Consider the following 288,358-nt stretch of genomic DNA (forward strand, 5'->3'; position numbering starts at 1 on the left):
GACTGAAAACAACTAAATAACAAATGTTCCAGGCACTGTACTAAGTGCTGTTGTTGTTTGTCTTTTGTTCTCAAAAAGGACCATGACATGGGGCGGCTAGGTGGCGCAGTGGATAAAGAACTGGCCTTGGATTCAGGAGTACCTGAGTTCAAATCCGGCCTCAGACACTTGACTTACTAGCTGTGTGACCCTGGGCAAGTCACTTAACCCCCATTGCCCAGCCAAAAAAAAAAAAAAAAGGACCATGACACTGGGGTGATGTCAGGACTTACAGTGAATTGGATTTAAGTTAGACATCGCTGAGTACTAGAGATACAAAGGAAGGCAAAAAGTCTCTACTCCCAAAGAGTTCACAATCTAAAGGGGGAAGAGAATGGGGGTGGGGGGGTGAGTCTACCCAGTGAGGGGAGGGGGCTGAGGAAGACCTGAAGCAAGGTAGGAGACGATGAGGTGGCCTCACTGGGTCCCCTCCTTTATAGTAAGAGGATCTAGCGTCAACAACCAGCTGCCTCTGTCCCTGGGTCCCTCCCTCCACCTCTAAGAGTGTCTTTCTGGATGAGGAAATGGCTGAAATTCCCTTCTTCAATACTTTTTTATAGTTCCCAGATCTATACATTTATAAAGGTCTCCTCCTCCTCCCGAACTCTGCATCTTCCTTGTTTGACCTTCTAGTGATGGATCATTGAATCTCAGTCCCTTGGATGACCCAATTTCCAATTCCCTAGAGAAAAAAATAAAAAGAACCCTGCCCAGGAAACTGAATGAGAAAAACCTACTTGGGAACTGCTTAGAAATTGTTTTTGTTTTCACATCCTAGAACCTAGAACAGTTCCTTGCAGATTGTATCTTAGAGCTAGAGCTATAAAAGATATCAGGCATTCAAAATTGGCCTCAGAAACTTGACATTTACTAGCTGTGTGACCCTGGGCAAGTCACATAACCCCAATTGCCTCACCAAAAAAAAAAAAAAAGGACTTCAGAAGCCACCTGGTCCAATTGCCTCATTTTACAGATGACAAGTCTGAGGCCCAGGGAAGTTAAGTAACTTGCCCAAGGTCACACAGGTAACAGTGGCAGAAACAAGACTTTAACCTTGATTCTCTGGCCACAAATCCAAAAGACAATTAGCGACTTGTCTTTTGCTCATTCTAGGGGGAAGGGAAGGGAACATGAATTTATTAAGCACCTACTATACATCAGATTCTGTGCCAACACTTTTGATCCTCACAACAACCCTGGGAGGTAAGGGTTATTATCATCCTCATTAAACAGTTGAAAAAACTGAAGCAGACAGAGGTTAAGTGACTTGCCCAGGGTCACACAGCCCAATAAATGATCAAGGCAGGATCTTAACACAGATCTTCCTGATTTCAGGCCCATTATCCACTGTGCCACCCAGTGATCTCTGCAACAGAAAAGAGCTGGGCTTATAGCCCATCGATGACCCTTGCTATTCGATCATGGGCAACTCATTTAATCTCTGTGCCCCAATTTCCTCATCTGTAAAATGGATATAATAGCTTTACACCAAATATTATATGGATTAATATAACAAGTTATTACATTAATTTCTTCATATGGTGGCTGTGAGAATCAAATCAGATGTTTTTAAATGTTTTCAAATCTTTACATGAGTATCTAAATGTAATTTATTAATTCCACTCTGAAATGGATATGAAAGAGCCAACCCTTTGAAAAGCTGTGAAGAATTTGGAGCTTATCTTCAAGCCCTCCATGTTGTTGTTTTCTTCCCCAATCTTAACCTTTCTGCCATTCCCTCATAGGCCCCTAGTGCCCCTAGAGTACCCTGGTTTCTCCTGCTTGGGAGGAAAATCTATTGGATAAACAGTTCATTTTTACCAAGAATTTTTTTACTAACACACCAAATGTGTTACTCTCCCCAAAAGTATTTGTATTTTAATAGAACCTAGAGTGAGAGGATAAATGCTTAACATTCATCCCTAATTGGAAATTTTCCAGCATTAGGGCACTTGAGGTAAAGAAAAAAATTGGGGCAACATGGATTTCTTGGGTTGTTGGTTTGGGGGGCAGGACTTCTTCCTATTCTTCCCATGCCACATTTGGTTACTGTGAATTCTATAATTCTTTACATCATCTCACACCAGGGAGGATTTCCAGGGCATCCGTTGTCAGGCAGAGTTAGCCTGTGCTGCTTGGAGAAAATTTGGAGGTGGGAGAAAAGGAAGAGAGTAACAGTGCTTGGTGAGTCCCAGAAATCCCACTTCACAAGACCTTCCATCCAGTGGCCTAGAATTATGGGTATGTAAGTGGCTTGCTGGACAGAGCTCCTCTGACCTTGTCATCCACCGAGGGCCAGAAGAATTACTGGGTCAAGGCTTACAGGGAGAGGGAAGCAGGCATACTTTCCCCCCATTTTCCCAGTTATTTCCTGCCGGAACAGGGAGATGACCTGATGGGAGAGCTGGTGAGCCAATTGGCTTTTACTTACTCAACTACTCCTCCCCCACCCCCGCTTTTTTTTCTTTTTTCTCTGATCCTCTTCACCCAATTCTGCAAATGCCTTTGTATCTCCCAAAATCCTGTTCTGAATCATCAAACACTGTTGAGAAAAAGGCAGAGGGAAAAGTAGAGGGGTCACCTGACTTGTCTTTTGTCCTCAGACTTGATCTTCTATAATTTCCTTTCTGTATCCGTCTTAATGATGTCTCTGGCTTAGAGCTATTCATCTCTCGGAAACATTTTCATCTCATTTCACCACATTAATGCCTCAGAAAATTTTTATCCTTCTCTTTTCCTCCCCTCTCTCCAGTCCTCCTCTCTATGCTCTCCCCGACCCCCAGCACACTAAGGATTGTGGTTAAATCATATTTCTTCCTTTCTATCTGGCTTTCATTTTTGCTATTGTTCCATCAACAGCTTTCATTATTTGCCCAGCCTGCCTTTTAGTCTTTCCTGTAATCAATACTTATATCTCCCACTCCCTTTGTGGAACTATTTTCTCTCGAAAGACTCAAAGTGAGTTATTTTGGAAGCATTCTTTGCTCTCACCAGGGTTCACTAAGAGAATCCTCCAAGTCAATAAGATGGCTTATTTCAGAACAAGGTTCACAGTAAAAATGGTCCTGTTTTCCTTCCTTCTATGTCTGCCACCTTGGAAAACCCCAAGGTTGAAAACACTAAAAGTTTATAGCCCTAAAGTAGCCATTAAGCCAATGCCTGCCACAGCAGCAGGACCCAACTTTTAAATCCCACTGGATCCAGCACCTACTTCATGAAGTACATGGAACTAAACTTTGGGAGGCATGACTACAAGAGACATTGCAAAAAAGTCCCCTGCCTTCAAGATACCTACAGATCTCCTTCCCCTTAGGGGCAAACACTGCCCAAGCAGTCCCCTCTTGGGGTTAGCCATTTAATCCCAGAAACTGAAGGGACTTCTCAACGGTGGGTTTGGTTGGGTTTGGTTGTTATCTTCTTCCCTTCCCTTCCCTTCCCTTCCCTTCCCTTCCCTTCCCTTCCCTTCCCTTCCCTTCCCTTCCCTTCCCTTCCCTTCCCTTCCCTTCCCTTCCCTTCCCTTCCCTTCCCTTCCCTTCCCTTCCCTTCCCTTCCCTTCCCTTCCCTTCCCTTCCCTTCCCTTCCCTTCCCTTCCCTTCCCTTCCCTTCCCTTCCCTTCCCTTCCCTTCCCTTCCCTTCCCTTCCCTTCCCTTCCCTTCCCTTCCCTTCCCTTCCCTTCCTTTTCCTTCTCTTTCTTTTCTTCTTCCATTCCCAACACTTATCAAATAGTAGATGCATAATAAATGCTTGTTGACGTGATTTGGTAGTTGATATTCTCCCCAGGCACTGATCACAGGAACCTAGAAGACCCAGATTTATACCCTCCTTCCTCTTTCCCCCTCTCTTTGTCCTCCCTTCCTCTCCTTCTCTTCCCTCCCTCCTCTCACACACATACAGCATCACGTCTTTTTTTTTGGGGGGGGGGGGTTGTTTTTTTTTTTTTTTTAGTGAGGCAATTGGGGTTAAGTGACTTGCCCAGGGTCACACAGCTAGTAAGTGTTAAGTGTCTGAGGCCAGATTTGAACTCAGGTACTCCTGAATCCAGGGCCAGTGATCTATCCACTGCACCACCTAGCTGCCCCTCTGATATTTTTTTAATTGACCAGACAGGTGAGCTATTGATAGAATATGAAGAACTCTGTAGGACTAGGACAGGAAACAGCCAAGTTTTGATGTGGGATGGGAAAAGAAGGGCCTGGAGTGTACGGGTTTGCCTTTAGAGGAGCTTAAGATAGACTATGAAGGGAAGAAAAGGGAGAATCAGCCTAAGGCAAATGTCATCTGCTTCTCCATTTTGTTAAAGACCAGCCCTGAAGAGAAAGACACACGAGTGAGATTGTGTTACCTATATGAGCAAGTCAGAGATTAACCCCTGTGTAATCAGAACCAAAGCCTCTTATCTGATGCTATTGCTGAGACTACTGGCTGAAGCTATTGTCTGGATGCCACAGCTGTTTGCAGGCGCCTCAATCAGCCTCCTCCCACCTCCAACTGTGGGTAATAAGGGACAGATTTACACCATGCTGTCATATTTTCCTGGTGGGTTTCTTTATTGAAGCCACCAGTTCAGATTAACCACAAGGTGCATAAACCATGCAACTTCAATTTCGATGAAAGATGGGCAGTAGCCCTGCCTTCCCCAACCGCTCACCTTGGGGATTCAGAGGGTGTGCAATTATTCCACAGAGATCTCAAACTGGGGCAACTCATTTGGATCATTTCACTGGCCTGGAGCTTACAAGGCTCCCTTGGGAAATGCACCTACCCCATTCCATTCCCTTCTACTTTGACCACTTTTGTTTCTTTTGGACCTACTCCAGGAATGGCCTTGCTGGAAGGGTGATCTTTAAAGGTGATCTAATCCAACAATAAAGCCTGAGGTAAGTTAAATGGTTTGTCAGAGGTCACACTTAGAGGCAAAATTTGAACTCATGTGCTCTGACACTTTCTCCTTGTACCATGATATCTGTGGGCAAAAACACAAACTCATAGCAACATAGATTTAGAGCTAGAAGGGACCTTTAAGGTCATCTGGTCCACTACCCCTCCTTTTACAGATGAGGAAACTGAGGACTGGGGGTTCTTAAATTATTTGCCCCAAGGTCAAAGGCAGCTAAGTGGCAGGACAGGGATCTGTAACGATTGGAATGACGCCACCTGCTGGAGACTTACTGTAGAAGAGTTACGCCCATGAAGCGAAGGTCTTTGAGGGCAAGACTAGGAGTCTTTTCTTGGCGTCAGGAAGCGATGTGGGCTAGTGAGAGGAAGAAGGAAGAGACTGGCGCTCGGTCTCGCTCTTTCCTTTGGACTCTGGTGGAGAGTGGAGCTAGAAATGCGCTCTCCCTTTAATAGATAGGAATCTAGGCCTTTCTCTCTCTCTTTACCAAATTCTTATTTTCCTTAATAAATGCTTAAAAGTCTAACTCTTGCTAAAGCTTGTAATTTATTGGCAACCACTCATTAGATATTTTAGACAGTTTAGCTAGAATTTTAGCCCTTAACAGATCCAAACCCTCATCCTCTGATTCCAACTCCAGCACTGTTTCCAGTACCCCCTATTGCCTCTTTGAAACTCAGAGAAATGCTCAGGTTTAGCCTGCGGCTGGTATCTTTGCCACTTGTCAAGTGAAGACTAGAAAAAACTGGCCTGGACCAAGTCTACTTGTTTCCATTCCTTTTTTGTTGTTGTTCAGTTGTTTTCAGTCCTGTCTGACTCTTCATTACCCCATTTGGGGCTTTCTTGGCAAAGATACTGGAATGGTTTGTCATGTCCTTCTTTAGATCATTTTACAGATGAGGAAACTGAGGCAAATAGGGTGAAGTGACTTGCCCAGGATCACACAACTAGTAAGTGTCTGAGGCCAGATTTATACTCAGGAAGTTGAGTCTTCCAGACTCCAGGTATGGTGCTCTATCCACTATGCCACCTAGGTGCCCTTCCATTCCTTAGGCACTATCTTATCACCCAATCCTGTCTGCCTTAGCAAAAGGGACTTTTAGAAACCATCTCAGGAACCAAATCCCTCTGTCTACCAGGAGGTGGTGGTGTCTATCCATTTACAATCCAAATAAGTTCAGGGAAATTGTTCATTGAAAAATTTTCTTCCCAAAGAATCTCTTCAATGATTTTTTTTTTAAGTGTAAGTGTATATGTAGATGAAGTGGTGTGTGTGTATGTGTTGTGCACCTATCCCCAACCTCACATCCTTAAGGGAATAAACTTCAAACTGGGGTAGAAAACATTAGCCAGCTATGTGACCCTAATTTTACACACACACACACACACACACACACACACACACACACACACACACACACACACACACACACACACATTTTTAACCTAACTTTTCCCTTTCCAGGCTTCAGTTCCCTTATCTGCAAAATAAGAGTGTTGGATTTGACAATCCCTAAAGTCCCTTTCAGCTTTAAATACAAGATCCTATGCTATTTCGCACTACTTTAGGGTGGTACCATATACAAATCATAGTCAGTCACTATATATACAAACAAAAGCCAAGATAGTCACTGGAAAGGAATGGGGTAGATGACAGAAGTACTCAAAAGATAGAGCTGCAAGGACAAAGAACTGAGGTCTACTGAGGAATAGTCTTTAAAGAGCCCCCCTTTCCCAACTTTCCCATAAAAGCTAATCCCAAGATCCCACCCCTCCAGCCCTTGATGGTGGCCTTTTCCAATCACCCCCAGGTTTTCATGCCTTTCCCTTTGAGACCACCTCCTATCTAACATGACTCTGTCAATATCTAGTTATTTACATGTTGTCTCTCCAAAGGGATGTAAGTCCCTTGAGAGCAGGGGTTACTTTTAACCTTTCCTTCTATGCCCCCTACTCCAAATTTAGCACAGCACCAGGAACATAGTAATGCCTTAATAAATGCTTTTTGATTGATTGAATGAATGAACGAATGAACGAGAGGATCTCTACCTCATTCAATAAGTTGTCCAGCATCTTTAAACAACCAGATGAGGTGGCTAAGGGAAACCCATAAATAAATAAATATATTACCTCCTAAAGTCTGCATTAGGGGTGAAAGGGGGAGGCTCAGAATGTTTGAATGCTAGCTTTTGATTTGAAGAAGGTATTATCTTTGGAAGGGAAGGCATTCTCTCCTTTGGTCTCCCGTCTCCCATCTCCCATCCCCCTAGCCACTGACCTCTCTCCTCAGAGGCCGATGCTTTTCCTTCAACTGTACTGAATTGGTTTAGGACAGGAGAATCTCGGAATTCCGAAGCTACAAAGGACTACAGAAGATCACCTGACCTATCAAGCAGATGAACTATCCAGGTCGGATAGAGGTCTAGTCTAAATATTTCCAGTGACAAAGCTCTCAGACACCTCCTTTCACTTTAGGCTCCTGACACAGAGGGTGAGGTGCAGATGGGTATTAGAGCATAGACCAGGGGCTCTGGCTTCAAATCCTTTCCTGGGCTTATTACCTGTGTGACCTTGGGCAAGTCAGTGTCCTCATTTGTAAAATGGGGGGATGGGGGCAGGGGAGATGGAATTTCAGCTGGTCTGGCCTCTAAGGTCCCTTCCAGTTCCACATCCGAGGTCCGGTGGGCACGTGTCTGGGCTATGTCCGTACACTGCTTTGAGCAATTCATTCAAATCGTTATCTCAGTCACTAACGCGTTTGGGTACGTGTATTCACACACGTAGGTGTGTGCTCCGTGTGCCCCGAAACGCGTGTTGCTGGAGATGGGGGTGTGCGGAGTGTATTTGTGGGTCGTTGTCCTCTGAGTGTGCCTGGGCGCCGGGAGATTTACATCTGCACCCTTTGTGTGTTGCTACCCGTGAGGACGGCGGTTCACGTGCCGAGTGCACACTAGGGGCGGCAGGAGCACGGTGGGGGGAGGGGGTCAGGGAGTTTGCAGCAACATTAGACATCGGGGGACACGCGGACCGCGCTGGGGCTGAGGACAGGCGGGAGGGGGCAGGGGCGGCCGCGGGGGCGGAGCTGGGCTGTGGGAGAGCCAGTGAGCTAGCTGGGCTTGGGGCCCGCGGGGCTGAGCTGGGAGGGAGGGCCAGGGGTAGGCTGGGTGCTGGGAGGGGACCGGGCTGACGGCGAAATCCGGGACCGCCGCTGGAACGGAGCTGGAGCCCCAGTCAGAGCCAGAGCCGGAGCCTGAGAGGGTCCGGGCGGTACGAGCAGCAGCGGCAACAGGGAGCAGGGGGGCCGTGCGCGGCAATGCAGTGAGAGCATCTGGGGGAGCAGGAGCCGGGACTAGGGGGTGGGGGGAGGGAAGGGGGGCCCGCTCTGCAGAAATGTGACTTCAGTAGCGGCTGCAGGAGAAGCCGTCCGGCTGTGGGGCCGCCGGGGCGGGTGAGTGAGATGCGGTTGCGGAGAAGGGGTTCAGCCTAGGCGGAAGGACGGGAGTGATGGTGGGGGGTGGGGGGCGGCTCTCCAGGCCCCAGAGAAACTTTTTCTCGGGCGGGAAGAACTCTGTGCAGCGTCCCCCATCCCGGAGGGGATTGATCTCCCTGTACCGTCCAGGGGCCGCCACAGGGACTGGATGAACCATCCATCCGGGGATGAGGGGGGGATTTGGGGGGAGCGGGGGAGAGGCCCCATTACAACCCGAGTTCTGAGAGGAGCCGCAGAGGGCGGAGCGGGGCCAGGCTTGGGGGGTGATTGTCTCGGGAAAGGCGGGGGAGGGTCTGGGTATGAAGGGGGAGGTGGGGAGCTCCTGCGGAGGAATTGGAGCGGGGGTCAGTTCCTTGAAGCTCCGGGAGGAAGGCAGTCAGTAGCCCATCCTTGGCTCACGGGAGGGAAGGCATCTCCTGGCCCTCATTGGAAACCAGTGCCTGACCCACACCTGCAGAAGAAAGGTTGCTGCGGGACGTGCTCCGCACTGTCCGGGAGGGAGGCACTGCGGACTGGGGACAAGTGGGAAAACTGGGGCCGTAGAACAGCAGGAAATCGGGGCTGGAGGCGGACTAATGCAGACTTGGAGAAGAAAGGGGGAAAGCCGAACTGGAGGCTTTAAGCTCAGTGGTGATTAGAAAAGCACCTTGCGGGGGGGGGGGGGGGGGGGGGGCGTGTGCAGAGTTCTGAGGAAGGAGCTTGTAGGGAGACTGCAGTTTAAGCTCGGCCTCGGGGGCTGGCGGCAGGTTGCCAGAGAGCCCGAGCCCAGAGAGACCTGGGGTTAGGAGTGGGGAGAAGGTTAGAACTCAAACATGTATGGCTGGCTTCGTGCCTTTCTGCAGCTAACCTAAGGAAGAGAACGATGGCTGGATGGGAGAAGGGGGGGGGGGGGGGGAGAGGGAAGGAGGGGGGGGTGGATGAGAGAAGAGGGGAGAGATGAGAGAGGAGGGGAGAGAGAGAAGAAGAGACTGAGAGAAGGTCATTGAATACAATAGTACGTACGTCTGGTTGAAGAATACGGTAGCTGGGAAATGTTTGCCTGCAGTGGGAAGGTCGGGACCTTAATGGTGGAGGGAGTACTAGCCAACCTTGGATACTCAGAAAGGATTTTTGTAGGATTGTTGACCGCGGGGACCCCCACCAGCCCCAGCCAGCTCAGCTCTGCGTCTTCGTTCAGCTCCCCAGGCTTGGGATAGGGGGAGATAATGTGGGCCTGAATACAATGCAGCTTCACTCTTGCCCCTACTCCAGCTCCTTCAAGTTTCCTTAACTGGCGCTAGGAAATCCATCCATAGAGCTCAGATTCTCTTTGGATGAACCCTAGAATGGTCAGGTCCTTTGACTCCTTCATGCAGCCATTCCTTACCAATCTCTTTGGAAATCTGGCTTCTCTGTCAGAAGGAAAAGCACGGAATTGATCCAGAAATTGTGTTTGATTTAATTTGCATCCAGCCTCTGGCCAGTACTGGGGGACTGGGAGTATCCCTAGAGATGATTATCTCTGAAACCAAGAGGAAACTTGCCTTCTTGCCCCTTGAGCACACTATTCCAGATATCCTTTGAGCCTGAGCAGGGCAGAGTACAGTGGGGCTATCAGCCATAAGATTTTCAAAGAGCTGGCTTTCCTGCTCATGATCTTAGAGATCATCTTCTAATAATGTCCAGTCCCTTCATTTAGGACCTCTGAAGCTCCTGAGTAGTTAAATGACGCCCAAGGTCACTGAGACACTTAAGTAGCTGAGCCGGGGTTTGACTTCAGATTCCATGCTCTTTCCCATAACTCTAAACTACCTTACTAAGGGTGCTTTGAGATGTAGAGAAAGGGGGGATTCAGGCCCACCACTCAGTCTTTCGGTTATGTAGAGATAGGGAGAGAAAACAGCCAGATATGTGAGTTCTAATCATCTCCCATAGGCTGGCTTTGTGGAGTGGTGGATCAAGTTGGCCTTGTGTGCAGCCCAGAAAGGCTTCGATCAGATGTGCGGCCCTGGGCAAATCACTTAACCTCCTCTTTGTTCAAGGGGCCCCTGAATTTGACCTGTGGCACTAAAGAGTCTGAGGGGATTAAAAAAAACAACTCAGGGGGAGGGGGTGTTAAAGAATTAGGGTGGGAGAGTCTAGTGTATTTTAGCTGGTGGCCGTCCATAGTATGCAGAGTGATATGCAAATTTGAGTCTCTTATTATTGAGTCCACAGTCCCTAACCAATTTTGTATTCGAACCGCTGTGCAAATTGTTCTTCCTCTCTATTCATTGCCCTGGGGCTTAAGTCAGAAGGGATGATACTGTGTACTAGTGCCAGATGGAGTGCTGGATGCCCAGGCAGAAGTATGGGAGGGGGAAGTAAGGGGGAGGGGGGAGGGAGTAAAAAGAAATATCAGCACTTTGAGGCACAGATGTTAAAAAGTGGTTCTGAAACTACATGCTAAAGATTGTGAGGAATTTTCCATCCAATGGCAGACTGTAATCACATAATGGGAGGACATATTTTCTGCGATCAGTCCCCTCGCTCCTGCCTCTCCTAAGACCTGAAGTTCCCAAGGAGTCTGATTTACTTCAAAGCAACCCGGAGTAGCTATAGCTGTTGTAGCTATAGCAGTGGACTGAGAGAGGAAGGTATTGGTTATATACAGATGAGCCCTACTGGCTCCTCGTTGCTCCATGCCAATTGGCTGGGTGTCTGGATGCAAAATTAATGGGCTTAAACCTCCATCATCTGAGGATGTGCTCGGTTGGCACTAATGGGTGATGTGCAGACAAAGATATATTAAGCCCTAGCGTTTGAGCACCTCTGACTCCAGGCCGACTGATTCTTGTCCTTCCCAAAGTGTGCTCCTTGGATCTTATAAATACCCTGGACCCAGAAACCACGTTAGGAGTTATTTTAAAATAAATTAGTGTTCCCTACCAGAACTATCCGATTTCATAACTGCAGTTCAAAATTGGTAGAATTTTCTCTATCACAACCCAGGGAAACCTGCCAGCTCTGAATGGAATGGTCCAGAATATAATTTGCATTTAAATGATTGCTTTTATTTACAGGCTGGAGGCTTTTTTGCATATTCATGGAGACATTCTCACAACTGTATTTACATACCGAAAGGGATTTCTTTGGAGCTAAATCTAGGAGTTGAGTTAGGTTAGGCTTTGCCTGTGTTTGAGATAAATTGGTTGTGAGGAAGCTAAGAAATGAATGGTAGGAAAGGGTGTAACGAATTCTACTGATGATTCAGCCCAGCTATTTGTGCCCTAAAGTCTTTTGCTGACTGTTATCTATACTGACAAGTAAAGGCTAAAACCACAGGACTGATGTGATAGATGCAAACACTGGTAGCTCTGGAGGAGAGATCCATCTTAACCCTTTGTTCTTTTTCTGGAGAGCTGGTGCTGCTTTGGGGTTGGTGGGTTGGGTAGTTACCATTCGCTATTAAATATTTCAGCCAAGTAAAATCAATAAGCATTTATTGAGCACCTGTAAGTACTGAAGATACAAAAGAGGCAAAAGATAGCCCTTGTTCTCTTGGAACTCAGAATAATGGGGGAGACAACATGCAAACAGCTATGTGTGAGCATGCTATTTAGAGGAGAGGATGGAGATCATCTGAGAGGGAAGGCACTAGCACCAAATGGGATCTGGGAAAGACTCTTACAGAAAGTGGGACTTTTGCTAGAACCTGAAGGAATTCGGGAGGCAGCAAGGACACTCTGAAGCGTAACCTTCTTGACTGGGGTGGGGGACTGTTGTATCTCCAGCACCTAGCACCCATGATTATAGGTATAGAGCTGGAAAGGACCTTGGAGAGCATTTTGCTTATGAGGAAACTGAACTGAGAGAAGTTAAGTGACTTGCCCAAGGTCACACAGCTAGTTAGTCTCAGGTGTGATTCAAAACTGCTTTCCCTGACTCCCAGTCCAATCCCTGGCATATAGTAAGCCCTTAACAAATGTTAAGTAAATGAATGATTATTGTTGTTATTGTTGTTGTTGTTCAGTAGCGTCTGACTCTTTGTGACCCCATAGCATGCCAATATTCGCCATGGAGTTTTCTTGGCAAAGATACTAGAGTGGTTTACCATTTCCTTCTCCCTTGGATTAAGGCAAACGGGTTAAGTGAATTGGATCAGATGAACTCAAGTCTTTCTGACTCCTGGCCTAGCCCTAGTTGCCTGTATCAGGCATTGGGATACAAATAGATACAAACAGTCCCTGTCCTCAAGAAGCCTTCCTTACTGCGTGATTGGGAATATCAATATGATAGAACTTTGAAAAATTTTTAAGCACCATAGACATTCTGAGAACCGATATCTCTTATTGTTAAGTATGCCAAAGCTTAGGAAAGGGGCCGAAAACCTTAGGTATTAAAATTGTGGTTTTACCTTCTTAAAGAATTAGGGGTGTTTTTTTCTAACTTGGAGCAGAAATTCCTGGTCCCAGAAGGACACATAGGTAAGTTGGGAACTAAGGCTGTTTTGCTCCGGGTGAAGAATCCTATTGGCCCTCTGGGGAGTAAAGCCTCTCTATAGACAACACTTCATTAGCTTGGGTCAATATCACTTATGGGGAAGGAGGGAACGTGGCGCATATATATATATATATATAAAACCTGGCTGTCTCCAACACTTGTTTCTTTTTTAAGTAATAAACATTTTTATTTATAGTTTTGAGTTCAATTTTTATCCCTCCCCTCTCCCTGAGATGGTAAGCAATCAGATACAGGTTATATACATGACCAACAATTGTTTCTTAAAGGAAAGCCAGTATCTGGCTTCTTTTACTGTTGTTTTGGGTGGTTTGGCCTAGATCAAGTGTTCTTATCCATTTTTGCGCCCTGGGCCCCTTTGGCAGGCTGGGAAAACTTACAAGGCCCTTTGTTTTTGGTTTGGTGTTTGGTTTGTGTTGTGTGTGTGTGTGTGTGTGTGTGTGTGTGTGTGTGTGTGTTTTAATTGAAAGAAATGCTACATTTCAGTTAGAGATTAGTGAAAATAAAGATGTAATTATTTTCCCCATCCACGTTCATGCACCCATGAAATCTATCCATAAACCTGTGAACCCCAGGTTAAGAAGCCCTTCTCTAGAGTCATGGAGAAGTGATACCGTGTGTCATCCTAGGATGCTATGTGTCTATCTAAAGACATAGCTATATCTTGAACATAGAGGGGACTTAGAAGAGAGCTTTTGAAGTCCCTTAGCGTATTGTTAATAGATCCTGAGCTGAAAGACAAATTAGGGACCACCTAGTTCTTATCTTTAGCAGGAAGAAAAACAAAGTCTTGGGAGATTGTGACTTACTCAAGGCGGTCAAACAGGTAGTAAGCATTAGAGGTGACTCAAATCTTCTGACTCTAGATCCACCCTAAAAGAACACAGGACTTGGAGTTGGGGAAACTGAGTTTGAATCCAGGTGTCCATAGTAGTTGGGGCCCTGGGTAGTTGACTTAAGCTTCATCTCAGTTTCCTTTGTGCTGTTATGGGAGTTTAAAAAAAATCCATGCTTCTTAGGATTGTTAAACCTTAAAGTGCTTTGGAATTATAATAGCTCATTGGGCTAATATCTCTAGAGTGTTTAGCACGGTGCCTGGCACATAGTAGGTACTTAATATATTTTCCTCTCATCATTTAACCCTGTTTGCCTCAGTTTCCTTATCTGTAAAATGAGCTGAGAAAGAAATGGCAGGCTACTCCAGTATCTTTGCCAAGAAAACTCCACATGGGATCACAAAGAGTCGGATGTGACTGAAATGAATGAACAACTTCCTCCCCTCTGCTCCCATCAGTGTTGGTATAGTACTTCACCAAAACCAAAGGTACCCCATCAGTTCCTACCCATCTTTATTTTCAGTGTTCTAAGATTCCCCAAAGGAAAAATCACCTCCCCGCCCCCCCATCTTTCTGCTGGGGCTGGTCATTAGTCATTCTAGGGGAATGCATTCTCTTAAAGCCAGGGTGGTTAACCCTTTTTGTGTCCTGGACCCCTTGAATAAAATACTCTCTTAGGAGAGTATTTTAAAAATTCATAAAATGCACAGGATTACAAAAGAAGCCAGTTACATCGAAGTACAGTTAATTGAAACAAATTTGTTTTTCGAGTTCCCAGCTCTCAGGTTAAGAACCCGCTGCCCTAAAGGGATCTCCTCTTTCTTCTGGTGATTCCTTGTTTGCTTTATAATAAGGCAAAGGATTGGGAACAAGAGATGGCCTGACAGCCTGACAGGTTATTCATGTACCACCATCTCCATGGTAACTGGCCATGAGAAGAGCTCAGTCACATGAGGGTTACATGACATGAATGAAATAGACTATGTGTGTGTGTATGTGTGTAGGGGCGGGGGGGGGGGGACACATAGAGAGAATGGGAAGCGAGGAGCCTCAGACCAAGGGAGTATTTGCAGAGCCAGCAGGCAACAAAGGTTGTTGTCCTGAAGCCATCTATCAGTGCTCAGAGGCATCGTTTGGGTGCCTCGACAGGGCACTTCAAGCAGCCCACTTCTGAAGGCTTGTTTACTGCATTTCTTTCAAGCTCAGTGAACCACAGCTCACAAGAAAATTGAGTCCTCTCGTGCGTGACCTATCGCTTAATTGTGGACCTTTCTTTCCAGTGTGTATGTTTAAATCAGGATGGTTAAAAGCAGCTTCAGCTCAGTTCCGGTGTCCTGGAGTTTAGGTCATACCAAAGGTAATGAATATATTAGCCTGGTTTTCCATATTCATCGTATTACACCTTTTGAAGCTCTATAGGAATACTCAGATTTATTGCTTCTTATTCCCTTCCATCACCCACTGCAATTCGCTGCCACTGTGCTGACTCCAAAACCCTCATCAGGCAGGAATATGGGAATTTAAAAGGCATGGGGGGAGGGGGGAGGAACTCCTGTCTTTCCTCCCACCTCCCAATTTGGGGTAATTCAAATAACTCTTTTGAGAGGATGAGATTTTTGTGGGGGATGAGGGAGGTGGAAGGAAAGAGGGATCTGTAATTTACACTGTCTCCTGACTTCATTCTCCAACCCTTGATCTTCAGATTATTTCATGGGTGGGTGGCTGTTATGATTATTAGTGATGATGCTATAGACTTTGCCTCTTTTATACAATAAAAATAACTGGCATTTGTAGACGCATTTTAAAGTGTGCAGAGTGCTTCACATATATTGTTATCTCATTTGAGCCTCACAACCAATTCTGTTACTATCCCCATTTTATGGATGAGGACACTAAAGCTCAGAGGTGATTTGCCCAGGATCACAGAGCAATTAAATGTCAAAGGAGGGAGTGGAACTCAGGTATTTCTGGACTCTTAAATCACTACTTAGATCCTAATGCTGACTCCGCCACTGGTGCTGACTGTCACCTGAAACAAGTCACTTCATCTCTCTGGGCCTGAATTTCCTCAACTGTAAAATGAAAAGCATATTACCAGCCCTCCCTTACTGGTTATTATGAGGTTCAGTAGGACTTGAAAAGCATTAAGCACTACAGAATGAAACCCAGGGCTTGACTTCTTTATGGAATTGGACTTTTTTGTAACATGGAGCCATCCTGCAACTCAGCTCATTCCCATGTTCTCATGGGTATAACAAATTCAGGAACTTTTTTGTATAGTGGAAAGAGCATGGGTCAGAAAGACCCGGTAGCATAGATTTAGAACTAGAAGGGACTTTAGTCCAAATATCTCTTTACAGATGAGGGAAGTTGAGTCAGAGAGGAGTTAGGTGACTTGCCCATTGTCACACAGGTAGTGTCAGGGGTAGGTTCTCTGACTCCAAAACCAATGCAGAATGGTATGATAAAAGGGATTTAAAATCAGAGGAACTAGGTTCCTCTGGGTTTTGTTTGTTCAGTCATATCTGGCTCTTTGTGATCCCATGAACCATACTGTCCATGGGGTGTTCTTGACAAAGATACTCACTGGAGTGGTTTGCCATTTCCAGCTCATTTTACAGATGAGGAAACTGAGGCAAATAGGGTTAAGTGACTTGGGCAGTGTGTCTGAGTTGAGATTTGAAAACACACCCTGGATGGTTCCAATTCTGGAAGCCTCCCCAGCCCCTTCTAATTCCAGGGCCTTCCTGCTGTTAATTCTTTCCTATTTAACCTGTCTGTGTCTTGCTTTGTCCATGTTTGTTTGCTTATTGTCTCTCCCATTAGACTGTAAGTTCCTTGAGGGCAGGGACTGTCTTTTGCCCCTTTTTGTATCTTCCCTCAATGCCTAGTATTCCCTCAATGCCTAGTATTCGGGTTTTTTGTTTTTGTTTAGTCTGACTGAGTCTCCATGAGCCCATTTAGGGTTTTCTTGGCAAAGATAACAGAGTGGTTTTCCCTGACTTGCTCATTTTACTGGTGAGGAAACTGAGACAAACAGGGTTAAATGACTTTCCCAGGATTACACAGCTAATAAGTATCTGAGGTCATATTTGAACACCTGTCCTCCCGACTTCAGGCTCAATACTCTATCCCCTGAGCCACCTGACTACCTCCTAGGGTTCAGATCTTGTTGTTCAGTTGTTTCTTTTTGTCTACCTCTTAGTACTTTCTGTGACCTTGAGCAAGTACCTCCACTTTGGGGTCTCAATTTCCTCATCTGTAAAATGAAGGGATTAGGACTAGGTGGTCTTTAAAACTCCTTCCATCTCTATGACCATGTGATCCTCATTTTATCGATGAGTCAATTGGGGTCCAGGAATGACCCAGATCCTCTGACACCCCCCACCCCGCTCTTTACCTACTATTCCACGGTTTGAGCTCTAATATTTAGTAGCCTTCTGACCCTCTCTGACCTTCCCTTTCCTCATTTCTAAAATGGGAATAACATACTTACTAATTCATATTTTCGTGAGGATCAAATAATTATGTAGGTGAAAGCGATTTATTACTGTATCCATGTAAGTGTTAGTTGTTATTATCATGGATAAACCAAACCAACAAATAACTTTTAAAAAGAATTGAGTCGATAATTGCAGCTTCCTACCTCATCAAACTTTTATACTTATAGTTGTAAATAAATAACAGTGCCTTGATAGACATGAATTTTATCTTGTTCTTTTTGAACACTGCCAGAATTGTAGGGAAATAATACCAGCAAATTACCTTATATTTACCTCGTATATTATTTCCCTTATATATTTGTATAATATTACATCATACATTTTGTTTACTTTGATAGAATGTGTGTCCTTGTGAGCAGAAATTTCTTTTTGTCTTCATCCCCAGTGCCTAACTCAGTTCCCAGCACATAGTAGGTGCTTAATAAATGCTATTTGATGGATTAATAGGGAGAAATGGGTAGTGGTAGGAGGCAGAGGTGAAAGAAGGTAAGGGTAGTGCTTTGTTGTTGTTCAGTCTTGTCCACCTTGTTGTGACCCCATGGACCATACTGTCCATGTCCTTACAGCTCTCCCAGAAGTGCCTGGACTGCTAGAGCCAGCACCTCAGCTAGGATACATAAGGGAGTCACACAGGGCTACGGCTGGTAGGCTGCCCTTGGTTCAGATTGGTCTCTGCTTGGCAGGTGAGGAAGGGAGGGCACGAGGAGAGTCAGGGGAATAATGTCGGGGTTGATAGTAAGCTTGGGAGTTGGCATTGTGGCTGTTGTAGTGGCAGCAGCTCCCCCAAACGTCATCGCCATCATCATCGCTAACATTTATATAGTGCTTACTCTGTGCCAGGCAATTACTATCTCATTTGATCCTTACAACAACCTTGGAAGGTAGAGGTTATCCTCATTTTACAGATAAGGAAATTGAGGCAAACAGGTTTAACTGACTTGCCAAAGGTCCTACACCAAGTAAGGGACTAAGGCAGGATTTGAACTCGACTCTTCCTGTTTCCAAGTCAGACATTCTGTCCACTCTGCCACCTAGCTGCTGAGAAGGGCGTGTTGTAGAGGACACTGGACATTTCTAACAGAGCAGCAATCCAGTGAATTGGCTGTCCCCCAGTGACAGTTTGGTGCAGTGGAAAGAACCCTGGATTTGGGATCAGAAGTCCTAGGTAAAGCCTGTCTGAATCTCCTTTAATGCTATTGCCTTTCCTCTTGGTTGATTATCTCTAATTTTTCCTGTATACAGTTTGTCTGTACAGTTACGTGTGTACATTGTCTTCCCCCATCCGATTGTGAGTTCCTTGAGAGCAGGGACTGTCATGCCATTCTTTGTATCTATAGTATTTAGCACAGGCTTGGTGCTTATGTGGTGCAGTAGATTGAGTGCTGGGCCAGAAGTCAAAAAGACTCATCTTGCTGAGTTCAAACCTTTTTTTTTTTTTTAATTAATTGTTTATTTTTTTTCTAAGTGCAAATCTAGCCTCAGACACTTACTAGCCATGTGATCCTGAGTAAATCACTTAACCCTGTTTACCTCGGTTTCCTCATCTGTAAAATGAGCTGGAGAAGGACATGGCAAACTGCTCCAGGTATCTTTGCCAAGAAAACCCCAAATGGGGTCACAAAGAGTCAGACATGACACTACAGTAATATTTGTTGGGCCTCCCTCCACCACTGACCTTATCTCCTGATTGTGGAAAGGATCCTAGGGTCTTCGATCCTAGAGCTAGTTCTGTACTAGAGAGTAGACTCTTTAACCTTTTTTGGGCTCTGTCCTTTGGTGTAACTCATCACCTAATACCTTTCCTTCCGGCCTGACTCTAGTGGCCTTTGTTATGGAAAATTTGAGGGGCTCCCCTTGGCCAGACTTTGAGGGATCTTGGTGGAAGAAGAAATCCCTGTGAGCATGATGATTTTGTAGAGAGTTTTGGACCCTCTTTAGGAAAGGATCAGAAATTATGATAAAGTTTCTGTGGTTGGTATGAGGCAGGCTGGGAGCAAAACCACTTGGCAGGACACTGCTCTTTCCAGATAACCTGGGAGGTCTGATAGATATGTTCTTTTAGCTCAGTGACTGCTTGGAATGCCTGGAGAGGGGGTGAGCTTTGAAACAAGAGGAAGGGAGAATTTGGCTCAACAGGTGCAAATGCCCTGAGCCCCTGCAGCAGGGGGACCTTCCCAGGGTTAGGGATCTCAAGCATGTCCTGGCCCAAGAACCATAGTGTATTATCTCATTTTTATACACACAACAACCCTGGGAGCTAGGTGCTATTATTATCTTCATTCTACAGATGAGGAAACTGAGGGAGACAGAGGCTAAATGCCTTGCCCAATGTCCCCCAGTATCTGAGGTCAAATTTGAACTCAGGTCCAGCATTCTATCCACTGAGCCAAGTAGCTATCCTCCCCAGCCTGTGGGAATAGGGTCATCACTCCAAATCTCCATCTATGGAAGGTGATTGTGCAGACCTATGATTTCATTGGCATACAGAAATCTCACTGAGCAAACTGCAAACTCCCTCTTCCATTGCCTCTGCCATGGCAGATTGCATCTGCTCTACAATTTTCATACTTAGTTGCCTGGGACACTGGGAGGTCAAAAGATTCTTCCTGGGGGATGTTGTCAGTCTGTGTCAGAGGTAGTTTTTGAACCCATGTCTGAGCCCCGTTCTCTGCTCACAGCACCACACTGCCTCTAGGAAGGGAATATTGTCATTCTTATACGGAAGATTACTGTTGGGGGTGAATATAGTTACACCCTACATGGGGTACCCACAGAGGCTTCAGGAAACAGCTGGATCTGGTGGTGACTGGTTGTACCCACAATTCCACAGGAGTGTTTTAGAAGAAGCAGAGAGGGAGGGGAAGGTGACTGGTTTATCCTTCCCTCAAACCAGCCTATACTTGGCTGTGAGAAAGCAAGCAGTGAGTCACTGAAATGTTTGCTGGTGAGAAATAGGCCAAGGTTGGGATATACTGTGTAAACATGTGGTGTTTGATCCTAGGTCTCTTCCCATGCTTTTGTCACCTGGGAGCTCTGTGTGTGTGTGTGTGGGGGGGGGCGGTGCATAGGTGCCTGTGTCAGACCAAGGTCATGGCTTAATGCTTCCCATAGAGTAATAAATGATGCAAGATGTGGTCATGCCCAGTAGAAAGGAAGCATGAGTGCTAAACCTGGAGCCTGGAAAACTTAGGAGTGAATTCTGCCTCGGGGGCTTACCCACTGTGTGACTTTATCACTCTGAGTCTTGGTTCATCTGTGAAATGGTGGTTATAATAATAGTTGTTGTTCAGTCATTTTCAGTCCTTTCTGAGTCTTCCTGACCCCATTTGTGGTTTTCTTGGCAAAGATACTGGAGTGGTTTGCCATTTCCTTCTCCAGCTCATTTTACAGATGAGGGAACCGAGGCAAACAGGGTTGAATGACTTGCCCTGGGTCACACAGCTAGTAGGTGTTTATGTGGCACTTACTCTGGGCCAGGCATTGTGTTAAATGCTTTACAATTATTATCTCATTTGATTCTCTCAACAACCCTGGGAGGCAAGTGCTATTATTATCACCATTTTATAGTTGAGGAAACTGAGACAGAGAGGTTAAGTGATTTGTCCAGGATCACACAGCTAGTAATTGTCTAAAGCTGAATTTGAACTCAGGTCTTCCTGACTGAGCCCTGTACTCTATCCACTGAGCCACCTGGCCACCACAAGAATAACACAAGAGTTGTTGATCACTCAAAATGTACATCAAGACTTTATAACCTTAAAAAAACTACATAAATGCAAGGTACTATTTACACCTTGATAAGTGTGCACCATACTGAACGCTGAACATAACTTAATTCCCTGTTTGTCCCAATAAGCTCCTGTAGAACAGTGGAGCTTTCTCTGAAGAATTCCCAGCAGGCAGCATGCTCTCTGGATGGGTTCTTCCCCAGATGACTGTATTAAGCAGCTGCCAGAAAAAAGAAATTCCCAAGGTGCCTCCTTCCTTTGGATGCAGCTGAAACAAATGCTATTGTTTGAGCACCCTGGGCCATCTGGGAAAATGGCTAAAATGCTCAGTTTGGTATTTCCAGAGACTTTCTGCCAATAGCTTAGTCAGTCAACATTTATTAAGTATCTACTATGTGTCAGGCACTGTTCTAAGTGTTGGTGATACAGAAAGAGCAAAAAACCATCCTTGTCCTCAGTGAGCTCACAATCTAATAGGAGAGACAACAAGCAAACAAATATGAACAAATGAGCTATATATACAAGAAAAATAGCAAATACCTAACAGAGGGGAAAAACTAGAATTAAGCTAAGAGTGTAAGATACTAGATTTAGGGCTGAAGGTGTAAGAGTTCATCTAGTCCATCACCCCCCTCCCCTTTCTAGATGATGACACTGCCCTACCCTGCCTCTTACTTTGTAGTAACTCAGCCCATAGTCTGTACACACCATCCACTTCCAACTTTCATTAGAATCTTGGGCTGTCTGTTTACATTAGTATGTTTTGTTTTTTTAAGTCCTTGGTTTTAAGTAATAAGTCTTTTGTTTTTAATTATCTTGTTAAGCTTAATAGCTTGGAAAACCACACTAAGACTTTTGGGACACCCTGTATATGCGGTAGGGTAATTTTGTTATGGTACATTCCCAGAGGCACATCAGAATTGATTTGCTGTAATGAAATTTTGTCCAAATGAATCCATCGTTTGAAATGAAACTCCCATTTAGTTGGACCTAGAAACAAAGAGGTACTAACCACCCTGTTCAAATGTAAAGAAGGGAACCCAGTACAGGTAGGCAATAAGGTCAAGCATGGCAAGCCTTTACCTCTGTTGCGTGTGTGTGTGTGTGTGTGTTTCTGGGAGGGAAGGGGGGGTGATCTTGAGTGGGTTGTTTAGTAAGTAGAATGTTTGTAGTAAGGAAGGAGAACTGTGAAAGGGAGCTAGTTAGTATTTGAGAGCTGGACAAAATAAATGTAAACAACAGAGTTAAACCTTCTCTAATCTCCTCCAGCAGTACAAACAGTGAGCCCTAAGGTTAGCTCATTACAGAAAATGACTGTCAGAGGAATCGGCCCCAGAGAAAACATTTGTTTTATATGGTTGTATAATGGATCAGAATTTGTTGTAAGCTCTATATGCATGAGTCCTATGACTGCAAGGGAACTTCTGCTGTACTAGACCACCTGGAATCCCAAAGTGGTTTGTCCAAGGTCAGATAGGTAGTAAATGGCAGAATTGGGATTAGAACTCAGATCTTTTGATGCAACATTCATCATATGTTGTTGCTTCTCCTCCCCTAAGTGGCTTATTCAGCAGGGCTACAGGATTAGTTTTGTCAGAAGGAGGGTTCCTGCATAATGGGATTTATCTTTCAAAGGCTCCAGACTTCCACTTGGTTGTTGGCTTGAACTGGTGTTCTCTGAACAAGATCCAGTTTTGTCAATCTGGTGAATCTTCCCTGGTCCTTTCTCCTCCCCCAGGCTTTCTGTGGCTTCTTTCTTTTGACTTCACACTTCAGCCGGGGCAGCTAGGTGCTACAGTGGATAAATCACTGGGCTTGGAATCAGGAAGACTCCTTCAGGAGTTCAAATCTAGCCTTATACACTTAACTGTGTGATCTTGGGCAAGTCACTTCACCCTGTTTGCCTCAGTTTCCTCATATGTCAAATGAGCTGGAGAAGGAAATGGCAAAACCACTCCAGTATCTTTGCCAAGAAAAACCCAAATAGGATCACAAAGAGTCAGACACGCCTGAAATGACTGAACAACAACAAACACTACATAGCCAGTGGAAGAACTCAAAGTTACTATGGGTGGTTGAGTAGGAGCAGAGAAAGAAGAATAAAGTCGACACTTTAAAGGGGAAGCAAAAGGATTATTGACCTTGAAGACTGAACTAAGAGTGAGTGTTATATGCACTTGGGGGCCTCCTATAGTTTGGGCAGGAAGGGATCTTAGAGATCATCTAAGGCTGAGATTGGGAGTGACCTCGTTCACAGTCACACAGGGAGGGAGTGGTGGCTCTGCTCTAGGCACTCTGACATCCTCAGATGGGCCCAGTTGAGATTAGTGCCATCGGGCAGAACCCATAAGAAAGGTATGGCAAACTCCTAGGTGGGGTGTTTGCCAGCTGTATCCCAAACAAACCCCTTCCCCAGTTAGCAGTGTCCTTGAATTAAAATAAGAAGAAGAACAACAACGTTTATATAACACTACGTGCCAGGCGCTGTGCCTCATAACAACCCTGGAAGGTAGGGGCTATTATCTTCCCAATTTTACAGATGAAGAAACTGAGGCAAATAGGATAAGCGACTTGCCCAGGGTCAACAGCTAGTAAGTGTCTAGGCAGGATTTGAATTCAGGTCTTTCTGACTCCACGCCTAGTGCTCTATCTGCAGTGCCACCTAGCTACCTCTACAACAGGAAAGACCTGCACTTTACTGTATAGCAGTGGGCAAGTAACTGAACCTGGCTGCCTAGTGCATCACGTGGTGGTGGTGGAGGTTCAGTCTTTTCACCCATAAGAGCTTGCATTCCAAGGTCTAATATACTTCGCTTTCCCCCACTCTGCACTGTAGCTTTCCCTAGTTGCTAGTTTGGTCTCTGCCTTCAGTGACCACCCCCCCAAAGCCCCATATCCATTTCTGTTTATAAATTAAATTCTATAGGAAAGTTGACAAGTCATTTGCGCTGTGCTGTGATGGTTATGAGAATTATTAAATATGGAATCAGCCCTAATGACCTCTTCAGCTGCTGAGAAGAATTAATTGAAAGTTCTCATGGAATTTCCTCAATCAGGGAGCCCCCTTTCACCACAGATAATGGAGAACTTGGGGAAAGATGATGGGAGTATAGACCTAGAACTGGGAGGACCCTAGAACTAACTCCCAGCTCCCTCATTTTACATGTGAGGAAACCAGGGCCAAGGAATATTAAGTAGTCAAACCAAGCAACTAGGTCGTGCAGTAGAGTGCTAGGCCTGGAGTCAAGAAGACTCATCTTCCTGAGTTCAGATGTGGCCTCAGACACTTAACTAGCTTGTGTGATCCTGGACAAGTCACTTAACCCCATTTGCCTCAGTTTCCTTATCTGCAAAATGAGCTGGAGAAGGAAATGGAGAACCACTCCAGTGACTTTGCCAAGAAAACCCCAAATGGGGTCATGAAGAGTCAGACAGGCCTGAAAATGACTGAACAACAGCAAGGTCAAATGTCTGGTAGCATTAGTGAGGCAGGATTTGAATCTAGGCCCCTTGACTCCAGAGTCACTACTCTTTCCTTTGAACTGCCCCCTTCAGGATACCTCTTCAGATCTTTTACACCTCTAACATCTTATGAATCGCAAACATTAGATATTCACAATGAGGAAAATCAAATTTATGTGTGTTTAGGGTAAGGCTAGGGATGATGCTCCCAGATCTGGTTTGGTTCTGAATATGAGATTTCATCATTGGGGGATGGAAACTCTTTACACCAGTGCAATTCCTCTGTAAAGTAGGGTCTTAATGAGATGTCTGGGAGCGCTGAGAACTTAAGCAAATTGCTCAGGGTCACACAGCTATGTGTCAGACGTAGGTCTTGAACCCAGGCCTTCTTGGTTTCCAAAGCCAGCCCTGTAACCCCTGTACTCTACTGTCTTTCAGTTCCCTCTTTATGGTTCCCTGTTTTCTGCAGTGGTTTTTATTCCAGTAGAGAGAGCTTAGGCTTATTTATCATCATGCCCACACTGTACTCTCCTTTCCAGTCCCACTGGGGGTGGTGGTGGTAGAAACCAACCTATAGCTCAAAGCATCTTTTATCTATACAACATAAATAATTCATCAACCCTTATGGCCTCTCGGAGGTGACTAGGATTTGAGGCTCATTGGCTGGGAGATGGCGGGGGTGACTGTAGAGACAAAGAAAGTGGTCAATACTGCATTTACTTGTGGAAGCTCCTGGGACTGAAGCTATTTGGGGTGTCTGGAAGGCAGGCAGGGATTGGAGCAGCTGTTGCAGGTAGTTCAATACAACTGTGGACACAGATCACAAATTCAATAGGCTCACTGTGAAGAGCCATTGGAAATGATGTTTAATAAAATAAGCTTGGAGCTCCAGCAAAGCTACAGGGCTCCTTGTGGGATGGGCCTTCCTGAAAGAGCGAGGAAGGTTTGAAATGAGTAAGGGATCTCCCTCCCTTTAAAACAGTTTAAATGCTGCACTATGTAAAAAAGTAGCTTGTTTATTTCTAGGATGGGGTCTTTAATTGATTTTTTTCCTTTCTTTTAAAAAACCAATTTATGCCATTTCAGAGAGAAAAATGAGAACCCAGCTGGTCCTCTCATTTCTCCTCTTCTTTGTGATCGGCTATGGCTCCTCAGAGAACGCCAGCACCTCTAGGGGCTGTGGGCTTGACCTCCTCCCTCAGTACGTGTCCCTGTGCGACCTGGATGCCATCTGGGGAATCGTGGTGGAGGCAGTGGCCGGGGCTGGGGCCCTGATCACACTGCTGTTGATACTGATCCTCCTGGTGAGACTGCCGTTCATCAAGGACAAAGAGAAGAAGGGGCCCCTGGGCCTGAACTTCCTGTTCCTTTTGGGGACCCTCGGGTTGTTTGGACTGACTTTTGCCTTCATTATCCGAGAAGATGAGACCATATGCTCAGCGCGTAGGTTCCTGTGGGGGGTGCTCTTTGCCCTGTGCTTCTCGTGCCTGCTCAGCCAGGCGTGGCGAGTCCGGAGGCTGGTTCGCCATGGGAAGAGCCCCTCGGGCTGGCATCTCGCTGGTATGGCCATATGCCTGATGCTGGTCCAGGTCATTATTGCCACAGAGTGGCTGGTCTTGAACGTGGTCCGGGATAAAAAGCTAGCCTGCAGTTATGAGCCTATGGATTTTGCACTGGCCTTAATTTATGACATGGTCCTACTGGTGGTGACCCTGGGTTTGTCCCTCTTCACTCTCTGTGGGAAATTTAAGAAGTGGAAGAAGAATGGGGTATGCCTCATCCTTACCGCCTTCCTCTCCATTCTGATCTGGGTGGCCTGGATGACCATGTACCTTTTTGGCAATGCAGAGCTAAGGAGAGGTGACGTGTGGAGCGATCCCACCCTGGCCATTGCCCTGGTGTCCAGTGGCTGGGTGTTTGTCATCTTCCATGCTATTCCTGAAGTGCACTGCTCAATCCTCCCATCACAGCAAGAGAGTACACCCAACTACTTTGACACGTCACAGCCCAGGATGCGGGAGACGGCGTTTGAAGAGGATGTCCAACTTCCCCGGAGCTACATGGAAAACAAAGCCTTTTCAATGGATGAACACAATGCAGGTAACTTGAACCAAGCTTTGTCTATGGCTTCTCTAGGTATCTGTCAACTGGACAATGAGGGACTAGGCACTGTCCCCTATATACCCCATTTGCTGAACTATTGGGCCAATTTGAAGTGGTTCCAAATCCTTTAGTTAAATAAAAGTGCATTTTTCTAGTTGTCTGAACCTATAGGTTTGCAGGTCACCAACCTGTAAATGAAGTTAGACCTTAAATCCTTTCTTGATATTCAATGTATGTTCATTGGGAATTGCTTACTGGGAATCCCAGTAGGAAGGAGAATGCTCACACAGATGTGTTCAGCCCTACAAGTTGTACAGGGCAATGCTGAGTCAGCCCATCAGAATGATCATTTATTCTTCCCAGTGGCAGAGCCTAAATTCTTGGGTGAGCACCAGGGAACTGTGTAACTAGTTGCACATCCAGATATGGGACTAGGTTTGTGGGAGCGGGCAGGCTCCTCCCCATCTTTCCTCTCCAACCCAGCAAATCTTTAAATGCATCTCAGAGTGGGAATATATTCCCTGGGATCCCTGAGCTCAGTGTCGTGTAGTGAACAGAGCACCTCATGCACTAGATTTGAAATCAGGAAGAGCTAGATTTAATCCTGCCTCAGAAATTAGTTTTGGGGACCATGTGAAAATCACATAACCTGCGCGAACCCCACCTTTTTCTCTGGCCAATGGAGGTACTAAATAGCCAGCTCGATTCTCAGGGTTGTCAAGAAAGTCAAATGAAATAATGTGTATAATGTGCTAGGTTTGCATTCCCCACATGTGAGCTGCTTCTGCTGTTGGATGAGGCAGCTTGCGTGATGGAGAGAGTGTTGGTTTAGGAGTTACAAAGACCTGGGATTGGGTCCTGCCTCTGACACGTTCTCCCTGTGTGACTCTTGGCAAGTCATTTAATCAGCCTCTTCGTGTATCTCTCAAAGACTAGAAGTTATGATTGCAGTGGTATATTATTAGTTCAAGCAGAATAGGAAGAGCTAAAGATCCCCATCCTGTGATTGAGACGCTGGTAGGGACCCTCTCTCCCTTTGCCTTTTTTTTTTTAAAGAAAATGGCAAAAAAAAAAAAAAGGCTTTCCTCTCTTTTATATATGCTGAGAGCTAAGGGATAGATCCCCACAGGGTCAGGCCCAATTCTGCATTGTTCATCCTGCCCTTTCTGAATGAGTCTGATATTTCAGACTTGATGCCTTCGTTTTCTTACGGCTCTGGGAAACCTGGCCCTGTTACTTACTCCCTCCTTATGTCTCCTGGAGCAGTCATGACAAATCTGAGACCTAGTTTTCCACTGTAAAAAAATTGACACGCTGTCTAAAGTCTTTTGTCAAGCTGTCATTCCATAAGCCTATGATTCTGATTTACATGTATAGCCCCTTCTCATCCGCTATCCATAGTCTTCTGGGGCCAAGCCAGTGAAGACAAAAATAGGGAGTGAGTGTCTTGGGATGTGTTCTCCCCTTCCCCTGGCTGTATTCGAGAGCCAGAGGGATTGGACTTTTCATGTATCCTGTGTTAAGGATCACCTTGTTTCTTCTCTATCAGTACAAATGCCTGTCAGTTGTCTGTGTGCAAAGTTGACTTCCTAAAGTTGTGGGGCAGGTGGGGGGGTGGTTAGGGAGGCCTCCAAGTTTGCCCTAAGTTGTATCCTGCCCTCTGTAGCAGAGCAGACTCTCCCCACAGGCATAAATCCATGAAACAGAAACCTTATCTTTCCACGGACCCTCCTGTACTTGTCCTGCTGCCACTATTGAGACCAGCTGTTGAAATTCTTGGCATAGACCCCAGGGGTCTTGAATTTCAGGGAGCCAGGGCCCAAGACCTCTCCATTTGGGCTCCTTCATACCTCTATAACCCTCACCTCAGGCCAGTGAATTCTGACTTCGGAGAAACATGCAAGGTCTGTCTGGTTAAACCCGGTCCTCTCCAGTTTCAATCTTCTTATTTCATTGAGATAGGAGCAACCGGCGACCACTTGCCCTCCCTCATCACCTTGCCCATTTGACACTTCAGTGTTGTGGTGGAGAGAGTTTCTCAGGGGAAAAGAGTGTATTCCTGACTAAGTCATAGTCCCTTGGGCATGGTTTAGTGGCAACGCTTGCCTCTGTCTCCTTCCTTTTTCCCTGAGAGAGACCTTGTTCAGCCTTCTGCTTATTAATGTCAGTGCCAACATGACAGAAGTGATAAGAAATTAAAATGCATTGAAAAATCTAGCACCTTGAATCACAACTTCAGAAGCCTTAGAGATGTGTTAAACATTCACCTTTCAGAGGAAAGAGACGCAGTACTTTTTCAAGGGCATGCTTTTTTTTAGGGGCTGTAGTGGGTAGAGGATTGGGCTTGGAGTGAAGAAGTCCTAGGTTAAAAATCCCTTCTGATACTATCTGTGTGTCTATGGGCAAACCAGTTCACTGCTCTAGACCTCAGTTTCCTCACCTATAAAATAGGGATAATTGTCTATTCCAGAGGGGAGTTGGCATGAGACTCAAATACAATAATTATATATTTAGTTTCATGAATGTCAGTTGATGAGAGGCTAGAGAGATTTGGGGATTAGGACATGAAGATCCCACTGGGCCAAAGGCTACTTTATGTTTATACCAAAGAGCTAGGTAGTGTAGTGGATAGATGGGACTTAGAAGGCAAGAAGACCTGAGTTCAAATCCTGCTTCAGATACTTAATAGCTATTTGACCCTGGATAAGTCACTTCACCTCTTTTTGCCTCAGTTTTTTCATCTGTAAAATGAGAACAAGAGCACTTAACCTCACAGCTGTGAGGATCAAGTGAGATAATATGTGTAAGATGCTATATAAATGCTAGCTGTTTTTTTTTCAATCATTAGTCTATCCCCTCCCCCATTGGCCACCTCATTGAATTCCCTGAAATGATTGCCCAGAGATTCAACAGTTGCTTTCGAGGGCTACATCCTTCTCTTGTGGATATGATAAGACATCAATGGTGTCAAACTCATATAGATCCTTGCAGGCCACATTGACTTAGAAAATCACACATTCACATTATCTATGGGTGGGTTTTGTTTGTTTCTTTTGTTAAAAATTTCTGTTAGATTTTAATCTGGCCTGGGCTGCACCTGGGAGTTTTATGGGCCACTGATATATATCATCTCACCTCCATGGGCCTCACTTTTCTTCTTATAGTAGGAAGTTTGTACATAATGACCTTCCACCTCTGCAATACCATCTTTCATGTCTCTGGCTATGGTGGAAGGCGAGGGTTTGGCTCATCTCTGCCACTTAGTCCCTTGGCTAATTCGTTCCTTGGAGCTTTGGTTACTCGGCAAGTTGGAAAAAAACTCTGGTCCTTGCTCATTGTTATTGTTTGAGGCCAAAGCAATACAGGGCTTCCTTGATGCAGCTGGGTTTGAGCACTCATGCTCCTGTGGTGGATGACAGCACTCCAGGCCTGGAAGGGTTGGTTGTTGGTCTCTTAGAGCCACCTGGCCAGCAGCAGGTGCCCCAAGGCCCTGGGAACACTTTCAGTTCAGCAGTTCCTGAAGAGCCTACTTAAATGAAAACCCTTGGGCAAGGCTCTGGAGATGGGGATAGAAATGGACTGCTTCCCAAGGCTAGGAAGTTTTCAAGTGAAGGCATTTCTCCTACCCATGTGATCCTGAGCACTTAGGTTCAGTGACGCAAGTGGCCATTCCTGTTAGCCAGGCTGCCTCTGGGTTTACACACACTTCTCTGATCAGTAAACAAAGGAGCAAAAAAGGCCAAGCTCTCCCCACAGCCAAACAGAGTCTACTTCTCTGATGAAGATAAGTGGAAGTAGGGGCAGTGAGGTGGCACAGTGGGTAGAGCACCAGCCCTGGAGTTAGGAGGACCTAAGTTTAAATTCAGCTTCAGACACTTCCTAGCTGTGTGACCCTGGGCAAGTCAATTAACCCTGACTGCCACCACCACCCCCACACAAAAAAATAGGTGGAAGTAGTGATTCTAAGGTTCATGTTTCCCAAACAATTAATTGTCCCAATTCATTGGTTCAGAAAACAAATTAAGGGCTTAACATTTGGCTTTCTCTCTCACACTCAAGAGCAAGCATGATACCTGGGTTATGACCGATGAAATGAGTAAGAATAAGATTTTCCATGGGAAGGGCATTGGGAATGGCAAACTCTGATTCCTCTGGGCTTGAGTGATAGCTCCAGTCCTGGTTCCCTACCTCCAGGGGTCTTTTATTGCTTGGATACATAATCAGGTTCTCAGCAGATGCCTAGAAAAAGTGTTTCACCAAGGTATTTCTTGGACTGGGTCTCTTTTTTCCTCAATTCCTTGCCCCAAACCTAAGTCTGCTCTCCCTGAAGTTCAGGTTGCTTCTAGGGATGATTTGGCTGCTTGTAGAAATAACTGCACACAGTTTATTGAGACCCTGAGCTTTTACTCCTAGGCTCTCTAGCTGTAGGGTAGACACCCCACCCCATTCCCATTTAAGCAAAACAATTACTAATGAGAATCCCTGACATTTCTGCATTTTACAGATGAAGAAACTGAGACTCTGGCTTGGCAACTTGGCCCATGGTCAGTCATGTAGATAGTAGTATCAGGTGGGATTTTAATCCAGTAGGCATTTATTTAGTGCCTATTGTATGCAGGGCACTGTCCTAGGTACTCAGGATACAGAGGTCATGCCAAAATCAGTCCTCTCAAAGAACCTAGGTTCTGCATGGAGTCTAAATCTTCTTAACTCCAAACCCAGCATTCTGTCAGCTTGCACTAGGACGGTGGCAACTGCTCCTTAGTGTTAGCTCCTTCAGGAGGTTGTAAATTCCTTCAACACAGAGAGACTTTAGGGTTCTTCTAGGATAGCGGCTGGCACATGGTAGGCTCCTGAAGACACAGTGCCTTTTGTCAACAGTATTCGGGAAGATATATATTATCATCTTGGCACAGCAGAACCTGAATTGAGTATACTTGTCAGCAAGTAACAAGGACTGGGAGTTCAAGCTTCTCTCCCACAAATGTCAGGCAGTTTACTAATTTAGGGACAAACTTTCCAAACCCCACAAATGCCTGACTAGCTACAAAGGGAGGCTGGGAACAAAGCTTCTTTGTGACTTTTGTTTTTAGCCTGGCATGTGATGAGGGGAGGGTGTGTGGCGTGGGGGCAGGAGCAGGGTGTTGATGCATCAGGAAGAAAACAACCACCCCAAAAAAAAATCGTATCTCCCTTTTTTTTCTCTCTCTCTCCCCCTCTCAGCTCTACGAACTGCAGGATTTCGAAATGGTAGTTTGGCAAACCGACCCAGTGCTCCATTTAGAAGCAATGTTTATCAGCCCACTGAGATGGCAGTTGTGCTAAATGGTGGGACTGTAAGTATCAAAATGTGATGCTATGGCAGGAAGCTTCCGTGTGTACAGTCCTGGGGAACAGCTTTCAGTGGGGATAAACGGCACCGTTTAAACTTGCTTGCTCTTTTTAAGAAGACGAAAGCTAAACATGACATCATCACTTGCAGCTAGTATGCATGCAATGCTTACCTTTTTCTCCTCCCCTCCACCCCAATCCACATAACTAAAATAAAATTCACCTGAATTTAGTCAGTTTGTAGTTTAGTTTGAGAATCTTGTTCTCTCGGGACTATTTCAGATCACCGGTGGTCCCTGATAGTATAAGTAAGCCTGTAGGGAAACCCACTCCCCCATCCCCTAGAGTTTTCTCCTTTATCCTCAGGCCGAGTCCTGCTGATTCACCTTTGAAAAGGCCAGCCAATTAAAATTATAATCTCTTCCAGATTTTGTTAAGTTTCAGCTTAGCTCAGATTTCCCCCTTCCACTCCGCTCAACCTGTGTGCCCTAGGGTCAGCATGGGAACCTCCCTGGGGAGAGATCCCTAAAGGACTCTGAGAGCTTGCTCACATAGAGGTCACCATTTCCCTCCCCTTAGGACAACGGTTTGGCCTGTCATTGTGTTAAATCCTTGTTTTATTTTTGTGGCAAGAATGGGTTAGCTTAACTGATGCCAAACAGTCTTCTCGAGAATGACCGTGGCCATTTTCCTTTTCTGGAATGGCATTCTTTTCCTGTAGCGATCCAGAGAGGAGCTCTCATCTCCACATTTAATTTCCAAACATGGCTATGTGCTTCTTTAAAAAAAAAGTTCACATTCATAAGCCTGTTTACACATGTCAAGTACATTTCCATTCTTTATATCATGTGCCAATTCCATACTCAGCCTGATCACAGTGGGTCACCAACAACATAAGTTGATGATTGGGGTTCTTTGGTGAGTGTACAATGGGCGCAGGAAACCCTAGATTTTATTTAGATGTTTTGTTCTTTTACTTTTGAGTGGGACGTCACAGATTCATTGGGCAGGAGATCAGAAATCAACAGGATCATAGATTAGCTTTTATGAGGTGTGGGCTCCCTCTGCCCCTCCCCTTCCCCTAGTATGCACAAGGCCGAGTTTATGGCTCTCTGCCAAACTAATCTATGTCATGAGTGTTTGGTCTCCATGCCATCAGTAAACATGATTTGGAATCAGGCCTAGGATACCTTGGTTGGCCAATGACTGTTTAAACCCACCTGTTTCTATCCAGTGTGGATAAATATGCCACAGAGCAGTAGCTCAAAATAAGGGGAAAGGGTTTGTGAATGTAGAATTAAGAGTCATTTAGACCCTTTTCATGGTGGGGTGGTAAGGAAATGCTTTATGATTAAAGGATAACATTTTTGGATGAAGAAATTTCACAGAGTAAGACAATGAGCCCTTTCCACGGTGCTTACGTTGATTTCGTGAGCTCTGCTTTGTTTGGCCGATTTGAAAACAGCCTCTTACTGACTAATGACTTAATTTCTCACAGTGCATATGTTGACATTGACTCTGGAGTTCATAGTTATGGGTTTGTTATCCTTATTTCCAGATCCCAACCGCTCCGCCAAGTTACACTGGAAGACACCTCTGGTGAAAGGCTTTTACAAAGGTCCAGAGAATAAGAATCTCTGTCACAGATTTTATTCCCTGGCTGAGTCTTTCTGGGGGAGAAATCACTAACAGTGGTGGAACAGAGTCACCCCTCATCCTGGAGCTTTCAGAACCCCAGAGAATGGGGTTTCATGTAAATGTGAACACTGGTGAACCGATAAGCTAACCACCCACAAAATACCAAACCAACCAACAATTCTGCAAACTAAAGCAAAGCTAATTTTCTGTAGAATTAGGCTCACTCTTAAAATGCAACTGGGGAGACTGCATCCTCCAAGTGTAGAAGAACCAAAGTCACAGTGACTGCTGAGCAGGCCTGATTGGCTTTGAGTGCTGGTTTCCATATTGGATCTGGGCTGCCTCCCTTGTGAGGTTGGCACTTGATTACTAAAGCATATAGAGGGGCTTTCCCATTTGGTTGCTAGTTGGTTTATGCGTTCCCCGGGTTCAGAGAGAGTAATTTGGTTATTGTTTTTGTGAGTGTGTATCTGCAGACATAATTAGATTATGGGGCATTTTATTGAGGGTGGGGGCCCTGGTTAACATTGAGAGAAGAAACACTACTAGTGAAGCATCCCCCTTCCCATTCTGAAGAAGTGAATAGTATCTGGTCATTAGTTCGTGGATCACATTTAACATGGTGTTGGGCTGGGGTTCTTTTTTTTTATGCCCCATACCTGTGATATTCTGATTAGGAGGACAGATAGGCCCCAAAATGGAGCCAGAGGTAGACATGATCTGTGTCATGGGGCACCAGACTGAAGTTCTCAATGTTATCAAGCTTCTCTGCCATCCCACATCCCCAGAAGCTGACCCGAGAACCTGGTGTTCTCAGCATCTTTCTGATTTATCTGTATTTTGTTTCCCAATGTGCTGTTGGGGCCACCAGCTTAGAAAACCAGAGGGATGAGCTGTAGCAGGTTTGCCACTGACCTATATGATGTGGCTTTCCCAGAGTCCCATAAGATGGTGGATCAAGGGTCCTCCTACTGCTTTAGCAATGCAGGAACTTCTCTCTTCCTTATATATGAAGGTAGTGGGATCTCCAAGATGAGGAACATTTTTGTTTGTGGATTTTTTGTTTGTTTGTTTGTTTGTTTGAGTTTTGGGCTTTGGAGTAGAGAAGAGAAGTTTGTTAGATGTTTTTATCTTGGTTAACTGCAAGTTCTCTGAAAATGGTTATTTCAAAACCCATTACTTCTGCCATTGTTTCCATCTGTCTTGAGCAAATCATCCCGTTATTATTTAACATTTATTTAGTGCATATCCAACATTAAAAGCATCATGGTCTCCTCATTGGTTAGCCAACATGATCTGCAGCTTTCTTAAATGCCTAAAGCAAGTTTTTAACCTGACAGTATTGGACATATAAATGATGATGGGTTCTTTCACTATATAGCATAAGCTATAAGAAATCTATTCTATTTTCTAGCCTTTTTAAAAAAAAAAAAAAAGAAAAAAAGGTAAGCCACAAAAGAACATGGTAAAAAGTCAATGGTTGGGGAAAAAATGGTCACTGACTGTATAAATCGAATACATCTATGCTGAATAATTATAACAAAACCTCTAATTCTTTCTGCACCTGATTTTTGGCTGTGCCCTAAAAGCCCTCCACCCTCCGCACAGCACTGGGGGAAATGAGATCGATATTGCCATTCTTGCCATGATCATCTTGCAAGTTCTTTTTTTCCCCCTCTCTGCAAGTTCATTTCCCTTTCTGCCATGCATGTGAAAATTAAAGCATGGCATGAGAGTGCCTGCCCCATCATATCTCATCTCCAGTATCAGCCCTGGGAGCATGCGCTTGCTTTTAGACAACCAGACACCTGACTTTAGCCCTTAGTGTGTGTTCGGGAAGGTGAATTATTAGATGGTTTGGAAACTTCCGTATTTGGGGGAGGGGAGGGATGTTAGGGAAAGGGTGGGGGTGGGGTGGGACATTGCATGCAGAACCCATTATTCTAAAAATAAAGAAATCTCCTAATGCCTCAGTCTAATCCAATTAAAAACAAGTTACACATTCTCGTGCCAGGAAATGGTTACTTATCCCAGCTCTATGAAGTCATTTGGAGTGCTAGAATACCATCAGTGACATTGGCCTGCAAAAAAAGTCTCCCTTTCAGAAAGGAACCATTAACGATGTAACTTCCCTCTAAGCCGTTATCAAAATGTCTAAGGTGACTGTGGCCTAGATGGCAGGAGTGGTTTCTCTTTGTAAATGCTGCTGCTGGAAAGTAACATTCACGACAATAAAAATGAAAGTGTTTCTAGCCCGCGGACCATTTTCTTTCAGACAGTTATCCGATGTGTTTTGAAGGTTCTGTTCTTGGCAGGGTTGAAAGATGGGAAGGAGCTGAGAAATTGTAATTTGGGGTGGAGGAGTGGTAATCTCAGAAGAGAGAGAGGATCATTGTTTTCCTAATAACCTCACATGACTCATACAAAGATTTTTGCCTGGCCATGGTCTGTGATAGCAACTGCCCCAGAAAGCAAAGTGTGACAGACAAGGCACCTCCGTTTATTATTTGTGTAAATGAGCCGTGTTTACTTTTAACTTTGGGTAAAACGACCTACAAGTAGCACGTCCATGATTAAAACCCACAGTTGTAAGCACAAATGATAAATCTCTCAGCATTATGTTATCCAAAGCCACTCTGGGGCCATAAAAGCCCCCATGTCCCTTTTTGGTGTAAAACTGGATTCCTCCCAGTTTTCACCTCTCTGCAGGGGGGTGGGGGCAGGGCAGGGAACAGCAACTCGAAACCCTACAGCACTTTCAAACTTAGCCTTGAAATGTTGCAGTATTTTAAACGTGGCTGTTCCACAGTGTAGGAGAAATCAGATGAAACTGTGGGTTCTGTGCACACCCCAGGGGCCTCTGGGCACCCCCTTGATTCTGGAAAAAGGTACTGTTTAACTGTCCTCGAAAGGGTACCTTTTTCACTCAGAATTAACCAGGTCAAGTCTCTCCTTGGTGGTGACAGCTGAGTTTGGTGCCTCGGGCCTAACCAAAAGTTGTGCAAAAAGGGAACGTTGTAGCTTTTATAATCAAACGATTCGACTATTATTCTACCAGCTTACAGGATTACCCAGCAGGTGCTTTTTATTAATTGATTAAGAGCAAAAGCTCACTTTTGATAGATAATATATATTTATTAAATGTATTAATGTGTATTTTATAATGTACTTTCCCCCTCCCTCCCCACCCCGCTGCTGACCGTCGCATACTTACAAAGAACACCTTTAAAGAACTTTCAAGACAATCAATGTGTACCATAAATGACTGTATATAAGAATACAAATTAAGAAGGTTGTAAAGCATGGGCAGATATGTTTTATTTTCAAAATGCTGTTCTTAACAAAAAATAAAGGCTTTACTATTTACGTACAATGTTTGTCGTAACTTGTTCAAATGGCCTAACGACATTTTCCTTCATCATCTGGCCCTTTGGGTAGTCTCAGGAATTTAGATGCAGTGACTTCAGATACTGCAAATGGGAGAACGAATGTGGACTTGATATTAATTTCAGCAGGATGCTAAAGACCTCTCTACCATATTTTTGGCCTAGAGGTTTCAGTGGAAAACTCACTTGGTCTCCTTCTTTTGTTGCTTGCATTTGCACTCCTGTAGGTTTGAGTAAATGTTAAAGATTATCATAAATATTGTTCTCCTTTGAAATGAACTACTGTTGTAGCAAAGGAATTTAAAACGAACAAATGCTTGCAAAAGGCTATAGCTTCAGGAAAAGAAAACCAGGATTCCTCCCAGGTTTAGGATCTCAGTTTAAAAATGAATCTTTGGAATTTGAACTAAGTATTTCACAAAAGGTGGGAAAACAGATTTGAATGCTTAGAGAGAACCAGGAAAATAGTGCACTGGTAATGATCAGGTTACAATATCTATTAGGACTAGGGAATGGGCAGTTAGAGTACCAATGTCATCCTGCATTTCACAAGCAGTTTTGTACCACAGGAGGGAAACATCTAGACCAACTACTGAAAGGGAAATGTAATGTTTGCAAGAACTCCAGACTCTTGCTTTTCTCCCAGATAGCATGGATTATTGGGGAAGGTTCCAGAGAATGAGAGCGTTTGTACATAATCGACTACACCTGCATATATAAAGCTATGCTCTTGATGTGTTCACCAGTAATGCTTCATTTTGCCAGAACACAAAGACTTTTTATATCTAAGACTTAAGAATGCAAGAGGCAGATACCATTTATTTGCTCGAGGCATCTATAATGGTGCTTGGTTGAGGCTGCAGATTGAGAGTCTGTTCTTCATCCTCTAATGTGCATTTCACTGTAACAGAGAGAAGACTCATTAAAAGAGACACACTCTGGGAAAACACTCTTAACAAGGACACTACAAATATGAGAGATAATTCTTAAGGGATGCTCTTGTTTTGGGAATGGAAACTAGAGGCTGCCTACCATCAAAAGTTTAAAACATATCAAAAAGCCCCAAACTGAGTTCATTTCCCAGATGAAAGTCAGGTGAAGGTCAAGAGCATTATTTTCAGGTCTTGTAACTTTGAGGAAGTTTTACTGAAATATAATGGCAGATTTCAGTTTCACAGCTCAACACATTTCCCCCACCCCCAGAGTCAAAATCAGGATGTCACTGAGGACAACAACAAGGTCAATGGAGATTCATTTCTTGTATGTCACAGTCTGGGCAAGAATGTGATCCAGGTGATTTCCCCCTGTTCTGCCAAACAGGAAAGACAGCTAAAGACAGAGTAGGGTTGTTTGTGAAAGTAATCAATCCTAAACAGATAAAAGCCTCCCCCAACCCCGTCCCCCAAAAAAGGAAAAAGAAAATCTGAAAAAACGAAGCCCAACTGAAAATGAACTCTTGTGTTTGTGCTTCCGGTAGCATTTTTGCTTACCCATTGTTAATAGGCAACATTTACTGTATGCCCTTTGTAGATGAGGGCAGGATGCAAGATTAACCTGTCTTGGGGACATGGCTCTGGAGCATAGGTGAGTGGTGCTGCTTTTTAACCTATCCAAAATGTACTGGCCCTATATGGGGTTCAGACCCCTGACTTTAGTGATAATAGAAACATAAGCAAATCCACTGAGCCAACTGACCTGAACAAATAGTCCTCTGCAGTGCCGAAGGGTTCAGCAAAACCTGCCTTTGGAAATAGTGATGTTGAGAGGACAAGCCAGGAAAAGAATGAGTGGCCCAGGCTTCGAATGCCTTTGCTACTATGATTTATGTGTCATGTAACTAGACATTACCCTGGATTTTTGATCTACTTGATTTCTACTGAAATCATTGCGAGTCCCACTGCTGAATTCCTACATAGCTTTTTTTCTGTGGACTTGTTAAAGTTAATAGAGTTAAAACGTCTTGGACATTTTGAACATTGTTATCCATCGTGTAGGGTAAAGATTGGCTTCTCAGTTCTCTCCCAAGTTTCTGGTCAATCATAATCATCTTTATACACTCATATAATCACAAAACTAGACAGTTCCCCTTCAAGTAGAAGCTTAATCTGCTAAGCAACCCTTGGAATCCAGCTGGCCTTTCCACATATTAACCAAGCCCCAATTTTTTCATCTTGTGCACAAGACTACAGGCAAACATCAAACTGCCTAGGAGTCTGAAAAATTGATCTATTTTGGGAAACAAGAAGATAGCAAATAGCATACTTAGAGTTGCACTTTAAAAGAATCTGTATTCAGGTATTTGCCAAGGTACAGAGTCAGAACTTAGCTTCAAAGCAATGGGGAACTGGGAAAAGGGAAAACTGAGGGTGATGAAATGTTAAATTAGCATTACATCTAATTTTTTTTTTTTTGCATTTAAGAGATACAAAGAATCACAGCCAATTTGTAGATCATCTTCAGAAAGACAATCTATGAAGACAAAGGTTGTTTCTCGTTGTTACATAGGATCTCCCAGTGGTTGCCAGTGTGCACTCCCCATCTACTTTGGTTGATCTCCTCAGACCATAAATATTGCAAAATCAGAATTGAAATGGATTTTAGAAATCATTTAGTCCAGGCCCGAACACTCCTGAATGAAGCCCAAATCAGATGAAAATGTAATTGAGAAATGTTTAACACAACAAATACAATAAAACAGATAATACTGCATTTTAAAACTAAGTTGTCGGGGCCCACAGAGATTCTTATATTCAGCTTAGTGGCCCTCATTTCTGTTTGGGTTTGATAACACTGATCTGGTTCAACCTGGTGCATGAATCCCTTTTTACAATGTCACCTTCAAGTGATCTTCCAGCTTCCATTTAGAGACTTCTAAGGTCAAGGAATATAGGAGCTCTGGAAGAAGCAATTGTTGATATTTTTGTTGTTACAATGGCTAGACATACTACATTTAGATAGGTCTTGAAGCGTTTGGGTTCTTGGCGTTTCTCAGCTAGTCTACTATTCATCATAAGTATGAAAACACTAAAAAAAAAAAATTATGTGGGCTGGTCATTGAGTTCCCTGTTTATCCACATTGGTCTCTTTAGAAAGTCCCCTCTTCCACATTGGAATCATTTGTGTCATCAGAATGTTCATCTTGAAAGTATCCCAAACTTCTTGGGCCAACTTTACCTCTAGAATTCGGGGCGATGAGTTTTGCTACTTAACTTTTTTTTGAACTTTTGAAATCTTTCCCCTAAATCTAAAGTGTGCAGCAAGCTGACCAGTTTTCTCTTTTTTATTTATAACATAATCTGAAACAGCCACTTCCTCCCAAGGTTCCGGGCCTTTCTACTTTGGTAATCATGTTCTTCATATTGAATAGAACCAGGTCCAGCAGAGCAGTTCTCTTGGCCTCCTGCTCTGCCTTTGAAGTAGGAAATTATTATTAATGCAAGTCGAGCATTTATCAGCTGCTCTGATTCTAACAGAATGCTCCAGCAGAGAAGAAGCTAAAGAACAGAACACTGAGGACAAGCATTTTTAAGAAATAGGAGGATGATGAGAAGCCAGCACAGCCGACAAAGAAGAAATAAAGAGGCTGGAAAGTGGTATGGGCACCACAGAGGAAGGACTGGGTTTGCATTCAGAAGGCTTCGGAGTTCAAGTTCTAACTGCTATTTTATTATTGGGTGACCTGGCAAATCGCTTTTTCACTTTCCTAGGCCTCATTTACTTCAGATGTAGAGCCAGCCTAGAGTAGGACCAGTCTTCTTTCCACACCATCTTTTCAACCTTAATCTATTATTCTGTGAAAGAAGAAATGCCAGCACTATAGAGGCCTCTCATTACTACACCCAAGAAAATAACTTGCTGATAACAGCTAAATATTATTGTTAATTTATTATTATTATTAGATGTTGGCTATTAAATGATTGGAGGCAGCTGGATGGCTCAGTGGAAAGAATGCTGGGCCTAAAGTCAGGAAAACCTGAATTCAAATCCAGCCTCAGACTCATACTAGTTGTAGGACCCTGGGGAAGTCACTTAACCTCTGCTTGCCTCAATCCTGTGGAGAAGGAAATGGCGAACCATTCCAGTATTTTTGCCAAGAAAACCCCATACACAGTCCTACTGGTGGGCTGTGGTCCATAGTCATGATGGAGGAGTCACAATGAGTCATGACTGAACAATAATGACAATTAAATGACTACCGTGCTAGGCACTGGGGAAGAGACAAATTTAGATAAGACAGAGTGTTTGTCCTCGTGAAGTTTAAGTCCAGAAATGCTTCTTTACTCCCAGTATGTTTTAACCTCTCATTTTAGATTAGCAGAGCCAGACCTATTGTGGAGCAACTAGGCTTTTAGATGTCAATGTCTGGGCACTGGAGTGCTTCCTTCTCCCTCCTATGGATTCCAGTCACCTGACTGACTCACTCCCTCACACACCCTTTGTGCTGCCTTGTCCTACCCTAGAACTACCACTCCCCACATTGCCAAGGCCTGAGGAAGCCAGAGAGCTGGAAGCAATACATGTTGGGGGGGGGGGAGTAGAATTGGCAATGATGGCAATATACTGGTGGCTTTTATCCCTTGGGTCTCCTAGAACTCTCCTGTATTATCAAATTCCCCTTCATTCTCAATTTCTTATTCTCACATTTCTTCTTAGTGATGTTTCTCCTGAAGACAATCTCTTGTCACTCTCTCCCAGGCTGGTTGCATCTTCTCTCATGCTCCAACTCACACAGGGCCGGACAGAGGAGCCGACATACTTCTTGTCCCTACGAACACCTCTGCTTTCAGATTTTTCTCTGTTGCCATCATTTGGCAGCTACCTTTCCTCCTTTAAGTTTGACTCAACATAAAGTTCCTCCAAGTCGGAGCTGAAATCTCACTTCAGGAAGCCTTTCCCAACCCCCCTTAATTCTAGTGCCTGCCTTCTGCTAGTGCCAGCATTGCCTGTCTAGTCATTGTCAGTACATAGTTTGCTTGTTATCTCCCCCCTAGACTGTGAGCTCCTAAACGGCAAAGATTGCCTTCTGCCTTTCATTGTGTTCTTAATGCTTAGCTCAGTACCTGGCCCATAGTAGGGCCTTAACAAATGTTTATTTACTGCCTGACTGACTAGATCCTCATTATTTATCAGCTGTGGACCCCTCCTCCCTAACAAGTAGAATAACACACTCACAGCCTTTTCTCTCCCAATTCCTACCCCTCTACCCCCATCTTCAAACAGCCTAGACTTCCAGGTTCTCAACCTCCTCCCTCCATTCCCATTGACCTCTATCTTCAAATGACTTTAACCTTCACAAAAGAAACCCTCCCCTAACCCCCAACTAAATTTGCTGCAAGTGCTGAAGTTATAGTTCTGGAGGTATAGATAGAAAGGAATTGTTTTTGCTGCTCCCATAGTTTTCTATGCAGTCAGAAAGAGGGTCTGGAAAATGGGTTCTTAACCTTTATTGTGTCATAGACCACTCCACTTTGGCATTTTGGTGAAACCCATGAGCCCCTTCTCTGAATTGTGTCTTTAAATGCATAAAATTAAATATGTAGAATTATAAAGGAAACCAAAAGCTAGTGGAAATAAAAATGTAATTTTGTTCCTATCCAAGTTCACAGAGTCCCCCTGTTATCAATCCATGGACCCTAGGCTACAACTACAAATCATTTTTATGGAATTGTATTTGTTGCCTTCCAGTTGAAAAGCTTTTTACCATCAGAGTGAAGCTGTTTGCTTTCCCTCCCTCACAACTGCCAGAAAGCCACTAGCCACAGCATGACCACATTAAGAACTGTACTGAACTTTTTTCTTCCATTTCCCAGGTGATTCTTCCCACCCTGTAGGCTTTCTTGTTTACCTTTTTTTTTTTTTTTTTAAATTCATGCAGTATTCCTTAGGGGGTTAAAAATCACTTTGGCTAATAGTCTGTCAAGTGTGTAGCACCCCGCCCCACACACATCTCTTTGTTCTACTGTCGGCTTCTGCAGGATGCTTTGAAGAAAGAAAGCCGTTAACTTCACATTTAGTTTTTGGCAGAAAGACAGGTGCCATGTTTTACTTGCTGCGTGTCTCGGTGCCCCTGCATGGGCAATAACAAAACCAATTCAAGAAAGGCTGTGAGGAGAGAAAAGCTTAGAAACCCTGAAAAAAGAGCCAGATGAACAGCTGAGACGACTGGGATGAGGGGACTACTACAACTATGCATGATAATAAGATTATAACAATACCTAAATGATTAAAGCCATTATTTCCTCTGAGCTCAGTCTGTGACCTGGGATGAACATTTCCATTAACCACCAAAAAAAAAAAAACAAAAAACAACACAGTCATAAATAAAAGCTCCTTCAAGCTAATGACAAGAGCAGAAATTCAAATGCTTGGTTCAAAAGCCAAGACATGAATTGTTTGAAATGGGAAGGGAACACTGACTGAGCAGTAAAGATCCAACCCAAATAAAAGTGCCAGATCCACATGTAAATACTGCTGTTCAAATGGAAAAACCAATAATGGTCCTACAGAAAAGACAATGAAAGATACTTCCCTCTTCTCCTCAGAAAGGTGAGGGCTACATGTTGTGTATTTTGTCAGATACAGTCATGGTCTTAGTTATTTTTCCTTATTTGTTTCTTCTTTAAAACAAAGAGTTAATGGTAGGGGGAGGGGGGAGGAAAGAAAGAGGAAAGAGGAAGATATCTAGAAATAACTGATATATAAAACTTATTTTTGAAATTAAAAAAAAAGACTAAAATAAACAAATACTGTTCATCTAGAGACCAAAGGGGAGATGCTAAAAACAAATCAAATAGTAGCTAAAACAATCTGGTGTAGTGTGCAGTTAGGTGGAGAGGGAGAGAATTAATTACAGCAAAATGATCAAATCTGTTTTGTAAAAAGTTAGGAGAACCTGTAAGTAGGTCCACCTGAAAAGTGAAGTCAAACAATTTTGAATACCAGTAATCAGATTTATATACAAACATGATTAGTAAAATGTCTTGCTGAATACATTTCTAGAACAATAATGTATTACCCTAGGGGGCGGCTGGGTGGCGCAGTGGATAAAGCACTGGCCCTGGATTCAGGAGTACCTGAGTTCAAATCCGACCTCGGACTCTTGACACTTACTAGCTATGTGACCCTGGGCAAGTCACTTAACCCCCACTGCCCCGCAAAACAAAACAAAACAAATAATGTATTACCCTAAACAAGATGGTGAACTATAGAAATATGACCTATAATAAGATGAGTCTGCGTAGCCTAAGGGTCAATATCCACCCCCTCTTTTTTTTTGGAAACTCCCTATTTTGCCCAGGCTGGAAGCGCAGGAGCCACTGAAGGCCTGACCCTGCTCTTGCTTTGCACATTAACTCTAACCTCCTGGTTTCCAACCTGAATGCATTAGCTCCTCAGGTGAAGTGGTTCACTATCTCCATGCAAGACTCAGGACAGACACTCAGCAGTTTTGTCCATCACAGATCAGAATCTTATTAAGGGTTTACGAACATGGCCATTGAGATGGGCAACAATACATCTTTAAACATAGATAAATCTCAACCAAAGGACATTTATCCTGCAACTTCAAGAATATGGAATGTGACTGGCCAACCAAGGAGCAAAGACAGGACCATTATGCCCCTATATTTATGTCAACTAGGGGATATAATGCTTTACTATAACACATGGGAATTAAAGAAATTTAGGGTTGGTGAGGCCTTAGGTTCTCTAGTCCAACCCCTACTTGTTAAAATTGGAGCAACCGAGGCCCTAATTTTTGAAGTAACTTGTCTTAAGATATATAGGTTCACGTGCCTGCCTGCCACCCAAGAAGACCTTGTCCACAAGCACCTGGAGGCCATAGGTCAGCTGCCTGTGAAGAAGGGAAAAGTCAAGAGCTGAGTTTTCTCCCTGGAGCTGGGACTGAACTTGGTTTTGATTCACTCTGTGGTCTCTGATGTTCCCCTGGCTTGGTGGATTTCAGGGTAGTGGATCTAGGCCGAGGAAACTGGGACTTGGGGGAATTTCCTCTTTTTTTATTCAGATGCAACCAAGAGATAATGTTTTATATAAGACCCTACAGCCCTGGGTTGGTTTTTTTTTTAGTTTCTTGTTAAATGTCTATTAAAAAACAATTATTATGCTGTAGTGCACACACACACACAAAGATATATAGGTTCAAAGTAGCAGAGCTGGGATTTGAACCCAGGTCTGCTGATTTCAATTTCAGTACTCCTTCTCCCATAGTTTTGGTTTGGACACCAATAGGACTTGAATTTTACAGGACTTTGAATTTTACCATCCAAGAAAGGATTCCTTTGTTCTGGTTGGTTGAACTAACCAATCATCCTACTATAATCTTTGTGCCCTTTAACCAGTCTAATTCAATAAATGTTCCACAAAACTTACAATAAAATACTTATGTGCCACAGAAACTGGAATTTCCTGACATTAATACTATGTGCATTTATAAAATCACCTAAAAGTATCTTTCCTAAACACATACATTAATAAAAGAGAAAAATAGCAGATCAATGAATTGGGCATGCAAATAAAATTTTTTAAAAAGAAACAAATTTAAAATCCCCAGCGAAACATTAAAATGGAAATCTTGAAAATCAAAGGAGAGATTAACAAAATTGAAAGTAAAAATAATTGAATAAATAAAACCAGGAGCTGGTTATGTGGGGAAAAACAATAAGATAAACCCTTGTTTAATTTTATTCTTTTAAAAAGGAAAAAAGAAAAACAAATTACCAGCACCAAAACCAAAAAGGGTTAAATGCACCACTAATAAAGATGAAATTGAAGCAATTATTAGAAGCTATTTTGCCTAATTATGTGCCAGTAAAACTGACAAAGTGGAATAGGTATATATTTCCAAAAATATAAATTGCCTAGATTAAAAAAAAAGAAATAAAATACTTAAATAACCTTATCTTAGAAAAATAAGTTTAAAGCCATAAATGAGTTTCCCTAAGAAAAAAATCCCCAGGACCAGGATGATTTGCAGATGAATTCTACCAAACATTTAAAGAATAATCAATCCAATATTATACAAACTATCTGGAAGGAATCCTACCAAATTCCTTTCAAGATGCAAATAAGATTTTGATACCTAAACCAGGGAGAGCAAAAACAGAAAGATAGCTATAGGCCAATTTTCCTAACAAATATTGATTTTAAAAATTCCATAAAACAGTAGTAAAGAGATTACAGCAATTTATTATAAAGATCCAATTGGGATTTATGCCAGGAATACAGGACTGGTTCAATATTAGGAAAATTATAAGCATAATAACAACCAAAAAATCATGATTATATCAACAGATGCAGAAAAAACCTTTGACAAAATACAACACCCATTCCTATCACAAAACACTAAAACATAGGAATAAAAATGGAACCTTTCTTAAAATAATAAATTAGTATCTAAAACCAAAAGCAACATTATTTATTTGTGATGGGGATAAACTAAAAGATCAGGGGTAAAGCAAGAATGCACATTAGCACCACTCTCATTCAATATTATATTAGAAATGCCAACTATACCAATAAGACAAAAGAAATTTGAGGACTAAAAATAGACAAAGAGGAAACAAAATTATCTTTGCAGATGATATGCTGGTATACTTAGAGAACCCTAGAGAATCAACTTTAAAACTAATTGAGACAATTAACAACTTTTGCAAAGTTTCAGGATATAAAATAAATCCACCCACATAAATCATCAGTATTTCTATATATTACCAACAAAACCCAGCAAGAAGAGATAGAAAGATAAATTCCATTTAAAATAACTGCAGACAGGGGGCAGCTAGGTGGCACAGTGGATAAAGCACTGGCCCTGGATTCAGGAGGACCTGAGTTCAAATCTGACCTCAGACACTTGACACTTACTAGCTGACCCTGGGCAAGTCACTTAACCCTCATTGCCCCACAAAAAAAAAAAGATTAAAATAACTGCAGACAAAACAAAATACAGGGACACAATTACAAAACACTTTCCCCACAAATACATATCTAAACAATTGGAGAACTATTAATTCCTCATGGGTAGGTTGAATCAATATGATAAAAATGATAATTCTACTCAAATTAATTTACTTATTCAGTGCTATGGCAAAAAAGTATTTTATAGAACTAGAAAAAATTACCAAATTCATCTGTGGAACAAAAGGTCAAGAATATCAAGGGACCTAGCATTATCAGGTTTCAAACTATATCACAAAGTGGTAATCATTAAAGCAATCTGGTACTGGCTAAGAAATAGAGTGGTGGATCAGTGGACTATATTAAGTATACAGTATACACTAGTAAATGACTATAGTAATCTAGTGTTTGATAAATCCAGAGATCCAAGCTTTGGGAGCAAGAACTCACTATTTGATTGGTCAAAGGATATAAACAGGCAGTTTCCAGATGAAGAAATCAAAGCTATCAATTGCCATATGAAAAAATTGCCCTAAATTACTATTGATTAGAGAAATACAAATTAAAACAACTCTGAGGTACCACCTCATACCTATAAGATTGGCTAATATGACAAAAAAAGAAAATAATAAATGTTGGAGAAGATGTGGAAAAATTGGAATACTAATGCACTGTTGGTGGAGTTGTGAACTGATTCAACCATTCTGGAGAGCAATTTGGAACTATGCCCAAAGGCCTATGGGTCTGTGCATACACCCTTTGACTAGTCATACCACTACTAGGTCTGTATCCCAAAGAGATCATAAAAAAGGGAAAAGGACCCACATGCACAAAAATATTTATAGCAGCTCTCTTTGTGGTGTCAAAGAATTGGAAATTGAAGGGAAGGCCATCAGTTGAGGAATGGCTGAACAAGTTGTGGTATATGAACGTAATGGAATACTATTTATTGTGCTATAAGAAATGATGAGCAGAAAGATTTCAGAAAAACCTGGAAAGACTTAAGTGGACTGATGCTGAGTGAAGTGAACAGAACCAGGAGAACATTGTACATAGTAACAGCAACACAGTGTGATGATCAACTGTGATAGACTTAGTTCTTCTAGAAAATGCTCTCCACATCCAGAAAAAAGAACTGTGGGATCTGAATGCAGATTGAACTAAACTGTTTCTACTTTTTTTCTTTTTTGAGGTTTTTCCCTTTTGTTCTGATTCTTCTTTCACAGCATGACTAACGCAGAAATGTTTAATGTGATTGTATATATATATAACCTATATCAAATTGCTTTCTGTCTTGGGGAGGGGACAGGGGAGGGAGAAGAAATTGGAACTCAACGTCTTATAAAAACAAATGTTGAAAACTATCTTTACATGTAAATGGAAAATAATAAAATACTTTTATGATTTTAAAAAAAGAACTCACCATTTGACAAAAATTGCTGGGAAAACATGGAAAGCAATTTGGCAGAAATTGGGCATAGACCAACATATCATACCATATGCCAAGATAAGGCCAAAAGGGGTACATAATCTAGATATAAAAGGTGATATTATAAGTAAATTGGGGGAGCTTAGGAACATGTACCTGTCACAGCCATGGATAATGGAAGAGTTTGTGACCAAACAAGAGATAGAGGAGATCACAGGAAGTAAAACTGATAATTATGATTACATGAAATTAAAAATGCAGCCAAAATTAAGAGGAAAGGAAGAAACTGGAGGGGGGGTCATAAAGTTTCCCTGATAAAGATTCCATTTCTCAAATATGTAAGGAGCTGACCCAAAATTACAAAAAATAGATCCATCCTACAATTGATAAATGATCAAAGGATATGAACAGGCAGTTTTCAGAAGAAATCAAAATCATCTTCATATGAAAAAATACTCAATCACAATCGATTAGAGAAGTACAGATTCAAACAACTCTGAGGTAACACTTCACACCTATCATACTGGCTAAACATGACAGAAAATGAAAACAACAAATGCTGAAGGGATATGGAAAAAACTGGGGCCTTCATGGGTCGAGTTGTGAACCAGTCTAACCATTTTGGAGAACAATTTGGAACTATGCCCAAAGAGCTATAAAACTGTGTGTACCTTTTGACCCAGCAATGCCACTACTAGGTTTATATCCCAAAGAGATCAGAGAAAAGGGAAAAGGATCTATTCGTAGAAGAATATTTATAGCAGCTCTTTTTGTGGTGGCAAAGAATTGGAAAATGCTCCTCAGTTGGAGAATAGCTGAATAAGTTGTGGTATATGCTTGTGATGGAATACTATTGTGCTATAAGAAATGATGAACAGGATGATTTCAGAAAAAACTGGAAGACACATGAACTGATGCAAAGTGGCATAAATAGAAACAGGAGAACACTGAACTCAGTAACAGCAATATTTAAAGATGATCAACTGTGAAAGACTTAGCTACTCTGATCAAGACAAAGACAGTTTCAAAGACCCATAATGAAAAATGCTATCCACATCCAGAGAGAGAACCGATACTTTTTTAAGCTTTATTTTTCATGTGTGTGTGTGTTCTTTTCTAACATGACTAATATGGAAATATGTTTTACATGACTTCACATATATAAGTGATATCATATTGCTTGCCTTCTCAAGGAGTAAGGGAGGACCAGGAGGGAAAGAGAGAATTTAGAACTCAAGATTTTTTTTAATGAATGTATAAAAATTATTTTACATGTAATTGGGAAATATTTAATCAGACAAATAAAATTAGATTAAAAATACAAGGAAGGGGGTGGCTAGGTGGCGCAGTGGATAAAGCACCGGCCCTGGATTCAGGAGTTCCTGAGTTCAAATCTGGCCTCAGACACTTGACACTTACTAGCTGTGTGACCCTGGGCAAGTCACTTAACCCCATTGCCCCGTAAAAAAAAAAAAAAAAAAAAACTACAAGGAAGGAAGGAAGGAAAGAAAATGAAAGAAAGAATGAATGGGATAATTTCAGAAAACACTGGGAAGACATATGAACTAATGCAAAGTGAAGTGAGCAGAACCAGGAGAACAATGTAAACAGTAACAATAATATTTTAATGATCAGCTATGAACAATTTAGCTAATCAATAGAATGATCCAAGGCACTTGCAAAAGACCCATAATGAAAAATGCTGTCCACTTCCAAAGAGAAAACTGATGAACTCTAAGTGCAGATTGAAGCATACTGTTTTCACTTTCTTTATTTTTCTTGATTTAAAAAAAAACTTATCTATATGGAAATATGTTTTACATAATTTCATATGTATAATTGATAGGATATTGCTTGCCTTCTCAATGGATGAGGGATGTGCTGGAGGGAGGGAAAGAATTTGGAACTCAAAATGTTAAAAAAAAATTAATGTTAAAAATAAAGAAAAAAGGAAAAAAAAAGAAACAAAAGAAACAAGTATCTTTCATTAAATCAATGCTTCCCTATCCCAAACCTCCCTGGTTCTCTGTGTGTTGCAGCCTAGGTAGGTAATTACCTTTCCTCTCTCTAGTTCCTAGTTCTGTCAAGGAATAAGCAAATAAAACTAATAAATAGATGTAGAAATGTACAAAATGTAATAAACTTTATTCATAGGTGAGCTCCTTAGGCCTATCCTTGAAGCCTATTTTCTCTTATTTTAGGCATAATTCTAAAAAATGTGGTTATCTGACTTGTCTGCTCATAGCATATTTGAAGCAGCAAATTAAGAGGGAGGGAGATGCTAGAAGCGGGAGCTTCAATGGCAATGAGAAGCTATAGTGACATGCCCAATACTGAGGAAAGAGAGAGAAACCTAGAAAACAGACACCAGAATTCACAAACTTTAGCAATCTCGGGGCTATTTAATATAAAATCTCCCTTCCTAACTTAATATCCTCTGTAGGCATCACTGTATTACAGCTGAACACAGTAACTGATGTTCATCATTATTGCCCTGAGTGATCCAGAAAATGCTAAATGACTTAGCATAGTACAATGGACTGAACACTAGATGATTTCAAGTCTGTCCCTGGGCTCACGTCCCTGCTCTTCCACTTACTTCCCCTGTATCCTTGGGCAAAGCATTTCACTCCTGGGCCTCAGTTACTTCATCTGTAAAACAAAAGGTTTGAACTCTGCACTAAAGCTGGTATCCTTAGACTCTAAGATTGTTTGTTGTTCAGTTGTTTTCAGTCATGTTCAACTGTCCATGATCCCAAAGAGTGGCTTGACAGTTCCTTTTCCAGTTCATTTAACAGATAAGGAAATTGAGGCAAATGGTTGAGTGACTTGCCCAGGGTCAAATAGCTAGTATCTGAGGCTGAATTTAAACTCATGAAGATGAGTCTTCCCAGTTCCAAGCTCTGTGTTTTATCCCCTGCACCACCTAGCTGTCCTGTCCTAAGATAAGTCACTTCATTTCTCTGGTCCTCAGTTTCCTTATCTGTAAAATGAATAGGATGGACCTCTAAGTTCTCTTCCAACTTTAAAGCTATGATAATATGTGAAGTATTCACCATTTAAGAAGGCAGGGGATTGTATAAATGCATTTTGTAAAATAAGTTTTGGGGATTTTGAGAGACAGTATGGCATGATAGAAGCAGCTGAGGCAGATGATTAGAGTGCTGGGTCTGGAATCAGGAAGACTCATCTTCCTGAGTTCAAATGTGACCTCCAATACGTACTAGTTGTGTGACCCTGGGCAAGTCACTTAACCCTGTTTGTCTCAGTTCCCTGTAAAATGAGCTGGAGAAGGAAATGGCAAACCACTCTAGTATCTTTGCCAAGAAACCCCAAATGGGGTCACAGAATCAGACACAACTGAAACAAATGAACAACAACATGGCACAACAGATTGAGAACTGGCCTTGGAGCCTGGAATCCCATCTCTGACATATACTGGCTATGTGACCCTGGGCAAGTCATTTACTCTCAGTGCTCTAGGCCAGGACTTCTTAAACTTTTTCTACTCGCAACCTCTTTGCCCAAGAAATTTTTAACCAATTCCGGGTATATAGGCATATAAAATAGGTATACATAACCTTTAACTTGCCAAATTTTTCTAGACCCCCACATTCAGACCCACAGTTCAAGAAGCTAGGCTCTAGGACAGTGGTGTCGATCCCAAATACAAAAGGATCTTTGGCCTAAAATTGGAAAACCACAAATTCACATTATGTTGCATTATATTTTTATTTAGTTGACTAAGCATTTCTCAATTACATTTTAATATGGGTCCATGTTTTATTAATTTCCAGACAATGTTACTAAAGTAAACTCCCAGAGAAACATCCTTTAAGGCAACATTATAGTTGTTGTTGTAATTTACTTTGTGCAGGAAGAGTCAGCATCCATAAAGTCAAAAGAATCACAGAATTATGGAAGACTGAGAAGGATAAGATCTTAGCATTAAGTACAACCTTCTAATTGTACACAGAAACTGGGGTTCACCATGGCTGTCACTTGCCAAAGGTCATGCAGCTAGTTGGCAACAGAGCTGGGGTATGAGTCCAGGTCTACCAACCTGGGGCTCTTTAAGGAATATCACACTGTTATTAAGGATTCCATTAACTTGATTAACCTTACAGCTCTATTAAGAGGGACATTAAGGCCGAGGTTTTACAGCTGTGTTTTAAAACAATCGCATCTGATGTGTCCCAGTCATTGGCAACATTTAAAAGTTCCATGCTTTCAAAGGATGTGTGAGTCATGGGTGTGAATGAATCCTGAAGAATCACATCAGTAGGGTCTTATGACTTTTATTTATCACTACATTCTCAGCTGTTGCTGCTGCCAAGATTAAACCTTCAAAACATCTAAAGCATTTTGAATTAGCTTGAGGTACACCATCCACATCCAGTTCTGCTCAGCAGTGGTTTTGTATGTCATAAAAATTTTGTTCATCTTTGGACTGCTTCTCTTGACTGTTTAATAGTTTTAAAATATGCACTTAAATAATGGATGTAGCATTGACTGGTCACTAAAATTCTTGAGTCAAAACAGTAGATATAAGTTTCAATTTATAAAAATCCAGTCTACAAAATCCCAAGTTTATAAATGGGATTAAGTCTTTACCATAGTTTTCTTCTGGAAATCTCAAAACCACCATTAAAAACACTATGAAGTTATGCACTGGAGGGACGATTTGGTCAGGGCACCCTGAGGAGAGTTCCTTCTGGCTGATTGCAGTCACTTTAGAGGAGAGAGTGCCTGTCTTCTCAGACAGTCTGGCCCACTCCCTTTCAATATAGGCAATGATCTCTGACTATCCAACTCCCCAGGAAAAGTCGGGGCAGAAGTGACAGGTAAGGGGCACAATGGTGAGGACAGGCATGGCCAAACCCAGAATACATCGGGAATATGCTAACTATGGGCTGTAGCAATGATTGAGTCTTCGGAGAGGAGCATCTGAGATGCTAGCCTGAACAAGGGATCAAGGATGGCTGGATGAAGGGTGCCGGGGCACAGAACCAACAGAGAACTTTGAGACACTGGGACCACAGACCAATAGACCTGCTAGAAGGGAGGAAGAAAGCACTCCCTTGGCTGTTTATCTTCCTGATCTGTTGTTTCTTTGTAAAAGTGTTGTCTGTACTTTGTAAATTTTAGTACTACCCTGGAGTAAAGCTCTGTTTGTTCAATCTTAGTTTTATCTCTCAGTGTTACAATTACTAAAATTGTATCATCTCAGATCTCTATAGAGACCCTGGGCAAGTCACTTAACCCTGTTTGTCTCAGCTCCTCATTTGTAAAATGAGCTGGAGAAGGAAATGGTAAACCACTCCAGTATCCTTGCCAAGAAAACCCCAAATGGGGTCACAGAGAGTTAGACATGATTGGAAAACTACTCAACAACAACAACAACAAGGGTTTAATAAATGTTCTTTTTTCCCTTCTTTCCTTCCTTCTATTTTTCTTCTGTTCCTTCCTTCCTTCTTTCCTCCTTCCTTCCTTCCTTCCCTCCCTCCTTCCTTGCTTCCCTTTCTTTCACTCTATAACACAGTCTTTTACGTGGTCTGCTCAAGTCTCCTATTCTTGAAGCCAAACCTCTCCAGTTCTTTCAACTAATCATGTTGCATGATTTTAAGGTTGTTCTCTTTGGATGCCATCCAGCTTCACAATATCTGTCCTAAAATATGTCATCCAGAAGAAATCAGAGCAAAACCATTTAAGGCACAAATCTGTGCCACAAAATACTGAGGGAAGGCTCAGAATAAATGTTTGTATTATTGCTAAAAATCTTCAGTTTAGAGTCAGCTCTTGCTCCATATAGACTATGGCCACATTGGTGATGCCCAGACATGACACACCTCTGACACGGGTCATTAAATTAGTAGAGATGTCTAAAAAGGCAATTGTTTTCTAAAAGTCCTGCTTATTTGTGGTAATTATCATAAATAAAACTTAGTGGTGAGGATACTGTTGTATTCTCACCCCTACATCTTAAATGATTCAATAAATACTTAATGTTCACCTACTCCATCAGCATAGTACAATGGAGAGATTGATGGACTTAAGAGTCAGGAAAAAGCTGGGTTCCCACCTCTGATACTAGTTGTGTGACCACGAACAAGTCACTGCCTCTCCCTCAGTTTGCTCACATATAAAATTGAGACTCACATGAGACAATGGACATAAAGTGCTTTATATACCTTAAAGTCCTCATAAATATGTTATTATTATTATGCACACACAAGTCACTCCCTGTGCTACAGTCTATGAGGAAAACAAAGCTAAAGAGAATCAGGTTTCCTACCTTCAAGAAGCTTACAATTTAGTAGCAGACAAGATGTAGAAAAAAATATCTATAATGCAAGCCGCTATATCGGAGTGTATACAAGAGGGATAGACAAAATACTTCAAGAATTCAAATGAAGGAGAGAGGATGATTTCTGGCATCATGTAAGAGGTAGCATTTAAGTCAGGCCTTAAAAGAACAGACAGGATTTCTGTCTTTTTTAGTTGCATGCCCAATTCATTGATCTCCTCTTTCTCTATTTTATTCATGGAAGCATTTAGAAATGTAAAATTCCCCCTAAGCACTGTTTTGGCTGCATCCCAAAAGTTTTGGTATGTTGTCTCATTATTGTCATTCTCTTGGATGAAGTTATCGATTGTTTCTATGATTTGTTGTTTGACCCACTCATTCTTTAGGATGAGATCACTGAGTCTCCAATTAATTTTTGGTCTATCTTTCCATGGCTCTTTATTACATGTAATTTTTATTGCATCATGATCTGAGAAGGATGCATTTACTATTTCTGCCTTTCTACATTTGACTGGGAGGTTTTTGTTCCCTAATACAGAACAGAAAGGATTTCAAGAGGCAAAGATGGCGCTACAGGGCATTCTGCTTAGAACAGAGTGGGAACGAGGCACTGAGTTTGGAAAGTCCAAAGTGTGTTGATCAGGAAATTCAGGAGAGGTTTTGTGAGATAAGCCTTGAAAGACAGACTCGGGTTGAGTGATTGCTGCTCTCACATGTCACGTTCTGGAGTTTACACTCTATGGTGTAGGCAATAGGAAACCATTAAAGGATTCTGATCAGAGTGGCAGTTCCACTACAGCAAAATTAACTGCCACCTACCTGTACAAGGACAATTTATTACTGCAAGTTTCTTCTGCCTGGATTTCCTGACTTAGCCTAATCTTCTCCAAATAACACACTCATTCTGATACTTCCCATGAAGTATCCCTGTGACAGCAAATAAGAATGAAAAATGCATGACATATTTAATGCCATATCTGGTCCATCATTTCTGAGAAGGTCATCAAACAAGTCAGACTTAATCAAAAAGATAAATACACAAATGCATGTGTGCCAATATGAAGAGCAACCATACCAGAATATTTCTAATTCTAATTCTGTGACTATAGGGAAGAGGCACTAGATGTTTGCATAGTACATTTGGATGCACTTCTCCCCTGGAGACACACTTTTCCCCTACTGCTTGCTGCCCACTGGAACTTTCCATAAGGCTACTAATTTTAGCTCCACTTGGTGACTAATAGGATACTCCAGGGTGATAATATCAGGGTTTTAATTAGATGACCACTAGACATGGAGGGGGAGGGTAAGGGTTGATATATTATCAACCTATAAAAAATATTTTTGGTATCATCGCAATTAGGAATTGGAAAAACTCTCCCAATGTAAACATCCCATACAGGGCTGATTAAACTCTTCACACTTAAGTCACAACCAGATAAATCAAAACAAGCAATCATTCCACAGACAAGTAGTAGCCTAACACCTTATTGCCCACCTCAGAATCCTCCAAGCCTCTTAAACTAAAAGGCTCTTGGATAGATTTACATCAACAAGCTGCCCTAAGGGTTCTGAGGATTCCTTATCACTAAGGCAAAATAAATAAATAAATAAAAATAATCCTTCGAAAATGGAAGCACTGAATACCTGGTAGGACATTTCAGCCTCTGCTAACTTTGGGAAAAGAGTTTTGAAAATGTCCTGCCATCAAACCCAGGCTGCAGCTGCTCAGTTTTATAGCTGTAGTTTTCTCTCTCTTTATTTCCAGCCTAGAAAGAGTCAAATCTGAAAACTGGCAGAAAGCACAGGGCACTCGGGCCCTAAATATAGATCAGGGTGGTGAATTTAATGGAGCAGCAATGTTGGCTTAGTGCTCATGAGTAGAATACATGCCAATTAAATGGAATGGCTTCTTCAAACGGAAAGACTTAAAGAAACACATGGCTTGCTTTAATCCCCCCCCCCCCCCCCCCCCCCCCCCCCCCCCCCCCCCCGCCTCTTCTCATTGTGGGAAAGTCCCTTCTGACTTAAAAAATTCTACCACCATTCTAAGAAGATCAGGTTGGCAGGTTGGGGTGGACACCACACAATGCATACAATCTCATTCTTTTTGACAGACTTCTATGCAGTCCTGATTGGGTTTATCTACAAAGCATTTATAAGTGACAACATCAATTGCACTAAGAATGGGGACTTTGCTATGTTCAATATAATACCCTCTGCATTTCTGATGAACATTAGTAATATTTGGAGTGGACTTCTCTTTGAATAATGGAATGAAGTTTAAACCTTTATCCGATAGTATCAGCAGCATAAATGGATCAAAGAGCCAGTAGAACAATTTGTGATGTTACGAAGAGAAACAATTTTGAAAGACTGAAGAACTCTAAGCAATGCAATGACAAACCTTGATTCCAGAGGACTGATAATAAAGAACCTACCCACCTCCTGACAGAGTGCTGATGGGCTCAATACGAAGAATAAGATACATATTTTAGGACATGACCAATGTTGGGATTTCTTTTGTTTGACTATGTCTATTTGTTACAAGGATTTTTTTTTTCTTTTGGGGTGGTAGGAAGGGTTGGAGGGAGAGAAAAAAATACTTGTTTATTTAAAAAATTGATTATAAAAGAAGAATTGGATGAGCCCCTTCTTCAGGGCTGTTACTAAATTCACTTTGGTTGCTAACAATTGCAGAGCACCTTTGTCATATGAGCATATGACCTATTATCTAGAGGATTATAAACATGACCAATTTGGGATAATTTTCCCTCTTCTTTTCTTTATTCCTGTCAAAATTTCATTGCAAAGACTGACCATAATAAATGACAAACACAGCTATGTTGATGAAAGTGTTCTCATTCAAAAGTGTATGTATTTTTTTTTTTTTTGCGGGGCAATCGGGGTTAAGTGACTTGCCCAGGGTCATCACACAGCTAATAAGTGTCAAGTGTCTGAGGCCGGATTTGATCTTAGGTACTCCTGAATCCAGGGCCATTGCTTTATCTACTTCACCACCTAGCCACCCTCTAAAAGTGTATGTATTTTGAAACAAAGAAGTCTCCCAGAGCAAGACATGCCAAAGAAGGTTAACACCATCAAGCCCTGGAGAAAGAAATAGACTTGAATGTCTGTTATACATTATATTTGATTGGCCTAGAAATGTTAAGCCTCAGACCCTGAAGTATGGTTTACCTATTTTCTTCAATAAGAAAATAACTTGAACAGGGCACAAGTTGGACCATGATAGAGATGATACACACCTGAGTTCATTTATTTGTGGTAGTTTTTAAAAAGTCATTAATAGTAATAATAATAATAATAATAGTAATAGTATTTTTACAATAGCAATAGTTCAGTGAAGAGTGTGCTGGACCTGGAGTCATGAAAACCTAAGTTCATATCCTGCCTTGGACAATTAATTACTAGCTACATGACCCTGAACAAATAATTTAACCTCTGCCAGCCTCAGTTTCCCTATCCATAAAATAGGGATAATAATAGCACCCACCTCCCAAGTTTGTTGTGAGAATTAAGTAAGATAATATTTGTAAAGGACTTTGCAAATTTTAAAGCACCATGTAAATGCTAGCTATATGTTAGTACTTTAAAGTTCCCAAAGTGTTTTAGTGATAGAACCACATTTTCCTCCTGAGAATATTCCCAATGTTTGGGCAAAAAGTAGCGAAAATCATCAGAAAACTCTATGTATTTAATAATTTACCAAATCATTGGGTTTCAGAGGTGGAAGTGACCTTAGAGATAATTTTATACAAGCCTCCTTTTTTATAGATGAGGAAACTATGTCCCAGAGAAGGAGAAATAGTTTATTTAAAATTACATATCTCTTTACTTATAAACCTGATATTAGAACACAGCTCTCCTAACTCATAGTCCAAATAAAATTCCATTACAATGAATGATATTTTAAAAAAATGTAGCATCCACTAAGAGATATGTGGTAGAGGAGCCTTTCTCCACTCCCCCTCTTACTCCTACACACACACACACACACACACACACACACACAATTAACACACTTCAGTCCTCCAACTGACCTCCTATCAACCGTGATAATACCTTTTTTCCTGAGCCAAAAATCCACGGAAATACAAAGGGGGCAATCCTGACCTGAAGGCCTATCTTCCTTGGTGGCTTTTGAGAAGGAACAACTGCTGTGAGCTGCTAGGTGAGAAACTTCCTCACCTACCTAGGTGCCATGTGGTTGGGAATGCATGCCTCTTCTGTTTCTCTGTCTCGGTTGTCGATTCTTTCCTGATCTTAGGTGAATGAATGCTGGAGACTGAACAGACCAGGTTATGACCTTGTCAGCTTTGAAAGGTTGGGCAAGACATCGACAACCAGTGCCAGGAGCAGTGGGAGCTGGATCCAGTGAGGAGTCAGTCCTCAGGAACAATCTGCTTGACTCTCCCCAGCAGTAGATTGAGCCAACAGCTGAGATACTGTGCCATGGAAGCAAGCCATGCACCCCCAAGTGATGCCATGGCATCTAGGAAGCAGAAGATGTCTAAAGAGTCTAAAGCACTGGGGTAGGGTGTGGGGAAAAAGGGCCCCTTCATCCTGCATCCCGAAAGGGGTGCTACAGCAGGATTGGGTAAACAAAGCTATTCCATGCGTGTTCCTGCCAATAATTTACAATGCCAATGATTTTTCTCATGTGATAACAAATTCTCCCCAGAGAATAATCCTTAACAAGTGATTTCTCCACTTTTGTTTCTGTGTGTGGATTCATTTGATTCTGCCTTATTATAAACTCAGGGCTTTACTTAAACTTGACTCTTTATTTTGTATGTTTACTTTGTTTTTGCTCTTGATTATTACTTTTATAATTTTTAAAAATGTGAGTGCTGGGGACGGCTACGTGGCGCAGTGGATAAGAGCACCGGCCCTGGAGTCAGGAGGACCTGAGCTCAAATCCGGCCTCAGACACTTAACACTTACTAGCTGTGTGACCCTGGGCAAGTCACTTAACCCCAATTGCCTCACTAAAAAAAAAAAAAAAATGTGAGTGCTTCCTCTGTCCCCAGCTACTTAGTACTAAGCCTGCTATGTCTTTTAAAGATTTTTTTTTTAAAGACTCATGATTTCTTAAATTGTATTTCATTTCCATTTGAAGGAAAAGAGCAATGAAGAATACCATCCCTTGACCCTGATATGACATGACATTTTACCATAATTTTTAGTATAAATAAAACATCACTGTTTGACTGGGTGAGTTAAGAGGGTGGAATTTTTAATTAACTTCCCTGAAAAGGGTAAAAAAATTAGTTTTGTAGGAGAAACACAAGAGAGTACAAAACTATAAAGAAAGCCTCTTTTTGTTCTGGGAAGAGGGAAAGACTATGCTCTTACTGTAAGATCAGACCTCTCCCTCCATCATAAGGTGATCACCTGGTTTATGGGCTTTTCAATGTGTGAAACAGAAAGGAGTGGGAAGGACATGCAAATTTGCATGAACTCTGGAGTCCATAGAATGGTAGGGTATAATAATATATGTTGCAATATATATAATAATATATTAATATAATGTATATAATAATATATGCAACATTGGTCTTACCACTCTTGAGTTAGTTGTTGTGTTGGTGAGGATGGGATCAATCCAAGCATGTCTTTCCATTCTATGTATGTTGCTATTAGCATACAAAGACAGAGAGAGCCACAGATTATGGCTGCTTCTGGGGTCATGCTACAGCAACCTTCCTTCCCTGGCTTCCCACACTGGCTCTTAGAAAGTTCTAGAAAAGTGCATGGTAAAGGCCAGTAGTGGATTCATGCTTTTGCATGGAGATTTCAGTAATGGAACATAAAAGAGTCTTAGAGCTGGGAAGAGACCTTAGAGGTCATGCAACTTCACTTTACATCTTACTGATGACAAAAGTGACACTCACAGTGGTTATAGTGAGGCTCACAAGATTATAGGAGACATGTGATGTTACAAGAGACAGACCCATGGGAAGAACAAAAACTCAACATGGATGACTCTTTAGTCATAGAGGACCCAAGAATCAAGCACAGACATGAGGAGGGACAAAGACATTAGGATAGAGAGATGGGTAAACGTTAAGGGAAGACATCCCAAAAGAGACAGAAATAAGGAAAGGATAAAAAAATAAAGAAATTAAAATTAACTTGAATAAATAGACCATGCAAGACCAGGGTAAATAATATTCTCTACTGTGCCCCCTTTTAAATTTTATACAGGTGAAATCTGATGAAAACTACCATAGGGGAAATACTGGTCAAGATAACTTCCTGAACAGGAGGTAGACCACCCAGCTTCCACATGCCTACTCTAGCAAAATCCCAAAGTTCACAACAGACCAAATAAAGATCAAGAAATCCAATGAGAAACTACAATCAATAACTTCTCCCACCCCAGAACTGCACAAAAAAAAAAGAAAAATCAGAGGACGCCTCCTCCCCACCCCCACCCCCATCCCTGCCCTTGAAAAGCCAACACTGGCACAGAGTGTTCTCACAAAGTAACCAAAGATGGCCAGGGATGTGTGAAGCCTGAAAGGCTCCATGTCTGAAGGCAGCAAGGGCTGTGGTATGTGCAGTATAGGAATATAATGAAATACTATTGTGCCATTAGAAATGACAGAAGACAAGATTTCAGACAATCCAGGGCAGTATTAACCCAGAGTGAAGTGATAGAACCAGGAGAACAATTCATATAAGAGTAACATGGTAAAGAAAAACAACTCTGGGGCAGCTAGGTGGCACAGTGGATAAAGCACCGGCCTTGGATTCAGGAGGACCTAAGTTCAAGTCTGGCCTCAGACACTTGACACTTACTCGTTGTGTGACCCTGGGGAGGTCACTTAACCCTCACTGTCCTGCAAAAAACCAAAAATTTTGAAAGCCTTGAAGAATTCTGATTAGTACAATGATCAACCCCGTCACTAGGGGACCTCTGATGAGGCCTGTTACCCACATCCTTACAAAACACTGATGGACACAAGGTGCAAAGACATACATTTTTGGATATGGTCACTGTGTGCATTTGTTTTGCTTGACTATGCTAATATGTTATGAGGTTTGTTTTTCTTTTTTGGGGGGTGCTTGGTTTTTAATTTGAGAAGGGAGGTAGAAGGGAGGGATGTTAGAATTAAAAATTAAGAGAATTTTAATATTGTTTAAAATACACAGTGTTAAAGCTAAAATTCTAGCTATTCTGTCTAAAATATCTAATGAGTGGTTGCCAATAAATTATAAGCTTTAGCAAGAGTTAGACTTTTAAGCATTTATTAAGGAGAATAAGAATTTGGTAAAGAGAGAAAGGTCTACATTCATCTATCTATTAAAGGGAGAGCATGTTTCTAGCTCTGCTCTCCGTCAGAGTCCCCAGGAAAAAGCGCAAGTCAGAGCACCCGGCTCCCCCTTCTTCCTCCCACCAGCAAACGTCACTTCCTGATGCCAAAGAAAAGACCCATAGTCTTGCCCTCAGAGATGTTCGCCTCATGGAGCAGCTTTTCTACAGTAAGTCTCCAGCAGGTGGCATCATTCCAATCATTACAGTCCCCCCTTTGTTTCCTCAAGAAACGGGGCGTTTCCTTGATGAAACAGTCAAAAATAACAGAATATAATAACCTATGCTAACTAACAATATGTTAATAACAACATAGAAAAGGAAGAGAGGAAAGTTTTGTCCAGAGGGGCAATTTTTTGTCCTCATGAACCGACGCTTTGACATTGGTCTTGCAAAGGGAGGGCCTCTGCAGAGAGTACATGTTACAGATGGTGTATATTATAACAGAAAGAGAAAAAGAAAAAAAAAACCACCAACAACAAAACAAAACTGTTCATTTAAAGTTTCTGAAAGTCTTTTCTCAGATGTCCTCTAGGTGTAGTTGTGGAATGGAAGTCTTTTCAGGGTTGATATGTGGATGCTGGTAATCAGCCAGGAAAATTTCCTACAAAATTGAGCTTAACACAACTTTAAAATAGCTTTGTCAATAATCAAATCAAACAATGAAAGTGCTCAAAAACATGTCTAAGGAAATTCAGAATCTTAGTTGTTACACATGAAACATAATAAAACAAAAATTGAAATATTCTTTAAAATTTATATAACTACAACAGAGAAGAACAGAAAGAAGATCAGGAAGCACAAAGAGGGAAGTTTTGAAAGTAATATGTAGAATTTATTTTATATATATATATATATATATATATAAAACAAAGTAATATGAAATGGATATTTATGGTTTCATACAAAATCCTCTCTCTGTGCTCTACTGTGCATATGAAATTTTCCTTTTTGTGTTTAAGTTCATTTGTTTGTTTTTTTTTGTTTTCTAATTTAAATATAAAGGCAGCCTGGAAGAAAAAAGGGAAAGGAGAAAGGATTGTTCCAAAACTTTTGTGGTCTGATAATTTATTTTTTGGCAGCCAGGTGGCCCGGTTAGATAGAGCACCATGCCTGGAGTCAGGAAGACGAGTTCAAATTTTACTTCAGTCACTTCCTGGCTGTGTGATGCTGGGCAAGTCACCTAACCCTGTTTGTTTCAGTTTTCTCATCTGTAATATTAGTTGGAAAAGGAAACAGCACACCACTCCAGTATCTTTACCAAGAAAATCCCAAACAGGGTCACAAAGAATCAGACACAACTAAAATGACTGAACAACAGCATCAACAAATGTATTATATGAGCTTCAAGTTTTGGGTTGTGTTTTTTTTTTTTAAGGTTACTTTTCCCTCCTTTGGCTGCATCCCTAAGTCATTGACCATCCACTAGTCATTTCAGGGAGCCAATGATAATTGTCCCTATTTTCTCTACCTTAAACTTTTCATAGAGGATACCCTGAAAAACAAGCACATGGAGTGAACATAAAATTCCTGGTGATTTTACCATCTGCACAGGAAATGTGATGTTTTGAGTTCACATGGATCAGTATGAGGAGAATTGGTCTAATCATTTTAATGTAGAATAACAAAAAGACCCTCTACAACATCCTCTAAGTATAACAAAATCATATTTATTAGCCCTTAATAGCTAAACAATAAAAGCAATGAAAAATGCACTTAGAAATTAATAATTCATTATAAGGAAAGAGTTCTTTCTCACTGAATCGCATAAACTGCCATGAGCTAACACAATAATTTTAGTTTCACTTCTAAAAACATTCTTTGATCACTTGTCTATTGGGAAATGGCTACTGGTATATTTATATTGGTTCCATATATTATGTTTTCATATATTTACACACCTATGTACATGTATAATCTATCTCAAGTGTCAGACTTTTACCAGGAAATATTCAATGCAAAGATTTTTTTCCACTCAGCAGGTTTTTTCTTATGATGAGTCTTCAACTGTTCAGAAAGAACTCTCATGTCCATCACCCTCCCCTTTAACTTTTCTTTCAAACACTGCTTATGTGATATGGTTTCCAAGGTGATCTATCAAGTGTTAAGTAATGTCATTGTCCCTTTGGATGTACTCAGGGTGGTAGAGAAATAGACCAATAATAAGTGGTAATGTATTCATCAAAGCTAAACCCTTCTTGATGAAACCCACCAAGCAGTTTTTTTAGTGAAACTAAATTTTTTAAAGTACAAGGGGGCAGCTAGGTGGCGCAGTGGATAAAGCGCCATCCCTGGATTCAGGAGGACCTGAGTTCAAATCTAGCCTCAGACACTTGCCACTTTTTTTCTATTCTTTTGTTTTTTGTTTGTGGGGCAATGGGGGTTAAGTGACTTGCCCAGGGTCACACAGCTAGTTTTTTAGTAAGTGTCAAGTGTCTGAGGCCAGATTTGAACTCAGGTCCTCCTGAATCCAGGGCCGGCGCTTTATCCACTGCATCACCTAGCTGCCCCAGACACTTGACACTTACTAGCTGTGTGAACGTGGGCAAGTCACTTAACCCTCATTGCCCTGCAAAAACAAACAAACAAACAAACAAATAAATGCTTGTTCTCTTCCTTAAAAAACAAACAAACAAAAAAAGGTACAAGGCAGAAAAGAGAGAATAAAAATGAAGAGCTTTGTAGGAAACAGATGGTAATCTGAGGAAAGGAGCAGGATTTGGAAGATTTGTTTCCTAAACTCATATCAAGTGAATATGTCAATTATACACAAGTAATGTGTGTGTTTGCAGCTATGATTGTGAGAGTCAACACACCCAGCACAGTCTGTAAGACAACAGCAGAGTCCAATAACAACAAGAACCTTTCTAGGAACAAGCTTATTCGGGCTACATTTGAATAAACCACAGATTTTAGTGAATTCATAGGTGACCATTTGTATTAACTTAGGCTACTTTGGTTGATATCATGCAAACCTGTCAGCTAAAAGTACAAATTCTGAGCAGACCATTCATTTAAACAAACTAACTAACTAACTAAAGAGGTGAATCCCCTGAAAGGGAAAGCTTTAATTCATAAAGTTTTTTTTCTCATCTTTCCCTGTTCCTGGGGGTTTTCAGACACTTAAACAGAAAATATATTCTGGATATAAAGCCTTTTGGACCCTTTAGGTGAATTATATTACTGTGTATATTACTGTCATCAGAGTATTATCGTGTTGTGTGTACCTTAATGCACAATAATCTTAGAGTATATCAGTGGCGTGAGGAAGATGAAAAGATGTCAGAAGTGAAAAGGTGTCAGAAGAGAAGTAATATTTGCAGAAAGTGTGGGGAAGTTGTCTTGTGTTTTTTTGGTTGAAGAACTAGAAATTCCTAGAGACTTTGAGGAGCCAAGAGTATTAATGAGAGAGAAATGAAAGATGAAGAATATCTTCTACTTACATTTTTTCTTCTTAAGAACTCAAATCATCTTCACATGACTTCATTTATTTTTTCCAATGAGGCATAATTATCCACATTGTGCAAATAAGTGAAATTAGGGACGCATATTATATTAGTGGTCAAAAGTCACACAATTTGTGATCTAAATGGGTATCAGAGTGAGGAGCAAAGAGATATTCACAGGGAAATCTTGCCAGCAAGGTGGGGGTGGAAGTAGTACACTAGTAACCAGTAGCATTTCACCCTTGGAGACATCTGACCAGAATCAATGAAGACTGTCAAGGACCCCCTCCTTACAACCTAGAGAATTTCCAATGTCTACATGAAGGGACATCCACAGTAGTGTCTGTCTGGCTACCTATGGCTCATCAGCATTTGGGATTTCAAATGTTTGGAGGGTGATGTGAAAGTATTGTGGCCAGAAGGTGCAAATCCTCATAACAGTATCAACTGAACGATATGTATGGGGAGCCAATGGTCCTAGGCATTTTTCTCCATTCATCGTTACACACATATATTGTCACTATGAGTATATTAATAGTGTAAGAAGTGTAAATGAACCTAAATTCCAAAGCTATAGAAAAGCCAAATCAGATGTAATGTGTCGGTTGTACATGCAAATTAAAGGACAACCTTAAAATAAAGATAAAATCGGTAGAATGAGTTAAGGTTTATTTCCATATATTCCACACTTTATTAAAAGCCTTAAAAAGTATTTACTTGTTTGGGAAAAAATAATTTCTTTTAATTGTTTTCCCTTTTAAGAATTTTATGTTCTGCAATACTCCTTTATCAGTTCAATCTTCCCTTTCAAATAACTATGGTAAATGGTAAGGTCAATGCATTAAAATATGTGAAGCACTAAAAAAAAAGTAAACTCTGATATTACAGAAACACATGAACATTATTGATAGTAAGAAGAAAATGTACACATATACATACAATTGAGAAGTATGAGATTATTTTATCAAAATATCTTATCACTTCCTTGATACCCTTCCATACTAGTCTTCACATAAAACATGGGTACTGAACTCCACAATTCATTTGAAAACTGCAGTGTCATGAGATTTTAAACAAACTATTGAACTAGAAAGGCCACTTGAAGCATCTTTTCAGGCAACTAGCTGGCTGTGATTCTCACTATAAGCATTTAAAAATAATTAACATGAAGCATTAATATAGAGTGTCCCAAAAGTCCTAGTGCAGTTTTAAGCTTTAATAGCTTCAATGTGTATTTTAAATAATTCATACAAAGCAGTTGGGCACATTGGATAGGAAGCTGGTCTCAGGACAAAGAAGACCTGGATTCAAATCCCACTCCTAACATAGTTATCCCTTCCACATTGCAACTTTCCCCATTAAGGTTTTGATATATTACCAGCAGGCATAAGAAATTAAATGGGAATTTGGGGGGAGTTCTGTGGAAGCCGCAGATGACACATGAAGGCCAATGGATGACCCAGAGCCTATGACCAAATACTTAACCCAAATTTTACAATAAGGTACTATAAACACCACATAAAAGAAAAAGAAAAAAATTCAGACTTCTTCTCTGGTACAAAGGCAGGGCCAAAAATTTTTAGACAGATTTCCAGATTAGGGGAAGTACCCTACTGGTTCTGTGATCTTGGTGCCCCAAGCAATGCTCTAAGGCTATAAATTATAAATCAGGCCCGACTCAGCATTAGGAGAGGAAGTTCCACACCAAGAGCACTTTAGGCAGATGGAAAAAAAAAAAAAACAACCCATGAAGTATACAAATGAAGGCAGCCAAGACAACTTCACACCATCTGTCTGAGAAGAATTACTAGTGGGACAGGTTCTGACTCAGGGTAATCTGAGGATGTCTATATTATACCACAATTCCACTACAACTGCTAAAAATACTCTTACTCAGGCCTCCCATGTACAGCAAGGCTATGGGGGGGATTTAATTATTTTTCTACACTATAAATATCTACAAATACCTATAAATAAGCGATGAAATTATAATGGCTTCTTTTAATTCAGGCATTTTCCTTTAAAAAGCTCCTGTCTGGTGTGCTGTGATGAACAAGGAAATGTGGTTGAAAAATCATTTTAATTTACAATCCCTCTACTAATTATTGTTGGCATATTTTCCATCTAACTCCAGCACTAACAGTTGTTTAACCTATTTTCAGATGCCTTTGTCACAAATCTTGAGTCTAATTGCAGTGTCACCTTGGCTAAAGGATTTCTTTTCAGGAACTTGCATCATACAGATTCATGAGGTTTAAAATGAAGAACAATTCTCTAAATGTATGTGTTTAACATAATGATTTAGTCCAGTGATACTTGGGGGAGAAGAAAACAACAAAACATTTAAGGATTTCTGCTTTGACTTGGTGGGCAGCAGTTTTATCCTCCTAGTTACAATTTTGGCACAGGTTATAAATAGCCTTGATCAATGCAGATCACAAAGTAATCAGGAGCTGGGGAAGGGGGTTGGGGAGAACCCTCTGACAAAACTAGGAAGCTGTAGTCTCTCTGTAGAGAAGCCAAAGAAGTACTAGTCTCCAGTGAGCACTCTTTCCTAGTATAAAAGCTTTCATGTCTTCTGGGTAACAATTACATAACCTTCCCATAAGTCTCCTTCCTAATTAACCTCAAATTTGGCTGGGGATAGGCTTACCAGGAGAATTTTCCCTCTTTTGATTGAGTCTTCTTTACTTTTAGACTTAGTGTGATAGGCCAAGAAGCTTTACCCAATGTCAAAAATTGGCATTTGAAGAAGAAGGAAGGAAGGAAGGGAGGGAGGGAGGGAGAGAAAAAGGGGGCAGAGAGAGAGAGAGGGAGGAGGAAGTGAGGAAAGAAGAAAGGGAGGGATGGAGGAAGGAAGGAAAAAAGGAAGTAGGGAGGAGCTATCGGGGAGTTGTCTTATAAGAATCCTGGTAAAAAGCAAGCCCAGTTCAAGATAGAAGAAAACTACAAGGTACACGTAGTCAATGTTATGGAAAAAAAAGATGACTTTATTCTCTAAACCTAGTTCAGTGTTATCATTTTTCTTTTTCTTTTTCTTTTTTTTTTTTAGTGAGGCAATTGGGGTTAAGTGACTTGCCCAGAGTCACACAGCTAGTAAGCATTAAGTGTCTGAGGCTAGATTTGAACTCAGGTACTCCTGACTCCAGGGCCAGTGCTCTATCCACTGCGCCATCTAGCTGCCCCTATCATTTTTCTTATTAGTGAAAAGAAGGTATTATAGAACTATCATATATATACATATTATATTGTACAATTTAAATTATATATTGTTTAATAAGAAATACAAAGATAATGATTACTTGTAACACTTTCCTTGGCATTTCAAATGTTAAGGCATCACTTTCATATCTGAACTTGAAGAAGTACAGCTATTACCCAGAAAACAGACCTGTGCAAAGAAATCATCAGTACCATAATGTCAAAGATGGAAAGGACTTTAAAGATCACTGAGTCCAATTCCCTATTTTATAGATGAGGAAATCAAGCCCCAAGAGATGCAGAGACTTCCATCAGCTCACCCAGCGAGCTGGTTTCTCTCTGCAGCAGTCACTATAGCTCAGTATATACACATAAATGTCTACTTTTGTAAAGAAACTGAGGTCACACAGCATTTTGTATCTCGGGGCCATCTCTATACTGTGCCATCATCTCCACCTCCTCCCCATGAATACTGAACTCCAAACTTGGAACCTCGCTGGGCACAAACCATTCTCCTTATTTTGCCCAGTTCCAAGCTTCTATCTCCCTTCTTGACATTTCCACAACATGTCTCCTCCCTCCCTAAACTTCAAGTATATCACCTTGCTTTTCATGACAAGTGAATAAAGAAGTGATCAATCAGCAAGCATTTATTAAGCACCTACTATGTGCCAAGAACTTAGAGACAGACAAGAACGAAGAAAGCCAGACGGCTAGAGGCTACCTATTTGCTTTCTATTTTTGTTCTCACTCAGTCTGAAATTATTGATTTGTCACAAGCAATATCGAACGTTGTGGGAAGCATATGCCATCTCATAATGCTTCTTATTAAGAGATCTGTGAGCAATTAATTGTACATGGTATAATAACAAGAGGATTTGGATTTTTGGACCATAGATACTGGAGTGTTTTGCCATTTCCTTCAGCTTGTTTTACAGATGAGGAAACTGAGACACTCTATCCACTGTGCCAAGAATCAGAGCAGAAGGGCAAGTGGGGAAGCTAGGTGATGTCGTGGATAGTGCCAGGCCTAGGGTCAGGAAGGTGTGAGTTCAAATTCAGCCTCAGACACTTAGCAGCTGTGTGACCCTGGTCTTAATCCCATTTGCCTGTTTCCTTATCTGTAAAATGAGCTGGAGAAGGAAATGGCAAACCACTCCAATATCTTTGCCAAGAAAATCCTAAATGGGGTCACAAAGAGTGAAACACGACTGAAAATGACTGAACAGCAACAAAAACTTAAAAGTGTGTCATGCATACTTCCCAGAGAGCTAGTTATTAAAACATTTATCAGCAAACCCATAACTAGAGGTCCTACTACATGGAGGCAGAATTTTATCTCATAGTTATCAATGAGACTTGGTGAGGTGACACCCCATGACTGATGGGGGTATAAGCATATTTTATTCAAAAGAAACAGAATGGATAAAGAAGAATGGCATATTCTATTAAGACGTTATAGTCATGTGAGGAAATCCTGGAACCAAAGAGATAAAGCATGGTGAGGAGCATTTGGTTGAATAGCAATGCAAGAAGAAACAAAAATAATTTTTGTCATTGGATAGTATAGTGACAACCAGGACAGAAAGAGGACATGAATCAGGAATTTGTAAAAACAAGTCATAAGGCATGATATAAAAAGGGTGGGGAATTTCAATTATCCAAATATATTTTGGAGAGCTTTCTTTTCAAAAAGCCAAGCAGTTAATAACTTATTGAATTGCCTTAATGATAATTATATTCCTCAAGTGGCGAAGGAACCAACAAGGGGATAGTCTATTCTAGATCTGATTCTCACTAATCGGAAGGAACTGGTTGCTGGGAAATGATCAGAATCTTGGGGGAAGTGAGCAGTCCCTACTAGAGTTTGTGATAGAGAAGTAGAGGAAAAGCAGAGATAGTCTGATATGCACCCTAGATTTAGGGAAAGGAAATTTCGAATAGCTCAGAGAAGGGATAAGGAGGATTGCATGGACTAAAATTCTACAGGGGAAGTCAGCCCAGGAGGAGTGGGGAAACTCCAGAATGAAATTCCAAAAAACAAAAAAAAATAATTCCGTGTAAAGGAAAGAGAGTTGCTCAAAGAGACCGCTGTAGATGTCCAGAGAACTCCCCAACAACTTAGAGTTTTAAAAGACAGGTAAGGATGGAAACAAGGGCCCATAATAAAGAATGAACATAAAAGGGCAGCACAGGAATGTAAGGAGAGTGACAGAAGGGTTAAAGCGCAGAATAAGAAAAGGCTAGCCAGGAAATCTAGACAACAGTGTTAAAATTTTTTTAAAAAAATCTATATTGAGGGAGCAGCTAGATGGCATAGTGGATAGAGCACTAGCCCTAGAGTACCGAGGACCTGAGTTTAAATCCAGCCTCAGACATTTACTAGCTATGGGACCTGGGGCAAGTCACTTAACCCCATTGCCCACCCCCCAACCCGGAAAAAAATAATCTACATTGAGAAAATAAGGAGGAAAAAAAGAGGGATAAAACCCTCACACAGTGTGGCTAGGATAGAGATAACCAAAAACAAGGAGATGGAACAATACAATTCTTGTTTTGCTTCTGTTTTCTTGGCCAAAGAGAATGAATGGCCTTTGGACTAAGGACAGAACCAAAAAACATTTTTTTAATAAATAAAAAATTTAATAGTTAATACCTATTACAAATTAGAAGATAGTAAGGAAACAGCTAGCCACCCCTAATGAATTCAAGTTATCTGGCCCAGATGATCTATATTCCTGAGTACTGGGGGGAAGGGGGAACCCTGGCAGATGTGATTGCTGAGCCACTGTTAGCGATATCTGTGGGGAATAGGAAAGGTACCACATGACTGGAGGGCAAGTGTTGTCACACTTTAAAAATCTCTAATGACACCACTGCATTAAACAGAATATAATTTAGAATCATAATGATGACCCAGAGATGTATTTTTTTTAAAGACTAAAGGCAAAAGCAATTAAAATCTGGTTGTTAAAGGTATATGCTTCACTTGTCTGGAAAATTATCCTATCCAGAATACTTTATTCTCTGCCAATCCTGAGAAATTTCTCTCTGTAAAATCTAGTTGCCAAAATGCCCATGGAACTCTATATTTCCACAATGATGTGAATGGGGCAAGGTGTGGCATGATCTGGAAAAATACTTTTAATTCATTTAAAGCCTCAGATATTTCTGTGTTTTACTTATCCATACAGTTATTAAAAATTACATTATCCCAGGTAACTATTTACTAGTCAGTTGTCATTTAACTATTTTGTGTCATGTCTCCTCATCTTAGAACAGATATTTTCCAAGGTCCCTTTTAGCTCTAACAGTCTGATTTTATAACAAATATTTTCTATTTCATAATGGTAAATATGAAAATTGCTTGCCCATCCTGGGAACTGGAAGAAATTTATTTTTTAAGGCTAGAATATATTTTCCACATCAATTTATTTTAACGTTCTTATGATGCTTAGAGGTTCAGACTTGGGATTGGATCAACTATTCATAAAAAATAACCTATCAAATTAAGTAGTATTGTCTGTGCTAAATGATGGGATCCACTGAATGCCTTATCTCACAGCCTGTAAAAGTCACCACTGGAAAGAGCAAAAGCTGTCAGCCTAACAGAAACATGGATTCATCTCTGAGTGGGAAAACTGCCAGATTAATTGTAACTCATCACCTTAATCTTTCCATAGTTGGATTTTCACATTCAGCCATTTCCAAGTTGGAGCATTTGAGGTCCAAGAAGATTAATGTTGTATAAATGACCCTTTGAATTCCAGAAAGAACAATAATCTCTCTTGGGGTTGGCAGAAGAGTGATACTATTGTTTGAGAATAAACAACTAGGTTCTGATTCAGGTAAGGACTGACCTTTTTTTTCCTGTTTAGCCCAGAATTCTTTTACTCTCTGACGAATGTGATTATCTTCTCTCAGTTGCTTCTGCCACTGGCGCAATTCTTGGATCTCAGGTTCACAACGAACCTAAAAAGGTCACATAAGATTTTATTTAGTTTCTATTTGTTTCCTACACATTAACTCATTATTAAAAATTCACTCAAAGGCCTTTTCAGACATACATCATTAACCCTCAGTAATCAAGAGGCTTAATGTATCCTCTCTACAAGGTATACATACAGACTATATAGCATGAAAATTTCCTATATCAACAGTAGATTGAAACTTACAAGAAAACATCCTAGATTTCTCTAAATGATTGAATATCATTTCTATATATCATTTTGTGTTACTAAACTAACTCAAGAAATCTAAAGGTTATTTTTGTGTTATTTTAAAAATATGTACATATTTGCATATATATACATACATATGTGTGTATATACATACATACATACACACACATACATATACATGCCTGAGTGAGGTAGTACATCCCAATAATAGCTGTTATGGGAGGGGATGGTGGATAGTTTGAGCTTGAGAGTTCTGAGATGCAGCAGGCTAAGCCTATCGACAGTATGATGAACCCCCAGGAGCAAAAGGCCACCAGAATGCCTAAGGAGGAGAGAATTGACCCAAGAAATGGAGGAGAACAAAGTTCTGTCTCGTGCCTCTGCACTTCCAGTCTAAACAAGATAAGGAGACCCAGTATCTCTCTCTCTCTCTCTCTCTCTCTCTCTCTCTCTCTCTCTCTCTCTCTCTCTCTATCTCAGAAAGAAATTCTTCCTAGAAAGTATTTTCAAGTGTGCTGTATTTAAAGGCAAAGAATTTTAAATTTCATGATTTCAAATGGTCTGTGACTTAATAAAGAAGTCCTAGGGAGTTGCCTGAGACACTCTGAGAAAGTTGAAGAATGTCGGAGGCAGGATTTGAATCTGCGTTCCTTATTCTAAATCAAAGACTCCTTTGATTATTCCATGCTTCCTCTCACCTGGATAATCTACTTTGCCTTGTAGGCTCAAAAAGAGCAATAGTCGGTCACGCTTACAGAATAGGTTGAAAACTATTAGCCTGGCATTCATGGCCCTCCTAATCTACCTTTCCTGCCTCCCTTCATACAACTAACTCCCCCATAGTCGTACTTTGCTTCAGTCAAACTAATTTAGAAAACCGGTGCCCCAAACACACCCCTTCCACCTTTGTCTGTGTCATTTATCCTCCTTGGAATGTCTCCTCCTTTCTGCTCTATTTAAATCTTCCTTATACTTCAATGTCTAATTGAAGTTGATTTTTAGGAAATCTTTTCTGCCCCACCCCACCCACTTCTCTAAATTAACACCCTCTTCTCTAAATTCTCTCTCATAATAAATTTATTATTATTTATTTATTAACTACTCTCCTGACTCATGGGGGTAAATAATCACATATTCTTACACTGTGGTATTGTTTGCATTATTTTCTTCTATTAGTTTCTTAACTCTTGTATTTAATTAACTTTAACTCTTTTATTTAACTGTTCACTTATTTATGTCTTATCTCCTTAACTAGACTGCAAGCTCTTTAAGGACAGAAGCTATGTTTTTCTGTATCCCCCGCAGGGTCATTACAGAATGTTGTTGACACTGTAGTGAAAGTGTCTTGGGCAATACCAGACCAATGAAGGATATTACTGTTCTCATCATAAAGTCTTGATAATCACATTTTTCTAATGTGGTTTAGTTTCAATGTGAAATTGAAAGGAACAGATAATCATTCCTTTTCAATAGGCATTATTATGTTCAAGTCAAGTCTGTGAGCACTGTTAAGTGTCTACTATGTACCAAGTGCTGGGGACACAAAGAGAGGCAAAGCTACTGTTTTTGCTCTTAAGGAGTCCTACTTCGGAAAGGTTCATGGATTGTCGCATAAAATAGAGTGAAACTGTGCAAGATAGAAGCAAGTTTAAAGAAAGCTGGGCAAGAGATCTAATTCAGCAAAGTCATCCCAAAGGCATTTAAGCACAGGAATAGAATAAGGAATAAAGATCTATAAAAATTACTTTAGCACACTGTTTCCATCACCACAGGAAGTGAACCGCCACACCTGTACCTTAATATCACAGTCCCAGATGTGTCTATAAGGGATGTAGAATGGGCACCAATGAGAACAAAGATGAAAGGCATAGCAAGATTGGACCTCTGGACTATTCCTAATATTTTAAAATAAAATGTTAGGTTTATACTCTCTGACACAGTTATATTAGAATAAACATCAGAAGACAATAAGCAAGCAAGCACCTTCTGCAGTTTAGTAAATTACTGCTCCAAAACACAAAACATTTTTTAAATGGCAAACTCTCCCAAATCTGTATTAAGCTTTTCCCATTATTTCTTCTTTTCTTCCTCCTTTTTTTTTCTTCCTCCTCTCCCTCCTCCTTCTCTATGTATAAGTATCTCAAAGGTCACAATCTCATTTGGGATGACTAAATAAATAATGTAATAGAATATCAATGTACCTTAAAAAAATGACAAAAAGATTAGTTTCAAAAGAAACTGGGGCAAGGGAGGGGCAGCTAAGTGGCACAGTGGATAAAGCACTGGCCCTGGATTCAGAAGGATCTGAGTTCAAATCCGACCTCAAACACTTGACACTTACTAGTTGTGTGACCCTGGGCAAGTCACTTAACCTTCACTGTCCCAGAAAGAAAGAAAGAAAAAAGAAAGAATGCAGGAAGGAAGGAGGGAAAGAAAGAAAGAAAGAAAAGACAAGAAACTGGGAACATCTTATGAACTGATGCAGAGAAAGTGAGCAGGCAGTGACATTGGGAAAAGATGACTTTGAAAGACTTTAGAACTCTCATCAATACAATAAATGAGTCCAAAAGACCAAAGATGAAATACAACCACTTACCTCCTGAAAGAGAAGTGATGAAATTAAAACACAGAAAGACACAGAGATTTTTTGGATTTGGCTAATGTAGGAATTTGTTTTGGTGGACTATGCACATATAGAGATGATTTCCTTTTTCCTTTGTTTTTTTTTTCGTTTTGTTTTGTTTTTTTGTTTTTGTTTTGCAGGCAATGGGGGTTAAGTGACTTGCCCAGGGTCACACAGCTAGTAAGTGTCAAGTGTCTGAGGCTGGATTTGAACTCAGGTACTCCTGAATCCAGGGCTGGTGCTTTAACCACTGCACCATCTAGCTGCCCCTTTTCCTTTGTTTTTAACTGTTCAGTGGAAGGGAGTAATGAGAGGGAAAGGCTAATAAGAGAAAAAATTTTTAATTTAAAAATTTAAAGAAGAGAAGAATTGTCAAAAAAGAAGAAAGTAAAGAAAAGAGTCATTGACGCATTTTTAACTTGCAAAGGAGAAGTAAGTTTAAGCAAGACAGGTTTGGGGGTGACATGTTGAATTTATTATATGCCTGAAAAAATAAGCTGTATGAAGAGATTTATAGTTTCATATATAAACTTTTTTTCTGCTTTACTTTCAGACTCTTTTGTGAATATTCATTTTATTCATAATAAGGTGAGGGGAGGAATTATTTCTGGCCATACTGGAAACCTGGTTGAGGGTAGGCATGTTAACCTCATGTTAAACTATGTGATCACAAAAAAAGAAAGTCAGGGCAGCTAGGTGGCACAATGGATAGAGCACCGGCCCTGGAGTCAGGGGTACCTGAGTTCAAATCCAGCCTCAGACACTTAACACTTACTAGCTGTGTGACCCTGGGCAAGTCACTTAATCCCAATTGCCTCACTAAAAAACAAAAAAACAAAAAACAAAAACAAAAAAAGAAAGTCACTATCTTTTCAAGACTTCAGATGTTAGTCTATCTGGTAAGTATCTTCAGATGGTTTTCTAACCAAATTAAAAACCTTCTTAACTCAAAAAAGGAGACAGCTTATAGCTCTTCCATAAATTACTATATATCTGTAATTTTAAAAGAAGCATAAAGTTCTAAAAATTAGAACTTTTACAGTAATAAGATATGTCTGAACCTTATAATTATGATGCTGAGACAACATAGGAGCCTGAAGTAACTTCTGAATCAAAGAAAAAATCAAATTATACAGTTTATACTTTTGTTGTTCAGTCAAAAACACTGGAGTGGTTTGCCATTTCCTTCCCCAGCTCAATTTACAAATGAGGAAACTGTGGGAAACAGGGTTTTAAGTGCCTTGCCCATGGTAACATAGCTACTAAATGTCTGAGGTCAAATTTGAGCTCAGGTTTTCCTGACTCTAGGCCACCTGACTTCCCCACTTGCCCCACTATTCTAATTCTTGGCATAGTAGAGCACCTCAGTTTCTTCATCTTTAAAATGAGTTAGAGAAGGAAATGGCAAATTGCTCCAGTCTTTGCAAAGACAATCCCAAATGGGGTCACAAAGAGTTGGACATGATTGACATGATTAAACAACAGATTCTTTAAAAATTGTTCATCCTTATAACTCTCAATTAAAAAGGCAATTCAATTAATAAAACATTATTATTCATTCCATCACCATTCTGGATAAATGGGAATTCCAACATTTTGCTGACCTGTTGAGGAAGTTTACCCTGAGTTTCATTTATACCTCCTTTTTGGCATGCAGGAAACATAACTTCTTATTTCTGTCTTCATTTTATTTACAACTAAGAACTGCTATTTGCTTTTGTAAAATAAAGCAATCTTGTTAGTAACTTTTCATTACAGAGGAAAGGTAGACCGTAACAATTTATGTTTGCCTGTGGGGAAGCATGTACTTATTGAGCTGGGTTAATCCTAGTCATTATTATAATGATTAGAGAATACATTTAAGTAGGTGGTGGCTCCAATCAGCAAATACCATACCATGTAATATTTAAACATAAAAATTCACTACTAAACAAAGGCTCCCTTAACAAGTTTCATTTTCTTCTTCAATTTCAATGTTTCTCCATTTCTCTGAATCACTGTTGAAACTCCAAAGGGGTTACTTAAACACTGTCCAACACAGATAAAATGGACATGGGGGTAGTTTGTTGTGAATTAGAACCAAACAAAAACATATCTTTTGGCATTAGGATCAAAAGAAAACATGTCTTTTCTATTTGGATATGAAAAAAATTCCTGCTCGTTTTATTTTCTGTTTTCCTTAAGGCTTAGATTTTGCCTCATTTATGAGGTTCCCCCAAAAGGGAGGAGGTAGAAAGGTATTTGATATACAATTAGGTATGGCACATTCTCTCTCCCCCAGAATCCCCCATATACACTCCACATTTTCCTTTTGTATAAACTACTCTACAGGCTAGTTCAGGGCACCAGAGTACTATTATATAATTCATACAAAGGTCATCCCATGAAGCACAATCAGAATTAGCCTCTCTGGTTCTGACCAATAATGTGTGCTGGCTCTGTACCTGACCCTGTGTAAGGGATTCCCTCATTGATTCCTGGGATGAAGGAACCTTGATGACTCTGGGGTCCTTTAAAAAAGAAAAGACAGCTTCTGGCTTTTGTTCTTGTGTCAACTCCATGATGTGATGAGTCATGCTTTCTGTTACTACACTCCCCATGACAGGAACGGCCATGACTATGTAAAGTGTACTCAACAAGATGGCTTTTTCTGCTTTGTTTCCTTTCTTGGATAAGTAAATGCATACTCTTCAATGAATTGATACATCCAACCTTGGAGGCTATGAATTCAGGAGATCCAAAGGTCCTGCGTCGAGCAAACAAAACTAACTGGCAACAAGAGAAGCTTGACTAGAATCAGAACCTTAAAAATTAGGCAAGGACCCATATATGTAAAAATGAGAATTCCTGCTGGGTCCAAGAAGCTGAGGCACTCCAGCCATTCTCTTTTCCAAGTTAGGGATTCCTCCAAACTCTGAAATGAGGTATGCAATCTCAACCATTTTCAGCTCTGAGGGAGACAGGCTTCTAATGAGAGAAAGACTAGACTTCCTTTTCTCTTGTTCTCCACCTTGGAGAAAATCTGATTGACGGGCTTTGGCTCATTCCTAAGGTACCCCCCAAAAATGTAGGGAGAAGAAAAGTATTCAATGTATAATATAAACCAGGTATGGGACAGATATTTCCTACACTCAAAGAAGTGCTAACATACACAAAAGATAGTGCACATTGCCTTACAACTTCTGTTACAATTTGCTAGGTCGATAGGTAAACCTCATCTAAATATAAAGAAATTTGTAGAAATGTTGATTATTTTACTATTCAGCTCAGCTCTATAGCATCTCCCTCAAAATTCATGTCTTGGGGGCGGCTAGATGGCGCAGTGGATAAAGCACTGGCCCTGGATTCAGGAGTTCCTGAGTTCAAATCCGGCCTCAGACACTTGATACTTACTGGCTGTGTGACCCTGGGCAAGTCACTTAACTCCCATTGCCCCACCAAAAAAAAAAAAAAGAAAATAAAAAAAAAAGAAAATTCATGTCTTATGGAGAGCCAGATCAGGGGCTTAGACTCTTCCTCATCAATGGTTGGCTTCACAGAACCAGAGAATTTGAGAGCTGGAAGGGACTTCATCAAGTCATCCAGTCCAGTTCATATACAAAAGACATTCCCACTATAATATATTTGTTATGGTTGTCTGGTCTCTGCTTAAAGACATCAAAGGAGGGGGAACCTTTTATCTCTTGAGGTGGCTCATGCTACTTCTGAACATGTCTAATTGTCAGGAAGCTTTTTTTTTTCTGACATCAAGTCCATATTTGATTCTTTGCTACTCCATCCATTGCTCCTGGTTCTGACCTCTAGGGTGAATTAAAACATGTCTAATCCTTCTTATATCCCTTCTACATTCAAATATTGAAGGCATCAGTTATGCCCCTCCAAGTCTTCTTGCCTCCAGTACAAACATCCCCAGTTGCTTCAACTGATTTTCATATCATGGATTCAAAACCCTCCACAAAGATCCTGACTGCCCTACTCTAGACACTCTCCAATTTATCAATGGCCTTCTTTAAACCATGATGCCAAGAAGTGAACACCATACACTCCATACTCTAGATGTGAATGCACGATGAAGCAAAGTACAGTAGGTCTTTCACCTCCCTATTCCTGGAAACTAGACCCTCAGTGCAGCCCAAGATCACATTATTAGATTGTTGCTGACATGTTGAGCTTGCAGTCCACTAAAACACCCAGATCTTTTTCATAACCCTTGTTATCTAGCCAGCCCTTCCCCATCCTATCTTGTGAAGCTGAAGGGTGTTTTTGTACCCACATGGAAGACTGAATCCTTACTGAATTTCATCTTATTAGATTCAGTCCAGTGCTCTCCCCTATTGAGATCCTTTTGGATCTTGGCTCTGTCACCTAGTATGTTAGCTGTCCTCCCCAGCTCAGAAGTCATCTGCAAATTTGATGAGCACATTATGTAAGCCTTTATCCAAGTCACTGGAGTGAATCAGCACAGGGCCAAGCACAGACCTCTGTGCTATTTCCTTGGAGGCTTCCTAACACAACATCATTGAACCATCAGCAGCGACATCTCTGAGTCCAGTCATGCAAATTGTAATCGATCTCATTTTATTATTGTCTAATCCCCATTGCTCCATCTGTTACACCAGAATAGTATGAGATATTTTATCAAAGGCTTTCCTAAGATCTAGCTAAATAACATCCATAGGATTTTCCTCACTTGCTAAACAGAAATCCTGTCCAAAATAAGGAAATGCTCTCTAGTTCACCTTGCTTGCTACAAATACTTTGGATGGACTACTAATACTTTATGGATAGACATCTGACACCAGAGGATTTTTTCTCGCTCCTTTCTTGGATTTTGTCTCCTGTGAGTTGCTGGGCATATATACTTCTTATGGTGTAGCTACTCTCAAGGCAGTTAGCTAGGTGAAAAAAATAAGCCATTTTCTACTCCCTTTTCATTTAAAAAATCTTTTCAAATATATTTGCAAGGCTACGGACAAATGCATTCTTACCAACCTTTGTAAGGGGCACTCCATCCTTGGCCAGTATTATTTCTATTTTTTAAAGTATTGTCCAGAAATTCAAACCTGTTCTCATATTCCATAATTTAAAATAAATAAACAAAATGTAATAGACATTGTTTTAAATATTGCTTAAATTTCCCCCAGTATTCTTCCCCTTCTCTCTCAGAAAGCCATCCTTTACAACAGATTTTTTTGGGGGGAGGTGGGGCAGTGAGGGTTAAGTGACTTGCCCAGGGTCACACAGTTAGTAAGTGTCAAGTGACTGAAGTCAGATTTGAACTCAGGTCCTCCTGAATCCAGGGCTGGTGCTTTATCCACTGCACCACCTAGCTTCCCCCCTACAACAGATTTTTTTAAAGATAAGAAAAAATTAGCAAATATGATCGATATATTGGAAAAATCTAACAATAAATGCAATACTCCCCACTTATGGACCCTTGACCCCACTTTGACAAAGGAGGGGAGGAGACAGACACCATATTCTTAACCAGATGTTTGCTCCTCAAACCTGTCTTTCTAATTTAAGGCCTTTGACTTAAGTTGGCAACAGTGATGAAAATAGTGTCTGTGTCCCTGAGGTTTCAGTTTCTGGTCTAAGACATTGCAATCTCCGCCAAGGCTCAAGAAATGGGAAGCAGTCATCTAGTCTGACAAGTCCTGAGAGGTTCTTTGTCACATACTGAATTCATGTCTTAAGAAGATGGCAGGAATTTATGTTGTTAGATTTATAACTTACCGTAGTTAGATTTAAAATATATGTATATATATGTATGTATTTATATATATGTGTGTGTATATACATATACATACATATATATATATATATATATATAAAAGGAGTTACCAACCACTACTAATCTGACCCTTCTTATTTGAACCTTAATGATATGTTACCTAAGAACATTTGTGAGTCACATCCTCATTCCCTGGAGGACATGTAACCCTTTCCTTCTCAAAGGAACATCTCTCAAGTTCACCTCCTTTCTTCTGTTACTGCTACCATCCTTACACCATCAGTGAGGAATAAAATGGCCTCAAGGTCAGCTACCACAGTAATGGTAAACTATTTAACTTAAAAAGGCTATAAGTCAAAACTAAAGTAGAGGGAGAGCTAAGGCATGATTTTTGTTGGCTGATGATTGTGCACTCAACACAGCCTCTGAGGCTGTGTTGCAACAAAAGTGTGGATCAATATTCTCCTGCTTGTGCTAATTTTGGCCTAACAATTAACATCAAGAAAACACAGGTTTGGGGCAGCTACGTGGCTCAGTGGATAAAGTACTGGCCCTGGATTTAGGAGGACCTGAGTTCAAATCTGGCCTCAGATACTTGACACTTACTAGCTGTGTGACCCTGGGCACATCACTTAACCCTCATTGCCCTGCAAAAAAAGAAAAGAAAAGAAAGAAAACACAGGTTCTCTAACAGCTAGCATCACACCATCCCCATGTGAAACCATCAGCAAAATGGACAAATATTGAACACTGTGGATAAATTCACTTACCTTGGCAGTATACTTTCCAGGGATGAGGTAGTTGCATGCATTACCAGAGCTAGCTCAGTGTTTGGGAGACTCCAAAGGAAAGTGTGGGAGAGAAGTATTAGACTGACTTCCAAACTGAATGTCTACAGAGCTGTTGTAGGCCTGTGAAACCTGGACAGTCTACCAGCACTATGCTAGGAAACAGAATTGTTCCATTTGAATTGCCTTAGAAATATTCTGAAGATCACCGGGCAGCGTAAGATACCAAACACTCAGATCCTTTCTTGAGCCTAAACTGCCAAACATTCGAACTCTACTCCAGAGAGTGTAACTCTGAGGGGCTGGCCATGTTGTTCAAATGACAAACATACATCTGCCTAAAAGACTATTTTATGGAGAACTCACACAAAGGCAAGCACTCACACAGAGGTCAGAAGCAATAAACAAAGACACTCTCAAGATCTCTCTGAAGAACTTTAAAATCAATTGTATGACATGGGAGACTCTGGCAAAGGACTGCCCAGCATGGCATGCTCGCATCAAAGAAGGTGCTGTGCTCTATGAGCGATGCAGAGTTAGAGCAGCTCAAAAGAAACATGAGATGTGCAAATTTAGAGAAATTTCTACACCAAATGTTCATGTGGACTATTTGTGTTCCATTTGTGGTAGACCCTTCAGAATTCATATTGGTCTAACACACATTGGTTGGACACACTCTACCTTGACTCCAACATAACGATGTCCTCTGTGAGCACAAAAGGATGACAACTATCCCATCCCATACCTGACCTTACTCAATTTCAAAACTCCACTCTCCCTACTCCCACCCCCCACAATAAACTCCAATGGTTTCCAATCACCTCCAGGAACAAATATAAAATGCTCTATTTGGCATGCAAAGCCTTTTATAACCACCCCTACCCCAACATACACTTTTCCAACCTTCTTATCCCTTCATCCCATGCAATACTCTTTAGTTCAGTGACACTGGTCTCCTTGTCATTCTTCAGACAAGATACTCCATCTCCCGACTGGGCATCCCTCACACCTCGGTTTCCCTGGTTTCCTTTCAGTACCGGCTAAAATCCCATCTTCTATAGGAACTCCTTCCTCATCCTCTTTAATTCCAGATCCTTCTCTCTGTTGATTATTTCTGGTCTATCTGGTATGTAGCTTGTTTGTATATACATAGTTGTTTATATGTTGTCTCCCCAGTTAGATTGTGAGCTCTTCAAGGGCAGGGACTGGCTTTCATCTTTCTTTGTATCCCCAGTGCTTAGCAGAGTGCCCAGCACATAGTAGGTACTTAAATGTTTACTGACTGTCCCGCCATCTTTGGGAAGAATCTAATATCTGTTATTTAGCACCAAGTGTTTTCGTAGTCCTTCTCATTCCTTTTCTCCTTTGTCTTATTTTTCTACCTTTCAATTTCCTAATACAGGTCAGGATTCCCCTCTGCCTCTTCGGAAGCTTTTGTTTCTTTGTTTTCATACTGAAGCCTTGCTTCCATTTTTAGTAATGAGCCATAATCTCAATATATTTGAATTACAATAGATGAGCCAAAGATGAGAGGCAATATTGTATAGTTGAAAAGAGAGCTGATCCCAAAGCCAGTAAGACCTGGGTTGTAGTTTTATCTGTGTGACTCTGGGCAAATCACTTGAGCTTTCAGTGTTCTAGGTAGTGTGGGGTTCAATCTGAAATAATCTAATCTGCAATAAATCCAATCTGCAATAAAAGAAACTGAGGCAGAGCTCTGAGCCAATAGCACATTATTAGAGGGTCCATGGTCCCCTCTAATGAAGTGGACCTTAGATCCTCCTTGTGATCTGAGATACACCCTCCTTTCCTTAAAGTCTTAATTTTATAGTGCTTTGCTACCCAGATAATACAGAAGAGGCAAAGAAAATACATAGCCTCATTAGTTGACAGACATGTATTTTGACCTTCCAGGAAAATCTTGGGCAGTGCTGATAGTCTTTCATTGGACAATAATGTTGGACAACAGATTAGCAGGTAGCTCCTGCAATGTGAAGATGGAGTCACCCACTGGTTAAGTACTGATAGGACCTATTGGCCAAGTGCCATAGGGCTATTTCTGTAGTGAAGAGATAACAAGGATGGAGGTACAATCAAAAATAGCTGGGGGAATTTCCACGCCATTGAATCACCTCCACCACACTAGGCTTGGTCATTGATACAGATGAGTATCAGGCATTGGTTAAGCAAGGAGATTCACTAGATTAACTAATTGTATAACAATAGAAAAGCACAACAGTAATAATCACTGCCCCGTGGACATATAAAATGATATCTCAAGGTTATCAGGTTTCCCTTCTTTTTCTTCTCTAGAAAAATTAAAATGCTGTGGCCTGTTTTATTGTTGTTAAAAAGGGGGTTATTCCCCCTTGGAGATAGGAAAGATAGCTTCCAAGTTGGGAAAGATAGCTAACATACTGGATAAGGATCCAATCAGATCTTGACAGATTAGAACACTAAGCTGACTCTAATAAGATAAAATTCACTAGGGATCAACATAATGTCTTGCATTTGGGTACAATTATACTAAGTGAACCTGCTATAAGCAGAGAGAATGCTACTCTTTTGCTCTACTCACACTTAGAGTAGCAAGAAAAAGTAGGGAAGATTGAATATCAGAAAGCAGGTTTGGGATCTGAGCATGGATTTTATTGATTATAGACAACTCTGACCACTTAAGATGTGGGCCAAATACATATTGGTACTTTCACTAAGGTTCTTCTCAAAGATGGATACCCTCAAAATGCTTTCAAAATCCAGTTCACTCAATAACATACCCATTTTCCAACTTAAAACCATTTCCAATCTTAATTCAACATATTATTAACATGTACAAAGGAAGGCATATTCATATTATTTTCCTGCTCCTGCCCCACCCCCAACAAAAATATGCAGTAGATGTATAGTATTAGGATCCAGAAAGTTAGAGGGACAAATATTACCTAGCAATGAATTTAATGTAAGGAGGGCTGCTTTGGGGAGAGCAATCTTAAGTCTTTTAGTATAGTGACCTACAATCATTTTCCAGATTGTCGGAGAAAACCACAAATTCCAAACTGTGCCTCAGAAGATTTTAAGGTAGCTTTCTACACCTTCCATCTCCCCTCCCTCTTCTTTGGTGCCCTTTGTTCGTTCCTCCAGCTCAGATCCCTAATGCCCTTATGCTCTCACTATTCTCTTCCTTATCAAAACTTGCTACTAGGAAGGAATCTGAAAAATTTACCTAACCAACGAATCGGCAAATATTTGTTAAACACTACGTGCATGGCACTCAGTGCTAGGCAAATGAGGCATAAATTATTGATAAAGCTTCGTACATGACCCTTTCTACAATTTTATGCATTTTTAAACTGAGTACAAAATTTCAGCCAAAGGAATGAACTGTGTAATTATATAATGTCAGACATGAGTCAGCCAGCAGGACAGGCACTCAGGTTCGTCAGCCCACCACGATGAAATCAGTCAGTCAACTAGCATTCATTTATTAAGTGCCTACTATGTGTCCAGCACTCTGCAGAGTGCTGGGGTTTCAGAGAGAGACAAAAGATAGTCCCTGTTCTCAAGGAGCTCATACAGTCTAGAGAAACAACATGCAAAAATGTATACACGAACAAGATATACTCTATACAGAATAAAATGGAAATAAATAATCAACACATTAGGGGAGGTTGGGAAAGCCTTCTTGCTGAAGCAAGGCTGTGGGTGAGACTTGAAGAAAGCAAGGGAAGCCAGAAGTGGGGAGGGAGCTCCAGACATGGGAGACAGCCAGTACAAATGCTTGGAGTCAGGAGATGCAGTGTTGTGTTCAAGGAAAAAGAGGCCAGTGTCAAAGGATCTCAAAGTGGGGACAGTATGGGAAGACTGGAAAGGTAGGAAGGGGCCAGGCTATGGAATGAGCTAAAGAAAGGCTTTTATATTTGATCCTGGAGGCAATAAAGAGTCATGGGAGTTGACTGACTGGGGGAGGGGGGTGGTGGCCAATGTTGCACTGTAGGAAGCACTCACTGATCTTCATGGAAGGGAGACATAACTTAAATACGACAACCAAATGGTGCTCTATAGTATTTGTAATCTTTCCAGATGAGGGCATTTGGTATACTATAGAGGACAGCAAGATGTTGAACAGTAATCTAAGGGACAGTTATGTAATGATGGTTGACAAAAACGAATTTTACCCAGATCATGACATCAGACACTTCATGTAGTATTCATTAGGATCAAAATCATAGGCCTATATGTGTAGACAATGTAAACTATGTAAGGTGTGCTCATATTTAAAGATTTAAAAAAATAAAAACCCTAGAAAATTGAATTTAACAATAATTTAAATCTACATACATTTAAAGAATCCCTATTTAATGAACTAATAAAATATGTGTAATAAGTTCTTTCACAAATCCCTATTCAGTCTATGCAAATCAATGATTTTAAAATTTCTCTTCCAAATAATTATGGATCTAGGACAAAATGTGTTTCAAACTCTAAAGATTAGTTATGTCCACTATGATTTTAATGAAATATTTTAAAAATTTTGATCCATAGTATTATATAATTTTTAATATATTGTTATAGTATTAGGCTATGAATAATATTTGACAACATTGTTAACACAAAATATATTGGGTAGTTGATAAAAACAACTCCACTAACTTTCCATTTAAATAATAGCTCAGATAGATAGAATCAAAATGAGTGATAGTTAAGTTAAAAACTACTGCTAAGACATTAATATGAGGTCACCACAAGAGTTATCTATGTGCCTCTCTTGAGTAGCAGCTCAGGTTCTAGGGTTTGGAGGGGTCTTTTTTTAAAACTATAGGACATATGCAGATCTTTTAAAATAATATCATTTTCTATCAATTTAAGGTTGCAAAGAATTTTTATATATAACTTATTTGCACAAGTGATCATAACCTATCTTATCAGTAACCCTTTAATAAAGGAGGCATATCACAGTGCATTCTTTGGAGAAACCACGTTTCCACACTCAATGCTACTGGTTCAGATGAAATTCACCACCTTTTCTTGGCCCTTGCATGCCCAAATAATCAGGAAATAAATCTCACAAAAGCACCAAAAGTATTTGATGCACTTCCTAAGAGCCTGTTGACTGAAATTAAAGGCAAGTTTTATTCCCTTTCAGTGGTTTCCTGTCCTTGCTAACAATGAACACAGGACTGTTGCTAGTGACATTACTCCCTGCAGAAATACCAATGCTTGGTGTTGACTGAGAGTTAACGATTTGAGACTGTAATCTTTGCCAGCTGCCCCTTTAAATCTAAATGTGCTCAAAGGGCAGGAAGCAAATTGTGGTACAAGCTTAAGTGTTTAGCTTAAGGAGAAGGTCAACCACAACAGTCCATGCTTCTCTATTCAGACTTAGAAACAAGGGCTGGGTCTTTAAATATATGTCTAGCTTCTAGTCACAGCAGTAGTGCTAGAAATAAAAGTAATGGAGAGACTCTACATATATCTCTCTTTCAGGTTCTCTCTCTCTCTCTCTCTCTCTCTCTCTCTCTCTCTCTCTCTCTCTCTCTCTCTCTCTCTCCTCTTCCTCTAGCCCCTGAAGGATTTAAAGTGCAAATTAGTCAGACATTTAGGGTTTTTTTTGTTGAAAATAAAATAGGATATTTAAAAAAACAGGTTCTGAAAAATTAAGAATTTAAATAAAGATGAAAAATATGATTTGTAATGTTGGCACCATACTTAAGTTTGCCAATCATCATCTACATCTCATTTATGACAAGAATGATATTTGTCTGCTTATTGGTAAGTATAATATCGGTACATAAGTCATATTTTTATTCTTATTTAAATTTCAGTTAAACCATAATTGAAAATAGAAAGTGGGGGCAGCTAGGTGGCGCAGTGGATAGAGCATCGGCCCTGGAGTCAGGAGTACCTGAGTTCAAATCCAGCCTCAGACACTTAACACTTACTAGCTGTGGGACCCTGGGCAAGTCACTTAACCCCAATTGCCTCACTAAAAAAAAAAAAAAAAAAGAAAATAGAAAGTGGAAGGAGCTACTAAAAATTTGGAAGACTGATAAAGCTTTTAAAAAATCTGATTAATGAAAGCTATTGGTAAATTTAGCCTAAGGAATATTTAAACCATGTTAAAACAGTATTAAGAAAAAGGGAAGGATCTCACCTGAGAAACCAAGCCATAAATAGTCCAAAGTAACTCTAGAGTATAGTCCTATTTAGTGTTATAATAAACATAAGCTCCCCTCTCTGCTAGGTCATATCAGAAATATCAGAGAAAATTGTACCTAAAAATTATTACATGGATCACAATTGGATACTTACTAATTTTCAATGCACTCAAATTGGGATTAAAGTACAAGATTTTTATGGCCTCTGGAAAAATAAATGTGTTTAATGGAAGAAAAAGTATGTAGGAAAATAAATTTCGGTTTTCCTTGTGAAAAATAAAGGGCTCAAACTAGATAATATCAAAAATTCCTTATCTGATAGTCTATAATTCTACTGAAAATTAGCATGAAAAATTCCATCATGTAAAATTAATCATGTTGAGTAACTATTGGGTTGGGAAAAGTAATGCCAAATTAAGTTATGCCTTAAAATCATGTATTATTCATCATTGTCTCTACGCTGTCCCATCAAGTTTCAGAACTCATCAAATAATGTGACAAATTCTGTGCCTGAAAAAGGAAGTGTTGTTTGAAATGACATTGATACACCTTATTCAGTAGCAGCCCCAAAGGGAAAGCAAGAAAGATGGCTTATAAAAATGCACAAAGAGAGGAAATGTATCCTCTTTGGCCTGGAACAGCTGCATCAAACAGAAGACTCCATCTCTAGCTCCCAGGTGGAAAACTCCGGAAAAGAGGAAAGGAAGCTTAGACAAAATGGATCAGAGATAAACAATACTAGGGAAGCTGAAAACCCAGAGAAAGTAGGGAGAGGAAAAAAAAAATTGGAACATATACTACTGTGTGTTGGAAAAATTTGAGGAAATAAAAATGAAAAATATCCTTTATAGACCTCATGATCTAACATGTTCATTTTCACTTCAAGTTGAAAATAATTAAAATTAGAAAACACTTGGGAAACTTCCACCAATCAAATGTTATAAATATTCAGCTTCCCCCCTCCATGTTTAATAGCCTTCTTTGTAATACTTTGGTGTTTTTTTAATATATCACTGAAAACTACCAAATAAATCACTTCATATGATGTTTTTCAGTGATAAAAATAATTTATTTGGACTTCACAACAAAATGACTAGGTACAGTGATGTAATTGCATTCTTGGCTCCTATCCTATGTTCATTTTCTTTCCCCAATCACATCACTGTTTATTTTTTGCTCATCTATTGTACAAAAGAAGCACGGACTGGCTCCCCCCTCACTTCTGCTGACATTACCACGGTTTTCTGAGGGGCCTATGTTTGTTCAGAGTTTCTGACTCCCATTTCTCTACTGCATGGGTTTGATAGCAAATCAAACTTATTTGTTACTTCACATATCAAGCACTATGCTGACATTTCAGTCCTGCAAGGAAGGATCTGTGACTTCAGCACCAGCAGCATATTCCCCACTGATGCAGATTACAACCCGTCTCTGCTTTAGTAGACAGTGATGGTTGAGTTGCTGCAGCAACCAAAATAGTCACCAGGTGACCAATCTTCTGATGATCAGCTTTTCCAAGCTCAGCTGGGCTGAGCAATTTCTTTTTGGTATCATGCCTTGTTATGGAAGTGACTTGTAGTCAAAATTAAAACTAATGTCACTCAAGTGTAAACATAAAGAGGATTAACAAGGAGAGCTGTGAAGTAAGACTCTCCAGATACACTCTGCTAACAGACATACCATTCCCTGGACCTACACCTGAATCTATTCTGGTTTGGCAGGACCCAGCAGAGGCATCTGCCATCCTGATGTCACAGACCAGTTTGGCACAGAAGTGAATACCTTTTGCAGGATAGTCTTTAAAACCATGTTTACTTATATAGGAAATATTAGCCTTTAGTTCGACAAATTTTCAAATAGACAATGTTACTAATCTATCTACTATAATCACAATTCTTTTTACCTGTCTTTGTCTATCTATCTGTCTAATAATATCCATCTATCTTTCTATCTATACAATGTATACATGTTAACATTAATAGTTTATCAATACTTTCTTCATGTAGCAAAATTCTTGAAACAGATTTCAAACACATGGCTTTGATGATCAGAAATCAAGTCTCATAATATCTAAGGCAAACAAAAATAGAGCTTTTCAAAAAATGGAATTTTCTGGTCTGGGAGGAAATTTGGTAGACAGTATGACTGAAATCGCATTTATAGAGCAACATATGAACGTGACTTGAGTACTGCACTGCCATTCCTATTTGTGGATAAAGCTAAATCCTCTATACAGCACTCCATAAAAGGGGCAGTGTGAATAGTTTGCTCATAAAGTATGCAAAGTATATAACAAATTGCCATGTGACTGCCCGGGGGCACGTGCAATATAGACCATGCAATTGGAAGTCATTTGATATGATGTCTCATTTTTAACATTCCTTTTGTGCAATACAATGTCTGACTTTTGTAGGCAAAGTTCATCACTTCAGCACCTGCCAGCACATATCAGTTATATGATGAAGAATAAAAAATAAAACCTCTGGTATAAAACGTGACACAGTGGAAAGGTCATTGGACCAGGAGCCAAGAGACTTAGATTCTGGTGTCCACTTTGCCTCTAGCTAACTGTGAGATTGGGCTTGTTACCTCAACAGTCTTCTCAACTGTCCTATTTTCATTTGTGATTGAACTTCATGAATGGGCCCTTCTAGTTCCAAGATAAATTTAAATACCTTTTCATTGTAAACACTACCATGTCCTGCCTCCCATTTTCTAAAATTGATCATGGCTTTTAAATACTCAAAGAACCCTTAGGTTTCTACTCAATAACACATTCTATTTCTTTCTAGTATCATGTCTTGTTATGGAAGTGGTTCATTGTAGCCACAATTAAAACTAATGTCACTCAGTGTAAACATAAAGAGAATTAACTTGGATACCTATAAAGTAAGATTGTCCAAACATAGGTTTTAAAAGAAATCAACTAATTTAAAACATTGCTCAGCTTTTCCTATTCTGACTTTGGCAAAATGTTTCACTTATGAGTTGGATTTGTCCTAACCGTTGAGGCAATTTATAGGTCTGACTTTTTGAAGAAGTTGCCTCAATTTGATAAGTTAAATATTTTCTATGTAGTTAAATATTTTTTCTATTATTTCATTAATCTCAAGCGATAAATTTAAAGATGATATTGAGAAATCAAAATAGAAAATCAGAACCTTCCTTCTAAATATATAGTTTAGCACACCTCTTTCTACTTGACAGTCACATGATTTATTATGCTCCTAACTAGAAGGGCACAATGAGGCATACTTTTTCAGAGATGGCCAGTGTGTTAATTTGTTTTGCTTGAATATAATTTTTTACAGGGGCAGCTGTATGTAGGTGGTGCAGTGGATAGAGTACCGGGCCTGGAGTTAGGAAGACTCATCTTCCTGAGTTAAAATCTGGCCTCAGGCATTTACTAGCTGTGGGACCCTATGCAAGTCACTCAACCCTGATTGCCTCAGTTTCCTCATCTGTAAAATGAGCTGGGGAAGGAAATGGCAAACCACTTCAGTATCTTTCCCAAGACAACCCTAAATTGGGTTATGAAAAGTTGAACATGACTGAAAAAATGACTGAATAACAAAAAACTTGTGACAAGGGGATTGGAAGTTTCTATTAGAGGGATGAGTTAGTAAGTAGTTATAGAGATGTGGTGAGGAGGTGGACATGGTCAAGTAGGGGTTGGGGGGGGAGGAAAAGAATATCAGTGAAACCTTTAAAATGCACAGTCAAAGGGAAATAGTCAGAAAGGGACATTTCCTTGTTAAATTTAAAATACACTTTAAAAACACTATAAAATACATTTCCTTGTTAAATTTAAAATACACTTAAAAAAACTATAAATTCATAATTTTTATTCTTTGTATAATGAAATCATGTTTGATTATTGCATTCATAATAGAAAATTTATGCACACACAGAGTTATATTATATAGTTCAATTAGCAACCTAAGACTTGTGATTCTGTTCTCCAGCTCTGAAATAATAACTGACACTTAGCTCTCTCCTCCTCTCTGTCTACTGGCTTTGCTGGCTTCCTTTAAGTCCCAACTGAAATGGCATCTTCTACAGGAAGTCTTTTCTAATCCCTTTTCATTCTAGTGCCTTCCTTTTCTTAATTATTTCCCATTTACTCTGTATATAGGTTATATGTATTTTTTGCTTGCTATCTCCATTAGAGCATTTTCACTCCATATAAACTGCAGAGGAAAGAGGTACTGATCACCCCTACTAACCTTAAGGGCAGGGGTGTCTTTTGCCTCTTTTTATATCTGAAGTGCTTAGCAGAGTACCTGGCACTTAAGAGGCACTCAATAAATGTTTATTGACTGATTTTAAAAATAAGAAATGTAGCAGGGGAAGGGGCCTTAGAGATTAACTAGCCCCAAGCCTTCATTTTACAGATGAGGAAGGTGAGGCAAGGAACATGAAGTGATTTGCCAAAGGTCACATAGGTGGAAAGTGGATTTTTGATTGTTGAGGAGACCTACATGCTATCTTTGTTCCTCATTCTAGATCTTTTCATTCAGAATCTTAGGCATCTTAATTGGCCAATGAGGAGAATTTGAACTCAGGTCCTTTGACTCCAGGTTTATTGTTCTTTTCATTATCTCATTTGATCCTCATAACCTTGTACATCAACAGACAAAGTACAGTCCAAACAAATGACTGTTAAATCTATCATGAGTTCTGATCATATGTAATTGCAGAGTCTACCCCTATCTAGGACATTCTAGTAAAGAAAGTCTTTGTATTAAATAGCATATATATATGTGCGTATACATACATACACATATATGGAGAGAGAATGAGAAAGACAGCGTGAAGGGGGCAGCTAGGTGGCGCAGTGGATAAAGCACCGGCCCTGGTTTCAGGAGGACCTGAGTTCAAATTTGACCCCAGACACTTGACACTTACTAGCTGTGTGATCCTGGGCAAGTCACTTAACCCTCAAAAAGAAAAAACAAAAACAACAAAAAAAGACAGAGCAAGACAGTCAAAGGAGAAACAGACACAGGGAGACAGGGACAAAGACAGGCAGGAAGAGACAGAGAGACTGAGAAAAAGATATAGAAAGAGAGACAGAGACAGAGAGTCTTTTGTTTTCTTATTACATTTCTAAATTTGTGAGGAGCTTCATAGCACATGGACCTACACATACTCTGTATGTATAATATTACCTGCAAGGCTATGTAAGTAGTACTGCCCCCCCCCCCATATGTGTGCTGTGTGAGAAGTTTTAAGGCTAACCACATGTGCCTCTTTTTCTTCATCAACCAGTGACTAGATTCCATAAGCAGGACCCTTCTCTATAACAGCACAAAAACTGGTCCATTATGCATTCTGCCATGGATGCTTCATCATCAATGTGGGACAGCACTGGGGTTTTTTTTCTGAGAAGAACTGGAAAAGCACTTATGAAGAATGGAAGCAAAACAATCATGTCTTAATCCTGACTAAAGATTAGACTACTGTGGGGGAGGCATCCTTGATTTATATTGATGGATCAAAGTAAAGCCTGGACCCATACAAATGCTCATTGCTATCTTTCTGTGCTGAAAGGAAGACAGCATTTTCACCCCATATAAACTACAAAAGAAAGAGACACTGATCACCCCATCTAACCTTGATGAAAGCTGAACACTAATTGTTCTTTCTCCAAGCAGTGTAACAGCTTCTTATTGTTTGTTTGTTTGTTTTTGTGGGTCATTGAGGGTTATGTGACTTGCCCAGGGTCACACAGCTAGTAAGTGTCAAGTGTCTGAGGCCGGATTTGAACTCAACTCCTCCTGGATCAAGGGCTGGTGCCTTATCCATGGTGCTACCTAGCTGCCCCCAGTGTAACAGCTTTTAACCAACCTGAAGCAGCTTGTGAATCCCTTACTACAGATATTAGTATTATCATCATCGACATTTTATAGATTAGGAAATTGGTTTAGAGAGGTATAGTTACTTGGCCAAGGTCCCACAGTAAGTATTAGTGGTAGAATTTAAACCCAGTTCTCCAATTTAAACCTAGTAATTTTTTTCCCAGACCACACAGCCTCTAAATTCAAGAATGAAAAAAGAAAAGAAAAATTTGAAGGAAATAAAAAACTTTTTTTTTGTTTTATCTGAAAGTCTTTATTGTTGTTGTTGCTATTGCTGGGTGTTGTTTTTCCCCTCAATGTTTAAATGTCAGTTCTCTCTTCCTGCTGAAAGCTCAGTTCATAATTCTGGGCTTCCTGTATCGGACCTTCCTGAGACCATTCATCTACTGCATAGTCCATCTCAGTAAAGGAGGAAAGTGTTGTTTGAACAAAAACAAAGCTAAATCAAATCAAAATAAACCAAAACATTCACCATCCTTCCTCATCCAGAGGCTCTCACAAGAAAAATGCTGATGTTTCAGGCCATGAAATTTAGAACCCCGGAGAAACAAATGCTAGTTTTCTAATGAAGGCAGACTAACACATCCTGTGAAAGTAATTAGTCTCTCTGCTTATGAAATCAAACAGTTGTTCACATTCAGGGAACTACTTACAGTATGTTATTTCTTGTCTTTCAAAATGGTAATAGAAGAAGTAAAAGCAAAGTAATAACCAACTTCCCCACAATGCAGGCTATTATTTGAACCTAAGCCAGTTTTAGGTTTGAAATCAATATTAACAGACTGCAGGGCAGAAAATAATGGATGTTTTAAATTTCAATTTATTTTTAATATATAAGTAAATGTAGCCAAAGCAATAACAAGGCACATTTTCTAAAAAGTTTCACAATTTTCTTTAAAAAGTTTTTTATGCAAATAGAAAGAAAACTTTGAAAATGAATATATATGCACATATATGTACATATGTCTCTGTGTGTGTATGTGCATAAAAATAGTCTATTGTTTTGAAAGAAAAAATCAAGATCTGCATGGAGCATGCCATATTCTTGGCTAATTTTTGTTGTGGCCCAACAATTACTTCCCAATAATTTTGCCCTCATAGCCTCTTCTCTTGAAAAAAAATTAATAAAAACATTATAACTGATTTTAATTAAGAGTACATGGAACTTTCTGTTTTTATAGCTTGCCACTCTTAGAAGAAAAGAAGGATGTGTATTTTAGACTTGGTCATCTAGAACCAATATTAGCTCCTGTAAATGATCTGAAATCTGTTGTCTTTGAAATGTTGGCTTTATTTTTTAATCATCATATGTATTGTCCTTTTGGTTCTGTATTTTTCACTCTGAACAATTTTATGGGTGGCTTCTCATGTTTCTCTTAATGCTTCATACTTATCATTCTTAATAGCAGAATAACATCCCATTCCATTTACATACCACAATTTATTTTTACTTATTTGTATTTTAAAATATTTATTCTCTATATATTGATGTATGTGTTTGTTAGAATGTAAGATCATTACAAACAGGGAATGTTTCATTTTTTTTTTTTGTTCCTAGCCTCTAGCACAGTGCCTCTATTAAAGTTGGCACCTTTAAACAGGAAAAAGAAATCATGAAGGATATTAAAAGGTTAAACTGTTTACATTTCTACAGGGGAAGATAATATTTCTAACTCATAAGAACCTTCTCAGTATTAGGGCAGCTGAAAGGAATATGCTTAGATAGAGGGCACAGATGTGAATTGAATATGAAGGGATGATATCTGTAAAGCATTTATTTTTTGTTTATCCTTGGTTTTTGTGTGGCAAGTAGGGTGGGGTGGCTTATGTCTGGGGCCGAATTTGGGCTTAGGACCTCCTGGGTCCAGGGCTGGTGCTTTGTCCACTGTCACCTAGCTGACCCATGATGACATTTTAAAAATAAAGTTAAGGGGTAAGAGGAATTCACTGGAAGAAAAGGAAACGGAGAGGTGTACTGGGGAAAAGAAACTCACATAAAAGAAACAAGAAAAAAGCTTATGGAGTGGAGGGGAAGAGGGGGAAGGAGTGGGGGAGTGAGTGAACCTTACTCTCATCAGAATTGGCTCAAAGAAAGAATAACATACACACTCAAGTGGGTATAGTAATATATTTTGCCCTAGGGAAAGTGGAAGGGGAAAGAGATAAGGGGGGAGGGAGGCAAAAGAAGGAAGGGCAGATTCGGGGAGGGGGCAGTAAAACGCAAAATACTTTCGAGGAGAGATAGGGTGTAGGAAGATAGAAAATAGAGAAAATATCAAGGGGAGGGAATAAGATTGAGGGTAATACAGTTAGTAATAGTAACTGTGAAAGAAATGATGAGCAGGATGCTATCAGAAGGAACTATGAAAAATGCAAGCCATCAACAGAGGAAGAACTGATGGTATCTGAATACAGATTGAAGTATAGTTTTATTTGTTAGCTCATCTTTCTAAAGTCCTTTTGTCTATTTTCTTTCACAACCTGACTAATGTGAAGATGTTTTGCATAACTGCACATGTATGACTTATGTTGAATTGTTTGATTTCATAGGGAGGGTTGAGGAGGAAGGAAGAAAATTTAGAACACAAAGTTTTAAAAAATCAATGTGAAAAAAAATTGGGTTTTTTTTACACATAACTTGGGGAAAATTCTAAATAAAATGAAAAAAAAATAAAGTTGGCATCTTATCTACAACTCAGAATTTTAGAGTTGCCTGGGAGCATGTACAGTTAAGTGACTTACCCATGGTCAATATGTGTGGGAAACAGGATTTGAACCCAGAGTTCTAGAAAAAAAATTCATCCTTACTCTCACTTAATCTGTGACACCATAGAAATATTCAGTTTTTTGATTTCCCCTTCTTCTCTCCTTTAGGTTGTTTGGGTTTGACACCCTACCCCACCCCTAGGAACTTCATTCATACATAGTTTTCTCTATAGCTCTTCAAGAAAGGTGAGATTTCAAAAAATAACAATAACCTTGTTTGCCTTAAGGAATGTAAACAGAGCTTAGCATTGTGCTAGGGGTTCAGGACAAAAGCAGAGAGTGGTTTTATTTTTATTGCCCTATCATCTATTTATCTATATAATCACAACATTTCTGGATGAGCTGAATTTGGAGCTCCTTTCTGTCAGTGAGCAGTGGATTTGAATAATTCTAAGCAAATTTTTGTATGATTTTTTGAAGTATGGTGTTTAGGATGCTTATGTTGTATTTTCCTTTAAGACAATTCTCAAAGTGTCCCATCACATTTTATATTGAAGGTTAGTTGCTTTGGCTTGTAGAGTTTTTTATTCTCATTACAATATTATTTTATTTTATTCTAATATTATTTATTCTGTCTCAGGATTTTTGAAGTCCAATTCAACTGACCTTTTTTTCAAAGAATTCATTGTTAGAGATTCTCCATTGTTTGTCCTAAATTATTCATTTCTGTCTCCTTGAATTCTTGTTAAAGAGTTTTAATTTCTATTCTAATTTCTTCTCTTAGCTTATCAATTTTCTAACATTTATTTAATCAGTAGTTTGGAGGATGGGTTCTTCTTGTTCTTAACAATATTATGCCTCTCTATTGTGGTTTTGGCTTTAATCCCTAATATTTGTTTATAATATTGGGTCCTTTTGGGGTATGTATTCATTCATTCATTTTCCAGTTTCCACACTGGTTTTTTAGTGACGTTATTGTTATTAATTTGTATCCTCTATTTTTGACATTGCTCTTATTTTACTTCCTTTGGTATATTTCTTGTTCTTTAAAGGTAATGAAAAGGAGTTTAGTTTATAAATAATCTTTCTTTTTTTTTCAATTCTCCTCATTTTATTTTTGACAATAAACATTTTTATTTAAAATTTTGAGTTCCAAATTCTATCCCTCCTTCTTTCCTTCCCTTCCTTCCTAATCAAATGTAAGTTATACATGTGCAATTTTGCAAAACATTACCATATTACTCATTTTGTACAAGAAACTTCAAATAAAAGAAAAAAATGAAAGAAAGAAAGAAAGAAAGAAAGAAAGAAAGAAAGAAAGAGAAAAATAGCATGCTTCAGTCTGTGTTCAATCAATATCAGTTCTTTCTTTGGAGGTGGATAGTATCCTTCATCCATTGTCTTGGATCATTGCATTGCTGAGAATAGTTAAGTCATTCATACTTCTTCATTGAATAATATTGCTGTCCCTGTGTATAATGTTCTCCTGGTTCTGCTCATTTAAATATACATCAGTTCATATAAGTCTTTCCAGGCTTTTCTGAAATCATCCTGCTTATCATTTTTATAGCACAATAATATTCCATCACAATCACATACCACAGCTTGTTTAGTAGCTATTCCCCAATTGATAGGCATTCCTTTGATTTCTAATTCTTAGCCACCACAAAAAAGAGCTGCTATGAATATTTTTGTACAAATACATCTTTTTCCCTTTTTTGGGATGTCTTTGGGATATAAACCTAGCAGTGGTATTGCTAGATCAAAGGCTATGCACAGCCCTTTGGGCATAGATCCAAATTATTCTCCAGAATGGTTGGATTCTTTCACAACTCCATCAACAGTGGATTAGCATCCCAGTTTTCCCACAACCCCTCCAAGATCCAACATTTTCTATTTTTTTTATATTTGCCACTCTGATCGGTGTAATGTGGTATCTCAGAGTTGTTTTAATTTGCATTTCTCTGATCAATAGTGATTTAGAGCATTTTTTCATATGACTATGGATAGCTTTGATTTCTTTGCCTGAAAACTGCCTGTTCATATTCTTTGACCATTCATCAACTGGGGAATGACATATTTTTTAAATTTGACTCACTTCTCTGTATATTTGAAAAATGAGACCTTTATCAATGATACTTGTTGCAAAAATTATTTCCCAGTTCTCTGCTTTCCTTATAATTTTGGTTACATTAGTTTTGTTTGTGCAAAAGCTTTTTAATTTTATATAATCAAAATGATCTATTTTACATTTCATAATGCTCTCTATATCTTCTTTGGTCCTAAATTCTCCCCCTGTCCATATATCTGACAGATAAATTATTCCATGCTCTCTTAATTTGCTTATGGTTTTGCCCTTTATATACATAATCTTTCAACCAGACATAGTGCCATTAATTTTATATATATATATATATATATATATATATATATATATATATATATATATATAAATATGTGTGTGTGTGTGTGTGTGTGTGTGACAGAGACACATATTGGAGTCTGTGACATAATTGGAGAATGGAATTTATCTAGAACTGACCCTCCTTCACACCACTACCACCCTTGCCTATGATCACTATCTGGTCTCTTCTTATCTCTAAATTGTCCCATTGCTTCCCCGTGTGCTCATCCTACAAGAACACAATGGAAGTACTCTGCATGTAAAACCTTTTCTTTCTCTCTCCATTCCATAAAAACTTATCCTTTGGGGGCAGCTAGGTGGTGCAGTGGATAGAGCACTGGCCCTGGAGTCAGGAGTACCTGAGTTCAAATCTGGCCTCAGACAATTAACACTTACTAGCTGTGTGACCTTGGGCAAGTCACTTAACCCCAATTGCCTCACTAAAACAAACAAAAAAAACAAACAAAAAAACCCAACTTATCCTTTGGCTCATTCCTTCTGGGCCTCCTCTTTTTTTTTTTTTTTGGTCTTTTTTTTTGGGGGGGGGCAATGAGGGTTAAGTGACTTGCCCAGGGTCACACAGCTAGTAAGTGTTAAGTGTCTGAGGCCAGATTTGAACTCAGGTCCTCCTGAATCCAGGGCCAGTGCTTTATCCACTGCACCACCTGGCTGCCCCTGGGCCTCCTCTTTAATAATAAATAAACTCTTGTTCATAAATTACTGTTGTCCCTCAGTTGCCTTTAAAATAGAGGCCATGGAGGCACATTACCTACACCTACAGCTACACCTACACACAAGGGAATGGTCAAAATGTCCAATAATTGAATGAGCTACATTGCAAAGTACTGGACTAACCATCTCTAGAACTCTTCAAGTAGAGACTGGATGACTGTGAAAGTCATCATAGAGGTAAGTTTCTTGCTGAGGTATGAGTTACAATGAATTACTTCTATGATCATGTCCGACTTTGAGATTCTCTGACTCTACTAGTATAAATTTCAAGCAGCATGGCAGATCTATGAGGGAGATATTTTTTTGTTTTGTTTTGGGTTTTGCCTTTAAATTTTTTTATTTTTATTTTTTGCAACAAACATTTATTTTATTTTTTCCAGTTACATGTAAGGGTAGTTTTCAACATTCATTTTCATAAGATTTAGAGTTCCAAATTTTTCTCCCTCCCTCCCTTTCCTCCCCCCTCCACAAGACATCAACCAATCTGGTATAAGTTATATGTGTTCAATCCACAAGTACTTTTTTTTTGCAGGGCAATGAGGGTTTAGTGACTTGCCCAGGGTCACACAGCTAGTAAGTGTCAAGTGTCTGAGGCCAGATTTGAAATCAGGTCCTCCTGAATCCAGGGCTGGTGCTTTATCCACTGTGCCACCTAGCTGACCCCCACAAGTACTATTTTTTTATCAGTTCTTTCTCTGGAGGTGAATAGTATGCTTCATTATTAGTCTCTTGGGATTATCTTGGATCCTTGTATTGCTGAAAGTAGTTAAGTCATTTACAATTGCTCATAGAACAATACTGCTTTCACTATGCACAATGTCCTCCCAGTTCTGCTCATTTCACTATACATCAGTTCATATGAGTCTTTCCAGGTTTTTCTGGGATCATCCTATTTGTCATTTCCAATACCACAATACCATTCCACTACAATCATATACCACCATGGCTTCTTCAGTCATCCCTCAATTGATGGACATTCCCTTGATTTCCAATTCTTAGCCACCACAAAGAGTTGCTATAAATATTTTTTGTACAATTTTCCCCCCTTTCCTCTTTTTCATGATTACTATTGTTAACTGTTTCCCTCCATCCTATTCCCTTCCCCATGATATTTACACTATTATCTATCTTCTTTCACCCTATCTCTCTTCAAAAAGAATTTGCTGCTGTCTCTCCCCTCCTCTAATCTGCCCTCCCTTCTTTATCCCCTTCCCCTCCTATTTTCCTGCAGGGTTAGATAGATTACTCCACCCAATTGAGTGTGTATGTTATTCCCTCCTTGAGCCAATTCTGATGAGATTAAGGTCTTTGAGCCTATTCTGATGAGTGTAAAGTTCATTTACTGCCCTGCTCCTCCCCCATTTCTTCCCCCACTCCATAAAGGCTTTCCTGTTTCTTTCATGTGGGATTTCACCCCATGCTACCTCTGCCCTTTCCCCTCCCCCAGTGCATTCCTCTCACCTCTCAATTTTACACTAAAGATGTCATCATGGGGCAGTTGGTGACACAGTGGACAAAGCATCCACCCTAGACCCAGGGGGACCCTAGCCAAAACCTGGCCTCAGACACAAGACAGTCACCCACTGCATGACCCTAGGTATGTCCCCCAGATCAAATGTTTTTATGGTTCTTTAGGGTCTTGTATTTGAAGATCAAATTTGCCATTCAGTTCAGGTCTTTTCATCACGAATACCTGAAAGTCCTCTTTTTCATTGGAGTCCCATTTTTTCCTCTGAAAGATTATAATCAGTTTTGCTGCATACATGATTCTTGGTTGTAATCCCAATTCCTTTGCCCTCTGGAATATCATATTCCATGCCCTCTGACCCTTTAATGTAGAAGCTTCTAGATCTTGTGCTATCCTGAGTAGGGCTCGACAGTACTTGAATTCTTTCTTTTTGGCAGTTTGTAATATTTTCTCCTTGACCTGAGAGCTGTGGAATTTGACTATAATATTCCTGGGAGTTTTCCTTTTGGGATCTCTTTCAGGAGGTGATTGGTGGATTCTTTCAATTTCTATTTTACCTTCTGCTTCTACTGTCAGGGCAGTTTTCTCTGACAATTTCTTGGAAGATGATGTTTAATTATTGGTCAGGTAGACCAATAATTTTCAAATTATCTCTCCAGGTTCTATTTTCCAGGTCAGCAGTTTTTCCAAGAAGATATTTCACATTGTCCTCTATTTTTTTATTCATTTGGATTTGCTTTATTGTGTCTTGGTTTCTCATAAATTCACTGGCTTCCATTTGTTCAATCCTAATTCTTAGGCAATTATTTTCATCAGACAGCTTTTTCATTTGGCTTTTCAAGCTGTTGACTTTTTTCTCATGTCTTTCCTGCATCACCCTCATTTCTCTTTCTATTTTTTCCTCTACCTCTCTAACTTTATCTTCAAAGTCCTTTTTGAGCACTTCTATGGCCTGAGACCAATTCATATTTTTCTTGGAAGCTTTGGATGAAGGGGCCCTGATGTTGACATCTTCCTCTGAGGGTGCACCTCAATTTTCCTTGTCACTAAAGAAACTTTCTATGGTCCTCACCTTTCTCTGTCTGCTCATCTTGCCTTTCTTTGACTTGACTTTTAGCTCCTTAAAGTGGGGAACTGTTTCCAGGCTGCACTATCCCAACCTTCAGGAGGTCGCGGGTGGTATGATTTAAGGAGGAGCAGGTTCTTCACTTGCCTGGCCTGTTCCCTGGTCTATAGATGACCCCAGACCAACTTGCTAATCAACCAGCCTTGTGTGCCTGTGCCCCTTCCCCACCTGGGCCACTGCTACTCAAGCTTACCTCCTGGTTCCCAGCAGGGGTGAAAAACCCAAGTTCTGCCTCAGCACCAGTAGAGACCCCTGTAATCTGCTCCCTTCCAAGGGCTCAGCCCTCTCACCAGACTTTGAGCTCAGTTCCAGACGACACTGGCACTACAGATGATTCAGAGGCTCTGGGGGTCTCTTTCTCTGGCGAGGCCTTCCTGGGACTGGTTCTATGTCAAAGTGACCTTGGGGTTGGGCTCCACTCCTGCCCCAGGACAGCAGTTCCCTCCTTCTGACCTTCCAAACTGTTCTTGGTTAGAAGATGATTTCACCACATTCTTCTGTGAGTTTTGCTGCTCCAGGAATTGTCCTATGGCATTATTTGGATGCTTTTTGGAGCAATCATGTAGTGAGTTTGAGAGCTCACTGCCTTTCCTCTGCCATCCTGGCTCCACCCCAGAAGTCAAAGGAGGTGTTTTAGACAAAAAGGGCCATCCATATCCTTCACATCATATTGCAGAGATGGATGGCTATTTGACTTATATGAAGAGTAGTGGTCTCCAAAGTATAGGCTATGTACTCAAAATAGCTTTTCCTCACCTTGACTTCATATCCATGGAGAATGATAGTGCTAGTGTTTTATACCTTGCACATAGTAAGTACTTAAATAATTGTTGCGGTAAGATTAATTGAATTGAGAAGAACCTCTTCAAAGCAGAAGCTATGGCCAGACCTCAATGGGGCAGGGCTGACCCAAAGAGGTAAGCAACTAATCAGTCAGTAGGTAGGAAGATTGATCATGTTTTTCACCTCCTGATGATAGCCAATCATGGGGGCTTGTCTCAAACACAATCATATCTACTCTTATTCCTTAACATTTCCCCATTCTATTCCCTCCTTCTATTCTGCAAGCTCCCATCTTTCTCCTTTCTGAGACAACATCGACCCTTTTGGGCAGTTATATCATAACCATAATTGAGGTACCTACAGCAGCAGCTGTAATAGATGCCACTGCATAAATTAATATCTCTTCCTCCTCTTCCTCCTCCCCCTCCAGCATACTTATCCCCTCTCCCCTAAATTACCTCAAGAATTTAGCAGGTGTCCCTTGGGAGGGTGATATCTGTGTTCCATGGTATAAAGTTCCTCTTCCTCTTCATTATAAAGCAAAATGAGACTCTGTAACTTCTACCTATTCTACCTACTCCCAATTCTGCCCTCTGTAATTATACATGTCTCCTCCCTCTCCCACATGATAAACATTCTCAAGATATGATCTCAGTCCCCATGAACCTCCAGGTTTCTTAAATGGGTCCTGAAACCAAGCAAGGAAAATGAGAAGGAAAGTATCATGATTCTAGTTAGGAGATAGTAATGGCTCATATTTATTTAATGCACTATATTAGGCACTTTACATACATTATCTAAAATGCTTCTCACATTAACCCTACAAGGCATGAACTCTTATTTTCATTTTACAGATGAAGACTTGATCAGGTTCACATAACTAGTAAGCATATGACATAGGATTCAAACTCAGATCTTATTGACTCCATGTTCAGCCTTCTAATTGCTGGACCACACTGCCTCCCACTAGGGACCACAGTGAGAAGATATTTTTAGGGATTCGTGGTTAAAGATAAACAGTCTGATGTAGTGGAAAGAACATTTGACTTCCAGGAAGGAGACTTGGCTCAGTGTTAGCTATAAGATTCTGAGTGAGTCATTCATTTTACCCCTTTGAGTCTGTTTGCTTATTTATAAAACAGGGACAATAAAACCTGTATTACCCTAACTCACAGGGTTCTTAGTAACAAAGTGTCTTGTAAATGCTATAGAGTATAAATGTGAGGTAGCATTATTATGATTATTATTGTTGTCATCACTGCCCTCTTTTGTCTTTCGATTTCATTTGTCTAGGAAGTCCAGCTGTCTGGGTGCATCACTTATCCTGGGTCATAAAGTCAGTAGCATTTAACTAGGGCTTTCCAACTCTAAGGACAGCTTTCTCTAATCTAGCATATCAGCTGCTTTTCATAATAAGAGCAAGGGGGCAGCTAGATGGCACAGTGGTAAAGCACCGGCCCTGGATTCAGGAGGACCTGAGTTCAAATCCGGCCTCAGACACTTGACACTTACTAGCTGTGTGACCCTGGGCAAGTCACTTAACCCTCATTGCCCTGCAAAAAAACAAAAACAAAAAACAAACAAACATAATAAGAGCAAAAAGAAATTCAAAAACTCTAAGAATAACATTACAAGTAAACCCAAATAAAGTTGCAATGTAAATAAAGGGGAAAATTGCTGGAAAAAAGCAGAACCAAAAAAATACTGACAATATCAAGGCAGCAAAACAAATAGCAAATGCAATAAATAAAATTGGCCTTGCCTTGCAAAAAGTTAATACACTTTATTTTCCTTTTTTTAAATGAATAGGTTAAAAAATAGAAGAGTGAGGATGAATTGATAGCTATAACCTAACACTTGTTAATGGGGTTTTAAAAAAGTGTCTGTGGGGGTGAAAAAAGGAAAATCAGGAATCCTATGAAATTAAGCCATGGGCTTAATTTAAAACCCATGGGCTTTCCCTGGCATGAAAAGCTGGGAAATAATTCTGTGGTTCTTCTGGGGATGGTATAAAATGTGCTAAATCAACACCTCTGACTAGAAATGAGCTGTCATTTCTCTCCAAATACACACCTACTTAATAATTCTCCAACTAATTAAAGCACAGCATGAAAGTTCTTTTGACAATTGGGTTAAAAGGTTGATTTATTCAAAAGAAACAATTCAGTATTCTCAGCCTTGAAGTTTTCTCTCTCAAACCCTAGCCTACACAAAAATGTATTATTCTAATGCTGCTATAAAACCACTGAATCTTCATTTAGATACAGTAGGTTATCATTTTTACAAATTCAAAATAAAGGTGATGCTACCACCCCCAATGTATAGATAAAGCAGCTGTCTACACAACAACAAAAGAAAGCTAAGTCTTATCAACCTGTGATCTTGAGGTACAAGGTAGAAAATCCCTGAATGAGAAGGGCCCTCAGAGATCACCCAGTGCAAACCTCTGACTTTATAGACTAGGATATTGGACACCAGTAAGAAAAAATGATTTTTATAAAGTTATCTAGGCAATAATAATAATAATAATAGTAATAATAGTTAACATGTATATCTATATGCACATATGTATGTGTGCATGTATGTACAGCTCTCTCAGGTCTGCAAAGAGCACTTTATATACATCATATCATCTGTTCCTCACTACAACCCTTTGGTTCAGTAGCAGAGATAAGATTTGGACCCCATTTCTGACTCCCCATTCAGTGCTTTTGTCAGTATACTACAGAAGTGATTACTTGGGTCCTATAGATCCAACCCTAGTCCTCCGTCACTTTACAACTCAAAAAAAGTTCAAGGCAGTTTGACGGTCAATGTGTTAATAACAGGCTCCTCACTGGTTAATAATATAAGCTGAGAGCAAGAATTCAAGGAATCAAGCTGGGGCCTGACCAAGGTGGAGAATACTTCCTGCCCCAGAATCCTAGCCTGGCAATAGGGTCCCTGCATAAAATATATAATTTGACAGGATCACTTATAACTAGTAAGCCCCTGGTTGGACCCTGAATTATCCTTGGTCTAGAGGACCCCCAGAAAATGGGATTGCTTCCTCAGGGCTATTATAAGAAAAATGTCCAAACCTAAGTCTGAAAGCCCCAAGTGGGCCAATAGCTTCACACATTTTTACTATTCTATAGTGTGCTCTGGACCTCCTAGTTAGTCTTTTTTAATGAGTAAAGCATATTGAACATCTACTGACTCTGGTGAGTTGTTTAATTAATGTCAAACATTAATCTTTTAAACTTTGATGCGTTTACAAAGATGTCATCTTTTAGAACAGTTGGCAAGAGCTGATTAAGTAAGATGGTGTTGGTAAGTCAACATATGAAAGTTAATGGAAATCACTAGTTCTCTGATAACTCAGAGTGGAAGAAAAATTGTAGATCCCAATTAATCTCATTATAGGTGTACACACTCAGGTCATGGAGAAGGAAAAGCAAGGAAAAACAAAAAGAAAATAAATTTTCAAAGGCATTTTAACAGTAAATAAATGTCATGGATTTATTTCTCTTCTTCCTTGCAATATATTTAAAGGAATTTCAAACCACTGAGTATCATGAGAGTCATATTTAAATTTAATATTTGTTGTTGTTCAGTCATTTTTCAGTCATATCCAACTCTTTTTTACCCCATTTGGGGTTTTCTTGGGAGGGATACTGAAATGGTTCGCCATTTCCTTCTCCAGCTCATTTTACAGATGAAGAAACTGAGGCAAACAGGGTTAAGTGACTTGCCCATGGTGGCACATCTAGTAAGTGTGACCCAGCACTCTATCCACTCTGCCTCCTAGTTACCCCTTTGAATTTAATATAGAGGCAGTGTTTTCTATGCCAGTTATTAGGTTAGTACCCTTCATTTACTTTTTTTTTTTTTTTTTTGCAGGGCAGTTGGAGTTAAGTGACTTGCCCAGGGACACACAGCTAGTAAGTGATAAGTGTCTGAGGCCGGATTTGAACTAAGGTCATCCTGAATCCAGGGCCGGTGTTCTATCCACTGTGCCACCTAGTTGCCCCTTACTTTTTAATAAATGTATTAATATCTTTTGTTTTAACATCACCTTCCATTCAAAAAGAAAATAAAAATTAAAGAGAGGGGAAAAGCAGTTTGGCAATAATAATCAAGTAAGTCAGTATATGCAAAGTTCTACACTCAAGTCACCCACCTCAGCAAGGAAAGGAGGAAACTGGTTTGGTTTTTTTTCATCTCTTCTTTGAGGTTAGGAGTAGCCATTACACTTGGGCAGTATTCAGTTTATTTTTCATGGTAGTTCTCTTTCTTTCTTTTCATACTGTCATAGTTATTATATATTATTTCCCTAATTCTATTAAGGTCAGTAAATTTGTCAAAAAGCATTTATGAAGGACTTACACTTTGCCAAAACTGTGATAAGTATTGGGTACACAAAGAAAAGCAAAAACAGTCCCTCTCCTCCAGGAATTAGATTCTAATGGGGGAGCCAAGAGATAAATAACTAAGCATATGCAAGATATATGCAAACTAGACCGAAGGTAACCCAGAGGAGAAGGAACTAGCAGTAGCAGCATAACTCCAAGTACAGAAGAGACCTCTTCTATATTCTTCATATTCATTATTTCTTATGGTATAGTGATGTGCCCTTGGATGCAGCAAAGTGTCATATACTGCTGCACATCACTCTACTTAAAAGGTTTTAAAGGAACAAATCTCATTCATATTACATAAACAGATAAGAACACAAAAGTTGGTATGTTAAGACTATCTGGGTTTCCAACAGCTAGTTTAGTATCTGAATAGAAGGAACAAGCATATGTCTAAGTCCACAATGTACAAATGTCTAACAATAAATATATAGAATATGTTTGTAATGCTAATTATAAAATCAGAACCACAATAAAACATTCACTCAAAATAGCCTTTCACATACTATGATATTTCTGTTAATGCATCTGGTTAAAATATACTTTCCTCCCAGACAAGTTAGGACATTGGTTTCTGTATGCAAAAGCAATCTCATGCTTTTAAGTAATCTCTGAAAGTCTACAAGAATAGAAAGGTTAAGGAGCTGGTTGGTGTGAGGTCACTGTTATGGATAACTGAAAATTACTTGAATCAGGCAAAATAAAAATGAGAAGTGTACTATACTAAGAAAAGTACATTAAAAATTCAAAATTTCTACCAGAAATAAAAGGAATACAATGATGACAACCATTATAATTGAACAATCTTCCAACTCTTTGCAAAGTACCTTGATAGAACTGCTTTTTTTTTTGGGGGGGGTGAGGAAATTAGGGTTAAGTGACTTGCCCAGGGTCACACAGCTAGTGTTAAGTGTGAGGCCAGATTTGAACTCGGGTCCTCCTGACTCCAGGGCCAGTGCTCTATCCACTGCGCCACCTAGCTGCCCCTGATATAACTGCTTTTTTGGTTGGAGTGGTGAGGAGAGAATGTACAAACCAGGGAATTATCCTGCCCAATAACTAAAGGATAAAGTCAAAATTCAAACAGTCTGGTATTCAAAACCACATTGGATTCCCAAACCATACCTCCAACAATGTTTTCCACAGCTCCCCTCCATAAACTTTCTGGTCCAGACAAACTGACCTATTGATTGTGTCCCCCGGATGTGTTTGTGTGATTCTGTTCACATCACTTTCCTATCCTGTTAATAAGCCTGCTGTTGGGACCACCCACTCCTTCCCATTTTTTTCATTTATCTAAATCTTCTTCCTTCAAAAGCATGCCTGTGGTATCACTTGTTCAGGGAACCTTTCCTGACTACCCCAACTCCCAGGGAGCAATCCCATCTCTAGATTCTTTTTTCCCCCCTCAGACCTGATCTATTAATTATATTGGTATAAGAAACTCCTCTACCTGTACAGGTGGGAACTTGCTTTGCAACTTAGAAGCTTGGAGAGTCATCCAGAGCATTAAGAGATTAAGTGACTTTCCCAGGGTCACAAAGTCATCATGTGCTAGAGGCACAACTTCAACCCAGGCCAACTTTCTATTTATTATTACATTATGGCTGCTCTGAATTCTTTTTATTAAACTCTGAATTCCTAAAGCACTCATTAAAGCATCACTCACTTAATAAATTACCTTGCTGTGCAGTTTAATGAAGAAAGCCAGCTGGCTTTGGACCCAGCCGACCTCCATTCCAATCCCACTTTTGACAGGAATTAGCCATGTGACTACAAATCATATCACTTACCTGAACCTCAGATTCCTCTACAAAACAGGGATATTTATCCATGCACAAATCGCTTTACCTGCCTAAGCTTCAGTTTCTTCTTTCCTAAACTGGGGATGCTTATGATACTTTTACTGTCTACTTTAAAAGTACCCTGTAGGGCAGCTAGGTGGCACAGTGGATAGAGCACCGGCCCTGGAGTCAGGAGGACCTGAGTTCAAATCTGGCCTCAGACACTTGACACTTACTAGCTGTGTGGCCCTGGGCAAGTCACTTAATCCCAATTGCCTCACACACACACACACACACACACACACACACACACACACACACACACAATGTATTTGGGGCAGCTAGGTGGCGCAGTGGATAGAGCACCGGCCCTGGAATCAGGAAGACCTAAGTTCAAATACGGCCTCAGACACTTAACACTTACTAGCTGTGTGACCCTGGGCAAGTCACTTAACCCCAACTGCCTCACCACAAAAAAAGTACCCTGTAAACATCAAGGTGCTATATGACCTGAGTCATAATTATTATTTAAACTGTTAGTCATTCTTGTACCAATGTATGTCATCTTTCCAAATATACTGTAAATTCTTCAAAGTTCACAGAGTATATCTCATATTTCTCTGTATTCCTAATATCTTGCAGAGTACCTTGAACAAAGGAAGCACCCAATAAATCTTCACTGCATAGTATTATGGAAAGAGTGCTGGATTTGGAGCCCAAAGACCTGGGCTTGAATCCCCCACTCTGCAGTAGCAGAAATTATTATCTCTATGACCTAGTAGAAGTCATTGACTGGGCAGCTAGGTGGTACAGGGCAGCTAGGTGGTGCAGTGGATAAAGCACAGGCCCTGGATTCAGGAAGACCTGAGTTCAAATCCAGCTGCAGACACTTGACACTAGCTGTGTAACCCTGGGCAAGTCACTTAACCCTCATTGCCCCGCAAAAAAAACAAAACAAAACAAAACAAAAAAAAGAAGTCATTGACCTCCTCTGGGACCCATCTTCTTCATCTTTAAGATAAGAGGTTTGGGGTAGATGACCTTAAAGGTTTATTCCTACTCTAAGCCTAATCTATGTTATTCATTCATTGGTTAGAGCTAGAACTAGAATTCAGATCCATCCGATTTTCCCATGCCAGCTCTGCAGTGTATAGGAATGCACCCTCTAAAATAAAAGAAAATTCTTAGCAACTGGTCCTATAGGGGACAGTCACATTTATCCAAATCCACTTCTATTCACAGAGGCTTCCTCTATACTGGATTATGCCACACTGATCTTTCGATCTCATGAACATCTGTCAGACTTGGGCACAGGCCTACTACTTCTCTAAAAGATCAGAACAGCAACTAGCATTTACAAAGCAAATTGATAGTACTTACTCTTCAATCTGAAAAAATAACCTGGGAGGTAGAAAAATGTTATCATACTAATTTTAGCACATACCACACATTGTAATTGATTCAACTGTAAGTCTGGAGGCACTTTATTTTTTTTTTATTTTTTAGTGAAGCAATTGGGTTAAGTGACTTGCCCAGGGTCACACAGCTAGTAAGTGTTAAGTGTCTGAGGCCGGATTTGAACTCAGGTCCTCCTGACTCCAGGGCCAGTGCTCTATTCACTGCGCCACCTAGCTGCCCCTTATTTATTATTATTATCATTATTTTTTTTTAGTGTGGAGGCACTTTAAATGAAATAAAAATGTATTTTGAAAAGAAGTCAGAATTACTCTTCAAGATTTCTTCTACATACAATCACATCTGCTACTGGAGATCACTGCAGGTCTCAGTGTTATTTATAGTAACCTCTGTTCATAGAATTTATTTAAAAGTTTTATCATGTGCTTTCTGAGTCACAAAGATTCAACATCAAACCAAATACAGTAATTGCACATTAGTCTTACCAGATAGCCCCTCCAGAATGACTGGATCATGAGGGTTGCTTCTTCTTCTGATAGCAGGAGAGAGAGAGGAATTGGTGGTCTAGGACTAAAAAATATTAAAATGGTTACATTCCCATTTATCCTTCATTCCATGAAATACCTTTGACAGTATAATTGTAATTCTCATTAAATGTCCTTACCCATCTCTTAGAATGCCCCTATCCATTCTTAGAAACTAACAATGCTATTTGTGAAAGAAAATTGTTGTTTTTGTCACTGTTGTGTATTTTTTAACTCAAAAACAAAAAGTGGAATTTTGTGACACTTTTAACCAATGTTATATTAAACAGCTGAAAATATACTTTTCCTTTAGAGAATTCATGAAGCTAAAATTCTATTTCCTTACGTTGCTAGCTGAGCAAGATAACTGCTCCTTACATAATATTATATAGATAAAATTCTAGAATCAAATGAAACTGACTTTTCTAGACAATTTGAAACCAGAAGAACTCTGAACTCATTCTAAATTTCTACTGAAGGAACCCTAATTAAGTACACAGTCTCTTTTCTGCTAGTACTAAAATAGAACTGTCTACACATATAATTTGGATGTTTTCTGGATGAATTGATTTAAATTCTTACATATTCATAAGTTAAGATCCATTTCCCCATATTAATAAGCTATAAAGCATCTCAAATGCCCTGTTAGTTAATAGTGTTAAGTCACAGGGGGGTATTTATCTTGACTACTGTATCACTCAGTAGCCATAAAATATTTTAAAATCATATTTTCTCTTGGGTTTTGTTATAAAAGACTTACAGAGGCATTCATCATTGAGATGCTACTCTATATCTGATTTAATAAGGTATGAAATTAAAATCTGCATTTCATTCAAGTACACAAGCACACATATCTACAAGGACTGAGACTTTTTGATGTAGAGAAAGAGAAATAAGCAATCCCAATTACCAAAAGTAAATTGCATTTAGAAGATACAATTAAACATGGAATCTGCTGCAATAGACTTGCAAGAAAGTGATTGCATTGTCTCCCAGTTCCAAAGCTTTTTTTGACCAAAGCCAAACCAAACCAAACCAAACCAAAACTCAGCTAAACTGGTCAAAGAGATGGACAATTTCTGGGCTATGCCAGATATTTTGAGCAGTTGACCGTTTTCCACTTAACTTTAACCAGAATTTTTTTTTAAAGAATTAAAGAATATATAATAATACATATTCAATTTGGTCCATTCCAGAATCACAGAAATCAAAAACAAGAATGATCTAAGAGGTTATCTGGTCCATTTCCAGTCAGTGCTCTGTGTGAGTGTGTGTGTGTGTGTGTGTGTGTGTGTGTGTGTGTGCGTGTGTGTTACTATTCTCTGACTTCTGTGACTAGTCAAATAATTTAAAAATGATTGAGTGATGGGGTTTCTGCTGTTTCTTTATAAAAAAGTGTTCCACATTGAAAATAATCTATATTTACTGCTTCCCTATTCCTTTCCCACTTCTACCCACTTACAAAGAGAGCCAACCATATATAAACATGAAGGTTCACTCAACAAACCATTATGGAGAGAAGGAGAAATGGAAAGAGCAAGTCTAAGAGGTAAAACAGAAGCAAGCTATCAAGAGCTTATTTCCTCAGTTGGATGTTGCCATTCATCGCCACCACGATACATATTTTATTCCACCTCTGTGAAGACACATTATTTGGTAGAAGTGGTATGAAGTCCTTCTGAAGTCTAGTAGCAGCAAAAAGTACAAAAGTGAATTTCTAGTTCTAGTTTCTAGTCCTTTGCTTTCCTTCATTGAGAAAATATTCTTGACAATGTAGCCTGCTTCCCCCTCAAATAGAGGCTCCTGAAAGCTATACCTAAGATCAAGGCACACCATGAGCTAATGTATTTTTGCTATACCAAGGAACACATTAACTTAAAACACAGATATTTAATTAAACAGAATAGTAAGGTAAATAACAATAAAAATCTCATTTGTTAGGCTGCACAACTCATACTCTTAGTGCTGGTCCCAGGTGGAACATCTGGCTATCCCTGGAGTTGCCATTTCTAGTTCCTCTGCTGAGCTGCTGATGTCATCTGCTGATAACATCTAGCAATGCTGTCTGATGGGTTGCTTTCTCCACTGTGCTGCCTTCTGCTAGTTCTCCACTGAGTCCCAATGCAATAGGTTGGTTCTCCCCTAATTACATTTGCTTGCATGCCTCTTCTTCACAAGATAGTGTTGACAGCTCTTTTTGTGAGTCTAGCTCATACCCTCGAGACTATCTCAATTATTTGGAGTCAAATCCACAGCTATACTCAGCATAGCAAATATCCTTTTATATCAAGAGTTAAATGTGATGCAGTGGGAAGACCGCTGGATTTGGAACCAGGGGACTTCAATTTGAATCTCAGCTCTATCACTTAGTAACTGTGTGACCTTTGTGTCTAAAACAAAAACAAAACTCTTCTAGAGGCCAAAGTCAGATCTCCCTTTTGTGATTTCCCCTTTTTGGCCATCCTCCTAGGCTTGAAAACTGGGGGTCATCCTTGACTTTGTCTTTTCTTTCCAAGTCTAGTCAGTTTTCTAGTTTAGCATGTGGTGGTGCAAAAATCACTGGATTTGGAGTTAAAATACTTAGGTTCAAATATCCTTTCTCCTAGTCAGCCAGTTGACAAGCATTTATGAAATGCCTACTATATGCCATGTGCTGGGGTTACAAAAGTAAAAGACAAGTTCTTGCTTTCAAGGAACTCACAGACTAATGGGGGAGACAGTGCAGAGGATAGATTTGCTACATAAATAGTATAATGTGGGACAAATAATTTAACCTCCCTGGGCACCAATTTCCTCACCTATAAAATTAGTGGATCAGACAAAACATTCTCCAAGATTCCTTTCAGCTCTAAATCTAGGACCCTGTGACAAGTAGGAAGCAGAATCTGAAGCCAGCACTTCCCTGGCTCCCATGTCCATTCACCATCCTGCCTCTCAAAAACAAAACAAAACAAAACACCCAAGTGCTACCATATGAAACCATTCATTATTAACTCTGCTAATAGTAGCTAGTCTATAAACCAGGAAAAATTTAAGACTGGACATTTAGTCTGAATGAAGGGAATTTATTACTGATCTTTTTTTTTTCTGAGACTTCCAGTTTTCCTATTTAAAATGTTTTTTGATATCTGATCATTCACAGAGGGCAAAAGTATTATTACTTTATATGATTAGAAAGAGAATGGGAATTTCTAATTTTATAACCCATTGCTCACATTAGCCAAAGGACTTTCACTACTAATAAAACACTGACGTCTTTTGTATATGAGATAAAACAAAATGAGATTTCTAAGCGACTTTTAATCAGTAATGCAAGTCTATACCACTATTGACAACACTGCTTTCATGGTTAAATAATGGAGAGCTTTCTAGTTTATGAACTAAGAATAAATATGGGAAGGCCAATATAAATCAGGCAAAATAGAAAGGACTCAATCTTCAGTAAAGTAGTCACTAACAATTATCCATCATTTCAACAGGCCAGCTTGAAAGAGCAGAAGTCATGCCAGTTCTGGCTTTGTCCTTTGGAATAGTTGCAACTGGCTTCAGGTCAAATAAAAATAGAGTATAAGCAACATCACCCATTGACAGTGAAAGAGATTGGGCGGGTGGGGCACAGAGAGCTGTGAATACATCACAATCAAGGCAGAAGACAGTTATAATTCTAGATGAAAAATTACATCTGACAATTCCAAACCAAAAATACCTGCATGGTCATACAATTTCATAATATTGCTGAGCATGCTTTCACAAAAAACTATTTTAGTGGCATCAATTCATTTTTGAACACTTTCGCATCTTTAAACCATTTCCAAATGTAAATAAAACAGGCAATGACTAGAAAAATCAATAATATAAAAAAGATGAGATTTGATTTTTGAATGAAAGCACCACTGAGCTATCTGGTCTTGACTTATTTTTAATTTATTTAAATTTATTGGCAACTGTGTGCATACAGCTGATGCTTAGTAAATGCTGAATCCAAATCACCTAAAGCATTCAAAGGAAGAATGCCATAGCTCACATATATTGTATTAGAAAAGAATCAGAGAGGTTAGATGAAATCTTCTCTATCCAGCTCTAGATCAAGTAGAACATTTCCATTCAAAAACTTATTTAAAGAGAATAAAGTAGGAAAAAAAAAAAACTTCTTCCAGGATCCTGATACTACACAATTGTGTATACACTTAAGTGGTTGAGATTCTTTTGTTTTGTTTTGTTTTAGTTTTTTTGGTCAGGCAATTGGGGTTAAGTGACTTGCCCAAGGTCACACAGTTAGTAAGTGTTAAGTGTCTGAGGTCGGATTTGAACTCAGGTCCTCCTGAATCCAGGGCTGGTGCTCTATCCACTGTGCCACCTAGCCGCCCGAGTGGTTGAGATTCTTTTCTTCCAACTTCCAATCAAAACCAAGATGAAAATCCATAACTGGAAAAAAATTATCTTCTACAACACTACGCATCAACAATCAATTAATAAAGTCTTACTCTTACAAACTTTAATTTTTTTATTTTTACAATTATTCTTTGAATATTTAAAATTAAACTGGATACATTTTCATCTATCATTTATTATTCACTAGTAAATACACTGCATAGCCATTACACTCAATCATGACTTGTTTTTCAATATAGTACCTCTGAGGTTTTCTATTGTTGTGTTGAATTCTGAGTTATATATGAACAAAACATTTGTTGTAGGTATAGTAGAGCCTATTTGAATTTGTCTTTTCAGATATTCTAATAACTGATCCTTAGGATACTATAACAGAGGCCTTTCAGGCCCAGATTTCCAGAGCATGCATGGTAATTCCAGCAGTGAGAAGAGAGTAACTATTAGAGATCTTAGTTATGAGGAAGGGATCTTCACTTTTCACTAATCTCCACCCTTGGAGACTGCCAAGCAGTTATTACCCCAGCAGCAAGCTGAATCATTCCCCTAAACAGAGAACATGGTACCATTTTATCAAACCTATAATTGGAAACAGTTTCTGTCTCCAGATAATAGTGTTTAGTAAATAATGCACTGCATACCGTATGATCTCTCCACAGCTTTCAGGTATTGTAGTATTATAAGACGTGCTTTGGATAACTTGACAGTTTAAATTAAAAAAAAAAAAACATGTAGGCAGATCCATGAAGGGGGCAGAACAACTGGTATTTTGCTGAATTGAGAAGACATCACATTTAGAGGACACTGCAGTCCTTTGGCTGCTTAGTTAGCAAGACTAACTAGTTAGGACAGAAAGCTACCAGGTAGAGGGCTGGAGTGAATTCCTTCCCTGCCCCATCTTTCTTCCCCCAGCCCCAACAGTCAGCTGGCATCCTAGGGTCTTTAGTTCCCATTTAACCCCTTTCTCTCAATTGAGGAGACATTCCATGCTGCTTGCCCTAGGTGCAATAACTCCTAGTTATGGCTCAGTACATCAATATTAGAATATTTCCCTTTCTTGGTTTTTTTCAATCATAAAAGTATTTTATTATTTTCTGGTAGCATGTAGAGATTATTTCCCTTTCCCGTAACTGGTTAGCACCTGACTTAGGAAAACATTGGTAGGGTATTGTTACTATGCTTCTTCTATTTCAATAAAGCAAAAATTGTAGGGCCTTTTTGAGAAATATTATCATCTTTTGTGACGTAGAGGCTAATCAGACCTAAAGTAGAGGCTTTTAATCACATGCAAAAGCTTTAAAAATGTTGTCCTCTTGAAAATACTGAAATATATCATGTAAAAAGTACTTATAAAAACCTGTATGACTTGTAAAGTACTGTTTCCCTGAACATTTTTTTTCTTTGTTTATGAAGATGCCACTATTGACCCAATATAATAGGACATGCTTAAAGCTGTTGGTTTTTTCAGGTAATGGAAACAGGTTTTTTAGTGAGCCAACTACATTGTATATTTTGGTTATTAGTTATTTTCCTTCCAAAATTCATCCCCCCCTCCTAGTTTTCTAGTTCTTTCCAGAACACCACCATCCTTCTCATCTCTCAGGTTTACAATCATTGACATCATTCCCTGAATTTCCCTAGTAGAATATAAGCTACTTGAGAGAAGATACTATTTTTCCTTTTGTCTTGTAACCCCAGTACCTAGTATATTATCTGTACTAGACTCTGGGTAATATTCAATAAATGCTTGTTAGATTATATGAATATCTGTGTGGTGGTCCACAGCATGATGAATGGAATGAGTTAGTGAGCCAAAAAGTAGGATTACTTGGTAGCTTCTGCAACATACCAAGGTAGCTATGAATCATGTGTGCTAGTTCAGCCCTCAGGCACTTTAGGGATGGTAAAGCCCTTGGCTGCTTCTGGGCAGTTATGTGTGCCTCACAGCTAATGTATTCGGGAGCTTTGGGGATGAGGAAGCTATTCCCTTATTGGTCACTCAGTAGGTCAATGACTCAGTGGAAATGATTCCACCCCTCTTTTCTTCCACTGAAGTTCTATGGGAAGTAGTGATCTTGGGTGAAAAAAAGGGACTGCCCTTCCTCCATTCAAGCAAAACCAGAAAACCCTGGGCACCCGACAAGTAAAATTCATGACCTGCTTATGTAAGTCTGCACTGGGTTGTGGGCTACTTGTTCTGCATTTGTTCTTTCCTGAGTACAGGTGACCAAACAGAATTCCAAGGTAGCTATCAGTGGTCTTGTTGGCAACCTCATGAGAGATTTATAGATTCTAGCTTCACAGTTGGTGCTGGCTGCATATTGGGAGTAGTCTCTAACAACTCTAGAAGAAGAAGATCACCCCCTGGCCACCCTTGGCCTGGAAATCCAGAAAACACAGACTTTGAAGGAGTCAATTCAGAATTGAAGTGAAATATAGCAGTCCTGAAAACTTCATGTTGTGTGTGATGTTTATGTCTTAGTCCCCTAGGAGAATATTACTGTAGTATTGCTGCTGTCCAAGTCTCTGTTATTGTGCATATGTGACAGCCTTCTGTAAGTAACATTTTTTCTGTATGAAAGAAATAAATAACTTTCCCATACCTAATTTATGTTACATGGTGAGTACCTTTTTACTTCCCTCTTTGGGGAAATCTTAGATATGAGCCCAAACTAAGGGTTTTTTACATTTTTTTTATTATTTTTTTTTTGCAGGGCAATGGGGGTTAAGTGACTTGCCCAGGGTCACACAGCTAGTAAGTGTCAAGTGTCTGAGGTCAGATTTGAACTCAGGTACTCCTGAATCCAGGGCTGGTGCTTTATCCACTGTGTCACCTAGCCACGCCCCACCCCACCCCCAACTAAGTTTTAAGAAATTGTTCCCGGGAAGTGCTGGGGGAGGGCATATATATAGCCAAGGCATATAAGAAGTAGAGTCTGATTCTCCGGCCCTTCTTTTAGGTGGATCAACTTCCCCCAGGACTGAACCCATGCAAGATTGCATGACTGGGTCCAGAGCAAATGGTCCCCTTAGTAAAGATAGAGTATAGTGTTCTAGTTCCCTTGAGCCCAGAAGTGGTTATAGTGGTTAGATTACCATATTGCTTTCCAAGAATATTCCCATGGTCTACAATTCCCTCAGCAGTATATGAATGTATCTGTTTCTTAATAACCCTACCCCTAATGAATTTTGTCACTTTGATTAATTTAGGGGTCTCCAGGCATGATTTAAAACATTTCTTTTGGTTATGCTGAAGGGGATTTTCTAAATTGGCTCTTAATGGTTAACATTCCTACTGTGACATCTTTAATACATTCTTCAGTTCTATGTAAATACAATTATACAGTCAGAGTGAGGAGAATGTCAAGCAATCCTTCCTTGTATGGCACAAGTAGACTAGAAAATGTGGGTGTTACATGAAGATCAATGGAAAGAACTAGGGGTATTTAGCTTGGGGAAGAGAAGACTCAGGAGAGATGGTTGTCATTGCAGAGATGAGCTATGTTCTCTCCTTGATGCCACAGGACAGAACTGGGAAGCATGGGTGGAAAGTGCAGAGACAGATTTAGGCTCCATGTAAGGAAAAAGCTTCAGAGCAATCACAGCTGTCCACAAGTAGAATGGACTGCTGTTCCCTCCACTGAAGGATTTGAGGCAGAGATTGGGTGACCACTTTTCGAGGTGGAGGAGGTTCCTCTTCAGGTAAGTGTTGGGCTAGATGATGTATGAGGTCCTGGTTAGTAACTGAGATTCTGTGACCCTATAACTGTGACCCTGGCATATCCTATGATATAATAAAATAAAATGGACATTGTAGGGAGATGTGCTGGATATGCCCAGGTATATCATAAGGTCTCAAAAAAATTGGTATTTTTGTCTTGTTTTTAAAGTTTGCATTTTTAAGTAAAGTTTAGTTGTTATTGTTTTTCTTTTGTAGAAAATTAATTTAGTTAAATTTTAGTGTCCATTGTTGGGTATTCCATAAATGCTTGCCTTAAAAAAAGTAATAAAATTCCCTGGGGGCACACCCTACTGAAATGAGCTGTGTGTGCCCATGCTGCACCCCCATTTTCAGAGGTTCCTTAAGGGAAGTCAATAATCCTTTTTTTTTTGTGGGGCAATGGGGGTTAAGTGACTTGCCCAGGGTCACACAACTAATAAGTGTCAAGTGTCTGAGGTCGGATTTGAACTCAGGTCCTCCTGAATCCAGGGCCAGTACTTTATCCACTGCACCACCTAGCTGCCCCCAGAGGTTCCTTAAGCTAGAAACATCAACAAAAGAAAGTACATCGTGAAGTCTATAAGATGGGACTCCCTACACACATCAGGCTTCTCATGTGAGAATGGAGAGAAACTTTGCATTTCACCATATTCTCATTCTTGAAACAATTTCTTTCTTCTGTTTCGACTCAACATTCTATCTCCCCCTTCTGTGTACTCCCATAAACCCCCTCCCATGCCTGGAACATGCTCCCTCCTCATCTTGGCCTTTCAGAATTCTTAGCTTCCTTTCCTGTTCATTGGTATCACTTCTTTTCTGAAGCTTTTCCAGATTCCCCTGTTTCTTTTTCTTTTTTCTTTTCTTTTTTTGGCGGGGCAGTGAGGGTTAAGTGACTTGCCCAGGGTCACACAGCTAGTAAGTGTCAAGTGTCTGGGGCCGGATTTGAACTTAGATCCTCCTCAATCCAGGGCTGGCACTTTATCCACTGTGCCACTTAGCTGCCCCCTAGATTCCCCTATTTCTTGATGCTCTCTTCTTCTTCAAATTACTTTATATAGTATACTTATCTGTATAAATGTTGCGACTTCCCAGAAGAATATGAACTACTTTACAGAGGGAATGGTCTCATTTTTTGTCATGCCCAGTGACCAGCTCACAGGAGGCATTTACTAAATGTCTGTTGAATTAAATTGAATTTTTAAAAGGATATTCATATTAAGACATCAAGTATTCAGTCCCCTGAGTTACCTCTAAAAAACCAGACAGAAATCCATATATGCACAACACAACTAGACCAATCTTCTAAATTTTTTTCATCAATGCTGCATGATAGTCTGATGTCTTACTCTGAAACTTCAATTATGGAATTTTAGAGGAAAGAATATCTTTAATATATATGGTTTCATTTGTGATACTGAAAGCCCAAGATATTTCCCTGCTGTTACAGAACTGAACACAAGGATGTTATCACTGTGATGGGCTTGTCCTAATTTGGAAAGTGTTGTTTTAAATTTTTGCCTCCATATTTTGGTTTGTTTTTTTAAAATGACTGTGTGATACAAAAGTCCTGTCTTACAGCAGAGGACTTGGCTGGAAAGCCATTTCACCATGAGTGATCTTTCTTCTTTCTTCTAAAACCCGTTTTTTGTTTCATTGAAGTTCTTACTTTTAACAATGTCTTTCATGAATCTTATCCCTTGGGATGTGAGATTAGAAAGCCAGCAGTAGCCCTTTGAACTTTGTGCCTGTTTTTCTGCAAGTGAATCTAGACCAATCTCAAGTCTATTGTTTTTGACCCATAAGGAAAACTAAATTTTACTCAACCTAAAGATTATATTCAATGGTTTCAAAACTTCTAGCTAGCTGCTCCCATCTGTAGTACAAAATGAGCTTGGAACTGGGTTGTGCAATTAGGAGCAAAGCATATAGAAGATATGAAGTAATGTTCTAGCTATAAGAAATATCATTGTGTTTTATAATTAATTAAGCTAAAATTGTTTTTTAAAAATTAATCACTATAGCTATAGAGATCAGTTTTGGTTAAGCATATTATGTTTATTAATATAATATATCAGTAGAGGGGCAACTAGGTGGCACAGTAGATAGAGAACTGGCCCTGGAGTCAAGAGTACCTGAGTTCAAATCCAGCCTCAGACACTTAACACGTACTAGCTGTGTGACCTTGGGCAAGTCACTTAACCCCAATTGCCTCACCAAAAAAAAACCCCCCCAAAAATATATATAATATATCAGTAAAGGGTTGACATGGTAAAAAAAGCAGGGACAGAGCCTCAGCATGGTAGTTAGTGTGAGCAGAAGAAAAGCACCAAAAGACCCATGATGTCTCTATCTGGTCTCAAGGAGACCCAAGGGAGTTCACAAGACCTACTGTCCTAAGAGGGAGAGCCAAGCCAAGAGTATGTCCAGAGAGAGAGCCAAGTGCCAGCCAAGAGCTAAGCGGGAGCCAAAGAGCGAGCTCCTGGTGTGGCCAAGGGTTTTATCCTCTTTTGACAGAGGTGGGTCATTATACACTGATCAAAGCTAATTGGTTAGCATCCATTCAATTCCATTGGTTGACATGACTTGAGGCTGGTCTAAATTAAAATGAACTCTACAGAAAACAGCAGGGAGAAGAATGTAAAAGACCCGTTCCATGAACAAGACACTTCATCTCTTGGCTTTGGGCATTTTCTCTGGCTGTCCCACATGCCTGGAATGTTCTCCCTCCTCCTCTCTGTCTACTAATTTCCCTGGCTTTCTTTAAGTCACAACTAAAGTCTCATCTTCTATGGGAAGCCTTTCCCAACTCTTTTTTTTTGGGGGGGGGGGCGGGCAGGGCAATGAGGGTTAAGTGACTTGCCCAGGGTCACACAGCTAGTAAGTATCAAGTGTCTGAGGCCAGATTTGAACTCAGATCCTCCTGAATCCAGGGCCGGTGCTTTTATTCACCGTGCCACCTAGCTGCCCCTTCAATAAGCATTTATTAAGCACCTACTTCACTGAAGGTACTATGGATACAAAAAGAGGCAAAAGACATTCCTACACTCAATAGCTCACAGTCCAATGGGGGAGACAACAAGCAAACAAATAATGTACAAATAAACTATAGATAGGATAAATAGGAAATAATTATGAGGAGGGCATTAGAATTAAGAGTTGGGAAAGGGGGGCAGCTAGGTGGCACAGTGAATAAAAGCACCGGCCCTGGATTCAGGAGGACCTGAGTTCAAATCCAGCCTCAGATATTTGAGACTTACTAGCTATATGACCCTGGGCAAGTCACTCAACCCCAATTGCCTCACCCCCCCCAAAAAAAAAAGTTTATTGACTGACTGTCTGAACACTAGACTGGGACCCAGAAGAACTAAGGTATAATCTGGTTCTGTAGCCCATTCAGAGCGTGTCCTTGGATAAATCATTTTGTACCTGTTTGCAAAATGATGTAAGGTCCATGAGGGCAGGAACTCTTTCAGTTTTTGTCTTTGTATCTCCATTATCTAGCATACTACCTAATACACAGTAGGCTCGCTTCTCTCTCTACATTCTCTTTCTTAGTGACTTCATCAGCATCCATGAGCTTAATTATCATTCCTATGCCAGTGAATCACACGTTTATATAACCAAACCTAATCTCTCCTCTGAGCTTCAGTCCCATTTAATCAACTGGCTTTTAGACATTTCAAACTGGATATCTTGGAGATATTTCCAGCTTACCATGTCTAAAATTGAACTCATGATCTTTCTCTTCAAACCCTCCAGTCTTCCAGACTTCCTTATTTCTGTTGATGGTACCACCATTCTTCTAATCTCCCAGGTTCATAACCTTGGCATTATCCTCAATCTTCAGTCTCCCTCACCCTACAGATCCAGACAATTACTAGGTCTTACCATTTTTACTCTACAACATCTCTTGCATCCAATGTCTTCCCTCTACTCACACAGCCATCATCTTAGTTTAGGCTCTCACCAGTCTTACTATTGCCTAACTGGTCTCCCTACCACAAGTTTCTCCCCACTCCCATCTACTAATGTGTTTCTCATTAAGTGCAGATTCAATCATGTTTTCTTAAACATAAATACATTATGTTTAAATACTTTGTATTTATTTTGCATTTTTCTTAATTTTTATTATATATATATATGTACTTGTTGTCTTCCCTGTAGAATGTAAGCTCCTTGAGGGTAGGGATTGTTTCATTCATTTTTACTTGTATCTCCAGTGTCTACCACAGGACCTGCCATATATGATATGATTAGCAGTTATTAAGTATCTGCTATGTACCAGGTAATGTGCTAAGCACTGGGGATACAAAGAAAAAGGAAAGAGAACCCCTCTTCTCAAGGAGCTTTTACTCTAACAGGGAAAGACAATCCATAGAAGGAAACTAACAATAGATAACTGGTAGAGGAGAGTGCCAGAGGTACCCAGTGATAGGGCAAGGAAGAAGCAATCTCTGTAATGATGACTTATAAACCTAATGAGACTCTAATTTTAGCTAGGCCCGCCTCTGAACAGGAAATACAAGACCATAGTCTGTGAATAGACTAATTAGTACTTGAGGGAATTTTTACTCCATTAGTAATATAGAACCTTCAAGAACCCAGAGAGAACTCTACACTACAAGTTAGACTCAGATTAAGTTCTAGACTTAAAATATGGTGGGGGTGGCTTTTGGTTGTTCTTAATCCTGAGACTTCAAGAGATAGCTGAATACAAATTATTTTACATATCTGAATCTTATAAGTGTCAACTAATGATCTAACCAAATCAGCAAAGATACCAGTATCAATAAATTATTATGCAAAGGCAGGAAAAAAGGGTTATCATGGTTCTAAGTCGAACTTTGCGATTAAATGAGGGTACAAGTGCTGTTTAGCAACTTTATCCCTTCAATGTCCCTATCCATAAAATAAAGAGGGAAGAAAAAGACCATATGTGAAAAATACATCAAAGCAAGATACTCAGGACTTATTATTTCTCTAGGTTTGTCAATGATCTATCTATCTTTATGCCACCTATGATTTAGAAATACAGGTTTATATGCAAATATACTGAGAAGATGCATCAGTTAACATAAAGTTCAAAAGTTGCTTTGTATTTCATTTTAAAAAGTCTTTCTTATGTAATAAATTAGAGTAGCACCTGTAAGATCTTATGCAAAATCCTCTCCTTGGCATTCAAAACCCTTCATAACCTAGGCCACCCCCCCTTTCCAGTCTTCTCATCCCTTATACTTCCTCCATTTATTTAATTTTGGGGGGGTGTGTGGCAATTGGGGTTAAGTGACTTGCCCAGGGTCACACAGCTAGTAAATGTTAAGTGTCTGAGGCCAGATTTGAACCTAGGTCCTCCTGACTCCAGGGCCGGTGCTCTATCCACTTTTCCACCTAGCCGCCCCATTCCACTTACTCTTCAACCCAATGATAATGGCCTCCTTCCCATTCCATGCCATCCCTCTGCTCCGGGCACTTTCTCTGGATGTCCCTCATGCCTGGATTGCTCTCCTTTCTCATCTCCACCTCTCAGCTTCCCTGGCTTCCTTCAAGTCCCAGCTAAAATTTTACATTCTATGGGAGGCTTTCCAAATCCCTCTTAATTCTAGTGCCTTGCCTCTCTTCATTATTTCCTATTTATCTTGTATGTAACTTGTCTGTACATATTTGTTTGCTTGTTGTCTCCCCCATTGGATTGTGAACTCCTCAAGAGCAAGGACTATCTTTTACCTTTCTTTGTATCCCCAGTGCTTGGCATGGTGCCTAGTACACAGTAGATACTTAATAAATGCTTACTGAAAAGTATATAGGTATGCTTAGACTTTATTAAAATAAACTCAAAGAAGTAAAGAAACAAATACAACTGATTTGGGAACCTAATTGAATTTTAGCAGCTAGTTCATCTAAATTAGAGAGTTAGCTTTAGTACCACTTTACAATTAGGCATAAGTTACTCAAAAAGATATCTGACAGTACTTACTGAATCTTTAGCCAATCTGCCACAAATGGAATTGAGAAGAATTCTGTGAATGGCTCATCTATCCTCTTTGGATTCTGGCTGATCATTATGCCATAATATATGTTTGAAATGAAAAAAACAAACAAGTATTCATCTTAATTGTTACAATTCACATTACAAATTAACATCGCTGAAATATTAGGGATGCTGAATATTCAAAAAGATAAAGAACTTACTTGTATAACCACTCAGTCAGAAAATCACAGGCAATAAATTTTGTTTTTTTCCGCTGAAGAGAGAAGAGAGTTTCACATTATGTACCTATTGTGATTGATTACATGTCTATAAAGTGCAGAGGAAGAGAGGCTAATTGATTGCTTTTGTTAGATGAAATATGCATGAGTGTCTACTTTGGTTTTGTTAAGTACTAGTCAGCAGCAGAGCTTAAATGAACTATAAAATGTTTAAGACTTACAGAGCTAAGTCTAAGTAAAAACATTTCCTGAACTGAATTGGTATTTTTTAAAAATTCAGACTATGAAGCTTTTTACTGAGCAACCATGCTCAATTCTTTTTTTCCCCAAAAGCTGTTTTTATAAAAAAGGGGGGGGGGTTCTAAACAAGATATTAAGGTAATTTGATTCAATTCAACAAACATCTATTTTGTTTGTTGATTTTTTTTTTCAATAATTGAGCATTTAATTTCTCTCCCACTTCTTTCTCCACTGGGAGAAAAAAGAGAAAAATAAAATCTTTGTAACAAATATGCATGGTCAAGCCAAACAAATTCACATACCAGACACATCCAAAAAATGTATCTTTTAGTTTACACCATTAAGTGCATCATGTCTCTGTCAGGAGGCAGGTAAAATTCTTTATCATTAGCCCTCCAAAACCATTGCTTTGATCAGAGTTTTTAAATCTTTGAAAATTGTTCATTTTTTTACAAGGTTGTTGCTATTGTATAAACTGTTCTGTTTCCACTTTGCTCTGTGCCAGTTCATACAAGTCTTCCCTGGTTTCTCTGAAAACATCTTTCATCATTTCTTACAAAACAATAGTATACTATTACATTTATAAACCATAATTTGTTCAAACATTTCCCAAATTATGGGCACTCCCTTAGTTTCCACTTCTTTGTCTCTACAAAAATTGCTGCTCTACATATTTTTATACATAAAGGACCTTTCTTCTTTCTTTGCTCTCTTTGGATATAGGTTTATTAGCAGTATACCACTCATAATATTCTATCATCCTCCTTCATTATGTTTTACATTTAACTTTGTATTCTAAGTCAATGTTGCCCTTGACTGCCATCTCTTTCTACTTGGCAAGGAGATGAAATATTTGTGGCCTAAGACAGGTGGTTTCTAGATTTATTTGGCCTCATCATTCTAGCTATTATTTTATGTTGGTTAAAATTATGCAGAAAATGATGATGAAGCCAAGTTTTGTTTGGGTTTTGTTTGTCTTTTTTCATTACTTAGTTTTTGGCAGTGATGGATTATTTAAATAGAACAGGTTAAAGCTTTTGCAATTATTTATGTTGCCTGCCTCTCATCTTTATCCTTCTAACTTGATATTGATTTTGTCTTGCTTTACAAATAGTTGATTTTTATATGACTCCCATATTAGTAACTAAAGATTTTTAAGTATAGGAAGACGATGGCAGCAGAGCATAGTAGAGAGAACACTGAGTTTGAAGTGCTGGACTTGAGAGTCAGAGAATTTGGTTTTAAATCCATGCTCTGCCATTGAGTTCTTGTTTAACTAGGGCAACTTATTTTACCTCTCTGAGCCTCAGTTTCCTTATCTGTAAGTGAGGGAGTTGGAACTCTGTGGTCTCTTCTAGCCACATATCTCTGATTTTATAATATTATTTTTAAATAATATTTTATTTTCCCAGTTATGGGTAGAAATAATTTTTAACATTCTTTTTTAAAAATTTGAATTCCAAATCTTCTTCCCTGAGAAGGAAGCCGGTTGATACAGGTTATACAAGTGCAATCATGCAAAACATATTTTCATATTAGTCATGTTGTGAAATAAAACACAGACAAAAAAACATGAAAAAAATTAAGTGAAAAATAGTATGCTTCAATCTACATTCAGACTCCTTCAGTTTTTTCTCTAGAGGTGAATAGCATTTTTCATCATGAATCTTTTGGAATTAGACTGGTTCATTGTATTGCTGAGAATAGTAAAGTCATTCACAGTGGATCATCATAAAATATTGTTTCTGTCTACGATGTTCTCCTAGTTCTGCTCACTTCACTTTGCATCAGTTCATGTCTTTCCAGTTTTTTTCTGAAATCATCCTACTTGTCATTTCTTATAGCACAAGAGTATTCCATTACAATCATATACAACCTGTTCAGCCATTTCCCAATTGATGAGCATTCCCTCAATTTCTAATTCTTTGCCTCCACAGAAAGAACTGCTATAAATATCTGTCTACAAATGGGCCCTTTCCCTTTTTAAAAATCTCTTCGGGATACAGACCTAGTAGTGGCATTGCTGGCTCCAAGGGTATGCACAGTTTTAAAGACTGTTGGGCATGGCTGCAAATTGCTTTCCAGAATGGTGATCTTATGATCTTATACCAAATACATGGAATTACCCAAAAAGGATGGTCAAGTGAACATCAATGTATAGAAGAAATACTTACTTTCTCATCTTTATGAAATTTTTATGAAAATTATTTACACATGAATCAAATGTACCTTTGAAAATAAGAAGTGGTTATTGGTAGACTTTCACAACTTATTTTCTGTAGCAGATCACCTCTGTAGCATCATGGAGTAAACAAAAAGATAAAGAGAATACAAACACTGCTGCAGTTGTTTTCCGTTATGTTTTCTTTTAAGTATTTGACTTGATCAAACAAAATGTAAGTTTAAAGGTTCCTTTCTAGTAAGGAGATTCCCATGACTGTATGTGGACACTGAAGACCAACAGCTGCCGGAAAGAAAGAAGCCATTACAGTCAGAGGAGGCAGTGTTGCTGTTGATGTCACAGCAGTTCAGAACTGAACACCTGCCGGCACAGGCAGACAGGGCAGATCCCGCTGCCATCCTTCAGCCCCAAGCACGGGAAGCATGAGAGACACACAGCAGTCTACAGAACAAGGAGCGAACACAAAGATGTCCAAACAGAATGTATGGCTAGGAGAGGAGACCAGAGATGGGGATCCCAAGTCTCATCCTTTGTCTTCCTTCTTCAACCTTCCCCTCTTCCTACCCCTGCTCTCTCAAGGGAAAGGTGACTATGTCTTTCAAATCTCTGCCTTTTAAGAGTTTGGTGACTATGTTGCCATCTGTTTCAAAAGAAAACTGGTTTCTCTAGGACAACATTCATTGATGTTCTACTGGCAGCTAAGTGGTGCAATGTAGAAAGTGCTGGACTTGGAGTCAGGAAGACCTGAATTGAAATTCAGCCTCTGACACTCAGGAGCTGTGTGACCCCAGACAAGTCACAAACTCTATGTGCCTCAGTTTCCTCAACTGCAAAGCAGGGATAATAATAGCAACTCCCTCCCAGGGTTGTTGCAAGGATCGAATGAGAAAATATTGTATAGTACTTAGCACAGTGCCTGGCACAGAGTAGGCACTTAAATGTTTGTTCCCCTGTCCTTCTGATTTGTATGCGTCTCTGGAAGATTAAATATATCCAAGTTATGGTCGGTGATGTATAGAGGGAGATTGATAGATTCTATTACTGCTGAGAGGCATTCCTTGGCACAAAACTTGGACTGAGAGCAAAAGAAAATTTTATTGAAATGTATTTTTATAGCTTCCCCAAAGTGGAACCATACCTAAACCCACTGAGCCTGAGACAGTTCTAGCAAGAGATGGGTTTGTAAATCAGTTAAGAGTAGCTTTCTGAGGAGACTGTTTTAATCACATTCTACTCCTTTTGACCAACTATTGTGCATAAAAATCTCACAACAAATGTGGCAAAGCAAAAATATTAAACATCATTTGCTGACCACAACAAAATAAAAATTATAATCAAATAAGGACAGTTGAAGAAAGTATTCAATAAAGACTAAATACTATCACACTAAAGAATATGTGGGTCAAAGAACAAATCACAAAAACAATAGATAATTTTGTCGAGGAAATAGCAACAATGAGACAACATACCAAATTTTTGGGATGCCACCAAAGCAGTCCTTAGGAGAAAATCTATTATTTTTAACAAAAAGAGAGAAAGAAAGCCTCCTACCAAACTCTTACAGGATGAAACAACTATGGTCCTAATACCTAAACTAGCAGGAAATAAAACACAGAGAAAAAAATCTATTTAAAAGATCATACACTATGACAAGATGAATTTATACCAGCAATGCAATATTTGTTCAATATTAGGAAACTTATTAGCAAAATAGACCATTTTAATAACTAAAGTACTAAAATCATGATTATAACAACAGATGCAGAAAATGCTTTTGACACAATACAGTGTCCATTATAATTTTTAAAGTTAAAACATAAATTAAATGGCCTTTTCTTATTATGATATCTAAAACCAAGTATTATCTATAATGGAGAAACACTAGAGTTCTTTACAGAAATACTAGAAGTAACGGAAGGATTCCATTGTTGCCACTATTATTTGATACATTTCTAAAAATACTAACTAGAACAATAAGATAAGAAAACACATAGGCAAGAAAGAATAAAAAGACTACTTTTGCAAATGATAAGATGGTTTAAAACTTAGATAACCCTATAAATTCAACTAAAATGTTTTTAAACAATAACCTCAATAAAGTAGCAGGAAATAAAATAAACTTACATAAATCATCATCCTTTTGTACAAACAAAACCTAACAGGAAGAGATAAAGAAATAAAATCTATTAAAAAAACCCAAACCAACTACAGAATGCGTAAAATATCAGAATCACCCTACTAAAACACACACAGGAATTGTATGATGGTAGCTACAAAAAATACTTTATAGAAAGAAAGGAAAACTGAACTAATTTGAGTTATTCATTGCTTATGGTTGAGTCATACTAATATAATAAAAATGGAAATACTACCTAATTTGCAGATTCAGTGTCATAAACAACCAAGGGGATTACATATGAACCTACAAATATCTATTACATACAGTTTGCTATCTTTTTTTTTTAAACATGTAACATTAAAGCTATCCTGCTCATTGATGATCCTTCTGGAACTTCCTCATAGTCCCTTCTGTGGACTTTTTGTATTGATATTACTTCATTATCTATTGTACCTTTTAGCAAGATGTAGTTTCCTTCCTTATCTCTTTTAATTAGATCTATTTTTGCCTTTGCTTTGTCTGAGATAAGGACTGCTACCCCTGCTTTTTTTACTTCAGCTGAAGCATAATATATTCTGCTACAACCTTTTACTTTTACTCTGTGTGTATCTCTCTGCTTCAAATGTGTTTTTTGTAAACGGCATATTGTAGGATTCTGGTTTTTAATCCACTCTACTATTCGCTTCCATTTTATGGCAGAGTTCATCCTATTCACATTCACATTTATTATTACTAACTGTCTATTTCCCTCCATCCTATCTACCCCCTTTGTACTTTTTTCCCTTCTTTCACCCTATTCCTCCTCACCAGCATTTTGCTTCTGACCCCTGCCTCCCCCAATCTGTCCTCCCTTCTATCAGTGCCCCCCTTCTCCCCTAACCCTTTTACTTCCCTAAAGAACAAGCTAAATTTCTTTATCCAAATGAGCATATATGTTATTCCCTCTTTGAACCAAATCTGATGAGAGTAAAGTTGAAACAATGTTCACCCCTCCCTTCTTTCCCTCTATTGTAATGGGGTTTTTTGCGCTTCTTCATATGATGTAATTAACCCCATTCTACCTCCCCTTTTCTCTTCTCCCTATATGCTACATTTTTTACCCCTTAATTTTCTTTATATCATCACATCAAAGACAATTTATATTTATACCCTCTATGTATACTCCTTTTGTCTGCCCAAACAGAGATACGGTTCTCAAGAGTTATAAGTATTATCTTCCCGTGTAGGGACGTAAACCTTACTGAATAACATCCCCCCCTTCTGTGGATTTAAAAAATGCTTCAATGACCTTATTTTTTCCTTTTCTTTTTCTTTCATTTTATGGGGAAACCCTATGACTGTCTTCTCACTTCTCCCAACTGAGAAGAGAGAGGATTCTTGAACAAAAAAGGGATTGAAAGGATCACAGGAGATAAAACTGATCATTTTGATTACATAAAATTGAAAAGTTTTTGTGCAAACAAAATCAAATGTTTAGAATGAGAAGAAAACCAGTTAACTAAGGGAAAGTTTTGCAGCACACTTCTCTTATAAAAATCTGATATATAACACATATAGGGGATCATTTTAAATATGTAAGAATAAAATCTATTCCCCAATAGATAAATGGCCAAAAAATGAGAAAAGGCAGTTCTCAAAAGAAGAAACAAGAGCCAACAACAAAAATATTTTAAATGCCCCAGAACACAAATAATAAGAGAAATGTAAATTAAAACAACTCTGAGGTTCCATCTTGCACTTATCATATTGGCAAAGATGACATAAAAATCAATCAACAAATATTTATTAAGCACCTACTATGTGCCAGGTACTGTGCTGTGCTGAAAAGGAAAATGAGAAATATTGGAGGGGCTATTTAGCTCAAAAATCTTTATGTAGGAGCAGCTACCAACTGCTTCTGAGTAAAATGCTGTTTAATCTGGCATTTAAAGACCCCCATAATTTGCTTTTTTAGGGGGAGGGGTTGGGCAATGAGGGTTAAGTGACTTACCCAGGGTCACACAGCTAGTAAGTGTCAAGTGTCTGAGGCCGGATCTGAACTCAGGTCCTCCTGAATCCAGGGCCAGCACCCTATCCAACTGCACCACCCAGTAGCCCCCATAATTTCTTTTCAATCAACCTTCCTAGACTTATTTCACATAATTCCTCCTCACATATACTACATTCCAACCAAACAGAACAATTTGCTATTCCCTAAATTCAATAGCATCTCTCCCTCTGTGCATTCACATAGGTTGTCCTCTATGACAATAACAGACCTACTCTTCCTTTCCCCACTTCTGAATCCTTATCTTCCTTTAAGTCTCCACTCAGGTGCCACTTTGTTCAGTTGCTTTTCTTTATTCTCTCAATTAAAAGAATTCCCTTCTTCCTCCAATATTCCTAGAGCACTTTGTTTAAATCCCTCATTTGCCTACATCATTCCTTTTCTTGTACTACAATTATCTGTGTAGCTACTGTATTACATAAACAAATAAAATAGTCCATGTTTTGGACTCCCAGTGTCTTCAAAGTGCCTTAAACATGGTTGGCACTTAATAAATGTTCGTTGAATTTAACTGAACCACCAAAAGCTTTTTTTGAGGGAAATGCTGTTTATAAGATAATAAAATCAAAATGTATTGGACCATAAAACATTGTGCTGGATTTCAAGATCAAAAGTTGTATTCTTAATAAAAATAAGAAAATACTTGCACAGTAATAAAAATATGTCACCAGAATAAATGGCTTTATTAAAATTTAAACAAAACAACAATTGTATGTCTACTGAAAGTATCTCTTTCTTCTTACAAAAGCAGCACTGTTCCTGTTGGCATTTATAGCAACATTTTGTTATAAAGATTCATTCTTCACAGGGAACACAGTGTCTGTTGATCTATTATATGCACTTTTTAAATAGTTAAATCATCTTACATATGAGTGCAATGCAGACAGATTTAATCACTTTTGATGCAAAGAAATAAAATGGAAGAAATCGTGTTGTCCTTCCGTTCTGGATAAACTTAGACGTGTTATGCATACTTAGGCATGCAGGAACAGTGAGGATATTGTTCAGTTGTTTAGCTTAAAAACTGTCTGCTGGGTGGCTGCAAGAGAGAAAGGAAAACAAATGAACAGAGAGGAGAGGAGATAGGAGAAACGGTAGGGAAGAAAAGCAAAGAGAAAGACATTAAGGTGGTGTGTGCTAAGAGGTTTATATAACTTGGATAAATATATAGTAATCAAGATCAATAGAGAAGCTGCCCACAGCCGAGTTGCAAAGACAAGAAGAAGAATCCTGGATGAAAGACTTAGGAACAAGGAAATATGAATCAAGGATGAAAAACAACGAACTAGAAACAAAGAACAATTGTATATTAAACAAGGAAAATAGCAATATTAGAATCCAAGAGTATAAATAAAGGAGGGGTGCCAATTCAGTCAGCATTTGGTATCAAATAGATGGACTTTTCTGCCAGACATGACTAAAGGAGAAAAATGACTCAAGAACAGTGACAAAAAAAAAAACACAAAAAACCAACAACTAGAAACTGACTACATAATTCCATCCCAGAAAAGAGGATCAAGAAGCAAATAGAAACTATTCTGAGAGGAAGAAGGAATCCCAATGTAGATCCAATTGAAAAAATGATAACTAGAAGAAACTGGGTGATACTGTGGATAGAGCATTAGCCCTGGAATCTGGAGGACCTAAGTTAAAATTCTACCTCAGATACCTTAGATAACCCTATAAATTCAACTAAAATGTTTTTAAACAATAACCTCAATAAAGTAGCAGGAAATAAAATAAACTTGTGTGATCCTGGGCAAGTCACTTAACAGTCCCCGCCCCAAATGATAACTAAATGACTGAACTATGGACATCATAATAATAAAACCCATAAATCTTAATAAGTTCAAAGATTCCCCTAAATACTTATAAGGTAACTGAAGTGATCTACTTTATCTTTCATGATCTTCTCCACCCACTGTTTAAGAATTCTTTTTACAGTCATCATGTGAAAAGTACCACCATTTCCCTCTCATTTTGTTTATGATATTGTTCTTTTGTATTTAGGAAGAATATCCATTTGGATTCTTAGTACCCTTAGCTCAAAAATATCAATATTGGCATTTTTGCTGTAAACAAACCAGAAAAAACAAAGAGGTCAGCTAAATAGAAGAATAGCTCACAGAAACTCCTTGGAGATGCAACAAAAGAAGTTAGCAGAGAAAATTTTGTTGTATGCACCAAAGCTATGAAAAATGTTGTTTCATGGGTTATTTGGTTATCACCTATTAGTGATAAGCATTTGCACAAAGACCAACATTAAAAAAAGTGCAGCTTATTCACCAACATTGGTTCCTGAGAATGATTAAGTGATAGAGAAATTCTATAAGGAATTTGATAGAGGCAGGTAGGTAGCATAGTGTAGAGGGCCCTGAACTTGGAGTCAGAAAGACCTGAGTTCAAATTTACCTCAGACACTTACTAGTTATTTTAACCTGGACAAGATATTTAACCTCTTTGTGCCTCAGTTTCCTTATGTATAAAATAAGAGGATTTTACTCAATGATTTCTAAAGTTCCTTCCAGCTTTAAATCAATGATTTTGTAAGACCTTCCAAATCAAAACAACGTACACTCTGATACTGGGTGACTTCAATTAAAATATGGGAAAATGTGAAGTAGTGGAGAAAGTATGATTCAGGAGAAAAAATCAAAGAAGAAAAAGCCTTGTAGATGATATAGAAAGAAGCCTCACACCTCTATGTTACAAATACTTTCTTCAAAACAAAACAAAACAAAACAAAACAAAACATGTCAAGAATTAGACAGTGACTTTTAGGTAAACACCAAATGAAATCACAAAGGATGAAACTGACATTTTAACAGACAGAAAAAGACTTTTTTCTGCATTTTAGAGTCAACCCTGAGTCAGTTCTTTGTTCCCAGTGAGACTATACTCATCAGAGCTAAGATCAGAACTTATAATAAGGATAAAGTATTATAATAAGAAAGCAATATGGGGCAGCTAGGTGGCGCAGTAGATAGAGTACCGGCCCTGGATTCAGGAGTACCTGAGTTCAAATCTGGCCTCAGACACTTAACACTTACTAGCTGTGTGACCCAGGGCAAGTCACTTAACCCCAATTGCCTCACTAAAAAAAAAAAACAAACAAACAAAAAATAAGAAAGCAATATGGCATTCAATTTTAAAAGATTTAACCCTTAATTATTTAAACAATTTATTGACATTCAAAAATAGAAAATGGAGAACAGAAATTTCACTGACAATAGATTTTCATTCAGATGTTAAACCACTGGAAATTAATGACCAAAAGTACCCAGAAAGTGCATTAGTTGGCAAATTTGACTTCCTTGACAAATGGAGAAAAATAGCCACTAACGGCAACATCAAGTTAGATTAGAAGCTTGTCCGTAAAATCTTTTGAAGAAAGATGATGAACATTTAAGAGCAAAGTTTTATAAAGCAAAGGGAAGAAGTGGAAGGCAAAACCAGCATAAAGAAAGCTTGGTGATATAGCCAACTAATCAAAGTCATCCTATGGGCATTTAGGGATGAAAATCAAAGATACACTACAAACAAAATAAATCTGTAAATATTTGCAAAGCCATTTTAACAAATGGTTTTCTTCATCAAGAGTAGTGAAAACAACATACTTGGATACCTAACATCACAGTTCTTGAGATCCTTATAGATCAGAGAGAACAGCATTAAAGAGAACAAAGCTGAACCATAACAATATAAAGGATTTCCACACTTGAGGTGATACAATCATGAGAGCATTGAAGGACTGATACCAAGGTATCAGAGAAGATACCAGGCTTCAAAAAAAATCAAACTTTATTAATAACAGAACAGGTGAATGAGAGAATATAAATAACAATTGACTTCCATACCTACTTTCCCCTCTATCAAAAATGTTTTATGTGGTTCATCTGTACATGAACTGAAGGCATACTTGATGAGGGTATTAGGAACAAGCAGGCTTCCCTAAGCTATCTCTAGAGATAGTAGCCAGTTAGCAGAGTATATAGAGAGAGCACTGTCACAATAGTGGAGTCTCAATGACCTGGTTCAAATCTGGTCTCGAACACTTACTAGCTGTATGACCCTGGAAAAATCAAGTTACCAATATAGCTCAGTTTCCTCATCCATAAAATGGGGATAATAATATCACCTACTTTCCAGTGCTGTTGATGATGATTGTTTTTTGATGAGTGTTTTCTGATACCTTTTACTACATATTTTGGTAAACTGGCCCCCAGATATATTGTGTACTTTGTAAGTATTTTGAATAGGATTTTTCCTATTATTTCTTCCAGGTTTTTATTATTAGTATATAGAAATTCTGATGATTCCTATGAATTTGCTTTATATTCTGCTACTTTACTGATATTATTAATCTTCTCAATTAATTTCCTCTCTAATTCTCAGGAGCTTTCTAAGAAATCATCAGTCTGCAAATGAGAATAATTTCGTCCTCTTTTTACCAACATTTGTGCCTTTAATTGCTTTCTCTTGTTAGTTCTAGTTATGTTAGGAATAGCAATATATCAAATATCATCAAGAAGTGACATCCTTGCTAAATCTCTGTATTTAATCATAAAATATCTAATGTTTCTCCATCATAAATATTTCAAGCTTTTGGTTTTAGATACATACTTTTTAAAAAATTATAGTAAAAGTGGTTCCTCTATGCCTGTGCTTTTTAGGACATTTAGCATTAATGAGTACTATATTTTGTCGAAGGCGTTTTCAGCATTTATTGTTAAAATCATGGGATCTGGAGTAACATATTTATTATATTTAATATTTTCCTAATGCTGAACCATTCTTTCATCCCTGGTATGACTCCAACTTGAAATATAATAAGTGACTGTTTCATATATTAGAATAACATCTTGGCAAAATATTTTTGCCACGTTTCAAAATTTTTTTCAATCTATAGTTCTCTGCTATAGTTCTCTGCTTTATCCTTTCCTTTAGTGATCAGAACTATATTTGTTTTATAAATAGAGTTTGATTGGAAGAATACTTTCCTCCTTCATTATTTAGAATAATTGTTTAGAATAAATATTAACTTTTCTTTAAACACTTGATAGAATTGTCTATTAAAACCATCTAGACTAGAGTTCTTCTGTTTCAGCAGTTCTTTTATAATATCTTTAATTTTGCTTTCTGGCAATGAATTAGTTAAGATTTATATTTTTATAAATAATTTTGTATTTCTCATAAATTCTCGGTTCTGCTAGCACATAACTATTATAGACTGGTATATGTTGTAAATTTACCTTGTTAATTTTTTATTTTGGCAACTTGATTTCTCATTTTTTTAATCAGGTTAACTAAAGTTTAGTTTTATCATTTCTCTAATGTTTCATTTGTACATTTGATCTATTTTACTTCTAATTTCCAAGAATTATTTTGTGCTAATTTGGACTTTATTGTTTTTTAAATTGCATAATAAGGTCATTAACTTTCTGCCTTTCTATTTTCATTTTTTATGTTTTCATTCATTAACTTTTTTTGCAGAATGCTTTAGCTGAACCTCAAAACATCTGGTATGTTGTCTCATTGTTATCATTCTCTTTCACATAGTTGTTACCTGTTTTTAAAAAGAAATATTAATATCTTTGAGGGTTTACATCCCCATTTCTCCCAGTACCACTTCTCCTCTCATAGAACCAATCTATATAATAAATATTATCTTTAAAAAGAAAAATGGAAAAGAGAAAGAGGACAAAAGATTTGTTGTCTTAGTTTAAGAAATTTTCACAGCCACTCCAACCATTAGCAACTACCACACTGATCAATTAGTGGCCATCAACATCAAGGCAAGACCCTGCACCAGTAAAATGATTTTGACTTGAAGGCTCAGATAATGGTTAGCTTTTTTTAGCAACAAAATAGTTTAATTATGTACATTGTTTTATTAGACTTAACACTATTGCACTCTTAATAGACTACAGTATAGTGATAACTTTTATATGCACTGGAAAACCAAAAACTTCATGTCACTCACTTTATTGCTATATTTACTTTATTGCAGTGGTCTGAAACCAAACTCAGTATCTCCAAGGTATGCCCATACTCTGTTCTTTATTTTTCCTTTTTTGTTTACCTATCTGTTAGATATATCCAATTCTGAAAGGATATTATTAAAATTTCCTATACTTAATGCGCTATTAGCTAGTTCTTTTTGCTTTGTAGTCAATTTTCCTTTACAAATTTGGATGCCATTTGGTGGTTATATGTTTAATAATGATGATATTGTTTTTATATTTATAGTACCTTTAAGTATAATGTATTCTTCCTGATTGTCTCCCTTGACATTGTGAATTCTTACTGGTGTTTTGTCTGATAACTTGTTTTCAATTCCTGTTTTCTTGGAATCCCCTGATGCATTGTCGATTTTATTTTAGTCCCTCATCTGCATAAGCAAATAGGTGGTGCAGTGGATAAAGTATTGAGCCTGGAGTCAGGAGTTTTCTTGTGTTCAAATACAACCTCAGCCACTAGCTGTGTCATCCTGGGCAAGTCACTTAACCCTTGCCTAAGCTTTCTCATCTGTAAAATGAGCTAAAGAAGGAAATGGAAAACCACTCCAGTATCTGTGCCAAGAAATCTCCAGATGGGGTCATGGAGAGTTGGACATAACTGAAATGACTGAACGACAAAACTCATTTTCACTAAGGATGTATCTTTATTTTTTATTATTTCTTATATACAACAAATTGTTGACTCCAGTTTTCTTATCCATTCTACTAACTTTTTTCTTCTTATTGGATTCTTTAGTAGGTTCACATTTAAAGCAATGATTGTAAGACTTGTTTTCTTCTTTTTATTTCATTTGTAATGATCTTTACATGCTTCCTATTTTAAGTCAACACTTTATCCCTGCAGTTAATTTTGTTTATATTCATAGACCACTTACCCTATTCTTATTTATTTCTTGAATTTTCTTAGTTAATTTTAATTAAATTCAGACTCTTGGTCTTACAGTACTTTGTTTCAAGAAGTTTTCGTGTACTTTGTCCTCATTTTATTTGTATCCCCTTCTAGTCTTGTCTATTCTGAATTCTATTCTTCCATTCTATACTTGGTTCTTATTCAGTTAGGCTTCACTATTCATGACCCCATTTGGGGTTTTCTTAGCAACAATATTGGAATGTTTTGCCTTTTCCTTCTCCAACTCATTTTTACAGATGAGGAAACTGAGGCAAACAGGATTAAGTGACTTGCTCAGGGTCATACAGCTAGTGTCTGAGGCCAGATTTGAACTCAGGAAGAGCAGTCTTCCTGATTCCAGGTCCAACACTCTATCCATTCTACCATCTAGTTGTCCCATTCTATACTTACATGTCCCTTTTTAAAAAAATAATTTTATCTCCTTCATAAGAATTAGTTTTTAGATGATCGATTTTGAACTCCTTCCTTTTATTACATTTGTAGATTTTTTTATCCATCCTCCATTCCTGCTGTTTAATTTTATATTTTGAGGATTTTATTTTTAATAGGGTTATTTTCTCCTGTGTCTCACTCCTAGAAATACAAATTCATGAAAGCAACAGCAAAGTATAGTGAGTCACTTTTTATCCTGAATCCTGCCACTACTGCTGTCCACTCATGACCATTTACTACCCTTCCTAAGGCCAGTATATTCTGTCTCTAGATATTTGTTTCCCCTACTATTCAGTGTTCTGACTCTCTCCCTACCCCCACCCTGGGATCTATAAAACCACTCTATATATATGCCTTTGATTCCATCCCCTTGCATCTTCTCTAGAAGATTAAAACCTTAATCATCCCTTCTCTCTCTAATTTTCAATTGCTCCCTATCAAAAAATTCCTTCCCTGTCTTCACACATATCCAAATATCTTCAATCCTTCATTAGACCCTACCATTCCCTCAAACTATTATCCTATATTTCTCCTCCTCTCAGCCAAACTCCTTAAAATCTATTTACAAACATTCTGAGGTGCCACCTCACATTGTTAGATTGGTTAATATGACAGAAAAGGAAAATAACAAATGCACTATTGGTAGAGTTGTGAATTGATCCAACCATTCTACAGAATAATTTGGAACTATGCCCAAAGGGCTATAAAAGCATGCATACCCTTTGACCCAACAATAGCGTTACTAGGTCTATGTCCCAAAGAGATCAAAGAAAGGGGGAAAGGACCTATGTACACAACAATATTAATAGCACCTTTTTTTAAAATGGCAAAGAATTGGAAACTGAGGGAATGTCTATCAATTCGGGAATAGCTGAACATGTTGTGGCACGTTATTGTAATGGAATATTATTGTGTCATGAGAAATGATGAGCAAGATGATTTCAGAAAAACCTGGAAAGATTTACATGAACTGAGTGAAGTGAGCAGAACCAGGAGAACATTGTACACAGCAAAAGGAATACTGTGCAATGATTAACTATGAATAACTTAGTTCTTCTCAGCAATACAATGATCCAAGACAATCCCAGAGTACTCATGATAAAAAAGGCTATTTGCCTCCAGAGAAAGAACTGGTTTGAATGCAGATTGAAGCATACTTTCTTTCTTTCCTTTCTTTCTTTCTTTCTTTCTTTCTTTCTTTCTTTCTTTCTTTCTTTCTTTCTTTCTTTCTTTCTTTCTTTCTTTCTTTCTTTCTTTCTTTCTTTCTTCTTTCCTTCCTTCCTTCCTTCCTTCCTTCCTTCCTTCCTTCCTTCCTTCCTTCCTTCCTTCCTTCCTTCCTTCCTTTCTCACTTCTCTTTCTTTTCACTTTTTTCTGTTCATATTGTTTTTCCACAATATGACTAATAAAGAAATGTTTAACATGTTTACACATGTTATAACCTATATCAGATTGCTTATTGTCTCAAGGAAGAGAAAGAGAAGACAGCAAGGGATAGAATTTAGAACTCAAAATAACAAACGTTAAAAATTGGGGAAAAATAAAATACATTATTTTAAAAGTTATTTACACTCTTTGCTTCCACTTTCCCCTCTCTCAGTTCTCAACCTTTTGCAGTTTGCGTTCAACTCCACTGAAAGTACACTCTACAAAGTACACTCTACCAGTGATTTCTTAATGGCCAAATCTGATTATCTCTTCTCAGTTCTTCTCAACCTATCTGTTGTTTTACACTATTGATCATCTCCTCCTCCTGCATATGCTCTCCTCTATGAGATTCTGTAACAATGATTTCCTTCCTACCTCTATATGAACTTTCCTTCTGAGTTTCCACTGCCATATTAACATCAAGATCATGGCTCTACCTGTGGATGTTCTCCAAGTTTCTGTGTTAGGCTCTCTTTTACTCTCCCTCTGTACTCTCTCTCGGTGACCTCATTAGTTCCCAAGAGTTTAACTGTCATCTTAATGCAGGTGAATCACAAATTGATACCCTACTCTCTCCCCTGATCTTTAGTCTTCCATCATCAACTGCATATTGGACATTTTAAGCTATTTCAAGAAGAAATCTCAAACTCATGTCTAAAATGGAATTCATTATCTTCAACTCTCCCTTCCTCCAAACTTCCCTACTTTAGATAAAGGCACCATTATACTTCAAATCTCCCAGGTTTGTAACCTTGGCATTATTATTAACCCCTCACTCTCCCCCAGCCACATATTCCAATAAGTTTTCAAGTCTTGCTATTTCTGCCTTTACAACATCTCTAGAATCCAACCTCTTCTCTCCATTCACAAAGCTACCACTTTAGTTTAGATCTACCCACCTCTTGAGTAGATTTTTGCAACAGTCTCCTAATCTCTCTCCCTGCCTCAGGTCTTTCCACCACTCTAGTCTATTCTTTTTTTTTTTTTTTTTTTGCAGGGCAATGAGGGTTAAGTGACTTGCCCAGGGTCACACAGCTAGTGTCAAGTGTCTAAGGCTGGATTTGAACTCAGGTACTCCTGAGTCCAAGGCCAGTGCTTTATCCACTGCGCCACCTAGCTGCCCTCACTCTAGTCTATTCTATATACTGCTGCCAAAAGAATTTCCTTTATAAGCAGATCTCATCACATGATTCCCCTACTCAATCAACTTCATTGGCTTCCTATTTCTCCTAGAAAAAGATACAAACTCCTCTATTCTTAAAGCCCTATAGAACCCATCCAGCCTCATGGATGTAAGGGCCAAATTTAGTATTGGAAGAGTTAATTGGGTGGCTCACCTTAATATTGAGGTAAGAAAAGAAACAGCCTCTTTCAAAAACATAAAACACAGGTTTATTAATGGTAACAAGTTTAAAACACAAGTGAGATTAATAGAACTAGAAACAGTGTATAAATCTCTGTGGTAAAAAGGCCCCAGGCACCCTCAGAACCGTTTCTAACAGCCTCTTTAACTGTCTCCAACTGAATCTAACTGACTCCTCCATGGAAAGGGGAGGGGTGGTTCTTAGTCCTGCTGAGTCGCCAATTGGCTCAGCACACCCACATGGGCTGTCCCCATTATAATCTGGCGAGATCCACATGGGCATGGGGTGGGGGGGGGAGGCTTAGTTATATAATTTCAATAAATGTTCCCTGTGGTCAAAGTTCCTCTTGTTTGCTCAGTTACCTCTCAAAGTACACACCCATCTTCTCTTAGGCTTTTAAGCTTACATTTTTTCAGTCTGACCATAATAAAGCAAAGATAGGGTTATGAAAGCCCCAAGTCACAATTAATTCCTCACATGGAACATCATGCCCCATCTCACGGTCTGTGATCTAGCTTTCTCTGTTATGACACCATTCTCCTGTCTTCCATGTCTTCAATGCAGTCCTCGATGCCTATAATGAACTTCCTCCTTATTTCTGTATCTTTGAGTACCTCCCTTCCTTTAAATTCTTCTTGGGCACTATCTTTTACATGAAGTCTTTCTTGATCCTCCAGTTGCCAGGGTCCTGCCTCCTTAACTATCTTTCACTGAATTACTATACATTTTTGTATTTGTTTACTTTCTATTTATGCTGTATATAAATTTCCTATGCCCTTGTTGTCTCACCTATTAAATATAAGCTTATTCCAAGTGAGGATCATTTTATTCTCTGTACTTGTACCCCCAAGCAGAGTGTCTGGCACATTAATAAATACTTGATTGATTGATATCAAAGCTGTGTGCTGGATCTAGGACACAGTGCTTTGTATTTTATAATGACTTTTACAACTTAATATCCATTGTTCCCCACTTGAGTCAGTTCACTTGAAAGGTTTAGTGAAGCGACCTATAATTTTTGCAGCAGTCTTTACAGAAATTCTTGATATAATTGCGATGCAAATCTGGATCACAATTGTAACTTGAACTAAAATGATCAGAGGAGTTTTGCCTTTAAAAGCTATTGCAATCTGCTTTGAGATTTGTGTTTGTGAATAGGAAATGACTTTTAGATGCCAAAATTGGGATGTTTTTTGAAAGGTGCTGCTAATCTGTGATTAGATATCCCATCTCACTTACCACACCCCCCCACCCCCTGGGAAGTATTTTTTCTCCTTTTCTTTGTACCTATTTTGTATGCTATTTTTAGTTGTTTGTTCTGTTCTTAGTTTTTTTTTTTTCTATCCTAATTGTTTTGGGGGAAGGACTTTACAAGCACCAAGACACTGGTGAATTATAGGCACTTTATAAAACTTTGTTGCTTACTTGATTTGACTATACATTTGAGAGTAAGTGAGGGGAGGTAAATCAAGGACTGTGTCTAATGGACAACTACTGGAATCTCCTGAAGTCCTATGAGAGTCATCTAGACTTAGGGACATGAACAAATATAACCCCAAAACACATCATGGAACATCAGAGGACATTAACTATGTGGAACATCAAATATTTAATTGGAAGGAGAAAGTGGGATAGAAGTTGAACAGGGAAGCCCAAGATCAATTTATTGAATCCTCCCAATCAAGCTGAAGAAATTACTGATCAGGTACCTTTGTCAGAAGGGCAATTCCCATGGAAGTAGGTATGTGCCTAAGCAACTTCATATTTGACTCTCAGTAAGAAAGACTGCTTCCTAATGCTCAGTTGAATGAGAATCGGGAGAGCTTGGATGCTTGTGGGAGGAGGAGCCAATCCCTCTATGATCTCTCTCCCTTCAGATTCTAGACTAAGATGTAGCAAGAGTGGAGGAATGAAAGGGATCTGTCCTTTCTCATCAGGAGAAGAATGGTGGCCTGGCAGAAGCACATGGCAAGGTGCTTATGCTTGCCCAGGAGAGACAGAGATGGGAGTTTCTGGATTTCCAATTACCAGCTGCTTTCTGGTGACTTTGTTTCCTTTTCTGGCACAGGTCAGAGGGTAGAGAATCTAAAAATGGCCATTTCCAGCCTTAGAGATTCCATTAATTTTAAGTTCATGAGATCCTGATTTTGAGAGTAAGGTATTGCCAGCCACAGGGAGATTCCTTTAATATTGTACTTCTCAGAGAAGAAAAAGATAGTGCCCAGTGGGACTGCCCTGCAGCTGGAAGATTAAAGCCACACCACAAAGGGTCAGAAGATCTAGACCTCATCAGCTTTTCATAATGTTGTTGTGAGCTGCTCAAACAGTAGAAGTCAGAGATTAAAGAAAAGTGCTTGTTTAGCAGTCCCCAAAAGTGCATTTACCTTGGGGGAGAATGAAATCTATTATTCGAGTGTATTGTATTTCCATATTTGTTCATGGGTGCCTGAATCCTTTGTGTCTTATATATTTTCTGTGGTGGAGGAAATAAAAAGCTGTCCCACTCCTGATATCCATATTGTACACTGAGTACCTTCGTGGAAAGGAACTCTGGTTATCAACACTTGGGAAGACATAAACGTAAATTGATAACAAAAATGGAATAAAACTCCAGGGTGGGGGCAATAAGCCAAGAAGATGAACAGATCCACTTCGCATCAGGCCCTTCAAGATAAGAGTCAGGTTTGTGTGAGTCCTTGGGAGTCCACCTTGGGTAGAAGGAGGAGTGTGGTTTTGGGCCATATATAGTAAGATGACCTTCTTTTGACCATAAAACTCCAGAAACAGTCTATCCCAGAGTTTTTTAACCTGGAGTCCATGGATTTTAGGGAGTTTTTGAAACCGGGTGTAAAAAAATATACCTTAATTTTCACTAACTAAAGTATTACACTAACTTTAGCATTTCCTTTTATTATGATTTTTTTTAAAAAAACCCATTATTTCAGAAGATGTCTATAGGCTTCACCAGATGGTTGAAGTGATCTATGATACAAAAAAAAATTAAGACCCCCTGGTTTATATCCATACCTCTATTTCCTTACCAACCCAGCACTTTTTTCCAGTTTACTTTTTATTCTTTTTATTTATAATATCTTAATATTTTATTTTTCCCAACTGCATATAAAGAAACAATTTTTGACATTTGCTTTTTTAGAATTTTGAGTTCCAAATTCTGTTCCTCCTTTCCTCACCTCACCTCTCCTTGAGATGATAAGCAATTTGATACAGGTTATACACGTGCAATCATGCATAACATATTTCCATATTAGTCATATTTTGAAAGAAAACACAAAAAAATAAAGTGAGATAGTATGCTTCAATGGGCATTCAGACTTGAGACAGACAGCATTTTTCATCATGAGAATCTTTTGGAATTATCTTGGATACTGTACTGCTGAGAATAGTTGTCATTCACAGTTTCATAGTACAATATTGCTGTTACTGTGTACAATGTTCTGGTTCTGCTGACTTCATTTTGCATCAGTTCATGTGAGTCTCTAATACTTCTTTAATCTGTTATAATCTTCTGCCCCCACTATTCCACAAAAACTGCTCTTTCAAAGTCACTAGTGATCTTCAACTAAATCCAATGGGTTCTGTTTGTTTGTTTGTTTTTGCAGTCCTCATTCTCTTCAAAGTGTATCTGATCCAGTGGATTATTTCATTCTACTTGAAACTCTCTCCTACCTTGGTTTCAATAAGTGAGGCTAAAGCTCACTATGTCTTCCATAGTCTGATAGAGATTTTAATTATGTGTATATATGTATGTATGTGTGTGTGTATATGCATGTGTGTGTGTTAGCTCAAAGTAACACTAGGTTACACTAGTAACACAAAGTAATACTAGGTAATACTAGGTACTAATTAGTACAAAGTAAGCACTAGGTAAGCCTATCAGGCAAGCAGGTTAATATAGCTCTAAAAAATGAATTTTTTTTATTCTTTGATGAGGAATAAAAAAAAATTTAAGCTTAAAATTTCATCCAGGCACCTTCTGGTAGTTAACGCCTAGGCAGTTTTCATTAACAGCTTTGGCATGGAATTATTTGGAACATTTCAAAGATGAAATAGGAGTTGGCCCAACAAGAATAATTAATTAAATTTCATTATAAATATAGACTTTAATGAATTTTAAAAATCCATGTTATTACTTGCTAGAGGCTAAAAAAACAGCATACCAATACCCTGTGCAAAATCATTTATGGGAAACATTGTTATGCAACTTTTAACATAAAGTTTTAATTTATTGCCCGTTAGGCTGATTTTGCTAACTTTCAAGTTGGAATAAATTAGAACTATTTGATCTACAGAACAAAACAACTTGGTAAATTACTATAAATAGTATACAGTGCAAGGAGGATTTCTCCAGGGTCATGAATTAAATGTCTACGGGCAAATTAGCCCTGACCATTCATTTCTAACACAGCATATTAGCACAGCAGTTTGCATACAAGAGGCATTTAACCAATGTTTCCTAAAGAAATGAATGCCCAAGGGTGAAAAATATTTGATTGAGTAAATGAACCATCACAGCCGCCCTTACCACAGCCAATACTCCATTGGTTTTATTGAGCACAAGTATCTTATTCCTACTACCCATTGTTCTCTGTTGCCCAGGTAACAGCCTTCAAAAGACTATGATTGCCTTTTGCCTGTGTTTCACTTATTATATTTAACAATGTCCAGTGTTCAATATGATGAGGAGAAAACAAAATAAAACCACATCTCCCATTTTAGCAATAAATAGAGGAAAAATCATCATAATAAATGGATCATAAAAACCTATATTGAAAGAAACTAGAAACTCTAAAGGAAAATAATCTACAGGGAAGGATTAACATGTTTATATTTTGGTGACTTCAGGCATATAAGAAATAATCATTCACATTCTTTCTAAAGCAGTTGTGACAGTCAGGTAGAACATGAGGCACTGAGTATTTCTTTAAGCTGAAGTAAAACCTCCACTTATCGTGGAACTCAGATTGCAAGAGTGATAGTGAGTGGTAACCTGGATTTGGAAATCGGTATTCTAAGATTATCTATGGCAATTATTTTTTAAATCAGTTTTTTTCTATTCAGAGTCTCCTTCAGCTGAGTGCCCTCTAGTGTTAATCAAAAATGTGGAACATGCATTAGTAGCATCAAATTGGACAGACATTTACACTAGCTAATACTTGAAAGATATACTCAAAAAGGTCCTATGGAAAGGGCACAATGACTTAGTGGAAATGATCAGTGGAAATTTAAAAATATATGCAGAGAAAAGAAAAAAAATCAGTATTCCTCATAACAGAAAGGAAAATAGGCACATGAATAAAATGATCTCCAATATAGCACTTTTTGTCATTTTAAGAAAAACAAGTTAATGGCATTTAAATAATTACTTCCAAAGCTGCTATCTCTTAAAAAAAAAAGCATTGTTGATTTAGAAATTAAAGCAAAAAAGCAACTGACCTCAAAACATTTTTCCTTCTTAGCTTGATGGAGTAAGTTAGCCATTCCAGGAAGCAACACTGGAAATATGAAATTTTCTAGATATTCTCTTGGAGAACCTAGAAAATATTATAATGATAATGATATGCCATTAATTAAATAATTAAAAATACATTTCATATTTTATTCTCAGTTGAATAAAAGTGAGATTTTTACTGAGTAAAACTAGACAATAATAACAACAACAACAAACTAGATTGTGATTTTATTGGTATAGGCAACTCTCAGGTGACAGATTCCCTATACTAATGTAGAGCAGCACTTTTTTTTTTTTGGTGAGGCAATTGGGGTTAAGTGACTTGCCCAAGGTCACACAGCTAATAAGTGTTAAGTATCTGAGGCTGGACCCAAACTCAGGTCCTCCTGACTCCAGGGCCAGTGCTCTATCCACTTCGCCACCTAGCTGCCCCTCAGCACTTTCTCTTGGAGAGTTACCTATAGGAGTGGTGTCAAACCTAGATAAAAATAGGGGCCAAAGACTGTATAAAGGTCCCTACAGGTCACATATCTACTTAGAAAGCCACATTTGGACATTATCGATGTTTTGTTGTATTTTTATGTATTTTGTTAAATATTTTCTAATTATATATATATATATATTTTTTCTAATTATATTTTAATCTGGCTTGGGCCAAACTCAGGATTCTTGAGAGCTACAGAGTTTAATGCCATTCCCAGAGTCACCCAGCCAGGATGTGTCAGAGGTCAGACTTGAAGCCAGGTCTTCTTTGTTTATAATAAACAACCAAATAACAATGAAACAAATCATCAACATTATCATCTTTATATTTTATAACATTTTACATCAGAAATACGTTGTATTACTGAAAAAGCTAAAGTATTTATTTCTAAAGCATTTTTCCACTAGGTTTCATCCTGGTTTGTTTCTTTGGGTTCCCTGATATTGACTAGAGTTCAAGTAGTCTAGAGGAAAGGGCATTGGTCTGTAAGATAGAAAACCTTTGGGGCAGCTAGGTGGCTCAGTGGATAGAGCACTGGCCCTGGAGTCAGGAGGACCTGAGTTCAAATCTGACCCCACACACTTAACACTTACTAGCTGTGTGACCCTGGGCAAGTCACTTAACCCCAATTGCCTCACCCCCCCCCCAAAAAAGATAGATAACCTTTGTCTAAATCCCATTTTAATACTTATTTGCTGTATGACGTTAAGCAAATCACTTTGCTTTTCTAAATTATGTGAATAAGATTAATATATGCAACTATCTGCATAATCGTGTTGTGATGAAAGTACTTTGTAAATGTTAAAGTATTACATAAATATAAACTAAATGTGGGCTAGTCAACTGGATAAAAAACCTCAACCTGAAGTTAGGTGGGGGAGGAGTTTGGGTTTTTGGTTTTGTTTTGTTTTTTTCAGGAAATAGGTAATGAAGCAATCTTAATTCCTTTTTTTGTTGGGTTTTGGTTTTTTTTTTTTGGTAGGGCAGTGAGGGTTAAGTGACTTGCTCAGGGTCACACAGCTAGTAAGTGTCAAGTATCTGAGGCCAGATTTGAACTCAGGTTCTCCCGAATCCAGGGCTGGTGCTTCATCCACTGCACCACCTAGCTGCCCCAAGCAATCTTAATTTCTAAAAGTTTAAATTGTCTTCAACCTCTCTCCCTAGTTATTGGTTCCTTCCCTGGTGCCTTCAAACAGGTCTCACCTATCCTAAAAACAAACAAAGAAACCTCCTATAGACCCTCAAGCTATCATCCTATATCTCTCCACCTGTTCTCAGCCAAATTCCTTGAAAAAAAAAAATCTGTCTATATTCCAACTCTTTTTCTCTTATGCATTCCTCAACTTTTTGCAATGTAGCTTCCAGACTCATCACTCAAATGAAACTTTTATCTCTAAAGTTACCTATCACCTTTTAAATGCTAAATCTGATTTTTTTTTCCAGTTCTGATCCTTCTCAATTTTCTGCTATAGTTAACACTGGTTACCACCCACTCCTCCTAGAGACTCTTTTCTTTGGGATCTGATAACTCTATATCTCCTCATTCACCTACCTATCCAACTGTGCTTTCTCAGTCTCCTTTGCTGGTTTAATATCCAAATAAAACCAGTTACCTAGTCCTATATGGTCCCCAAGGTCCTGAACTCGGCCCCTATTCCTTCTAGTCACTTTCTTTCTCATTGGTCTCATCAGCTCACATAGATTTAATGATCATTTCAATTAGAAGATATACATGTGGATGTGTATTTGTATATTCAATCATATACTAGATTGATATATCTAATTTCAGTCTCTCCCATGAGCTCCAGCCCTTCATCATCAATTTCCACTTAAACACTTTAAATTGCATATCCCAGAGTCATATCATGTCAACATGTCCAAAACTGAACTCATTCATTATCTTTTCCATAAAACCCTCTCCTTTTCCGGACTTCCCTATCATGTCAACATGTCCAAAACTGAACTCATTCATTATCTTTTCCATAAAACCCTCTCCTTTTCCGGACTTCCCTATTCTGTCAAAGACACTACCACACTTCCAGGTACCTTGGCCTTGTCCCTGACCCCACATATCCAATCAGTTGCCAAAATTGGAAGTTTTACTTCCATTACCCTTCTCTTATAGGAACCACTCATTCTGCCCATTCACACAGCCATCACCTCTGTTCAAGCTGGTCTAGCTGAAGTCAGAGGGCAACCCTCTGGTCAAACCATCTCCACCTTGACCACCACCTTCCTTCAGACACTAATGGAGATTGCTCAGGACACTGGATCTTAGAAATAAGAATGTTCCCTAGACCTCTAGTCCTGCTTCCAGCCAGAGATCCACAACCATCATTAAGAGGAGTCATTTCTGTGAAGAGGTTTTCCTCACCACCAGCAACATTAATGGATGACCTGCTCCCACTAACAGAAAGGTATACCCAAGAGCTCTAGAAATTATAGCTCCCCAGAGGACTTGTCCTGGTCCCAGCCCAGTCCTCAAAGTCATTAGGAAGCAATACCTGTGGAAACAGGATCTAGCAATTGCTTTGGTGGTGTTGTAACCTTGCCTCCTCAGCGGCAGTATTGAAAATGGGGAAAAGCAAGTTCTCACCAGCAAAATCCTTGGCACTGTTAAATGGATCATTATCAGAATTAGATAGAATTTCATCAGTGGAAATGGCATTAAAGAAGATGCATTATCAGGGGCAGCTAGGTGGCGCAGTGGATGGAGCACCGGCCCTGGAGTCAGGAGTACCTGAGTTCAAATCCGGCCTCAGACACTTCACACTTACTAGCTGTGTGACCCTGGGCAAGTCACTTAACCCCAATTGCCTCACTAAAAAACAAAAAAACAAACAAACAAACAAAAAAAGAAGATGCATTATCATATGATTCATTGTGCACCCCGAAGATCATAAGACCCTTCCATTCGATTTGCAGCTGATGCTGATTATATATGTTATCTCCCCTTTAGAATATAAGCTCCTTGAACGCAGGGACTGCCTTGATTTCCTATTTGTATTCTCAGTGCTTAACACAGTATTTTGTATAAATATTTAGTAAATGCTTTTTCATTCATAACCTATTGCCAGGATTGTTGCAACAGCTTCCTAATTGGCCTCCCTGCCTCAAATTTCTCCCCACTACAATCCATCCTCCATACTGCTATGTTTTCTTAAACATAGATCTGACCACATCACTCCCTTCCTTAAAAAACTCCAGTAGCTTCCTACTGAATCCAGAAGTACAAACTGCTCTCTTTAGCTTTCAAGCCCTTTACCTATTGTTTCTGCCTCATGGGACATCACTGCACCCCTTCCTGCCCTCTGTGATCCAGCCAAACTAGCCTTGCCTCCATTCTTCACCCACAATACTGACATCCTGTCTTCCCTTCAGATGTCTTTGTATTGGCCATTTTCCCTCCAGCTGGCCTCACAGAACCCCTCTTTTATGTCATTATGCATATCAAATGCCCGCTTCTACATCTTCTACTGCTCTTGCCCTCTCCTCTCAAACTACCTTGTATTCGTTTGCTTTTATTCTCTTTATATTTATTCTGTATACACTTATACATGTATTTTTGTTCTCCCCTAGTAAACTGTTAGCCCCTTGCAAATGGGAATTGATTCACTATATTTATATCTATAGAATCTAGCATAGTACCTGGCACACAGAGGTGCTTAATACTGGTTGATTGACTAATTATTAGATAGCTTTTGCTAACACAGAAGTCTCAAGGCATAGCTCTAATAAATTGACCAATAACTGCCAAAATTCAAAACTAAGATTTAAAAAACTGCAATTCTTTTATAAAATGCAAAGCCTTGGATTTTTCCCATAGGAAAACAGACCTTTATTTGAAAAATAAACTTTGAATTTTAAAAAGAAAAAATAATTTTCCAGCACATAAATAATTACATATGTATGACTATTTATACATATGCTTCAGAACTTAAAGGAGTCATGTTTTCAATGGTGTGACTGACTCCCTCCATTGTTCCAGATCACAATCTTTATATGACTTCGAGATGATCTCTGACAGTGACTATGGCCAAAAACTTTGCCATCCAGCAGCCAACCTGTTGATGATGAATGCCTTTCTACACTTAGCTACCCGGGTCTGTGGATAACAGCTACAAAGTACATCACATGGCCTAGATAATAAAAATTATTCTGAGTTGTTAAGCCTGTCAAGAGTCTGTGCTCCTTTCAGAAACCAGATAATTGTTTGTAGCTTCATAGATCAGATACGTAAAAGTATAGAAATTGTTAGAGAGTACAACAATATTTCAAAGTTTAGTGATAATAGGTAATAACATTGATGCCCACAATTTATTGTGTTGACTATTAATTTTGCTTGTCTATTTGTTACAAGGGTTTTATTTTCTTTCTCCAGTAAGGGGTGAGTAGGAGAGAGAAGAAATAAATGTTTGAAAACTGGGGAGGGGAGAGTACAAATTAATTAAAATAAAATAAAGCAAAAAATAAAACAAAATAAAACAAAACATTGATGCCCAGCACCCAAATGAAGAACAAAGAGAGGAAAGGATACTTATCGTAAAACCTCCCAAGCCACCCTGTCTGCCCCTTCTCCATCTCTCTACTCTACTGTGCTGGTGTGTTTTTTGTCGGGGTCTTTGTACATCTTTCTATCATCCTTCCTCTTTGTTTCTCACATCCCTTTACTTATTTAACTGGCTATCATATCCAATTGAATATATGCATGGTCAATTCAGTAAATATTCATTAAGCAGCTAAGTAAATCTACATAACATTTATCATGCTTATTGAGTAAACAACAAATACAGAACATCATTTGGTGGGGGGAAATGAGGGTTAAGTGACTTGCCCAGGGTCACACAGCTAATAAGTGTCAAGTGTCTGAGGCCAGATTTGAACTCAGGTTCTCCTGAATCCAGGGTCAGTGCTTTATCCACTGTGCCACCTAGCTGCCCCTCCACAGAACATTTTTTAAACTGGTTTTCTTCACCTAAGAAGCCTCCTCTAAAGCCCTATGCTAAAGCTCGCTCTTGGTGTGGATGTGACCCTGGACTCTGAAATGCTATGCCAGCACAGAACAATTTCTGGTAGGATCTGTCTATCTGGAAGGTTATAGATGGGTCCAAAGATGGACTATGGGTCTGTCTTCTAAGAACCAACCCATGTAAGTGCAGAGAGACTCATTGCCAGAATATATGAATGAATTTTTCAAACACTGCATTAAGAAGTCTGGGAGGATAAGGAGGGGTAAGAATCAATCTGTACAAATGGAGATAATGTCCAAAACAATGAAATCATGTACCACTGAAGTACAACTTTAAAAAGAAGTGGAATGTTTTTCCCCTTTAAAAATTAAAAGTAGGGGCAGCTAGGTGGCGCAGTGGATAGAGCACCAGCCCTGGATTCAGGAGCACCTGAGTTCAAACCCGGCCTTAGACACTTAACACTTACTAGCTGTGTGACCCTGGGCAAGTTACTTAACCCCCATTGCCTCATCAAAAAAAAAAAAAAAGTAAACTAAGTTGTGGGGCAACTAGGTGGCACAGTGGATAAAGCACAGGCCCTGGATTCAGGAGAACCTGAGTTCAAATCTGGCCTCAGACACTTGACACTTACTAGCTGTGTGACCGTGGGCAAGTCATTTAACCCTCACTGCCCTGCAAAAAAGAAAAATAAACTAAGTTTCTTAACTCACATGATGCTCATTTGATTTTTTTTTCCTGAGAGTACCCACCCAATGCTCTATGGTAATGTTAAAGGGAAACCAGAAAAGACATTTTCTTATTGTCTTACTTACATGTTTTGGGGTCAAAAACTTCTGGAGCTTCTGGTGCTACACAAGGTACATCTTGGACAATCGCATAATTTGGGGTAACTTGAAAAAAGTTTTCTGGACTTAAACCTGGGAAAACTGTTGCCTCCATTGGAGAAGAAACCTTGAAAAAGAATTTACATAAATAGAATAAATAATTTGGTTTTCCTTTATAGAATCACATAGAAGTCAGTATTAAATATGTTTCAGGTGACCAAGATGCTGCAATTTCTCTTTAATGATAACAATAGTATTTTAATCATAAGGAACTAGGTTCTTATGCCTTCTTATATTAGCAAAGGCCATATAATATAAAATTCCTTATATCAGTGACATCACAGATACAGTTCCTATCTCACATATGTGCAAAGATATTACCATCGAGCATTCCATAAAAAAAGAAATTCATAAGATGCTTTTATGAAGAGAACTGTACTTGGAGTCAGAAGATCTGTGTTCCCATCTTGCATCCAATTATTATTAGTTGTATGGTTATGAGCCAGTACTGAACATTAAGAAGAAATACTCATCACAACATCCAGGAAAGGGGTGGGAACACAACAAAGAAGATCTGGATGAAGACCAACAGAGGCAGAAAGGAAAGCAATATTAATACTAAAATATATTTCAGATCATCTAAGCAGAAAGTGGGAATAGATGAGGAAAGTGGGAAACAGATCAAAAGCCTAGCATAATGAAATAATCTAGAGGGATGGAGGACTTCAACTATCTCAATATCTGTTGGATTTTTTTCTCTACCAAAAGCAGAGAAGTTAAGAAAGTCTTAGCTTTCCTTAATGATTGTCTAGTCCTTCCAAAAGTGGAAAAAGTGACAAGGGGAACTGAACTACTCTTTTGGATCTGATTTTTACCAAAAAAGAAAGACTGATTGCTTAAATATAAAGATTGGAAACTTGTGGCCAAGTGACCACTCCATTTTAGAACTTGTCATAGAGGAAAGAAAAGACAAACATAGTATGACATGAACCCCTACATTCTGGATTACAGATATCAAAGAGTTTAGATAAAATACAGGGAGCATCCCATTGCTTGGAGCTCTAAAAGAAAAGTCATTTCAGAAAGAATCAAAAGTTTTCAAGAGGAAAATTCTTTTTAAAATATTTTAATGGGTATCTGTTTTTATCACCCTCATTTCCAAATATCTCTCTCCTCCCCAGCAAACCATCCCTCGTAACAAAGAATAAAAGAGGGGGGAAAGTATTCATTAAAACTAATCAACACATCGACAGAATCTGACAATATAGACATTGTCCCACTCCCATAAACTCCCACAGACATGACTGAAGAACAACAATTTCAGTAAAAGGTACTAGCAGCTTGAGAGGGATCAGGAAAACCTTCATGCAAAAGGCAGTGCATGAACTGACCCTTGAAGAAAACTAAGAATAACAATAAGAAGAGGTAAGGAGGGGAATCATTGCAGGAATGAGGTATAATATGTGCAAAAGCTTAGAGAGGGGAGTCCCATGTAGTAAAAATAAATAGGCCAGATTGGCTGGACAACAGTGTGCATGAAGGGGACTGATGTGTCTAAGGCTGGAAAGGTAAAGTATAACCAGGCTGTGAAGGGCTTTGAATGCTAGAGGAGCTGGAAGGCATTATTGATATCTGATCATGGAAACAAGAAGAAGCAACTGGAGCTCACCAAGTGGGGAGGTGATAGGGCAAGGAGTGGAAGCTAGATCAGAGCGGAAAGACTCAAGGCAGGGAGACTAAGTAGGAGATGACTGCAACAGTCCAGGTAGGAGATGAGATAGACTCGAAGTAGGGTGAAAGATGATGAAAAATGGAATCAAGGGCACATGTATAGATGCCACGTGGAGTGATTGAAGGAGTAGGAACCATCCTACAGGAAAAAATACTTAGAGAAGTTTTTGCTTAACTATGTGAAAGGCTGATCATGAGGAAAAATACAACAATAAGAACTGTCCAAAAGTGGAAGAGGTTGCCTTGGGGGAGTAATAAGTTTCTGAAAGCCTTGCTAAAGACCTGAAATGTGCCCAGCATCTCTGTCACAGACCTCCCCTCAAAAGAAAAAGCCCAAGTCTCTATAGCCTTTCTGATCGGTGTCTCTCAGCTCTGTTTCTCTCACTCTCCTTGGTTCACCTATTATGAAACTGATGCTCTCTCTAGTATCACTAAGTACCAAATCTTATGGTCTCTTTTCTGTCCTTTCTGCTTGACTTTCTGCTACATGTGACATACTTAACCCCACCCACTCCCTCTTGAAATTGTCTTTTTCTGGCTTCTACAACACCTGGACCATTTTAGTTTTCTCCCCACATCCCTCACTGACGACTGTCTTTTCCTCTCTTCCTCCGTTATCACCCTTTTTCCCACCTGCTCTCTTAACATAGGCAGGTGTTTAGCAAGGCTTAGTCCTTGTCCTTCTCTTCTCGCTCAGTTCAGAGAGTTCACCTATTTTCAGGGTTTCAATTATCACTTCTATAGCAATGACTGCCAAATTTATATCTCTTCCAAACACCTGTTTCTTATCTCTAACTATTGAAATGGATTTAATTTCTAAACTACATTTATTTATAAAAATCTTATTTTCTTTTTCTCCCAATAAAAAAGAAAATCCTCATAGCGAATATGTATAATCAAGCAAAACAGATGTTCACATTAGCCATATCAAAAATATATATACATATGTGTCTACATATGTATGTGTGTATATATGTATATATATGTGTGTGTGTATACACACATACGTGTCTCAAGATGCATTCTGAGTATATCACCTCTCTACCAGAAGGTAGGTACCTTGCTGTACATTTCCATTCAGATGCCTTGTCACCTCAAACTTGGGCACACACTCCTGACACAGTTTTCTGACCAACCAAAAAATCAAGTGATATTGCACACATTCCCCAAAGACAAATGTATACATCTACCAAATAAAAGAGAAACAGGTATGCTATAAAGTAAAATACAACTAAGGAAATTTCAATTAAGTGGTACAAGAAACATGATGAATAACATTACCTATAACCTGTGGTCCAGAACTTTTATAAATGACTCCCCAAGCTTTCTGCTTCTTGGGGATCTTTACCTCCAGGGTAATCCTTTGAGGGATGTGGAAGCCCAATGAAAAGAAAAAGAGTTATCTTAACTACATTAGCCCTTTTTATTTTGAAATTTTGTCAGATGAATAAGAGTCAGTCTTGTATTCGATGTATTGTTTGACTGGGTGTTTTCATGATCACTGAAAGCACCCTTTAAACTTTCTGTAGAGACCAAGACACAAGATAAATTCTGATGTCCCCTGTGGAAGAATAAGCCAAAAAAGAGATACTTAGTGAGAAGCCACTAAAGATTGAACCCAGGCCACATAAATAAACCCAGAACCCATAAACAGAACAATCCTGCTTTCCTCTACAGAGGGCTTCCATATTCTCCAAAGGATTACCCTAGATTTACACCCACCTTTCCCCAAAAGGAAAAATCATTTATGGTCACTAGAATCAAACCCCTTCCCTGAGAACTGCACAGTCCACACAACGCAAAATGAATAAAATACAAAGTTTGCTTTTCTATATCACGGCTCTGTCCTTACTGCTCCTCTGCCTCTTTTTCATCCAGGGATTCTCTCAACGAGTCTAGGAATTTGCTGTTGTCCAGAGTTTCACCTTTTCCCTGTAGGAGACAGTCCTGTAGTGTAATCTTGTCCAGGAACTCCTTATCTTTTCTAGGAACCTTGGTTTAGGAACTCAGTGCTGACCAGGAATTCATAAGAGGCTTGTAAATTAAGGAATTCCTCTGCTTGTTGGGAATTACTCCTTTGCTCTGCCTCTACCTCCAACCATTGCCTTTTCTGTGCAGGACTCTTTTTGTGGTGGTACATGGCTCTTGGTTGGGGAATGGAAGATGAACAGATTTCCCCTCCAAAGAAGAAGCCCAAGTCTCTATAGCCTTTCTTATCTGTGTCTCTCAGCTCTGTTTCTCTGACTCTCCTTGGTTTGCCTATTTAAAGGCCTAGTATTCCCAGAGAATATAGCTCAAGTGCTGTGAAACTAATAAACTGAACTAGTGTAAAAATCAATTAGCCTTAATTTGGTGTCCATGGGGTAGCAATGAAAATTCATACATCAGTGCCAGAACAAAATCTCCAATGTGGATGCTTGCCCCTTTATATTAAGGGACATCTTCAGTACCAGAACAAAGGCTTCGTTCTTTAGCCTTGTTAACTTCTTAACCTTCACTATGCTCCTCCTAGACATATCCTCTACATATTCAATAAAGTAGGATTTAGAGGCAGCTAGGTGGTGCAGAGTGGATAGAGCACCGTCCCTGGATTCAGGAGGACCTGAGTTCAAATCTGGTCTCAGACTCTTGACACTTACTAGCTGCATGACCCTGGACAGGTCACTTAACCCTCACTGCCTCGCAAAAATAATAAGAATAAGTAAAAGTGTGGGGCATTATAGAGCCTTTTATTTAAAAGGGAGTTTATTATTTCAGTCAAACTATAAACAAAATCTGCTTACTGTGGACTTGCTTTAGAATATTAGAGCTGGAAGGAGCCTTAATAAATTAGTAACAGAGAAGAGATAAGAAGACAGGTCTCCAAACTTTTGTTCTCTCCAAGTTCATTACACTGCTTCTCCACTGTGAAGACACTGTGAAGGGAGAAGTTGTGAGGGTAGCTCCAGCAAGGAAGTCAGTTTATTTGGCACCAAAGGTGATGCCTTACATCCTTCTTCCTACATTCTTACTTTCAAAGAGTTATTTATACAATAAGTTCCTTGAAGGCTCGGGACCATGTTTTATTCATCGTGTATTTCCAAGAATATGTGCAAAACAAACAAAACAGTCCTTGCTGTTGAATGAGGTTAATTGAGTAGATTTGATTCCCCAGAAGAATCTACTTGTTAAATCTACTTCAATGCATAGAAGCGTTAATCATTTCTAAACATGTCATAAGCCTGTAACTATCCGAGTGTGAGGTATGTTTTTATTAATAATTTAGGCTGCAAGTACTAAAAAGCAACTTCTTTCTTTGTTACAGAACTATTTTTAAGAGAATTCTCAAAAATTTTCAAGTTACTAGAGCATAATTTTAGTATGATTAGTGACGTAAATTAGTTTATATAGTCTCTTTAAGCAAAAAACTGTTAGTGAAAGTCCAGGGGCTGGGTAATACTCACAGTAATCACAGGCTGTTGTTTTACTTTATACCCTTCTGGAAAGGGAGGCTGCTCAGCTTCATATTCTAAAAAGGGAAAACATAACAGCAAAGCCCAAATATGTTTTGGCAAAGGCTTCATCCTTTAATGCCCTTTGTGAAGATATTTTCAAACTTTAGTTGGTGATTTTTGAAATATGACAAAACCCATCTATCACAAATTGATGTTAATTAAAGCTACTTTCAATTTACTCCCACAGTCTTTTGAACTTTAGGGATGAGGAGGAGGAATAACAGTGCAGGCAATGAATTCTAGTGGAGGGTGGGTGGGGAGCCATGGGGAGTAATCCTGACAAGGAGGCTATGCTCCTCTCCCTTCTGAATGGGAATGTGCAGAAAATAGAGGGAAAAGGGAGTATGGCAGCAGATTCTGAGATGAGAGAGGAGAACACTGTTACTGACAGGTGACTAGGAAATCAAAGAACAAACCTCAATTCAAGTAGGGACTACGTCACCTCTTTATACTTATATCCCCAGTGCATAACACAGTGCCTGGCTCATAAGAGACATTTAATAAATGCTTGAGGATTTATTGGTGGAGGATCATCTAATACAACCCCCACCATCTTACAGATAAGGAAATGCAGGCTCATAGATATCAAAAAACTTGCTAAGGGCCACAAAGCTAGTTAATAGCAGAGTCCGGACTAGAAACCAGGCCTCCTGATTTTCATTCCTTGAAACACACAAGACATATTTCAAAAATAATTCCTTTCTAAACAAATAAAGCCTCAAATAAATCCAACAAACAGGTTTATAAGCCTACTAGGTGCAGAGCAGTATACTTATCACTCAGGACACACATGATTTAGCAAACACAAGCCCTTCCTTCCGCCCCTTTATCACATTTAACATTACAATCTAGCCGTTTAGTCGTTCAGTTGTGTACAAAACTCTTTGCCCGCCCCCATTGGGGTCATAGAGCAATATAAAAAAGTAACTATAATGCAAAATAATACATAGTAAGTACATAAAAGAAATACAAAGTCTTTTGTGAGCTCTGAGAAAATAAAGGATAATCCTGAACACATTTTCAGACTTGAACAATGTATGAATTTGTTTTGATTATACCTATTTGTTACAGGGGGAGCTTTTATTTTGGGGGAAGATGGGAAGGACAGTTAGTAGGTAGTTATTAAGAGAGATGCAGGGGCAGCTAGGTGACACAGTGGATAGAGTACCAGCCTTGGATTCAGGAGGACCTGAGTTCAAATGTGACCTTAGACACTTGACACTAGCTGTGTCACCCTGGGCAAGTCACTTAACCCTCATTGCCCCACCCCAAAAAAATACCAAAAGCAAGAGTGATGCAAAAAAGAGCTTCAATGAAATATTAAAAGTGAAATATTTAAAATATGCAAGGAAACAGAAGTTTAGAATGGAAATTAGCCAAACAGGACTGTTTTGATATCATGTTGAAAGTAATATATACTTTAAGAAAACTCAATGTAATAGGAGCTCAGCTTCATATACAATCTTTTTTATATTCTTATATTCTTCATACACACACACACACACACACACACACACACACACACACACACACACATATATATTCATGTTCATTAAGTTCATTAAAAATAACATACTGACTCCTGGGATCAGAAAAGACTTCATGGAAGAAGTAGCATTTGTACTGTGCCTTAAGAGATGAGTCTGATTTCATTTTAATTTAATCCAATTTGCTAATCATTTAATGAAATGCTGTGCTGGATATTGAGTCCATAAAAGTGAAAAAATAAAAAAACCTCTGTCCCTGCAATTAAGGAATTTATAATCTAATGGGGGATTAAAATATAAACACGAATAATGTTAGCACAAGATATAAAATGATTATATGAAAAAGCAATGAATGTTCCAAAAATATCATAGAGGTCCAAATTAGATTTCAAGGGGTCTGTAAACTTGGATGGGAAAAAATTACATCTTTATTTTCAACCTCTAACTGAAATTTAGCATTTCCTCCCATTATGATTGTTTAAAAAGTACTATTCTGAAAGGGGTCCATAGGTTTCCCCAGACTGTTAAATGGAGCAATGACACAAAAAAAGTTACAAATCCTTGATGTGATCAAATACTATTGAGGGAAAAGATGGATTTAGAGAAACATAGGATGATTTACATGAATAAATACAGAGATTATTGAGTAGAACCAAGAAAACAATATGCATAGTGTACACAACATTGTAAAGAAAAACAATTTTGAAAGACTAAAGGACACTGGTCAATACCAACAACAACTCCAAAAGACTGATGATAAGGCATGCCCCTAACAGAAATGATGAACAAAAAATGCAGAATAATATACACAATTTTGCATAAAATATATGTATGGATTTGTTTTGCTTGACCATGTTTATTTGTCACAAAGGAAGCTTTGTTGTTGCTGCTGCTGATAGTGGTGATGGTGTTTTAATACATGAGGGGAGAGATTTGGAGGAATTATATGGAGTAATAAAGATGTCCGAAAAAAAGAAAATATGAAGCATTTTAAAAAACACACACAGAAAAGTATAGGCGTGGGGCAGCCAGGTGGCACAGTGGATAAAGCACCGGCCCTGGATTCAGGAGGACCTGAGTTCAAATCCAGCCTCAGACACTTGACACTGAACTAGCTGTGTGACCCTGGGCAAGTCACTTAACCCTCATTACCCTGCAAAAAAAAGAAAAAAGAAAAAGAAAAGTATAGGCATTCAAAGGAAAATGCTGAAAGCACCACAGAGTCTAAAATTAACATGCTGGAATGTATTATATACTTTTTTTGTTTAAAACAAGCTAGGCTATTCATAGTTTCCTATGCAGTCCTCTTGTTCCATTCTTCTTTACATATAAAAATTTTCATGTTAATGTTTATCAAGTAAAGAATAAGAAAAAGTTAAAAAAGGGTTTTTTTAAGGAATAATGAACTGAAAAGCTAAAGACCTGAGTTTGAGTCTAGACCCTGCCATTAACTAACTGTATGACCTTGGTCAAGTTTTTAAACATAGAGAGAACACATTATAAGGTATGGAGGAATAACTTTTACCTTGGAGAATAGGTAAATATCTTAGTGAAGAGGTATCCCCAGAATTGGGCATTTAAGGAGTATAAACTCATTTCAGGAATTAGAGAAAATATTCACAAAGAGACTTTGTGAGGTCAGGTGAAGGCAAGATGGGCTCAGGAAATAGCCCCAAACTGGCTAGAGTGTACAATGAATAAATAAAATAAATTTGGAAGGATAGATTAGAATCATATTATAGTAGGACTTGAATACCAGGATAAGGTGTCTGTATTATTCAATTAGCAGAAGGTGAAACTAAGTGTTTTAGAAGAAGAGTGGCATAGTCAGACCAATGCATGAAGAAGTTTAGGTTTGCAATGGTCACGAAGAACAGAGAGGAAAAAGGTGGGAGGCTAGAGGACCAGATAGAAAGCTATTACAATCTAAGTCTAAGGAAGAGGCCTGAATTAGTGGCAATGACACCGAGAAGATGATGTTATCAGCAGAAATAGGGAAGTTAGGCAGAGGACTCATAGGATCATAGACTTTCTAGATTACCTAGTACAACTCCTTAATTTTACTGATGAGAAAACCAAGGTACAGAGTGGCAAAATGGGCTTGTTCATTGGAACGAAATAGCAGGACCAAGATTTGAATCCAGTTCCTATGATTCCAAATTTAGCACAATTTCCATTTTACCATCTTTGATGGAAAAGAATAAGTTTGACTTGAGACATATTGAGTTTGATGTGTCAATGGAGCAACCAGGTAGCTGCATGACGAGATATGTGAGAGGTCAGAGTTAGCAATAGAGATTTTGTAGTTATTTCTAGAGAGTGGAAAGTATAAGAAAATTTACCAAAGAAGAAAGCAGAGAGAATAACCCAGGGCAAGGCTTTGATATAACTTAGGAGAACAAAGATCTAAAAGGATCTATAAAGAATGCTTAGTGAAGAACAAAGGATAGAAAACGTGACTAGAGGAAATAATAAGATGGAGAAGGTGATCAAAGTCACAAACATAACAAAAAAGGAAAATATTGGATATTGGAAGGGATGTGGGAAAACTGGGATGCTGATCCACTGTTGGTGGAGTTATGAAAATATCCAACCATTCTGGAGAGCACTATGCTCAAAGGGCTATAAAACTGTGCATACCCTTTGAGTCAGCAATATCATTACTAGGTCTGTATCCCCAAAATATCATAAAAAAGGGAAAAGAACCTACATATACAAAAATATTTATAGTTGATCTTTTTGTGGTGGCAAAGAATTGGAAACAGGGGATGGCCATCAATTGGAGAATGGCTAAACAAGTTGTGGTATATGGTTATAATGGAATACTATTATGCTATAAAAAATGGCAAGCAAGATGCTTTCAGTAAAACCCGGAAAGACTTACACGAATTGATTCTGAGTGAAGTGAAGAGAACCAAGAGAGTATTATAAACAGTAACAGCAACTTTATGTGATGATCAACTATGATACACTTAGTTCTTCTCAGCAATACAATGATCAAAAAAACTCATGAGGGAAAATGCTATCCCCTTTCAGAGAAAGAACTATGGAGTCTGAATGCAGATTGAGGCATACTATTTTCACTTTTTTAATTGTTTTTTATTTTTTCTTTCTCATGGTTTTTCCATTTTGTTCTGATTCTTCTTTTATAACATGACTAATGTGGAAATATGTTTAACATGATTATACATGTATAACCTATATCAGATTGCTTGCTGTCTTGAGGAGGGGGGGGTGAGAGGGAGAAAGTTTAGAACTCAAAAGTTTACAAAAATGAATGTTGAAAACTATCTTTACAAGTAACTGGGGAAAAATTAAATACTATTAAGTGAAAATAAAACAATTTTTTCAAAAAAATCTTTTTTGAGCTCTTCTAGGAATTTGTTTTGGGGGCTGTGACTAATTCACATTTTTCTTTGAAGTTTTGCATGTAGTGGTTTTGACGGTTTGCTTCTGACTCTGCCTTGATCTTCCCTGTCACCATAGTAACTTTCTATGGTCAGGTTCTTCTTTTGTTATTTGGTCATTTCCCAGTCAATTTCTTGACTAATAACTTTATGTTAAAATTGGGCTCTGCTCCCAGAATGGAGGGGGAACTGTTTTCAGAGCTAGTTCTGGGAATCCGTAAGTTTTCAGTTCTTCCAGGGTGGTATGATCTAAGCAACCACAAGTATTCTTCTCCTGCCTGTAACTGTTATCCCCTGTACTCCTGTGGCCACAAATGCTAGTGAGCTAATGCTCCTCTTAGCTCTGGGATTGCAATGTAGAACTGTATATGGACAATGTGACAGAGTTGTGCACCCAGTTACAACAAAACGGTCACCTATAATCTCCTTCTGACCAGTTGTCTGACTCCCTTACCATCACAGGTTGAGAGTTCCCAAAGCTTTAGCTGTCTTTTTTTGTGGGGCAATGAGAGTTAAGTGACTTGCCCAGGGTCACACAGCTAGTAAGTGTCAAATGTCTGAAGCCAGATTTGAACTCAGGCCCTCCTGAATCCAGGGATGGTGCTTTATACACTGCATCACTTAGCTGCCCCCTTTAGTTGAGTCTTGAAGAAAGTTAAGGACTCCAAGATATGGAGATGAAGAGGGAGAGCAAGTAAGTCATGGGTAAAAGTAAATGCAAAGTCATGGAGGTGGGAGATAGAACAATAGGTGTGAAGAACAGTAAGGAAATCAGTATGGCGGGACCATAGAGAATATGGAAGAGTGTAATATGTAAGGAGACTGGAAAGATAACAAGGGGCCAGGCTGTGAAGAGTTTTAAGTGCCAGAGTAATTTACATTCAATTATATAAGTAGCATGGAGCCACTATAGTTTACTGGGAGGGGGGATGCTGTGACATGGGAAAAACTTTTATTTAAGAGAATCACTTTGGTGAATGTATGGGATGATGGACTGGAGTCGAGAAAGGCTTGAGGCAAGGAAACCAATTAGGAAGCTATTGTAATAGTACTCATGAGAGGTGATGAGAACCTGAAAGAAGGAAAGCAGAGTCCAGATCAGAGCCACATAATAGTAGAAAAATGATTCTAGTGGTGACATTAAGACCAGATAGGGAAGAGGGCAGAGAGACAGTACTTAATGCTGATAGGGAAGAGAAGACTCAGATCCACAATGCAAGAAAAATGTGACCATAGAAAAATAACATAATCATTTACAATTCCCTATATATAGAACAAACTCAGGTAACAAAGAGAAAAGGAGTCAGCACCAGCCAGTTGAAGATAAAGAAAGTGTTAAGGTTCCCCTTTAGATGGAAATCCAGAAGCCAATGGACAATTCCATTCACTACCAAACTATAGGAAAAAAAAATAAACCAAGAGAAGGAAGAAAAATGGCAAATGTTAAGTCAGTTCCATCAACAGTCTCAATCTTTCCATCCCACTGTTATAACACACTTCCTAGGAGGACTGCATGTTATTCTGGTCTGTGGTGGTTGGTTACATTCTCTAGAAACCTCTGCTACATTCTGCTGTCACTTGAAGTTTAACACAGAGGGTTAGCAAGGTTCAGTTCTGTTGGCCCTTCATGCCATGGCTTAGTCCAACAACTGTAAGATCTTCCTGTTGGTAATTATTTTCTCCTCCAGAATGAGAGTTGTTAAGGAAAATCTTTTTCCTCTAGGCTTCTAGTGCTTGCCTAAAATTAAGGACTCTCAAACAAAAGGTTACCCATGAGGTAACCCCCAAGACTGGAAATGTTCATTCATAGGCTTGCTAATGTAATACTTGGGGCCTTTCTCTGGTGAGGAAAAGTTTACATCTGTGTTTGAAGTCTGGCTGGACAGTCCAGGGAACAGAATTCTTCAGCTTGCCATGATCTATGGATAAAACAGGATAGGGTGTCCTGAAGGGATGGTGGTTTGTTTTCCTTTTGTCCTGGAAAAGAGTATTTCATAAAAATGGGGATCTACAAAGGCATGGAAGGTTGGATAGGGTTCCTACATTCTCATGCAGTTTCAGCTTGGCATTTGGTTTTTACTTTGAGTTTGTGAGGAGCAGGGGAGATGGCGGAATGCTTGCTGCCACAGCAGTGATTACCATTGATCAGGTAGCTAAAGCATGTGGACATTGCTTAGAACTGAGACAACAGACCGTAGCTCCAATGAGTTGGTCAAGGACAATAGCAATGCTTTTTCCCATCCCCTTTTCTCCCTCTCCCTTCCCAAGGATAGTGAGTTCCCTGTTCCAAAGCTAATTTCTATTCTTCAAAGTTATATTTATAAGTTCTCCTTAATTAGTACTAATAGCAGCTTAATTGAAATAAAAGCTCAACTTAGAAAAACTGATCTGGTTTGCATGTTTCTATCCTGAGGATGAAAAGAAAGGAAATTAGGCAGAATAAGAAAATGGGGGCAGAGAACATAGAGGATCTATGTCTGAACTTTGCCAAAGAGTTCAGGTTTGGGTTTCCTGAGACATATGAGAAAGAATTATATTGATTTTTAAAAATATATTTTACATCCCAAAGTGAAATAAAAACTGAATCCATAGTTAACCCTCAGATGAAAGAGAGGCAATTGCCATGGTTGTTGCTGTGGGTTAGGGCAGGGGTGTCAGAGCAATCTCTTAATTAGACTTCATGTCTGGTGTGAGTAGGAAAGAAGTGACTGGAAAAGACTGGTCATGTCTACATTCCAAGGGTAGGGGCCAGAGGAGAGGGAAAAAGTACCTACTCCATTCTTGTAGTAGTCCAGAAAGTGAATTTTTCTACTTTATACAAACAACAGTTATAGTCTACACAAGTCTCTGACCTATGTTTATGAAAAGAAACAGAAAGGCAAGGCAAAGCAACCAGAAATGGAAAGACCAGCTACATTCAAGCATATGTGACTCATTGCCATATGTTTCTTCTGGAATTCTCCATTTCTACCCTTGGGGGGGAAAGACGTGCAGTTGGGAGGAAGAGAGAGAGATATCCTCTCCTCCAATTGCCCTTGGTGGTCAAAAGCCAGCTCTCATTATTGAAAAATAAAATATTAGGAATAAATTCTATACTAGTAAATAACTAGTACATTCCCTGGTGAAGAAGTGAGTAGTAATAGAAAAATAATGCAGGGGCTGATAAGTATGAGGAATATGAAAAAAATCTGGAAAGATTTTTATACAATAATGCAAAACAAACCCAGTATTCAATCAATCTATGATGATAAAAGAGGAAAAGTAAATGAAAATGGACAAAGAATCCTGGTGAAGACTTCATGGTATTGACTGAAAAGTTGTTATCAGTTAATTGATCAACAAGCATTTATTAAGCACCCACTGTGTGCCAAAAACTGTGCCAGGCCCTGGGAATATAAAGTATGAAACAATCATTCATGAGTACAAAGAGCTTACATTCTAATGGTGAAGACATCATGTACATCTGTGAAAAAAATGCAATATAAATATACACTGGATAAATAGAAATATATACAATAGTTAAATATAAGGCAGTTTGGGAAGGAAGGCACTCACAACTAGGGAGATATGGGATGGTTTACAGAGGCCCTATACAAAAGATGGTACTGGAACTGCACTGAGAAAGAGTCAATGAGGTAGAGATAAGAAGGGACTTCATTCCAGCATGGGGGATGGCTAGCACAAAGGCCTGGAGAAGGGAGGTAGAGTATTGTTCAAGAACAGAAACAAGATCTTTAGTTGTTTTTTTGTTTTGTTGTTTTGTTGTTGTTGTTGTTGTTGTTGTTTTGCAGGGCAGTGAGGGTTAAGTGACTTGCCCAGGTGTCACACAGCTAGTAAGTGTCAAGTGTCTGAGGTTGGATTTGAACTCAGGTCCTCCTAAATCCAGGGCTGGTGCTTTATCCACTGCGCCACCTAGATGCCCCAATCTTTAGTTGTTTTGCAGAATGGTTGGGGTTAAGGAAGAGTAATATCCAACTATTCTGAAAAGACTGGTTGGAGCCAGGTGTAGGGCCAAACAGAAGAGTTTATATTTGATCCTATAGGACATAGAAAGCCACTGTAGTCAACCAAGTAGAGGAAAACACATGGTGAGATCTATGCTTATGGAAAATTACTTTAGAAACAATATATAGGAGGGACTGTAGAGGTTAAGAGACCCCACTTAAGAAGCTGTTGTAGCAATCTAGGTAAGAAGGGATGAGGGCTTGTATAAGTTAATGGGGCTGTATGACTGGACATATGGGATAAGTTTGAGAGATATTATGGAAGAAAACACAGCCAGATTTGGCAGCTGATTGGCTATGCAGGGTGATAGATATTGAGCAAAGATAATGCTGAAGTTGAGAAACTGGGAAACTGGAAGGATGGTGGTGACTTCAACAGAAATAGGGAAGTCTGGAAAAGAGGATAGTTTTAGAGGAAAGATACATTCAATTCTGGACATACTGAGTTTGAGCTGTCTCTGGGACATCCTCTTTGAAATGCCCAATAAGCAACTAGTAATAGGAAATTGAAGCTCAGGGTTGAGACTGGGGCCAAATATATACATCTATGAGCCAACTGCATAGAGATAATAGTTTAAACCCAGGAGAGCTGATGAGGTTACTAAGAGAGAGTGTGGAGAAGAGAAGAGGGCCTATGAGAGAACATTTTGAAACACCCACAGTTAGGGGCCATGATCTAGTTGCTGAGTCTGCAAAGGAGACTAAGAGGGATTGGTCAGAAATGTAGGAGGAAGACCAAAGAGCAGTGTCAAGAAAGCCTAGAGAAAAAATGTGTCTAAATTTGGGGGTCTTACCCTTATTGCATATCCTTGCTAAGTTAGTGAAAGCCAACCTTCTTCTGTTAACTGTTGTTCAATGACTTTAGAGTGCCTCATTTTCTCCCAATATTGAAGCTGAACTAAGAGTACAAATGTTAGGCCAGCCCCTAACAACTGGTAACTTTGGAGAGAACAGTTTTAGCTGGGTGATGATATTGGAAGCCAGAGAGAGATGGGAAAAGGACTGTGTTTGAGAAGAGGAAAGATGTTAAGTAATTTGAAAAATTAAAATTAGTTCATTTAGATGGAAATAGTCACAAAGCAAGTTAAATTAGTTGTATTGATGCTCAATATTAAGCTCATAACAAATCATTTAATAAAAAAAAAATTAAAAGAGCTACTGAGAGCATTGGCTTAACAGGAATCAGAGCACACAAAGAAATACCAGTCTCAACAATCTGTATTCACTAGGGCTAAAAGAAGATGACAATACGCTGAATAACAAGGGAGGCAATAAGGAATGGGAGTGAAGGAGGCCGAGGCAGGATGTCTGCCTAAGTCACTGGGAGGTCTACTCCTCTCCACAGGCAGTCCTGGGAGGTGAGAGATAAGTCAGATCCAAACAGCATCTTGTTTGGTGTTCTCTAGAGTTGCTTATTTCATGTTTCTACCCTATTATCACGTCCTCCATTCTGTGATGTCACTGAGCTATTTTTAAAATGGAAATATAACAGAATCACAACAATTTTAAGTAGGATTAGAACTTGAGAGTCCAGATTCATGCTGAACTAAATTCCAGCTCTCCAGAAGTGACATCCTTCCTTCTTTGCAAAGCCTCTGAATATACAAAGTCAAATATCACATCATCAGTTTCCTGCAGATAGAAAGATAACATGGAAAACTTGCTTTTCAAATTCTTCGTTCCAGCTATTAGGTCATACTCCCTTTCTTGAATATCCTGACCAGAAAAATGGAAAAATATCACACAAAAAAGACTACAGGGTGGAACAAGGAAATACTCTGAATCAATGGTTTTTTAATATATCATAAATCAAGCAAGCATAGTCACAAGAGCACTGAAATCATTTCCCCTTCTACTTCATTACAAGTTATTAACATTACTTAATCTGGGTGAAAGGGAATTCACCGTTGTACTTTTACCCAAGAGTTCATAAGAACTATGTATAAAAAGAAGCATCTTTAAATAACTCAGGCTCAACAGCAGGATAACTTATCAGACAATGAATACAACACAGATTCCGGCTTCTAAGATGGAATCACAGTTTCAAAGAAAAATAGGAGTATTGAGAGATGGTCGTGGAATCAGAAAGATCTGGATTCAAATCTTACCTCTAACATATACTAATTTTGTGATTCTGCAAGTCACAACCTTTCAGTGCCCAAGGCTACTCTCTAAGTGGAACAGTTGATCTGCATTGACAATTTTCTCATTTGGAATTCCCTATGCCATTAAAACCACTCATTTGGAACAAAACAAAAAAATTATATTCTGACTTATTAATGTCTAAACTATATAGTACTAAAAGAATTTTTAAAACAAAACAAAACAAATAAAAGAACAAGGGCAGATAGGTGGCACAGTGGATAAAGCACCGGTCCTAGATTCAGGAGGACCTGAGTTCAAATCCGGCCTCAGACACTTCATACTTACCAGCTGTGTGACCCTGGGCAAGTCACTTAACCCTCATTGCCCCACAAAAAAACAAAAACAAAGCAAAACAAAAAACATAAAATATATAGCACTGAGGAAAATATCAATCAATCAATAAAAATTAATTCAATGTTGACTAATTACCAAGTACTGTGTTAGGCACTGGGCATACAAAAACAAAACTGAAATAGTCCCTGCCTTCAAGAATCTTACATTTTGTCAAGGAAGACAACATGTACATATATGAAATATATACAGGACACATCAAAATACATGTAAGGCAACTTTTGGAACGTGACCCCAAAGTTAGGGGGTAAGAGACAGGGAATCAGAAAAAGCTACATATCGAAAGTGGCATCAGAGCTGAGTTTGAGAGAACACAAGGGACCCCAAGATGCAGAAGTAAGGAAAGAGTGCATTCTAGGCATGGGGAGAGCAAGACAGGAAACAGAATGTCATATGTGAGGAACACTAAAAAGGTCAGTAATCTGTTCTGCTAAGTACCTGAAAAAAGGTAATGTGTGTTGCACCTGCGCAGGTAGCTTGGGGCTAGGCTATAGAGGGCTTTAAAAACTAAAAAGAGTTTATCCTGGAGGCAAAGAGATCATTGCAGTTTACTGAGTAGGAGGATGTCACAGTCATAGCACATTAAGAACATCATTTTGACAGCTAGATGGAGGACAGTTTGGGGAGGGAAGAGACTTCAGATAAGGAAGCTACTGCAAGAGTCCACGTGGAAAATACTAAGTCCCTGAATTAGGGTGACTGCTATAGTAATAGAAAAGAGGGGTCAATAAGAGAGATGCTGTGATTATAGTAATGGCAAAATATGTCAATTGATTACATATGTGGGGAGAGAGAAGAGTCAATGATGATGCCAAGGTTGTGAACCTGGGAGATTGAGAGGATGGTGGTGCCCTTGGCACAAATAAAGAAGCTCAAAAGAGGGATGAGTTTGGGGAAAAAACAATGAGTTCTGCTTTTGACATGTTGCCTTTGAGATATTTGTGGAACATCCAATTTTACATGTCCAATAGGGAGTGGGGATGCAGAATTGGTGTTTTGGAGAGTAGGAGTGGGCAGTAGATCAATCTGGACAAAGATGATAATTAAACCCATGGGTGTTAATGAGGTCACCAAGTAAAGAGAGAAGGGGTGGGGCAGCTAGGTGGCATAGCAGATAAAGCACCAACCCTGGATTCAGGAGGACCTGAGTTCAAATCTGGCCTCAGATACTTCACACTTACTAGCTGTGTGACCCTGGGCAAGTCACTTAACCCCCATTGCCCCACGAGAGAGAGGGGGGGGGGAGAAGGGGGTCCAAGACAGATCCTTGGGATGCTCAGTTAAAAGGAACTCTGGACCAGGCCTAAGGCAGATTGGTATAGTGGTTCAAACTAAAGACTAGAACGAAATGGGGCATGAAGGTAAAAAACCAAAAACTGAAAGGAAAGACAGCAGTACCAAGAAGACTACACATGGAAAGAACAGAGAGCAGCAATCCCAGGCTTTTCCACTGCCTTTTTTTCCCCCAGGGCAATGAGGGTTAAGTGACTTGCCCAGGGCCACACAGCCAGTGTCAAGTGTCTTAGGCTGGATTTGAACTCAGGACCTTCTGAATCTAGGGCCGGTGTTTTATCCATTGCGCCACCTAGCTGGCCCTCCACTACCCTTTCAAAGGGACAAGGTCCAGAACTTAACAACCTGATCTTTGTGCTTGTTGATGCCAAACCTTTGCAGTTCAAAGTGGCTCTCCTGATGTAGTGATTCCTAGCGGGAGTGCCTCCAGAAACAGCAGAGCCATAGTGACAATGTTGATATTCTGGCAGAGGCATCAATCTTCAGCACAGATTAGGTTCATTTGTAGTAAACCAGCTAAGAGGTCATTAGCCCCTCACGTGGAACCAGGCTCTTACAGTCAGGGTCAGTTCTGGGATTTGCAATCAATTCTATGCTCCCTGACCCACCATCCAGAACCTCTCCCACCATGACTGCCCAATGGTGAGGGGGTAGGGTTGATAACCAAATTTTTGTTCCCTTAAAGGGATGTACTGTGGAATTGTTCCTTTTTTTCCTCTAGGGATGGGTAGTTATGCTGCTGATGTTCAGTCGTTTCATTCACATCAAACTCTCTGTGATCTCATTTGGGGTTTTCTTGGCAAAGATACTGGAGTGGTTTGCCATTTCCTTCTCCAGCTCTTTTACACGTGAGGAAGCTGAGACAAACAGAGTGAAGTGACTTGCCCAGAGTCAGACAGCTAGTAAGTATCTGAAGCTGTTTTTGAACTCAGGGCTTCTGCTGGGACCCAGAGGAGACAACTTTGCTCAGGACAATATTGCCTACTGTGAGCCACCAGGTGCCATACACCTTCCCCATCATCCATACAGGGTCTCTGCACTATCTGAACAGCTCCAAGTCCACATTTCTAACACTACCTCCTGCTGATGGTCACTTCTCCTCAAAGATGTTCTTTAGTATGCACATAGGTACATCCATAGTGCAGTCAACACTGACTGAGGAACCCAGAAGCTCCCACAGTAGCCAATTCCCAAAAAGCCCATCTCAAAGGATCACCATTCAAGCTCCTATGCTCAGGCAAAGAAATGAAGAGCAGAAAAGGCAGCCAGAGGTCTGAACCTGCACCTGGATAAGCAGCCGTGACATACAAAAAGATGCCATTTTTGCCAAATTTTTGGAAGGACCTATTCTTCCATCCATCACTGGAAGGGGAGAGAGAGATAGAGACAGAGAGAGAGGGGCAGAGAAAGGGGAGAGAAGGAAGAAAGAGAGAGCAGAAGAGGGAGATCCAAAGAGGGAGAGGAGAGGAGAGGGAGAGACAGAGATAAACACAAAGAGGATGAGAGGAGGGGAGATGAGCTCCCTCTCTGCATCAGGAGAAAGGGCTTCCACACAGGGAGTTCTGACTCAAATGAAATCATAGATATGGACCTTAAAAATGACAACAACAGTAAAGGCAATGCATTAAATGAAGGTAGTCCATGATATCTTTGATCTCAACATCAGATGTGATGCAGTGCAAAGAGTCCTGGATTTGGAGGCTAATGACAGACTCATAGCCCAGCTCTGCCACTTACTACTACTACCTGTGTGCTCATGGGTTGGTCACTCAACTCTTCTAGTCTTTATTTTCCTCATCTATAAAATAAGAAGGTTAGATTAGATGGCCCCTAAGGTCCTTTCAAGTATTTTCTATCTCCCTCACCCTCCAAAGCTCCCTCAAGACTTAAGTAAGTTTGGGCAGCTAGGTGGCGCAGTGGAGACACTTCACATTTACTAGCCGTGTGATCCTGGGCAAGTCAACCCCAATTGCCTCACCAAAAAAAAAAAAAAAAAAAACCCCCAAAAAAAACAAGACTTAAGTAAGTTCCTGGAAGGCAAAGATAATTTTGGTTTTTTTGTTTTTGCATCTTCAGGCCCTACTACATAGTAGGTGTTTAATAAATCCAGGTGGGGGGCGGGGCGTAATCTAGCTTTTCCATTTGTATCCTCAGTTATAGCACAGTGCTTTGCACGCAGTAAGCCTTTCCATTCATTCGTTCGTTCTTGTATACATACATTCACATTTTCAAGATTCACATTGCAAGTCTCCACCACAACTAATGACTTCCTTCCGAGATTACCACCCCTTTTCATTGCATGTATCTTGGATGTACATAAACGTAAGGTCCTTGAGAGCAGGGACCAGGTTTTTGTCTTTCTTGCTATCCCCGGCATTTGGCATCTAAGTAATTTAGCCCTACTAAGTGTGTAGGCAGAGACTAAGTTGGTTAATAAATGCTTCTTGTTGTTTGTTCAGGAAGGGGCCTTTAAGAGACCCATTTAGTCCAACACTTTCGTTTTACAAATGAGGAAACTGAAGGCAGGAGTAGTCAAGAGCCTCAGAGGCAAACTCGGAATTCGAACCCAGAGCCTTTCGCTCCAAAGCCCATGTTCCTCCCTCTCCAGTGACCTCCAAGAGAGAAGATCTTGGGTTTCCCACCCGGGCCTCAGTGAAGCTGGTGGCGCCCATGGCCCCTGCTCCTGTATGAGCTACCTCCACCTCCACCACTGGCCCCGCCCCTTCACCGGTGGCTCCGCCCCCTTCTCCCTCCGGCTCCTACCCTCGCAGATCTGCTCCCAGAGATTCTTCTCCTGCTCAGGCGTAGTCTTAGCATCCGCGGGGGTTTCACTGACGCCTGTGCCCGAGGCCGCGACCGAGACCGCGGCTGGGGCTGCGGCCGAGGGCCCGGCTGCCGGAGACGATGGAGACAACGGAGAGACCGTAGACAAGGTAGACGGAGGAGACTGCGTCTCCGCGAAGGTCCCTCCGGATTCCGCGGGCTCCCCCTCCGGGGTTGGCGCGACCTCCACCACCGGCGGGGGAGCCGGGGCTTTGCGACCGCTTTTCCCGGCCATGGACGCGGTTACCAAGCAACGGCCCAACGCTAAGTTCCGTAACCCGGAAGACCCCGCGCCTAGGCGGCCGCTTCAGAAAAAGAGGCTTTTACTTCCGGGGCACGTAAGAGTCGGTACACACGTGGAGCCAGGAGAGCGGTGATGTGAGGTGAGCGTGGGAGACAAGAAAGGGGAGCAGAGAGTAGAGGATAGAGAGAAGGGGGAATTGGAATTATCCGACTTACTCCTCTCTCGCACCCTGATCTAGCCCTCCTCCAGCGGCCGTCCCGCGTCCTCTCCCTTTCACAGCCCAACTCCTTCAAAAGCCTCGTCTCCCCCCTCCCTGGATTGCCTCACTTCCCACTCCCTTCTTAGCCCTTGTCCGGCTTCCGACCCCACCACCCCTACAGAGGCTGCCCCCCGAGGTCGCCCGCGAGAGCCCCAGGCCCTTGTTATGCGCCAGAGGCACTAGGGCCACCGCGGCTGCGGTGTGGTGCTTTGCTACTCACTACCCCCGGGACCTTGGAACGTCACCCAAACTCTCCTAATGTGTAAAATGAGCGGGTTGGACCGGAACCCCTTCAAGGTCCAAATCAATGATCGATCTGTCAACGAAAGTTTATTAAACAGGTTCTACACCCCGAGGCCAAAAAAATGGACAAAGACCAAAAAGCCGGAAGAGAGGTTGGGTCGGGGCAGGGGAGCGCCACTGCTTGTACAGGCGTAAGAATATATAAAGAGAAAATGATTTTTAAGTCAGTAAGGCGGCATTAGCTCCGTGTGAAATGACTCGATGAGCATCCAGGGAAGGCCGGGATAAGAAGGCGGGGCATGCAGGCCGGGCGGGGGATAGCTTGTGGGAGAGCAGGGAGACGCGGGACTCTTGTAGGGTTTGAATGGATCATCTGACCTCTCGTTTATTATTCTCAGTCAATAGACATGTCTTAAGCTAAGCAGCTGGGGGTAAAAAGACAGCCCCTGCTCTATTAAGAGTCGGTGTTCATGACCAATGCAGAAAGATGTTTCATGTGATTGTACCTATATAACCTGTATCAGATTGCTGTCTTGGGGAGCGGGGAGAGAAGGAAGGAAGGAAGGACGAAAAATTTGGAACTAAAAATCCTATGAAAACAAATGTTGAAAACTATCTTTACATGTAACTGGAAATTAATAAAATACTTTTATGATTTAAAAAAAAAGAAGAGTTGGTGTTCCCCAAGGCACTGCTTAGCTTTTTTCTTTCTCTTCAATTAAACAGCATTGGTTAAGTGTCTGCTCTACGAGAGACACTGTGCTATGGGGTACAGATAGAAAAGTGAGATAATACCCTCCTTCGAGCATCTTTAAGAGGGAAGCATCACGTTTTCGCTGCTAGTCACAGTCCAGAAAATAACAGAGAAGGGGGAGACTAACAGCTGAGGGAATCAGGAAAGGACTTTTGAAGGAGTAGCGTTTGATTTGATCCTTAATGGGAGCTAGGAGTTTCAAGGGGTAGAGGCAAGAAGGAAGCACCTCCCAGGGAAGGGGGACATACTGCAAAAGCATAGAGAACAGCTGTAGGCCAAGTTGCAATATTGCAGTCATCCTTTACTTCTGTCTCTTATTGGCCATATCCAATCAGTTGCCAAGTGGTCCAGATGCTCCCTGTCTGTCTCCTTACAATTCACATAACAGAAACAATCTACCCCATCCCGCCAGGTCATTTAACTCCCTCATTGCCCTTTGAGGACATTAAGGTTCTGAAGGAACACTTTCTGGCTGTAAAAAATGTTAACAATACAGCCCCTTCTAGTTGGCTAGATAAATTTACCTTATATTTTTCTGGGCTCTTGTGTTTGTTTTAGAGGCAGCTAGGTTGCACAATGTATAGAGCACTGGGCCTGAGGAATACCTGAGTTTAAATTTGGCCTTAGACACTTAGTAGCTGACCCTGGATTTTCACTTAACCAATCTCTACCTCAATTTCCTCATCTATAGATGGCGCAGTGGATGGAGCACCAGCCCTGGATTCAGGAGTACCTGAGTTCAAATCTGGCCTCAGACACTTGACACTTACTAGCTGTGTGACCCTGGGCAAGTCACTTAACCCCCATTGCCCTGCAAAAAAAAATAGGGATAATAATAGTGCCTCTCAGGCTACTTGTGAGGACAAAATGAGATAAAATTTGTAAAGCGTTTTTTAAAGTGCTATATAAATTCTGCCTGATTGTATTTCAAAATCCTACTTTGCTTTCGTCTTTTCATCAGGAATGCTTGAAAGTTCTCTATTCCATTTGAAGGTTCCTTTTTTAGCGTAAATTATTCTTGGTTGTAAACCTATATCTTTTACCTTTTGGATATTATATTCTAAGAACTCTGGGTTTTGATAGACCTTTCCAGGTCTTCTGTGAGCCTGACTCTAGTTTCTTGGGATTTGAACTGCTTTTTTTCTGGGTACCTGCAGCATTTTTTTTTCCTTAGATGTGAGAACACTAGATTTTGGTTATGACATTCCTGTTGTTTTGCCTTTTGGGATTCTTTTCAGGAGATGATTGGTAGATTCTTTTTGGTTTTGCCCTCTGGTTCTTTTGGGGGGGGGTGCCCAATGAGGGTTAAGTGACTTTCCCAGGGTCACACAGCTAGTAGGTGCCAAGTGTCTGAGACCAGATTTGAAGTCAGGTCCTCCTGAATCCAAGGCCAGTGCTTTATCCATTGTGCCACCTAGCTGCCCCTCATTTGTGATTTCTTGAAAGATAGTGCCTCATACCATATGCCAAGGTAAATTTCAGATGGACACATGACTTAAACATAAAAGGTGATATCATAAGCAAATTGGAAGAGCAGGGAAGAATTTACCTTTCAGATCTATAGATAGGAGGATAGCTCATGACCAAACAAAGGTTAGAAAAGATCACAGATGATAAAAAGAACAATTTTTATTACAATTTGCACAAAGGTGTTGCACAAATACAATATAATTAAAATTAGAAGATAAACAGGTAACCAGGAAAAAATATTTGCAGCAAGCTTCTCTGAAAAAGATCTCACGTCCAAAGGACATAAGAAACAGGTTCAAAGTTATAAAAATAAGAATCATTCCCCAGTTCCTAAATGATCAAAGGACTTGAACAACCAATTTTTAAAAGAAGGTTATCAACAATCATAAAAAAGCTTCAAGTCACTGGTAATTAGAGCAATACAAATTAAAGTATCTCTGAGGCTCTACCTCACACCTTACAGGTTAATAAAGATAACAGTCAGAAAGTGACAAGTGTTGGGGGACTACAGGAAAACCTGATGCACTATTGAGGGAACTGTGAATTGGCCCAGACATCCTGGAAAGTAATTTGGAACCATGCCTCATTAGTCACGGAACTTTCCATACATTTTGACCCAGAAATATCACTAGTAGGCCCATTTTCCAAATATATCAAAGAAAGAGGAAAAGGACCATTATATACAAAAATATTTGTAGCAGCTCTTTTTGTAGTAGCAAAAAAACTGCACAATGGGGTTGTCCATTTATTGGAGAATGAATAAAGAAACTGCTATAGGAATGTAATAGAATATCATTATACCCTAAGAAATTATTAAAATGAACAGTTTTAGAGGAAACTGGAAACATCTATGTGAACTGATACTATATGAACTGAGTGAATTGAATAAAGCTGAGAGAACAGTTTATATAATGACAAATACATTATAAACAGAAGCAACTTTCAAAGACTTTAGATCTTTGATAAATTCAATAAGAAAGTGTGATTCCAAAGAACCAAATCTGAATGAAGCACGCCATCAGTCTTCTATCAGAAAGGCAATAGAATTAAAATGCAGAAGAGAAATACATCTTTAGACACAGGACTATTAGAATTTGTTTTACTGAGTTTAACATGTTATTACAAGGTATTTCTTTTTAATTCTTGAATAGGGGTGAGGAGAAAGTAGGAGAGACAAATAATAACTGGTTACAAAGAATTAGTATCCAGGCCTCTCCAATTATCCTTTTTTTTTTTTTTAAGTGAGGCAATTGGGATTAAGTGACTTGCCCAGGGTCACACAGCTAGTAAGTGTTAAGTGTCTGAGGCTGGACTTGAACTCAGGTACTCCTGACTCCAGGGCCGGTGCTCTATCCACTGCGCCACCTAGCTGCCCCTCCAATCATTCTTAAATCACCTCTCCTTGGCCTCTTTCCCAGGTCATCCGATTTTTATATCAGATCTCATATCTTCTGTTTCTTTAATCTTTTGATTTTGTTCTAATATTTCTTGCTGGCTCATATAGTCATTGATTTCTGTTTAGTCTATTTGAGGTTTCAGAGTGCATTTCTTTCTTTTAAGCTACTTATCTCCTTCCAATTCTGTTCTCAAGAGCATTTCTTCCCTTCCTCTCTTCCTCCCTCCCTCCCTCCCTCCCTCCCTCCCTCCCTTCCTTCCTTCCTTCCTTCCTTCCTTCCTTCCTTCCTTCCTTCCTTCCTTCCTTCCTTCCTTCCTTCCTTCCTTCCTTCCTTCCTTCCTTCCTTCCTTCCTTCCTTCCTTCCTTCTTTCCCTCTTGCTTCATTTCTTCCAGGCATATACATAGTCTTGGTGGAAAATCCATTTTTTTATTCTTTGAGTCTGTGCTTGTAGTTGTCATGGAGTTAGATTTGCAGTATTTTTCATATAGGTCAGTGTTTTCTTTGACTTACTCATTGACAGTTTTAATTTCTTAACTAGAGTTTTGTGTTAGGGTCAGCTTGGCTCCTTGCTTTGCTTCTGGGTAGGGTGGTCAGTCCTGCTTGTTGTCAACCTAGGATTTCCTGGGTTCTTGTGCTGACCTCCAGCTCCTGGTTTTGAGTCCCATTTGGATCTTGAGGTTGAGTGCTTGATCGGCAGGACCTTCTGTGGTATCTCAAGACAATGTGTTAGCTCAGATCCCCTGGGTCTGAGTGGTGCTGGTCAGTAACATACTAGTTGCTATTTCTAGGGGCTTCCAAAGTATCCACTTGGGACTTTCCCAGAGCCTTACACTCTTCCTGTCTCTGGATAGAGAATTTTGCAAGCTATGTGTCTCATCTCTGATTGTGCTGACTCTGGCTTTCTTGGATGGACAGTCTTTTCTGTTGTCCATAGGATGACCTTTATTTCATTTTTGGAGTAAAAAGAAATATTTAATGTAACTTCTCATGGTATTTCTTGATCATTAGTGAGGCTGATGCAAACTTCAGGATTTTGCTGGAGAAGGTATGTGGGTATTTCCCTTTCAGAAAGCTTTTTTATCAGGAAACTCCCCATAGTAATTTCTCCAAGGATATAATATTGGAAATATCTGCCTACGTTTTTGATGATTTAATAAAAATAGCTAGCAATTAGTTAGCCCTTTATGGTTTGCAAAGCATTTTACAAATATTATCTCATTTAATCCTCAGAGCAATCCTGGGAGATAGATGCTTATTATCTCTATTTTACAGATGAGGAAATGGAGTTAGGTAGCAGTCAGGTGACTTTTCCAGGGTCACAGAGCTACTATGTCTAAGGCTAGATTTGAACTCAGATCTTCCTAACTAGTTCCCGCCTTCTGTCCACCGTACCATCTAGATGCCCTCCATGTTAACTAATTTATTCTGGCTTACAGTTACTTTCTGTTGACTAAACTTCAGCACCTGTTGTATCCCCAAAGCCTAGCACAAAGCTTTTCCATATAGTGAGCACTTGATAAATGTTGTTTGAATTGCATTGAAATAATTTCCTACAAGAAGCCTACCCAGAGTGGAACTAGGCTGTTGGCAGCCCTGTATGTTTGCTTATTAATTGTTTGAGTTTGTTAATATCCTTTCTGCACTGGATGTCAACCAGCTGGGCTGGAGACAATAATTGTGCATGTCCATCTGATGCATTTAGCTCTAGAATGCAGTGAAAATGCTTTTTGGTGGTGGCGGTGGTGGTGGTTGTAATAGTGTTTGAAAACTTTGGAGTCAGTGAATCCAAGATGTGCCACTCATCTCCTGATAGAGAGTTGCTGCAGAATGGGATATACACCTTTGGATATGGCTAATTTGGGAATTTGTTTCCCCAAACTATGCAGCTGGGGGGGGAGGGTTGTTTTTTTAATTTTTATTAATTTACATATTGGGGAGGAACTGGTTAATTTTTTTAAATGCTAAATTGAAAAAAGTAAACTATTAAAAAAATAAAACATTGAGGTTTGAGAAATAAGAAAATCTGGGTTGAAGCCAAAAATTCTGGTCAGTTTGTGCTGTTGTTTTGTCTTGCTATACCCACTGCTTATATCAGAAACCTTTATTAAGTGCCACCTGGCCCTAGAGCCAGGGATTCTTGATATTCTTTGGGTCATGAAACCCTTTGGCATCCTTTTCTGAAAATGTTTTTAAGTGTAGAAAATAAAATACAAAGGAAATGCAAAGGATTATAATGAAAACCAATTATATTAAGGTAAGAGTTATCAAAAAATTTATTTCAAAAACCCAAGGTCATGAACCCCTAGTTTAAAACCCCAGCTCTGTACATTCTGGAACTAATTATGCAGACCCTACCTTCTGGTATCCTCCAGTCATAGAATTAGAAAATGCCTGAGGTGAAAGGGGATTATCTGGTCCAACTACTTCATTCTGCGAATGAAACTGAGTGGAGAAGGGAAGGGTCTTTGCCAAAGTAAAACAACTCATTAGTCACAGAGATCAAAAGAGAACCCAAGTCTGATGCCTAGCCCAATAGATTGTCTTCCTATTAAGCTCTTTCCCTGGCTAGCATCAGCCTAGAAGCGGGTGTGAAAGGAACATGTGAATGAGTTAACTATTTACAAAATGGTACCGACTGGAGGGAGCTGCTCACTGGAGTGCAATGTCTAATGGATCATCCAATTATCTCCAACTTTTCTTTATTGACCATCCATCACAGGTGCCAGGCCCCTTCAGAGGAGGCCTTCTGTGGGCCTCTGAGGAGTTAGGCCTTAGGAAGGCAGTCAGAATAAGAAGGGTTTTGGGGTCATTCCTTATGAAGACCCTTCCAGCAAGTGGGGCTGTGTAACCTGGAGACACAATAGAGTATTTATTTCTCCCTCCACCAATCTTCAACCTGTTCCCACTATTATACTTAATATTTTTAATTCATTGCTTTTCCACTGCCCTTTGTATTTTTTTTTTCCCAGCACCATATTCTAATGGGTATCATCCTACTTCTTCACTTCCTTGGCTTAGGCTCTCTTGTTCACTCTGTTGACCCATATCTTTTTGCATTTGCTTAAAGGTGTCTTAGGCCATGGATTTATAATTGGCTCTCTTGGACATTGCCCTAAATTATCGGCTCTCCTTTCTCCTTTTCTTCCCAGGTTGTACTTGCCATTCCCTGTGGCAGAAACCATTTGAATAATTTGCTACTGTCTCATTTTTTCATTTCAATTGAAAATTCTTTTGATAAGAGTTTTGCAAATTTTACAAAAATTCTAGGCAGGTAAAGTTTTGTTTTGTTTTGTTTAAAACTCTGCCAGAATGTGTCAGGGGCAGAACACTCAAACCCAGGTTTTCCTACCTCACCTGCTGATTCTCTATACACTGTTCCATGTTTCACTCTTAATATATATATTCTATGTTTGTGATGTGTGAGTATACACAGACAGAAAGTAATTTTTCTTCCTTTTCCTCAATAATCTAGAAACTGACAGAGAACCATCATCATTTGCTGATGTACATAAAAATGCTGTGGAAAGACCATGTTACGAAGTAATTTGCATGATTTCTTTTTTCAGCAATGATCGCCAAGGAGGAGAAATTGGACTTTGGCAAGGAAACAAGAGAAAAAAAGAAAAAGAAGAAAAAGTCCAGGGCAGTGGAGGAGGATACCTTGGATGTGGAACCTCTAGTCAAAAAAAAGCCATCCCAGAAGGATGTGGCGCCCCCAGACGTGGTCCCAGAAATGCCCCTGATGAAAAAGAAAAAGAAGAAGAAGAAAACCCAAGAAGCAGAGAGCACAGACAGAACTCCCCATGAGGATAGCACAGAGGCCGAGACCATGGGCAGAACCAACTCCCTGAAGAAGCATCATAGCAGAAAGGAACTGCTTCCAAGCCTGCCTGAGACCCCAAGCGAAGGGAAGAGAAAGAAGACAAAATCATCCCTCTCTCACCCTCCAGGAGCAGAGACAGGGGTGGCTGCAAAACTGGAAGGGGACTCTGACAGAAAATCTAAAAAGCGGAAAAAGGACAAGAGGTTGGACCAGGAGCCCAGGGAGGCCCTTTCTGACCCTATGAAGGAGGAGGAGGAGGTGGAGGAAGAGAAGAAAGAAAAGGCGTGTGAGCCCATAGAACAGAGACAGGGAGAGGAGAAGCAGGAACCCAGCAGTCTCGGGGACTCTGGCACCAAGAAGAAGAAAAAGAAGAAGAAGAAGAAGACTTACAGGCAAGAGGAGGAGGAGGATGGAACTGTTAATGTGCCCGTTAATGAGGGCCGTGTAGAGGACCCCAATGCCTTCAGCAGCTGCAAAAAGAAAAGCCACAAAAGGAAGCAGCCCAAGGCCGAATTGGCAGAAAGCGTCCCCCAAGCAGACAGCCCCAGCAGCACCAAAAAGAAAGGGAAAAAATCTAAGACACAGATAGAGCTGCCCTCTGCTGAAGAGCCTGCTCAGAAGAAGAAAAAGACGGCGGCAGGTAGGAAAGTGATGCAGGACCCTCCAGGCCTGGGCATGGTAAGTCTTTCCCAGAAGTTGATTCAGTGTGGGCATGATGAGGCTCTTGGCCTGTGCCCCAGGGGAGTCTGGGCCTTTGTTGTCCAAAGAAAGGACGTAGGCACATAGAGACACCAAGTGTGCGCGCACACAAGCACATGCCCCCTAACTGCAGAGGGTGCCAGACCGGTGTGTGCTAGGGCTACATGGTTCAGAGAAGGAAGTGGGGCTTCCCTCCTCGACTTCATCTTTAGAGGCCTGGAGCTTCTGCTGATCTCCTCCTGGTACTCTTCCAGGGGTTAATCGTTTTTGCTCCTTTTGGCATTCTTGGCCTGGCCATGCCCTTGGGCTCTGTTTCTTTCCCTGCCCTCTGCATTAGGGTTCCTTGGTCATGTTTTTTCCAGTCCTTGGGCCTCATGGGAGAAAATGCAATTGGTTTAACTGACCTCTGAGGCCCCTTTCAGCTTTAAAAGTTCTATTAATTTGTGTCCTTCTGTTTGTTCTAATACTGTTTCAGGGCGGGCATGGGGTATGGAAGAAGCCATTCTGGTGTTCACAGGCCTTTGTGCTTGGCTTTATAGTCTTCGGTCATGTTCCCCTTCAGCTTTGTTTCCAGAATGAGGAGGCTTGATCTTTATCGTCTTCCACTGGAAACTACTCAATGCTGTCAACATTGGCCACTGGGCTAGTTGTGCCAGAAGTGCCAGAGTTTCCCTTGGTCAGGGAAATTACTATGAGGATCCTATGAGCCGTATCCGCTTCTTAGCTTTTGGAAAACATTTTTTGTTCACTCCCTCCTTTCCCCCCGCCCCCTTATACACAAAGGCACCAGAAGTTCTAAAAGGCCAAAATACAGAACTCTGCTCTAATTAAGCAAGGACAGGATGTACCTTTCGTGGATAAGGAAGAGAATGTGACCACAAGCTTTCCAACTTCCATATATAGCAGGGCCAAGATTAGAACACAGGTCCCCTGTGTGACAGAGAGGTAGAATTTTTTGAGGGAATGAATGGTGTAGAGCAGGGATGGCAAACATGTGGCCAACCACCAAACATGGAGAATGATCCTTATGTACGATCTAGAGAACCCTGTTTCTCTTTTGAGTTTGACACCACAGGGAGAGAGGACCTAGTGCATTCCAGTCTTAACCACCAGGAAGATGTTCCTAGGAATTCATTCTGGGCCTTTAAAAAAATGCATAAGTAGGAATGTACATTTTTGGAAATTTAGAATCTGTAGGTGAGAAAGGGGGGATTTTTTAAATGTGTGGTGTTGTTTTTTTCCTCTCTCCTGGTGACAGAAGGGGAGGAGTGAGAAATGCAATATAATCAACACTCTTAATTGAGTCCTATATGGTTCTCAGGGCACTATTTATGAACATACAGGGGTATTCTATATAATTTACAGAATAATTGTAGTTGTATTTATTTTTTTATTTTTTGAGAGGCAATTAGGGGTTAAGTGACTTGCCCAGGGTCACACAGCCAGTAAGTGTTAAGTGTCTGAGGCCAGCTTTGAACTCAGGTACTCCTGACTCCAGGGCCGGTGTTTTATCCACTACACCACCTAGCTGCCCTGTAGTTGTATTTAAAGAAGCAAAAGCCTATAGAGAACAACAGAAAAATATTTTGGGCAGGATATGTGCATGTGTGTTTTGGTTTTATTTTTGTTTTTGATAAGAAACCCCCAAATATAGCTCAGGAGGAAAAGTGTGGATTCAACCTTGCCAGTTCACCCACATTTTTTTCCCTTGGCCCTTCACATAAGTGCCATCTTGATGGAAGGCATTGTGCTAACATTAGGGAAGATGTTACAAAGATGGGGCAGGGAGTACTCCAGTTTGGCTGAAACATGGCGCGGGTAAAGGAGAATAACATGACAGAAGACTACAAGGGTCTTTGTGGGGGTCCTCGATACCAGACGAGGGACTTGGACCTTCCTTGGTAGGCTTTAGCGGCCACTGAAGATTTTTGAGCAGAGTAGGGATGTGACCAGATGCACACATGTGAGTAATGCATACTTTGCAGCAGAAGATAGAGGGTCTGACTACTAGAGATCACTAGGACCTCCTCCCTATTATCAGAAGAAACTCCCGAATGAGGGCCAGATGTTTTGAGGCCATCAGAACAACAGGGTCATGTGGCTTTGGGCTGACCTTTTAACTTTATCACAGCTTGACTCCTTACAGTAAAATGGGGACTTTCCTATTTTCCTACTTTCCCAGGATGAATGTGTTCTGAGGACAGGTGAACATGGAAAATCTCTTTGGTTGAAGAGGAACAAAATAAACAATGTTTTTACATGTCCTTTAAGGTGACATCCTCCTCTCCTGCCATTAGTCTCCCCAGAGCCAGGGTAATTGACCCTTGGTCATTTAAACTGAATGGGTACATACCACTGGATAATTCATGTGGCCTTTAATGTGGTAGGTTTTTCTTTTTTACCTTGGATGAAAGGCAAGAAAATTTTATCCAGATAAATTTTCTAATCGAATTGTCCATGTTGCAGAACGGCAGCAGATTAGCACTCATTTGAATTTCTGTAGCTGCTTATGGAGGTGAAATAATGAGAGGTGAATGATGGGATATGGCCAATTATCGAGGCCTGGAGGATAAGACAGTTCTGCCTCTGCACTGGCCTGGGAAGTAAAAGAGGAGAGCATGGGAACCACTTTCCCTCTGCTGAACCCCTGACCATCAGCCATGTCTGATGTCTCGAATCATAAAAGCTGATGAGAGAGCTAGAATTTGCTGTTGTGATTGAGAAGGCACCCAGCTGTTCATTTGCCATCATAGATTTCAGTTTGGGGGGGCATGGGGAGTGGGGAGAATGGCAGACTGGGAAAATAAAGAGGACATGTGACTCTGAGATGTAGGCTGTTTCCTATCCCACTAGAGCAGTGAAAGGAAAATGGATTTATTCTGGGCTGTGTTTCCCCTATGGGGTTGGAAATTTGTAATTCCAAGTGGTTTTGTGCAATCAAGCACCTCCCCAGGGCTGGAGACATGACGGGAACTGAGTATGAGAGTGATCAAGGTATGTGTTATCTTATTTAAATAATTTTTTAATTACAAACTAGTAAATCAATAAATATGAACATTTCTGCAGAAATGGGTATTCTATGTGAAACTGGTGATCTGTTATATAGTTTGGTATTTGTTGTATCTAACGTATTGAGTTTATCATGGTAATAATAGCATGACCCTGCTTGTCTCTTTCCTTTTCTAAACTTCCCTCTTAGTGTTTTTTTAATGTTTCGTTGAGATTATTTTCTCTCTCCTTTTTTTTAAACATCACTATCACTACACCCTCCCCACATTTTTCTTTCCCACCAAAATAAAAGCCTTGTAAGAAATAAGTGTAATTAAGCAAAATAAATGGGCATCGAAATATTAACATCCAAAAATGTATGTCTTAATCTAGCCTATAGTCCATCACTTCTCCACCAAAAGGTATGGTGTTGGTTTGTGATCCATAATTGGAAAAGGGGAAGGGGATCTTGGGTTTCTAAGAATTAACCAGGAGGTAACGTGACTCCCTTTCCATTTGTAGAAGTAAGAACTCTGCCTCAGCCACTGTTGGATTGAGTTTATACAACTCTTTGGGGGTTTTTGATGGTTCGTTTTGAGTTTTTACAACTCATCGACCTATACCTTTCTTAATGGAAATGAGGACAGACTAGACTATCTAGGAAGAAACAAACTATAGCTCTAATTAGTTCTGTTGAGGAAAAAGTTGTAGAACAAAAGGACTTCAGGTAATTGCTTAAAGATCGACTATTTCTCCCCTTGCTTCTTACAGGAGTAGTTGTGTAAGTCATGTATTCAAAAGGGTTTTATGTAGGCAAGGAAGGGAGGGAGGAGAGAAATCAGCCATATTTTCAACTTTGTTTATGGGTTGTTTTTTAGTGTGTTTTTTTTTTAAGAGCTAAAAATAAACCCTCCAGTCAAACTGGCCGATGTCTTCCATGTCTTAGTTATTATTTCCCATTTGATTTATTGTAATTGTTTAGGTAGGTTCTGTATTTGCTTCCCATCTCTTTTGACCTCTTCACACCACTTTAAAAGTTACAAGGGGCCTCATAGGCTAGTACAGTCTTAATGGTTGCTAATATTTATGGGCTGGACCTGCGATTTCATAAGTGTCCAGTGCGGATACTCTGCCATCCTGAGTCCCCAGCTGTTCTTTAATTTACAATCTCAGTTGTTTGAGATTAAGTAACTTGTTCTGGGATGCAGGGACAGGATGAGCCTGAGGCCATATTTGAAGTCAGGCCTAACCTATTCTGAAACCAGCTGTATTTACTACCCACACTGCTTCTCAGCTGTTAGTTACAGCGTGTTTCGATTTTAGCACACACTATCTCACTTGGTCAGCATACCTCTGTGAAGTAAGTTTTAACTCAGTTTTATAGACAAACCGATCATCCCAGAGTTTGGGTGACTTGATCATGGTCAGTAAACATCTCCCTAATCCATTGTTCTTTCCATTTTGCCGTACTACCTCTCCTGTACTTGAGCAAGAACGCTCTCTAACATCCTTGACATTTTGTGGTCACCTGGCCTCAGCTTGTGACCATCCTCTTTCCTAGTTCCTAGCTGTCAGGGCATTCTACTGTGCCTTGGGCTGCCTGATGAGCTGTGCTGTTGGTACCAGAGCACCGAGCCTGACCAGGCTTCCCGGCCTCACTGACGGCTCTCCCTTCACCACCATGTTTCCTCGGATATGATCATTACATTATTGGTCCCTATCTTGATCCTTGGAGATGACATGTTTCTCTCCCCATAGCAGTTTTCCAGCTCTCGATGCTGGACTGTTGAAGACCTTTGCCCGTGTACACGCACTTGCATGTGTCACATGAATTTCTGCTTTTACTATTCAGGCACATGAATCAGACTTGGAAGTGCTATCTGAGAAAAAGGGAAACTTGGATGAAGTCACCATAGACATGGTACAGTAAAGCATCTGCTAACCTGTATTGCCATCTGGTCTTTTACAAGTTAGTGCCAGTAGCCATTACTGTGGGCATGAGTCACAGTCTTTGTAACAGAAGTCCACAATTGCCTTACCTGGTGACAGGGCGGGAATCTGGTAGAATTTGGAAAATATATTGGTCTACTACACATGAGGCTCCTCTAAAGGCATATTTTTTAAATGTTGGTTTAGGGGCAGCTAGGTGGTGCAGTGCATAGAGCACCAGCACTGGAGTCAGGAGGACCTGAGTTCAAATCTGGCCTCAGACACTTGACACTTACTAGCTGTGTGATCCTGGGCAAGTCACTTAACCCCAATTGCCTCACCCTCCCCCCAAAAAAGTGTTGGTTTAGGAAAATGCCCCCCCCCCAAGGAAGTGATTGGTAAGGGTGTTCTAGTTAGTCTTTTTTTTTTTTTTAAATTGAATTTGATCTTACTACTCGTGATCATGGTCCTTGCTATTTTATTTCGGCACCTCATAACTTTATGGGATAGGGACGCAAAATCCTGAGGAGTGAGAGACTTAGAGACAAGTTGCATAGAGTCACAGTTGCAAACTATTGCTTTATCTGAGTTTAGAATTTCTTGCCTAGGCTTTTTGGTTTTTATAGTAATATCCCAGTTATCTGAAGATTTATTTAGTAAGCTCAACCATCAATCAGTCAAACAAGAATTCCATTCACTCATTCATTATTTATTCATTTGGGGGTTTTAGTTTTGTTATTTATTATTGTCGTTCCTTTCTTTTTGAATTATGAGTTCCAAACTCTCACCTTCCCTTTCACCCCCTCCTACAAGCATTTTATTAATTGCTAACCATATTCCAGGTACTGTGTTAAGCACTAGAGATACAGAGAAAAAGCAAAAACAGTCCTTGGCCTCAGGGAATAAGGAAAGACATACATAGTTATACAGACTGAATCCAGTCACCTGAGAAGCATGATAGATTTGAGCCCCTGGGGAAAAAAAAACAACAAAACAATTCACAAAACCCAGTCATTTAAAAATGACTGATTTCTTGGAACATAAATAAAAGTATCACATTTGTCAAGGAGGAACAATAAAGGCAGTCATACAAACAGCAGGATGCTATATATAAGGAAAGCTATATAAAAACTACTGCATTACCACACAGTAGTGTTGTAATGATCTCACCGAGTCACTAAAGAAAAACAACATTCTGTTTGAGGAAGCAAGGAGGTGTGTTTTGCATAATAAATCCCAAATGGTTAAAGTAAAGATTTGTCATGCAAGGTAGGGAGGTTTCTCTTATTTGGGAAATTTACTTATGTGGACCAGCAGATTCTCTTATAATGCCTGATAAAATGAGGTGGAACATTGAACTAATCCTACCTTGTGTTGGGAATAACAAAGTCTCAAGACATTTTAAAAAATCCACTCTTCTCCTTGATGTATCCTTTAACTGATGAAACACACTTCATTTTATTGTAATAAAGCTAAGGATGGTTTTTGCCCTTTCTCTCTTTCCTCCCCAAGTCTTGACTTTACCTTAATCTGGCATTGAGACATACGTGAGAACATTTGTTGTCTCTTTTTCCTTTGCTTTGTTTTCCTCTCACTCAGGTCAGAAGAAAGGCCTTGCAAGAAGAAATTGATAGAGCATCTGGGAAAACTGAAGCTCTCAAAACCAAAGTGGAAGTGGTATGTATGAAATGGGACCTGGGTCTTTGCAGCATCATGTCAGAGAGCAGCCGTGCTCTCTTCAGCATGCTAGTCACGCTCCCCTTTTGGCGTACCAGCCTGTCTTTGGATTGCAAATTTGAGGTCATGCTGTAGAACAAATTAGTCCAATCCCCAGAGATGGCATGAGATGACTGGCCTGTTCCCTCAGCAGTGGGTATTGTACTAGGCTTTAATTTCCATCATTAGTGCAGAAAAATATCGTTTGCCCTGCACCCACCTTGGAGTGGTAGCTGAGGTAGGTTAGCCACAAAGACCTTGCTCTCATATTTTTAACTATAGGACATTGGGGATATAAATCACCAACTCACTTCCCACCGAATGTCTGAAAGGCCTCTGGAAAAGTACAAAAAGGGGGGGAAAGGCATCTCTCCCCTGGGGCTTTGGCACCTTCTTTCTAAGCACAGCTTTGATGGGAAGCTTTTTAGCAAGGCTAAAAGGACCTAAGGGAAAGCTGAAGAGAGCTCTCACCCTAGCATAGGGCTCATCTTGACCGCTTGTGGGGCGAACCATTTCCTGCACATGTCAGGTATGGAGGAAACACCCAAAGGAACCTGGTGGCTTCTGCATCCTGTTATGGCTGTCATAGGCCCTACCTAATGTCATTCTTAGACTAGGCAGCTGAGTTTACCTCTTTTTCCAATGCCTCACCTTGACAGGTCAATTTTGAACTTAGAATCCCCCACAACTCTCCTGTCTTTGCTTATCGTCCATTCCTGGCCCTCGGCAGTTACAGGGCCACATCAGCTGCCTTCTATGTGAACTTTTGGGGGGGGGTAGGGGGGTGGGCAGGGCAATGAGAGTTAAGTGACTTGCCCAGAGCCACAATCTTTATGGGCTTTTGCAGGGATTGGTGTTAGCACCACCAGGGGTTGGCTTTATTATTAGTAGCCAGGCTGAAAGCTGCTGGCATGACTAGCCACAATTGATGTCATAGAAATCACATGGAAAGGAACCAGTGAGCATGCAGTCTCTGTGGCTCTCCAGATGGGTTACACAGACATGTCCTAGTGGCTTTAAAGTCATTCAGAGAGGCTTCTGATAATGATAATGATTCCTATGGGGTTATTGGCCTTGTGGGGGAAAATCAGGCACAAGACTAATTTGCCTGCTCTGTAAAGAGCAGACTGGAAATGCTGCCTTAAAAGGCGAATGCAGAATAACTACCAGCAGTTCACTTCAGAAATCACAGGGTTTGGAAAGCTGTAATTATTCTTGCGTCTGCGCTGCCCAAGTCCTCAACAGCAGGAAAGTGTCACACGGTGAATTGAGGCAGCTGTTGGACCAACCTGCAAATAGCTCTCTCCCCAGGCCGACAGAGTAATGAATAGAGGCTGACATTTGCTTTTATGGGGGGAAATTCTCCTACAATATGGGGGATCTGAAGTGTGTTGGCCGATCTGGCTCAAATGGCAGAACCCCTTGGCTATTTCATGCATGATATAAAGTGTTTGGTTCATCTTGTTGTCCCAATTTACCAAACTTGAAGATGGGATTCCTGTTTGTTCTCTGGTTAGGGAGGCAAGGTGGGCTGGTGAAAAGAGCATTAGGCCTGGAGGAGGAGATCTGAATGTTCTAAAACCAGCTCGGCGTTCTCCCCAGTGGAGGAAGGGAGGAAGGGAGGGATGATGACACATCTCCCTAAACGCCATCTTTAAAATCTCCTGGGGTGTTGGAGGTTCAGTGGTTTATAAATTTTAGAGCACTATATAATGAAGGGGAGAGGAGGCTAGAGAAGGAGTTTCCGTTTTAGCTCTTAACAGTCCCAGTTCAGGGGCAGCTAGGTGGCGCAGTGGATAGAGCACCGGCCCTGGAGTCAGGAGTACCTGAGTTCAAATCCGGCCTCAGACACTTAACACTTACTAGCTGTGTGACCCTGGGCAAGTCACTTAACCCCAATTGCCTCACCGAAAAAAAAACAAAAACAAAAAAACAGTCCCAGCTCGGTCTCCACTACAGTTAGGAATGCGCTATGGACTTCTCATGTTTGCATTTCTAAATCCAACTTCCTTTTTTCTGTTTCTTTTCAGTGACTTTATGGATATTCAAATTGTTTGGAAATGGGATGGGAAGAATGGAACTAATTCATAGCCCTGGGTTTTTTAAATTGCCCTTGTGACTCTATGTGCCCAAAGAGAAATGAGGTGGCCAACATTAAATGGAAATACTAAGAATCCTCCATATGGGTGTCAAATTCCCATTCACTGGGAGTGGTTTGTCCTTAGGGTAAAAGTAGGAACCTCTTACTTTAGAGAGATTTGTTGCATTTAAAATCAATGGTTCCTAAATTAACAAGCATCTTGCATTCAGTGATGGAATCATCACTAAATCTGGCAGGCCCAAACCAAAGATCTCATTCCCAGGAAAAGACTGTATTAATAGGAAAGAGGACACTTTTCCAAGTTCTCCAAAGAGTGGTGACTTGGGGACTCAGGGCCTTATGGGCCCTTTGCTCTTCTTGAGACACATCCAGCCTTTTCCTGGGACAGACTAAACTGTTGTGAGAGAAAGCTTTGGAAAATCTCGGAGAGGGGAAGGAGGCTGCCGGCTGTGGATGGGATGGATAGTCTTCAGAAGGACCTGGCTGCTGCCTGCAAGTGCTGAGACTTCAGGGCCGTGAGGTTTCAGGGAAAGGAGAAGCTTGGAGGTGCTTTTGTCAGTTAGCTGGGGGTTGTGGGGCTGGGCAAGGGGCAGAACTCATACCATCACTTGAAAAGGCAAAGGCTCTTATGCTTCAGGGCAAGGGAGTGAGCCCCTTCCAGCCCAGAGAGGTGGCTGTTCACAAAACTTGGTGCAGGCAGGGAGAGGTTCTAAGACCTCTTCTTTCGTTTGGTGGTAAACCAAGCTAAAGTCAGAGCTCCAGCCTTCAGACAAGTTAGTCTGACACAGAAAACCACTATTTGGAGACCACTGCTCACACACCATTTCTTGGTTAATCATGTCAAAAGTTTGTCATTGGGGGCAGCTAGGTGGCGTAGTGGATAAAGCAATGGCCCTGGATTCAGGAGGATCTGAGTTCAAATCCAGCCTTAAACACTTGACACTTACTAGCTGTGTGACCCTGGGCAAATCACTTAACCCTCACCGCCCTGCCCCTCCCCCCCACCCCCCACAAAAAAGTTTGTCATTGGTCACAAGGACCAGGCGAAACAGGGTAAGTGATTCAGGGCAAAATCATCCCCATTCCTGGACAAACTCAAAAGATCCCTTGTTGCCCTCCTGCACAGACAAAGGATAGATAGCATCCTGAGGATCAAGAGCTGTGAGGCAAGGAAGGAAGATTGCAGTTCTAAGCCAAAGAAAATAACCTTGTTTGGTTTTTTTGTTTTGTTTCTCTTTAAACAGCCTACACAGTTTGGCCAATGGGATACAGCCACTTTTGAAAATTCAGACCAAAAGATGAAATTTCTGAGACTTATGGGAGGCTTTAAGAATTCTTCCCCATCACTCAGTAGTTCTCCGGGCACCCTGGGGAAACCAAACATGGCTCTGAACAAGCAGGCTGCCGCCACCTTACAGCAGAACCTACAAGTGGAGTTTGACAGAGCAATGAGCTGGAAGCAGCAGCGTGGAGTTGGACTCGGCTACTCGGCTTCTACAAACAAAAACAAATTATTTTATATAGACAGAAATGCATCCAGATCTGTAAAGTTTAATGATGATTAGCAGTGTCTTGTTCTCCCTTCCCCCCAAAACACTATAGTTATTTTTAGGTTTTCTATTCATGAGTTAAAGGTTGAGCTGCTTTTTTTCAATATTGAGGCAGCAAAGCTTCAGTTTGTTGGAATTTCAAAGCCCCTTGAGGGGCTGGAAGATAACTGCATTCTAAAAGCCAGTATAGTATTTCTGTTATTAAAAACACTTTTGTGTTTAGTGTTCAGAATCATTCTGGACTAGTATAGGCCACAGTATGCTAATACCTTTTTAAAGTTGCTCTTTCTCCCCCCCCCCCCCAGCCAGGCCAAAGTTGTGGCCTGGGTTCTTTTACAACTAGGATTTGATAATGATAAATATGTAATAGTGAAACAATTTTGTTTGTTTTATCTGGGCAGTAGGAGGTAGCTCTGGGAAAACAAGCAATCGTGAAATGTCCTAGGAGAGTCATAGCCAGACTTTGATGTTAAATGTCTTAGCATTTCTAAAATAAACTTTTTTCTTTAAATTGTCTTTTCTGATGAACAGAAGTCTAGTCTCCCTTCCATCTGCTCCTCCCTGGAACAACATAAAAAACCCCAAACCCTTGTAACCAATCATTGTCGTGAAGTAAAATAAATTCCCGTACTGGCTACGTGCAAAGGTATTTGTGTTATTCTGATTCCATCACCTGTCAGAATGCCTTATCCTTGGTCTTCTGGAATCATGGTTGGTCATTTTGCTGATCAATCAGAGTTCTTGTGTTTTTCCAAGTTTGAACTTAGCTTTTTCAATTGCCCTGATTTTAAGGGCTAGGCAACAGTTTTAGGGACATTCAAAACTAACAAGGTTTAGGGGTTTATTTTGATCATTTTTACATAGTAGGATATGGGTAGAGTTGTTTGTGTTTCTAATCCTTATAGATCAGGCCTTATGATCACAGAATCTGTCAGTAGGGATCTCAGAGGCCCTATAATATAGGCCAACCTTTGTCTGAACAGGACACCCCCCACCATCACATCCCCCAAAAGATGGCCTTTATGTGAAAACCTCCAGTCAAGGAGAAACCAGTACTTCCTCTAAAGTGACCCTTTCTACTTAGAATACCTCTGACTAGAAGAAAAATTTTGCTAACATCAGACCTCACTTGAATCCTTTGCACCTTCCACTACTTCTGGCCTCTACTCTGGGACTAATTCATCTTCCCCCAGGCCGGCCTGCAAATACTGGAAGACTTTGCGGCCATGTTTCCCATTGTTTTCTTCCTAGTTCCTTCCGTCTTAATATAACAGACTTAAGACCCCTTTATTAGTGTCCTAAAATGTAACTCTCAGAAGAAACACAGCACTCCAGAGGCAGCTGGGTGGCAGTAATGAGCATACTGAGCCTGGAGTCAGACTTAGTTCAAGGCCTGCCTCAGACACTTGACAGCTTTGTGACCCTGGGCAAGGCACTTAACTTCTTTCTGCCTCAGTTTCTTCCTCTGGAAAGTGGAGATAATAGCACCAACCTCACAGTACAATCATGAAAATCAGATCAGGTATTTGTTTTTTTGTTTGTTTGTTTTGTGAGGCAGTTGGGCTTAAGTGACTTGTCCAGGGTCACACAGCTAGTAAGTGGCAAGTGTCTGAGGCCAGATTTGAACTCAGGTACTCCTGACTCCAGGGCCAGTGCTCTATCCACTGCGCCATCTAGCTGCCCCCAGATCAGGTATTTGTAATGCATTCAGCAGTACCTAGCATACAGTAGGTGCTTAATAAATCTTTATTTCCTTCCTTCTAGAAACTACTTTTCCATACAGCTTAAGATCATATTAATTAGGGGCAGCTAGGTGGCGCAGTGGATAGAGCACTGGCCCTGGAGTCAGGAGTACCTGAGTTCAAATCCAGCCTCAGACACTTAACACTTACTAGCTGTGTGACCCTGGGCAAGTCACTTAACCCCAATTGCCTCACTAAAAAAAAAAAAAAAAAGATCATATTAATTAGCTTTTGGGGCTGCCATATATGCTTCACTCATTGAGCTTGCAGTCCAGTAAAATTCCCAGACTTCTTTTACCACATCTCTCCCCATCTTTTACTTTTTTTTTTTGATTTTGTACTTTTAAAGTTGATTGTTTTAAACCCAAGCGTAAGGACTTTACATTTTTCCTTATTAAATTTCATCAAGATTAGACCCAATAATGCATCTTGTCAATATTGTTTTCAGTCCTATCATTCAATGTGTTAACTATTCCCTCCAAATTTGTGTTATTTTACAAATCTGATAGGTATGTTATCTTTGTCATTGCAAAAAAAAAAAAATGTTAAAACAGCAAACCCTGGGTCCCTGGCACACTGTACCCAGAGAGACTTTTCTATGGAACCATTAATGGCTAATCTATGGGTACAGCCGTTCAACCATTTCTAAATTCACCTAAATGCCACCATCCAATTCATATCTCCATATTTTCCATGAGAATAAACTGACTTTGCAGCATGTTTTGCAGTTGTCTAAATAAAGAAGGCATGCCCCAAGTCTGCCAGTCTAGTAACCAACCCCATCAAAAAAAAAAAAAAAAAAAAAGGAAATTGTACTGGTGTGGCCACTCTGGAGACAGGACATAGTTTCAAATTCTGCTTCTGACATGGGTCTCGTTACCCACCTGTAAAATTAAGGGGTTAGACTAGATGACCTCCACGGTTTTTTGCAGCTTTAGGATTATGATGTGCCTTTTTATGAAGCCACAGTCTTTGTTATCACTGCTTCTTGTAGATGTTTGCTGACCATCACTTTAATACATTCTAGGACTTTGCAAAGAGACAAAGTCAAGCTCACTAGCCTACATCTTGCAGGCTTCATTCTCTTCTTTGAAAATAGGAACATTTGTCCATCTCATCTTATGTCCCTAGTGCACTAAGATCTTTCAGAGATGACTGGCAGGGACTCAGAAATTACATGTCCTGGGGGTTTTTCAGTAGCCTCTAGGCTCAGTGACAAACTCATCAAGATTAGCTATGTGCTTCCTTATGATCTTGCTAGTTTTCTTGCATCCCAACTCATTAGTAAACTTTTTCTATTGTGCAGCTAGTGGGAAAAGTTAAGCAACTCTTGCCCTCTCCTTTAGCCTAGTCCCATCCACCTAGAGCTATTCCTTTTCTTCCATCCCTTTCCTCCAATATAGCTAAAACTCTTTGTTGCTTTCTATAATCTATCATCTCTGGATTCACCAGGTAAAATTCTTTTGCCTTATTCATGGCAAGAATCTTTTTGAACTGGCTTTAGCAAATAATTGGTCGAGTTTCCTTTCTCATGACAGGACATCAACTGGCCTCTGAACAGTGTCTAGCTTTTACTTTCTGACTTCTCAGGCTATACTAACTCTACACCCTCAGAAAAGTGAGCAGAAAAGATAGACCTGCTATTTTCCAAATTTACTTCTGAACTAACGACTGGAACAAAATCACTGATGGCCAGAGATCTGCTAGATTATCAGCAGTGGAGACTGTGTGAAAAGCAGATTTCTCCGCCACTACTGTATGTAAGGTCCTTTGTAAATACTTCTTGGTCATGTACAACAATCCTTGATCTACACAGATGTAAAAACGGATTTATGTATTTTATATATAATATCTACTTTTCTAAGGCTAAAAAGTAGGAAGTTTTATTAATTTGCAGTTTCTCAGGGGACAAATATTTTATTGTACGTAGGCATGATGACTGGCTTTCTCAACTGTTCTGTGTGAGTAGCAAAATCTAACTATAGAAATCAAAAAATCATGTGCCGGGTACTGTGCTAAACTCTAAGAACACAAATATGGAAGAGGCAGTCACTACCTTCAGAGAGCTTACAATCTAACCGGGGAGGACAACAAAAAAGGAAGCTGAAAAGGAGGGTATGAGGGGGAGGTTGGGGGACAGGGACATGGTAAACTCCAGTCAAAAAGAGAGGAGCTGGTGGAAAGGGTGGAGTTGGCTTCTTCTGTGAGTCCTCTTTAAATGGGGAAGAGTTCTTTGCTCCACCCTCTAGTCAGAGTAGCAAAGGATACTGATCAGGCAGAATGGTGAGTTTCCTGGGAGTATGATGATAAGCAGAATCTAGTCCTAGGAGTGTTATTTGTGGGAAATGAATATTGTACATACCCATAATGATTTTCCTTCCCAACTCATCTTTGAGTAGCAAGAGCTAACTAGATTTTTAAAATTTTACTGAGCAGATCAAGACATGTAAAGTGATGATGTTTTGGGGGAAAATATTAGCCTTTTTCTTCTCTTCCTTTTGTTCTTGTTGAGTCATTTTAGTCAGGTCTGACTCTCCATGACTCCATTGGGGGTTTTCTTGGCAAAGATACTGGAATGGCTTGCCATTGCCTTCAGCTTGTTTTACAGATGAGGAACTGAGGCAAACAGAGTGAAATGCCTTGCCCAGGGATACACAGCTAGTAGGTATCTGAGGCCCTATTTGAACTCAGGTCCTCCTAACTCCAGGCCTGGCACTTTATCCATTGTGCCACTAGGGATGATTGTACAGTTTCTCCTTAGCTGTTCTCCATGTTAGGAAAGGTAGATGCCCTCCTGGCATCTAATACTACAGTACTGCTCAAGTCCCCCAATCTTCAAACAGTTGTCCCCATTTTTATGAACTTTATTTTGAAATTTTCCTTTGGTAGTTACAGTTTATATGTAAGCAATAACAGAATTCCCAAACCCTTCAGATGCCATTTCATCCTCTGAAGAGGGGCAGCAGGTGATAGTAGTAGGGCCCACATTGAGCCAGCAGCTGAGCCAGAAACTCTTAGATCATGCCTTATATCATGGTTCCTGCCCTAGACAAGTCACATACTCTCAAGAGATATAAACAACTCTCTTAAGACTATACATGTAGGGCAGCTAGGTGGTGCAGTAGATAGAGCACCGGCCCTGGAATCAGGAGGACCCGAGTTCAAATTTGACCTCAGACACTTAACACTTACTAGCTGTGTGACCCTGGGCAAGTCACTTAACCCCAATTGCCTCTCAAACAAACAAACAAAAAACAAAAAAGACTATACATGCATTGGTGTAGGGGGAGTTTCCCTATCTGGGAACTCATACCAAGGAGACAAAGGTCCAGTTTTTATCCCTAAACTCCTTTGGTTGAGAATGAAATAACTAGTTCTACCCAGTTTATCCATTATTTTCATGTTAATCTCCTGTAAGAAACGCTTTGGATTACCATTAAAACATGCTTATACTCCTAACACTGACTTGTAATTGTGGTTTGAAAGAATGACTCATTTATCTGGTAAAGGGTTTGAAAAATAACTTCATTCAGTTTTGCTCACATATTGTCAGAATGAAAGAAAATAATTTTCCAAGGTGACTGAAAATTTATGAAGCAGGTAAGAAAAAATTCTAAAATGCATCAGTTGTTCCTCTAAATTATACATGGTAGCCTAAGAGTCTTAATGCCACTTTAAGCTTGAATAGCACTATAACTTTTGGAACACTATTTAAGAACATGACATCTAATCATTTCACAGATGAAGAAATTTAGGCCCAAAGTCACACATTTGTGTTTCAAACTCAAGTCTCCCAATTTCCAGTCTTTATTTCTACATCAAGCTAAATGAGTTTACTCCTTGATTATAACCAGCAGAACAAAACTGTTCATATATGCACATGGCACTGGCTCTGGATGACTCCCACCATTTATGCCTTGGGCTTCTAAGAGTACTCTCTGGGTACCAAGTCTTGCAGCTAGCTTATGAGCCCTGACATGTGCTTTTCTTAGTCTACTAGTAGCCAAGTTGCTCTTTGCAAAGGCATTTACTAAGATGGCATAGCTACAAAATACTGTCTCCCTGCACCCACATAAACCTGGGACATGGTTAGCTAGAAAAACAACTATGGAGGAGTGGGCACAAACCACAGTACAGAAGCACATATTTAGAGAACATAAGGCTAAGTCCTGCAGTATGAGTATACTCCAGGACTGAGAGCTCACAAAGCTCTTTCTGGGCATTTGATGAGTTACTCAACTTGGCTTCCAGGATCATCTCCCTGTAGCTCAATTTCTTATTGCCAGAGCTAGCTGTCTTTTCATTTTGAGAGGCCACACTCCTAAAGCTGCTTCTCCGTAGCTGTCTGTCAGGTGTGTTTTTGCTTCTTCAGCTTGAATTCAAACTCTCCTAAACTGACTATCCAACTGCTGGATGGAGTGTTTTCCTACGCAAGTAGCCCTGATGTCCAGTACAAGGGAAAAAGAGAAATCCCCTCCCACGCCACCTACAAAGTTCTCCACACATTTGAGGGTGGGAAATTATAATAAAGGAAGTATTTTTAAATCTACTTAGTAATATATATTATCCTTTTTAAAAATCATGGAAAGCTGTTTAATGGAAATGTCATAGATCAAAAAATTGAGAATGGGTATAAGTATATTGAGGTGACTTTAAATAATAACAATTTAAACAGACACAAAGTTTGCAAAGCCTTTTATATACATTTTCTCATTTTAGTCTCACAAATCTTGTGAGTTAGGTTCTACAAGTATTAGCTATCATCTTTTTAGTGATTAAGAAATTGTGGCTCTGAGAGGTTAAGTAATTTGTGTATTGTCTCATGAATAGTAAGTCTAAGCTATACTTGCCTTCCCAAATAGGATTTTAGGATTATGTTTAAAAAAGATAAGGGGTAGGGGTGGGGGGCAGCTAGGTGGTACAGTGGATAGAGCACTGGCCTTGGATTCAAGAGAACCTGAGTTCAAATCCGGCTTCAGACATTTGACACTTACTAGCTTGTGTGACTCAGGGCAAGTCACTTAATCCTCATTGCCCCAGGGGTAAAAAAAAAAAGATAGTGTGTTGAGAGGCCCTTCACATTTACATGCAGTAATTTTTTTCCTCTTAAAGGACCTACAGACTTATTAGAAAGTAATTTTTTTCCTCTTAAAGGACCTACAGACTTATTAGAAGGCCACTTGCTGAGATCTAAAAGGTTATTTGCAAGTAGAAACTATCAGAAGATGTGAAATGATGATACAATGAAATCTGATTTGAACATTCCTTCTTTCATTGTCAGAATATTTAAACCAATGACAAAATAACAGCCAGTCTAACATATGTTAAGGGATTCTTAAAATGAAAGAAGACTAAATTTCAGTGAGAGCCTAGAATAAAGTACATAATTCCTGACAGCTACAGAATCCTGAGCTCAGGGCTCAGGAAAGAGGCTGCCTTGGTTAGGTCCTGGTTTGCAATGGGAGCCTGAGGGCCAGTTCAGACAAATGACTCATTTCTGGTTGTTTGCTTCTTTTCTTGATATATTCCAGAGTTTTCACCTAAAAAGGAAAATAAAGAAATATGAACTTCTGGTTCATAATTCTCAGGTCCAGTGCCCTTAAGGCACTTGCCCCAAATCAGCTGAGTAAATTTACACATTCTTGCCCAGAAGCCTACTTCTTAGCAAAAAAAAACCTAAGAATTCTGAAGGAAGCAGAAAGCAAGCAAGCCTTTTAATAAAACTCTATATGTGAATTGGATGTGTTATATGTTTATTCAGGATGTAAGCATTATGCTTCACCAGGAGTTAGATGTTGCTTTCTAGACAGCATTTTATTCTAAAATTGCTAAACTTTTCAACTGTAACTGTTCAGATTACAAAGAAAGTGGCCTCACAAAAATATGTGTCTGTGGCCTTTCTCCAAGATGAGGCTGGGGAGCTGTCAGATGTTTATCATCACCTCTCCTCTTGGAGGGTTCTACAAAGGACCTTCTGAGTTCTTGATTAAGCCTTCTCGCCTGGAGAGGGCTCCAGGATATCCCCTTGCAGATGGTAAAGCCACTTGTGGCCTAAGAAAAAGGCTGTTGTTACCCATGCCACCCTTACCACAGTCCTGGTGTCTGCACAGCCATGCCTCTGGGCTAGATTCCACAGGTTGACGGACAGCTGGTTAAGTTTGTTGTTTCGAAGATCACCATGAGCTAAGATGCTGTTAAAGAAGGAAAGTGCCAGAACACTTTGGCGCTTCAGGGTCTAAAGCAGACAAAAGAAAATCAGTTATTTGTCTTGCCATCCAACCACCAGTTTGAAACCAGAGTGACAAAGCTATCCTCCTGCCCTGGTAGAAAGGGTGCTGGATCTGAGTTAGGGACCTGAATGTGAATCCCAGCTCTGCCTCTTGCTTCCCTGTCACTCCCTTATGCTGATCATCCTCTCTGGTCTCAGTTTCCTCTTTTATGAAGCGAGGGGGTTCTAAATCTATGATTCTATAATCAGAAGTGAAAACCTAATAGATACAGGCATCTGATGAAAATTGGGAAAAACAGATTGGTTCTCTTTTGGTATTGATTTCATTCTGTATCATTGCCAACATTTTTGTAACTGCCTAACTCATGTTTCATTTGTCTCAAAGTTTGGAAATTAAGCTTTCCTGTAAATCACTCATTGTCTCTGAGTTAAGTTTAGAAGTTCAGTTACCAGGCAGCTAGGTGGTACAGTAGATAAAGCACCGGCCCTGGATTCAGGAGGACCTGAATTCAAATCTGACCTCAGACACTTGACACTTACTAGCTGTGTGACCCTGGGGAGGTCACTTAACCCTCACTGCCCCACAAAACAAAACAAAACAAACAAAAAGTTTGGTTCCCCTGCTTATCATTGTTCTATTCCTGCCTCAAGGAAATCTGTTATCCTTGAAGTGGATTCAGGGAGACTCCAGAGAGACTAGTCTGTTATCCAAGGAAGCCTGGTCCACTATTGCTAAACTGTTCCTAGCAACAGGATGAAAGGAGGGGTTGTTGCCAGCCCTTCATTTCCAATTTCCAGCCAACTATTTTGTTCCTCACACCTGTGATGCTACAGACTTTGTAGGTAATAATAGTATTTTCCCACCTATGATACTGCCTTCTATTCTGGATGCTCCTCCTTTTGTCTATAAGGAAATCTTTGCCCCTCATTCAGGGTCTTAGCTTTTTTGAAGGGGCTAAGGCCCTGTTTGTTGGCAAATTCACACTGTCAATGAATTGATTATGCCCAGAACTCTTTGCTTCAGTTTACATTTATTTCAACTGTAACACTAATAAATCTAAAATAAAGCTCAAGTTTCTGCCTGGAATCATTATTGTAATTAGCATTCATGAAAATGCCAGATTACACCAACCAGGTGGCTTTATCCTTAACACTAATGACCTATACAGACACTTCTTGCTCTTATAAAAATAAAGTCAAACTCCTTAGCTTGGCATTTAAGGCCCTGCACAATGTGGTGATGATTTAACTGTTCAGCTTTATCTTTCCACTCCACCCAAGTCAGGCTTTAAATCATTCCCATTGCTGCCTTTGTTCATGCCATTCCCTAAGCTCAAAATATCATATCTCAGTATCTTTGTCAGCTGAACTCCAAGCCATCTCTCAGACACCATTGGTGCTACCATCTTTTTTTAATGCCAGTGATTTTCCCAACTTTATTGTTGATTCTTTTTATATCAAATTCCCAAATCTATCCCACCCACCCACTGTGAGTTTTTTCTTTTAAACAAAGATTCAAAAAGAAATCGTTCTGTAGGATCAAATGTCTGCATCTGACAATATATTCAATATTCCACAGTTCCCCACCAAGGCAGTGAAGTTACATTTTTATCAATTCTTATTGCGATCACAGCACTTCCATGTTTCAATCTTGAGCTATCCTACTCCATCCTTCCCTTTCCTTCTTGACACCAAGCTAGAAATGATCCATCTCTTCTTTGAATTTTCATAACATTTTCCTTGTTCCCTTTTTATTTTCATCACATTCTTAAACAGTCCTTAATCTCCCACCATCACCACCTCAGGAGATAGTACGCTCCTTAGAATGAGGGAGGGTATCTTATACTTCATGTTTCTTCCTCAATGTTTGGTTCAGTGCCTCTAGCATAGAAGAGGCTCAATAAATATTTGTTAAATTGAAGTAAAAAGCACATGTTCGCCAGCCGTGCCAACAACAGATTAGGAAATAGGCTTGGGGGCCTTCTCAGAATCTACCTCCCACTCCCTAGAAGGTTCATTGCCTTAGTATCATAAATAAATAACAGCTGAACCTTTCTTCTGATGCTCCAAGAGACAGATGAATCATGCTTTTTTCTGCATAAATTCCAAGTGTTATGTTGCTGAAACATTCTGCCCAAATCTACCAAAGCGATTGTTTTTCTCATCAGTTCCCCTGGACTTAATTACCGTCTCTATGCTGATGATTCTCAAATCCAACCATGCTGCTCTAGTCTCTCTGTTGACCTTCAATCTCACATCTCCAACTGCCTTTCATACACCTTGAACTGGATGTCCAGTAGAAATCTTAAATTCAAGATGTCCAAAATAGAATTTATTGTCTTTCCCCCTAAACCCTCCCCACTTCCTATTTTTCCTATTGGGGTAGAGAACAACACCATCCTCCCAGACCCTCGGGCTCACAAGCTAGAAATCACCATCTCTCCCCCCATATTTAAGTTGTTGCCGAGGCCTATGGATTTCACCTTTGCAACATTTCTCCCCTCTGATGCCTACACCATTCTAGTCTAGGCTCTCGTTATCTCACACCTGGATTATTATAATAACAGTCTGATCCATTCTCTCTTCAGCCACTAAAGTGATTGTCCTAAAACGCAGATCTGATAATGATACTGTATACTCCAGCGGCTCCCTATCGCCTCCAGGATCAAATACAGCAATGCTCTATTTGGCCTGCAAGGTCCTTCATAACACTGCCCCTTGCTGTCTTCCCAGTCTTCTTAGACCTTACTTCCTAACACATACGCTTCAATCCAGAGACGCTGGCCTCTTGGCTGTTCCATGAACTAAACACTCCATCTCTCAACTCTAGGCATTTTCTCTGCCGGTCCTCCGTGCCTGGAATGCTCTCTCTCCTCCAATCCAACCACAGAACTCCCAGGCTTCCTTTAAGTCTTAACTAAAATCCCACCCCCCACAAGAAGTCTCCCCTCTTTTAACTATTTCCTATTTATCCTGTATATAGCTTGCTTCATATATGTATATTTCCATGTTGTCTCCCCGGTAAGCTCCGTGAAGGCAAGGTCTGTCTTTTGCCTTTTTTTGTAACCCCAGCACTTGACACCGTGACCGGCACATAGTAGGCTCTTAATAAATGTTTCCTGAATTGATTGAACCTTATCTAACCCCCATAATTTCAAATGTAGGTTCAAACCGACTAAAATAAATAAAACTAACTAAAAACTGAACAATAAACTCTAATACAGAAAAAATTAAAGGCAAATAGAAAATGTAAGAGGTACATTCCAAATTGCTAACATTACAATCCCCATTCCTATTACTAGCTAATTATATGCAAGACAGAGCACCTAAGTGGCATAGCAGATGGAGTGCCAGGCCTGGAGTCAGGAAGGCCTGAGTTTAAATCCAGTCTCAGACACTAGGTAGCTATATGACCCTGGGAAAGTCCCTTAACCCTGTTTGCCTCACATTCTTAATCTGTAAAATGAGCAGAAAAAGGAAAAGGCAAACCACTCCAATATCTCTGCCAAGAAAACCCAAATGTGGTCATGAAGAGCTGGACACAACTAAAAATGACTGAACAACAACAACAATGTGGATTAGTGGCTGAGCACATTTGGGGGGAGGGGGGCAATGAGGGTTAAGTGACTTGCCCAGGGTCACACAGTAAGTGTCGGGTGGAGGCTGGATTTGAACTCAGGTCCTCTTAAATCCAGGGCCGGTGCTTTATCCACTGTGCCACTTAGCTGTCCCTTTTCTCTTTCTTTTTTTTGTTTTGTTTTGGCTGAGCACGTTTTAAATCAAGATACTTGCATATATTGTGTGTGTACTTTAAGTTCCAAGAAGAATGAACATTCCCCCCACCCACCCAAAATAGCAATCTCAATTTTAAGATGAGCTGGTGTGTTGGAATTTTTAAAATACTGAAACTAGGAGGCAGGTAGGTAGCACAGTGGATAAAGCACTGGCCCTGGATTCAGGAGGACCTGAAGTTCAAATTTGACCTCAGACACTTGACATTTACTAGCTGTGTGACCCTGGGCAGGTCACTTAACTCTCATTGTCTCACAAAAAAACCCCAAAAAGCAAAAACAAAAAACCCTGAAACCTATGATTAATCATAGCAGTTCCTTATGAGCTGCTTTTGCTCCATAAAAGCAGAAAACATATCAAATTCAGAGGTGGGTCTACATTTGTTGTTAGGGAAGCTCAATAAACCTCCAGGAGCCAGCCTGAGAGACGGGAAGACTTGGGAACAAGCCCTGCTTCTGATGCCTACATGGTACTGGACAAGACTCAATTTCTCAAGCAATTTTTTAAGACCCTGTTGCAGAGCAGTTGCCAACCTGCATTGGTAGAGGGAATTTCTGTCCCTAGAGTTCTCTAAACCAGTGAAATCACAAAAAAGAAATCCTAAGTTCAAACAAAGGTCAATATAAAATGTAATAAACAACACTCAAAATTTGGCCACCCACAACCCCCTTGTGCAGGAGCAAATACTAATTTTTAAACTGTTAATAAACCTGACCTTCTTTTTTTTTCTAATTTGGATCTTGTTACCAAACATCCTGTCACTTCTCTAACACAATAAAATCCTAACCAAAATGGAAAGGATCATTCATATAAAGAAAACCCAAATCTTCTTTCCCAGGTTCAGATGCCAAAGCCTCTAACAGCAGAGAAGCTCTGGAATAGGAAAAATGCCCCAAGCAACAAGCAGCCTCCAGGCCGCCCTAGCCAAACCCAGCATCTATACATCCATACATCCATACATCTCTATAACACAGTAACTGCTGTAAAATGTGGGGTCTAATTTCAGCTACCACCCTCAGAATCAAGCAGGGCCTGTCCACACCATCCAGCAGTATGGCAGTGTATGACCCATGCAGAAGCCCCCAGTACAGACAAGGATGCTGATGATATTCATAAACTGAAGAAAATGTCAAAGGAAACAAATAAATTCCTCGGACCAAGAGATGTCCAAGAGTAAACAAGTCCAAGTAGAACCTCAGACAAGAAAAATTCCCTGCCCATAAGAACCACAACTGTATCTGGAAGAAATTAAATAAGACATATAAAACGGCAAAAATAGCAAGAAGAATTAATAATTTAAAATAATATTAAGAGAGGCAGCTAGGTGGCATAGTGGATAGAGCATCAGTCCTGAACTCAGGAGGACCTAAATTGAAATCTGGCCTCAGACACTTGACACTTACTAGCTGTGTGACCCTGGACAAGTCACATAACCCCAAATGCCTCACCAAAAAAAAAATAATAATAATATTAATAAACCTCACCCTAAAAATCAGAATGGGTCAAACAGAAAACAACTCAATGAGACAACAAGAAACACTGAAACAAAATTAAAAAATGGAAAAAAAAACAGAAGAAAATAAAAGGAATATAATACCAAAAACAAAAGACCTGGAAAAAGGTCAAGAAGAGATAATCTAAGAATTAGACTACTTGAAAATCATGAACTTCTCCAAAAAGCATGGTTACCCATATTTAAAGAAATCATAGGGCAGCTAGGTGGTGCAGTGGATAAAGCACCGACCCTGGATTCAGGAGTACCTGAGTTCAAATCTGGCCTCAGACACTTGACATTTACTTGCTGTGTTACCCTGAGCAAGTCACTTAATCCTCACTGCCCTGAAAAAAAAAAAAAAATACTGCAGGCAGCCAGAAAGAAACAATACAAGTACCAAGGAGCCACAATAATGATCACACAAGAATGTGCAACTACTGCTTATAAAAGAGAAGGCACTTAGAATAAAAAATTCCAAACGGCAAAAATGCCAGATTATGATGGGCTTTATAAGCCAGAGGGTTTTATATTTGATCCTGGACATGAGAGAACCACAAGAGTTTATTGAGTAAGGAGATGACATGATCAGACCCATGCTTTAGGAAAATAAATCTGACAACTGAGTAGAAGATTGAATGATGTGGGAAGAGATGAGGTAGGGAGACCAACCAGGTGGTGAGGTAATGAGAGCACTTTTACCACAATGGTGGCAGTGTGAGAATAGAGAAGACAATTACATGAAAGAAGTTACAAAAGTGGAATCAAGAAAATTTTGCAACTGATTAAATACAAGGGAATAGTAAGAGAATGAGGAACAAAGATGACACTGAGATTACAAGTCTAAGTGATGGTGGTGTCCTTAACAATAACAGGAAAGTTAGGAAGACAGGAGAGCTTGGGTGGATAATGAGTTGCATTTTGGACATGTTGAACTTCAGCAAAGAGATGATTTAAAACGTAAGATTCACATACAGTCAAAATGAAAGACTGGAGCAAAATCTGTTATGTTTCAGCTTAACTCAAAAGCAAAAACAATAAGGGTGGTAATCATGATCTTATGTAAGGGTACAGTATAGTTAAATAGGATAAAAAGAGAAACTACATTATGCTTAAAGGCACCAAAAATAATGAATCAATATAAATACTTAAGTATATGCACCAAAACATAAATGCCTAGCATCTAAAAATTAACTGACTTGCACAGAGAAATTAATAGTAAAATTATAATAGTGGGAGGCTTTAATGTATCACTTTCAGACTTAGAAAAATCCAATGAAAAGCTACATAAGAAAAAAATTAAGGACCTGAATATAACTTTAGAAGAAAATAGAGATATTAGACCTCTGTTAATTACTAAATGGAAGCAAAAAGAAGTTTGCATAGCCTTTAGCTGTGCATAGCACTTTTTAAAAAACTGACCATGTACTGGGTATTGGGACATACAACCTTCACCATATATACATACACACACACACACATATATGTAGACAAGCCAAAATTCATGATTTATTGACCACAGTTAATGAAATTAAAATTGAACATGGAGGGCAGCTAGGTGGCGCAGTGGATAGAGCACCGGCCCTGGAGTCAGGAGTATCTGAGTTCAAATCCGGCCTCAGACACTTAACACTTACTAGCTGTGTGACCCTGGGCAAGTCACTTAACCCCAATTGTCTCACTAAAAAAAAAAAAAAATTGAACATGGAATTGATTGGGTAAACATAATTAATTAATTGGAGCATGAATAACTTAATCCTAAAGAACTGATGGGTCACACACAAAAAACAAATAGAAACAAAATTTCATCAGATAAAACAACAATAATGACATAACATACCAAAACTCACGGGATGCAGCTAAAGCAGCCCTTAAGGGAAAATTTCTATCACGAAATGCTTTCATCATAAAAACAGAAAGAACAAATAAATGAATAAGGCATGCAACAAAAAGCCTGGGACAACAACAAATGAAAAACACCCAACTAAACAACAAAACAGAAATTCTGATAATTAAAGAAGAGATTTAAAAAAATGAAAGCAAAAAAAAAAAAGATTTGAAAAAGAAAACTAGGTGCTTAAGAACCCAAATGTTAACTAATCTGATTTTTTTTTTTTAAATAGAAGAAAACCAAAACTGTCCCTATCAAAAACGAGAAAGGAGGGGCAGCTAGGTGGCGTAGTGGATAGAGCACCAGCCCTGGAGTCAGGAGTACCTGAGTTCAAATCCGACCTCAAATACTTAACACTTACTAGCTGTGTGACCCTGGGCAAGTCACTTAACCCCAATTGCCTCACTAAAAACAAACAAACAAACAACAAAAAAAACCACCTCAGGCTAGGGGCAGCTAGGTGGTGCAGTGGATAAAGCACCAGCCCTGGATTCAGGAGTACCTGAGTTCAAATCCTGCCTCAGATACTTCACACTTACTAGCTGTGTGACCCTGGGCAAGTCACTTAACCCCCATAGCCCTGCAAAAAAAATGAGAAAGGAGAATTCATAACAATTGAAGAAGAAATAAAGGAAATAGTCGGAAACTATTTTACTCAATTATATACCAAAAAAGTTCACAACTGATAGGAAATTAATAGCTACTTACAAAATATAAAATACCCAGATTAACATAAAAACAGTTAACTCAATATCAGAAAAAGAAACTGAATTAGCATAAATGAACTCCCAAAGTGTGTGTGTCGGGGGGAACCCTCCAAGACTGGATAGATTTACAAGTGAATCCTAACAAATTTTCAAGCAAATAATCATATCATTATTACACTTTTTTCAAAAATAGGAAAAGAAGGGACCCTTCCAATCTCTTTCAATAATATAAATATGGTTTTGATGCCTAACCAGAGAGAAAAAAAGCAGGAAAAAGAAGTTTTCATGAATCATTTAAAAAAATAAATAGAGGGGCAGCTAGGTGGCACAGTGGATGGAGCACCAGCCCTGGATTCAGGAGTGCCTGAGTTCAAATCCAGCCTTAGACACTTGACACTTAGTAGCTGTGTGACCCTGGGCAAGTCACTTAACCCCTACTGCCCCACCAAAAATAAAAAATAGAAAAGAGCAGATGAAACTCAGAAAGACACACAGAAAATCAGGGTAGTGTTGGAACTACCCTACTAAATTTGGAAAACAAAAAAGCTACATGTAGCATTTATTAAGTGCTTCTTATGTACCAAGCACTGTGCTATTAGAAATTTTAGGCTTCACATATAGTCCTACTTTTCTGTTCCATATTATTCAGGCCAAAAACCTGCTAGGCCCTGGATTCCAAAAGTTATGCTGTTCATCACTGATGGTCCAGACCTAAATTAATTCAATATAGCATAGTTGATATTTGGAATTTCGTTTTCCTTCTTTTCTGGAGTGTTTGAGGCAAAGGTAGGTGGAGAAAAAGAGGGAGAATAAATTTCTGTTTATTAATTTGTAAAGGAAAATTCCCACTGAGCCAGAGGTCAATTTCTACTTCTGTAACAACCTACCTATTTAAAAAATACCAACAAATAACCTACCTACCTAAAAAGTAGCTGCATAATTATGTCTGATCCATATCCACTACATTAACAAATTTTACTCTTGACTTTGGCCTGAGTAAATCCAGACAATACCCTCACTGAAGCAGAGAGAAAAGTAAATGGCTTATAACTATCAGTTTAATCAAATGCATATTGACCTTGTCAAACTGAAATAGATGTCATTTTTGCCAATATCCAAGCTCCCAGAAAACAGAAGAAAAGAAGGTGCTTCTACTACTGGATGGACACAAGCCCCACATTTCATCTATTAGTGCTAATTAAGCAAAAGTTGCAATTTCTGAAGATCTAGCACTCTTCAGATAAAGTGACCAACAGTCCATGTAACAGGATGACAACCATTCTCTACTTTGATCCAAAAGGATACTACTAAAAGAAAATTTCAAAGTAAAGCCAAGTAAAAAAGAGAACCTTTTTAAACTAAAATTCATTGAAGTGGAAAATATTGTTAAAATCAAAATAAGGAATACAACCACCACCTAGCTGTCCCACTGTACTTCTCTTCTGAATAATTATATTGCTTGTTTTAAATGCTAAAATTCATTTAAAACAATACCATTGGGCTTGTTCCTGTAATGAAAAATCATGTTGATCAATACTAAAAGGACAGAAAGGCACTAACGACCATTATAACAGTATAGTACTAAGTTTGCAAAATCCTAGAACACTTTAAATTGAAAACGACGAGTTTCTTTTTAATTCTCCTAAAGAACTGCCACTTGTAGGAAGTGTTAAGCATCTGGGCTGGTTCCCAGCTTTACCTCAACCCAAACAATTGCAAAAAGTTCTTCATTAAAGCATCATAATCCCCTTGAGATGACTTTAAAACACATTTCTATTCATTGTGAAGCAGGGTCCCCAGAGTGTTCAAGCTAAAAGGAGGAGAGTCACTTGAAATCATCAAGTTCCACATTAAGGCTGCTCTCCACAGCCATAAGCGTCACTCCCTGCTGTGCAGGGAGAAATCTGACACAGTTTTTTCTGTCCTTCTAATGTGCATGAGCAATGGGTCTAATGCTTGCTGAGTTACTGCAGGGAGGTGGTCCGTACAGGTTTTCATACTGCCCTTTCAGGAAAGATATCAATGTTAAGTTTCAAATCAATCCATATCTTGCCTGTAATAAAAATATCCAAGTATTTAGGTATTTCAGATGGGAATGCCTGTTGTTCTAGAAGAATCAAAATGTTCCCAGAAAACACTCCCAAATTTCACTATTTTCTCTTGAACTTATTTTTTTAAATTAATTAATTAATTAATTGATTTTTTTTTCCGTTACATGTAAAGATAGTTCTCAACTTTTGTTTATACAAGCTTTCCAATTTCAGATTTTTCTCCCTCCCTCCCCTAGACAGCAGGTAATGTGATATATATATATATATATATATGTATATATATATATATATATATACATACACACACACAATATATATATATATACATAATAACATTAATCCTATTTCTGCATTAGTCATGTTATAAGAGAAAAATCAGAGCAATGATGAAAAACCTCAAAATAGAAAAAACAACAGCACCAAAAACAAAAGAAATAGTATGGTTCATTCAGCATCTATACTCCACAGTTCTTTTTTTTCTTGGATTTGGAGATCCTCTTCTATCATGAATTCCCTGGAACTCTTCTGTACCACTGCATTGGTGAGAAGAATATAGTCCATCACAGTAGGTCAACACTCAATGTTGATGATACTGTGTACAATGTTCTTCTGGTTCTGCGCATCTCACTCATCATCAGCCCACGCAAGACCCTCCAAGGTTTCTCTGAACTCCTCCTGCTCATCGTTTCTTACAGCACAATAGTATTCCATTGTATTCATATACATACCCAAAAGTGGTATTGCTGGGTCAAAGGGTCAAAGGGTATGGATAGCTTTATCGCCTTCTGGGCATAATTCCAAATTGCTCTCCAGAGTGGTTGGATCAGTTCACAGCTCCACCAACAATGCATCAGTGTTCCAATTTTCCCACAGCTTCTCCAACATTTATTATTTTCCGTTTTTGTCTTTTTAGCCAATCTGATAGGTGTCAAGTGGTACCTCAGAGTTGTTTTAATTTGCATCTCTCTAATCAATAGTGATTTAGAGCATTTTTTCATATGGGAATAGATAGCTTTGGTTTCTTCATCAGAAAACTGCCTGTTCATATCCTTTGGCCATTTCTCAATTGGGGAATGACTTGGATTCTTATAAATTTGATTTAGTTCCCTATATATTTTAGAGATGAGGCCTTTATCAGAAGTACTGGCCACAAAAATTGTTTCCCAGCTTTCTGCCTCCCTTCTAATTTTGGATGCATTGCTTGAACTTATTTTTAAATGGTGAGCATGGCACATTCCAAGTTGAGTTACCTGTCTTCCTCCTCAAAAGATGTTATCAACTACATATCTGCTGCTTAGGACTTAGATTTAGACTAGCTGTTCTATGGCCAAGAACTATGTTCTTGCAGTTTACATAACCAAGAAAAATCTTGATTAAACAGAGAAATGTTGGCAGCTGGGTGAAGTTTTTTTCTTTTTAGTGAGGCATTTGGGGTTAAGTGACTTGCCCAAGGTCACACAGCTAGTAAGTGTTAAGTGTCTGAGGCCGGACTTGAACTCAGGTACTCCTGACTCCAGGGCCGGTGCTCTATCCACTGCGCCACCTAGCTGCCCCTTGAAGTTTATTTTCAAACAAATTCTGCACATTTATCTTGGCTGCCTTTCACCAAAATTACATTACTTCCCTATCCCACCTCCAAAGTGGAAGGTGAGAATAAACCTGATGGGCTTAGCAAGTGAAGGAAAAGGACTATGATTCACATCACTTTTCATAGGAATGAAACCTAATAATTAGTAGATGAATCTAAGGTATTATAAGGATTTACAAAATGGAAGGTCCATTGGAAGAAATGAATCACCTAGTTCAGTCCCCTCGTTTTACAGATGAGGATACTGAGGCTGAAAGGACCATAAGGTTTAGAGCTGGAAAGGACCTTCAGAGGCATCTAATCTAATTCCCACATTTTATGTTAAACACTCACCTAAGACCACACAACATTAACAGGAAAAGGCACAATTCACCCTGGGTCTCCCAACTCCCCTCTCAGTGGTTATTCTGCCATACCACATGGTATCCCCACAATGGTATAATTCACTGTATCCATGATTACCGAAGCAGTATTAGGATAACTATCAGTCAGAGATGATAGAGACAGAATTACCACATTGCCACTAGAGGCAGGATTTGAACCCAGGTCTTTGACTTCAAATCCAGCATTCTTTCCATTACGCCATGCTTGCTGACCCTCAGTACCTCTGTCTATTACTTTCACCTAATAAGGTAGAAGGCACTTTAGTTTGCATTTTGAATTCATGAAACAGGTCAGACCTGGGGAAAGAACGGAGAGAATTAAATCTGCCTCATCTATCTCTACCAAACGAGAATTCAAATAAGGACCCAGGGTCCATCCATAATCCATAACTTTGTCCCAAGTCTGCCAAAATGGAAACTGTGGTCAGCACAGCACTAGAATGGAACAACTATCATCAAGGTGAAAAAGCAAGACCAAAATCTATGCCCTCTGTCAAGGATAAGTTCTGAATTCACTAAAGCTGATGGATTTGGCATAAAAAAGACATTCTACAAGTTCTTTGTGGGGGCAAGGATATATGGGAAGAGGATAAGTTCATTATAAAGCAATTCTGGTTTCTTGGATATGTTTATGTCCATCATAAATAACAACCATATGTAACATCTTAACCATATGTATAAAAATAGCTCTGCCGTTGAATAACAAGGCATGGTGGGGGAACCCCAACAATTAAAACGGTTTCAGAACTAAAGAAAATCATAGTAGTTTGTCCCATTCTGGAAATATTCCATCTCATGCCTAAAAGGCCATATCATATACTCTCACAGCAATATAGCGTGAATAGTGGTTAAGTCAACGTACCTCATCCTTTCCCAGGGCTTTGAGGTGTTCCAGGATCTGTGTGATCACGGTCTCACAAAGCTTGTTGTTTTCAGCCAGGAATTTTGAGTCTCCCCCATAGAGGCTGTCGTTGGAATCAACTAAGTGGACAAACAATGAAACGTGAGAAATCTATCCTAAGCAAACTTTTATCTTTATCCAAGGAAAAAGGGAGTCAGGAGAAAAAACAGCATTAGCAGATGTTGGGGAAATTTGGAAAACAAAATGGAAATGGCCTAACCAAGTTCCTGTTGAGCCTGGGAACTTGGTTACTACAAAGAAAACATCTGTACCATCTAAGAGACTGAGCTAGAGATCCTGCAGTGTTACACTTTCCCTCCCACTGGCTAGTAATGGAACCCATGTTTCAAAAAGTGAATCTGCTCAATTCCATTAGCTATGTTCAAAGTACACATTCCCCATCACCTTTGAGCACTTTCCTAAGCTACAGACACACCTGCAACAAGAGAGATCAAGGGAATGCTAGAACGGAAGTTAGAGTGTCTCTGTGGTCCTCCACTCAGCACAGGGGCCTAAAATAATCCAACAGACACAAACATCTCAACATTATTCCTCTTCAATACTTTGGCCTGTCCTAGAACATTTCACCATCCCATCAACATAAGCAACCAGCTTCGGTTACAGGCCAGGTTGAACCCAGTGATCTTTGTCCCTTGGAGACTAAGAGCTTTGCCCTTCCTCTGCCACCCTCCATAACCCCATGGCTTCTCTGTATCTCCCTATCCCAATTACACCACACAGGAGCAATTATTCTCAGTTTCCACCTCCCGTTCTTTTACTCTCATCCTTCAAAACCCTACACCCCAGTCGTGTCCAACTCCAACAGTGCCCACCCCTTCCACTGTGCCCCAAAGAAGTCCCATTTCATAGTGAACAAGCTTCCCTTCATCCTGGTCCTCTTTCTCTCAGATGCCTCCACTAACTAAACCTGACAGAGATCTAGTTCCCCCTTGATAATGATACATTCTCAGCCTCTTCTCTTACACCCCTGACACACTGGCCCTGGAGCAAAGTCAGATGACTCCCTGCCCTTCACTGCCACTCCCACAGCCTCCTTTTTCCTCTATCACTTAGCAAGCTTTCCTCCTTTGAAGTCCACTCAAACTGTCCACCCAAACCAAATTATGATAGGTGTAGTATACCGACCACCAGGCCTTACTTCCTTCTTTCTGAAGGGATTCAGCACCTGGATTATCATCTTCCTCTCATCCCCAACTCTTTTTTAAAATTTAATTAGATTTGGGGCAGCTAGGTGGCACAGTAGATAGAGCACTGGCCCTGGAGTCAGGAGTACCTGAGTTCAAATCCGGCCTCAGCTACTTACTAGCTGTGTGACCCTGGACAAGTCACTTAACCCCAATTGCCTCACCAAAAAAAAAATTTTTTTAATTTTTTAAAAATTTAATTAGATTTGTGGTTATAAAATTTTTTCCAATTACATGCAAAGATATTTTTTGAGTTCCAAATTTTTCTTCCACCCTCTCTTCCCTCCACCCTCCCAAATCCAGCAAGCAATCTAATATAGGTTATACATTACAATTATGTTAAACATATTTCCACATGAGTCATGTTGTAAGAGAAGAATCAGAACAAAAGAAAAAAAAAGAAAGAATAAATAACAACAAAAAAGCAACAACAAAAGTGAAAATAGTATGCTTCAATCTGTATTTAGACTCTATAGTTCTTTTTCTGAATGTGGACAGCATTTTCCACCATAAGTCTTTTGGCATTGTCTTGGATCATTGCATTGCTGAGAAGAATTAAGTCTATCACAGTTGATCATCAACACAATGCTGTTGATACTAGCCCAGGGCTAATTGTTAACTATTTTAATTCCACAATCCTTTGCTTTAAATCCCTAACCCTGTTTAAATCTCTATCAACATTCAGACTTGCCAAACCTCAGCTCTAGATTGCTCCCACCATCCTACTCACAGAGCTGATGAATGTAGCACCATGACATCTCACCATTATGTCAACTGATTACATTACAAATTCATGTTATCCAATATCAACTGAGCTCCACTGTAGCAAGGCAATACTTTTCCTCCTGCCCAACTGATTCTATCACTCCTTAGAGAAGCTATTCTAACTCTTCTTTTCCCTCCTCAAGTCTCCTACACATCCCCCTCCTCTATCCCTCTCAACCAAGGTCCTTGCTCCTTACTTTACTAAAAAAATTGAACCTACTCACGTAAGTTTCCTCTTCTCCCATTCTCACCTCTAAACCCTTCAACATCATCTCTCACTCTCTCCTTCCCACCATTCTCCAAGAAGTAGCCCTTCTTACTAATGCCAAATCCTCTATGTGCATATTTGATCCCATTCTCTTCCATCTAATATCGCAGACTGCCTCAATCACCCTCCTCTCCCTATGAACTGGTTCCTCCTGCACTACCTTTGAATATGTCCATCTTCAAAAGAAAAACAACAACAAAAACCAAAAATGCTCACTAGCTTCTTCTCCCCCCGTAATTATCCTATGTATCTCCTTTCTCAGCCAAACTCCTTAAAAAGTTGTCTATACTCACAATGGAAAATGCTCTCCACATCCAGAAAAAGAACTATCAAGTCTAAATGCAGATAGAAGCATACTATTTTCACCTTTGTTGCTGTTTGTTTTTTGTTTATTCTCTCTTGTGAGTTTTCCCTTTTGTTCTGCTTCTTATCTCACAACAGGACCAATATGGAAATATGTTTAATATCATTATAATGTATAACCTATATCAGATTGCCTGTTGGCTTCAGGAGCGGGGAGGGAGAAAAATTTGGAACTCAAAATTTTACAGAAATGAATGTTGAAAGCTATCCTTACATGTAATTGGGGAAAAAAATAAAATAAAATAGTATTAAAAAAAAGAAAAGAAAAAATTGCCTGTACTTGCTGATTCTACTTTCTTTCCTCTAATTCCTCAAATCTTTGAAATCTGGTTTCCAACTTCATCACCTAATTGAAACTACTCTTTCCTATGTTACTACTAAACAGACTTCTTAATTGGCAAATTTGAAGGTCTTTTCTTAATATTCATTCTTCTAACCCTATTTGACCCCGTGGACCATTTCCTTCTCCTGGATACTCTCTCTTCTCGGGGTTTTCATGACACATGTTTCTACTGGTTCTCTTTGCACTCACCTAACTGCCTTTTCTCAAGACTCCTGGACTAGCTCATGATCTCAGCCCTAACTGCAGGTTTTCCCCAAGTTTCTTTCTTAGGTCCTCTTCTCCCCCTACACTCTTGGTAACCTTCATGGGTTTAACTATCATCTCTATGGAGATGACACACCTATCTCCAAATCAAGCCCTAGTTTTTCCTCTAAGGTTCAGTCTCCTGTCATCAAATACTACAAGGCATTTTCAACGGGGATCCTGGACACATTTCAAACTCAGCATCTTTTTTTTTCTTTTTAAAAAATTTAATATATTTTCCCCCAGAATAATATGTTAATTTTTTTAAACATTTGGGGTTTTTTAAGTTTTGAGTTTCAAATTCTATCCCTCCCTCTTTTCTTCTTCACCTCCCCTCCCTGAGATGGCAAGCAATCAAATACAGGTTATACATATGAAATTATGTAAAACATTTCCACATTAGTCATTTTGCACAAGACACAAATAAATGAAAAATAATTAAAGAAAGAAAGTGAAAAATAGCATGTTTCAGTCTATATTCAATCAATACCAGTTCTTTCTCTGGAGGCAGATAGTATGCTTCATACTATCCTTTGGGATTGTCTTAGATAATCATATTCCTGAGAATAGCTAAGTCATTCACAGTTCTTCATCCAACTATATCGCTGTTATCGTGTACAACATTCTCCTGGTTCTGCTCACTTCACTCTACATCAGTTTATGTAACTCCACGTTTTTCTGAAATCATCCTGCTTGTCATTTCTTACAGAACAATAATACTCCATCACAATCATATACCACAGCTTGTTTAGCCATTCCCCAATTGATGGGCATCCCTTTGATTTCCAATTTTCAGTCACCACAAATAGAACTGCTATAAATATTTTTGTACAAATAGTTCCTTTATCCTTTTTTAAAAATGTCTTTGGGATATAGACCTAGAAGTGGTACTGCTGGATCAAAGGGTAAACACAGTTTTATAGCCCTTCGGGCATAGTTCCAAATTGTGCTCCAGAAAGCAAACTCAGCATTTCTAAATTGAATTCATTCTCTTTCTCCCAAACCTTTCCCTCTTCCAAACTTCCCAGTGTCTATGGAAGGAACCATCTCCTTCCAGTCTCCTAGGCTTATCCCCTCCGAATTGTCTTTATTTTCCTTCACACCACATAGCTAATCAATTGCCAAATCTTCAGTTTCTACATGCATAGCATCTTTCACATCTGTGACCTTCTCTCTTATTCACAAGGCCAGCTACCACCTCATCACATCTGGCTATATTACTGCAACAGCCTCTTTGCTGGCCCTCCTAAATAATGCTGCCAAAATATTTCCCTTAACCCAAGAACTGACCATGTAGCTTCCTTTTTATATCAATTCCAGTGACTTTCTATTGCCTCTAAGATCAAATAAAAACTATTTTATTTCGCTTTTGTTTTTTGTTTTTGTTTTTTAGTGAGGCAATTGGGGCTAAGTGACTTGCCCAGGGTCACACAGCTAGTAAGTGTTAAGTGTCTGAGGCCGGATTTGAACTCAGGTACTCCTGACTCCAGGGCCGGTGCTCTATCCACTGTACCACCTAGCTGCCCCTTATTTCGCTTTTAAAGCCCTGTACAACCTGACCCTAAATTGTCCTTCCAGCCCCAATGGACTTTATCGTACCTCATATGTATTCTGTGATCCAAACAAATCAGTAGTGCTGATTTCCACGCCCTCCATTTCTTGTCTCCATGTTCTTGCTTTAGCCATCCCACATACCTAGAATATCTCTCTCTTCCTATTAGAAGCAACTCAGGCACTATCTTCTGTGTGATCCTCAAAACTCTTAATACCTTCTGTCTCAAACTACCTTGTATTGAATTATTTTATGTTTTTGTTATATTTACATTAATATTGGTATAAGATGTATGCAATATATTTGCATGTATTTGTATACAATATATTAATATCTACTTACATATGTACTTACTCCCACCCATCCCCAATTAGCTTGTTTCATTCTCCATACATGTCTCCTGGGCCTAAAAGTGTGGCACACAGCAGGTATTTAAAAAGTGCTTGTCAATTGTTGAACCAGTGTTCACAAAGTCTCCTATGTACATAAGGAGAGGGCAGAACACTAAACTAAGTTCATCAGGGCAGTGTTTCCTGGAGAATAATGGGACCTCAATGTGGGACTTGGAGTCTGAAAAACAGGGTTCAGGTTCCCACCTCTGATACTCAATTTTTCTTTTCCTTCAAGTTCCATGTCCTTCCCTAAGAGAATACAGTTTCTTCTAACCCTATGTGAATACGTTCCCATAAATTACCTGGGAAGCCTGGCTTGAAAAGAGCGCAGAACAATAAGTGTTCTCTGTACACAGAGAATACATGCATGGCCAAGTCATTCAACATCTCTGAGCCTCAATTTCTGCATCTGTAAAATGGATATATTCTTGCATAACCTAACCCACAGAGCTGTTGTGAGGAACATTAACTTTGTAAAGAATAAAATCCAAATAAATATGTAGCATCAATAGAGGCAGCACTATGTAGTGGATAGAAAGTTGGCTTCATGGGGGGCAGCTAGGTGGCACAGTGGATAAAGCACCAGCCCTGGATTCAGGAGGACCTGAGTTCAAATCCGGCTTCAGACACTTGACACTTACTAGCTGTGTGAACCTGGGCAAGTCACTTAACCCCCATTGCCCCGCAAAAAAAAAAAAAAGGGGGAAAGTTGGCTTCAAAGCCAAGAAGACCTGTTTCAAGTCCAATTCTGACACACACTGGCAATTTACTGAACTTCTCAGTCCTCAAGGCAACATTCTAAGACTATCGACTGCATAGGTAGAAGGAGATTCCTCCCCTAGACGTTCCCTATACCAATGAAATGTTCAATCTTTATGCTTATTAACATAAACTGAAATGGCCCTACTGCTCCCTCCTTTGGGGCAGACCACAAAGCCAGAAAAACTTCCTTCTTCCTCAAAATTAATTGCCAACTTTTTCTCTACCCTACCACTCTGAAACATGGCTATGAGCTTAGAATCCCAGAGTCAGAAAAGACCACAATACAGACACTGCCCTTCTATCAGACCTCTTACAAATGGACATCGAACCATTCGTTACTCAAATACTTGCAGTGACAGGGATGTTACTACGACATAAAACAAAAGCCTATTCAACTTGGGGGCAGCTTTAATCATCAGGAAATCTGACTCCCAATAACTTCCACCAATGGTCCTATTTCTCATCTTTGAGGCCAATAACGGGACCAATAAACTCACAGGTAAAAAGCACTTGATAATTTATAAAGTGATTCCCTTAAAATAACCTTCTGTGGTGAGTAGTACAAGTATTTTTATCCCCGTTTTGTTGGTAAAAAAAACCCTGGGGGCAGCTAGGTGGCGCAGTGGATAGAGCACCGGCCCTGGATTCAGGAGGACCTGAGTTCAACTCTGGCCTCAGACACTTAACACTTACTTACTAGCTGTGTGACCCCGGGCAAGTCACTTAACCCCCATTGCCCTACAAAAAAACAAAAACAAAAACAAAAAAAACCCAAAACCCTGATACTTGTCCATTCTACTAGGACTGAGCCCAAGTCTCCAAATTCCAAGTAATATACTTCTCCCACTCCACCTTACTGCTTGATGATTAGAAAAATTTCATCCCTCTTCCACACAATAGCCCTTCAATTATGTGAAGAAAGCAACTGTGACTCTTCCAAGTCTTATCTTATTCAGGCTAAATATCCTTGAATAGAGAGAATCTCCCATGACACCATGACATCACGTATGGGGTTTAAGGAATCTATGTCTTCTATTTTCATTATTCTTGTCAAATACAGCTTTTGAAAAGCCTGGCATCCACTTCCACTAAGCCCAATCTTCTCCCATCCAACCCCAATTTTCATCAGTGAGCATAGAACAACCAAAATTTATTTACAGGTGTCACTAAGAATGAAGAAGGCTAGAAAGCCATGAGAGACAATAATTTAAAGCCCAGGAATACAACCCAATCCTTGCCCTCTAGGGGTAAAGGGATTTGCTTATATAATTTTCTTAAGTGATCACTTCTAGACATTTCAACAAAGAATCTTTCTTTATACTTACTGTTCAATATGTTTATTAAAACTTTTGGGGCAGCTAGGTGGCGCAGTGGATAGAGCACCAGCCCTGGATTCAGGAGGACCTGAGTTCAAATCTGACCTCAGAGGCTTTACACACTTACTAGCTGTGTGACCCTGGGCAAGTCACTTAACCCCAATTGCCTCACAAAAACAAAACAAAACAAAACAAAAAACTTTTAAGACAGAGTTCTTTACAAATAATATAACATTAAAGCCAAAAGGATACAAAAAAGTCTTTGTGAAATGTATGATGTATTAGTTACATAGATACACAAAGGATAAGCACAAGTGGCCTATTAATACTTTCAAACTGGTGGAAAACCAAAATATCGTTCTGACTTTATGAAATCTGAGGGAGTAAGTGCCTTCTATTGCCAATATCTTAAAGAGTAGGTACAAGGAAAACTGAAGAGTTATTGGACACACACAGAATTCAGGTGTGTTGATCAGAAAATAAATGTTCATTGAACAACCTAAGGTCACTTTAGCTCAGCTGCTAGCATGTCATGCTTTTTTCATCATCATCATCATTATCAAATGTGACTGCTTTCATGCCATCTATGGCTCTCTGCAATAAGGTAAGCAGATATTGTCTCTTCTAAGTTTTCAAACAAGGCTCCCAGTTTTGGAAGTGAGGCTGGGAAGGGTCTGATGCACTTTAAGCATATCAAGTTTATAATACTTACTGTTTTATATGATTGCATATAAATAACCTATATCAAATTGCTTAACATTTCAGAGGGGGGTGGAGCTGAAGGAGGAAGAGAGAAAATTTAGGACTCAAAAGAAATTTTAAATGAATTTTTAAAATTGTTTTGACATGTAATTGGAAAAAAATAAAATATCATTTAAAAAAGTTTATAATATTTACCAGAAATGTATAGAAGAGCTTAAAAACCCACAAACCCTTAGAAAATGACCAAGGTATCACTAGCCAGGCAATGTATAGTCCTGGAACTATGCAGAAGGAAGTAGGTTAAATGTGCAGACCAAGGACCTAGAACTCTCGGGTTATACAACTGGTTGTCAGATGTTTTAGGTGTCTGGATAGAAGACTGAAACATGAGGTGATCACAATCAATGGGCATTGAAGATTAGCCAGTGTGTATGAGAAGAAAGATAAATGGATATTTTCTGAGCCTCAGAACATCAAAAAGAAAGCCCTGTACAAGCTCCAGGCCAGGTAACAATATGGTTTCCATCAGCAAACAACAATAATCATAACTGATCAAAAAAAAAGATTTCAAAAGATATTCTCTAATTCTCTCCACCATCCTACTGGTCATTAAGTGCCTAAAAAGAAAATAAAATTTAAATTACATAGTAGATATATTTCCTAAAAAAAAGAGTGATCATTTCATTTTTAGAAATCAAATTCCATTTTCTAATTGCTTTCCATTATAATTTCAGGATTGTTTATCTTATCACAGTAGACTATAGCTTCTTGAGGGCAACGACTATCTCCCTTTTCTATTTCTATCTCCAGCAGTTAGCACGTGATGGCACATTCATTTAATGAATGTCTGTTGAGTAGCTCTGATTTGGGTAGATATCTGCAACTGGCAATTCTCCTACCATGCACTTAGCTTTAAGTCCTCCATGACTCTCCTGGCCCTAGCACTCTCTTTAAATAATATTTTGTAAACACAAACATGCGCTAAGAGAATGGTCATTTATGAAATTCCTCCCAATGATTCCGTTTGTAATGTGAGTGATTACTACTTAATTAATCATGCTTCGACAGCATCTGGGTATGCCAAATAATGGCATCCTTGACAAGTGCTGTTGCTACTACAACATGTCCAGTATTTTCCGTAGATTAGTTATGAAAATCATTCTTAGACTAAAGCCGCATTTGCCACAAGGAAGCTAAATGTCAGTTGTTGGAGGGACTCCTCCTGACTACCAATGCAGACAGAATAGTTTCTCATATAAATTCCTAATCTCCTTTATACTAGAATCAACTCTTATACTAGTGAGTAAAACTCACTATCGAGAATAGCGATAGGAAAAAAAATCCCTCCCACCTCCCCCCAAATTGCTTTATATTTATATTGTGTATCCTGATTTATGTACATATTGTCTCCTAGAATGCCCTCCTTGAGGACGGGGATTATTTTATTTTTTTTATCTGTATTCCCAGTATCTAGCTCAGTGGGCTGAACATAGTAGACATTTAATAAATACTTGTAGATTAAAAAAAAAAACACCACCTTCCTTTACCTATGCACACTCAAGACTTCCTAGACAATACATAAAGAGAATAAATAGGTATTTGCAAAGCTGGCACATAAATACATATTCATCCTAGGCTATAAAGAAACATGGCAGGGGCAGCTAGGTGGCACAATGGATGAAGCACCGGCCCTGAATTCAGGAGGACCTGAGTTCAAATCCAGCTTCAGACACTTGATGCTTACTAGCTGCGTGACCCTAGGCAAGTCACTTAACCCTCATTGCCCTGGGGGGAGAAAAAAAGAAAAAAGAAAGAAACATGGCTCCCTCATTTGGAGGTGAGAATAGGAAAGTGAAAAAAGGAACAAAAGCACAGGCTATATGATCTTGGGATACTGGCGCCAAAGTCAACTCTCATTTGATGCACAGGCTAGATACTCTGAATACCCTCCCTGCACTCACACGTTTACAGCAGAGGACACTGACATATTTGTATCTGTTTAATGCCTCAATACATGTAGCAAAGCATTCTCCAAAAAAATACAAATGAAGGCTTTGGTTCTCTTTAGCCAGCAGTAGGTCATCTGGAGGAGACCAGATATTGTAAGATTTGAAGATGGAACTCTACCGTTTCAGTTTTCAGAACCCCTTCTCTTTAAGCCACACTGAAATATTAATATCAGAGTACTTTTAATTTTATCATTTCTCTGAGTTTCCAAATGGAACTAATCACCTGACGTATCTCCTATATAAACCACTGTGGTCTCAGCGTGTAAATTTTCGTAAGGACAGCCAATTACTTCAGTTGCACAACAGCATTCTGTTCTTTCATCTTTAAGGCATGGATTTTATTTAACCTTTCCCCAGAACAAGAGAGTTTTGCTGTCACAATTTATGTAACATATGAACCTGACATTTAAAACTTGAAAATTCCTCTTGGCAAAAGCTAGTCCATTATTATGTTCTTTTATGCTGTTGTCATACCAGACAAGAAAAAAGAAAATCTCTCAAGAAAGTTATAGACAATGTTGTCAAAATCCCAGAACTAGAGAATGCTAGTAGGTGCTTAGCAGTCCACTTCATAAATAAGTATATCTATTTAGAATATCCATTGGGAAACCCAAGGCTATTTTAGTAATACTAGAGGCAACTTTGGGCCTCTCCCAATGAATCTTGAAATAAAGCTGGTAAGGTTATTAGCTGTAAACAGAATGATTTAACCCCTTTCTTCTGAAGAATTAATCGGTATCAAGACTACAGAACTGCCACAGCATGAAGATAAAATAAGCAGTCAGAAAACTGGAACTCATCCAACTCATGCAGTCTTTTGCTCCTCCTTGGGAACTTCTCTGGCTACAAGACTTGTCAAGGCACTATTCCTCATCCAATCCAAACACAGCTGCATTAAGAAAGAAGTTTCTCTAATTTTAAGTGTCTAGAAAACTGGACTCCTTCCCTATTAACTCTAACCTTAAAACCTCTATTGCCCCGAATCTGATGCTACAATATATTCTAAAAGTTCTAAGACTTGGATCTGTTTTGAAAGAAAGAATCCAATAACCTACATTTTTTACTCTTCCACGTTATTATCTAATGCTCTAAAGTCTGCTTCAGCTACACTTTCCAAAGTTTATATCGATTCTACCACAGTCTTTATCGGTACCAAAAAATTGTGTTTAGCACCATTACTCAACTCCTTTGTGAAAGACTAAAATGCCAATCTGATAATGCCACAGTGCTGCTAGCTGTTTAAACAAGTTTCTCTTGATAAATTACAAAGCCTGGGAACATCTCCATAAACCACTAAGCTCAGAGATAGATGATACAGTATTCTGGTCATCCACATCCATGAAGCATTTATGGAACAAGGGACATATAATACAGTTTCCCAGGAGTTATTTAAATAGAGGAAGTCCTTAGCTTATAAAGGCGATACGAAGACATGAGTTCAAAAGCCATCTACTCTAAATATTTTCATACTCGACTTTCATGAGATTTACTAAGGTAGGTGGTAATGCATACATTCTGAGATGTTTACTGGTAAGAAAGGAAAACAGGGGGCGGCTAGATGGCGCAGTGGATAGAGCACCGGCCCTGGATTCAGGAGGACCTGAGTTCAAATCCGGCCTCAGACACTTAACACTTACTAGCTGTGTGACCCTGGGCAAGTCACTTAACCCCCATTGCCCCACAAAAAAAAAAAAAAGAAAGAAAGGAAAACACATTGCTACCTTTGTCTACATGGTAGAGATAAGTCTCTTGGCTCATTGCAGAGAGGAGATGTAAAACGTTGGTGTAGATACGAATTTTGTCATCACTATTGTCTTCCCAAGTGTAGTCCTGGATCACATTTAGTAAACCTCGAACAAGAAATAGGACTCCTTGTTCTGGATGATCCTAAAGGGCAACCACAGTTATAAATCACACAATGTGGGGGAAAATATTCACTAGCTCAGGCACCTTAGTTATAATTATAATGAAATGAAATTGTGAATTGTTTTACTTTTTAAAAAATCACACTAGTTAGCCAAGTTAAGTAATACAATATGAGTTCAAATTATTTAGCATTTTTAATCCTCCATTCTGTTTGAGTTAGACAAGTTTTCTAAGTCTGAGAAGCAAAAGAAAAAAAATCCAAAAAAACAAAAAACAGTGGGTGTCAATCTAATGGCTAAAATCCTAAGATTACATACACATTTTGTGGGTACATACAAGTTTGGGTTTTTTAAAAACCCACCAATTTCTACAAACCATAAGAAAGATGAATATTTTTGTATCACATGAAATCCCAGAAACCACCTACAATGGGTAAGAATCCAAGTCACAAGTGTTATAACTAATGGGAGGTTTAAATACTGCATTTCCTTTAGGTTAAAAGAACTTTCGGGGGCAGCTAGATGGTGCAGTGGATAAAGCACCAGCCCTAAATTCAGGAGGACCTGAGTTAGGATCCAGCCTCAGACACTTGACACTTACTAGCTGTGTGACCCTGGGCAAGTCACTTAACCCTCATCCCCCCCCCCCCAAAAAAAAAGAACTTTCAAAACATAAACATCAAACTACAAACAAATGCTTCCTTTAAGTGATTCTTTCAATTTGTTCAAAAAAGTAAGACTCCTCCTTCTTTGACCTGACACCAAATGAAGGAAGAGAAGTAGAAGGTAAAGAGGAAGGTAATAAGAGTTGACAACCCATTTAATGCTCTGTGGATACCAAAATTTAAAATCCCATGTCAGACAATCTGGCTGGATATAGAATACAGAGAGTCAAGGATGAGGTGAAGGTATGGAAACGAGAGCAATCTGTTCTTCCTTAACCTTCAGGGGTGTTTTTAATATCAGTGGAAATGTCTAGAATACTTTTTTTTTTTTTTTGGCAGAGCAATGGGGCTTAAGTGACTTGCCCAAGGTCACACAGCTAGTAAGTGTCAAGTGTCTGAGGCCGGATTTGAACTCAGGAACTCCTGAATCCAGGGCCGGTGCTTTATCCACTGCGCCACCTAGCCACCCCTGGAATACTTTCAATCCTCTGGATAAAGCCATTAAAGTCGAGAAGTTACTGCTACACTTTGAGGGTGGGTAAAAAGGAGTCAGAAAGGAGAGAACATGCATGTTTTTACGAAGTCCGAAACTCTACAACATAAAGAAAAATTAAATATGTGGTAATCTGTCTTCCATTTAGTGAGTCAATCTAATTTGGCAACTCACTATCCCTTTCTTTATCAACATTTGTTTCAAACTTTTATTTTGTTCCATCAAATAATTAAAACTAAATTTTACTTAAAGAACTACCTTGAAAACAGACAACAGACGGATACTTTAATTCTAAGAGTTATAATGGCCAAAGAAAAAAGTCCAACATATTGCCACAGAGGGTCAGTACTGTATATAACTTTGAAGTAAGCAAGCTTTGAATTACAAGAGCAGCAGCATTGGCACTTTTTAGGTTGTTGTGTAAGAATCAAACTTTTCACTGGGCAATCATGGATCAATGAATATAAAATTTTAATATATAATGTATTTTGATGCTTCAAGGCTAACGACGGTCAAAAAAATTTCTAAGACCTTTAGTCTGTGATCTAGTCAGAAAGAGTCTCCATCTGGTTTCAAATAAATGAAAACAAATGAGGCATAGCAAACCATTCTCAAAAGCCGCGATGTGAAAAGCAACACGTAATCTGAAACAATGAAAAGAGGAATATGGAAACAACTTGTTCTAAACCTATTTATAACAAATGTTACCCGACTTTGTTTTCCTATCACTACCAGCTTATTTATCAACCATGTTTTAAAATGAGGCAAAGAACCTTGCACCCCCTTTTCTGTTTACACAGCTGGCTGAAAGGTGCTCCCATTGCTTCCATCAATACTAGTTTTCCTATGCTGCCTGCCATTACTAGATAAACTTCTCTAGTTGGTAAAGAGCACAGCAGAGTTCTCAAAAGGAGGGCATGAGTTACTGGAAAACCACAGGGTAGTCAAGTATAGTGTTTAAGTATAAGAGTTTGAATGTTGCATCATTGCTTCCTTCTCACTTAGCCAATAAACTTACCATAAGAAAATCTCTAATGTGAGCTAAATACATTTAAATTATTTAATCAAGCAATAACAACTTCAAGGAACATCCTGCCTCATACTTAGGGCTGATTTTTCCTCCCATTTCACGAACAGACAATCAGGCTAAGAGAAGAGAATGAAAGTGGCTATCTCACTAAGGCATACATAAAAAACAGAAACAAAACCTTGAATAAGGCAAAAAAAGTTTACACAAAGTAAATTCATTTGAAATTATAAAATCTGACCATTAGAAGATTTAATTTTCTGACATCCTTAGGGCAAGAAGAAAAAAGCTGCTACTTATAATTATGCCACTGTTACATACCGGAACTATTAATAAAGTAGAAAATAAATTGCAAAGAAATTCCAGAAGGAATGATTCAGATGGCCGCATCTTTCCATCTATATTGATCATCTTTGGAACTTCAGGAACAAGGCTTACTGCGGCTCTGAAAAAAGCATCCGCTACAATAGCAAAGAAAAAAAGTCATGTATTAGCATTCTGCAAACTATAAAACATTATATTTATCAAATGGTTTGTGAACCATGTTGTGAGAAACAGTTGAATTCAAGGGGAAAAAAAGCAATGCAATGTTAGGTCCAACAGAAGCCCCAAGCCCCATTGAGGTGAATATACCAGACAGCTTCTATAGCACTTCAAAGACTTTATCAAACAGGCTTTACATTCAGTGAGGTGGTCATTGCAGGTTTTTTAACAGTCGGTTCAGACCCTTACTATGCAATTTGCTTTGGAAGATTCCTATTTCATTCAAGTATTTTTCTAAAGAAACACTGAGGACACAGAAGAAAGAGACAGTGTGGAATGATAAACAAAGCAATGTAACACCTGGTTTGGGATTCTGGCTCCACTACTTAGAGATGAGGAATTTGGACTTGATTTCTAAGGTACCGTACAGCTCTAAAACAATTTTTCTGTGATCTATAGAACTAAAGACAAATTGGAATCTTCCTAGAAGAATGTTTTGGGGCATGTAGTCTCTAGAGAATGGTCTGGGACACCAAGAAGTTAAGCGACTTGTTCATGGTGACAGAGCTAATATATGTGTCATCTGAGTCCGAGTTGTCCCAAGCCCTTACTCCAAGGCCAAGTCTCCATCTGCTAGCCACACTAATCCCTCAGTTGGGCATATTTTAGAAAAAGCTCCTCCGCCCCTACAATTTCTAAAGCACAAGCTCCAAGAACAAACTAATCAAAACACAGACCTGACAACTGACATTATAGAATATTTGACAAGATCAAAGGTTTTCATGGTCCAAGTACAGTTCCATTCAGAAATGACTTCCAATGATGCAAAGAGAAACTGTACTTGTCTATAACATCATAAATTAAAACTGGAATTCTATCCATTACCAGAAAGGCAACTTCAACAACAAACATTTAATTTCCTTAGAATAAAGTCTGTATTTAACAAGAAGAATATGTATACTAAAATCCACATTCTGAAGCAGGGCTTTCTTCCTTAAAGAAAAAAGAATATTCCTAAAAGATTTTTCTCACAGAATATTCTGAACGTTTACTAATAATGGGGCCATATTCTTACAAGCTCACCTTCCACTCCTTATATCATATCAATCTAATCCCTTTATACCAAAAAGTTAGCTACTGATGGCTTATGGTGACCACCTTATGAAACCAACCACATGTTTTCACACCTAAGCCCAAGGCACTGTGTCAGATTCCATAAGGTATAAGACGAAGTACAAGGCCTGATCTCTGACTTTTAGGGGTTTACAAATTTACCTAGGGAAACAACACATATACAAGTAAGATGGAATGATTGTTCACATATATACAAAGTGCATTTGCATCTACTGATTTTATATGGAAATGGTTAGGCTGGGAGATGCCAATTCTGATAAAAACCTAACCCTCTTCATTTTTCAGATGAAAAAAGAGAAGCCCAGGGAAAATGAGAAATTTGCTAAAGGATATAAAACTAGCTAGTGCCGCAGCAAGGCTAAGAACTCAGGCTACATTCTGAAAGATTATCCTTTGAGCTTCAAGAAGGTCCTTTTGAAACTACAGTGCCAGAACCACATTCATAGAAAGGCCAAAAGAGCAGAGACCCCTTTGCTCTATTTTTATAGCCTGAAAGTAATCCAAGAACAGAACTCCCAAAGGTGAAGGCATCATAAAAGGCAAGAATTCTTGTTCTAGTGAAACCCAATCATGAAACTAAGAGAAGGAACTGCTGATGAGCAAAAGGCATAGGAGTTCAACAGGATCACTCATAGATTTGGAGGACCTAAAGGACATGTAGCCCAACTGCTTCATTATTATTATTTTTTTTTTTTGCAGGCAATGGGGGTTAAGTGACTTGCCCAGGATCACACAGCTAGTAAGTGTCAAGTGTCTGAAGCCAGATTTGAACTCAGGTATTCCTGAATCCAGGGCTGGTGCTTTAACCACTGCGCCATCTAGCTGCCCCCTTCAACTGCTTCATTATAAAGAGAAAGCAAATGAGGCCCAATGGGGCTAAGAAGTTTGCCCAAGATCATCCCAGTAGTAAGGAACAGAGCTGGCAAACTCAAGTTCTTTAACCTCCAAATCCAGCAAGCTTTCTGGCGCATCACAGCCAGTGCCTTTCAGCATATACACAACAAAGGACCAAAACCAAAAAGAAGTTAAGAACAGACTCATTTTTAAAAGTATTTCAGCTGGCTCCAAGCAAGATGCATGCAACAAAACAACTGATGTAGCAAGTCTTTTGTTCTTCCTAAAGACTTGAGCCTATGAGCCAGCTTTGTTCTAAATCCCAACAGGCTTATGCCACGGGTAACACCACTTTCTAACAAAGAAATGGAACTGCTGGTCTCATGCTCTGATCCTTAGTCAGCTTCCTGGGCTGGGCTAGCTTGGAGTTCATTTGTCACAATACTGCTCTGGTAAAAATCACAGGCTGATAAAGGAAGATGAGACAAGGGAATGAATTACCAATAGATTACTCTGCTTTAGGACTCCATGCAGCTGGAGCTTTTGGGGGGTTGACAATGAAGTATATTTATGTGACTTCATTTGTGTTTTGCTCTATATTCTCAGCAATTTAATGCATTATTTATTTTGGCTTATAACCACTGTGAGAGGCTTTAAGTACAATAATATGCTTTTAAGGTTTAGTACCACAACACTGAAATACTAAAGTAAAATCATCATATAAATTATTAAGTATGAATACAGTAAGATGTTATATGCCCAGTTACTCTTTAGTACATTTGGATAATTCTGTTCAAGTTAATGACAACACCTTGCATTGACTGCTACCATCCATTTTCAAATCCACTCTCTATTCTGGTCAGCCCTCATACTAAAAAAAGCTAACTGATGCATATCACAAACCAAAATTGCATGGAGGTGAAACGTGAGAGTGTATTTTCAAGTCTATGCTTTAGACTAGGAGGCAGCACAAGTGCAGTGGAAGGAACACTGACTCTGAAGTCAGAGAATCAAAGTTACAATCCTGGTTTCTGCCACTTTGGGTGACTTCAGGCTGAATCTATGGGCCTCAGAGTCCTCTTCTGTAAATCAGGTGGATGGGATAACATTTGAGGTCTCAACAGCTCTGAATCCATGATCTTAGGTCTTAAAAAGATATTTTTTTATGGCAAAAGAACTGGAAATTGAGGGGCTGCCCATCAACTGGGGAATGGCTAAACAAGTTGGGGTATATGAATGAAGTGGAATACTATTGTGCTGTAAGAAATGATAAGCAAGCAGATTTCAGAAAAATCTGAACTTACATGAACTGATGCTGAACAAAGTGAGAACCAGGAGAACATTGTACATAGTAACAGCAACATTGGGCAATGATCAGCTGTTTTCAGCTGATCTTCTCAGCAACACAATGATCCAGGGCAATTCCAAAAGACTCAAGATGGAAAATGCTCTCCACGTTCAGAAAAAGAACTATGGAGTCTAAATACAGATTGAAGCAGACTATTTTAACTTTTTTTGTTGTTGTTGTTGTTTCTTCTTTCTTGAGCTTTTTTTTCCCCCTTTTGTTCTGATTCTTCTCTTACAACATGACTAATGTGGAAATATGTTTAAAATGATTGCAATGTACAACCCATATCAGACTGTTTGCTGGCTTCGGGAAGGGGGAGGTGAGGGTGAGAGAAAATTTTGGAACTCAAAATCTTACAAAAGTGAATGCTGAAAATAGGCTTTACATGTAATTGGAAACAAAATAAAGGTCTGGTAAAGAAAAAAAAAAGATATTTTTAAAAATCTTGTTTAAAAGAATCATGTACTAGAGGGGAAAATATTTTCTTGGCCATATTTCCACATAAAAATAAATCTGAAATTTACCTTATCTTTTAAAAAAAAACAATAGCAGGGGCAGCTAGGTGGCGCAGTGGATAGAGCACTTGGCCTGGAGTCAGGAGTACCTGAGTTCAAATCCAGCCTCAGACACTTAACACTTACTAGCTGTGTGACCCTGGGAAAGTCACTTAACCTCAATTGCCTCACTAAAAAAAAAAAAGAAAGAAAGAAAGAAAAGAAAAGACTAAACAAACAAACAAACAATAGCACAGGGTGGAAGAAAGTTAATTTTGGTAGACAAAATGTAATTTAGCAGATAAATAATCACAATTTTACTTTTGTGATCTTTATATTTTCAATACAAATACTATTTATTTGAAACAAAAACTAGGATTTCTTATAACAATTGTTTATGTTTTTTAATTTTACTTTTTCCATTAAGAAAAATCTATTTTCAAAAAAAAAATTTTTTCTTAACTTAAAAAAATTTTTTTTTTAAAAAGAAAGAAAAATCTATTTTCTCTCTCCCCCTCATTTTCCTTTTCTTTTTTGAAAAACAAAGATTCTTCTAACAAATATGCAGTCAAAACAAATTTTCAAGTTCAAAAAATGTCTCAATTTGTACCCTGAGTCTATCACCTCTCTATCAGGTGGGTAGCATGTTTCATCTTGAGTCCTCTGGAATCATGGTCGGTCATTGCATTGATGATCAGAATTGTTAAGTGTTTCAAAATTGTTCATTTTTACAATATCGTTTTTATTGTATAAACTCTTTTCTTGGTTCTGCTCACTTCACTTCACATCAGTTTATACAAGTCTTCTCAGGTTTTTCTAAAGCTGTCCCTTGGGCATTTCTCACAGCAAAATAGTGTTCCATTACTCATACACCATAACTGGTCCAACCATTCTGATTGTCAACCCATAGTTCAAGTTCTTTTTCGCCACTAAAAATGCCGAACAGCTAGAACTGATAAAGTGCTAGGTTTGCAAAGCATTTTGCATTGTGTTACCTCATTTAATCCTCATAATGTGAGTTCAGTGCCATTATCTTCTGTATTTTATAGGAAACTGAGCCTCTCAAAGCAAAATGACTTGCCCAAGGTCACATAACTAGTAAGTGACTGAACCAAGTTTTGAACTCAGGTCTTATCAACTCCAAGTCCAGGGTTTCATCCCCTACAGTACATAACTACTGAAATAAATGGGGTTCTTTTAATTCATATTCAGTATATTCAGGCTAAAAAAGAGTTACTATCAATTTTATACATGGATTATCAGCTTTCAGAGAACTGAATATTATGCTTAACACAGCATCTTGTATGTTGTAGGTACTCAATAAACAACTAATTGACAAAGAATATACTTTTAGTAATAAATGACTTACAGTAATTTAATATTTCTTTAATGGTTTAAACAGTACTTGAGAAATTTCAAAGCCAGGTCATCAGTGAAATAGCCAATTATCATTGTACAATATCATAGAAGATTTCTAGTTTCTTGAACTCATTCAACTATATTCTAGATAAACAAGAAATTATTGTTCTAAAGTCCATGGGATCTGTATATTTTCTAGAAAGAACCTGTCCAAAGACCCTCTAGCATCATTCTCATCTATAACACTAAGCTAGATGGTTCTGTTTTCATACAGATTTGGGACCATTTTTGTGTACTCTCAAGTTTCCAAAATATGAGATGATGGTTGGTTCTTTTTGATATATAACTATTAAATATTCTTAATTTATAGAATCACCAGACACGCAAAACCCAGTCTGTCTGAACCACCTTACCCAGCCTGTCTGGGATAGATTATTTTATAAAGTCCTTACAGGAAAATATCTCAAACAGTGTAGATGTTTAGGGGGCCAAAGCTTCCCTTACGTACAAAATGGATTTAAAACTCATAACTTATTTACTTCTCTTGGTCTTTTCTAAAACAAAGAACCCACAGATACATCACAGAGTTCTTTCAGAAACAAAACAAAATAAAATTGCCTTAGCAGGAAAAAAATATATAAACCTACCTTGGGAAAGGCACTGATTTGCCAAGGCAACCTGACCTGAATGCAGATAGAGATTAAGACGTGTGAAGATACCAGTCAAGGAAGGAATAGTAATGAAACAGAAGGCAACACAGGCCTAAAAAGAGAAGGGAAAAAATTACTATTACACCTCAGGACACATCTTTGGTGTCAATGTGGTAACTTGATATTTCTACTTTTTAAAAGGATTTTTTCTTAGGTAAATGCTTTTAAATCCACCCTTACAAGTCTGAATTTAGGTCCCACTCATAGCCCTGTAAAATACACATTTAGAAGATAAAGTTTCAAAGAGCTCCTCAAATCTGAATTTCCAAATGAAAAAGTGTTTCTTATCAGATACAAAAAAAAGACAATCTTTCGATCACCTTTAACATAATTGACATCAACTTTCTTACAGTTCTCCTTCAAGTATTACTGCTAGTAAAAAATTAAGGAAAATTTATTCATCTGTGAGTGATTTGAAAAATCAGTACTAAAACCACCCTACTACTTAACAAATGCATTATTATTCTTTTACTTTAATAGCTATTTACTAAGTCAAAACCTGAATAAACCATTAGTATCCTGAGTCTACAAATCTTTTCTCTTCAGAATATACCCGGACAAATGCAGCAGTCTTTCTGGAGTGATTTCCTTTCATTACTCTTCTTGTTTCCATTGTCAACTTGTTCACACTCTGGAGTTTTTAGTAAATTAAAAAAAAAAAAGTTAATTGACAATGTGGCTCTCTAGCTTATCCAAATTAATTGTGAAACACAGCTTTTATAAGGAACTACAGACTACTTTCTAAAGTTCTATGCTCAACTTATAGAAATACAATTAATATGATGGACATCTGAATATTTTAAAAATACATTACTGAGTAGCATTAGGCTGTCAAAATAGTAAAAAATATGCATACAACTTTGACTTAATGAAAATCACCTATCAAAACAGATATTAATGAGAGTAATAAAACAAACAAAACTCATCAAATTGGCAATTCCTATGAAATGGTCACATCAACTATTATATCTAGAGTAAATGATGGGAATAGAAAATCAGATTTTCCTAGTCCTGCTGGCATGAATGTCAAGTAAAAGCTTAATGATCTCTACACTTTCTCCATGCTCAAATTAAAAAAGCTCAACAAACCCTGAGCTTAAGAGATCTTCAAGGGGGCATCTAGGTGGCGCAGTGGATAGAGCACCAGCCCTGGAGTCAGGAGTACCTGAGTTCAAATTCAGCCTCAGACACTTAACACTAGCTGTGTGACCCTGGGCAAGTCACTTAACCCCAATTGCTTCACCAAAAGGGAAAAAAAAAAAAAGATCTTCAAGTCTGCCAGCATGACAGTTATTCAGCATTTAGTATGTACTAAAATTTAGTCACAACTCTTTTTTTTTATTTTGAACGTAGCAAGCACCAAATAAAATGAACATTTCCATGTATATTGTAGAACAGAAGGAGGGGATTGTGCATGAAATAGTCACAGTTCTTTTAAGAAACTTGATTTTCATTCTAATCACTGTTTCTTGAGTAGAGCAGCAGTAATTAAATTCTAAATAAATTAAAACACAAAGCTATTTAAATCTACAAGGACTATTTCTTGTCAGATTTTTTAAAAAAAATTACAGTCTCCTTTTCAAACAGCTTGCTGGCACTAGAATTTGATTTCTAAATTTTCTCACTTTGGGAGCCAAATCCACATTTATGGATTTGGCTAAGGGATTCTCAAGGATGTCTCAATTTCCTTGACTATTTTTATTTTCTATTTCTGCCATGAGTTCAAAAAGTAAGCCATATGAAATCAGGAAATGAGAGGCTATTCCAGTTTTGTTACTAACTAGCTATGTAACTCTTATTTTCTCAAGACCTCACTGTCTTCATCTCTAAGCTGTATAAAATGATGTAGCTACATGAGGTGAATCATTACTTCAGAATTCTTTTGACTTGAAGTTAACCCTGACAACAACAAAAAAAGTTGTTTCCCTAGAAACTCACAAGTGAAATGTAAAATAGAATACCTGTAGTCTTTTCATAGAAGTGCTAAAAAGCACTATAGTAATCTTGCTTTTTATGTTTTAACAAGGGCTAACATTTACAATCAATATAAACCACTTAATTTAAGTTCATCTGCATCCTTATTTGGAGATATATTGAAATGGTTAGCATTTAAATTTTAAGAGAAAACTTGAGTTTATAAAAACTATCAAAACCATTAAGCAATGATGTTGTTAACATTAGTAAACCTGCTTTTCCTAACCTCAGAAAGCGATAGCAATGACAACCCATTAAAAACACATATTGAGGTTTGTGTAGACACTTACATGAATCAATTGGACAAGAACAGGTTCCAGATTGCAAAACATTGATCTGGTCTCCACATAAAAACTCAACTGCTGCTCAAAGTCACGACCAAATGAAACCTAGGACCAGGAAGAGATAAGAGGATAAGTCATAGGCTACTTATTCTAGTCACTCCTAAGTTCCTGATTAGATTAGATTTTAAGTAGATAATATAGTAAATAATATTGCCTTGGTACCCACTGCCTCACAGAGTAAGTTGGAAACAGAAACCATTCAAGTGGAACATGTAAAAGTTAAAATAATATAATACTTTAACAATAAATATTTACCCAGTTACCACAATGTACAAGAGATTGTGCCAAGCACTGTGGCTGTTAAAGAAATATAAAATACTGTCACTGTTTCTCCAAGGAGCTCACAATCAAATTGGGGAGAGAAGACCCATGAGGTAATATGTAAGTGCCAAGATGAGAGGCATAGACAAAATATGTATAAAGAGTTACAATGAGGAAAAAATTATCATAAGCTGGTGTTGTCAGGAATAATAAATCAAAGGAAATAGAAACAAACAAAGCGCTAAAGGATGGGTAAGAATTAGAGTCCTAAAAGACTTTAGAATAATTTTTCACTCTATAAAAATCAATCATTGGGGGCAGCTAGATGGCACAGTGGATAGAGCACTGGCCCTGGAGTCAGGAGTACCTGAGTTCAAATCCGGCCTCAGACACTTAACACTTACTAGCTGTGTGACCTTGGGCAAGTCACTTAACCCCAATTGCCTCACTAAAAAAAAAAAAAATCAATCACTGAATGGTTAGTGTTAATTGTGATAGGCTGCCTATATACAAAAGTTACAAGACATCATTCCCATTTAAGGTATTTTGCAAAACTTAAAAATCTAGTTGGGGAAATAAGAATAACATACGCAAAACAAAAAATACACGAGGTGGTGTAATTAGAAGCTAAGTTATGTTTAGGGACTTAAGTATAATGAAGAAAAGGAAATTATCTCTGTGGGCTGAAGTAGCCAGAGAAGCTGGATTTTATTAAGGAGGGGAAATGAGGCAGACCTTGAAGGGAGAATATAATATAAATAGGAGTAAAAGAAAGAGGACAGTCCTGAATGGGGAAGCAGGATGCACAAAGGTAGGAATGGTAGAAATTAAGGAGAATGGCATAACTATAGTAGAAGCTTCATACCGAGGAATAAATAAGAAATGATAGATGGGGGTCAGATGTGGAGGGCCTAAAAGCAGCTAAGTCCAGATTTGATAAAGAAGATAACAGGGATTTTCTATAGGTTCCTTGAACAAGTGACTAACACGATAAAAGTGGTATTTTAGACATAATCTGATAAACGGTCCACCAAATATAGATGAAAAGAGGTTTTAGACCATGTCTGATTCAGGCTAGTTCAGCGGCTCATATTCAGGATTCTAACAAAATGGGCATGAATAAGTCATCTAACAGTTAGTTAACAGAAGGAGGTTAACTTAGTCACGGTATGAAAAGGATGCTCAATAAGAATACAGCACAGGGGCAGGTAGGTGGCAGAGTGGATAAAGCATCAGCCCTGGATTCGGGAGGACCTGAGTTCAAATCCAGCCTCAGACACGTGGCACTTACTAGCTGTGTGACCCTGGGCAAGTCACTTAACCCTCATTGCCCCACCAAAAAAAAAAAAAGAAAAGAAGACTATAGTACTGGTTCAGGTAAATGCAGTCATCCCTTCCCCTGACCCTTTTCTCCATATGGAAATGCATGTGGTCAACAGCTGGTGTTAGATCAGAGGGATGGTGATGCCCGTAGCAGTAGGGCATCTTCTGCCAAGGGGACATTGACACATACTGAGCTAAATCTTTTATGCCCCAGGTAACTGAAAAGACATATCAGTAGCTCAAGCCTTATTTCCCTGGACCAATTCCATCAACCAGACAAGTGAATAAGGTGAAGTCTAAAGAAAAACTAGCCTAGCCAATATGGCAGGGTCATTCTTCTTATTTGTTTGTTTGTTTGGTTTTTGGTTTGGTTTTTTTTGTTTGTTTGTTTGTTTGTTTGTTTGCAGGGCAATGAGGGTTAAGTGACTTGCCCAGAGCCACACAGCTAGCATGTGCCAAGTGTCTGAGACTGGATTTGAACTCAGATCCTCCCGAATCCAGGGCCGGTGCTTTATCCACTGAGCAGGGTCACTCTCAGTATACATTGAGCCTATTATAGGAAAGAAATATTAGAAACTGGGAAGACAAATGAGAAAGTTTTTGAAGTAATCCAGGCATGAGGTGATGAGCAATTGGACTGTGGGGAGAACAAAAGGAATACAGAGTAAAAGAAAAATTCTAGAAATATTACAAAGGAAAAATTCACAGGATTTGATGAGAATGAATATAAGGGATCAAGAAAAACTAAAAATTATGAGCCAGAGAAACTAAGACTAATGGTGCTTCTGACAGAAATAGGGAAATTGGGAAGATTAGCCAAATTCTCAACAAAAGGAGAACCCTGACGTTGACCTGTTTTTTATACCTTACTAATTAAAATAAAAATCTCTATATTTTTTGATGTCCAGGACAGGATGATTCATGTTGCTAGGAAGTTTAATTGCTTTCTGAGAGGCTGCGTCAAATTTCTCATTAGGGCAGCACCTAGGACATTGTATCTGAGATCTAATACAATTGTCTGCACACCCACTGGGCTTCTTATAATCATGATGAAAATGCTGACTTGCTGCCATGATGAACATTGTATAAGAAAAACTTCAAAGACATTAGGATAGTTAGTCCTAAGACACATCTATTAATTTCATAAGATATATGTCCTAGGATGGGATTGACTTTTTTCTATGTTCCTTCTTACTAATGGGCAATAAAACTTGAAAAAGTATTGCCATTTTTATATTTTATCTAGAACAAGGCTCTAAACCTGGGATCCATGAACTTTTTAAAAAGTGATAAGTATATTTCATTAAATTGGTTTCCTTAGGTATTTTATGCATTTAAAACATTATGAATTTGAGGGGGAACATATGAACCTTATGCTCATTAGAACTGATTCAAAGAGGGAATAATATATACATTCTTTTGGGTATAAAAATCTATCTTACCAGGGCAGCTAGGTGGTGCAGTGGATAAAGCACCAGCCCTGGATTCAGGAGGACCTGAGTTCAAATGTGACCTCAGACACTTGACACTTACCAGCTGTGTGACCCTGGGCAAGTCACTTGACCCTCATTGCTCTGCCCCCTCCCCAAATCTATCTGATGCTGTAGGAAAGTAGTCGTAGGAGGGTAAGGGAAGGCAGACTAGTGGAGGTATTAAGTCAAAAGCAATGGATTATGGACAGGGTGAAAGAAAAGCAAGAGTAGGATAAACGGGAAAATAGGATGAAGGGAATTACAGAGTAATTATAACTATGAAAAACATTTACAGCAAGTTTCTACGAAAAAGGCATCATTTGTCACATATATAAAAAAGTGAGTAAAATCTGTGAAAATAAGAGCCATTTCTCAATTGATAAATGGTAAACGGATATGAACAGGCAATTTTTGGATGAAGTAATCAAACCTATCTATAGACATATAGAAAAATGCTCCAAAAATCACTATTGATTTGAGAAGTGCAAATTAAAACAACTCTGAGGTACCACCAGAAAAGGAGAATGATAAATGATGATGGAGATGTGGGAAAGTTGAGATACTAATGCACTTAGTGGAGTTGTGAATTGATTCAACCATTCTGAAGAGCAATTTAGAACTCTGCCTAAAAAGCTATAAAATGATGCATACCCTTTGACCCATCAATACCACTACTAGGTCTGTAGGTCTTTATCCCATAAAGATAAAAAACAAAAAGGAAAAGGACCCATGTGTGCACAAATATTTATAGAAGCTCTTTTATTGGTGGCAAAGAACTGGAAATTGAGAGGATGTCCATCAAGGGGGGAGCGCTTTCCAGTGAAATTTTTTTTTTTTAGTGAGGCAATTGGGGTTAAGTGACACAGGGTCACACAGCTAGTAAGTGTTAAGTGTCTGAGGTCGGATTTGAACTCAGGTACTCCTGACTCCGGGGCTGGTGCTCTATCCACTGCACCATCTAGCTGCCCCCCAGTGAAATTTTTTAAAAAGGACATTTTCTCTGTATTTTTGTTGGAATTATTTAGAAAATGCCTTAATCTATGTAAATATCTTGTCTTCATTTTAATTCATGTTTTGCAAAGCTCCCATATGTGCTGGTCATGTCTTCTGTCGAGGTAACTTTGGATCAAGAATTAAAGTAACTAATTAACTTTGAAAATGGGATCATACTCAGCAGTTGGCTTGCTTATATGAAACAAAATATAAAATTTAATATTGATAATAGGTTAGATTCATGAGCCCATGTTAGAAAATGCAACAATGCATTTTATTACCCCCTTTATTTAGATACTCATTAATAATGTGGTGTTTGTAGTTTTGCTTCGCTTTGTGCTGTAAGAAATGACGAGCAGAAAAACCTTATATGAACTGCTGCACAATGAATTGACCAAAACCAGAACACTGTACACAGTAACAACAATATTGTATGATAATCAATTGTGAATGACCTGGCTATTCTCAGCAATACAAAAATGCAAGATGATTCTGCAGAACCTATGATGAAAAAATGCTATCCATCTCCAGAGAAAGAACTGATGGAGTCTGAATGAAGATCATATTTTTAAACTTTATTTTTCTTTCTCTTTTTTTGGTCTGTTTTCTTTCACAACATGACTAATATGGAAATATGTTTTACAAGACTGCACATGTATAACATATCGAATTGCTTGCCTTCTCAATGACAGCAGAGGAAAGGGAGAAAGGGATAGAATTTGGAACTCAAAAACTTAAAAAAATGAATGTTAAAAATATTTTATTACATTTAATTGGGGAAAAGTTACATTTTAAATTTTAAAACAATTTGTGAAGCAGTTCATGTGCTTCACCAAACTGGCAAGGGGGTCCATGACACAAAAAAAGTTTTGTTGTTTTTCAGTTGTATCTGACTCTTCGTGACTTCATTTGGGGTTTTCTTGGCAAAGATACTGGAGTGGTTTGCCATTTCCTTCTCCAGCTCATTTTACAGATGAGGAACTGAGGCATATGGAGTTAAGTGACTTGCCCAGGGTCATTCAACTGGTATAGTCTGAGGCTGGATATGAACTCAGGTCCTCCTAACTCCAGGCCCAGTGCTCTATCTATTATGCCATCTAGGTGCCTACCAAAAAAAAGTCAGACTCCCTAATCTAAAATGGAGGGGTCCATGACACATAAAAAGTTAAAGACCCCCTAATCTAAAATGAGCAGATAAATGGCTCAGTGAATAGAGCACTGGGTCTAGAGTTAGAAAGACCTGAGTACAAATCCGGCCTCAGACGATTAACAGCTATGTCACCCTTGGCAAGTCATTTAACCTCTCTTTGCCTTAATCCACTCCAGAAGAAATGGCAAAGTACACCAGTATCTTTGCCAAGAAAAGCCCATGGACAATATGGTCCTTGGAGTCACAAAGAGTCATAAAAGACTGACTGACTGAACAATAATCTAAAATGACTTGAAATTTACCTCAGTATACGAGGTATCACTGTTCCTTAATTTCTATGAGATTTCCAAGACTTCAAGATGGAATGGATTATTACTAGGGAGAAGCACCAAAAAGAGAATTAAAGAAATCTTATATTGGCTATGGCCTTTTCAAAAATATATATCTGCTCTCTAAAGCCATTTGTCAAGTATTTACTTAATAAGAACCATATTAAAATCCTTCTGATCTTAATACTGCTGCTACTCCGGGTAGCTCATGGATGGCCAGTGAAAATGTGAAAAGAAACTTCTCATCCAAGAAGCTTCTCCTTTTTCCCATCTATGAGTGTATGAATATGGGGTCAGTAGGACTGACTTCTTAGGGAAGTCAAACATCTCTTCCTCCCCATCTTTATCGAAAAGGAGATTTAACATTGGTGTCCTCAACATGGCTGTTAGAATTCCTTTGAATGCATCTTGTTCCTTTACATTAGTTTCTGTGACTTTCTGAAAAAGCGAAGCAAAACTACAAACACTACATTATAAATGAGTATCTAAATAAAGGGGGTAATAAAATGCATTGTTGCATTTTCTAACATGGGCTCATGAATCTAACCTATTATCAACATTGAATTTTATATTTTGTTTCATATAAGCAAGCTAGCTGCTGAGTATGATCCCATTTTCAAAGTTAACTAGTTACTTTAATTCTTGACCCAAAGTTACCTCGACAGAGGACACGACTAGCACATATGGGAGCTTTGCAAAACGTGAATTAAAATGATGACAAGATATTTACATAGATTAAGGCATTTTCTAAATAATTCCAACAAAAATACAGAGAAAATGTCCTTTTTAAAAAATTTCACTGGTCACAGAAACAAGTTATACTATTTTTTTCTGCATTTATATATGTACTTTTCAAATGCACTTACCATCACCACCATCACTTACCATTTTTATAAATCCATTAATTAAAAGTGCCAACATTCTCTTTTCATCCTCAAGGGTGAGTGCACTGTAAACAATGGATTCACATTACTGACAATCGAAACAACTCATTTTCTCAAGCAAATAAGTTAAAAGTTAAATAACATGGCTATAAAAAAAATTTAACTGGGTTGGTTTTTTAATCATGACAAGGTAGACATTTTTATCTTCTATTTGATTGAAGATATTTTTACTAATACATCTTTCATCTTTCTCAATGACATTTATTGGTATTACTTTGTAATATAAATCTTGTGCAACAATTAAAATGTAAATGCTATCAAATACAATTCAAAAAACTCTTAAGTCATGAGAGGTTTTGACTATACATCTTTACAGAAACAGACTCTTTTGACTACAGAGAGATCTGTTTTTATATACATGTATTTATTTTTTTATCTATAGATCAATCTAAAAATATCTATATGAAAGTTTTAGGGGGGGAAATTAAATTAAGGGGGAGATATTTAAACCCCCTATTTAAGTCCCTAAATAAAAAGAAAGGGGTGAATAAGAGAGATGGAAGAATTTTTAAAACTTGGAGAAAAGAATTTCTCTTCTCATGGGGTTATTCCGTTGCTTCATTTTTCCTTCCACCCACTCATCTCCAACTCCACGGGCTTCACTATTTCTATTGCTGACTATTAAAGACATTACCTTTCTCTCATTTACTATACAATTCCTGCTTCCATTTTTCTCCACAGTGAATGCTATCAATATTCTGAATGGTAATATTATTTATGATTTGGAAGGTACTAAAAGCCATGAATATATAGCTGTTTATAAAACAAGCCAACTTTAATTGTTTCAGTTTGATTTCAGAGAAATTCACTTTTACTATATGACAATAAATCAACCAATTTTCATGCCTGGGCTCATCAGGTTTCAGTCATGACACTTCCATGACTTAAGAATCCGGGAGAATCAGAACTTTAGATCCCTCCCTCTTTAAATGGTCCCACAATGTGATACCTGCCTTTAAAAAAAAATGAAAACTTGATCATTTGGCTCTTTCCATAGGATTCTGAAAGGATTCTGACCCCCAAGTGAGATGAAGGCAGCTCTTTCAGACTCCAGTCTAGACGATCTATAGAACAAAGCTGTCCTTCACTTGAACCATGCCAATATTTTGTCTGAATTTGAAATAATTAGCTGGTAATGAGTTTTAATTAACATGATATATTATTGGATAAATGTTCTGCTACCCGCTGTTATGAGAAGACTCTCGATGGCTTTTTGTCTCAGTTCACTGAAATACAACAGGCTTTTTTTTTAATCACTTAAAAAACCATCTGCTACTTCATTTCTGCCTTTCATTTATCAAAAGATTATCCATCGACTTCCTTCCCATCAGCAAAGGCAACAAAATACCCTCATTGGGTCTTTGTTAGAGAGAATCTTAATGAGCTACACAAAGTTCTAACACACAGGGAGAGTGAGGGCTGCATTTTAAACCAATAATTTTCTTCTACCATGAACTCTGGGATATCCTATCTAACATTTACCACATGAGAACTCAATGTTTCACAGATACGAATGGGATCTTACTTCACAGAGTCATGCATCGTCTTACAGACATGTAGTAAAGCATTCAGGATGACAGGATCCTTGGTAGGTTCTTGCTGATGCCTAAAAACCATTTAAAGATAGGGGATAAAAGTTATAGAGAGTACCGGAATGTTCTAGGGCAATGAAAAAGTATACTGTCAGCCCCCTTGACCCCCACAAAAACCTCATGTATTTTACAAAAGGGCATTTTTATCTAATCTGCATCAGAAACAGCAGTTCACTAGTTGGGAACAAGGCCATGGGATTTCGTTACTGTTCTTGTTTTTGTTCTTGTTTTTTCAAGTACCAAGTTTACTACTTCATATAACAAAAATTCAAAACCACAATAAGGATATGTTAAAAATTTCCTTTTAAATATATTGCCAATATGTTCTAGGGTATCCTCAACATATTTTCTTTGTACATTAACTGCCAAGTAAAAGCATAATTTAGATCTACACAATAAATAATAAAGAAAAAATTACTGTAGCAGAGTTATGGAAATTAGAGTATGCATATTCCTTACTAATCATTCAAAACATGTATTTTTTAAATGAGGCACCTAACAATGGTGTAAATTCTGCCACAAACAACAAAAAAGGTATTCATTTTTGAGAACAGGATCTGCTCATAGGATAATCAAAATAATTACTTAAATGTTCTGGCCTCTATAAGAGCATCTGGAACTAACTGAAAATAATGAATTTAAGTTCATTATGTAAATGGTGCTTCCAAGGAGAGGTACTTCTTGTTTTAAAAACAAGTTAACTCAGAACCTTAGAACTAATAATTATGTAAATGTGTTCTTATTATTAATTGTTCCATTTGCTTCATATTCTAAATCTATCATGATGTGACAATGGTTGGGCTATTAAAATATTAACTTATTTTATCTTATTATAATTGAATGTATAGAACATGTTGTAAATACAAAGGGGTCTACAGAATGAAAACCTTTTTCTCATCAATATAGTTGACTCAAGAATGCTTTCATACTTACTTAATAAAAGCTTCCATAATGCACTTGCAAACCTCCACACGGACATTCTCTTTTTGGAACATATCCAGAAATGGCAAAAATTTCTCCTAAAAATAACCAAGCACATATAATTAATATGGATTACTGGAAAGAAGTTGTAGACCATTTCTCTGAAGATTTAAAAAAAAAAAAAGAAATTCCCATCTATCTACAATGGCTCAAGGGTATTCTTGTCTGAAAGGAAAATCTATAAATCACTCTTTCCTAAACTGTGCTGTAAAGAATTCTGAAGTTCTACTCAATGCAAAGTAAAGATTCTCTGTGGAAATTTTACTATCCATGATATTTTTCACTTTATAACAGGGGTTCTCCATTGTACACAGTAACAGCAATATTGTTCCATGAGGAACTGTGAATGACTTAGCAATATAATGATCCCAAACAATCCCAAAGTACTAACAATGAAGCACACCATCCAGCTCCAAAGAAAGAACTGATCTTGATTGAATATAGACTGAATTATGCTATTTTTCACTTTCATTTTTCTTTTATTTGAGTCTTCTTGATTAATTATGGAAATGTTTTACATAATTGCATATATATAACTTATGTCTGATTGCTTACCATCTCAGGGATGATGGAGGAAGGGAGGGATAAAATTTGGAACTCAAAACTTTAAATAAACAATGTTAAAAATTTGGGGGAAAAAACCGGGGTTCTCAAACTTTTTTGTGTCACTAACCCCTTTGTCAGTCTGGTGAAGTTATGGACTCTTTCTCTGAAGAATGTTTTTAAGTACATAAAATATATGGGATTACAAAAGGAAATCGATTAATTCTATCAACATGTAGTCATCAAAACATTTTTTAAAACAAGTTCACAGATCCCAGGTTAAGAACATTTTGTTGTAAAGCACTAAATGTGAAGTTATCTGTGTCAAAAATACTTATTAGCATAGCAATTTATCATTATGAAAATAGGCTTTGACTATGCTAGCTGGATCCTCTACAAATTGATGTCACTCAGTCTCAACCAGGCCCAAAATGCTTACTGCACAGCAGTACTCTATCATACTCTCCACAGGGGCCACTCCCTGACTTCTCTTCTCAAACCACCTTTATTATACTATCCTCCTCCCTCCAAGCAGTAGACTTCACCTCCTATTTTATGGAGAAAAAAGTGGCCATTAGTCACAAGCCCCCTCTTCTCCCCCATTCTATACCAGCAATCCTTTTAACATCACCTCCCAGTCTTTCCTGAGTTGCTCCAGTACCTTGACAACGCTAATCCCTCTGCTAGTGCCCTGGATCCCATTCATTCTTGTCTCCTCCAGGGACCTGCCACCAATCCTTCACATACTCATTCTTGCCCTTTCATTCTCAATCGTTCCTTATCCACTAGCTCCTTCACTGTTGCCTAGAAACATTCTCCATCATTAAGAAACCTCCACTTGACTCTGCCACCCCCTTTGGTGCACCTCACTATCGTCTATCACTCTTCCCTTTCATTGTAAAACTACCAGAAAAAGCTGTCTGTAGCCATTATCTCTTCTTCCTCTCCTCCCAACTCACTTCTCATCCCATAGTAATCCTGCTCCCAAACAAGGAATGAAATGGTTTCTTCCACAGATCATGACAGTTGTTAAATCCAATGGCCTTTTTTTTTTCACCTTTAGATTTCTTAACCTCCGTGCATTTACTGGCACTGCTGACAAGCCTTTCCTCATTCTTCTCTTGGTTTTCATGATACTGCTCATCCTTGACTCTCCTCCTCCATTTCTTTTGTGGGATCATAGTCCATGTCTTGTTCACTGTGTGAATATACCCCAGAGCTCCGTGTTGGCCCTTCTTTATTTTGCTAATGACATGTAAGTCCCTTGGGTTCACCTTGTTGTTGTAATTGTTGTTCAGTTGTTTTAGTCATATCTGACTCATCATGAACTCATTTAGGGTTTACTTGGCAAAGATACTGGGGTGGTTTGCCATTTCCTTCTCCATCTCATTTTACACATGAGAAAACTGAGGCAAATGGGGTTAAGTGACTTGCCAAGGGTCACACAGCCAGTAAATGTCCGAGAATGGATTTGAACTCAGGAATTTGGTTCTTCCTGATTCCAGGCCTGCTGCTCTCTACACTAAGCCAACCTACTTGGCTCTGCATTCCCTTACCTTTATTTAGATGATTCTAAAAACCTACATATGCAAACCTAATCTCTCCTCGCTCTAGATCTACAACCCAAATAAATGCTGAACATTTCCAAATACATAGACCGTTGTATCTCAAATTCAACATGTACAAAAGAGAACTTATTATCTTTTCCTTTTCATCCATCTTTACCAATTTTATTCAAGGAGCTCGATGGAATAGTAGGAAGTCCTGTAAATACACTGACAGGGTCAATGTTGTGTTATCTAATTTCAACTGGGCCCTCACTCTCATTTCTTACTGTTTCTAACTACTTTTTTTCCTATCAAGCTTCTTTCTTTTTTTTCTTTTTTTTTTTTTTTTTGGTGCAGCAGGGCAATGAGGGTTAAGTGACTTGCCCAGGGTCACACAGCTAGTAAGTGTCAAATGTCTGAGGCTGGATTTGAACTCAGGTTCTCCTGAATCCAGTGCCAGTGCTTTATCCACTGTGTCACTTAGCTGTACCCCTCAAGCTTCTTACAGCCCCCTCTCCCATATCCTTCTTAATTGAGGTACCTCGCTAATATTTTACAAAGAAAACAAGCTATTCACCAATAGCAGCCGCCTCCTCCACCTCCTCCATCATCATCCTTTTTTCCATTATTCATACATCCATTTTTCCCTGCCCTCCTCCAATACCTGATGGAAAAGTGGCCCTTCTTTTTCTCCAAGATCAATCCCTTCCCATGTGCTGTGGATGCCATTCTCTCTAGCAGATTACCCCTACCCTCCTATACCCTAACCTTTCTACTGGTTCCTTCCTTGACAACTACAGGTACATTTAAGTCTCTCTCCTTCTTTAAAACAATCCTCCCCCCTTAGGATTTCTGGGGTGGAGCCAAGATGGTGGAGGAAAGGCTGTAAGCTCTCGGGAACTCATGACACAATCACTATAAAAACCTCCAAATAATGCCATAGGACAATTCATGGAGCAGCAGAACCCACAAAAAAACAGACTGAGATCATTTTCCTGCCAAAGATGGCTTAGAAGGTCAGCAGGAGAGGGCCACTATGCCGGGGTAGGAGTGGAACCCAAACCCATGGTAAATAACCCTCCCCAGATACTACCAACCCCACCAGAGCACGACCGTGGAACAACCATTCACCAGCAGCATCAAGTTTTCTTCAACTCTTCACTCGGCATTCCTCCACAAATATCCAGGCACTTGCTAGGTCTTATTGATTCTGCTTTCATAACATCTCTCACACTCATCTTCACTTCTCCACTCACACAGCCTAGAAGCTCTAATTTGGGCCCTCAACCCTGTTACCTGGATAACCGCAATATCCTTCTAATTGATATCCCTAGTCTCTCTTCTCTCAAAGGACCAAAATAGTTTTCCTATAGCAGAGATAGGACCACATTAGGTTCTTGCTCAAGAAGCTTCAGAAGCTCCCTATAGTCTCTGAGATAATACACAAATGTTTATATTTGGCATTTAAAGCCATTCACAATCTGGCTTGGTCTTCTTTTTTTTTTTTTTTTTTTTGCGGGGCAATGAGGGTTAAGTGACTTGATCAGGGTCATACGGCTAGTAAGTATCAAGTGTCTGAGGCTGAATTTGAACTCAGGTCCTCCTGAATCCAGGGCTGGTGCTTTATCCACTGCACCACCTAGCTGCACCCTGGCTTGGTCTTCTTCAAGAGCAAAGGACAACAGACATTTGACACTTACTAGCTGTGTGACCCTGAGCAATTCACTTAATCCCAACTGCCTCACCAAAAAAAAAAAAAAAAAAAAAAGAATAAAGGACAAGCAACAACAACAATCTGTCTCCTGCTGATTTTTATATTTCTCTCCTTTTTGTACTTTACGTTCCAGACAAACTGGTTTACCTGCTACATAAGACAAACCTCTGCTGTATATAAGTTATCTTCCACATCTGTCTCTTAGAAGGCCTCTCTGCCATCGAGGTATAGTTCAAACTGTCACCTCTTAAGACCTCAGGGGCTTTCTTAATCCTTCAAATTATTAGTGCAGCCCACCAGAAAAAAAATGATTTCATTTTTATTTTATATGAAATTTCTAACAGCTTACATTAACTCCTGCCCTAGGAGAATATAAACTCCAGCTCCCTACACGTAGTAAGTGCTTAATAAGTGGTTGTTGAATTGAATTACTCTAATTTGGTCCAATATTTCCAAGGAGGCAATCCCGTAGTCCAGACCAGCATTTGTGGATTTGGGCAATATACTTTCGAGCCTCCAAAAGCTTTAAATGACCAAATAAATTCAGTGGGTAAACATTGGTCTAAAGTCTCCTTAGGTTTTGTGGGTTTGGGATTGGTTTTTTTTGGTGGGGCAATGAGGGTTAAGTGACTTGCTCAGGGTCACACAGTTCGTAAGCGTCAAGTATCTGAGGCTGGATTTGAACTCGAGTTCTCCTGAATCCAGGGCCAGTGCTTTATCCATTGCACCATCTAGCTGCCCCCTTATTGTTTGTCCTTAGTTCTTTTTTTTTTGTCTAAATAGTCTCTCAAGATTCTTTATGACTTTGTGATCATGTGAAAACCTCAGTGTGAATCTATTCTGATATTCCTAGACTTACTCTTTTTCAATTTCCAATTCATCTTTTACATAGATTCACCTTCCTGATGAATAGATCTTGCTTTGTCATTCTTTTAAAAAATCATCTGGGATTCCTTATTATTGTTCAAGCTCCTTTGCTTAGCATTGGAAGTCTTACAGAATTAAGCTCCCCCTCTACCTTTCCAGCCTATATAATGCTACTTATGCCCATGCCTTTGTACTAGTCAAGCTAAGCTAAATGACTAAATCTTTATGGCATGCTCTACATTTACACAATGCTAAAATTTTCTTGCCCCCTGTGGTTCCACCATTATTCATCCATCAGTCCTTTAAAACCTATCTCATATGCTTCTTCCTCTGGAAAAAAGAAAGTGCAACTGACTAAACAATAATAAACATTATAAAAACACATACACTGAGCCTTTCAACTGTTATATTTAAGTAGAGTTGTGGATTTCATGCTGAATTGAGAGAAAGGATATGGTGACAGAAAACAAAGGGAGGAATTTCTAGTCAAGTGAAGTCACAAGGTATCCAGCCTCATGTCCCCCTCAAAAATAGGAACAGGGGGGCAGCTAGGTGGCGCAGTGGATGGAGCACTGGCCCTGGATTCAGGAGTACCTGAGTTCAAATCCGGCCTCAGACACTTAACACTTACTAGCTGTGTGACCCTGGGCAAGTCACTTAACCTCAATTGCCTCACTAAAAAAAAAAAAAAAAAAAAAATAGGAACAGGAATATCAAAAAGAAAAACATGACTGAAAATTTCCAAGAAAATATGAAAAGTTGTGATAAATTTTTTTTTTAAAAAGATTACAGTGTAAGAGAAAAAAGGGGCAAAGAATACCAGGAAAAAAATGAATACCGAACATCAAAAGTTACACTGAAGAAATCCTAAAAGATATGCTCAGATGAATAATAAACCCACTTAAGGAATAAAACTTAGCAAAAATATGACAAAAGGAATAAAAGAACAAGTTGAATGAGACTAAGAAATCTCATGGGGAAACAATGGGAAAAGTGGAAAAAGTTTATAGGATTTAATTTCACTCAACTCAGAGGAAAATTAATACAGTAGACTAAAGAATGCTAGATAACAGATGAAATGGAAAAACAAGCTCAGAAAAAAGCTCAAGTGGAAAAAAGGTCTGGAGGCGAGGCAGGATAAAGTGACCGATTTGGACAGCAGACCAAGGAGAAGAACGTCAGATTTACTGGTGTCCTGGAAGACATCAAAAAAGAATTTTATTGCTATACTTCAGGAAATTATTCAATTTAGCTTCCCCGGAGTGTTTTTAAAAATAACAATAAGGGATATGTACTGTACTTTGAAGGCTGTAGCCTAAATAGCAAACCTCATGTCTCTGTTAGTGACATGTAAAATGTCTTTGTCACAGTGTGATATAACCATTGCTCAAGAGAAACCTCACATTTATCAGCAATAAGAGAAAGTCCTGAAGTGCTCATTCTTTCTCCTTCAGTTATATGAGATCCAGCATCAAGTTGAACACAAAATAGGTTCATTAAATGCTTGCTGATTAACTCATTCACTCCACATTCTAAGGCTGGGGTTCTTAACCACCTTTGTGTCACTGATACAAAGTTGGCAGCAGTCTTAGTAAAACCAATGGAACATTTTTCGGGAATAATATCTTTTTAAAAAATTCATAATTAAGACCTGTGAACTCTGATGAACAGAAGTAACCAAACACAACTCCAAAGGACTCATGATGAAACATGAGATGCACCACTTCTAGATAGAAATATGATGGACTCAGAGTACAGACTGAAGCATATTTTTTTTTGGACATGGCTAATATAGGAATTTGTTTTGCTTGACCACACATATCTGTTAACAGTTTTGTTTTTCTTGCTTTTTTAATGGATGGAAAGGGAGGAAAGACGAAGAAGATAATTCAGAATTGAAATATAAAACTCAATTTTTAAAAATCCATAACTAAAGAAAATGCTAAATTTTGAGGTCTGCAAACATAAAGATAACTTTTTTCCCCACTCAAGTTCACACACTGTCCCCATCTCTTGAAAGCTCTAAGAAGTCCTGCCCTACAGGACAGTTAACAGGTTAACAATTCACAAATCAGGGAAAATTCATTTCAATGAGGGAATTCCCTAGAACAAGATCAGGGAGATCAGGTGACTCAAAGAAACAGCAGTTTGGGAAAAGATCATTTAGGAGTTTTAAGGAAGCATTTAAGGAAGTAGAGGCCTGCTCTGTGGTGGCAAAGAACTGGAAATTGAGGAAATGCCCATCAATTGGGGAATGGCTGAACAAGCTGTGGTATATGAATGGAATGGAATACTATTGTGCTATAAGAAATGATGAGCAGGCAGATTTCAGAAAAACCTGGAAAGAGTTACATGAACTGATGCAGAGTGAAGTGAGAACCAGGAGAACACTGTACACAGTAACAGCAACACTGTGTGACGATCAACTCTGTTAGACTTGACTCTTCTCAGCAGTTCAATGATCCAAGACAATTCCAAAGAACTCATGATGGAAAATGTTTTACACATGAAGAAAAAAGAATCGTGGATTCTGAATGCAGATTGAACCATACTGTTTCTACTTTTTGGTAGTTTTTTTTCTTTTTTGAGGTTTTTCCCTTGTATTTTGATTCTTCTTTCACAATATGACTAACGCAGAAATATGTTTAATGTGATTGTACATCTATAATCTATATCAAATTGCTTTCTGTTTTGGGGAGGGGATGGGGGAAGGAAGGGAGGGAGAAAAATTTGGAACTAAAAATCTTATGAAAACAAATGTTGAAAACTATCTACGTGTAACTGGAAAATAGCAAAATATTTTTATGATAAAAAAAGAAAAAATCTAATTTAATTTAAAAAAATGTTTGGCCACATTAAAAAAAAAAAAGAGTAGAGGCCTGAGTCTGCTGTCTTGATGAAATTCTGAGCAGAGAAGAAGCAGTATCAAGCCAGTAGGAACCTCTGGAGGAAATGGACACAAAGAATGTGGAAGATAAGCATAAAACAAAAGTAGGAAGATATTGAAAAACTCTCCTCCACCATTTTGCCTAGTGACAGTCCTTATTAGGGAAATTCTCATAATGAAGCTTTCCTGCAAATAATATAACAATTAGGGTTCATCTGGTCAACCATAACCAAAGTAAACTATAAAAGCACAAGAAAAAGTGAAACTACTATTCTGGAAGCTTCTTAGTTATCATAATTTCACAAAACTGCTAAATGCATTCATGCACATACACGCACATACATGTGCGCACATGCATGCACACACACACACACACGATTTAAAATCCTCACTTACCACTGAGAAAAGAACTGAAAAATCGTGAAGGTAGGTGATAACTTTCCTGATTATTGAATGAAGCTAAAAAACAAAATGTACATATTTTATTTAATATACACATATCATATGTATAATACACATTTTAAATTTGGAAATAAAAGGAATCAGTTTTGTATATAAAAGGATTCAGCTCAAGGAATAAGTTGTTTTAAATTATGGTTTCTTGTTTCAACCCTTATCACTGAAAATTTTTGTAAAATAAACAATGAAAATAATAACATTTTATACTATAGGATATTACAATGGTGCTCAAGGTCAAAATTGTAAATAACAATTCTGTTTGTCTAAGACTATACAACTATACACCCAGAAAGTGGCAGAAAACTGGTCTGAATGCAGACTAATCTGGGGCCATCTCTGGAAAGCTACTTTTAAAAAATAAATCCAAGTTTCTTTTTCTAATGTAGGGAGATGAGAGTGGGAGGAAGAGAAAACAAATTTTTATTCATTGGCGGGGAGCGGGGATTAAACATTAAAAATAAATAAGTAAGTACTGGATAGAAAGGAAAAGCACAAGAACAAAACTCCAATTAGTTGAGTACCAGAAAGTTCAACTACTTAAGAGATCAAGTTATTTGGTTTAATTGACTTTTGTGTGTGTGTATGTGTGTGAGGCAATTGGGGTTAAGTGACTTGCCCAGGGTCACAAAGCTAGTAAGTACCAAGTGTCTGAGACCGGATTTGAACTCAGGTACTCCTGACTCCAGGGCTGGTGCTCTATCCACTGCACCACCTAGCTGTCCCTAATTGACTTTTTTAACAATGTTATAGACAATGTATTAAATACTGACAGATTCCTTTAAATGGGAACAGATCTCAAAGGCCATCTGTGTTACTGTTCAGTCATTTTAGCCATAACCAACTCTGTGACCCCATTTGGGGTTTTCTTGGCAAAGATACTGGAGTGGTTTGACATTTCCTTCTCCATTTCATTTTCTAGATGAGGAAACTGTGGCAAATAGTTAAATAACTTTCCAGGGGGTCATACAGATAGTGTCTAGGGCCAGATTTGAACTCAGAAAGATGAGCCTTCCTAACTCTAGGCCCAGTGCTCTATCCACTTTACCACCTAGCAGCCCCTCAAAGGTGATCAAGGCCAGCCCATAACTAATCTACTCTCTAGAGGCTCCATCATGTCTCTTACTCATTCAAGTTCAAAATCAATCTCAGACAACAAATTCTAGGGCATTATGTCACTACATAAACTAACTCATGACCTAGAAAAGGTTTCTAGTGCTGAATAGTAAGCAACTCATTTCATAATAACTAATATTTAATTCAGTTGTACAATATAAAACTTAACAAAGCTGAAATAAGAGAAAATTCTGTTACCTGTGGATATGCATCTTCAAATGCCCGATCAGGAGTCATGTGTTTGATGACATCTGCTAAAACAGTATTGACCTCCCGTTTCTATTTGGGGAAAAATTAAACCCATAACAATGTGAACAACAGTTTGTGAAAATTTTGCTGATGAAAGGACACACATTTATGGAGCCCATAACGCATTTCCCCCAAATGTACTTCAAAGCTCAAATTTAAGAGAAGAAATATGTCTAAGATGTTACTTCCTGCAAACCATCTGGAAAGACATCCACAACCAAATAATATAGCTGCTCTCCCAGAAATCAATTCTCATCCCATTTTCAAAGATCTGATGGATGCCATGCCTATCTTTAGGAGTAATATATTTTTTAAAAGACCCTTTTAACACTCTGCCTTACATTTAAAGCCCTTGGCAATTGGGCTCTAGACCATCTTTCCCAAATGATTCCACATTACCCCTCTTCATACACTCTATGATCCAGTCAAACTGGCCTCCTTGCTGACATCCCAATTCAACATTCCATCTCCTGTCTCCATGCTTTTGTACAGGGTGTCTCCAGGGTTTGGGATATTTTCCTTTCTCACTCCTACCTCTTGGAATCCCTAACTTCATTCAAGGCTCAGCTCAAGTGCCACTTCCTACAAAAGGCCTAGCTTGATTCCTCAAGCTGCTGGTACCTCTCTTCAAAATTACTTGGTATTTGTTATGTCCATATTTCATGTTTACACATATGTATACATGTTGTTTTTCCCAGTAGGAGATCAGCTTCCTGAAGGAAGGGACAAAATGTTTCGTTTTTTTGCCAGGGCCAAGCACTAGGACAGGCACAAAGCAAGATGCTCAATAACCCTTGTTGTTTTGAAATGTCAAAAAGTACTACTTATGTTATATAACAATTACATACAGAAAACAATGAACTAATCTAATTTTTTTTTTACTATGGAAAAGCATGCATACCTCTTCGTAAAACAGGGGAAGAAAGTTTTTCACAAAATTTCATAAGAGTGACATACCGTGAAATGCCTGCACGTATACTCTACCCACACTTCAGCACAATTAATATAGTCCTACAAGAAAATATATATTAGTTTTATAACAAGCACCAGCTACAAAACAATAAGATTCAGTTAATTCAATCAGTAGCAATATCCAATCAAGCCTGAAGCCCACTTATTTCCTCCTTCCTAAAGTGACACAAGTACTGCCAGCCCATGATATGCTCTTCTGATAAAGAACACCTATGACTCTGAATCTACCATTTCAGCACTCACATAATGCCTTATTTGCTGTCAGTTATCTTTTTATGTGAATGTCTCATTTCCCCAATTTTTTAATAAGCTCCTGGAAAACGGTCACAATGTGTATTTGGTCTACTGCCAAATTCTATTTTTAGAAGCCTTTATAAAGGGATTCGATTTACATATATACAAATACATTCAGCTTTACGGTGATATTTGTCACCTATCACTTTTCAGGATAGGATTCTACAAAACCCTAAATGTATGGGTACTGTCCATTCTTTTCAATAATGAAAGCCTTAATAAAATGTATTTTTTAAAAGAGATTTTTAAAAAAAACATGAACATCTAGATACATAATTTGTAATTTAGTGCTTTCATTATAATAGAATAGATATCCATCTTTTCAAGAACTGGATGAATCTTCCTCTTAGTCATTGCAGAGAAATCAACATATCTCTGTGATGTGTTTAGAATGTGAAAGAAGGAGGGTCTCATACTTTAGGAAGCAGTTTATGTCATTGGATTTTTGCTATAAAATAAAAGAAGCTGACAGAGTTTAATGAAGAAACTAATTGGAAATTTCAACTCTTCTGGGAAGAGAATTTAACTGAATTTAGTCTGGCTGGTTACAAAGAAATGTATTATTAGAAAGACAAGTCACAGGAAAATGTGGTATATAATTCAACAAATCTTTTTTTTTTTTGACAGTGGAAGAGAAATGAAACACTAAAGAAAAAAGTTTTTAATCACAAATTTTTAAAACTGAAAAGAGAATATTATATTCCAGGAAAGAATTACTAATGTTAAAAAGACAAATTAGCATCTCTCTGATAAGCAGGTAGTTGAAGACCTGTTCTAAAAGGTTGGAAAACATAGAAATAAAGGCTTAAAATTCAAAGGTTTAATTGAGATAAAAGACTGGAGAAAGTTCCCAATATGGGACATTTGATGCCACAGCTACTCCAAAGCCCTGGAGAGCCAGAACCAGGTACACACCCAGGACCGCTTCTGACTACATAAAAAGTAAAATTCAATGAATGTTGTTTTCCTCTACCTGAGACAGAATAGAACTACAGAGGGGTTGTTAATAACTGAAGTTTGATAAGGAAAGTACTAAATTATGTGCCAAAGTGTTGAAATTCTCTTAATTCTCTTTTTAAATATACATTTTATTTATGCCATTTATCTTTATACCATAGTAATTTCTCACACATACCCTTAACACTCAACCCTCCCTTGTAACAAAGAAAGACATTTAAGCAAAAACATTCTATGAAGTTTGTCTGAAAATGAATACATCTATCCTTATGCCACCCCCCATCTCTTCTCAGGTAACTTTATTGGTTTTTCCATGACTCAGAATTCAAGTTCCTTTAAGACCAGTATTCTCATTTATATGGTATATATTGTTCTCTTGGTTCTACTTATTTTGACCTGCATCAGTTCATACAAATCTTCCTAAGTTTCTCTGAATTCCTCACTTTCATGATTTCTTGCTGTACATTATATTCCATTATTTTGCTATCAAGGAGCACCCACTTTGTTTTCAGTTCTTTGCTACCACAAAGAGTGATGTTACCAATACTTAGGCATATATGAGATCATTGTTTCTGTCTGAAATCCTTGGGGTATATTCCCAGTATTGGAATTTGGGAGTCAAAGAAGATGCACAGTTTAGACACTTGTATTACATAATTCCAATTTGAAATCTAGACCAGCTGGACTGACCCATTTCATAGCTCCACCAAGAATGCAACAATGTGTATGTCTATCCATGTGTCTATCTAGCCCTATGACACTTTTTTTTTCATCTTAGACAATTTACATGAAGTGAAACCTCAGAGTCCTCTTAATTTGCATTTCTTTTACCATTAATGATTTGGAGAGTTTTTCTCAAGGTCATTAAGCAAAGCCTGAGTGATGGTCCTCTAATCCTCTCCCTACCAGGTCACCCACCACTGGTGGGAGAATATTAAGAAATGCAAAATGGATGATTTTGATTACATTAAATTAAAAAGATTTTGTATAAACAGAAGCAATGCATCCAAAATTAGAAGGTAGGCAGAAAGCTGGGAAACAATTTTTATGGCCAGTACTTCTGATAAAGGCCTCATTTCTAAAATATATTGGGAACTAAATCATATTTATAAGAATCCAAGTCATTCCCCAATTGAGAAATAGTCAAAGGATATGAAAAGGCAGTTTTCAGATGAAGAAATCAAAACTATCTATTGCCATATGAAAAAAAGCTCTAAATCATTATTGATTAGAGAAATGCAAATTAAAACAACTCTGAGGTACCACCTGACACCTATCAGATTGGCTAATATGACAAAAAAAAGAAAATAATAAATGTTGGAAAAGCTGTGGGAAAATTGGAACACTAATGCATTGTTGGTGGAGCTGATCCAACTGATCCAACTGATCCAACTGATCCAACTGATCCAACCATTCTGGAGAGCAATTTGGAATTATGTCCAAAGGGCTATAAAGTTGTGTATACCCTTTGACCCAGCAATACTACTTTTGGGTCTTCTTCTCAAAGAGATCATAAAAAAAGGGAAAAGGACCCACATGTACAAAAATATTTATAGCTGCTCTTTTTGTGGTGGCAAGGAATTGGAAATTATGGGGATGTCCATCAACTGGGGAATGGCTGAACAAGTTGTGGTATATGAATGTAATGGAATTCTGTTGTGCTGTAAGAAATGATGAGCAAGAGGAGTTCAGAGAAACTGGAAGGACTTGCATGAATCGATGATGAGTGAGATGAGCAGAACCAGAAGAACATTGTGCACAGCATCATCAACATTATGTGTTGATCAACTGTGATAGACTAGATTCTTCTCACCAATACAATGGTACAAGAAAGTTTCAAAGGACTCATGATGGAAAAGGCTCTCCAAATCCAGAGGAAAAAAAAAGAACTGTGGAATATGGATTCTGATTGAACCATACCATTTCTTTTGTTTTGGGTGCTATTGTTTTTTCTTTTTTGAGGTTTTTCCTTTTTGCTCAGATTCTTCTCTTATAACATGACTAATGCAGAAATATGTTTAATGTTATTGTACATATATAACCTATATCAGATTACCTGCTGTCTTGGGGAGGGGAGAGAGAGAAAAATTTGAAACTGGAAATCTTATAAAAACAAATGTTGAAAACTATCTCTACGTGTAACTGGAAAATAATAAAATACTTTAAAAAAAATAAAATAAACAGCACTAGAGCTGAGGTAAAACGTAAAATGCCTGGGGGCAGCTAGGTGGTGCAGTGGATAAAGCACCAGCCCTGGATTCAGGAGGACCTGAGTTCAAATCCGGCCTCAGATACCTGACACTTACTAGCTGTGTGACCCTGGGCAAGTCACTTAACCCTCACTGCACCACAAAGAAAAAAAAAAGTAAAATGCCTATTCATGGTCTTGGAAACAGTATCATATTTTGATGTTTTAGATATCAACCTCCTGGGAAAGCACAACAGTAGATATATTACTGCTGCTACTTGCTCGATGTGCACTGTGGGTCTTACGTTCACTAAGCATTTCTTTTGTGTAGAGGAGATAAAAAGTTTCCTATACCTGATCTACACTGTACATTAAGTACCTTTCTACTCCTCCATTTGGGGAGTCCCTACACAGTAGCCAAATCCTAAAAGTAGCTGTCCCCAAATCATAAAGACAAGTATCACATACACTCGTCCAGAAATCAAGATCAATTTGCCTGCTGTAATGATTCCTAAATTTTCAGTCAGGATTCAGAGGTTTGTCTGACTTCATGTAGGAGCTGGGAAACTGAAATTCCCTACTGAAAATGGTTTGAACCTCTTCCTATTAAGTCTAAATATACACTTTCCTATTAACTTATTAAAATTAGTAAACAAAAAATGGTTTGTGATGCTTTAGGAAATACCAAAGTTCTTTAAAGCCTTTAAGCCTTTAAAGCCTTAATTCTCTGTATTCTTACGCTTTTTAGTGCTTTCATGGCTTTATGGCCATGGTATAGGCATGGGCACAAATCAAATAAACATCTGCATCAAGAACAGACCTGCACTGGGGGCAGCTAGATGGCGCAGTGGTTAAAGCACCGGCCCTGGATTCAGGAGTAACTGAGTTCAAATCCGGCCTCAGACACTTAACACTTACTAGCTGTGTGACCCTGGGCAAGTCACTTAACCCCCATTGCCCTGCAAAAAAAAAAAAAAAAAAAAAAAGAAAGAAAAAAAGAAAAAAAAAAAAAAAGAACAGACCTGCACAATGAGTTCAAGAATAATTAACAGTTTGTACTTCTTCTGAAAATAGAAGCACAAATAACTTTCTGATTATATCTTTTCAAGAAAAATAAATATACATATGCTATAGAACATGGATAAAAGTAGATTTGATGTCTTGACTAGTAACCCACCTGTGGATTCTTCAATTTAGTGATGACTTTCCAGGCTTCATTTAATATCTGAAGTCGATCACTCTCAGGGGGATCAGCCAAGGCTAAATTTAACCCCAATGAGCGAAAAAGGAGATGCTGAGGAAACATCAAGTCATTCCGTTATTTTTGGTGGACAATGTGATATAATAGGAGAAATACTGGCTTGGGAGTCAGATGACCTAAGCTGAAATCCCAGCTCTGCTACTTACTGCCCATGAAGCCCTAGAAAGTCATCCTCGGGCAGCTGGGTGGCGCAGTGGATAGAGCACCGGCCCTGGATTCAGGAGGACCTGAGTTTAAATCCGGCCTCAGACACTTGACACTTACTAGCTGTGTGACCCGGGGCAAGTCACTTAACCCCCATTGCCCCACAAAAACAAAAACAAAAAAAAGAAAGTCATCCTCTATGGACCTTGTTTTCTGACCAGTATAAATAAAAAACTAAATGTTAAAGTCACCCTTCCCCACTCTAAATCCTATGATTTTTAAATCAGACATGTGAGGTTTTAAAAATAGATATAAAAAAATTAGTAACTCCCAAGTTTATTATTTTGAATGGCCATTTCTAAATCTCTGCTATAGAATCACATGGGTTAAAACTGTGAGAAACTGAAAAAGCCATATTTCCTTCTTCTTTATTAGATAAAATATTCTGCTTAGATGGCTTTTCAGAATTGCTCCTTGGTAGAATGTTTTTAAAAGTCTAGAACCAAAGTCTACTAAAACTATTCCAGGGAGAGTTATTCCAGAGAATTTAGAACTACAGTGCCTTGATATACAGCAATTACATGTTGTACAATAATCTCAATCTCTAAATCATCTTTCACCTTTTTTTACAGGAACAGAGGCTACATTTGTATTCTTCTTGGGTTATGTTACATAAAACACCTGATTCTCTCCCTTGTGAGCTATCAACTAAACACTGCTTATTTGTTCTCTTGCTGAACATTAAGTCAAAAGCCTACCTTGGGGAATCCAGACTCATCACACTCTTTAATCATGCCAATAAAATCCATAGACCTCGTAGCAATAAACTCAGCTCTGAATGCTGACATCACAGAATTCAACAGCAAAGCACTGCAAGAAACATTATACCAATCAACATTGTTCCCATCAATGAAAGCCATTTTAATTTACAATTTACAAGGCTTTAATAGAAAATTGACAGCAATTTAATAAAAGCTTAAAAAAAAAACAACAGAAGAAAAAAGCCAACTTAGGAGAAAAACATGCTTTCAGAGGGTGAGTATGCAAATTTTTTAAAAAGTCTAGTGACAACACTGCCCATAGCTTAAGAAAAAAAGGCAATTTATCCTTTACATAATATTCAAGAAAAAACATTAGAAGGCTAAATAAACCAAAAATAAAGGCCCTTTCCATTTCCATTTCTATTCACTTTACCTTGTGGCTTCTAAAAAATATCTGATTTCTACATGTGTAAACAACCAAGTAAATCCATGGTGATGAGGAAACTAAATTATAAATGTCTAATAATTCCCCCTATCATGTTATATCCTTCCCATGTTTTTAAAGTAAATCCTTCCTTGCAAGTACCCTATATTCATAGTAGAATTTATCAAAACAATATTATTGAAACAAAACCAACAAACAATTATACACACAGTACACATAACTGTATATGTTTGGTCAGTTAATAAATTAGTCAGCTTACAAATAGTATTTTTCATCATTCTTCCTTTGGCCATGGCTTCAAACTACCAAGTAAACTTATGCCATTAAATAACTTCCCTCTGATTTGGTTTATAAAGTGGCAATATTATTTACATGCTTTTCAAAGGTTTTAGAGAAATTAAGGTTTCAAGGTGCTATATGACCCTCAATCATATTTATTGGCAGCAACAGCAGATTCTTATAAGGATGGTAGAGAAAAAAACCAGGAGTTCCATTTACATTTATTTTTCTCTATATATACTATGATAAAAGGAAGCATGGCATGGTAGATTCAAATCCCACCTCTGAAACATACCAGCTCTATGGTTCTGGGAGAGTCACTTACTACCTCAGTGCTCTAGGGAGTTCTTTAAGACTCTAAGTTGTAGAGAAGGTGCCTGAATGCATTGGTGGAGGGAATTCCCTCACCTGGGACCTATATTAATAAAAATCACTGGCACATTCTGAATCCCTTTCCCTGCTCTTATCTGGTGCAGGGCTTCTTAAACTTTTTCCATTCATGACCCTTTTTCACCTGAGAAATGGTTATGTGACCTTGGGTGTATAGGTGTATAAAATAGGTATATATAACCTTTCACAGTTGCCAAATTTTTCATGACCCCCACATTGAGTTACACGATCCCACATGGGGTCAAGTTTAAGAAGCTAGGATGTAGAGGACTTAATGTCTTTAGATGACACAGTTCAGCACTTAATCTTTTTTTTTTCCTTCTTTTTTTCTTTTTGGGGCAATGAGGGTTAAGTGACTTGCCCAGGGTCACAGAGCTAGTTAAGTGTCAAGTGTCTGGAGTTGGATTTGAACTCAGGTCCTCCTGTTAGCACTTAATCTTACACTGTATTATATACTATTCTCTGCTTGACATGTCTAACCCTTGTGTCCTCAACCAGAAGGTCAGCTCCTGGAGGTCAAGGCTCATGTTTAACACTTCTTTTTTATCCCCAACAGCACCCAGAACCAAGACAGTGGGTACTCATTAAATGGCTGTTGAACCAGCCTGTGTAGCTTCATAACACAGAACAAAAGGCTTTTCTAATAGACAGCAAATAACCAAAGTGGAAAGCAGAGTTTAGGAGCCATACTTTCTTATTCTCTCTCCTAGCCATGGATAAGCAGTTGCCTCTATGCATCTCTCTTGATTAAGTAGGAAGAAAATGCTAGCTTCTGAATTGATGATTTCTCTTTCTAGCTAAGTTAAGTGAGAATGATTGCTTATCCTCTCTAAAATAGCAATGACAAAACAAATAAATAAAATATGATATCTTCCAAGGACAATCAAAGAAAGGTTAATGGTTTGGAAAGCTGCTTCTGGCCGACCAGACGGAAGAGTTTCAAAACAGCTTTTCTACAAGCATGTGCACAAACAGACCTGTCTCAGAACAAAAGATTCAGTCTTCAATTCATGCTCTAGGAATGATGGAATACTTACTTGTTCCCTAGTTTCTTGCACCTTTCCATCATCTCAGTAAGCAGAACCTAGGTGAATATTTAGTGAAAGTTTAGAGGTGAATTAACCAAATGCACCATTCGTTACAGTAAAATTCTAGTGTAATTAAGTGCTCTAAGTGTAATTAAACCTTGAAATCCTAAGTTTCCTTTTCAGGAAAAAAAAAATTACCTTAATTCTCTTATTTGATGTTTCCTTTCCCCACCCTTCTCCCAATGACCTCCCTCCCACAATTCTCTCTGTAATCTAAACGAAGGGGAAAATTAATTGGATGCCAGTTCTACATGGCACTCAGTCAAAGAACTTCTGTATACATTTTGATAAACAATAGTTTTGAATAGTGTCTAACTCACAGGAGACTCATAACAAATGCTTGTTGATGACTTAATAATTGAAAAAGCTCTTAAAACAATCAACCTCAAAATAATCACTTAAAAAAAAGAAAAAAGGGGGCAGCTAGATGGCGCAGTGGTAAAGCACTGGCCCTGGATTCAGGAGTACCTGAGTTCAAATCCAGCCTCAGACACTTGACACTTACTAGCTGTGTGACCCTGGGCAAGTCACTTAACCCTCATTGCCCTGAAAAAAAAAAAAAGAAGGAAAGAAAAAAAAAGAAAAAAGAAAGAAAAGTATCCTCTAAGGGAAGGGTCAATCACCAAGATAATGGAAAAAATCTTGAATGGAGTTGCCAAGACTAACCCTAGGCAATTATGAAGTAAACAAAATTATGTGTAATGCAGCCCCACCTCTCCTACCAATACTCAATAAATACTTATTGAACTAGATTGAAAAGAAGTAGATACATTTATATAAATCATAGATCAAACGGTTTACCTCCTTCCTGGTATGCTTCCTTAAATCCTGTTTCTTATCCTCAATTGACTCCTAAATAACACCAAATAATCTGATTATCTGGGATTAACTAAGGCTAAGGCTCCAAAATGTGACTTCTACTTAAAGTATTGGCATTTTAATCAAGCACTGCAGAAGGTCCCAACTAGTTTCCAGGGAGCTCAAATTAGAAAAGGAAGGTGGTATCCTGTAAATATAGTTTCCTTGAATGTCCTGTAAGAGGAAGTGAACAAATGAATACTTGGCACACCACTTCTAAAAGAGCATATTGGGCAATTCGAAATCATTTTGGCCACAAAGAGAATATGCTTTCAAATGAGTAAAATATGGATGTATTTAGAATATCGCACTAAAGGATTGGGAAAGCATTTTAATTCTTTCTGGAAATACAAATATCTCTAAGTATAAATGTAGCCAAAAAAGCTATGTCTGGATCATAAGAACATTTGCCAAAAGTTCTTCATCTGAAAAGATGACAAAGTTGATTGTCTTTGGCAAGAACAAGATGAACACTAGCTCAAACCAGACTATGATTTAAGGGAATCTTTTGGAAGTGATAAACCACTGCAAAACCTGCAGTTTGGCCAATTTGTTCTTGGCATATACTACATATTTGGTTAGGCTCAGAAGGGGCATAAAGCATGTGAAAAAAAAACACTCTAAAATATGGGGGGGAGGGAGTTATTGCCATTGTCTTATAACATTTCATTGTAAACTTTAACTTTCTAGATATTTCTTTAGAGTATATAATGTTAATACAGACTTGTAGTAACTTTTTACAATATCTTCACAAATATGACTTCATGAAAAATTAATTTAATAAGATAATGTCACTTAATCTTTTTGCAGCTGAGACAGAGAAGTTAAGGGAAAAATCATATAATGACCTAAAGACAGTGTCTTTTCCATGAATTTAGAGTTAATGCACCCAAAGTTTCATGAAAGTTATTATTTTGAGCATAAATTATACACACAGTATGTAAAAAAGATGACTCTGAATTTCTTATATTTCATTTTTACTGTTTCTTGTCTTATTTTTTAAAGCAAATCAGACAATTGTGGGCCTAAAAGAAAAAAAACTACAACAATCCAAGCTAATTCTTTGTCAAAAATGTCCTTTGATTTGCTTTTATGTGGATTTAAAAATCAAATTTACAGGGCAGCTAGGTGGCGCAGTGGATAAAGCACTGGTCCTGGATTCGGGAGGACCCTGAGTTCAAATCCGACCTCAGACACTTGACACTTACTAGCTGTGTGACCCTGGGCAAGTCACTTAACCCCAATTGCCCCGCCAAAAAAAAAAAGAAAAAAAAATGAAAAATTAAATTTACAACATGACTTCAACAAAACAGAATTCTATTGGTCAATTCACTAAAGTTCTTATCTCTCTCTCTCTAAGACTGTATCATAGGGTAGACAAATCTAGAGAAGGAAAAAGATTTCATGAATTTAATCTTTTTGGTATCAGGGTTAACTAAATAATCTTTAAACCAATTTAGAATTGTTCTCTGTCCTTCTTTCTCCATATTGCCTAGTTTTCCTAAGAAATGTGTTTTGTATTCATTTCTTCTTTATTTCCAACACCACTCCCCTGGCTCAAGCCCTCATCACTGTACACCTACATTACCACTACTTTCTCTTAACTAGTCTTTTTTATTTTTTTGGGTGGGGCAATGAGGGTTAAGTGAACTGCCCAGGATCACATAGCTAGTGTCAAGTGTCTGCGGCCAGATTTGAACTCAGGTCCTCCTGAATCCAGAGCCCTTGCTTACCCACTGCACCACTTAGCTGCCCCCTTAACTAGTCTCCTTTTCCCCTTCTACTATATCTGTCATATTATTAACAGATTAATCTTTTCTGTAAATCACCAAACCTTCCTCAAAAATCTCTAATGACTACCTATTCCCAACTATATTAGGTCTGAGTTTCTCTTCCCAGTTCATTATGTCTTAGCTCCATTCTATTGACAAAGGCTTTTTTCCCATTAATCCCCGATATATACCCTTATCTCTAGTCAGGCCTACTTTCTCACTATGCTACAATAAAAAGGCTAGGCTCACTCCTCAAACAGTGCTTTTCATATACTGTTTATGAACCTTAACATAGAACAACTTCCACTTTCTTAAATTCAACTAATCTTTAAAACCACAAATAAAATTCTGCCTCCTCCATGAAGAGTTCCTTTCTTATTCCCCTCTCACCTTTGGCCATGAACACATACTGTCATATTATCACTATTGTTTTATTTTTTAAATTATTTCTTTCCAACTAGATGGTAAGCTCCCTGAGGTGAGGAATGACTTCCCATATTGACTTTATAGCCCCCACAGAATCTAGCATGATGTTGAGCACACATTAGATACACAAATACCTGCTAGCTAATAAGCAGAAACCTCCCAATTAGTCCAAAAAACCCCCACATTTAATGAAAAGTTTTTTAATTCAAATGCTATAACAGAAAGAATGTGACTTTAGAGTCATCAAATACTTGAGTTCAGCTAACCTCACTAAGCCTCAGATTCCTTATTTGTAAAATGGGGATAACACAGTAGCCATCTTGCAGGGCTGTTATGAAGTATAAATAAGTTAAGATGTATAGTGTGTTTAAAGGACTGTTTGTCAGCTATTATTCCCAAAAATATTTGTGGGCAGTTTTGGGGTTTTATTTTTGGTATAATTATTTGAATAGACCATTTGGAGAACCAGTAAATCCTTTCATGAAGCCAGAACAAATGTTTTATCTTGTTAGTAGTTCCCTCCTGGTTCATCTGTCTTATAAATTCAAACCTGGGAGGTCAAATATTTCTTCAAGTGGGGGCATAGCTACATTATTTAAATACACTAAGCTTCAATTTGAGCTACTTCTCCTTTTTGGTATTAAATTAAGTTTAATAAATATTTATCAAGTGCCTGGTATGTACACAGCACTGTGTTAAGTGACATAGCGGCACAGTGGATAAAATGCTGGTCTTGGAGTCAGCAAGATCTGAGTTCAAATTGCTCCTTCAGATGACTACTAGCTGTATGACCTTTGGCAAGGCACTTAATCTCTCAGCTTCAGTTCTTCCATTTGCAAAATTGGGATAATAATAATAATAGTACCTACCTCTCAGGGTTCTACTGAGGATGTTCTAATTCTACCTGCACTATTCTTGTAATTTGTAAAATATGATCAATTTTTTTTTTACAAGATGCTACGTCACATTCAGAGTCAAATGACCCTGAATATCATAGTTTAGTATGATTCAAATGATAGGATTTTTAATCATTTTAGAACATGAATGATTTCCTAGAATAGTCTTTCCCAGGAAAGATTTATTTCTAGTTCCCACTGATATCCTTTGAGAATACTCAAGTTTAAGGTAAAAATGAGAATACTTTGTTTTTTCTTAAAGCATATGGGAAACAAAATTTCCGGGTTTTCAAAAACATCTAACATTATTCTTAGATCTTAGGTGCCCTACTGAATATATGACTGTCATCTTTCCCCATAGGAAAATCTCCTAGAAGGTAAGACTTGTGAGAAAATAATTATTCATAATGGATTTCTAGGGGGGGACCCAGTTTTAGTTGGTTTTCTCTCTCCCACACTTCAGAAAGGTCAATATTTAGGAGGAAGTTTTAATCCTGTTCAGGGTGAGCCCAAGGAAAGGAGATAGACTCTTTTTGTCAAGTTCAGTGAACTGATGTGACGAGACTATACCACACTTAGATAATGGACCTTGCCTTGAGCAACTTAGGGGGTAATCTTTTGGATCCTTCCCCCTGATGTCATCTGTAGAGATCATTTTAATATGTAGCACGCTCAAGTCACGTCAACCAATGGAACTGAATGATGCTAGCCAATTAGGTTGGATCAGTGGGCAGTGACCTGCCTTTATCAGAAGAGGATAGAAGCCTCGACTATGCCAGGCTCCAGGTTGTTGGCATCTTGAATCATGCTCTTGGCTTGGATTGCTGCCTCTTAGTGCTCGCTCTCCTCTCAGGACAGAGTAGGTCATACAGGGCTTCTGAACCCAGCTTGAGGTCATGTACTCTCTCTCTGAGAGACAATATGGCGCTGGGGCTTTCCTCCTGCTTGCGTTAAATGCCACAAGGCCAATACTTTACTAATATTTAATATTAATTAATAATAAATGCTTGCTGCCAAAACGGGAGCAATAGCTATTATTATATAAATAGTCATTAATTATTAGTAGCAATATTTTTAAAAGCCCAGCCTAGCCCCAGAATAATTTTTTTTTAAAAACCACTCTATTTAAATTCAAAGAGTAAAACCTGAAGATGAGGAAGAATGTAAACTGTACTCTAAAACAATCTTCAGTTCAGAATGACCAAATATAAAAATTCAATTAAGCAAATATTTATTGGGTACCTGTATGTGCAAGGCTAATTATACTATGCTAGATGCTGTGGGTAATAAGAAGTCTAAGATACGGTCTACTCACAAGGATTTATTATTAAGTTGGCAAAATAAGATAAGCATATGAAAAGTTAAATAAAAATAAAAAGATTCAAATAATTATTCAGGACAACAGAAATGCCACAAGACCCATATAACTGTCACATTGGTGGTGGAGAAGATAAATATTTTGGGTGTTCAAAGGGAGAAGAGAGAACTCCAGAGTGGGGTGGTTGGGGAAGGTTGTGTGGCAAGGAACCTTTCCTCACAAAGCCCTATGACTTGACTCTTCTCAATCACCAAAGATTTCTAAGATTAGACTCTTCTCAGTTTTGCTGAGCATTAAGTAAGAAACTAAGGGAAGTTTAGTTCTTGGCACTTTTAACCTTCATTTACCCCAGAATTAGGAAAAAGTCACCATTTCAAGATAGCAACGTCTTTATTATGGTATTTAAATTGCTTTCAATTGCCGTCCCAAATCCTGAATAATGTGCAAAGGATTTAAAATGCTACAAAGCAGCGTCAAAGTTTTTTGACAATATACTTTCTTCAAAGAAAAAAACTCCAGTTTAAAAAGAATAGTGTATTACCTATGAACCTTCATTTTAAAGTATTTCTATTAGAAAATTACCTCAGGAGCATGATATGCAATGCACTGCAAAATCCAATCAATAGCAGGAGAATACAAAGTAAGATACAATGGAATCTCCACGCCCTGTACCACCAACTGATTCTGAACTGTATCCCCATGAATCTAAAGGAAACACACATAAACAAAAAAACACAGATATTTATTTACATATATAGTTAATTAAATTAACATAAATTGCAATATAAAGATTAACTTATTTATGTACATTAATATGTATATGGGGCAGCTAGAGGGTTCACTGGATAGAGACTGGGTCTGGAGTTAGGAAGCCCTGAGTTCAAATCCAACCTAAGACACCTTACTAGCTATGTGACAAGTCACTTAATCTGCTTGCCTTAATTCGCTGCAGAAGGAAATGGCAAACCACTCCAGTATCTTTGCCAAAAAAAACCCAACGGACAGTATGGTCCAGCGGGTCACAAAGAGTAGAACATGACAGACTGGACAACATAAATATGTATGTGTGTGTACACACACATACTCACACACATTACTTTTCTGACCAAAGGAGAAAATTAATCAATGAATAATGCATATTTATATGGCTATTTTTGCATCTTGGAGATATATTCCTCTCTTGGATTGTTAAAGCTAGATAAGTATGCCAGAAGCTTCCAACCTCTTAGCTCACTTGACTTGGAAATATATACTGCAAGACTAGTAAGCTGATAAAAACAGACTGAAAATGCCAAGGAAAAAACTAATCAACTAGAGATCTTTCCTGTTGATGCATACATTTTTAATAACCTATACTTGGTCAGTACTATACACACACACACACACACACACACACATATATATATATATATTTTTTTTAAGTGAGGCAATTGGGGTTAAGTGACTTGCCCAGGGTCACAAAGCTAATAAGTGTTAAGTATCTGAGGCCAGACTTGAATTCAGGTACTCCTGACTCCAGAGCCGGTGCTCTATCCACTGTGCCACCTAGCTGCCCCCACAATCAATATATTTTAATTGCCCATAGTAGATGGTTGTGCAATTTCTTATAATAACCTCAATTTAAAGGTTATAAAGTATATTCACCTTGGAAGACAAAACTGGATCAAGTATTAAGCCAAAATAGTTCGTCATATAACTGACCCATTAATCAGGGTTCGTTTGTTTTAAGTTTTCTTACCTGTTTAAATGTAAGGAGGAAATCAAAAAAGTTCTTATTTAGACTTTCTTTAAGATGTGGAGCCACTTCCATCCCAACCTACAGCCAAATCAAAGCAAAATCGTCTTTGAGCTTCTCAGCAGTTGATATTTACAAACAGATGTCTGAAGAACCAATCATTAAAGAGAGAACTCCAAAGTAGACTATACTGCTTAGTTTTTCTATGATATTCTCTCCCTCTACAAAAAGAACAACAAATGCACCTTATTTGTAAGAAGATAACCAACCAATCAAGAGAGACCCTCATTCAAGTTCTACTATAATGTTTCACTGCTGTGGTTGCTTCCTCCATAAATGTAGACAGCAAACGCTGGGCAGTCTGGTAGACCTTAGCCGACCATCTTAGTAAATTGCCATGGAAATCGTCCCCCACCCCCCCACCCCCCCCACCCCCCTCCCCAGAAAAAAAATCTAACCACCTTGTAGAGGCCAAACTTCTGGGATGTCTGTGGAAAAGTAGTTAAACTGGTCTTCTAATAGTCTATACCCAGGCTCACAACCTTTTCTTGATTGGTACAATCAGCCAGAGCTTGTACTTGAATAGTACAGGCTTTGTGAACTTGGGGCACCTCCATGCTAAGATAAAAACATTGTAGTATTTTGGTGGAGTTAGAGATCACTTTAAATATTAAATTAATTCCTTCTGTTACATCAAATTAGCTCCTTGAAGAATTATCACTCAAAAAGTAAAAACTAATGTTCAAAATAAAACATAATGTGTTTCACATTATAGTATAAACCCAATAATCACAAGAATCAGTCAAAACAGCAGTTTTACATTTGTAGCTGGAGAGAGAAGCTAGTTAATTAAAGGGTATATAATAAATGTGTTAGAATACATGGAAAAAGGTGCGGGATAAAAAAAGGAATTTTGGCATATTGAAAAACAGATCATGCCACATAAAAGTAGCTGATAAAGTTGGGAATCAAGGCAATCTGAAAATTCCAGCTTTATCGCTAAAATACAAGAAAAATAACTTCTGTGAAGTGAGGATGTTCAACAGAAATAATAGGAAGTTAGTAAGATTAGTGAGACAAAATCTGTAAGTCACTTTAAACTCACTTGAGAAAGGCTGATCATCAAGATCAACTAGCCATTATGAATAATATATATAAAAAGTGAAATGTTGAAGGGTAAGAACAGTGAATAAAAGCATCTAAAGAGAACTGTTACATGAAGTTGCTTTATATTTTGACTGCCTCGCATTCGACTTAATCATACCATAGAAGAGGGAATAATTATCTGTTAGACACCACCAGCAGCAAAGAAAGGAATTGTGGACAAGCAGCACAAGAAAACGAGGAGATATGACTCAAGGAGAAAAGTTAATCATACTTTCCTTTTATAAACAGCTTCCCAGTACCATCCCCACCCCACCCCCCATGCTACCCACTCAAATCTTTTGTTTATTTCTTCCCAAGGAAAGCAAATGAACAGCTTGGACTCTGCTTTGGGCGAGGATCACTTTCCCCCAGTGTAGCACTGATAGTATGCTCATCTCCCACATTCTGCTTTCTACATCTGTCTCAGATTGTTCCCCAGTTAATTAATGGGCTATCACTTACGCTCTTAATATTAAAAACCCTTTATATCCACACAATATGGGGAATTTATACATGTCCTAGATTTATTATGACATTATCAAAGGCAGGATCTATCTTTATCACTATGTTGTCTCTCATTCCCTAGAGACATTTTAAAGTTACAGCCACTACTGACTACTAAAAGATACTTTGCATGTAACATTATCGCCTCATAGATTTCCTCCTTTCCTTCTTTAAGATAGTATAAATCTGGAAGAACAAGGTTTTCCCCATCTAGTTGATAAGCAAAAACAGCATTAAGATACAAGAAGAGTCATTTTAAATATATTAGCGTCTTGTGATAAGCTGCTGCCACACCACAAAGCCTAGTAAAATCTTTTTCACATAAGTGCTAAGTAAATGTTGACTGATTACAGGATTATTGATTATTAATAACTTCAAAACTCAGCAGCCTTGGGGAAAACATTATATATACATGACATTCCTAAGTAAGTTATGAAAACATGCCACATGCTTTAAGTGTGTGGAGATACATGGATATATTATGAAGGGGAAAAAAATCCCTGCCTTAAAGTGACTATGTGTCTTCTATTAATGGCATTAAAAAAATAATCTTTAAAGGTCTCTTTTATTTAAAGTGGGTATCTCATTCATTCTAAGGGCAATTGTGATTATCTGATTTCTTTTATGACCAACTAGTTAAGAAACCACACTGACTCCAGCTTTGCTATATATCCTAGAAAGACAAAATTAAAAACTACAGACTTAATCCATTTGATTTAATAACATAAACCAATGCTTCTTAAATTGTGGTCTGTGACCCCATGTGAGGTTACATAACTAAATGTGGGGGACTACAGTCCAAGACCCAACCAAGCTAAATTCCAAGAGGCTCACCATCAAAAAATTAACCACCACGTAATGAATATACTTAGCCAAAGAAACCAATGAAACAGTCTGCCAAAGCAACATAGCGTTACCATCTCCATCAGTAAAATATCAACTCCTCAGAGGGCAGGGACTGTATCATTTCTGTCTCTGTACCCTGGGCACCCAACATAGAGCCTGACATAGAAGAGATACTTAATAAGTGCTTGTTGAATTGAACTGGAAGGAGCACCCATACCATGAAATCACAGACCTTTAGAACTGTAATGACAGTAATAATGATACTGATAAACCAGCAACCAGTGTTCACTGAACTAGAAGAGAAACCCGGCAGAGGCTAACCAAAAACATTTTATTTCCAAATGGAAACGGAAATATTTCAACCCTTCAAGAACTAGAGGGTTTTCAAGTGCTTTACAATCAACACAGTCCGTTACTGAGGGGCAAACTGAAACCCTGGTCTGATTCACAAATAAAAAAACAGAGTGAATATACCATGATAGATTTTGCAACTAGTTACACTGTTCTAAGGGTCTCCACACTTTGCAAGTGGCAGTGATCAAGTTGTTCCTGAGTCCATTCTTCAGCATAAACACAAAAGCACCAAATAAAAGTCAAGGGGTTTTAAAAATGTCTTTTGTGTCAATGAAAACCAATCTTATGACGATATGTATGCTTTAGGTTTCTGGTTTTTCCTTTCATCTTGGAAAGAACTGAGAAAAATTAATCCTGAAAAAAGTTGATTTTTATGATCAAATCTAATCATAGTTAATCAAGTTAGACTACTGTGAAATTAATTTTTTAAACAACACACGACAGGACTGAGGAGGGCTTTCTGTTAAAGATTCATTCACTATAATCAGCAGCTAATAAAGTCATTCTTTCAATGACTTATGAGGTGGCAGGGAAGGAGAAATGTGAGCATTTAAGGAAACATCACATACATACATTTTAAATAGCACTTATTAAATCAACGCCTACCCTGCACAGATATGCCCTGGCATATACTGAAACCAAAGGGTCGCCAATTCCTCTAATCATACATGTCAGTCGTGGAAGACATTCTGAAATTCCTCTGTTAGAAGCAAAGGGACAAAAAAGTCAGTATTATACACAGAGATTGAAGAATTCTATCATTAATTTTTATGTAAATCTAAGAATTATTATTTAAATTTTCATGGTGGGGGGAGCACCAAAGTCAATACCTTAAGACTTTTAAAAGACATTGTTTTTGTTTCTTCAAACACATTCCCCCCCCCCATGGCTATTGTAATCTTTTACCCCTTTTAAGCCCCCAACTCCACCCTCACCCCCCCAGGAGAAGACACTGTTTTACTTTACTGAGATTTTCTTCCCTTCCTCCATACCTCTCTCTTCCTCAGCAGTCCCTGAGGGTAGAGTGGGCTAAAGCTTCCACTTGTATTTTTAATCCCATCCCCAACTGTCTCCTCCAAGACCTTGCTTCATCAATCATTCCTTCTCTCTCTTCAATTCTATGCCCCTCTACTGACTTTTTCTCCCTGGGCAAAGAGGAGGAAAAAATCTTTCCTTTAATCCTGTTATCCCCTTCAAGCTATTGTCTTCTTCCCCTCCCCTCTCCTTTACTACTAAGTTTAAAAAAAGAAAAGAAAGAAAAGAAAGACTGGCCTAGACTCATTTGCCTCCACTTCTTCAACTCACTCAAACTCCCAGTAATCTGGCTTTCATCTGAACCACTCAAGTAAAACTCCTCTCAAGGGACATGAATGACCTCTTGATTACCAATTGCAAAGGCCTTTTTCTCAGTATCCTCTGACCTTTCGGGTGCATTTGCCAATCCTGGTTTATTCCCCTCTTTCAGCTTCTGTAACACAACTCTTCCTGATTCCCTTCCTGCCTCCTCAATGCTCTCTCCACAGCCCTCGATTCCCCTCTACTTAGAGACTCTACTCCCTCCTTTGGCAACTTCATGCGCCCCTATTAGTACAGTGCTCAGAACAAAGTGATTTCAGCAATCACCTCTCCGGGCAGATGACCCACCTCTTTACATCCAGCCCTCATCTCTCCTGTATTTCCAACTCCCTCTTTAGATGTTCATAGTAATGTCCCAACAACTAACACCTCAAACTCAACAGGTCCGAATCATTCTCTATCAACAATAATTATCTATTTCTGTCCATGGCACCACTAAAATTTCCAACCACCTAGACTGGAAAACACCAGGCCAGTGTCAAGAATCACATTTGATTCTTTTCTCCTTCTTAATCCCCAATATCCCATAGATTGATTGCCAAATCTTATTGATTCTATCAACATTTTCTCCCATCTGTCTATTCATACTGACACCAACCTAGTCCAGACCTCTGGCATAGACTATTAGCCTTCAAATGCTTCTTTATTTAATTCATCCTTCATACATCTGTACCATCCTAATGCACAGATCTGACCAAGTCCCTTTGTAGTTTAAAATCCTTTAACTGCTCTCCATAAAATAAAGGAAAAAATATTTAACTCATTAGGCAGGCACTTAGAGCCCTTTGTAATTTGGCCCCAACCTACTTTTCCAGCCTCCTTTCATGCTGTTCCATTTCAATACTTTAGTATTCCAGACAAACTGGGCTTTTGCTTTTCCACACTCCCATCTTCCATTCTTCCATCTCTATGAATTCTTATAACCTGCCCCCTGGGCTGGAAATATACTCTCTCCTATCTCTACTTAATGAAATACTTCCTTTCATTCGGAGAGTCGGGTTGGATGCCTGGTCCTCCATACAATCTTCTCTAATCCTACACCCCCCTAGATGAAAGAGCTTGCACGCTCATGCTCACGCTAGCTCACTCTCCCCCCCCCCAAAAAAAAAATGTTATAGCATTTTGTACAAACATCTCTTTTACTATTATTCTAAATTGTCAAACATTTTGTATCCCACTTTTAATCACTGCATTTTGATCAAGTCTAAGTGCTTTCCACAAAACAGATTTTTATACGTATTTGATGAACTGGTATAATTCTATCACTGATTGCCAACTTCAAACATAACTTACTGTTCAATAAACTACTTATATAAAAGATGTATTTATAAAATATCTTATTTGGGTCTTCATGTCACTTTCTTTTTTTCTTTCTTTTTTTTTTTGCGGGGCAATGAGAGTTAAGTGACTTGCTCAGGGTTATACAGCTAGTAAGGAGCAAGTGTCTGAGGTCACATTTGAACTCAGGTCCTCCTGAATCCAGGGCCAGTGCTTTATCCAATGCAGTGCCACCTAGCTGCCCCCCACTTCATGTCACTTTCACAACTTTACTAGCTTTTTTTTTTCCGTTTGGCATTCTACTTCCCTTCTCTCCCTCCCCCACCCTCCATTACTTCTCTTCCTTCAAATTGAGTCCACATCTTTTTGCTGCCTTTCACTCTCAGGGAGAGTACACTATCATTGGGTTATTAGCCTTAGCGTACAGGGTGGTGCAGAACAATGTTACTGATGAAGCCTATGGTTTGATGTTTCCCACCCAGGGAGGTTATCATTCATCATAAGTGTTTCTTGAACATCAACATCATCCTAAAAAATGTACCAGACATACCATAATCCAACTTCAACACAGTTAGGCTGAGTAACAAATAAAATCAGTAAAAATTTATTGGAAACCTATGCTGTGTGTGGTCCTGTGCTAGGCAGTTTGGGTGATAGAAAGTAGTACAAAACAGTTCCTGCACTCAATTTTTTGGGGGGGGCAGGGCAATGAGGGTTAAGTGACTTGCCCAGGGTCACATAGCTATTGAGTGTCAAGTGTCTGAGGCCAGATTTGAACTCAGGTTCTCCTGAATCCAGGGCAGGTGCTTTATCCACTGCACCACCTAGCTGCCCCCTGCACTCAATTTATAAGCTACTTAGTTTTTGGCAAAGTTACTGAAATATTTTATTGTCATTCCTAAAAGTAGACCTATAGCATACATAATAACCTCAACAAATTCATTATGAAAATGAAATTACTATGCTTCAAAATCTCGCCGTTCTTTGCATTTGTCAGGATGCTTACGTTTTGGACAAAAACGTGTTGCAGTTCAGGATGGCTGCTTCCACATAGCTACAACAAAAATGTTTAAGGAAAAAACATTTATGGGATATCCCCCTCAGTAGGGAAGGAGAAAACAAAACTATTTATGAATAAAGGCAATGCTGCTACTCTCCAACTCTAGCTACTTAGAGCTCCTAGAAATAATAAAACTTAGCTGGCTGAAATTGTGTGTCTTTTATGCCTGTTTGTTGTTGTTCAGTTGTTTTCAATCATGTCTGATTCTTCATGACCTCATTTGAAATTTTCTTGGCAAAGGTACTGGAATGATTTTCCATTTCCTTCTCCACTTCATTTTACAGATGAGGAAACTAAGGGAAACAGGATGAAGTGACTTGCCCAGGGTCACACAGCTAGTAAGTGTCTGAGGCCTGATATGAATTCAGGAAGATGAGTCTTTCTGACTGCAGGCCCAGTACTCTATTCACAGAGCCACCTTGCTACCCAGTTTTATGCTCACCTCACAGGATTGTTGTGAGAATTGAGTAAGATAATAATTTGGTATGTGCTCCTATTTTCAAACTAACAAACCACTGGGTAAGCAACAATAACTAAATATCCCACAGAATGTTCACATGACTTCTGTTAACAGAAGAGATCTTTTAGTCTATCTTTAAAATGATCAGGAAAAAAGGATACAATCTGGGAATAAGTTCCCTGATTGAAGCAATCTTGAAAAACCAATTCAAGCAAGTTTCTTTGGCCGTATCATTTCCAATCTCTGGAGAAAAGTGATCTGTAATACCAAAGTGAATATCCATAAGAATTTTCCTTCCTAACTAAGGAACCCCTGTTCCTGCACACCCAAAACAGTGAAGCCTTTACCATAAAACATAGAACCAAGATACAAGAACCCTAGTCTTCTGGCTTCCTCTTCTCCTTCCTCCTTCAATGACGCAGAAGTGTTCTACACCCACAAATAACTAATTTCTGTGATGCAAACTAGAAATACACATCTTGAGAGGTTGAAATAGTTAAGAAATCTATAATGTATTTAACTGCTTAAAATAAAACCTCAACATGTGAAAGTATCACACTAGTGAGAAATGCCATGGCCTTGTGGAATTAAACCTGGAGAGGGAATTCTAACATTGATGCACTAATATTTTACTCACCTGGGGCCTCAGAAACATCACCACAAGACCACCACAGAAAGATTTCTTGGCCAGAGAACAAAGAAAGTAATGTGTAATTGTTTATCTTAAATTACCTTCCAAAACATAATAATACCCAGGTCCTTCTGAAACTAAACCAAAAGGGAGACATTTAATTAGCTTTGAGAGCAGCAAATTAATTTTTCAAGGGGATTTTTCTCCCATTGTTCCTAGTACTTAGTGGCAAAAGATTAGAATGATAAGTTTTAGACATATTAATAAGAAAAATTCACAGTGCATTGACAGCAGAGAACAATAGCTAATCACGGCTGCCTGAAATGAAAAGATATGATATTGAGCATCTTTCTAAATTGGACTCTTTTGATGGGCTTCATTCATATAACAGTAAGTATCACACTTGCCATATTCAAAAAGTAATGAAAACATCCCAGAAAAAGTACTTATTTCTCTCTAGAAAGAATAGACAAAGATGCTTGGGGGTATTTTTTGAAATCTTTGTGAACTGTCAGTATTGAATTGTTTGTTATTTCCCTTCATATAACTAAATTATGTAATTTCGAATCATGAGGCCTTGGATATCATCTAGACCAACCCTCATTTAACAGAAAGGACACTGAGGCTTCAAGATGTTGAATGCTTTGCTCAAGGTAACACAGAAGGTTTGTGGCAGAGCAAGGACAAGAATCCAAGTCTCCAGTCTCCTATTCTGGGGTTCTTTCCACTACATCACCCTCTGATTAATCCAATTTGAATACACTGGAAATTATACTACAGACATGTTGCGCTAAATCTAAAGATTAGATGTTAAGTGTATATCTGCAGTCAATCAATAATAAAATTTGACACTAAACTTGAAAATAGCCCACTAGACAATGTTAGGAAAAAACGGTTATTTTGTGTAAGATCAGAATTTTTTTTCAAGAGGGACAGATAATCACATTTCTTAAATTATATCCAGAAAAACCTCTGAGTAACAAAGAACAGAGATTTTTCCTCTCCTGTTCTAATTATCATGATGCTATGCTTGTTTTTCCACCGGGACACTGAGCTTATGTGGAAATATGGGGGGAAGAAAAATGTAATTCATTACATCTGCCAAATTCCACCCCCAATAGCTAAAGGTCTATTACATAACTGTGCTACAGGGTGTGAGGTCATCTTACTTAAAATTTGCCCTGACTGCCAAGTCAGTTAAGGATACTGCTAATACAAACACAGCAAAAATCTGTTTGGGGGAAAAATCAAATACATGAGCTCTAACAACTTATGGCATGACAACAAAAGGCCATTGAATTCTTGAACATTAGAAGTAAAATAACTTTATTGGAGTAAAAAGGATTTTTAAGCATATGTTTCATTAGAAGAGTCTAAACAAACTAACATCAATGTCATCAAACTTCATACTTTTCATGGACCAAAAAGATTCTGGTATCTTTCATAGCTCATGAGAATCATGCTATATTGGCATTCCTTGGAGGCAAAGAGCTGAGATATTAGATCGTCAGTCAAAATTTTATTGGAACACAAAGAATGAGTATAAATACTACCAAGATTCTTCTCATTACACTCAATTCCTTAAGGCACAACCAATTGCTTTCTTCATCACAGATAAAACTCATTCCCAAGATCACTGAGCTCAGGAATACTTGTGTAACATTTTTTACTTTCTCGATTTCAGTTCTTGGAACAAGTAAAAACACATACAAATGAAGTCTTTTTAACTAAGGAAAAAAAATTATAAAACATTCACACAACAAAAACAAACATTAAGTCCATACTAGCGTGGCACTGGCTAAGTGCTAGGGATACAAAGACAAAAAAACTCAAGTGATCTACCTGTCCTCAAAGAGACTACATTCTACTAAGTATAAGCCCAAATAAAATGAAAGATATGGTGCAACACACCAAATGTCAAGGAAAGAAATACTTGTTTGGGATAACATCCATTCTTGTCTTAAAACAGATTTTGTATGTTAATTAGAAATGTGTCTGCAACATAAAAGGTTATTGTTTACAAAATAAGTTTAATATGCTGAGAAAACTGGATGAAATTTGGAAGAAATTATATTTAACACAGCATCTTATACCATCTAATAATTAATAACTAGCATTTATATAGCATTCAAGAATTGCAAAGCACTTTTACATGTTATCTCATTTGATTTTCATGACAACCCCAAGAAGTAAGTGCTATTATTATTCTCATTTTATAAAGAAACTGAGTATGAGAGACATTAAGTGACTTATTCAGGGTCACACAGTTAATCAGTGTCTAAGGTGTCTCTGACTCCAACTCTAGCATTTTATCCATTATGCCAATTAGCTGCCTATGTGCTTAATAGATTTTAAAAGGATCTATGTCCTAAATATAAAAAGTCACTTCCTATAAAAGTCAGAGGAGAAAGGAAAGAGGGAATCCCACGACTAGAACTCGTAAGGTAGCGGGAGCAATTCTTAACCAAAAGAGAGACAAGAGTTAATCATTGGGGCAGCCAGGTGGCACAATGGATAGAGCACCGGCCCTGGAGTCAGGAGGACCTGAGTTCAAATCCAGCTTCAGACACTTAACACTTACTAGTTGTGGGACCTCAGGCAAGTCACTTAACCCCAATTGCCTCGCAAAAAAACAAAAACAAAAACCAACAAAAAAAAAGTTAATCATAAAAAGGAAAGACAGTCTCAATTGTGAAAATTTTAAAAGCTCTAGAATAAACAAAATTAATGTAAGTAGGATAAAGAGGAACTGTTAAGTGCTTAATAAATGTTTACTGAATGAATGAATGAAAGAAAGGAAGAAAGGAAGGAAGGAAGGAAGGAAGGAAGGAAGGAAGGAAGGAAGGAAGGAAGGAAGGAAGGAAGGAAGGAAGGAAGAAAGAAAGAAAGAAAGAAAGAAAGAAAGAAAGAAAGAAAGAAAGAAAGAAAGAAAGAAAGAAAGAAAGAAAGAAAGAAAGAAAGAAAGAAAGGTGCAGTGACTTCTTTATTCTTACATCTTGATAGAGGATCAAATTGGGAGATGATGAGATTTTGTAGGTGATAATAAATCGGCCTGGTAGTAATTCTTTTTCCCTTTATTTATCTTTGTTCTTGCTATTCTTGATTTCACTTAATTTGCAAACCCTAATACTCTTTCTTTGAAACTGTTAGCAGTCCAATATGGAGGAAATATGTTTTAATGAAAGAGCACTGGAGGAGTCAAGAATCCTCGCTTTGGAAATCTGGTGGTGCCATTGCAGACAAGTCATTTTGTCTCTTGGATTCTGTTTCTTCATTTGTCATTTGAGAGAGTTGAACTCAATTTCACAAACATTTGTTAAGCACCTATTTGGTTTCCAACATTTTATGATTTTATGCCTTCCCAGTCACTTCTGGCCCAATGAGGTTGGTAACACACACATTTCACATTTTGGCTTCATATTCCTGCCAATCCTGAATATTAAATGAGTTTTTACAGATTGCTGATTGTGCATTATTGTACTTACCAGATTGTTTTCAGATCTAATTTCCAAGATTAGAATGTTTGGCAAAAGATACAGTGGGGAATAGAACTCCCTGAAATAAGTAGTGTCTAGCTTTTCTGATAGCATTTTTACTCTCTTAGTTCATTAGCCTCTTGGCTGCAAGATTACTTCATGTTCAGATCAGTTTTCCAGTGTTTTCCTAGAAGAATAGGTATGTTATCTAATTGTTCTTTAAACTTTCTAGTATTCCACTCTTCATTCCATTGAACTCTTCCTTTTAACCAAAAAAAACCAGTTAATTGAAAACAGCTGACACAGTGACCTCATCTGACAACATATGTCACATTCTATCACCTACAAATGCCTATTTTTCTACTAAGTAGAGCAGGGGTTTTTAATCTGGGATTTATGAACTTAAAAAAAAATTGATAACTGTCACTATAATTGGTTTCTCTTGTAATGTACATATTTTATTTTATGCATTTAAGATAATTATTCTGAGAAGGGGTCCATAGACTTTATCTGATTTTTATGTCCTCCACATAACAGCTGTTATAGGGCTGCTGTGTTTCATCATCTGTTTTCCTGAACAAGATTGCTCGCTACAGTTAGTCAACTTTCAGATGCCTTTTAGTTTTTGTTTTAATTTTACATTATTTTAGTCAGGTTATTATTATTATTATTATTTAAATTCTGCTTGATTTACTTTGCATCAGTTCATACAGATTTTCCTATGGCTTCCAGAATTCCTTATAGTAAGTGTTTGTTATGGCATAATACCATTTCATTAGATTCATATATTACAATTTGCCCAGGCATATCCCCATCCATGAATTCTTACTTTGTTCCCAATGTTTTGCTATCACATTATACATATGCATACACACACACAGTATATACTTGCATATCTCCTTATCTACATACATGCATACATATATAGGATTTTCCTTTCTGCTTCTGACTTCCTTGAGGTATAAGATCAGTAGGGGAATTGTTTGGTCAAAAGGTGTATGAGTAGTTGAATAACTGTTCCCACAAAATTCCAAATTAGTTTTCAAAGTGGTTGGACCAATTTACAGTCTCATCACCATTGACTTTTATTATCTTTGCTACTTTCAAAGGTATGAAGTAGTAATACCTTAGCATTGTCATTTTAATTTCTTCTATTAGTGATTAGACCAATCTTTCATGTTTGTTGATACTTTGAATTTCTTCCTTTGAAAATTATTTATTCCTATCTTTTGACCACTTATACGTTGGTGAATAAATCCTGGTCTTAGGTCTGTGTCAATTTCTTTTATGTTTTGGACACCTGGCATTATCTTGTGCTGTAAGAAATGATGAGCAGGGGGGGAAGCTAGGTGTCACAGTGGATAAAGCACTGGCCCTGGATTCAGGAGTACCTAAGTTCAAATCCGGCCTCAGACATTTGACACTTACTTTGGGCAAGTCACTTAACCCCCATTGCCCCACAAAAAAGAAAAAACAAAAAAACAAACAAACAAAAAAAGAAGGGCTAGTCAGGCAGTAATAATGAAGGATAACCAATGGACAATGAATGCACTCCACTGGTATCTTTAAAAATGTCAAGAAAAATGGAGGAAGAGAATTTAGAAGATGTGAACAAGAGAGACAGAGAAGAATGATGAGCAAGTAGATTTCAGAATTGATTACATGAATTGTTGCTGAGTGAAATGAGCAGAACCAAGAGAACATTGTATACAGTATCAACAACATTGTGTGATGATCAACTGTGATAGATTTAGCTCTTCTCAGCAATACAATGATCCAAGATAATGCCAAAAGACTCATGATGGAAAATGCTCTCCACATCCAGAAAAAGAACTATGGAGTTTGAAGCACACTATTTTCACTTTTGCTGTTGTTGTTTCTTCTTTCTTGTGTTTTTTTTCTTTTGTTCTGATTCTTCTCTTACAACATGACTAATGTGGAAATATGTATTATAATGTATAACCTATATCAGATTGCTTGCTGACTTTGGGGAGGGGGGGGAGTGACGGTGGGAGAAAATTTTGTAACTCGAAATCTTACAAAAGTGAATGTTGAAAACTATATATAGGGGGCAGCTAGGTGGCATAGTGGATAAAGCTCCAGCCCTGGATTCAGGAGTACCTGAGTTCAAATCCAGCCTCAGACCCTTGACACTTACTAGCTGTGTGACCCTGGGCAAGTCACTTAACCCTCATTGCCCCACAAAAAAAGGAGAAAAAAGAAAAAGAAAACTATATATGTAATTAGAGATTTTTTTAATTTAAAAAAAATTTAAAAGAAACATGTTTAAAAAAAAGAAGGGCTAGTCAGGCAGTAATAATGAAGGATAACCAATTGACAATGAATGCACTCCATTGGTATCTTTGAAAATGCAAAGAAAAATGGAAGAAGAGAATTTAGGAGAAGATGTGGACAAGAGAGAGAGATATATTGGGATCTTCCATCTGCATTGATGGAGGAAACATCCATCTCAATAAAATCATAGCTTCATTTGAGTAAACAGGTAAGAACTGATAGCTTAGCAATACCTGTTGAGATAGTTAGAAAGAGATCTTCCTAAGAATTTACAATACATAAATATATTTACATATATATATAAAATCCACTATTATTAAACCTATTTAACTTATTATATATTAAATATATATTAAAATGTACATTAAAGCAAAAAAAAAGTTCGTAGGAATCAAGGATTTTAGAAATGTCAAGCAGAGACAAAATAAATTCGTATAAAATAAAATCTTTCTAAATCTAGTTCCATCTAACTCTCTTGTGTTCAAAAAACCTGAAGCAAATTCAAATTACTTTCCCTATTAACCTGACCCATTTAAAAATCTCTAGGGTTCTTATAAGATAGAATCTATTCAGAAATCTGTTAATGATGTGTTTTTCCGAACACATCAAAAAAAATGGAAAGAAGTATAAAAGATCTATACATTTTACATATAAAGCATATGGTTCAAGAGACTCACTGTACACCCCCAAATTAATGCAATCATGGAAGCAGTAGAATTACAAAGGTAGCAGAGTATCTATGAGATTACCTGATAAGACACTGCGGTTGTCTACACACATGGACAAGATTCGCTCGTACACTAATTTTCCTGTTGGGGGAGGGAGAAAATAACATGACATTAAGACATTATCCAACTAAGAAACAAACAATAAAAATAAAGTTTCCTTTCATTATTATCATCATCTGCCTGAATGTTTTCTTGTTATATCATGCTGCCACCTAGTGAGTTTAAAATTTAAAGTAAATTTTTTTTACTTTATCCCAGACAACATGGGACAAATAAAATAGCACACTGAGGATTTTTTTATGGGACACAGGTCAGGAAACATCATGGCTGAAAGGAGCTTTGGTACTGTTCATTTTCTCAATAGATATTCTATATTTTACTTGGAGATGGTAACTGCAAGAAGATAAAAGCGTATTAAAATGTGGGGTGTGGTGGGGGAGAGATAAACAGAAAAGCTAAGGAAATGTTTTTTTGTGTAGGAGTCACTCCAGTAGAATCCAGCCAAAATACACATGTGAGGATTAGAGGCAAAGAAAAAAAAATTCACTACTTTAAAAACAGGTTTTTAATAGTCTCCAAAAGATAAGAATGCCAGTAAGTTACTATAATCACATCATGACAATAAAACAAATTCAATAACTCCTTAACTAATGTATAACAAATAACTAATTAAAGTAGTTTTAGAATGATCTCATATACACCATAATATTTATAAACAGCACTTTTTGTGGTAGAAAAGAACTGGAAACAAAATAGATGCTAAGCAACTGGGGAATGGCTAAGCAAATTAAGAGTCATTAACATAATCAAATATGACTGAAATGATGAATATGAATACAGAGAACCATGAGAAGACATATAAACTGATACATAGTAAAGTAAGAACAACCAGAAAAACAATATTACACTACCACAGGAAAGAACACAATGGAAAGAATAACTATAAAATAATCAAAAATGAAAGTAGCAAAATCATAAAGAACAAGCATATAGTCATGGAAATATGAGAAGACACCTCCTCCTACCTCTTTTCAGAGGTTAGAGGTGGAATATTACATATATTTTCAGATTACTTCGATGTATTTATTTGTTTTGCTGACTTTTTTCTTATTTCTTATTTTTTCTTTAAATTTGTTGTTTTTGGTGTTACATGGGTGGGTTTCTGGGTCATTACATTAATAACTCTCAGTCTGCTTAGCCATTCCCCAGTGGATGGGCATCTATTTTGTTTCCAGTTCTTTTCCACCACAAAAAGTGCTGTTTATAAATATTTTGGTGTATATGAGATCTTTCTAAAACTATTTTAATTAGTTATTTGTTTTACAGTAGTTAAGGAGTCATTGAATATGTTTTATTGTCATGATGTGATTATAGTAACTTACTGGCATTCTTATCTTTCGGGGACAATTAAAAACCAATTTTTACAGTAGTGAGATTTTTTTTCCTTTGCCTCTAATCTTCACATGTATATTTTGGCTGGGTTCTGGGGGAGGCAATGTAAAAAACAAAAAATATCAATACAAATTTAGTTTTAAAAATGTGAGCTCATTGGGAGCAGGGAACATTTTGTTTATCTACATGCAGCTCCAGAACTTAGCATAGGCTTGGTAAATAGTAAACTCTAAATAAATGCTTTTATCACTCATTCATTAATTATAGTTTGTGTGGGATAGATTAATTCCTTTCAATTCCTGGCAGCTACACCCCCAGGCAAACAAATTACCAGAGATTCAGAGCAGGAAAAAATCTAAGAAGTTATCATAAGCAACCAGTTTAATTTACAAGCAAGAAAACTGAGGCCCAGATAGATTAAAGAAGTGGCCTAGATTACAAAGGTAGTAAATATAGGGTGAACCAAAAGTCATGAAGGAGTTTCAATATTTAATAACTCCTTTTTTTGTTTTTAATTTATAATATCATAGCATCATATACAGCATATATGGGAAATGAATTTAAATTAAATGTGAAAAATCAAATCTTATAAATGGCAAAAAATAAAAAATGTAATTTTCAAAAAGTTATTAAAACATCGTGACTTTTGGCCCATTTTGTAGAAACCAGGATTCAAACCTGTGTTCTCAGACTCCAAGGCTGGTATTATTCTTTCTGGTGTACCACGTCATTTCCTTATAGATTCCAGATGTGAGACCTTTATCTAATATGTTTCAGCAAATATTTTTCTCAATCTTTTAATTTTATTTTTTAATTCAATTTTATTTTACTTTCATTTCTGAATTCTCTCCCTTCTATCTCCTCTACCTACTGAGATAGCAAGAAAAACAAAACTAGTTATGGATATGTATAGTCAAGCAAAACAAATTCCCAAATGAGCCATGTGGATGGAAGGGAGGAAGGGAAGGAAGGAAGGAAGGCGGGGGGAGGAAAAAGAAAATGCTTTGATCTACACTCTGAGTCCATCAGTTCTTTATCTGGAAGTAGATATTATGTTTCATCATGAATCCTTTGGAATTGTGGTTGGTCACTGTGTTCATCAGAGTTCCTAAAGTCTTTCAAAGTTGTTTATCTTTATCATATTGTTGTTATTATTGCATAAATCTTTCTCCCAGTTCTGTTTCCTTTACTTTGCATCGAGTCGTAGAAGTCTTCCCAGGTTTTTCTGAAACCATCCCCTTCATCATTTCTAACAGCACAACAGTATTCTATCACATTCA

General features: G+C 38.8%; 4 protein-coding genes across 11 annotated transcripts in view; 2 read left to right on the forward strand and 2 right to left on the reverse strand.

The window, feature by feature from the left end:
• The first annotated feature begins 8,077 nt into the window (after positions 1 to 8,077).
• Positions 8,078 to 36,884, forward strand: GPRC5B (G protein-coupled receptor class C group 5 member B). Of its 5 annotated transcripts, none has more exons than XM_043978072.1 (4): positions 8,078 to 8,200; positions 25,518 to 26,531; positions 31,758 to 31,870; positions 36,722 to 36,883. In XM_043978072.1, exons 2-4 carry the CDS (start codon positions 25,526 to 25,528, stop codon positions 36,776 to 36,778), a joined length of 1,176 nt encoding a protein of 391 aa, XP_043834007.1. In that variant the 5' UTR covers positions 8,078 to 8,200; positions 25,518 to 25,525; the 3' UTR covers positions 36,779 to 36,883. The 5 variants fall into 5 exon arrangements, with proteins under 5 accessions (XP_043834007.1, XP_043834005.1, XP_043834008.1 ...); XM_043978070.1 differs by lacking the exon at positions 8,078 to 8,200 and adding an exon at positions 8,254 to 8,381 and having other exon boundaries at positions 36,722 to 36,882; XM_043978073.1 differs by lacking the exons at positions 8,078 to 8,200; positions 36,722 to 36,883 and adding exons at positions 8,254 to 8,381; positions 33,424 to 35,400.
• IQCK (IQ motif containing K) lies at positions 36,713 to 174,984 on the reverse strand. Of its 3 annotated transcripts, XM_043978077.1 has the most exons (10): positions 174,686 to 174,984; positions 159,185 to 159,249; positions 153,999 to 154,137; positions 147,717 to 147,814; positions 125,505 to 125,557; positions 125,290 to 125,367; positions 111,167 to 111,251; positions 72,384 to 72,495; positions 37,705 to 37,790; positions 36,713 to 37,110 (listed from the first exon to the last, which is right to left on the reverse strand). In XM_043978077.1, exons 1-9 carry the CDS (start codon positions 174,978 to 174,980, stop codon positions 37,708 to 37,710), a joined length of 1,008 nt encoding a protein of 335 aa, XP_043834012.1. In that variant the 5' UTR covers positions 174,981 to 174,984; the 3' UTR covers positions 36,713 to 37,110; positions 37,705 to 37,707. The 3 variants fall into 3 exon arrangements, with proteins under 3 accessions (XP_043834012.1, XP_043834011.1, XP_043834013.1); XM_043978076.1 differs by having other exon boundaries at positions 36,713 to 37,790; XM_043978078.1 differs by lacking the exon at positions 125,505 to 125,557 and having other exon boundaries at positions 36,713 to 37,790; positions 125,290 to 125,363.
• Positions 174,720 to 194,433, forward strand: KNOP1 (lysine rich nucleolar protein 1). Of its 2 annotated transcripts, XM_043978068.1 has the most exons (5): positions 174,720 to 175,128; positions 182,679 to 183,613; positions 188,475 to 188,543; positions 190,151 to 190,228; positions 193,613 to 194,433. In XM_043978068.1, exons 2-5 carry the CDS (start codon positions 182,681 to 182,683, stop codon positions 193,931 to 193,933), a joined length of 1,401 nt encoding a protein of 466 aa, XP_043834003.1. In that variant the 5' UTR covers positions 174,720 to 175,128; positions 182,679 to 182,680; the 3' UTR covers positions 193,934 to 194,433. The 2 variants fall into 2 exon arrangements, with proteins under 2 accessions (XP_043834003.1, XP_043834004.1); XM_043978069.1 differs by lacking the exon at positions 188,475 to 188,543.
• Positions 194,434 to 200,338: 5,905 nt separating this feature from the next.
• The window catches only part of VPS35L (VPS35 endosomal protein sorting factor like), a 121,451-nt gene continuing 33,431 nt past the window's right edge, over positions 200,339 to 288,358 (reverse strand). Inside the window, exons 9-31 of the mRNA XM_043975875.1 lie at positions 285,708 to 285,767; positions 278,718 to 278,814; positions 278,043 to 278,090; positions 275,009 to 275,102; positions 271,556 to 271,633; positions 270,400 to 270,522; positions 264,497 to 264,543; positions 262,343 to 262,454; positions 261,357 to 261,473; positions 256,726 to 256,779; positions 255,718 to 255,798; positions 254,344 to 254,406; positions 246,342 to 246,427; positions 245,342 to 245,422; positions 243,758 to 243,821; positions 237,291 to 237,389; positions 235,580 to 235,657; positions 234,964 to 235,078; positions 228,986 to 229,125; positions 226,336 to 226,501; positions 214,656 to 214,774; positions 201,749 to 201,895; positions 200,339 to 201,200 (exon numbers count right to left, since the gene is read on the reverse strand). Coding sequence (XP_043831810.1) covers positions 201,102 to 201,200; positions 201,749 to 201,895; positions 214,656 to 214,774; positions 226,336 to 226,501; positions 228,986 to 229,125; positions 234,964 to 235,078; positions 235,580 to 235,657; positions 237,291 to 237,389; positions 243,758 to 243,821; positions 245,342 to 245,422; positions 246,342 to 246,427; positions 254,344 to 254,406; positions 255,718 to 255,798; positions 256,726 to 256,779; positions 261,357 to 261,473; positions 262,343 to 262,454; positions 264,497 to 264,543; positions 270,400 to 270,522; positions 271,556 to 271,633; positions 275,009 to 275,102; positions 278,043 to 278,090; positions 278,718 to 278,814; positions 285,708 to 285,767 — 2,168 coding nt within the window. The 3' untranslated portion in view covers positions 200,339 to 201,101. The remainder of the gene's footprint in view (positions 201,201 to 201,748; positions 201,896 to 214,655; positions 214,775 to 226,335; positions 226,502 to 228,985; positions 229,126 to 234,963; positions 235,079 to 235,579; positions 235,658 to 237,290; positions 237,390 to 243,757; positions 243,822 to 245,341; positions 245,423 to 246,341; positions 246,428 to 254,343; positions 254,407 to 255,717; positions 255,799 to 256,725; positions 256,780 to 261,356; positions 261,474 to 262,342; positions 262,455 to 264,496; positions 264,544 to 270,399; positions 270,523 to 271,555; positions 271,634 to 275,008; positions 275,103 to 278,042; positions 278,091 to 278,717; positions 278,815 to 285,707; positions 285,768 to 288,358) is intronic.

This window comes from Dromiciops gliroides, chromosome 1 (assembly GCF_019393635.1).
Source record: "Dromiciops gliroides isolate mDroGli1 chromosome 1, mDroGli1.pri, whole genome shotgun sequence".
Lineage (NCBI taxonomy): Eukaryota > Metazoa > Chordata > Mammalia > Microbiotheria > Microbiotheriidae > Dromiciops > Dromiciops gliroides.

Excerpts from the sequence above, each read along its gene's own strand:
- GPRC5B (XM_043978072.1), top strand. The coding sequence starts at position 25,526 with ATGAGAACCCAGCTGGTCCTCTCATTTCTCCTCTTCTTTGTGATCGGC. Across the intron at positions 26,532-31,757 it reads AATGGATGAACACAATGCAG|CTCTACGAACTGCAGGATTT; the intron begins GTAACTTGAACC and ends TCCCCCTCTCAG. Across the intron at positions 31,871-36,721 it reads TTGTGCTAAATGGTGGGACT|AACACCTTTAAAGAACTTTC; the intron begins GTAAGTATCAAA and ends ATACTTACAAAG.
- IQCK (XM_043978077.1), bottom strand. The coding sequence starts at position 174,980 with ATGGCCGGGAAAAGCGGTCGCAAAGCCCCGGCTCCCCCGCCGGTGGTG. Across the intron at positions 125,368-125,504 it reads CTGACTGAGTGGTTATACAA|CCAGAATCCAAAGAGGATAG; the intron begins GTAAGTTCTTTA and ends CATAATGATCAG. Across the intron at positions 72,496-111,166 it reads CATTCTGGAGGGGCTATCTG|GTTCGTTGTGAACCTGAGAT; the intron begins GTAAGACTAATG and ends TGACCTTTTTAG.
- KNOP1 (XM_043978068.1), top strand. The coding sequence starts at position 182,681 with ATGATCGCCAAGGAGGAGAAATTGGACTTTGGCAAGGAAACAAGAGAA. Across the intron at positions 183,614-188,474 it reads ACCCTCCAGGCCTGGGCATG|GCACATGAATCAGACTTGGA; the intron begins GTAAGTCTTTCC and ends TTTACTATTCAG. Across the intron at positions 190,229-193,612 it reads TCAAAACCAAAGTGGAAGTG|CCTACACAGTTTGGCCAATG; the intron begins GTATGTATGAAA and ends CTCTTTAAACAG.